Source organism: Manis javanica, chromosome 14 (assembly GCF_040802235.1).
Source record: "Manis javanica isolate MJ-LG chromosome 14, MJ_LKY, whole genome shotgun sequence".
NCBI lineage: Eukaryota > Metazoa > Chordata > Mammalia > Pholidota > Manidae > Manis > Manis javanica.
This window is the reverse complement of record NC_133169.1, coordinates 59,222,126-59,510,483: the sequence shown is the minus strand read 5'-3', so window position 1 is coordinate 59,510,483 and position 288,358 is coordinate 59,222,126. Positions and strand designations below refer to the sequence as shown.

General features: G+C 38.7%; 2 long non-coding RNA genes across 2 annotated transcripts; one reads left to right on the top strand and one right to left on the bottom strand.

The window, feature by feature from the left end:
• Positions 1-151,420: 151,420 nt before the first annotated feature.
• LOC140846121 (uncharacterized) lies at positions 151,421-278,349 on the bottom strand. Its single transcript, XR_012125022.1, has 4 exons — positions 278,253-278,349; positions 245,701-245,770; positions 201,730-201,813; positions 151,421-151,517 (listed from the first exon to the last, which is right to left on the bottom strand). It is a non-coding gene; the product is annotated as an uncharacterized lncRNA (long non-coding RNA).
• Positions 194,950-199,492, top strand: LOC118969991 (uncharacterized). Its single transcript, XR_005057799.2, has 3 exons — positions 194,950-195,075; positions 196,787-196,877; positions 198,740-199,492. It is a non-coding gene; the product is annotated as an uncharacterized lncRNA (long non-coding RNA).
• Positions 278,350-288,358: the final 10,009 nt, after the last annotated feature.

Genomic DNA, 288,358 nt, shown 5'->3' with positions numbered 1-288,358 from the left:
CAGTGCTCTGACACACACAGGCAGCCCCAGTCCCAGTGGACGCAACACCACGTGCATTCAAGCTGGCACTGAAAGGGATTTAGATAAGTACTTGAGGTAACAAAAATCGAAAAAGGAGGATGATAGCAATGGAAGCTTTAGATGAATTGCAACTGAGTGCACCTTTATTACAGCTTATCAGTCTCCAGACAGCTACAAACCAAGCTTCCTAGTGCATTTCTCTCCGTGCTCTACGGATTAAAGGTCAAAGTAACTCAAATTTATATGTTCTGCCGCGTTGTCTCAGTCTCTTCCCATCGCTCACACATATGCACGACACATCTCATGGGGTAACCCTGGCGTGAAGTTTCTGCTCCTTGAATAAAGCAAAGGCCTTTTCTCATTGAAAAGGTTCCATTTATTTAAAACAATTATCTCGTTGGGGAGAGGTTGCAAATAACACAATATTAAAAGGTCACAAAAATGCTACTGGCATAAATACACAAATGGCAATGAGCCTGCTGTGATTGCTCTTGTCAGTAATTGTAGTTATATTTTGCATCCATTTGACATATTAAAATAGCTAATATTCTGGTTTATTAGAACACTGTCTATATGTATTCTCAACATACACAAAAGCTGTGTGTTTTCATAATATGTATAAGCACTTCAGACGGTAAGCTGTGCACATTGCAGCTAGCAGATGGTAGCTCTTATCACAGATAAAAGCACATATATATGTTTTCGTAACTACACCCTCAGAGAGAACGGATAAGAGAAGAATCCTCTGCACATCACAGCTTACATTACCCATCTACTTAGGCGGCAAACAGCATATGTTTTACTGCTGTGGAAAGGCAGTACTTGAGAAGAAAATATGATTACAATAAACTTAGAAATAACCTGATGAACACACACAAAAAAGGTGTGCAAATTGCAAGTTAGGGGAGTGTGTGTGTGGAGGGGGACTAATCACTTTCAGAAGGTGAGACAATAAAGAGTAAATCTTTGGGTGGTCCGATATATAAAATATAGGATGCCTAGTTAAATCAAATGTCAAATGCATAATGAATAAATTTTTTAATGTAAGTATGGCTCCAATATTGCACATCGCATGTTTCATGCAATATTTGGGATATACAACAATGGCATGAATTATTCATCTGAAATTCAAATTTAAGCCAGCATCCTGTGTTTTTATTTGCTAAATCTGACAATAATAGTTTTTAACTGGTGTTTTTAAACGTTTATCCAATGCTCCCAGTGTTCCAGGTGAAAGGGAAGCCATCAACAGGCATATCTATTTTGGAAGAATATGATCCTAGGCTGTCTGTGTGCACAAAACCAGAAAGCATCTCGAACCTTTGTCTGAATGATGCAGTCAATAAAGAGCCACTACGGTTAATTTAGGACACAGATCTTCCCCCTGCTGTGGGGTTTTAGATACTGGTTTGGAACTATCTGGATAATTGTTTCACTTTGGCTACATAACTCAGCTGTTTTTTTTTTCCATTTATGAATTTGGTTTATTATTTCAGACTAAGATCTATTTGCACTCATAAAAAAGGAGACAGACTTTAAACACTCCACATGTACACATTTGTATTCTTATGGTGAGATCAGCGTTCAACGGGAAGGTTAAATGGAGTTCAGATAATTTCCTTTTTTATTCTTTGCTCTGGCTTTCGTCTCATGTCTTTCAGCAAAACTGAATAAAGATGTCTCTATTTTACACCAGAAGATTCAATTACTTTTCAAATGCTGGGTAAACATCTGCAGATGAACGATCTTAACAAATGTATTTTGATTCCACACAAACTTCTGTGATACTTTTTGTTTCCTCTCCCCAAGAGCAGAGAATAGATTCAAGCCTGCTTTCCTGAGCCTGAGCCCCCACTGCCACTAGCATGGAATTTTTGGCCAACAGCCAACCAATCTCTGCAGCCCAATGAAACTCTGATTCCATCTGCTCTGGCAGTGCAATGTATTCCACTTCAGGTCAAAAGCAGGGAGCCAGCAGTATTAACATTACATTAATCTGTAAAGACATTTTCACTGGGCTAGATAGGCTAATGTTACACAGGCTTTCAAAGCTTCAAGGGTAAGGAGCAACAGTCATTGGCAGGATGAATACTCAGTAGGCAGTGGATTATTGCTGAGAATATTCCAAGATGAGGCTAGATGGATGGTTCTCAAGAATGAGGGAAGAAAGAAATACCTTTCTAAAAAGACAAGTTGCTATCTTGCTAAGCAGGCATTTTAAACACAGCTTTGAATGATATATTTAGCAATGATTTTTTTACCCTCTTTATTCCTGCAGCCCCAAAACGTAAGCATGCACACACACACACACACACACACACACACACACACACACACACACACACACACACACACACATAGCCTCAAAGCCTACACAGTTATTGATGAAGACGACTATATAATCTCCATTAAAAAACCTAGATGGAAACAGATTGCTCTTAGTATAACTTTGGTGTTATAAAATCAGAACTATTCCCAAGCTCTTAAAAGACTTTCTAAATAAAAGTAAGTGTATGGCTAACCCCTCCTCCCCCACCCCTCTACTATTTTGCCATTTGTTGAAAACATGCTCAGTTTGGGGATACACGGCTCTATAATCAATTGCTCGTTAAACATAACCTACCAAGGACTTTATTACAGGTCCTTGATGGAAAATATATTGAAGGAAAATACTCTGAAAGCAGATTAGTGCACACAATGGAAATTTAATACCAGTAACAAAAAGGGTCTTTTTCATTTCCCTAGTTTTCTGGTTGGGCAGGGGGTGTGGGGGAAGTAGTTTAAAATTCATGCCTTTAGGCACATCAGAAACCATTAAGAACTACATTTCAGGAAATTGTAATGAATAAAAATTCACTTTATACTACTTGATTTTCTTTTAGCAGAAAAGAAAAAATGTTTGGCTGGAAATGACTTGAAAATCCCCACAATTGGGCTGTATACAGCTATGTTTTTGCTATAAGTTATAGTTCATGAAGATTTTCCATGAAAAATTATTTTGTGCTAGAATAATAGATCTCTAGGTGGAAATACGCTGTCGATGGAAATATGCTATCTTTATAATGTAAGTAACAAAACATACACAGAACTTCTAACTTCAGTTTTCCTTATAATGTAAGTGAAAACCTAGAGTTATGTATTTTGAAATTTTCACTTATCTTCCTTTTGTTTTTTCAACTTAAATATAAAAGCTCTTTGGAAAGCAGCAAAACCACTGGATTTTTCAACTTCAGAAAATAATAAAGAAAATTTGGCAAGCATTTTTATTGTCCTGGTTTAGCACTTAGTGCCTCTATATTCCTAGTCATTAAAATTTGCTATGAAAGGAACTTAACTTGCATAGAATTGAAGAAGCCCCCTCCCTTAAAAAAACAGAAAACAAAAAAAACAACAACAAAAAACAACTTCCTAGTTAAAATGGAAAATTCATGCAGGCACAGACGAATGAATACGCATGAGTCTTTATGCATGGATATAAATATGATTTCTCATCCACAAAGCCCGCTTTGGAAGACTTGCTATCTGACCAGAAAAGCCTGTAGTAAGTTGAGATAAAGGAGACTGACTCCAATCCCCTCAGCCTTTGCAATTGCTTTATATTCTAATCACTGCACTAAGCATCTGTCCCCGGCAGGCAGCTTGTTCAATCTAGCAGATAACGAATGCAGCGCGACGTGGCTGCACTGGCCCTTCCGCGCGCACGAGGAGCTAGTGTTCACTCCTCTGATTAAACAGGCAGCGGCGAAGCACTCTCAGAGCTGTAATTGCCTCCGTTATGAAACATCTTCACCTGTTAGCCAGAGCGAAGTTGAATCACAGCAGAAATTATTAACAGTGGCTGTTTTCAAGCCAGCTTAATTTGAGCTGATGCTGCTGTTCACTTAGCACAGATGAATAGGTGCGCGGGACGGGCGCCTAAGCGGAGGTGACACCGATGAATATTTGCTCCCAGCCCTGCTACAGGGCGCTCGGGCTTACACAGCAACAGACAATGGTTACAAAGCCAATGGGCGTGGGGGCTGGGCCTTGGGCAGGACCCACTCCTCTGCCCTCACCTTCTGCGCCTGGAACTTCCTGCCTGAGAGCAGCTTTGGACAGATTAATCATTTTTTTCAGTTAGTTTCCAAAACTGTTAGCAAACACAAATTGTTTTGGGGGGCCGCGCACAATGCTGTCCGGAACACTGCCTGCTTCAAACGTGGCCAGACACTCTTTTCAGATAGCCGAAAGGCATTAAAATGTAATGGTCTGCTTTCATTTTCTCTGCAGTGTGCTTCAAGATGATTATAAATTACAGCATTCTGCTTACTTTTGACGGAATAAGTCATGTATCAGCATTTGATTTAGAAGCAATGTGTGCCTGACATATGAAACAGATCTCAGATGTGATTTATCACAGAGCTCTTTTTTTTGTTTGTTTCAGAAGAAAACAGCTGCCCAGGAGGGTCACCCTTAGGACAGTAACAGCCGTTCTTGCAGTGGGGTGTGACTGGCTCCGGAGAATGAATCTTAAAAGTCTGAAAAGTCTAAATGTTTTTATATTTTCTAAATTGAGGAATTTGTATGTTCATCAATATTGTTCCTAAGGACTTTAAAAAATTTTTTTTCTAGGAAAAGATGAGCAAGACATTACTGGGATATGGGAATCATTTCTCAAAGTGGGGTGGGGGTATCATGAGGCAAGATGTCCTGTATTTCTGAGGTTGTCTGGGAAGCTGCTGGCTTGTAGGGTCTCTGATGCTGATGCAATGTAATTGGCCAGGGAAAGAGGTTGATAGCAGACAGGGGATTGGCTCAGCTGTATGGGTGTGGAGCCAGTGGGATGGAAAACAAAAGGCCGTGCCTGATTCTCCTGTGAGCTGGCAACATAGCCAATCCATTCATATCTGCACCCCTTTTCCAGTGGCTCTGATGGCTGCAGCGAAACAATTGTGTAGGGACCTAAAGTGATCACTAAATGGTTTAACCAAACAATTGGCTGGGCCATGTTTTATTTATCAAGTCTGACTAATAATTATAACAGAGCTGCAGAAATCCCATGTATCATTTCAAAATCATACTCATGGTACAAGGTGTAACTTGGAAATATATTCCCTTTCTTTGTTTATCTATACTTGTAAAACCAATCATACATGTCACCTCATCTCCTCTGTGTAGCTTTATCAACACCTTCAGTGGGTTATTCATGACCTTATCTGTTTAGACAGTCTATTCTAGTACTTGTGACACTGTCCTATAAATATTTGTGGTCTTTCTTCCTTCTATTTTATCTTCTCAGATGCAACTCTTAGACATTTTCCTCTTCTCAGTCCCTAGGATATAGCCTGGCACAAACAGACCCTCAATAAAATTTCTGAGTGATTAATGAATGTATAAATGAATGAATATTTCAGGTTAAAGGAAGAAATGAGAGTTTATAGTAGAGCTGACAACACTCCCTCATGTCTGTTTCTTCTTTTTCCTGGGGGAAAAAAATTCCCTACTTTTTAGCTGAGAATTAGCTCAGCTATTCCAGAGCTGAGGCTTTCTGGAATAAAAAATCTCATATGCTAGCCTGCCTTGCAGCTGGATATGACCATTTTCCAGATCTAGTCAATGGAATGTAGGGGGAAGTGGTATGGTAATTCAGTAGGTGACCTTGATCATGGCTGGGAAGAGGTTGTAATGGCTGGAGCAATAGCAGTCATCTTGGACTTTAAGATGCTTTAGGGATTGAAAACCCTATACAGCAGAGCAACAAGATAGAAGAAATTAGAGGCTTTGATATCACAAGCACATATGAGCCCCAAATTGATTACTTCCAGTTTTTCTGAGTGTGGGAAGGGAAAAAACCCAACATCCTACAATGTGGGAACTGAAATCCTTACTAGGTTTACGAGTAGGACCAGCTACATAATTTGTGAGAAACAATACAAATAATTTTGAACAGAGATTCTCAAATTTTAAGAATTTTAAGACACCAACAGCCAGGATTCAAGGAAGCTCAGAACCTTGTGTGATGGAGCTGGCCCTGTTTATAAGGTAGTTTCTGACTTCAGCGAAAGCTTCCCTAAACTCATTGTGCACCAATCTCTTCCTCATCTACTAGACTTCAGCCACATCAGCCTTCTTTCTGTTTCCTGAACATACTAGATCCTTCCCTGCCTTAGGAGATTTGCACATTAGCTATTCCAGGCCAGGAACACTCTGCCACAGATATCTGCAGCATTCACATTTCCATGCAGGCTTCTTTCTGCCTTTATGAAATGACAACTCAATGTAACCTCCGTAAAAAAGTCCTTTGCAGGAATTCATGTCCAGTATTATAGTGCCTTCTTATTTCTGCCATAGCACACTTATGCCAGTCACTTATTATATTGCTTCCTTGTTTATTTCTTTTTAAAAATTACCTGAATCTTCTCACTGGAATGTAAGCTTCCTGAGGGCAGGTGTTTTCTGTGTCTTACTCACCAACCAGAAAGCACAGTGCTTACTGAGAACACAGTAGGAGCCAAGTATTTGGTAGATGGTGATAAAGATACCTTCAAGCATGTGGGCATTTGACATGTATCATTTGGGTTCAAGGGAAGATGTTTTTAAACACTTTGCCAATTTATCTTTTATTACTTGATTTTCTGTCTTTGGTTATATGGAAATGGCCATGCAAAGATAGAGCTTTTGGGGTAAATATTTCCCAGTCTTGTGGGATGTGGGAAAAATGGATTTCCTCTCTGCTGGACATCTGTTTGTATAGCAATTTACACACACCCTGAGAATCGAAACTACATAACCCTCCCTCTCACAGCTTACTGTCTATACTAACACAACTATGTTAATACTCTTTTTCTTCATTGGCATAACTGTAATATTTTAGATGAGTATTGCCCAGATAAAGAACTTGATTGTTCACTGCCAGAACTTACTGGACTGGAATACCCATCAGAAAGGTTTTTTACCCACAGGTTCTTTGACACCCTTGCCTCAAAAATCTTTATGGGATATTTCTACCAGCCCTAAACTTTCTATCATGATCCTTACTCAACCCTAATCAAGTCCCTGCATTGGAAGACCCACATGACACCAAACTTCTTCTCAAGAAATTCTGAATTTGCCTTCCCTTCTCCAAGATGCTACCAAAATGCATGGACGCTCTCCATGACTGTGGTGAGCAATTCAGCTTTATCTTCTCAAAAGTTCATGTTTCTTTGGGAGCTGCTATTTGGGGAGCTGCATTTGACAATCCTAATGCAGTTCTTTTCTCACACACAAAAAATGTGAGCTTATAAATTTGATTATTCAGAATAATCATTAGTTGTGATCTATTTAGAGAGAGAAAAATAATGTACTTCCCTTCTCTCAAGAGAAGTGCTTTTCCTTAAAAACATATCAACATCAAAGATTTTCATAAATAGTGACATATAATGCTACCCACATAAACCAGAGCACATACAAAACATATTTCTATGCTATTATTGTCCAATATGGCAGCCATTACATATGTGACTACTGAGCATTTTTGATATGTATGTCTGAACTGAGATGTGATATGTGAAATATACCCAGATTCAAGGATTTAGTTTGAGAAAAGAATGCAAAGTATCTAATTAATAATTTTATATATGATTACATGTTGAAATGTAGTATTTTGGATGTAATACAATACTTGGATATATATAATGTATATTATATATATTATTAAATTTAATTTTAACCATTTCTTTCAACTTTTTAAAAATATAGAAACCAAATAATTTAATAGGACATGTGGCTTACATTCTATTCCTATTGGATAGTGCTGCTTTCTCTCTTTGGTTAAAAAAGTCAGGGAAAAAAATCCCAAAACCTTGACAAACTGCATTATCAGCAGAGAGGCCATGATATGTGTTTTCCTCTTGTAATGTCTTCTTCAATGTTAGTAACATATTTAAAGATCCTCACTAATATGATAACACACAACATTTTTAACATGCAAAATATTCTTGGTAAGTGGGTAATTTCTTGATCTACTGGGAGGCATGAAGGGGAATTTACCCTTAAAAGTTGAAAAGTGTTTACAAGTTGTTTTGCTTTTGAATTAACTTTTAGAAGATATTTTTCCACAGCTGGCTTTGCAAGAGACATTTTCAACAAATAGGGAAAACAAAGAGGCCCAAACATGAATCTGAGTTTGGGGTAAATGGCCAGACGGATCTGGGACTGAACGTTGTAATTCAGTAGTACCGAGAGGCAGAGGTAATCTGTAATTTTTCTCTGCAACTGGCTCTTTTGTCTGGAGAATGATGACTGCATAATGCCCATAACATGGACTATAGAGAAAACGTGGATGTCCCCTTTCTATCCCAGTGTCTGCTTAGCAATACTCTAAACCTGTTGGATTGGAATCCTGGGGTGGTGTACCGTTTCTTCTTGAGAGACACTTTAGTAGAACAAATGACGCTTACTTCTGCCTGGGGTAAAACAGAGGTAAGGCCATCTCAGGGCGGTTGACAAACACTGAAGCAGAAAAGACAAGAGAGGGCAAAGGTCTCTGACCCGAGGTGAAATTAGACAGAAAGGCTTGTTGGGACAAGAGGTGAATAAATAACATTTCTGAGTCCCCTAGGGGGGAGGTAACTTTATTCTTTACCACTGTGGAGGGGAAAACTCCACCTCATTGCCACTTAATCCTCTGCAACAGGAGACTCAGGGGTAAGACCACAAAGCCTCCTCCAAGTGACTGAGGTCCTTGCTTCATTTGAGTGCATGAGCTTTGGAATCCTGTCTCCTTCAAAGTCTCTTGTCCTCTGAAGCTGTATTCACGCTTGACGTGTTTGACAGTAGTTTCTCATATTTAAGTCCTCATATGTTGATAATATAATGCCAAAAAAACATAATTTCAACAATATATCTTTATAAGCTGTTCCCATGCATGCTCCTTCTCATGTTTTAAATAGGGCAATAGAAAATGTTTTGGGACAACATGACATAGCTCCTAACTCTTCCTTGATGTAACTTCCTTAATACTGTTTTCTTGGTATAAAGAATCAAGAAAAAAAGGCTTTAGCATTTCATAAGAATATCATTTTCCAAATTTTTGGTCAAAGAGGAAGATACACTGGGAGTCATTCAGAAAATCTTTTTCTTTTGTGTTTTCTAGGTGATTCAGAAAGTTGGGAGAAAACTAAACACAAATAAAACTGAAATAACAATTACTTAAATACCAGGACATAAATCTCTAGAGTTGACCTTTGTCATAAAAGATGAATAACTGTTACTTCCCAATTCTGATGGTTTTGCTGAGAATATCTAGCATATAGTTATGAGGAACCCAAGCATCTCTACCCGAGGATCCAGTTTCTGGGGCAGAAAAATGGCGTATACAGTAGAGGAGGCTCTTGGGTTTATTTCCAAGGGGCAGATATAAAGAGTAGGCTCAAGTGCTGAGCCAACTTGTCTTTATTCTGTAAGATAAATTTAAAACATCACTACAACTGGTGGTAGGATTTAGAAACTCTTGTTCTCAACTTCCTGCTTAATCCTCCAGTCTAGAATACTATTTTAGTGTTTTTCTTCAGAAGAAAAAATGTATTTCCATTTGGGTTACATTTATATTTTATCCCTATGTCCTACTGCTATCTTGACCTGTTTGAGATTAAGAGAGAGAGAGACTTCAGCTAGTGATAAAGGGAAAAAGTGATTTGAATTCTGAATATAAATGCCATATATCATTAATTTTTTAAATTGGTGAACTCACTCTAGACTTTATCTGTAGAAATAATTTAATTGCAATTGACAGAAAACTGGACCAAAATGGGTGTGAGTACAAAAGGAAATTCATTGGTCCACGTAACTGAAAAGCCTCGTTTGTCTCAGTAGGGGATTTTTGATGAGCAATTCAAAAGTTGTCACAAAGGATGTTCTATTGTCCCTCTAGGTCACAGAATTGCTGCTTCCTTTGAAGATCTCACATCCCCATATCCTGGTTTCCAACAAGGGAAAATCTCTTAGGAAAATTAGTCTTTTGGGAAAATTGAGTGTTATGGGCTGAATTGCGTCCTTCACCAAATTCCTATGCTGCAGTTCTAACCCCCAGTAACACAATATGAGACTATATTTGGAGACAGGGCCTTTGTAGAGGTGATTAAGTTATAAGACCCTGTGGAGACACAGAGAAGACGGCCATCTAGAAGCCAAGGAGAATGGCTTCAAGAAAAACCAACTCTGCCAACATCTTAATCTTGGCCTTACAGACTCTGGAATTGTGAGAAAATACATTTCTGTTGTTTAAGCAATCCAGTCTGTGGTCCTTCATTATAGCAGTCCTAGCAAACGAATCTATCCAAAATTCCTAGCAAAATTTCTGAAGACAAACCAGCCTCTGCTTCCTTTCTGACCTCATGCCTTCCGCATCAGCATGTCCTGTTTTAGGGTCCTGTCCTTCTGTCTCCTACTTTCTCTCTTCCCCGGATGTCCGTGTGGTTCTGTCCCTCCCTCAGGTCTTTGTCCAGACCCCATCATATGAGCTAGGCCTTCTTTGACCACAACAATCTATCTCTCTTACTCAATTTTCCTCCATTGCTTTAATCCAATATATTTCCTTGATTAGAGGTTTATTATCTGTCTCTCTCCTTCAGACAGTTTCAAGAGAGTGGAACTTTCATCTATTTCCTGCTGTATTCATCACTTAAAATAGTGTCTGGAAAATAGAAGTCATACAATACATTTTTGTTGGAAGAACACATTTCTTTTTTTCACTAAAGTTTCTCTTCAGCAGCCAGTCATTGGGTCTCCTATCATCCCCTCCTCTACATGCCTTTCAAACAGCCAATGTTTACTAAGAATTGCTTTAGAAGGCAGTAGTGGTATTAAAAATATATGTGCATACATTATATTATATATGTGTGTTAAATATACATTGAGTATGCATGTATATTTGTGTACATATGTATATATATTCATGCAAACACACACAATCGGTGACATTATTAAAGCCATCTCTTCTCTCTGTTATGACTTCCTGATTTACTCACCTGTTGGCAGGGAGCATAGACATATGATCTTTCCAGGCCTAATCCAGTCCTGCCATTGTGAGACCCGGGACCTGGGGAGCTCTTGCTCCTTGAGTGAATGGCATAAACATGAAAATACAATGCTTTCCTTATGTCTCTCTCCTTCAGTTACTGATCAAAAAGAAGTCGTAGCAATCAAATCATCATATGGAGGTGTTTCTTCCAGCAGAATGTTTATGTCATTAGGAGGTTTCTTTTACACTTTGAGTTCATTTACTTTCCAGACCTTAAAAAAAGGCATACATTTTCCATTAAGGCCCCATTTTTCTTTGACATGGCCAGATGTGTTACATAATTTGACCCCCTGACTATCTCATCAGTTTTATCTCCTGCCACTTTCCCCTGTAATGCTCCTTCTTTTTTTGCCATCCATACAAGCTTTTCTCTTCCTCAAAAATATGGTGCCCCCTCCACCCTCTCAGAGCAGGTCAGCCAGTTGGAAGCAGAGTCTGAACACTCATGCTTTACTTGAGCTTAAAATCTAAATCTGTGAGCCATCCCACACAAAACCAGACTCCTCCGCTTCTACTATATGGAAAGGGCCAGTGCAGAAACAGCTTCATGAAAATCATTTGGGATTCATTTGATACAGGAAGCAGCAGCAAAAATCATGAACCTTATGACACTCTTTTGATACTCAGGCCAGATTCTCTGCCTAGTAGAGGGACGGCATCACAAAATTCAAATAAGCATGAGGACGCACAGCACGGTGTTCCTACTGGAGTCTTTTGAGAACTGCACAGTTTTGGTGTCACCTGTTACTGTCCCAGGATAAATGGCCACCACTGAGTAAGAACAAAGCCAGCATTAGAACTACCAGTCCCTGCAAGAGTCTTGTGTCACTTTGCTGGATTTCACAGGCAGCTCAGCACCTTTGCCATATCTAGTTCCCCTGGCAGTCCAGATGGCAGTACAACCCTTGTGCTATTCAGGCATTGGGGTCACTTAGCAGAGGAGAAACTCTCACATGCAGGCCTTTGCATCTGTAGTTTGCTTTGGTTATAATTCTGTGTCCTCATTCACCCTTCTACAGCTTCCTAAACACCACCAAGACAGTGATGCTGTTTATCTTGTTGACAGCCCCATCTCTGCTGGTTAGTATAACATCTTGCACATTATAGGCACATGATAATTTTGTCTTAAGTTAATGACTATATGGAACCAAATGTATCCAATGAATGAAACTGACAGCAGAAAGAAAAGTTGACACATGGCTTCACAAGGTTTATGTATCTGTGAGGCCTCTTTACTGCAGTCAGGTACTGTGACAGAAGTCACAGTATGCACAGAAGATATGCACATTTCCATTTGTGATAAACCACTGATATAATAATATTAACAACATTGAGAACCATATAAACTAAAACTACAACTATTTCTTAGCCTGTATCATTTGCCAGCACTTTTAATCAAAGTTTCCCTACTTGTAACAATACCCAACGTAGGTATTATTGTATTAAGTTTTCTGTTGATGAGACTAAGGTTCATTAAGATTAAAGACCTTGAGCAAGCTCACACATCTGGTTAGGTGCTTCAGACAAGATTTAAGGATACTGTACTCCTCCTAGTATACGCCAGCAGGTGCTGTTGGTATTTCCGCACCAGGGTAACTGATGCGGCCATCCTGGTGACCATGCTGGCATCTGTCAGACCCTAGAGAGCAACTCATAAGATAGTACAGGTGGTGCCATGACCTGAAATCTAGAAGGGCTGGTGTGACCGGGGCAGAGTGTGTTGGGGCTGTAGGTTGAAAAGGAGGGGAAAAGGCTCAAGAGAATCTGGGACAAGGGTTGTGGACATAGCTACCATCACCAAGTGCTCTCTGGGAGTGCCTGGGTAACCCCAGAATTGCTTTGGGAACTTTCAGTTTGACCTGGGGTGGTGAGGATGACGAGAGAGCTTTCTGTGTCCGATGACATGCCGGAGTTCTAAATCACCGAACCAATTTCTTGGATTGTCCCCCTTGACCTTTTTTTCTTTACTTGACAAGGTTTTACTTCTGAACCCATTTGTGCCGCCACTAGGACCTACATTCCAGAGAAGACTGCAGGACAGCCCGTGCTGTGGTTCAGATATCTGGAAGGTGGGTTGCATAAGGTTTTTTACCAGTGTTTAAAACTACTCCTCATCCCCCTCCTGGCCCTCTGCTGTGACTCAAAATCATGAATGAAGTCAAAGAGCAAGAAGCAGTCTTCACTTCTGGGAAGTGGAGGACCCTACAGGTGGATGTGGCTGAAGAGGAACCGAGGAGACACAAGAGGGTCCAGGAAGCGACTGAGACGTGGTGAGCAGCGGGGCCCGGGGGCTCAACAGGGCACACGCAGGCTCAGAAGGTCTCACCCTCACTCAAGGAATGTGTCAGCTATATAATGGAGAAAGGAAGACTGAACACTCAGTAAGCAGAGAGAGGGAAAACAGATCACTATAGGTTTACAGATGAAAGAAGAGAACAGAGGATTCATTTGAGGGGGCCGTAGAACACAGACAAAGGCTTTAAGTTTGTGTGCTTGAAGGTAGTCAGAGGCCAACACGTGAGCGCCCAGACAGATAACCCAGGAGTGACAACGCAATAATGCCCAGGTGATGTGATAAGATCCCACGCCTGGATGGAGGAGTTGGATTTCACAAACCAAAGGATGCTTTTTTCTTTGAGAGAAAGGGAGATGTTGCTATCTGCTTAATCTTTTAGATCTTTTTCTGTTTGGGCCCAGAAAGGCTGTTTATGAAACCACCTAGAACACTAGCTTTAGCTATAGTCATACATCAATTACACAATGTTGTCCTGCAATGGGTAAATAATAAGCTTTTCCTCTTTCAACAATGCTTACTTTGTATTAAGATTTTGGGGTACAAAGCTGAGCAAGACCCAGTCTCTACCCTCGGTGGATGAACAGTACAGCAGATATGATAGACGTGTGAACAGATCTTTGTTTAAAGTGCAATGATCAAGTGTATACTGGGCATGATCGTGCATGCGCTGAGGAGAGGGTACCCTTCAGTGGCAGTCTGTGCACTCACGTATGTACTTAAATGTACCTGCTAGTACCAGAAAAGGGGTCCTCAAAGTGCTAATGCATGAGGTGAGCACATTTAAAACTTTTGCAGCTTTAAAAATTCACAGGTGTATTATGCCTAGTGTAGAAAATAATTTAAAAATTAAAATGAGTATTTTTTTCCAAGTGTTATAGCATCAGCAAAGGAGAGGATTTGACTTAGTACCAGACTTTGATTCTGTGTGTGTGCATTTGGCCTTCTACCACACACCCTGGGTATCAGTTTCCCCATCAGAAAAATGAAGAGGCTGGCTTGCAAGGCCACTGCTTCTACCATGACAGCCTCTGAGTCTGTGAATCTAAGTACAAATTAATATAGCACTGAGAGCATAAGTGATTTCTAATTGCTGAAGTGTGACAGTTTAAAATAGGAAGCTAAAACAGTCCATGTAATTAGCTCTGACACACATCTCCCTTTATGACAAAGGTCAGTCATTTCAATTTCCTCTATCTTGCCCACTCCATCCCCAAAATGGGGAACACATTTCTGATACCTGCTTTTTTCCCGTGATGTTTTTGTCCACATTAAGAAGGACCTTTATTTCTCTGAAGGAAATGGCTCATACATTGGAGGTATGTTAATTCTCTTAGGCCATTAGGGCACCATTTACTTAATTCGATTCCAAAGTGATGGTGTGTACCCTATTTTCCTTGGTAAGCTCCTGGCTTCAGCTTAAAATGAAGGAATGCTACTTAGAAGGCAGAGCTGTCAGTAATCATAGTCTCTTTCAGATATGCCGGGAACTTTTTCCTAGGTGTTTTTATTCTCTCTAAAATATCATGCTGATATTTACAGCAGGCATTTAATTTCCTTTCACACATCATCTACCAGATGGGAGATGTACCACAAGCTGGGAAAATTGAGAGGTTTTACAAAAGTTAAATTTTCAGAAGGATTGCTTCAGACTCATCTCAGGCTCTTAGGTGCTGTTCTCCATGTTAGGGTGTCTGTATTGGACGATACACCACACGACTCAAAAATCCTTGCTTCCCACCTGTTCTGTCCTAGCACAGAGACAGAAATCGGGCTCTGTAATTCAGGTATGCCACTCTGGGCTGTGATATTTGCTGAATGGGTTTCAAAGAGCCTCAATTTAGTGCAAACTACCTGCCAGGCATTGTGTTAAGGGATGTGAGGATGCCCTGGAAAGGTCTACAATGTAATCGAATGGAAATCTACAGTATCTTCCCAAGTCCCCTAAGTGTCTTGTTAGTGGAATCAACAGCTGTGGGAATTCAGAGCAGAGGCAGAAATAATGAAGAAACAGCAGCCTTCCAGTGGACCTCCACCCAGCTAAAATAAACCATTCTCATTCAGGTATCAAGAGGGAAAAGCTTCTCTTGAATTTTTTTTCTACTGGTTGAAAGAAGGAGACCTTAACTGTTGACAGGACAGTTTGCTGATATCCACTTTCCCAAACAGTGTCAAAGAGCAAATTATATACTAAGTGGAATCACTGCAGAGCAAGGCTCTGATGAATCATTGCTCTCCTCCTTTCAATGTTTCATTTCCCCAGCTGGTGTCCAGGTCAGGATCGTAAAAGCTGGAGGAGAAAGAGAATCTCCAGGCGCTTTCAGATTAGGTTGTAGAGGCTTGTGTGGGAAATACTATTTCCCTTTCCTGCTCTTTCCCTTTCTTGATATACCAGCTTCCCGATGAGGAACTAGCGGCTGGTAGGAGAATGGACACTAAAACAAAGAACTGGGCCATTATGAACTTGTAGAAGACTTAAATATTTCTATGTTTGCCTCTTCTGATTTTCAGAAACAATCTTACAAAGCAACTAAATGTTTGAAAAAAAAATAAGAAAAATGGTTTAGAAATTAAGAAATAGGATGTGTGTTATGTGTCAAATAATGCCAAATGATCTTTCAAGGTGGTCCTGTATATTTGCAAGCCTAATTGTATAGAAGATTTCTGTTCTACATCCTTGCCAACATTTGATAATATCTGACTTTTACATTTTTGCTAATCTGTTGTGGGGAAATGGTTGCCTGGTTTTAATTTGTATTTTTCTGATTATAAATGAGATTAAGCATCTTTTTATGTTTATTTTTTCTTTCCTCTTATGTGCCCATTGAGGCAATTTTTAAATTGTCTTTCTTTTCTTATGATGAGGGTTGGCATTATTTCTCTACTCTTGATTCTAATTCTTTATGTGTTATATGTGTTGCTTCATTCTCTAAATTTGTGGTTTGTTTTTTCACTTTCTTTATGAAGAATGTTGGTAAACTAGAATTCTCAATTTTAATGAAGTTAATCAATGTTATCCTTTGTATTTTGTGCTTATTGTATCTTGTTTAAGAAAAACCTTCTTTATCCTGAGGTCATAAAGAGATTCTCCTATATTGTCTTCTCACGTTTTTATAGTTTCATTTTTTGCATATAAGTCTTTCAAATCCCAGAAATGGACGTGTATAGTATAAAGTGGTCCAATTTTATAGTTTTATATAAGGATAAAATCAATTATTCAGCACTGTGTACTGAAAATCAGTCATCTATTTCTTCACTGATCTTCACTGAGCTATTCCAGCTCTGACATAAGTCAAGTTTCTGTACAAATGTAGCTATTGTTGAAATTGGGCTCCCCAAATAAGACAAAGCTGAGTTTATTGTTTGTGTGTGGGAGAACACAGCCTTATAAACCTTCAGCATCATCTTGAAGTGGGGAGAGTAAAGTCCAAAGTTGCTAAGAACTGCAAGTTTAGTTAAAGGCTGCTCTTTCACTGTGGAGACTTGATTAAGATTGGGTAAATATCATGAGCACCAAGAGCCATAGAAAAAAAGAAAGGGAAAGATTTAAAGACAGGATCTTAAGGAAGTATTTGTCCACATGATCACTGCAGCATTATTCACACTAGTCATGAGTTGAAAGTAACCTAAATGTAGATTGACAAATGAATGGATAAAGAAAATGTGGTATATCCATAAAATGGCATGTTACTTAGTCTTAAAAAAGAAGGAAATTCTGTCATATGCTACAATGTTGATAACCTTGACGACATTATACTAAGTGAAATAAGTCAGTTACAAAAAAGCAATACTAAATTTATACTTGTGTGAGGTATCTAAAGTGTATCTAAAGTATTCACTCTTAGAAAGTAGTATGGTGGTTGTCAGGGAATGGGAAGAGGAAGAAAAGAGGAGTTATTCAATGAGTATGGAGTTTCAGTGTTGCAAGATAAAAAAACCCCACATGAATGTGCCTTTAATTCAGACGTTATAAGCACTTTTAATGTGGGAAATGCCCAGAGTGTCCACCAGAGTGGCTTATACATAGGTGTTCAATTAATGCTTGTTTGACTATGTACATTGCCAAGATGGAAGAAAAGAGTTACTTATGAATCTATAGACCAGAGTAATGTTCTCAGCATTTAAAAAAATGCATTGTCTTTTTCCTCCAAGCACTAAAGTTCTCACTTCCTTTTGATGCTATTTTGAATGGCAAAATAAATGATATAACATGAATAAAAATATCTACACAATGTGATTTCTGAATATGTATTGTTATACCAGACATGTGCTCATCCCTCACTGATTCTGAAACACTCCCCTCATTAGAATATTCCCAAGTTTAGAATTGCTGCTGGAATCTAAAGGTACATTTGTTTATCAGTTTTCTGCTTTTTTATCCATGTCCCTTTCTTTCCCACTGAACCCAGGCACAGAATCTGAACTCTTCTCAGCCCCCACTGCCAACTCATACAGCCACACTGATAAACTGGAGTTGGCAGGCCAGATGAGGTCAACTTTCCATCCTTGGTTCAGGGCATAATTTCCAGGTATCTGGATTTGCATGTAAGGGACTGTCAATCAAAATAATGTATATGGCAATACAGTAAACAAACCATCCAGGCAGAATTCTGAATGAAGGAGCTGCTCACCTAACTGTGGCACTAGCTGGGCACTAAAGAGTCTACCTGGTCCGAGCATCTGCATATAACAACATAAATATTCTGTACTTGGAAATACTTTTAAAAGATGCTAAAGTTATATTTGGAGAATGACTGAAAATACACCCTATAACGTGAGCTTTTCATCATTTACCATGCATACCTATAGATTACAAAGTAGACAGAACATACAATGGATTCTACTGTCAGGCTTTGATTCACTTGCAGGATGGTACCATAGTTACTGAGCCCAAGAGAAAGTTTGTGTTATCATATAGGCCAAGGGTAGTGGACATCTGCTACTTGCTTCAGAGCTCAAGGATTTTTTTGTTTTATTTATCTTTGCTAGGAGGAAGTGCTTCTAGCTTTTGCACCTGAGGCTCCTCTGTCTATGGCCTAACAACAGCATTTTTCTGACCTGTATCACTAGCAAGTCCTTTAAATTTCACTAAGCTGGGTATATATGTGTGTATGAGTATGAGCATGTGGGTGGTACAGGGGGATTAGTCTGAGAAGGGACAAATAGAGAGAGAAATTACAGAACTTATTATTTTAATTCAACAAGTATTTCTGAGCATGCATTATATGTCAGGCCCTTTCTAGACTCTAGAAATAAACCAGTAAATAAAGTCTCTGCCCCTCAGGTACTTGACATTTTTGTTTGAGGAGCTAAGAATGAACAAATACATAAGTGTACTGTGTGTTTATGGGGGATGAGTGTTGTTTAGAAAAATAAAGCGATGCAAGGGGATGGGTGCTGTCTGGGTGGGGACTGCTCTTTGTTACAGGGCAGTCCAAGAATGTGCCACTGATGACATGTGAGCAGAGACTGGAGGGAGTAAGGAAAGCAGCTTTGTGGGGAACCTGAGGGAAGAGCTTTGCAAGCAGAGGCTACGGGACTGCGGGAAGGAGGAGGAGGTCACAGAGCGGGGGAGGGTCAGAGCTCTTGGTCTATAGGTCATTCTAGCACCTCGATTTTCTTTGAGGCAGTGGAGATTTTTTGTATTTGAGCAGAGGAATGGCATGGTTGGAGTTCTGTGTTAAAAGGATCCCTCTGGCTGTTAACTCGATGAATCAACCTGCCATGGGAGGCTGCTCAGTGACATGTGACTCCACTGCGCTGGCACAAGCTGTCTTCTGGGGGCTTTTCTGGGTCTATTTTGGGGATGTCCGGCAGGGATAATGGGAATGAGATCTAACTAGTGCAGCTTGGCGGCAAATTTCTTGCTCTATGATTGGGGAAGATATTTGTGCTCCTGAGAAATCTCTATAGACACCATAGGGCCATCAGGAACAGCAAAATGTGGCCGCTGGAAGCCATCACTGAATCATTCTACCACCTCTGTCAGCCAACATGTTGGAAGTGTGAACAGCTTCCCAGAGCACTCTGCTTCTGTCACCTTTCCTCTGCCCTGGCCATCTTTGGTAGCAAGGGCGTCCTTTTAAAGTCTAGCTGTCAGAGTAGCTGCCCAGGGTGGGGATCTGTGTTGAGTGGCATTTAGCATGGCTCATCACCACCCACTGTATAAACAATAACAAGGTCCGTTGGCCCTGAGGTTGGTTATGGAGTCTTGAGAGGTTTTCTCTGTTTAGCTCTCTTTGAGACAAAATCGGCCTGCTCCGTTTGGAAAAGACACTTTGCGCTGCTCCAGGCTGGATTTAAAGTGAGAAACAGTCTCTGAGTTTGGAACTGATTTTGGATGGTCTACTTTTGGGGAGAGGCCAGTGCTCGTCATATTTTCCACTGAAATCTAAGGTCAGCAAGCAACAGAAAAGCAGCTCCCTGTATTTCAGCTGGCTTCCTCTCCAGTCTTCATAACCATGCTTAATAAGTCACTTGTTAAGTGTACAGCATTGTCTGTGACCTGTCTCATCTTTCTCGTAGGCTCAAGGCCTCAGCTTCACAGAACTATAGTTAAATCTGACAGACTTTTTAATGTGAAGAATGAGATTCTCTGGTTCTCCTGTTTGCCCCCCCCTTCTAAATAGTTCACCCCAACAATAACTATCTTACAAAGAGAGATGTGTGGATTTCAGCACGAGCTGTGTTCCCCTCTTGTGCCCTGCGCACACCTTTATACCACCTTTGCAATTCAACTGAAGATGGAAGAAAGAGACAGAGAGGAAGATATTACCACTATCAGACCTTTAAAATGGGAAGCACCCTGACAGACTAAAAGGAAAAAAACAGAACAAAAAACACTGCCAAGACTTGTTATTGCTGTAATTTCACTGAGGGGAGGTGCTTTGCTGTTTTCATTTAGTTGTTTTGCAAGCTTGGCATTGTGAAAGAAAAATAGAATGTCAATAAATTCAACTTTGAACATCTATTCAATGAGTTATTTCCTAGTAGGAGGAAAAAAAAATTGAGCTGGGCTAGGCAGTCTAGAGGAGACTGTGTAAATGACTTGTAACTAAGAGGATATGACCCTCTACATAATTCATAATCATTAGTCTAAGTGACACTTCGGCAGTCACTCTCTGCCAGGGCACTCTAAAACGGCGGGGCCGAAACCCAAACAGTCCACTCAGCAGCTGTCCCTGTGTGATCCACGCACCACCTCTGAAAGACAACCCCCTCAAAGGCTAGGTTTGGGCTGCAGGGTTTGTTTGTTTTTTTCTAAACCGAAGATGCTGGCTCAGCTTCATCATGTGTGCAATTCAAGGGTTGCTCAAGTGATTCTTTAAAACTGCATAAAAGCAATTCTGCTGTGCCTGGGAGACAGTATCGCTATAATGTTCTGTGCATACATCTGCATGATTTCTCAGAGCTAATTCAAATTTAATGCATTGGTAATTCCTTTTCTGCCGAAGCCACCCAGCAGTAATCTGAAGGTTATAGAATGAATTTCCACCTCAAATAACATTCTTAGACTAGCATAAATGGAGAGGCAGGGATAGAATGGGCAGAATTAGCCTTGTGATGATACATTCCACTCTCATTACCACTCTGAGTGAGGTTGACCAGAGTTTAGAGCGTTTTTAGAAGGATAATCATAATAGAGTTTTAATAAAACTGAGAGTCAAGCTATAGTGGTCTTTTATCAGAGATGGTGTAATAACCCAAATGACAGCATATGAACAACTTAGAAAATATTTCCCTAGCAACTGGAAAGCCCATTCTCTGGGTAAAATTAAAGCTCTGATTAAAACATGTGGAAAAGCCAACTCACAAATCTATGGGGCATCAGAGAATAATAATTTAGCTTGGATGTCATAAAAATATTGACATCTAATTAAGTCCATATGAATAATAAAAAGTAAATTAGAGAGTATTTTTTAAAATCCTAATAAACTTTTAAGTTTTATAATAAAATTAGATTTTTACAGAAAAGTTATGAAATGGTATAGAGCTCCCACAGGCCCCAGGCCCAGTTTTCCTAATTACTAAGGAAATTTTACATTACATTCTGCATTACTATGGTATGGTTGTAATGGATGAACCAATATTAATACATTATTATTGATGAAATAGACATATTTCCTATGAAGAATTCCAAGTAACTCAGGTAGATAATTAGGTGTCAAGTTGCCTTAGGCACTTCTTGCTTGTGACTGTTTCTTAGACTTCCTTGCTTTTGATGACCTTGACAGTTTTGAGGAGTACTGGTGTGTTTTGTAGAATGTCCCTTAATTGGGACTTGATAGATATTTTTCTCATGATTAAACTAGGTTTATTTTACAGATTTTTGAAAGACCACAGAAGTCCCATTCTTACACATTACCACAAGGGTTCATGCTATCAATGTGACTTATCGCTGTCGATTTTAAACTTGATCATCTGGCTGAAGTAGTGTTTGCTAGGTTACTCTTTTCTCCCCTTTCCTATACTGTATCCTTTGGAAAGAGGTTACCATGTGCAGCCCATGCTTAAGGAGTGGGGAGGTATATAGGTAATATTTACCTGAGTTATTTGGAATTCTTCACAGGAGATTTGTCTATTCTCCTCATTCATTTATTCAATCATTTATTTATACCAATATGAATTCATGGCTATTTATTTTATATTTTGGGTTATAATCTAATACTATTTTATTTTATTGTTCAAACTGTCATAGTTTTGGTCATCTGGAACTTTATCAGTCAGCCTCTATGCCCCTTTGACATGACTCCATCATGGCAGTTTTTTGGCGGGGGCAGGGGTCACTTTCTTACTTTTTGGCACTGCAAGATGCTCCAATTTCATCTTGTAAATTTCCTGGTCAAGTTTTGGAATCAGCAATGTCTCTAAGGAGCCTACATTTTTTTGTTGTTGGAGAATGAATTAGAAGAAAAAGATCTGGGTGCTAGATATCCTGGCTGCTACTGAGTTATCACTGAATCTATGTCCTCTCAAATGACAGAGCAAAGGAATACATGTGTGTATAGTAACCTGTGTATATTCATGTATCTATAAATGTTTCCATACATAATCATCTGTGTCTATATCAAGCTAAACCTGATTTAAAAGTGAGATCTCCAAACCTAATACCCATGGATCATTGTATATTCCTCTCTTACGTATAACCTCCCACCCAACAGTAAGAAGCTTGTCTAGTTTGGGAGTATTTTCACCATGTCTTTTGTGATCTAGATGAGAGAGTTCATAATTCAGTCTTTCCTATCTGTCAGGTCATAGAATATCTTTCTACTTCCTACTCAAAAGACTAACATTACCTAAAAGTATAAAGGCAATGATCTCATTGGCAATTTCTGAAGTGAGTCCATGCCAATGATTGAATAGGAGTCTTCTATTCTTAAATGTGATTCCCTCAAGGCTTAAAAAATTGTGAAAGAGATTGCATGGCCATTTGTTGCTCTTTGGTAGTTAAACAAAAGCATTTGGCTTCAAGTGTTGTCAACCTAGTAAACTTCATAGGATTAAAATCACTAAAAGCTGTTCTTCCCTGAAACCAAGTATTAGTCCTTGGCAGATGTTATCTGTTAGTAAAAGGATTGCAACCAATAAATGCTGGGGATCAAGGTCCTACTTAATACAAAAACCTGGCATCATCTGTGTCACTTACAAATCTGGTATTAATTATTTGATAAGCTTGGGGCTGATTTTGTAACACAGACATTTTGTTGTATGAATGGTGAATGTCAAGGATGACTTATTACCCTGAACACATTTAAAAGGAAGGCTAATATGATTTCTTAGAGGAAAGACCCAATGACAGCTGCACCAGAGAGTCAATTACACTGTGTGCACTGCAGAGACTTATTTTTCCAGAGCCAGAGAAAAAGAATAAGGCATATGAGTATCTCCATAGTGATGGTGTTTTGGCTTCTCTGATTTTTGGATTATAAGTCCAGGGAAAGAAAGAACAAAGAGGAAAGGGAGGATTCTTGCTTAGCAATCTGAAAGCAGGGTCTTTTGAGTCTCTATAATGAATTCACACAAAGGTTTAAGTCCACAACATAACCCTTTAACATAATATCAAGGTCAGAGACCAAGAAGAGGGATAACAATGTTACTATCATTTCATGCAGCTGGGTTTTCTATCCTAACAGCTTTGTAAAGACAAATCTCAGAAGAGAAGTTGTACAATTCATTGTGGGGTTTTTTTGTTTTTTTTTTTGTGGATACAAGACATGTTCAGTGTGGCTCATTATGGAAAAAACAAAACCACATAGAACAAAAAACCAAACTTCATGGGATTGACTAAACAATATGATAAGAAAATACTCCCTTCAAGTCTAGTTTAAGTTGTGGTTATTTTTCCCAAAAGGAGGAGAAATCTTTGAATAAAAGAGAGGCTGAACTGAAGGTACACATGTGGTCCCTGAGCAGAACTCGGCCTGTGTGCAAAAGCAGAGATTTACAAAAGGAAATGGTGTCTCTGGCATAAACAATCCTTTTTTGCTTTTCATCAGTCTGTTCTCTGAAAACCCCAAATTGTCCCTATCTTATGTTGACAATCTGTTATTTAGAATGTAGTTTTGTTTCTAGTAGAGTTACATATCATATGTACAAATTGGGCACTTGTGTTTTTGAACATACATGTATGTTTTCATGGTGGTATAGGGGTCAGTGAGGAAGGGTATTAAAAGAATATACCCAGTGCTTCATACGACAGGGTCAGCTTCAGTCTGCCTCCAAGATCCAGTGTTGGAATGAAGTCACACATGCTTACAGAGTGACATACAAAGGCCAGAGACTGTTGTGGGCCCCGTTACACCTGGGGCAGCAAGGCAGACCTACCCAGATACCTGCAGTGGGAACTCCAGGGTCCCTCTGGAAACACACTTCAGTTGTCCTGGATTTCTACCACCACTCAACAGAGTGATGACAAAGGCAGGACTTCTTTCATTGCTGTAGAATCAGTGTATGATAAATATTTGAATATATGAATGACACAAAAGTTAACCATTGTTCTTAACCCAACCCATATTTTTAATAGTTCAAATAATGAGGTTGATTTCATCAGAAGAAATGAATATTTGTTGAGAAATCATTGATAGGCATACTAATAATGTTAATGAATTTAACACCACTGTGCTTCATGCATGAGACTTCCCCTTCTTATCCTGTTTTCTTGGGTAGATTAATAGTAAAACTTGAAGGACTGACTTCCCATCCAAATAATTTTTATTCCATATGCCTCAAGAGTAAATTTAATATAGTCAAGAATATAGGTCAAAAACAATAAACCAAATGACAAGAATACTGAAATATAATTCACTCATTCCCCTTTCCGCTTTGTCATTCAGATTTTACCAACAATTAACTTAAGAACACAAACATTTTTAGTCCCAGGTTAACATCCAAATATCTACTAACATGGTATACAAATTTCTTCCAAATCTGTGTCCAAGAATGGACGTATTATGAAAAGATGAAAAGATGCTTGATCATACTTTTTAAAAGGAAGAGAAATAAAATAGTCAAGATATGAAATTTTTTCCTATTATATTAGCAAATTTGAAAGGTCTGGTGATGCCCAAAGCTGCCACCAGGCCTGTGGGAAGAGCACACTTGATAAATTTGTTGGAAGGATAAACTGTTGACAGCAAGATTGTGAAGAACCATTTGCTCAACATACTTATATACCAAGATATTTATGTCAATAACAATGTAAATAACAATGTAATTAACAACAACAAAAAACCAGTCAGCTGCACAAAAAGCTATCAGTCAAATCAGTTAAGTTGTTTCAGTCCTGCTGTGGGGTATTGGGCAGCTGCTAAGAATCCTGAGCTAGGTCTGTATATGTGCCATGGGGGTTCCCACACATACATCATGATCCCCACTAAAAATCCAGCAATATTCAGAACAGCATTTATAGAGTATTACTACTTTTATTTAAAAATTCAGATTTGCCAAGCTACCTTTTTCTTAAAGGATTAACTCAAGAAGCTATTTATAGTAATTCCCTTTGAGGAGATAGAGCAGAGAAGAGAATGTGGGGGCTATTTTCTTCTTTTATATTTATGTATCATTTTAATAACACATATATATATTTGTGATTTTATTTAGGAGGTTGTCAACAAGGTTAACTGGATATTGAGATTATGATGTTTTTGGAGCTTCTCTTAGTTTTCTATATTTAAACATTTGTAATAGTTTCTATTTAAAATGTGAAACTAAGCTGCCTTTTTAGCTCCATTTCTTCCACTCCTTAACTTGCTACTTTTAAAATGGGTCATAGATTTTCATTTCTCTGCACATAATGCTTTGAGCTGGGAATACTTTCCTCCCTCTTTGTCAATCTGGTAAACTCCTCTTACCATTTCATACCAACTCAAACATTCTAAGTTCATTGTGTGCTTGGCACAGCCAGGGCTTAACCTAGTGCCTCCCAAATGTTACATGGTATGAATGTTTTTCCTGAAATGTTCTAAGTATTACGGCACTATTTTACAAATACGCTTAAAGTAGGAGATAAAGGATGAGTTTTCGTTTTTGCTTTTAAATGAGCACCTACCAGTGAAGTTTATAATAGTAGCTTTGGTTTGTGTACTGAATCTGTGATACTCTGAATTTGAAGACGTTGAATAGCCATAGCATAAAAATACTCATGTGCCTATTTACACTTTTCAGAGCCATCCGGCTACAAAACGAATCCTTCTGTCCATACTGTACCGTGTGAAATACCTGTCCTTGCTTTTAATGGGCATTGAACATGCCAGAAAGAGCTCAGGAATTTTTTTTTTAGCCTGCAGGGGAGAGCAGGCAACAGAACTAAGGGAAAAGTAATGGTGTTCACAGCATGAGAAATTCACATTATCATCTGGCAGCCGATCGGCTCACTTACTCTCTCCCCCAGTTCTGTCCCTTGATAACCACCTTCACACTCAGCTGCACTCCAGAGCTTGTTTACCATGTTGCAATGATGTTTATTCCCTAAGTTTATTTGATGTTGGCCATTTGAAAACATTATCATTTAAATTGGTTCCTGTAAGTAATGAGCATATGTTTCATATGTGTTTCACAGGAATGAGCCAGTGGAAGTATCAGTGTGTAAGGAGCGTTTTTATAGGTAGTCATTTTAGCCACCGTATGTCAAATTTTACAGTGGGTGCTGAAAGGGCCTATCTCCTCTGGAATGAAATGGTAACAGAATTTTGTGAAGATGAGAGGAAACTGAAACCAAAGCTGAGATAATTGTAAGCTAACTAATGAGAAATTTTGAGTGCAAAATGCTTAAAACTTGCTTTGGGACATTTGGCATCTTACTGAATGATGTACCTATTCCCTTCAGACTTGCTGGAGGGAGATGACAAGAATGTCAGATTCCTCTTGACAACTGCCGATGGCTGCAGTGGGTTACGCTGAATGGAGGTGTGCAGAATACACTGACCGGTAATGACACTGTGGAGGGTGAAGCTTGGTACCCAAATCAATCCCCCTCAACTCCAAGAATGTGAAATAACTGCACCAAAAGCAATGAGAAAGAGCAAGGTAGTTAGAACGAGATGGAGTTGAATTTGAATGAAATTCTATAGAACTGGAAAAATACTTTAAAGTGGAAGTGAAAATCAGCCACTCAGTATCTATTTAGTGCTCTTCTGGGTTGCCCAGCCCCACATTTTCCTGAAGTATAGCCTTCTCCCTCAGACTCAGCTCAAAAGTTTGGGTATTAATGTTGACAATATTAAGGTTGACTTCTCTGACCAGAGGTGAGCAGGAGAGTCTGACCAATCAGGATCTTGTTTTCTGTTGGCCACAGAGGCTGGTTGGGGATGGGTGTGTGACAGTCAGAGCCAGTGAAATGCAGGACATTTGACAGAGGTCTCTGAGAGAAACGTGTGCCCATTCCCATTCACTGCGACAGTGGAACTCTGATAGCCACCAGGCACAAGAGTTGAGCTAAGAGCAGGAGAAGGACCAGGGCCTGCGGCTTCGTGTGAGACCCTGGATCGAGCCACAGATGAAGCTAGATCCACCCAGGACTTCTTAGTAGCAGAGCCCAATTACTTGCCTTCTTGCCTTCTTGGGTGCGGCTTGGGTTTTCTGTAACTTTCAATGAAAAGTGTTCTGGCACACTATATAATCATTTAGATCAATGCTTCATTTAAAAATGTACATAATGAAGTGTCATGGTTTTAAGAGTACAAACCAGGTACTCTCCGAGGTTCTTTCCTCTCCTAAGGATAGCGGAATCTAGAACCCAATCCTAGAGGCAATGAACTGTAAAAAGAGGTTAGATTAGACTATAGCTGCAAATAATACACCTGGATTCACCGCTGGTTTATCATCTTTTTCAGCTTTTGATGGTTTTCCTATTACCTATACATCCATATACTTAAAATGTCAATTGCATCCCTTCAGCTAGAGTGAGTGTGGCAACAGACACATTAAGCAAGCATGCATTTAACATTTTTAACAGCCTTTTATACAAAGGATGTGCTTTAGTGTTTTTATTTGGTCAAAAAGGCTAAGAAGTTCAAATGATGCTACTGGCATTTTTTTCAGATCTGTTTTGGATATGTGTTATATTTAAATCATTCTTTGGTAAATATTTATGATTATAAAATAGAGTAAACAGAAGGTACATTTAATGACAGAACATCATTTTTCATTGTACAGTGCAACTTTGCAAGCATTTGCTATACTAAAAAATCAACATTCGTAAGCTTTAGCTTGGGAACTGGACTTTCCTTACTAGCAGCTTAATGTTGCTCTAGAATATAGCTGTCCTAGATACAGAGATAGTCAATAGTCATACACAGAAGATGCTATAGAAAGTTTGTGTACTCTCCCACCCTGTTCATTTATTAAATCCTAATCCCCAGTGTGATGGTATTTGAAGGTGGGGCTTTTGGGAGACAATTAAGTCATTGGGTAAATCCCCCATTAATGGGATTAGTACCCTTAACCCAGAGAGCTCCCTCATTTTTTCTACTATGAGGACACAGCAAAAAGCTGGCAGTCAGCAACCCAAACAACGGTACCACCAGAACATAATTCTGTGAGTCCCAGCTTCCAGAATATTGAGAAATAAATTTCTGTTGTTTATAAGTTACCCAGTTTATGGTACTCTGCTATAACAGCCCCAGTGGACTAATACAGGAGACATATACATTAGAAAATATAAGTGCCCATTGCTAAGAGGATGGATAAATAGTGATATAATCATAAAAGGGAATACTATATTGCTATGAAAATAAATGAAACATCATTACATTCAACAGTAAGAATAAATCTGTGAAACAATGGTGAATGAATAAACAAGACCTATAGATTATCTACATACATATTGAGATTTTCTAGGAAGTTCAAAGGTTAGCAAAAGTAAGCCATATATTTTGGTTAGGAATATACATGCATGCTAAAATTCTTTTTATGAGGTAAAGGGTAAAGCAAAGGTAATGAAAGCAAAGATAAACAAGTAGGATTTTATCAAGCTAAAAAGCTGTGCACAAGAAAGGAAATAATCCATAAGATAAAAAGGTAACCTACTGGAGAAAATACTTGCAAATTATATATTTTCTAAGGAGCTAATATCTGAACTATATAAAGAACTCATACTACTCAATAGGAAGCAAACAAACCAATTAAAAATGGGCAAAGGACCTGAATAGACATTTTTCCAAAGACATACAAATGGATGGCCAACAGATTCATAAAAAGATGTTCAACATCACTAATCATCAGGTAAACACAAATCAGAACCCCAGTGAGATGCCACTTCACACCTGCTAGAATGGCTATTATCAAAAAGACAAGAAATAGTAAGTGTTGGCAATGGTGTGGAGAAAAGGGAACCCTCATAAACTGTTTGTGAGAATGTAAATTGGTGCAGCTACTATGGAAAACAGTATAGAGGGTCCTCAAAAAAAATTAAAATAGAAACACTACACAATCCAACAATTCCACTTCTAGGTGTTTATCCAAAGAAAACAAATACTAAACTTGATAAGAGAAATGTACCCCCATGATACCTCAACAAAAACACCAAGGTAATGATAGAACCAAATTCAGGATGGTAGTACCTGTTTTGGGAGAAGGGTGCTGGAAAAAAACATGGTGAAGGGGCAAAGAGCTAGCTCCTCATGGCATCAGTGGTGTCAATGCTATAGGTTCTGGGTTTGCTGGTGGTGGCACTGTTATATCTTTTAATTTTATGCTTTATAGGATACATATTTGTTATGTATATTAAATGTACTAAATGTTACATAAGAAAAATATATTGAAGATGCCTGGCTAGCAATGTTCCTGTAAAAACAGCTTTGGCTATATAAATCTAATAGTTAAGGCATTATTTGCTGACATACATGCAAATACGTACTTTGCATTTGAAAATTCATAGGCAAAATTCAGTCCTACCATCTAAAATATATTAAAATTCAAGATACAATTTGGATGGAAATGGACTGATCCTCAAATTCAGGATTATCCCCACTACCTCAAATGTTTCCCTTGTATTTTGCAGGTATACCAAACTAGTGTCAAAAGACTATTGGTACATTATATGAAAAAAGTTAATAGCTACTTTTCTTCCTGGAGTTTACTAGAAGTGTGAATTTGCCTCTCTTTTTTGCAGCTACAGTCTTTCTCCCCCTTTTTTGTTAGTAAGGAATTATTTTCTTAAGCAGAATATAATGAGGATCAAGAACAAAGGCTCCCAATCAGCCAACCAGGATTCCAGTAAATTCTGTGGCACTTATTGGCTCTAAGACTTTGTGGCAAGTTACTTATCTTCTTTAAACTTCACTTTCCTCATCGGCAAAATGAGGTTAGCAACAGTATCTGCCTTGCTTAATTGTGAAGATTAAATGAAACAAATGCCTGTAATAAAAACAAATGTTTGTGATAAACTTTGTCACAGGCCTGGAAGCTAGTAAACATTCACTAGATTTTAATTATTATAATTATTATGCCAGCAAGCATACAGCAGTTAAAGCTGGTAAAAAATGTATTATTAAATATCAGAGAAAAAGTCTCTTGGTTTCCCAAGACTAAGACCTCAAATACACACTTACACTTGAATTCTAAAAAGTGGTAAGAAAGCCAAACACGCCCACTGCAGGGTTTCCTCTCTTAGCTTGTAACCCTTCCCATGAAGTTAACGGTTGTCCCATGTAGGAAGAGCAAGGTGTTTGATAAATCTAATAACAAACCTATCTATGCTTATTTTTCATGATTCAGGACACATGACAGCTTAAACAAAGAACAGGTAACAACAGCACTCTTGGATACTTAAAAATTCTAGTCTAGTCCTTAACATCTACTACATGGAAGTACTAATGGGCAAAAATCCCCAACTTTGTAAACTTAGCATGCATATGTATATAAGAATATTTTTCTTGTAAGACTTGTATGCATCCTATTCCCTGTCACAGCAAACAGCTGGTAGAAGGGAGTAAAATAATTCAATAGCCCAATAACAAAAAATCCACCCATGTAATAATGGGCTTGGTAGTGAAAAATGAGAACTCTCACTAATTTAACAGTATTCCCATACTTGAAGAAATTCATTCTTAATTGGGGCATCACTTCAGATGAACATGCAGAACACCATTCATTTTATACCAACATTGCAAATAATGATATATGAATTTAATTCATTAATATTTGTAAAAATATGCCACTCCTGTTACCAAATATAGATGTATTCTCTGTGCTTTAAACACATTATAAATTTGCAATGGGTAACTGTGAGTTATCTTAAATTTGCCTCAGGGAAATGTTTGACTTATTGAATCAGAAACATTTAGTTGTAGTTGCAACTGAATAGTCATTTTTCTTCCTAATAGAGAAGCTGACTCTTCTATTGACTTGAGATTCAGGAATTTCTCAAAAAGTTAAAAAAAAAAATCCAATGCATAGTCTTACACAGTGCCTTTCCTGTGGTATTATATTCATTTCTTCCATTCACCAAGTCATGTGTTTGGGACTTCTCTACTGTGTTTTGCCTCAAATTGAGCATATTAAAGCTGTGTAGGAGAGAAAGAGTGAGTCAGATTCTCTGGGGGTCCCCAGTGGGGTGCTGGCGAGAAGTGATCCTCTGTGTGAGGCATCCTACCTCAGCTCTGCAAGGACTGGCCTCACTTCTAATTTATGACTTGAACAAGGGCCTCATGATGTCCCCTGACATCTGGTTCATCTCTTAAGGTCAAAGTCCTCTTACATACTCTGTGTCTCCCACAAACAGCCTACTGCCTGGCCCTAGTCCTCCAACACTTGCCGCTTTATAAAACAAAAGAAAATGACGACAGCGAAACAATGTGCAGGATTTTCAGGTTTGTTTGATACTGAAGCCCATTTTATGTAGCTAATAGGTGGCAGAAAATGGAGAGAACTATGGGTAACTTCCTTTAGGTTACACGCCATCCAGTATTTTCGTGTGTGTGTGCTTGGCTGTAGTCCTGGCATGGAGCTAGCTCACGTGCAACTGCAGTTTGCTTCGTGCTGTGAAGATCTATTTGTAGTCTTGATGGAGCGGTGAAATAAATTTTATTTGATTCTCTTTCCCGAGGGTAATTACACACCAAATTGAAATACCTCCAAAGTTCAGGAAAGTTCACCCAAGCTTTCCTTTGTTATACTTCCTGTTTTTGTCTGATCTTCCAGAGTTTATGAGGGTTTTGCTCCAAGTAGATTCAGTGATGTAACAAGAAGGGTTTTACTCTAATTTCCAGCTGCATAAGTCAGAGAGTGGAGTGCAGTTTGATAGAGCAGATTTTAGTATGATTTATAGTGTGGAATTACCTCAAAGAGCATCATAAAAAGTAGAGTTGTAAAATGATGGATTCAGAATTAAGTTGGAGTTGCATGTTTTGTAACTTTTGGGTTTCTAGTAAAAGCAAGTTTCTCTTCTTATTTTCTCATACTGCTTGCAAGTCTGTTATTTCTCTGTGGCTTCCTGACTGCCACAATGGTAAGAGGCTCCCAAATGCTTGACTTTCACCTAAATCTGGCATTTTGAGCTTCAGCTATTGCCTATCTGACTGACTTGGTAAGCAGTATCAAGTAACCTCAATGTGTGTATATGTTTGTGTAGGTGTGTGTGTGTGTGTGTGCACACGTGTGCACATGAGCACATGAATGTAAACTGATGGGCTTTCTCAGTAGATAGGGATTACACTGCTTGGTATTCTATCTTCACTATCTAAATCCCACTGAAGACAACAGGGAAAACCTCACCAATTTAAAAAGCATGGATCCCCACTATCCGGACCAGTTTGGGTTATTTGATGCTTTAATTAAACAATAGGAGAGAATCTATTTGGCTAGGGAGTCAGAGCTACTTACAATGGTGAACCATGGTGACTAGACTCATATTGACTTAATGAGGTTTTTCTGTTTGTTTCCCCAGAGGATAAAATCGAGTTGAAAAGAATGGTTCACATCCAACATAGCTGGCCTCCTTCACTTCAACCACCCTAATTTCAATGTTTAATTCCCTTTGCTATGATGAGGCCCAAGAAGATGTATATAACTGAGCCCATCTTGACCACTTGTTTTCATTAGGACAGTAAGATTCTTTGTAAACAGTATTTTCACACTCTGATGTCTAACTCGGATTCCAGTAAGTTCAATAAATTTGAGTCTAAGTAGAATGATAATTGCTAATTTATTTGTGAATTTATTTTTATGAACTAAATAAACTATCATCACAGGCTTATATAAAGAAAGCTATATATGTGTATAAATGTTAATATATACACATTTTTTCCCTTCTAAATCATAGGCAGATTACATATGGGTGTTATTTAAGCTATTAGAGGAATACCTGATTGTCCTTATGTGAGTATGGCGCCCCCATATGAATACCTCAGTCTTCCTTAGGAGCAGTTAGTAATGGGATCCACTCAAGTGCTACCCAGGATATTAACTATTGGTATCCTAGCTCTCAATACAAACGTGGATTCTGGAGCAGGGGAGGTAATGGGGATAATGTATTTCCCCAGTGGGAATACATTAGTACCATTTCTTGCTTTGAAGTGATCTGTGGTAAATTTCTCTCTGTAGCAGCAGGTACTTCTTAAAAATAGGCTCCAAATTTCCTCCCAGATTCATGGGAACTTCAGGACCCCAAACCTAGAAGGACAGGGGCTCTTTATTGAATGTCACTGTTAGGTGTGCCACATCTGTTCCTTCTTCAAGTTTCCAGAACAGGTCTGTGGGGCGACAAGTCTCCTCACTGATAAGGATGCCAGAGATCAACAAGTTACCTACCTGAACATGCAGACTAACTGAAGGAGGGGAATCTGAATCCAGGTTTTTCCCACTGCACTGTGCTGTTTCTGGATGTCTCCTGCTGGGATTGGAGGGGTATGATCAGATCTCAGTATGAGGAGCTGCTTTATGAAAAAGAGACTATTTAAGAGTGATGACTGGTCATAATTTGTAGGGTGGGGAGAAGGGGTGCTTTTCTTTCTATTTTGGGGATGGTAATTTTTAAAAAATATATCAAAGTTTTCTAAGGCTATATCCTATGAAGATAGAAGCTGCAAACAACCTGCATTAAATTCTATTTTTAAAACATTTAAAGAAAATGTCATGGGAATGGGGTGCTTTTCTGCACTAAAAATGAAGGCAGTGCCTTCATTTTTCATCCAGGCTGATGTTGAGCAGAATCCTTGATAGGAACTTTAGTTCCTTATACCCAGAGGACTAGTTTTTGTAATCAATCAACAGGGAAATAAGCGCCATAGATGCTGTGTGACACACCTTAAGGCCTACTCTCGTAACTAACTACAATCAATCATGTGATTTTTCTCTTCCTTTACCTCTGGGAGATGTTGGGGTTTTGTAGAATGTGCTCTTCACAGAAAACTAGTCATTCTCCTTTCCCTCACTTCTACACACACATACACACACACTCTCTCTTTCTTGACCTCACTTTTAAAAGACATCCTGTGTACAGCAGGAGAGCCAGGCGGCACTGGCAGCAGGCTGACAAGGATAATGAAAAGAGACAGAATCAGGTCAGCAAGCTGGACATCATACTCTCGATAGGCATGACTGTCAAACACTAGATAGGTTTTTAAATGATTATATATGAATTATGAAAAATTCATATGAAGCTAGAGTGAGATATTTATAATGAACATAATAACTATCTTTAAACAAATACATTCTTTCTGATCAGCAAGTTGCACATATTTCTTTGGAAAATATATTTGCAAAGAAGAAAATAAAAATCACATAATTCCACCACGATGAGATTATATTCTCGACTGTGTAAAGATTGTGATGCATTGCAGAGTTTTATCCTATCACTGAGAGGGAAAAAATGACCAAGAATCCATATATTATTCCTACAGGCTCAGTCCTTTGAGTGCTTGTAGGAAACCAAGGTCACAAAATATGTTGCTCCCCCTCTAAGTAGTTTCAGATCGCACTGCTGCAGTCAGGAGCTGTAGCAATGTGTCTAACCCTCATTCATTTTTGAGGGTAGATGTGGACAAAACAGGAAATGTAAATTTAGGGCACTGACCCCAGGACTGGCTCTGGATACAGAACATAGGTTCTGCATAGGAAATGTGAGAAAGGGAGAAAAATTATCAATGGACATTCAAGCATATCCATTTACTGATTTTAAACTCACATTATTCCCGGTGCTATAAAAAATTTCTATTGCTGATTATATTGTATTTGACCTTTTTTTTTTCCTTTACTTAAATAGCAAATCTTCCCCATCGACTTAAACAAGATGCATTTTAATGCATAAATTACTAAAAGATAAAGTATTCTGGTGCAGAATAACATTCCATTTCCACTAACTCCAGTGGCTTTTTTAGAGTTTTTTTTACTTATTTATTTTTGCTTTAAGATTATTTTTATATATGAATATCAAAAGATATTAAAAAGTGGTCAATTAGAAATCATAATCCTGCCCTGTCCTGGTCTTGGCTTTTTCTGCCCATCTATGCATCTATAGGTAATCTCACTTCTATTAGTTTCTTATTTTCCTTTGTTTATTAATAAACAAACATAAATACAGTCTATATTAAATAGACTATATTTGTATGTTATTGATAAACTATATTTGTATATTATACTGATATACAGAATATATATATTATGTACACACATACATGCATACATAGCATACATACATATGAAGTTTTAAACTAGGCATTTCTTACAAGGATATCAACACAAGATTTTTTACTGAAGGTGACATACTCTATATTCACTGAGTATGTGTGTGTATATTTATATCAACTTGTTATTTCCACTTAATATATTCTGGAGATCTTTCCACAATAACGTAAAGTTATTCATGCTACTTTTACAGCTGCATTAAGAGGATAAGTCATAGTTTAATCAGACCTCTACTGGCAAACACTTTGGATCTTTCTGTTTTGGAGTGGGTGGTCTAATGAACTGTATGACAAAGAATAAGTTGGTACAAAGGGCATTTTGTTTGTTCACAGTTATGTATGTAAAATGCATCTCCAGAAGTGGGATTACTGAGTCAGGGGTAAACGCATTTGTATGAAGTGGATGCTGACAACATGCCCTCTCTGGTAAGCAGAATGACCCGTCCAAGAGGGCCATCCTGGGAGGATCCTTTCACAATGTATACATGTATCAGAACATCGTGTTACACACTTCAAATATTTTACACTTTTGTCAATTATACCTCAATAAAGCTGAAAGGAAAAAAAAAAATGTCCTTTACCCTAATTCTTACAACCTGTTGATATGTCATCTTACAGACAGCAAAAGACACTTTGGAAGTGTGACTGAAGTTCAGGATCTTGAGATAGGGAAGTTATTTTGGATTATCTTGGTCCAGTATAATCACACGAGTCCTTAAAAGTGGAAGAGGAATAAGGCAGACAAGTTCCTGAGAGAGACGTGACATGAGGGTTTGACCTGCCATTATTTCCTCTGAGGATGGCAGACACACGTCATGAGCCACAAGCCACAGGCAGCCCTAGAGCCGGGAACGGTCCTCAGACAGCCATGAGAAGCCCACCTCTGCCAATGACCTGAATGAGTAAGAAAATGGTGACCTCCATTCTAGAGCTTGAAAGAAATGGATTCTTCTCCGGAGAATCCAGGAAGGAACACAGCCCTGCTGACACCCTGATTTTAGCCCGTGAGACCTATGTGGGACGTTTGATCCACAGAATTATAAGATAGTAAGTTTGTCTTGTTTGAATCCTCTAAAGTTATGGTCTTGTGTTATATATTCTCATCAGCCACCGATGAGATTGTTTCTCCACACGTTTACAAACAGAACATGTGGCCAGACTCTGAGATTTTTCCCAAACCAAAGGTGAGTGGGCACCTCAGTGTAATTTTCATTTGCATCTCTCTCATTATGAGTGAACTTGGGCACCTTTACATTTATGTTCATTTGTATTAGCTGCGGATCTATTCGTGTTTGTTGCCTATATTTCTGTTGGGTTTTGGTATTTATCTAATCAAGATCTAATGCTCTTTATAGATTCAGAAGAGGCGAGGCCTTTATGTGAGATAGGAATTGCAACTACTTTTTCCCCAAATTATTCATTTTCCATGAGAACTGAAAGGTGAACATTGACCTCTGCATTATTTTCTCTAGCTTCTATGAATTTTTCATCACACTGTTGGTCTTTGAGCAACATGAGCTAAAAACACTGCCAAGAAACACATTTCTGAGGGAAGAAATTTAAAAAGGGGAAGAAAGAGCTGTTGAGTCAACTTGCTTTCTTCCCTTTATGCCTTCAGTCTGATCCACGTTTCTCATGGCTCTTTTCTATTACCTCAGCTTCAAGTCCATGAGCAGCTCTCAACTGGAGGGTGGCTACCATCAGGAGGAAAGCGACTTTGTGCATTGTAATAACATGGTTGCAGCTGGTACAGTATTTTGTATCAGAGCCTTCAATTAAAAGTTGCATTCTTAAAGAACCCAATGCTTGGCATTTCATATCCGCGCAGGCAGTGGTATTATTCTTCACAGGGAAATGCTGACAGGCCCTCCTCTGCACTGACACCAGCCTGCTCAGGTTATAATTACCCTCGTTACATCATCGCCTCCCTTGCTATCTGCAGAGCAAGCCAGCTCTTGCTTGGGAGACAGATTTGTGTTTATAACCAAAGAGTTGTTCCTTTTTAATTCAAACCAGGTTTGCTGATGGCTGGGAAGGTGGCGGGGGTGGGGAGGGAAGAAAAACTGTTATAATTAGAGTATCATGAGGAGAAACAATAAACACTTAAATGATGAGGACGCTGTCATCATCCAGTCTGCAACAGAAGATCGGGGTTTAAGCCAGGCATTTCTGACAAGGATATCAGTACTAGGTCCATTAACTGCCCTTCCCGCTTTCAGGATATTTTAAATGTGGCAATTTACATTAATATGGATTTAGAGACACCATCTTCTCATTACTGTCAGTTTACGTTTGGGTTCATAAACTATAATTGTAAATAAAATATGCTTTTCATTACAATGTCTATTTAGAGAAATATGGTAGGAAATTAGAGGCATAATCATGATCTAAATTATTAATTCTGGGATATTTCTCAGGTGCCATATGCAGGTCCTCCACTGTGCATAATGAACGTGCACACAGTGGTTGAATTAGGTTCGTATCTCTAGGCTCTGCCTCTGCTTCCTGTTCTTTCTCTTATTCTGTTTTTGCTACTCCATTTCTTCACTGGTTCATGGTAGAAGGGGTTTCTCAAGTCAGCCTGTGATTATCTATACCCTTATTTTCATCTCCTTTCTCCTACTAATTTTCAAGGGGGCCCCTAATAAATAGCACCCTTCTTCCCTGTCCCTTTTCTAAATATACTGAGAAATAAAGAATAAGATAGGAAGATCAAAATATCAGTTTTATTATGGGCAGAGTTAAAGTTGGAGGCTGTAACTTAGTATGTGGGCCAGATGGACTAGATGGGAAATGCCTGGTCTGTCTGATCATATTGGGCAGGGCAGGCTTTCCCCATGTGACAGGCTGAATAACGGCCATCCAGAGACTGCAGACCTTAATCTCTGTTGCATGTGAATGTTAACTGATAAAACTTGGGCAGAAGTGATTTAGTTAAGGATCTTGAAATGAGACATTGTTGGATATCTAAGTGAGGCCTTAAATCCTTGAGAAGTGTCCTTATGGGAGAAGGGCAGGGGGAGGTAGGGCAGATGGAAGAGGAGAAGGCAGTGTGACCACAAAGGCAGGCTCTGGACTGATGCAGCCACAAGCCAAGGAATGCCAGAGCCAAAGGCTCTGGGAGAGGCAAGGGACGGATGTCCCCCAGGGTCTAAGGGGGCAGCCCTGCCAACACTTCATCTCAGCCCAGTGAAGTATGATATGAGGTGCAATAAAGCGAAGCGCAAGAAAACAAGGTACACCTGTGTGTGCAAAGCATTATTCCATGAGTAAGCAAGGCTTCCAAGAACAACCAAAATCCCAGCAGCATGGTGGACTCACTTTCTTAAGGCTATGTGGTATTTGGGAGAGTTGGATTGAACTCAGTTGGAGGACCATCTTTGCCTAACTCATGCACATGTAAGCAATGAACAGTGTGCAGTCCGACAACTTAGGCATGACACAGAAACCACTCAGGCAATAGAGCATGATAATTTTCTTTCCTGCAAATGCAAACTACATGTTGGACAAAATATTTTAAAGAGGCCATTCTCTCTCACTGAAGGAGGAATAAAAAGATTCTACTGAATCCTTCACACTTACACCTCGGCTCTCTGAGGCAGGTGCTCCAGGCCCCAAAGAAGCTGAGAGAGACATTTAGAGAATCCAGGATTGTAAGCACTGGACCTGATGAAAAGAGAAATATATTCTCCTTTCTATTTCTCTTTAATTTACATTTCACAGAACTCTGGGAAGTTTTGTTTTTGTTTGTTTTGTTTTTTACTGGCAAACAAGTGCTTGTGTTTTGGAACCTGTTGTCCATGCTACACATTTTTTTCTCTAATTATTCCATATTAGCATCTCTTACCTACAAAAAAATATTTTAAGTTGCTTTGTGGGGTTTCATTATATTTTATATTATTCTTATATGTCCTTTAAACTTAAAACAGTACTATTGGGTAGGCATTTAATAAAATTTCTCAAATTATAGAGCAGTAAGAGAAAATGAGAAATGCTAGCAAAGAGAAAGAATATAATAAAGCATACATGGCAGGTGGAATTTTAGGCTTCAAAAAGAATTTGTGCTGTTTAATCTTTGTTTTTTTAAGAAAAACATTCTTTCTAAGAGTTACTATTCACTGTCTTACCACTTATGAATTTGAAATGTGAATATTTTTATAAAGAAATGAATTGGGACAATTGCCCATTACAGTGGGGAATTGGGGGCCTTTTAAGCAAATGGTACTAGAACAATTGGCTAGTCAGCTGAAAGAAGTAATAATAGTATCTCCATCTTATGCTGTTATAATTGTTTTTATTTGCAAATTATTTAATTATGAAGGGAAATATCTTCATCTGTATTTTATTAACAATATTTCTTATGAAGCCCCTTTTCATGTTTTCTTGCCATTTTCCCCATTGGCTCTTTTTTTCTTACTGTATTGGAAATTTAGAAAGCTCTTCATCGTAATGATTAACAAGTATTTCTTCTGTATTTGTCACTTAACTTACAGAAGTTGTTTTATTAAACGGTATTTTAGATTTTTTTTTCTAGTCAGACATCTCTGGGTTTTGTTTCCTGTAAGAAGCCAAGTTATTCCTATTCCATGATTATAAATAAAATTTCCGTTTTCTTCTTCTTGATTTTGTGTAGTTCCATTATTTTTAAATCATTGGTCCATCTAAAATTTATTAGTGTAGGGAGGCAATGTACTTTTACTTTCTTTCTGAAATTCCCTGGCGGTATTTATACATGTATTTTTCCAGGCTAGTTTCCAATATAGTATTAGTCTGCTCTAACACTACCACATGCTCTAAAAATATTTGGAATTTTGATTACCCTTGTGTTAAATCATAGAAAAATTCAAAGAGATTAATAGTTTTCAATGCATACTTATAGAAAATCAATTGCCTTAATAACTGAAAATTGCACCCCACTAGATGAACACTTAATTGTACCACTGGTAAATAGCATTAAGTCTTCTGAATTCAGAATAAATAACATCTCTACATCCCTAGCTAGTTTTAAAAAGTTTAACATGGAATGTATAGTATGGACTTCCAACTGATTTTCCTGACTTAAGGTGCTCTTTTTAGTTTGTGGGGAAAAGAGCAGGAAGATGTGAATCAGGAAAGGAAGAAATGGGTGTGAGTCATACATTTTTATATTTGAGTTAGTCTTGAATTCTTCTACCTCTATTTTTATATGGTTAAAAAAAACCTCACAACTTTACAGAATATTAATCTCATAGTTTTCATACTTGACTATTGTTTATTCACTTTAGTTCATTCATTCTTTTTCTTTTTTTTTAAGTCTTGAAATATCCTGCTTTTTTTTTTTCCTTATAGAAGCCAAACATTGTCATTGTCATCCACTGCTTTTTTGGACCATTTTGCAAAGGGTTCTGTTGTTGTTCTTCCTGATTTTGAAGGTATTTTTGTTCTTTCAACATCTGTAATTTTGTTTGCTAGAGTTCAAAATTAAATTTTCACTTCTCGGTAGCAGTGTAGTGCCAACAAGGTCGCACACCTTGGAGGGGAGTGGCATGGAGGGGCCAGGCAGAGCCTGGTTTCTTTCTCCCCTTTAAGGCTCTCTGGAAAGTATAAATCGTGTTTCCTCTTTCCCCTTTCTCATCTGCATCTCATTCCATAACCTACTGCTTTTGGGCATCAATCTAACATTCCTTAAAACTCTCTTTTCTGTTTTGGGGTTTGAGACATTCTGTCCCATTTGATACTAGACTGTCCTTCCTACAGGAGCAGTGATCTTTGTCTCTTGTTCTGTGCTCTATGTCAGCGCTTGCACGGAGAGGGCCTTCCAGTAGTATTTGCTGCAAGAACAGCGTATGACCACACTGCTTCGAAATTCTGCTTTCGGCCTCACTGACCCAGCTCTCGGTTTTCTTTCTTCTCATTCTCTTTCAGGTTCTTTCTTCACCTATTTCTTAGAGGACAAGGTTCTCCCTGGATCAGTTCTAAGACTGCTTTCCTCTCTTTACACACTTTGCCTAGACAACTGCATCCATGTCCATGGTTGTAACTGCTATATACACATATACTCCCAATCTCCTATCTCCATTTTTATTCTCTTTCCCAAACTTTGGACTGGTATTTCTCCAGGTGTGGTTGGCCAGGTCATGACAACCCGAACCATCTGGAACATCTGTTTTAAATGCAGATCTCTTTCCTCTCCTTACTGAATAAAGGTATGTATGGTTGAGCCTGGGAATCAACATTCTCAACAAACTTCACAAACACTTTTTTTCCTCTGAATGAGTTTTAAACACAGAACCAATGACAAGCCAACTCAAGACAACAGAGCATCAGTAACAGCCAGCTGACAGGTACGACAGGTATTCTGAGGAGGAAGTGACTGTTGGAGGGAAAATGGCATCAGGGGCTGGTACTGAAGCTGGGCCTCGGAGGATGCGTGGGAACTCCAAACATCTCCTAAATCCACCCATTTCCCCTCATCTACAGAGCTAACCCCTTAGTTTGAGCCCGATAGATGATGAAAGTGATAATTCAAGTAATACTCATTACCATCAAAAAAGAACAAGGATGAAGAAGAGAAGGAAGTAGACAAATCACCACGATGTTTGATGTGTTGATACTTAAAATATGTAAGATTCTTCTACTTGCTTTATAATTACCCCATACCGAAGGGAACAGTCTCCCAGCCAACTGTCCTTCTTCTGCGGTTGCTCACTACAGTCCAACTTCCAAGCAGGAGCCAATTTTGAAAATCTGGTTCAGGAGAGATTTCTCTTAAGGCTCCCCATGCACGCAGATCAGTCTTCTCATGGCTCACCGCGGCGCTTGGAATAAAATCCAGGCTTTTTGCCTTGAGTCGCATTTCTCTCTGTCTTCCATCTTGCTCACATCACTGGCCTTTCTTCCTTCAAATGTGGCACGCTTGTGGCCACCTTCAGGTCCCAGCCCTTGCTTGGGTTCTCTTCCTTCTTGTCATCTCTGGCTTCCCTGCTCCCAGGAAGGTCCAGCTTAAATTGTTCCTCCTCTTCACAGCCTTTTCCTCATTCCCTGATCTAAAGTAATCTCCAGCCTCTAACACGTCATCCATTGTTTTTCTTTACAGCATTTAATACTCTCTGAAACTATCAGCTTAGCTCACTTATTTCCTTATTTGTTGGTTTTCCCTGCTCCCTAGGGATGGTGTATTCTTCCTTGCTGTCTCCCTTCCGGCCTTGTAGAGAGCTTATCCATAGCACACCGCTCTGGATGTTTGCTGCATGCGTGAGTGAAGACTGGGTAAATGTTCAGATGGTGTGGGGGTTGTATGATCACCTAGGTACGGACACATGGGAGGTGCTGAGAATGGTTATTTGGGGTTAGCAAGGAATAGATATAGTTCCTTCCCTCAATGGCTTATCATTCTCAGGAAATGAGCTGGATACAGAGGGAACACTTAGGTCTAACATCTACCCATCCAAGCCTCACTCATCACCATGTTCAAGAAATTTGGGGCACTCCAAAGTCAAAGGTAGGGATTTGAAAAGGATCTACTTCATGCCACGAATACACAAATAAGCAACTATTCCATGTTTCATGTACTGATATCAGCATGTATAATGTGTTGATATTTAATTAGGTACTGTTATAACTTGTGGAGCATATTTTAATAGAATTTTTAGTAGAAAAATGATTTGTAACCAAAATGTCCAGAGGTTTAAAAAAAAGAAGAAAAAAGACCTTTGTCAATGGTAATTTAAGGATTGTTTGACAAAAAGAAAAAGAAAAAGTGTACTTGTATGTCCAATCTCTTACAGATGGCTATAGAATTACATGGAAAAGATAAGTATCACTAAGTCAGTCAATGGAATGGAAATTCTGCATGTCTGCAAAAGTGCTTAAAAATCTCTGGTCTACATCTTGTTGGAAGCACCTGAGTGTGATTTCACTGTGGGAAGAGAGACCAGCACACATTTGTGTATTAGGAACATGCAGGTCTCATTTTAGGGCTAGCAAGACTATAGAGCTAACTGTGTACACATGTCAGTCAACATCAGTCAATCAGGCAAGTGATACCCCCGAGGGTCATGAGCCTAACAAGACTGAAGTTGACAGACAAGTGGACAGTCCAAGGCCTGCCACCTAGATAACAGGTTGTGTGAACCAAGCCGTTACTTGCTGGGGCAGATGGCGCAGAGGAAGCTTAGCTCCCGCATTTCACTGACTGGAGAACTACTACAGTCTCCAGAAAGCAGCCAGAGCAACCTCTCAGGTACTTGTTATTTCTGTTAGCAATTGCCAGTCCATTTCCCACAGGATCAGAGTACAAATGAGATCACAGATGCTGACACCAAAAGGGACCTAGGGACTCAAATAGCCAGCCCCACATCTCACCAATGCAAGTCCTGAACTCTAGGGCTGGTATCACTGTTGAGATCAGAATCCACATTTCTGACTCATCCAGTTGTTGGTTTACTATATAGGGTGTTATTTTAAAGTAAGCATCTAACAATAGGAATTGATATATCTGTTCTCTAACTGATAATACTGAAAAACCTAAGTTTGCCAACTAAAAATGAATGTAACAGTCAGGATCTTAGCATCCAACTTAATGGAGTAGACCTTCTAAAAATTTCATCCATGGAAATGTGAATATAAATGAAAATCATATAAACAATCTCCAGAGCATTCTTTAAAGAAATGGATTGTTGGTAAGAACCAATTTAAAAAAAATCAAAATAATTCCATTAGAAAATATAGCAAAAATGAATTCAATTTTACTGTATTGGTTCTCAACCAGATGTCTAGTTCAGAATCACCTGGAAAGTTTTAAAAAGCACACATGCCTGATCCCCACCACAGAATCAGAATCTCTAGGCTTTGACATGGTGTATGTATGCTTTGAAAAAAGATCTCCATATGATTTTAATACACAATTTGTACCAACAATGTGGAAAATCCTACTCTTTCACAAACACTGGTTAGAAAACTAAAAATTACTACATCCATAGTTTAGACAAGTAAAAAACCCTTCTTTCCTACCAGATGTTCCACCAGTCCAAACATCTTTAGTCATATTGCATAAACACTGAATTATGTCCAGATGTGGTTATATGGAAGTTATATTTCACTTATAAGTTTGGGTGGGAAATAGAACAGAGGAAACAAAAAAAATCCATGGAAAATTCTACAGCCTCATTTCAGTCAAGAGTTCCTAGGACTTCCTCATACACGAAATCTTTGGCAAAACCTGTTTCCAAGGAGCCGCACTGGCTGGCTTGAGTCCTACATCCTTGATCTCCATTTGGCACAGATAAGAGTGAACACTGAGGTCAAGATAATGTAGCAAGAGAGAGAAAGAAAAGGGACAAAGGGCACAGAAAAGCCACAAAGTGAATAATGAGTCCCTGAAGATGAGAGAATTGCCTAGAATGAGAAGAAAAATTTCGATTCTCAGAAGATTGAAACGGCAGACAATGTAGGTAAAGGCAGTAGTTCAAAATTTCTTTTATACCAAACTTAAGAACAGCATACACTTAAGAAAGATTATTTCAGAATAGGGCAGGTGACGAAGATCTCTGGTATTTTTTATGGAGGCCTAGCCGTGCCTGCTTCCATCATAGGCTAAGGCAAGGGCCGCCGGCTACCAGCCCTGAGTCGGAGCTGGGACTCGTGGTTCAGGAGGCTCACTCACGCGGAAAACCAAGGGCTGCAACATCGCCTATGCTCTGCTCTGCCCTGTGCCTCGGCATTTATTTATTAAATTCTTGTGCTCAGGACAATAGGACAAAAAGAGAGAAAACACTACTTTGTGCATATTTATTTTTATACCACTGTTTGGTTTCCTGGTGGCTGTCAGCACCTTCCATCCCTGCATGGCCCTGGGGCTCTGGGAGTAACCCAACCCAGCTGTGCATCTGTCCCCACCTGGAATGTCCTCCTGTTGGCGAGGGTGCGGCCAGGGTCGGCTATTTTGTGTTGGTTTCTTTCACCAGCCTCTCCTTTCAATGACATCACTCACAGCCCTGAGATAGGACTGTACTTGCCCAGCTGCCTGATAGCAAAGCAAAGGTCACCTGCTATCTCACAGCAGTGTTGTCATCAAAGAGCTCTATTTCACAGAGGTGACAATGCAATAAATAAGATTTTCTCCAAGTGTGTGGAAAAGGCCAAAGCAACCTTTCCATCAGGAAACCAATGAGGTGGCAGGATTCCGGGAGCCCCCGACAGATGACTCATGTGGCTGCCTCTGCTCTCACCCACCCGTCAGCAAAGAGGTACGGTTGTGTTCAGCTTTATCTTTGTTTAGTCCTGTGGGACTCAAAATAAAACAAAGAAAAAAGCCAATATACACAGAATAGATAAGCAGAGTACAGATGTTCACCAGCCAATTTATAAAGAATCTCTGTCTTCATAATGACTTGGATTTCACAGAGATGTAGAAAAGTAATCTGAGAGAACCTTAAAGACAATCACTGTGAGAGATTTGAAAATTAAAAAAGAAAATGGAAAAACAGGTGAGAAAGCATTTATAAACCTTCACGAGAACATTCTTTTGTGAGCCACTGTATTTCTATTAGTTTGGCATGAGGTTAATTACTAATCAGAATTAGTGGCTAAAGTCAAGTTTTTCATATGCTGAGAATGAGACAGGGACCATGGGCTTAGACAGAGCAGGGTTAGGGCCTCTGGGAAAAGCAAGGCAGGATATTTACAATCAGAGCAATGTAACAATGTAAAATCCTTTTCGAAACTATGTGTTTAGCATTATGAAAGTCAAGGTCACACTAATTCTCTAGGGTAAAGATGCGAGACTAGGAATATAGACATCTTCAGTGAGATCAGTTAAAGGTCAAAAGGCCAGGAGCAACTTGGCCTAGAATGTTTGAGTGTTCTGCAAGGATATCTCAGCATAACTGTGACTTCACTGTAAACAGCCCTAGCAAATAGACAACAACCCAGCCCACCTTGAGGGCAGGGCAGGTGGTACAAGTCCACACCCTAAGCCCTCAATTCCCAAAAATCCTCAAGTGCCTATAAATCCTCTAGACAATGCACCACCCCAGGCTCTCTTGTCCCCTCCTGGCATGAGTCAGGAACTCTTTCCTCTCAGTTTATTTCTAAATAAAAGCCTCTACCTGGCTCTCCTACCTTGGGTGTTTGCTAAGTTCATTCTTCGACTCCGCACACAAGAACCCTGGCATCAAGAAGAAGCCGAGGAATGATTTCAAAGTGGAAAGCAGAATTGTGTGTGAAATTGTTGTTTAACTAGAAGCAAGCTACCTAAGCGCTTCCCAATAAATAGGCTTTAAGTGTTGCAGCAGGTAGAAAATACTGGCTTCCATTTTCTTGGTCCATTTCAGCAAGTGTTCACTTCATGGGAAAAGTACAGGCCTACCCTTCAGCACTCTCAAAATGCCTTTGCAAATTAAACAAAAATATAAACATTCCGAAGCCCTTCTCTCCCACAGCACCATGAGGAACAGGCTCTCACGTAAAATAAACACATAAGAAGCAAACAGGAGTTTTTTCCTGAGTGTGATAGATCGACAAAAGTGAAATTAAAAAAGCTCCATTTCGAAGTAGGTCTCTCTGACATGCTTTTATGGGAGAGGTGAGAAGGGAGGAAGGAGTGTCTTCTACCTCCTAAGGCAATTTGCTGACACTTAGCACTACGTGTTTCTTATGTACGATGGCGCTCCTTTCTTCCATGTTTCGCTTTGCTGTCCATTATCACCTGCTGGTTTGTTCCAGGAGGCATTCTTGGCATGGGGTCCCTCCAAACTGCATATAGAGGCTCCAGAAAGGACAAGAAATGAAAATACTTGTTTTCTGGCATTTGTCTCTTTTCAACCTCTTAATTTCTCCCAGATTTTCCATGACCTGTCTTCCAATTTTCCCAGTTTCTAAGCTCCTTTGCTCCACCTTATTTTGTCTGAGGAAGAAGCATAGTACAATGAAAAGTACGTAAGTGTTGGAGATCGATCCATTCTCTGCTGTTCGCTAAATGGGGAACTTAAAAAAAAATCAATACTGAAAGCTTCAGTGTCAGTCACAGAGAAATGGTGATGATAATAATGGATTATTTTATCATTGAGAGAATTTGGGAAGAGTCCCTCCCAGTGCTTAACAGAGAGTAGGAAAGCAATGCCTGCCATTGCCTTTCCCTCCCTGGAATTTCTGACTCTGATTTTTTACATCATTCCCTGATGGACATTTATTTTTTGGAAGGTGGAGCTACTGCAACAGGTGATTGGAAGTGGAGCACAAGCTCTTTTGGCATTCATTTGGGAGTGTGTTTCCTTCCAAGTTCTGAGTATCTACATGGCAGTTGTGTTACAAGAGAGGGCTCTCACATTACTCCACTTTATATATTTTTTTTAAACTGGATGGGAGTGAAGTACAGTCAGTCTCTTATTTAGCCAACAGTCACTTCTAGAAATCTGGTATCTGATATCTACCTTTCTTTTCTTCATGGTGATGAAGTCTATCTAGACCTACACAGGCCCACAATTCTAGAAACACTCTCTTTTGCTATTTGGGCCCTAAGTTGCCAGGTGAAGTATCCATCCTTCATCGGAAAGAGTAGTACTGCTGCCCATCACTCCAGGCTCGAGGGTGAGCCGCTGTTCCGGCCGCTGCTCCCGAAGGCATCCTTGGTCGTCTTCCTTTCCTCCCGAAAACACTCCAGGGACTCAGTTCCTCTACAGACCAATGACATCAGAACCTCCTGGGGTTGGACCCACACACAGGCATTTTTACAAGTCCTTCTGGTGACACCAACATGCCTCCAGGACTGAGACCCACGGATTCAGGAAAGAGATCCTCAGCCCTCCAAGGGCTATTCTTTCACAAAAACTGCGGTGTGAGGTCTCAAATTAAAATCAACTTTGGCAGGTAACAGGCATGTTTTTCCTTTGTCTTGGGGCTCTGTTTACATTGTCCTGTACTCCTTAAATTACCTCTTGAATTATTCCAGTAAACACCATCGTACTTTGTTAATCAATCGTAATTTAGAAACAAGGCAAGGAAAATCAAATGGGAAGCTGGGTCCTTGGGCTGGTGGAGTCGGGAGGTTTGGGCGAGGCTCCAGAAGCAAGATTCTAAAACAAATACAAATGGAAGCACGAAGAGGGTGCCTCATCTCGGGAAGTGTGCACCTGGGTGTGGGAGAGTGGTATCCAATTTTGCAACTGGTCTCTCGAGTGTATTTTTTGTTTCCTTACAATCCAATTTCTACATAAAAGCCTGAGTGATCTTTTAAAAATGCAAATCACGTCTCTGCTCAGAATATTCCAGTAGCTTCTAACTACACATAGAATAAAATCCAAATTTGGTTCCACAGACAACAAAGAGCCCCGCTTACCTGTCTGTACCCTTCTGTGTTTCTTACTCTGCTCCAGACACACTGGGTGACTTCTTTCCTCATTTAGGTAAGCTCGCTCTCGACTCCGGGTGTTTGCTCTTCTCCATATGGAGAGCCCTTTATTCTGACCAGAGAGAGGCCTGCGCGCACCCCTTACCCAAGGCCGCCCCACCTCCAGCCCCCAGCCCGCTCACTTCCCCTTTGTGGCTGTGCTTCATGGTAGATCCTCGTGGGCACTTGGTTCCTTCCCAGGAGGTGAGCACAACTTGGACTTGCTCATTGCTGTGCCCCCAGCGGACAGAGCAACCCTGTGGGTCAACGGTCTCCCCAGGAAAGTAAGGAAAAGTGGCCCTCTTGCCAGACATGGGGCCGCAGACTCCACCCTACAGATCCATGGCTCTATGGGCCCCTTTGAGAGATTTAGAAGGCATTTTCCTTCCATCAGGCAGATGCAGGCCTGCATGGAGGTGTAAAGGCAGACGGTGGGTTGGATTTTAGTCCTTACATGTGTGGCACAAAGTGGTAGGAGGCGGGCAAAGAGCCTGAGATAGGATAGGCACCCAGTAACTGTTTGCCGAATGAATTCACAGGGGGGTGGTTGCAGCGACGTTTGGCAGCAGGGCACGTTTTCCTGGGTCTGGATGTAGCAAAGGAGACTCAGCTGCAAACCAGTGACATGCTGATATTGGTACATGGATGATCAGTCTCCAGGAGAAACAACCACCACTGTATTTGGAGTGGTAGCCACTTCCTGTGTTATAAATAGTCCCACCATAGCCTGTTTCAAGCTATTAACGTGATATCAATGACTCACAAAATTTCTGAAAATTTAATCCTTTCACAAGCTATAGGCATGATGTCAATGGCTCACACTAGCTCCCAGATACCAAGTCAAAGCCTTCAGCAGTGTTACACCCTGGGGATCTCAGATCCTGGGCAAGGGAAAATGCCTAATCTTATACTTCCTCCCAGCAAAGGCACAGATGGTTTGTATCCTGGCCGGTGTTATGACTTTCATGCGTGTGAGGACCAGGAAATGGCTTGTCTTGTAGATGGGGCGGGGAGTTTGAAGACGGAGAAAACAAATGAAGAGAACAAAATGAAGCCTGATGCCACTTACCTAATTCATTGACTCTTGCTTTTTCATCTACAAAATAAACAGTTTGGACTAAATATTCTCCATTTCAACTAAACACACTATACTCCATATGTCTTGGGGGGATTTATGTGTGGGGAAAGGAAACTAGAAGGTCTGAAGCAATGTATCGATCTTTCTAGGCTAAGTGAGTATTTAACACACATTTTTTTCTAGTTGACATAAAGTGATTTATGGTAAATTTGCCCTGAAACTAAAACTGAGGCTTAAGAACTTTTCCAAATGCCAAGGACACTATTTAAGTTATTAAGAACCCAACTCCTGTCAGATTTTTTTCTTTCTATGAGAGTTTGCACACTGATTTCTCTCTTTACTTATCCACATACCCCATTTGACATCCTTTGTCTGATTGTGGATTTCAAGCAAAAGTTAAACATGTGCCCAGCAACTTGGCCAAAAAGGAAATCTGAACTATCAAGCTGGAGAAGCATAAACCACTGTCATCAGAAGCTCAGCAACAGCTTTGAGAGTTATGATTTCTGATGTTGAGCTATCACTTTGCTGGGCAAATACTAGTGTTGAAATATATTATTACTACCCCTCTCCCCACTTTAACCGCCAGAACAAACAACCAACTTCCCAGAGAAATTCACAGGCGCATGGGTGATCCCTGTGCGGACAGGAGCCCTCTGCCGCAGCCTTTTGATGGGGGACACTGAGCTCCAAGAAAGTCTGCCATCCTTATATGAGCCTCTGAATTGTGTTTCTCTCTAACTTGCATATTAAAAAGCAACAGCCAATGTCAATGGTGCCAATATAAAAATATCTCAATAGCCAGTAACTGACTAATGAATACTATAATAATGGTTTAATTTGAAGAATTCTGACAGCTGGTTGCTTTGATGAGCGTGGTTTCCAAGGAGTCTTAGATCCATGCTGAGAACATCTCCAGCCTGCTGATTGATAGCAGCAGTGCAGAACTGTTTAATGTCACCACCTCTCAGCTAAAGTAATAATACACAGAAATGTTATGGTTAATTTTTCTGTATGAATTGTTCAGGCTCTAGATGGTAAGTACCAACTCGATAGCGGATAATAGCTGCCCTTCTCCTGGGAGTTGTATCTGGAGGTGAGTCTTTTTCCTTTTTTTTTTTTTAATCAGCAAGGTTTATATATCAGAATGAATGTAGAAATTCTTGGCTTTCTGGTGGATTTATTTCATTTCTTTACATAGCTCTTGCTCATCCCATTCTACTTAGCAAATGTAATTACTCTGGTTAAGATGTAGCTTCCCTATTATTTCTGAACTTCCCAAGATAGTTTAAAGCAGACAGCTAGGGCATGAAATATATGGTTCCACAACTATCTTAATTATACTGCGTGACTCTGTGTTTGATATGGAATAGCAATGTCTGAGAAGTGAATTTAATCTCTACAGATTTAGGACGATTGCCAAAAAGATTCATTGATTTTTTTCCAGAAGCACAATCTTTTATTGTATAAATGTCAGAAGCTTCAAATTATTAGGAAATGTGTCAAGAAGCTCAAGGTATAATAATATTCTTTAGAGAGCTTGATTCTGAAGACAGTGCAATGAAATGTTCAAAAGAAAACATGTCTTACATTCTTAGAGAATAAAGCTCTGGGATTCATTTTAATTTGTCATTTTGAATAGGATGAGGCCTCTGCTGAGCACTCTGATGGGAAAGCCCTGGGTAGGATACACAGCCATTGCTTGGTGGCCCAGAGCTCTCCAAGCCCCAGAGACTTCAGCAGTCTTGGGGAAGAAGATACTGACTTGGGGTTTCAGTTTCAGAGCTGAACTATGAAAAATCATTGGAATTCGTCCTGGTGAAGAGGTCATGAAGAGGGGTCATAAAAAAAGACATGGTATTATGAGCTGTGTCACCCAGCTCAGGTAGAGCTTTTGTATGCCCTACAATCAAGGGGGAATGCTTAACATTGGGCAGTGCATTGCTCGGGATGATTTTCATTGCAAGTAATAGAAAACCTGCTGAAACTGGCTTAAGTAATAAAAAGAACAGAGAGGTTCACATATCTGAAAAGCCCAGAAGTTGGGTGGCCTTTAGACACATGGGATTCAGAAATCAGTGACAGCCCGAGAGCTGGAGCCCCACTGATGACTCTCCTCCGTGCTCTCCCCTGCTGGGTCCACGGTCAGGCCAGTTCAACCCATACTCTCCCGCCACCCTTCATCTAAAGGCCTCAAGTTAAAGTCCTGAGAATAAGGCCAATTTGACTTGCCCTCTTGTTAAAGGGTTTGCTTCTTGGCCTCAGCCCATGAAACTTACAGATGTTTGCAAAGATGGGGGCACCCTTCTTTCTGGAAAAAATAAAGGTGCCTCAAACGTCAGAAGGTATAGATCCTACTGGAAACCTCTGCACACCACTGTATCAATGTTTTCAAGCAAGACAGGAGACTTGATAACCAGACCTCACTCCAAACAACATGGTCTAATCATTCAGCCGATCAGTCAAGGCTTTGTAGTATGAGCTCATCTGCGTTTTCCAAATGAGACTTCCACTATTCTCCAGTGGAAGCCCTACATCCCACCTCCACGCCTTTGCTCTAGCTCTCTCTTCCCCATCCCTCATCAGCCTCCTCTTCTCTGAGCAGTCACACCGGACTCCACTCTGAGCGTTCTGCCGGAGGAGGCACAGTACAGTAATAATGAGGGTAGGCTCTGGAGGAAGACTGTACAGGTCCAGACTCAACTCTATTCAAGCTATTTAACTCACTCAGCCATAATTTCTGTGTATTTAAACAAGAGCAGTTCCCAACTCAAGTGCTGTATTAAATGAGTTAATATGTGTATAAAGCTTAGAACAATGGCTGGCACATGGCAAGCATTCAACAACTGTTAACTATTATTGTAATGCTCTGTGAAATAATTCTCTGACCATCCCACGGCTCTCCTTCCTTTAAACTACTGTACTGTTTTGGCGTGAATTCCTTATTATACATTTCGACACTTGTTGCTTTGTATAGTTCAGATAACATATGATGGAAGGCTCCTATTGGATACTTCAGAACATACTTCGATGCCATAAGCCATATTGTAGGTATCTAGTAAATATATACTGAAGAAATGGAATGTGGCTATAAATACTCCTATGCATGTTCAGAAGGATCACAGTCGGCCAAAAGTACAGTCCAAGAAAACCCACTGGGAATTAACCTCCCCAATAAAACATTCTTCTGCATACAATAAATAAAAATTATGTCTATAGAGCTAGTAAAAAATTGATTAGTTGGCAATATAATAATGCAGGTTTAAAAGTTCCGTTCTTTACTCAGACACAAAGTATTTACTGAGGGTTAATTTGGTTTCCCAATTTCTGGCATATTCCTGAACAATTTGCCAGGTGCAGGGAGGCAGAGGTGAACAAGACCTCAGATCTAACAGAAAAAGTCAACATTAAATATTACCAGTCAACTGTAAAGGAACAGCACAAATTCTATGTACCCAACAGACAGTGTTTGTCAGTGTGGGATACAGTGCAGGCTCCCTGCCTTCCCTAGACGTGCAGATGGACACTAGCACTACTGGCTCACAGAGGACCGTTACACACACACCATATGTAGATATATATAATGTATGTTGTTGTATACACTATAACAATACCTATAGCTGTATAATACTATACACTTTCTTTAGTACTTCCTTATCTCTCATTTGATATTCACCATTATTTTGTAAAGAAGTGAAGATATTCTTTCTCAGTTAACGTTTGAGTGGACTAAAATTCAGAGGAGTTAAATGCTATTTTCAGGATCAGAGACTACAGAGGAGTAGAGGGAATAATAGGTTCTCTCCGTTTTCTCCACTTTGAGCTCCCTGCTCCCCATCTCTTCCAATATCAAATGCTGTTCACATTTACTTGATGAGGAGAAAAAGGTGAATAGTGTGAATGTACTTATGCTAAATGTGGCAATTAATACCTTTTGGAATTATGCAACTGGATAAAAAGGAAACATACTGGCTTGGCATCTGGCTGCTGTAGATGATATTTATCTACTATTTTCTGTCCTTTACATGCTAATCCTCTTCATCTTTGGAGATTTCGTTTAAGCATGACCTCCTCTAGGAAACATTCCCAGATCATTCTTCTAAGTCTCCCTTCTCCTGTGCTGAGCCCACATATCACATGAGTTTACTTCTCGGTCTTCCTTAGGGAGCATGATCTCCTCTAAGCAGGGTCTAGGCTTCATCCATCCTTGCATATTTAGGGTCTAGTATAGTGCTGGGGAGGGGAGTAAGAGGAACAGGGAGAAAAAGAGAAAGCAAACAAGAGAGGAACACTATCATAAACTGCCTTTCAAACTACTTAGGAAAGGTTAGATTCCAAGTTATGTTCTTGGGTTCCATGAGCAAAATAAACTCCAAAGAAATTCTTTAAAATCCTAGCATACATAACTCTTTTCTCTATGGAAAATTAGTATTTGCCTTATCTATGGATTAAAGCCAGCAGGTGAGGAATAAGAATAGTTTAAAATCATGTACAGTCCTGCAAAAAGAAAAGAGAGGGACCACAAGTCAAGACATATGGGTTCCAAGTGTGACTTCATTGCTCTGCATCTCATTCTTTGTAATTAGGAAAGAAGAATTTTGTACTAGGTATTTCAAAGACCCCTTAATAGTTTTCCAACACTATGTTATGAAAACAGACTTTTGTGGGGGTATAGAATAAGCAAACAGATGTAAAATAGGTGAAGGGAAAAAATCGATTACAATGAAATGATTAGATAAAGTCCCCAATATACCCAATATTGTAGAAGACTCTTTAATCCAGAAGGCTAATTGAATAGAAGATTTGTGTAAATGCACATGAAAACTGCATTATTAGACATAAACTTCATACAAAATAAATCAGAACTATCATGCAGGTTTTTCTAATGTAAAAACTTCAATTTGTAAAAAAGAGAAAAAGAATAAAGAACAGAATAAAGACAGAGGAACACATGTGACTCATTTATATACTCAAGGTTCATGGCTTTAGTGAAAATGACAGATAAAAGAAATTTCTTTTTGGATGTATTACAACTATTTGTCTAGACTGAATATGATTTCAGCTAATTTGTATAGAAGCTCCTACTCTGACTACTAAAAAAGCATTTTTTGTTTTTTACAGTCTGACTTTTAACAATCAAAGAGATTAAATGGAGCATATGTTGAGACCATTCATGTTTGGCATTCCAACTGTCTCTTCATCAAGAAAAAAAACCATCCCACATAAATAACACATTAGTGACTATTTCTTCTGCTTGCTGAGAGTTTTTTGTGGTCCAAAAAGCCCTCTCTCTGTGGCACAGAATATTTGGGGGAAAGGAGATAAAAGAATAGCAAACATAAAACAATTCTTATTCTTGTTAAAATATACACAGAGTGAAAGAAAAAGTTAACAGATTAGTTAATCAAAATGGCTGGATCATAATAAACAGTAAAAGATGAAATGGTGTCCATTGTCATTATTACTATTATCAGTAAATCTGTACCAAATTTCTTAGCTAGTAATGGATGTGTAGCTGAATGTCACCAGGATCAGTCTTGAGAAACTATGGCCAAGTAAACTGCACATTGTTTATACTCCATCAATAATAAACAGCACAAATCGAGGGCACAGACTCCAGTTGCTGCTAAAACTGTTCTGTCCTTGACCTTGCAGGTCAGAGTCACAGCAATGGAACAGCCAAGAAAGTTTAAAGGTTAAGAGACAGCATTGCACAAAGATCTGATATTAATATAAGACAACATGGAAAGATCACTTATTCAGCAACAGATAGATCTAGGTCAAAAGAAACATTTAAAAGGATATGTTGCATTTGGCTCACAACAGTGTCTTGAGAGAGTTGTCTTTCTTATCACAAACTGCAGAAATGTGACTCAACTATCAATCATCCCACAGCCTACATATGGACTGTCCTTCATTTTCTAAAAGCTATGAAAATTGCAGATGGCAACAGCCTTCAAGAAACTAAATAACAACTTAGTAATGAGGTGTTTGAAGGAATCATGTTGAGACAAACCAGGCTTCAGATAAATCAGTCTAAGTATTTTTACTTATTGTTGAAAAGCTCCATAATCAGATTTCTTGACAGTAAAAAAAATCTGTAAAATTTCTGGAAGGTTGTTGCCTGAGAGAGAGAGTGAATAAAAAGTCTTTTTTCTTTTATTCCCCAGAAAGCCAGACACCAATCTTGGCTAAAAACCAAACAACAAATCTATTGCGAGTTATTAGAAGATTTCTGGAACTAAGAATTTTTCATTTCTTTTTGATTTCTAAATTTTAAAAATCAGCATCAGTAAATAGGTATACTTTAAGTAGAAAGTTTAATAATGTGTTTGTATTATACAGAAAAAAGACATTCCGGTGTTCTAGTTTAGTAAAGCTCCCAACTCAGACATGCGCAATAAAGAACTAAACTCAATTACCCTCAGACTTACGTTAATGCGTGAACACTATTCTGTGGCCTCTTCTTGTATTTCAATATAATGAAACAGCATGTCAGCAGGCTAAGATTTCTTAAGAAAATGATCTACAGATTTACAGACATTTTTCTCAAAACTGACTCTTCTCTCCCATTTTTCAACATTTTATTATAAGAAATTTCAAACATGCAGCAAATTTGAAAGAATATTACAGTGAATATCTGTATACTCATCACCTAGATTCTACCATTAACATTTTACTGTATTGGGTTTATCATCTATTCACCTGTCTATCCACCCCTCTAGACATCAAGCAACCCATCTTATTTTTTGATGGATTTCAAAGTGCATTGCAGACATCAGTACACTTTTTCCTAAATACTTCATCACGCATATCATTAGCTAGAGTTGAGTGTTTGGTTACAGTTTGATTCTTTTTTGATGCAAACCTAATATGCAATGAACAGAACACAGCTTAAATGTACATTGAGTTTTGAAAAATGCATGCATCTGTGCTACCACCACTCCCAGAAAGGTAACAAACACTACCCTCACCCCCCAAAAGTTTCCTCATGCCCCTGCCCAGTCAGTGCTTGCCTTCAGCTCTCCAGAAACAACTTCTGTTCTTATTTTTGTTCCTCCCATAGATTAGTTTTCCCTAGAACATCATGTAAATAGAATCACACAGTCTGAACACGTGTGAGGCTTCTTTCAATCAATACATTGTTAGGCATATCAGTAGTTGGCTCTTTTTTATTGCAGAGGGATAGTCCATTATGGTTATACCACTACTTGTTTCTTAATTCTTTTATTTATGGACTCTAGGGCTGCTTCCATATTTGACTACAATGAATCATGTTGCTGTGAACATTCTTGTATAGTTCCTGCATCTCATTTACAGGCGCTCTCAGTCTAGCCCAAACTGACAATCCATTGTGTTTATGTAGTGGACTATGTATGTATTCTAACTGCCAAATAAGTTTACATTTGAGGCCCTGCTTGGACTTGATAAATTGAGTGGTGTGTTTTTTTTTTTTTTCATTAAACATTTGAGCACAGATGGAAAGATTAAAAAAAAGGGAAATAATGACCTTAGGCATATTCTTCAAGTGTGAATGCACTGTTTTCTTCAAATAACTTACATGTGAAATATCAGTTTGCAATTCTAAGAGAAAAAAAAATAAAAGAATTGCTGTATAATCTCTGTACTTCTTTCATAAAGATTGACTATGACTTAAAATAGCCTGGGGTTATTAATGCTGTAAATCTCTCTGAAAGACATTTCAGTGCTTGTTCTTGTTCTCAAAAAAAATTTTTTTGAAGTATCAGTATATCACAGATCTCACATAAGTGACACAATTTCAAACTCTATGAAGATTAAACTATTACTAATGCCCAGGGCTAAAATGAATTATGGAATTCTTAAATATTTCTCTAAATAACCAAATACATTGAAACAAAATTCTCTGGTTAAGAAAGACTATTTTCAAATGGCTGCCTGAATACTTGAAGCTTTGACTTTCATAAGTCTCCATAAGGATGTCAATTTTATTATCGAATCATTTGTTCAAGGAATTTGAAACAATTACATGTGATTCTAAGTTGCAGAAGGTTGGTTTGGTAGGAGTGGGCATAAAGATTTCTTCTAACTCATGCAGTTTTATGTCAAAAAAGTTATTATGCTGTTACCTAAATTTTTTTTTAGACACCCATTATTGCATGAATATGCAATTGAAAATCCTGCATGTGTTCCAAAACGATTCTTCTTAAATACAGAATGTTTTTTTAAATAAAAAAATATAAAGAATGTATATTTATTCCATCTTTTATTTCATCTCTATTAATTCACCTATGGTATTTCATTTCTAAGATTTCTGTACTTTCCAGAAATGTAGACTGCATTATAAAAAGGAGATAAAGTTGTTTTACTTAGGTGAATATCAAGAAATGGTACAATGCATATAACCTATAGAATGATAAAAATTAATAAAAATCTTACAAAAGTATCATACTAGCATTTGAAATAACAGTAATAGATGTTTTTGAAATTTTATTTTTATTAATTTTCTAGTAGATGCTAACAAAAAAGGCACTGGGCATTGTTTCCTTAGCTAGCTAGGTCAGGAGAGCCATCCGGCCCTCACATTAATCGCCATGAGAGCCTTGAACGAACCAATAAACCCTGTGCTAATATTCTAATCTATTTGCTAATGGTGGTAATCAGAACATCTGGTGAGGGTTTCCCTTTATAAGGGTCCACCCCAAGGACTGTATTAGGTATCAGAGCTCCTGCTGAGCTGTGCTGGCTATCAACAACAGCCTCTCCCACCCTGTCTCTCTGCCTAGCTCCAGCCTGGCACCCCAGCTCCCCTTCGCCCATCACCCAAGCCAACCCACAGGCTTCATCTGATCTGAGCTCCCATGGGGAGTATGTCGTTGACTGATTCTAAGAAGAAACCTCAACCTCTGCTATTACTGCTATAAATTTGTGCCTATTCCCAAGTTCTTTGCCTAAACTCTGACTTCTTTTAGTCCTGACTCTGTCTTGGGTTCACGCTGTTAGACTGCTCAGCACCCACTTTGGTCGCTGATCCTTGACTCTTCAACCTCCTCAGTGTTTCTTCTCTCTGTCCCCTTCTAGACTTGAGCCCTTGTTTCTTAGTGTCTCTTGATTGCTTTTTCTTCTCTACACATCTTGAATTCTCTAGGTTGGACCCAGCGGTTTTATTTTTAACTTCACTTTGGTCAAACCAAGTTCTGTGTATAACAGAATAACAACTAGGCCTGAATTCTAATTTGGACTTAACACTAACTAATATTGTGATCTTCTGGGATTTCTATTCCTTTACATCCTGGGGAGAGCCAAATCTCCAAATTAGCTTCCAGGTCTAATATCTTATAATTCTGTACATATCTTTGATAATCATTATAATCCACTGTCTAATAACTAATTGGTTCAAATATGTTTAAAAGTTCCCAGTTATGATGACCATCCCTTAAATGAGAACATCTAGTCAATAGAGAATTGCAATAGTTCTCATATTTTCTCATAAGAAAAACCTGGGAAGCTTTTATAGAATCTATTGCCTGGGACCCATTCAGACCAATTAAATCCAACCACTGAGATCAGGGCATAAGTATTTTATAAAAGTTCCTGCATGTGATTCTAATTTACAGCTAAGATTGTGAACTACTATAATAATCACTGTGGGTAAATTTATTGTACACAACTTTTAAAAAGGACCATTTCTAGGAGTGAATCAGAGAAAATATTTCCTGGAACAACATGGGGTATTAATAAATACATGAATTCAAGAAGTAAATGTAAAACATATTTATTTTTGGCCCCAAATTTTAACTCTCATATACATATTGGTTGATCTTTTAAAAGGCAATTAACTCACCAACCCTTTAAATATGATAGAAAAGCTTCTCTTTTGGAAATTGTTCCAATTCCCTTGATCAGCTGCTCATATATTTTTTTTCTGAATCAAGAAGTCAGCCGATTTTTCCTCGGTGGGGCCAGCATGACAGACCTGCAGGTAATGTTGACCAGAACAATCACCTGGGTTTACTTGATTGATTATGAATTGATCTCATTACCTTTCTACACTCTTGCTGTTCACAGTGAAATTTTGCACATATTCAAACAAGTATAAAATAATAAGAGCTGAGGACAAAGCCCATGAGTAAGACAAAATGGATAACGGGAGTAATCACCATGTCACGACTGCAAAAAATCAATAAAGCAAATATGTTATTCTTTTTAAGTGTCATATTACAATAATATTTTCCTGAAGACTGTGGTCTGCATCCAGTTTAAAAAGGCATCTGCTTGTGTTTGCTTAAAACAAAAGGGTGGTTGACTTAATGAATTATTTACAGGCGTGCAATATGGCAACAGCGTCATTATGAACTCTCTTCCGAGAGCTCCTCCGGCTACTCCTGGCAGGGGGTCGATTTGCTTGTTTTTATGGTAGGTGCACAAAATTGTGAAGCTGTTCAAAGAAATGAGATTCTGCCAGCGGACGTACTAATGCACGCAGGGTCAGAAAGCCACAGTGACAAGAATGGCGGAAATATTTATTTGGCATTAAAACGTGTACTGCAGAGTTCAAGTAAAGATGGAACCATTAGAATTGCATAAAGCTGAAAGCGGCCTTGAAAACAGGCCATAGGCCTGAAAGAAATCAGAATAGGCCTGTAAGAGGAGCTGAAGAGAAAACAAATATGTACTCTGTGACCTCTTTTTTCCCCTGTCATGTATGCTACCTCCCTCTCAGTATCTGCGTGGCAGGGAAGGATGGGGGTGAGGGGTTGTTTTAGTTTCTGCACCACAGTGAGGGAGTTGAAGAAGTTAAATGAACTTTGGAGTTTACAAGAAACTAAAATAAAAGGCTTGAGAAGAAAAATTATAGATAGAAAGTAGCTTAACAAATGAAAATCTAATTATTTTCCTTGGCAATGCCCTACCAATCCCAAATTTGCTAAAACTTCCTTCTATTGAATCAGTGTATCTTGACAGGCAGCCTATTAAGGCAGGAAGGCGGCTGTTAGAAGCAGGCCAAAATCCAGGGAAAGACAAAAATGGCAATAAAACTTCATAGGTAAGATTGAAATCTGCCTTCCGGTTGGAACCATGTGTGACCTGGCTCATTGCTTCAACCGTAACCACTGAGCAATAAGATCGGCTGATGGAGTGATTTGATCAAACTGAATTTCAATTAATAAAAATGGCCTTGCAAGGGAGTCTGTAAACTAAAACTGGTTACAATTGGCAATGACTTCCCCTGAACCCATGGCGCCAGTCCCAGAATATGAGAAAGGGATTCCAAAGAGAACAAGTAGGAGTTGCAGTTCTGTATTTATTCTTCCAAACCTGTCTGACCATCCGCCACCGGCTATGCCCGGTGCTAGGCCCAGAGCGCACACTGGTGAAACAAGCTGCCATCTGCCTGCTTCAGTGGGCCTCAGAGTCCAGTAGGGAATTTGCGTTTAGAAATTTGATGGACTTTACATAAGAGATTCTGGTGGAGAACTAGTGTTTTTATCTTAAAATACTTATTATACTGTAAGGGTCATAATTGGTTACAGCTGACGTTTCATATTTAAATCAAGAACAGCAAAAGATAAAAGTAGTACATTTTCTTATTAACTCATGAAAGACAAACTCTTAAATGCAAAATACATATGTGAACAAAGTGTGATTAGGTATAACTTATACTGAATAAGCTTGAGCTACACACCCTCTGGTGATAGCATGACTGGGCTTTACTGTGAAAGTAGTAGCTGTGAGCTAACAAGGTCCTAAGTGGATTTGCAGGGCCAGTTTACAAATTTAAATTGTAGCTGGAGCATTTTCCAGTTTGAAGGACACTTAATTGGGAAAATCATCCCTCCCCACTGGGAGTAATGCCTTTTCTGACTAACAGCTTTCAGACACTGTTCAAAGGAAGTAAGAAATTAGTAATCACCAAGCCAGCCAGTAGGACTGTTTAATTTACTCTGGCTCTCGTCACAGATCAAATTCACTAGAAAATTGCCCAAGTACATTTGCCTTTCTGCCGTCCTTGATACAGATTTAAAGTTGGGATTACCAAACCTAGTGGTCTTTTTATCTTTTTCTGGCTCCTGTAGCCATACTACTTTTAGGCACAGACAGTAGCAGTAAAGAGAGGGCTAAGGGCATGGACTTTGATTCTCAGCAATCCTGGGCACAGGAACTGACCCTTTTCATCTGCGCAGCTTTGGATAAGCCATTTAACCTTTCTGAGCTTCTATTTTCTCATTGGGAAATTTGGAAAACAATAGTTATTATAATAATATCTAAATCAATGGATTGGCATGATGGTTAAGATAATTAATGTAAATAGTTCTTCATCTAATAACTAATACATGCTCAAAAATGTTAGATTTGTATTACTTTTATTGTCATTATTTTAGATTTCCTACCAACAACACATCTGGCAATCCTTTAATATTAAGTCAACACAGCAATTTCTTGTAAGTTCTATGAAACCCAAGTCTACCCGTTGCTTGTCCTGGAGCCTTCACATAAGAGGAAGGCAGCAGAATGATATATCAGAACTAATCATAAATATATGTATGCTGACTGCAAACTCAAACTTCTGTGGAGAACTTAAGGCTTACTCTCTCCTATCAGCAACTTATTCTACCCCCAACCAAGGACTGCCTGGGTATGTACATCAAGGGCCCAGAGAGCATGGCCACTACTCTACAGGATGGGGTGTAAAAAAAGGAGGTTAAGGGCTCCCCCTGACAGCAGAATACCTTTTAGATTCGTTTTAGGATTTATTTTCTCTTTGAAATATCTTCCTTTTTTTCCTTCAAATTCCTTTCTATCATTTTATCCCTCCCTCTTCTTTCCTAAGCACCTGGTGAGAGATTTAAAGCTATGTTCTATTTGTGAAGAAGGGTCTTTAGAACTTGGAAGGTGTTAAAAAAACTGGGAAAAGGTTCCTTGGAAAGAAACAAGGGATGCTCTGCTCTAGACAGAAAGTCTTTTTCCCTGTGTAGGACCTTCACTTTACTGTGTTATTATAGCTTAAGGACCAAAACCAAGGAAGAGAGACCAGTGGGATCTGTTTTTCTTTAATCATCGAGTTAGAAGGCCACAGAGGGTCCAGAAGCTCTCGCGTTAATTAGGAGTGACTGGCTGAGAGGGTCTTTTCCACGGTAGCTATTCATCAGAAATATGGGATGCAGGGCTCCAGGTTTCTAATTCTGTTAGTATACTCAGGAGTATTGGGGAACTGAAATGTGTCTCAACATTTTATGTACTAAACGCTATTTAATTAAGCACTCTTTAGAAAACCACACATGACTGATATCTTGCTCATTTAATTTTAATATTTCTACTGAGTTAACACAATGCTATTAATAATACCTGTCATGTAGGGCCTATAATCAGCAGATAGCCAAGTATGGAATCAAATATGCACTATTTCTTATTTTCATACTCCATGGTTAATATCGATTTTGTATTCATTTTATATTTTTCAAAGAAATTTCCTTTAAATAAGGAAACCTATTTAAAATATACTTACATGTTTTTGTAATGTCTCTTTTTTTTACATAGGGGTTTACTATTTTTATTCAGACACATAGTATTTTATACCACTAAGACAATTATGTTTAGACAATAACTATACCAAGTTTATTGTAATTTAACAGATGAACTTATATCCAGAGAAGTTACATCTTGTCTAAGGTCTCAAAGTTAATAAGGTACAGAATTAGGAAATAAATCCAGATGCTTCCAATCAAGTTTTAGATGCATTTCACTTACTACTTGTTATAGTATCAAAGCAGAGAGGAATCTTGTATCCCAATGGTTTTCAACTTATTTTTAGCACTGACTTCATTTCCTATATGAAATACCATGCATGAACCTCACGCACATGATTAATCAAAGTGGGCAGCAAAGCATCTGCCTGATTCTCAGCCCCACTCCCACCCCTCAATCTTGCAGAGATCTCTGAGGAAGTTCCACCATATCCTAAGGGCTTCTCAGAGTGCAGTTTGAAGGCATTTAGCATCCTAATCTACCTTGTCACCTTTGGACATGAGCACAAGCAGGCTGCACTGGCTACATGGTTTGTGAAGCTCAATGCAAAATGGCAATTCAGGGCCCCATGTTGCAAAATTAAGAATTTCAAGATGCCAACAGCAGAACAAAGTATGAGGCCCTTGTGAGCACAGGGCTCTGCAAGACTGCGCAGTTTGCATGTCTGTGAAGCCAGCCCTGTGTGTGGACCAGGATTTATTTTTAAACCCCTTTTACTAAATGGTCCCTAGACCAGTGTATCTATCTCTTCTCAATGACCCTTGTCTATGCTGTAGTTCACTCTCATATTTATATTTGTGTTGGTGAAGGGCCATTAAAACTGTTCAAATTATATTATAATGGGGTATTTTTTAATTACTGAAAAAATAATTCCCCTTTCCTGCGTACCAGAACTTCACTCTAGACATATTCCCAGGGAGGTTCATATATATTTTTTAAAAGGAACCCGAGGTAGAAGACATTCAGCTTCTGACATGCAAGCTCATAGCTCAAGAGTGGATATTTTAAATGCCTTTCATCTCCTGCTCCCACTGCATACCCCAATAGCACCAACATCAGCCCTCAGTCTTGGTGGGCTCAGTTAACAGGCCAGATCACCGGACTGTGATAGAATCTCCCATGTGCTGGTCACACCTGTCTCATGTTGCTCCTGAATACCCACTAAGATGGTGTCTCCCAGTCTCCTGCAGTTACGTGGCTAAAACAATGAGCATGGAGTGGTGTTCACCACTTGTGGCCTGGCCTGGAAACCTTTACACTCTTTCAAGCATGCTCTCTCTCCTCAGCTGCAGCCAAATACAGATGACCTGGTGGGGAACACAAATACCCTAGAGAATGATAGAGCCAAAGATGAAGGGATCCTAGGTCCCCAAACAACTCCAACACACCCCCTGGTCCACACTGGAGTGTGATAAGACTAAGAATAACTCTGTACTGGATTATGTGGCCAAGATTTGGGATTGTTGTTACAACAATTACCATTACTTTACCTGACAAATGCATATCGTAAGAATTTATTTCTGACATTAGTGGGGTTTACCGGGGGTTAAGAAGAAATACATAAGTAAGCATTTTAAATAAGGGTTCTCCTCCTTATGATTGCAGGAAATTAGCATGAGAAGACATACAGAAGAGGGAGAAAGGAGGGTTATATGGGACATCTTTACATCTCAGGTTCTCCTCTCTGTGTGCCATCTTGAGAAGAAGAGATGTTACATATGTTGAAAGGACTGGTAAGGGTATGGTTTCTTGCCCTTATCTGCATTTGTGCCTGAGAGGACTTTCTTCCTCCAATGAAGGCTAGGTCACATCAACCCAGCAGTGTACCAAGTCCAAGCAGAGGGGACCCCTGATATTGAGCTTTCCCAAGCATCCCCTGGTTCCTAAGTGGTGTAGACAGAACATGAGTGGTGGCCGAGTCTGGAGAAGATGCTAGAGAAGTTGCCAATTGAGGTAGGATGACTCTCTAGCATGGGAAGCTGGGGGACAACCAAGACAGAGCCAAATGGAAGTCATGGACACATCTCACCTGTGTCTGCAGAGGAAGTGTAAACCCAACCGAGGTCAAAACCAGCAGAGTCAAATGGGCCCTGACAGAACTGAGTTAACATGAAAGTTATCCCCGCCACAGAGGTGAGCTGTGCACACCTTCAGGGCAAGCAGCACCTGGGTGGATGGGAGGCAGGAAGCTTGGCTGTAAGGACCCTAACCCTTTTCCATTGCTGGCCTGCCTCATAAAGCACCGCCCTCAGCCAGTATGCTCACACAGCAAGGAAAGCCCTGGGGCCGGGGAGCTACCTCAGAGAAAGATGCACTTCCTCAAAAGAGAGAGCCCTGTAAGTAAGCTATTCTAGCGAACAGAATGGGTTACTCGTTGAACAGCATTGGACAATTAGCAAGTTTTTTCCTGTTGAACATTCAGTGGGGGATGGGGAGCCGGTGGGGGTTGGGTTGGGGGAACGGATAGCGACAGGGTTGGAAGCTCAAATGAGTTTAAGACAAAATATTCATGCTTTCTTTGCACATCTGAATTTTGATGTGAGTTAAATTTGGAGAATCTGCTGCGTATGAATAAAAGAAGAGTGAACTAAACAATTTCAAACTGTCTGCTAAAACTCCTCCAGGACTCTTCCTCCTGGGAAAGTCTGGCAATGACAGATTTGCACGGACTGATATCACTCCTTTTCTTTATTCAGCAGTGCTGTGCTTTTTAAAAGGATAATTTTCCCACCTCTATTCTTGTGAAATATAATGTGCAAGAAGCAAAGTGCATAAAACAGTGCCAGGCTTTTCATGTTTTCTTCCCAAGCAATGCCCTGGAAAACCGAGTCCGCCAAGAACAATGTCAGAAACACCAGCTGACTACAGTGATAACAACATAGCCAGAAGGCAGGTTGTCTGATGAGAAAGTTGCCAAAAAAGAAATTGCTGTACCTGTGGAGACCTTGAGTCATTCCCCGGAGGTGGTCCATAACCGGTAATAAAGGTAACACAGAGCAGCCGGAAGTTCTTTTAACCCAGTGGGTGGATTCTGAGCCATTTGGCTTTGCTGGTTCACTCCAGAAAAAATACAATCCTTCATCCTAGAACAATGTAAGTTTTATTTACAACTGCCACTGAACACTCCCCTCCTCCGACCCATCTTCGAATCTCATTTTGGTTAATGACTGAAACCATATCCTATCCCCTGATAACTGGCCACCAGATGTAACTGCTTGAGTAGCAAATCATAAGCAGCGATGCTGAGAAAGTAGTCAGTTGCTCTTGCTTTGTGTAATGCGTTTGCATTTATGCTAAGTTGCTTTAACCAACTCTTCCAACCAGTGCTGCAGTGCACCAAAATGACCAGTTACATTTTAAGTAGTAAGAGTGTCTCTGCTTAGATATTTTGGAGTGTAACTGTAAAATTGGTGTATAGTTTCTGCACAGACCAGAACATTCTGGGCCACAGCAGACTGCATCTCTTGTTTGGAGGACTCGCCCAGACAAGTAGTCTTGTTAGGCAGGCCGGGGAAAGGCTGAGAGAACAGAGAGCAAGACGGCATAGGCTTCATGACCTCGTCCCTTGGTGGAAGGTCAGGGGCTGTGACCTGCTCACTTGCAAACCAACCCCGGTCTTGAACCTTCACTTCCTGTTTACATACTGCCAGTTTTCTCCACCAGAGAGCCTGTGAGCTTGTTTTGGGCAGGGATATTATGCCAGTCAGGTTCCTAACAGATGGTACACTCAAACTAGAAGGCTTCAAGGAGGGTTTAATAGAGGAAGAAAAGAAGAGAGACCACAGGGGATGGTACAGCACCCCGGGATAATAACAGAGTGGCTGTTACCACGCTAGGCTCAAAGAAAGCTGGAAGAAGAAAGTCCTGGAGCTTCTGCTCCATGACCTTTCACAGCAGCCAGCTGGAGGTGGGCAGGGCAGAGAGGGAGAGAATGCTCTCTTACCTTCCTCGCCCCTCCTGCCAGAGGCTCCTGTGGGCTCAGGGGTCCAGAAAGGCTTTCTGCGTAGAAAGTAGGGTGGAATGGCATTGGGCGTGGAGAGGCAAACTGAAGATCCCCGCCCAGACACGTTACCTTTTCTCTTTCAAATCTATAGCACCTGGCCTCAGGAACCAGCTGTCTGATTAAGAGATTGCTCTCGGCATCTCTATGGTGCCTTTTCCTTATCTGTGTAGTAGCGATGTGCCTTCCTGCCTCCAGTCCCCACAGGGAAGGAATGGTTTAATCTCCATTTGAGGTGCCCTAAAAGAACCTGACTACAGGAATGATTTTAAAACATAATTTGAATCAAAGCAAGAACAGACTCCTAAAAGCCCAGATCATGGGTCCTAAATAAATCCATCTTCAGTAATTGCCCGTCCATGTCTATGTCTTCAACTTTATGAGCCAACTGCAGCATCCTGGAGTTTACATCCCTCCTTGATCAATCTTCAGGAAGGAATTTACTTCTTTAATAACATGCTTCTCACCATCATGCAGGTCCCAGAATGACCATCAGGCAGAGGCAATGTGAACAGCTGGGAGTATCTGACGGCAGTAAACACAGATGTGCCTGACAGGACATTAACTGCTTAGCACGTTGATCTAACTGACTTCCCAACGTTTGGCAAGGCTTTGTAGTCCCTGAGATGCTCCTGCCTGGGTGTAGTGATTGCTGAGTTCCCCACCCTCTCTTTGGCAAAGGTGTTTCTGCGGCACCTGACGCCCTGCTTCAGCTCCGTGTTAATTACAGGACCAGCTCAAGGCTTGTGAGTTAGAGCTTGGGCTCAGAGGCCTTTCGGTAATTCAGCTCCCGTAGGTCTGTGTTATTGGCTCCTGAATGCACTTGCTTAAGCTAATTAAAAAATAAGCTGAAGAAATTCATTTCTTATGCAGAATTAAATCTGATATACACACTGAATATTGCACCTTGTCATGTTCATTTCTAGCTCAATTCTACCTTTTAACTGCTCACTTTTGCAGCTTGAGAATTCCCACTTAAAGCGAATGTTTGGGTTTTTGAAGAGGTATCTGAAAATGTTTGGTTATAAAACAACCTTGATAAAGTATTAAAGGACAAAAAAGATTTTTAATGATCTTCTGTGGCCTTATCAAACAACCGCTATCATTGTGAGGGTGACAAATTGATAATCTCCTGGTGAAATGGGAATAATCCTTCAAACAAGCTGTCCTTGGCATAGGAAAATGACATCAGTGGGCCTGAAAGGCATGAGATACCAGCAATGATAACCTGATGGGTGGCGACTATAATCCTCCACTCTGTCCTACTCAATCTACCTAATACCAGTGTCAGTATATATTTGCAGTGCAGATTGATAAAATTAAGAGCAGTCTTTTGAAAAAACCAAATTCTCCTTTCCTTTTTAATTTTTAGTTTAAACACACTGTCTTGCCAATGGGTTTCATCCCTGGGAAAGTTCGCTATGGATTCAGTGTGACCAAAGAAATGACAGTAGAACATTCTTGGGGTGAAACAGTTATATCCATCTTTATTTCCATGGTGGCAAGTCAGTCACTAAAATCCCATCTACTCAGAGCGAGTCTGCACACAGCAAGCTGGTCTCAGTCTCTGGGCCTCTCTTCCTGCACAGCTGTCCTCTGGGCCTCTGTCCTTGGCACTGCCACCACTCCAGCCTCTGCTCTGCTCTCCTGCAGCCTTGCAGCCGTGCCCCCATGTTGCCCAGAGCACTGGGCAGAGCTCTTCATATAGAGTCAATAGCAATGTATTGCCCACATATGTGTAGTGAGCTAACCGACCAGGGCCAGGTGAGAATCCTGGCCACAGGAACTTTCATTTTATCCACACATACACATAAAAGAAAAACCACCAAGTTTTAGACCAATGTGCCCTGTGTCTGCTCACCACTAGGCTTCCAGATCTGAGGGAGAAAATGTAGGATGTGGTCACTCTTAGCCTGATCCAACTGCCCTGCAAAGCCACTCTGCAGGCACGGGCTATATTGACTAGTGAAATACATCGCTGCTCCAGAAAATGTTCCAAATAGCCTTGGACTACTCTAGACGGATCCAGAATTTCACCGTCACATAAAACACTTGGTAACAACTTTGAAAACTTAGGTATTGTTTTTTGTTAGAGAATTGCTAAAGTCAGGACGGCAAGTAGGCTTTCTCTCTTGGTCAGGTCATTCTGATTATTCAAAGCTGTTATCTGGAGGAAAGTTCTCAGATGGACTCTGAGGTGATCAGTGGAAAAGAGGGCAGGGTTCGAGGTATGAAGCTTGGCTATTGCATCCATCTGGCAGCTTCTACCCTCTGCTTTCCAGGCACTGGAAACCAATGTTTCTTAAAGTATAATTGTGTGTTTCACAGATCATATAATCATTATTATAATGACAGTATAGATATAACACATATATATGTATATGCAGAAAAATATAACTTAGTACATTCAGTTCTAGAGGAATACACAGAATTGGACTAAGCAGAAAGATGATTTAATTTAATGTTTACTTAAAGAAAAATACACAAGTTTATAGTAGAGGTGGTAAATATAGCAAAAATCATATATCAGAAATTAAATTACTCTAGTTTGGAAAAATTATGTTTGACTATAGATAAGGATGCAGAGATAAATACAAGCTGGTCTTTGTCCTTGAGGAACTTGAATATTTTTTCTTTTTCTCCTTCAATTTCTACCAGTTTTTACTCTCACATGGGTGTCAGCTCTGAGTCATGTTAATCAACTTCTAGTATTTTTTGGCTCTCAATCACATGGCAGCTTTTTGAATTCCTAAATGTTGCACGTGCCCCGGTGGCGAAGCAAGGTCACTTCTGCACCTCCTCTGATGATTGGCTGGCTCAGAGGATTTGTCATTAGTCCCCAGAGAAGGGAGTCACAGCAGTTACCATCCTGGGCACTCTCAGTAGGTCACCGTGATAAGTTATTAATTTACACTGGGATTTCTAACTGTTAACTAGTTTGAAATACTTGAGTCAACTCATCAGGTACTCTTCCCATTGGGGAAAGTAAATTAAGATCAGAAGCCTGCTTGATGATTAATGAATCAAAACAAAAAGGAACTGAATGGCTTTAAGAGTTTGCTCTCAAGAGAGCTTTTAGAAGTCAATCAGTTGTTTGATTGGAAATTCTCTTTCTCTTTATAATGCATGTAATTTTTTCTCCTACACCAACTGGAGTTTACCATATAGTTATAAACTCAGGTTAATCTGAAAAATAACTTCCCTTTTAAGGAAGGAAATATAGTTACACATAGACTTTTTAAATATTGGCATTTAGAAATAGTAGTGCAAGATAATGATAAGCTTTGCCTGGATTTCAGGAGATCCACAAGCCCTCGGCTATTTTGGGGGTGTTGTTACAGGAGGCAGCAGTGTGCGGTCTGCAGGTAGAGGTTGATGAGGGGCTAGATGGGGATGTGATTAAAGACACCAGGGTGGTGGAGGTGACAGACAAGCAGCAATAGGGTAAGGATAGGCACCACAGACCCTTTCCTGATCTCTTAAAGGCCAGCAATCGGGTGGGAGGTACGGGGGCAGTGGTTGCTGTCCTAGGCAGGAGGAGGTCCAAAGGCAGTGGAGAAACAGAGAGGCAGGAAATCCCAGTGGAGGAAGTCTGGGCCGAGACATCAGTTCCTGGGGCTGGATAAAGATACCCCAAGTCCTTAAGCACGAAAACCATACTTGGCCCTCCACATCTTGACATAACCATGTGTTCTAAAACATAAAATATAGAGTGATATGTACAAGTAAATCATGCCTTAAAAAGTTCTGATTGTACTTATTTCACAGTGACTAAATAAATTCCTTAAAAATTTTTTAAAATTTTGTACCACATTAATATACAATTACATGAGCAACATTGTGGCTACTAGATTCCCCCCACTATCAAGTCCCCACCACGTACCCCATTACAGTCACTGTCCATCACTGTAGTAAGATGCTACAGAATCACTACTTGCCTTCTCTGTGCTATACAGCCTTCCCCATGTTCCCCCTCCTACATTCTGTGTGCTAATCATAATGCTCCTTATTCCCCTTCTCCCTCCCTTCCCACCCACACTCCCCAGTCCCTTTCCCTTTGGCAACTGTTAGTCCATTCTTGGGTTTTGTGAGTCTGCTGCTGTTTTGTTCCTTCATTTTTTGCTTTTTTCTTATATTCCACAGAAGAGTAAAAATCATGTGGTCCTTGTCTTTCTCTGCCTGGCTTATTTCACTGAGCATAATACCCTCTAGCTCCATCCATGTTGTTACAAATGGTAGTATTTGTTTTCTTCTTATCGCTAAATAATACTCCATTGTGTGTATGTACCACATCTTTATCCATTCATCTACTGATGGACATTTAGGTTGCTTCCATTTCTTGGCTATTATAAATAGTGCTGCAATAAACATAGAGGTGCGTAAGTCTTTTTGAGAATGGGAAACTGTATTCTTAGGGTAAATTCCTAGGAGTGGAATTCCTGGATCAAATGGTGTTTCTATTTTAAGTTTTTTGAGGAACCTCCATACTGCTTTCCACAATGGTTGAACTAGTTTACACTCCCACCAGCAGTGTAGGAGGGTTCCCCTTTCTCTGCATCCTCGCCAACATTTGTTGTTCCTATTCTTTTCTGTGTTGGCCATCCTAACTGGTGTGAGGTGATATCTCTTTGTGGTTTTAATTTGCATTTCCCTGATGATTAGTGATGTGGAGCATCTTTTCATGTGCTTGTTGGCCGTCTGAATTTCTTCTTTGGAGAATTGTCTGTTCATATCCTCCGCCCATTTTTTAATAAGGTTATTTGCATTTTGGGTGTTGAGGCATATGAGTTCTTTATATATTTTGGATGTTAACCCTTGTCGGATATGTCATTTACAAATATATTCTCCCATACGGTAGGATGACTTTTTGTTCTGTTGATAGTGTCCTCTGCTGTACAAAGGCTTTTTAGCATGATGTAGTCCCATTTGTTCATTTTTGCTTTTGTATCCCTTGATCGAGGAGATGCTTTCAGGAAAAAGTTGCTCATGTTTATATTCAAGAGATTTTTGCCTATGTTTTCTTCTAAGAGTTTTATGGTTTCATGACGTACATTCATATCTTTGATCCATTTTGAGTTTACTTTTGTGTATAGGGTTAGACAATAATCCAGTTTCATTCTCTTGCATGTAGCTGTCCAGTTTCGCCAACACCAGCTGTTGAACAGGCTGTCATTTCCACATTGTATATCCATGGCTCCTTTATCATATATTAATTGACCATATATGCTTGGGTTTATATCTGGGCTTTCTAGTCTGTTCCATTGGTCTATGGGTCTGTTCTTGTGCCATACTTTTTTTTTTTTTGAAATATATACAACTTTCAAGAATGCATATGCTTAGTTTGACTTTTAGGTATTCAGTAATACTAGTCTGTAAATATTTGGGATAATTCTAACTGCTCATAACTCAACCCATTCAGCTCTAGGAGGGTGAGGTCTGTGCATTAGTTACTTGCCCAAATGACAAAGCATGCTGAACATTGTAGGAACGAATAAGTGTCCATGGATAGACAGACTGACTGATAAAATGGATCCTGTATCTATTAAAGGAAACTTTCAAATCCAACTCACACCTATCAAGTTGAGGCTGGTGTGCAGAAAGGATATGCTGTCCAGTTCACTACCAGGGTGAGAAGGTCAACAGTGCATCCTATTTTCTATAGCTTTTGATATTTTAGGTTCACTCATTCGGAATATTTATATTATTTTCTGGTGACAGTCTCTAATCGCCACCTGGTTATCCTTTATTAGATTAATTTTAATCAGACTATGTTTGGTATTTACTGTCACTTTTGGTTGTGTTTCTTCCTCGTTACATGGCTGTGTGTGCATAAAACAGGGAAGGCCATCTAATTTACAGCTCTATCACCAGAGCCTGGCACAGAGTAAGTGATCAGTACATATTTGTTGAATAAGTAGATGATGACTGTCTCCTTATTTCCTTCCTCTTTTTCCCCAATTGGAGCCCTCTAAATAAGGTGACTGTAAAGTCTTTCATTGAAACCAGGATTCTTTCTTAGAATGAAAGAAGGTGCTATTGATGATCATACCAGGACAAAGGCAAAATCTGAGATTGTCCTACTCAGCCTGGGCCATATAACAGGTCTCTTCCATTTTTTCTCCCTGGGGTTTTCTTAAAGATTGAAAGAAATGGGCAAACGGTTTTAGACAGTAGATGTCAAGATCCCAGCAAATTTCATTACTGCTTTTATACCAGACAGCCAGTAAGAGTTGCCAGTGATGCTTGACTCTCTTCCAAGACCTCAGTTTGGTTATTATGCTGTTCTGTTTGTTTTTGTTTTTAAGGATCTATTGTTATTAGGACTGCCTTTCTGGATGATTCAGAATTCTTGTTCCTCAACTGTCCTGCTGCCAGATTCTCATTCCCTACTCATCCTTAGTGTAGACTTCCAGGCTCTTGTCTGAGTGAATTATTTGGCTTCTGCAAGTCTCTCCACCTTCCTCTGGAGTTCCTGCCAGCACCTTCCAGCCTCTTGATGAGCAGCAGATAACACCGGTGCAGAGGAGCCAGCTGGATTTTTGGCGGAAACCCTTACTCCTCAAAGTGACATGGGAGCTACCCTGCCCCCTCTAGCCTTGTACACACACTTGGTCTGGAATCGGAGTTGCAGAGACACACGCTCCCCTTCAGAAGGAACGCAGACCACCTCTTAGCAAGTGATGCAGTTTTCTTTATAACTGCTACCTGTCATGTAGCAGAACTGGGATCCCCATGCCCATGGGAAGTTGCCATTGATCTACTGACAAGGAACTCCCTGGGGCCATGGACTGAGTTGTGAGCACTGCTTAAAAAAACAAACTGTAGATGGAGTGTCCTTCACATCCCACCTCCATGCTATTTAGGGAATCAGTCAGTATGACTTCAACTCATCATTTTACATAAAAATGCAACTAAGCCTAGATGATTGCAATCTGGAAAACACATTCAGGAGCTAGGCCTTCCTATCTTCCTATTGTTTTATTAGAAAGGAAACTCCATTGCTTTCTTGATTCCCTTATAATAGAGGTAGTGATAAAGGTAAAATGGAAATGAAAGGTGATGGATGGCCTGCAGGTACCTTACTCCACCACAGAAAACAAGACATATAAATAGAAATATTAATCAATGCTCCGAGCTTACTTCAGGTGCTGAGCTGTGGAATGTAATACATCCCAGGGCTTAATTATTATTTTTATGGATATAATGGCCCAACGTACCCCAGGCGATTGCATCAATAAAACCTGCTAGAGTGGGCTCAGCACAGGGCTGGGCTATTTTCATGCCAGGTGAACACCTTTGGATTTATATTAGATTCATGCTGATATTTTGAGCAGTGTGTCCTGGATCGTCTCTGATTTAAATGCACAGTTGAAGACACCTGCGTTCAGTTTCCAAGCTGGACCTTAGTTTTGTTCTGGAGATGTGCCTGCTCACACCAATTGAACTGAGCCATGTGATACTCCATAAAATCAAGCTTGCTACAAAAATAAATTGACCAAAACAAATGCTTTCATCAGAAATGTCACTACTGAACAAGAAATAAAAGATATTTTTTCTTCTGGGCTCCAAAGAATATTTTTCCTGGTAGCTTTTAAACATAATTTTTCAACTGAGAATTGGCATTTATTTAAAGCACCTAAGGAAAGCAGTCAAAATTTTTCTCATCTAGCAATGAATTCTTAGAAGAGTAATTTCTTTTAATACAGTCATACTTCATAGGAAATAAAAACAAAAGGCCAGAGTTTCTTTTTCCCTCTAAGTTGTCATATCAACAACATATTGTTATTAATAGCATTATATTTTCCTACTTTGTGAGGTTAGATTCTTCAGGCTGCATTCTAAGGGTGATAAAGTAAATGCTCGTGAATCATCAAAAACTTAAGAAAAATAAAATGTGAGGAGCTCTGTCTTCAACCTTTTCTAAAACCCTCATTCTACACATGCCCCAATAGCAGGTAAGATATACTTCCCCCAAATAGAATTCTGGCCGCCGTCAGTACCAGGTTCAAAACACTGATTCAGCAAGAGAAACAAGTGTGGAGCAAAAATGTTATCTTTCCATTCAGTATTACTTTTTTCATTTCCTTTCTATAAATGTTCAATACAATTTGTTCTGAGCTACAGAAGATTTTAGATCTCATCTCCCTGGCTTTTCATTGATATGTGTTTCTACACTGTGGTTTCAGCAGTTATGATCAAAAGAAGATAGTGTCAAAAGAACTATAAATGGCAAAATTTTCAAAACAAACGCAATGGTAATCTCGTATATCAGAGTTGTGTCTGGGCAACTTGCAAACATACAGATGTAAAGAAAAAAATGTTCTGCTATCCAGATGTTAACTCTGAAATAACTTTAAATATTGGGATGTTTTGTCTATACTGTGCCAACCAGCCCAGTGTTTCTGAGTATATGCCTGTTCATACTGTGTCGACAAAACAGATGAATAATTTGACAGCGCCATACATTTTTCATCCAGATGTTCTGCCATCATGTTCACAAAGCATTTCCCCAGTTTTAACAGTTGGTACTTGGTATAAACTTCAGATCACTATCATTACATTTGGTGCTTTTCCACAAAAAACTCCTGATGTTTTAACTTTCTGATTATTTACCTGTTATCATTCTAAAGAAGTGACTCATCTGACACTGGGTAGTATATTATGTACTGTTAGCTTGTTGTTAATGAAAAAAGCAAGGTATAATACACATATACATACATATATATATATATGTTATATAGAGAACACTGTGCAGTTTTTCATTTCACAGATGAATCCCATTGTTAATTGACTTATGCATTAATAACTGGAGATGACCCTAGCATATAAACAGGAGATTAATGCATATATATATATAAACTTTCACTCACATGCAATTTCAAGTGTTCTTTTTGGGGGTATACAAAAAAATCACATACCTCAGGCTTATTTGAAATGTGTTATTTGTAAGGAGACAGGATGTTTTTATAATTTTAAAATCCTGAAGATTTATAGCTTGCAAGATACTTTTCTTCTTCTGCAGTTATGAAATGTATCACCTACAGTACAAACTTTAAATGAACTGTATTTTTTTACATTTCTTCAGAAGCTCCAACTGAAATATTATTGTGATAATAAATATCTTTGCTTCAAGAACCCTTCATAAAATATAAGAACTTTTAACATGGAATAAATAAATGCACTGTTCTCTGAGATTAGGTCAATGTCTTTGAAATATACTGTTAGAATGTTAATTGAGTTTGACATAAGCATGGATATAAAATGCCTTGTGCTACTCAACTTACCAGCAGTGAAACTGATTACCAATTCTAATCGCTGTCTGCGTGGTGACAGCATACCGAGATGGAGATGTTGAATATTTTAGTTTGTGATACTATCATAGTTGTTTAAAGTACTGACTACGTGTTTTGAAACCAATAGAAGTAATTGGTATGCATGTAAGAACTAGCAGGCTGAGCACATCATTTATTTATAGACTCTTTTAGATGTAACTCTATGGGGAAAAAAGTTAATAAAACATGGTTCAAAGATAAATTTATACTCACCACTATAATCTGACATAAAGCACAAATTATTGTACCAAAAAAAACCTGTTTTCTAGTGACACACAATCTTTATTCTTTCTTAAGCTTTATCATTTCTTAAGCTGGGAGGAATTCAGTGGCACATAGGTGTCATTAAGTCTTTTAAACTTTTCTGAAGCAATTTGTGACAATTAAAATCCATGTGCCAACAGAGAAAAATCAAGAAACATGTCAGAGTCCCTAAGTCTTCCCATTTTCTCCCATACATTAGGTCATGGTTCCACAGGGTAGGCTTACCAGTCAGTATTAGAAATGGAGAAGGACACGGAAGCATAGTTAGGAAGTAAAGTAGCAGCCTCATGCAGGTCAGCCATAGGGGAAGGCACTGCCAGGCACACACCCTTCTGCAGTGAGGACACTGACATGCTTACACGCCATTCTAACAGGAAAGCATATTTTACAACAATATTAATTAAATGCCTCATTATGGTCAGAGAACTGCTGACTTCAAATTGTATATGCTTCAGACAGAATCAAAGCTTATACCAATGTGCTAGAAGCATAGGAAACTGCTGACAATAAAAAAGATGTGCTAACAGTGAAGATGTAGCTTAGGAATGGACGACAAGCAAGAAGGAGAGCGGAAGTAACCCGGGCAGGACGACTGACATGCTTCAGGAGCATGCGCAGAGCATCCCTCCTCACTGGGGGGCATGCAGAGGAATGGTTGAGGGGGGGTTCCTTGAAAATCAGTAAAAAAAACGTTTGGCTTTTAACTTTTACAGACAACTGTGCAGTGTTAGGTAGGGGTTTTAAATCCTTCTGGGTCTTATTTTATTAATCTTGGACTAGATGGTTTTCCACTCTCCTTTTAATCCTTGGTTCCACGATACCTTCTCTCCAAGAATGTTTTTGCAGTGGGAAATTTTGGGTCTAAGAAGCAGAGAAGATGGGCCTGATCCTAGGGCTTACCTGGATAATCTCATTTAATCCTGCCAACAACCTTGTGAGATAGTGTATTTCCATTTTCAGATGAGGAAGTCAAGAGTCGGCTGTCATATACAACTACAATGAACAGAGTCAGGATTCAGGCCCAGGCACTTGGGCTACAGAGCCCAGGTGCCTAACCTCAAACCATGTGGCACTGACGGTCTGTGCTGAATATGACTCCTGCATTTTGTGATCATGAGACAAGCCATGGGGAGTGGCTAGCACAGCCATGTGAAGATCATATTAAAGATGTATAAGTCAGTTCAGGCAGCTATAACAAAATATCAAAGACAGGGTGGCTTAAACAATAGACATCTGTTTCTCACAATTCTGGAGGCTGAAAACTCAAAGATCAAGGTGCTGGCAGATTCAGTTATTGACAACAGGGCCTTTCCCTGGCTTGCAGATGACCACCTCCTCGCTGTCTACTCATGTGACAGAGACAGAGAATTCTGGTCTTTCTTCCTCTTACAGAGGCACTAATCCCATGCGTGAAGGGGGCCCACCCTCATGACCTCATCTAAACCTAAGTACTTTCCAAAGGCCCTGTCTCCAAACAGCATTACCTTGGGGGGTAGGTCTCCAACATATACATTTTGGAAGGGGCACAAACATTTCATCCATAGCAAAGAAGCAATGAAAGATTCTCATCTTTCCACCTTCCAGATGGAAATGACATTGATCTGCAGATAAAAAGAAGCATTCTTTCTTGCTTTCCCATGGACTTCTATTACCTTTTTGAGGTTTGGTCATTGAGTGTCCTAACAATGCACTTTGCATGATTCTCAGTAGTGGTAATGCAGACTGAATGCTGTCTCAGTCTAGCTCAAATTTCATGTTATTCTGATTTTCAGATTCTCACACTCAACCAAAAGAACAAGTTTCAGGAAATTTCATAAGCAGCATGTTTAAATATTTCTTGATTCATGGTTAGTTTATCACAGGTGAGGCATAAAATTTAACATTTTAGGAAGTATAATTCCTGTTACCTAAAAATAACTAAGCATGTCTAAAACTTACAGTAGAAACATAGTTTCTCAATAAATACATATTTATTGAGTGAATAAATTAAGGATGAAAGTATTTCAGTTGGCTAAAATAGCTTGTTCCTTTCAAGCTGTGGAAACTAAGTGGATAGCATAATACACAGTCAAAAGTTAGAGAACTCCTCATTGTTTCCTATTTTTTTTTAACTTTCTTTTTTTTTGTCCTTTGTCAAAGTTTATGGTCTTTTATAATTCTTTTATAAAGATGCAATTCTATGACGTTTACACTTCTACTTTTCTGTCTACATCATATAACACAGATAAGAACTAACAAATAAGTGAACCGGGAAGCTGAAAATAGAAAGGAAATGTCTGTCTTTCACTGCCATTTCTCCTTCATGTTCACGTTTTTCCTGTCTACCAGTCTAGGTCTTCTGTCATATAAAATCAACCGGTTAATTTTTCAGAACCAGGTAGTTGGATCAGGAGAGGACAATATGAATAGAAAAAAAAAAACAACAACAAATTTCAGAGAAGCCACTTCTACAGGCAGAACATTTCCTGGTTGTTTTAAACTGTGGTAAATTGAAAAATCCATTCAAGACATTTCTCATAATAACTGCTATAAATAGCAAATGTTTCCCATGTGCCAGAGACTACACTAAGAACTCACACACATTATTTTATTTAAAGCATGAAAGAGCCTCTTGAACCTGTTTTTCATATGAGGATCCAGACCCATTTGGTAAAACAATATAGTGGATTATGACTGGCATTAAAAATAAATAATAATAAATAAATAAATACATAGATTCGAAAAAACATTGTGAATCGCATATGATGACAAATACTGCTTCTTAAAATCTTTGTTTCAGTGTATTGTGAATATTTGTGTGTGTGTGTGTGTGTGAGTGTACTGCAGAATGTATTTTTTACTGATAGACACAGTTAAAAACTTAAAAAGCCCTGCCTCATGAGGTAGTTTTATTACATTAATTTTTAGGGGCACAGTCTCAAGACCCCAGTTTTCTAACTATAACTTCCAAGGTTCCCAAATAAATTAGCTTCCGTAGAGTTTTTAACGGCATCTAAGACAATATTATTGTTGCACATTGCTTCCTGTCTCTCTCCGTGGATTGCCTTTACTTAGCATCAAGGCAGCCCTCACACAGGGTGATTAAATCTCCTCAGATCAGGCCATCTGTGCCACTGAGTAAGTCAAATACTTCAAATAAGTGAATGATGAATTCTGTTCCAGACTGTCCCATAAAATTATAATAAAAATAATAATGAAGTGCTCTCTAATAAAAAGAAAGTCGTTACAAATACTGTGCTATTGATTTCAAAGGGCAGTCATTTCAGAGGAGCTCTTTCATCTGTGTTATAAATCTAAGCAACCAGTGGAGAAAATGTCAGGATTTTAAAAGCAAACAAATAGAAAAAAAATCGCCTCACCACTCATCTTTCATGCTGATTTGAGTAAAACTAAGGTAGCACAAATATTTAAACAGATGGCCCAATGATATGCTTTTTTCTTCACTAATCATAGTTTTTGAAGCACTCACTTTACTTTTATTGTGTTTTAAACGGGCAGGGAAAATCTGAGTCTGATAATGACCTTTGTACATCATGCTGCAAATTGATTTTGATGACCTTTCACTCTCCAATAATTAGGCTGGCTTCATGCGCATTCATCTCCCTCTCACTGCTCTCAAAGTGTGCAGGGCAGTGTTTTTTCCTGCCCTCCCTCAAAAACCCATTCTCCTCCCCCTCTCCCAGCTTTGTCTCCATTATTGCTGAATTGGGTTTCTATCTCTTCCCTGAAAGCCACAGATTCTTGAATAAAGAATGAATAGAGTATTTAGAGGCTGACAAAAAAGAAGAATAGTTATTTTACTGATGTTTTGAATGATCAAATATCTGAATTGTCATGTAATTATGACCATTACAATGATGTCATTGCTGCAGTCATTCGGCAATTGTGTGTATTGTGTTGAAGGCTTATTACCGCACTGAATGATATCTTGGTAGTTTAATGAATTTTATAAGGGTGTTTCTTTGTGGCTAATGTGAACAGATGGTAGAAGTAGAAAAGAAATAAACTATGCCTCATTTTCCTTTACATTTTCTTTGTTATGCTCTGAAAGTAAGAACATCACACATTACATACACATTTAACACATATTTATACACACATATTTTTATATCATAATCTTTAAAAATAAATTTGTCCGATATTGACAAACTTCTTATTTTCTGCTTTCTTTAGGCTTATTTTTGTTTTACTTTTTCATTATGGTACAAATATACATAACATATAATTTACCTTTTTAACCATTATTAAGTGTGCAGTAGCTTTAAGTACATTCTTCACAGCACTGTGCAATCATCACATTTCCAGAATTTCTCCATCATCCCAAACCTGTAGACATATTTTCAGGCAGCCCATTTTTAGTCCATTAGAGAACTTCTTTCTTTCTTCCTTATGTGAGCTTCATTAAATCATATTCTTAACATAATCATTTATACACAAAGCCTATGCCAAAAGTTAGTTATAAATGTGTTTTCCTTAGGACTACAGAATTCTAGAGAATAACTTACTGGGTAACAGTAGTACAAGAAGCTTTACCGGTGATAATAGCTAACAATTATGAAACACTTATTAGGACTGAGGCACTAAGCTAATTACATGTTAAGGAGAAAAATTAGATAACAAAACATTGCTTAAAACATTTCTTAAGGCAGGGTTTATGTTATATTAAGTCAAACTTTCCTACAAAAATACAACAGTTGAGTTTTTCATTCGTATGTGCACCAACCCACATGTAAGATCAAGAGCAAACTGGACCCAATCTTTAGAGTTTGCAGGTCTCAATGTTCCTCTGTTCTTTTCCTGATGATTAGTCAGGGTTGAACCAGGGAAACAAATCAGATTAAGGTATTAAAATGGAGGACAGTTAATGCAGGGAGTTGGGCATACAAGTGATGGAAATGCTGAAAAGCCAACAGGAGGTTCCCGGGCAGCCCAAGTATTAGCAACAAGGGAAGCCGTTACTAGGCTGGAGGACCACAGTGGAGGTGCAGGGTTACGGGAGCCCAGGGGCGGGGGCCACCTCGTGGCATCTGGAGCCAGAAAGGAGAGGCAGCCGCTGTTGGAGACATGCTCCCACGGAGAAAGAGGAAGAGAAATACTCTGACTTCTCTCTTCCTCATAGGTTTTAATCTCTCTACAATTCTTTCATTAGCCAAACCCAACCAGAAGCCAAGGTAGCCTGGGACAGAGCCTGGATGGAAGAGTAGCACCCCCCTGAACCCCGCCCCACCCGAACTGTGACAAAGTACAGAGCAGGAGAAATGTGAGGAGGGGACTTATAGGCAACTGGGTTAATAGACCAGGCCTGGCTTTCCAAATCGGAAAATGCTGAACCCTCTTCTAACAAAGGCAAACAGAAGAAAACGTAGAAAGATTTATGGAGGGCATGACGGACCATAAAATTAAGAGCTATGCTTTGAGAAAGCTGCCCTCAGAGATGGCACCTCCCACCTTCATAATCCTTGATTCCTTTCTTTTCCTTATTTCTCATACCCCTTATATGTGTTCCATCCAACTACTTTCACTGCCTTCATTGGTACCACCGTCATCTCTCATGTGAATGTTCACAATAACCTAACCAGATTTCCTCTTCATATTTTCTCACTTAAAATTTTGAGGTAAACTTTACATGCAATGACATGCACAGATCTTAAATGAGTTCAGATGACCACATCTGCCTTTGTAACAACACTCCAGTCAAGATATAGAACTGTTCCATCACCTCAAAAAATCCGCTCATGTCCATCCAATTCAGTCAACTCTGTCTCTTGTAGGGGACCATCAATCCACTTTCTAGTACTGTGGATTTGTTCTGTTTGTTATTAAGCTTATATAAACAGAACCATGTAGTATGTATAATTTCGTGTCGAGCTTTTTTCACTCATCATGTTTTTGAGATTCATCCATGTTATATATCACTGATTAATTCTTATTGATTTCTGATTAGTATTCCATTTTGTGGATATACTACAACATGCTTACCATTCTCCTGTTGACAGACATGAGTTTCTTTGTCATGAGGAAAGTTATTCAAACTTCCAAACACAAGTGTTTTTGTGGACATATGTTATCATTTCTGTTGGGTGAATTCTTAGGAGTGGAACTGATATATGGTACATGTATGGTACTATAAGAAAATGCTAAACTGTTTTCTGAATTGGTTGCACCATTATACACTCCCACCACCAACATTTAAGAATTCAAGTTGCTCCACAATCTTGAAAAAATTTGATATTGCCAGTATTTTTATTTAGCCATTCTAGAGGGGGTGCAGTAATATCTAATTGTAGTTTTAATTTGCATTTGCATGACAATGAATGATTTTGAGATTTTCATGTGATTTTTGGCCATTCATATATTTTGTTCTATGAAGAATCTGTTCAAGTTTTTGTATGTTTCTTACTTATTTGTGGATTTCAAAGTGTATTTTGGTAGTTTTTTATGTATTCAAAATGCAAGTCTTTTGCTATTTATGTATAATAAAATTTGTTCCAGTTTGAGGCTTGTATATTTATTTCCTTAAAGTTTGAGGCTTGTATATTTATTTCCTTAAAGTTGTGCTTTAGGTTTTAATGTTGATGAAGTCATATTTATATATATATAATATACATATGTTTTATATATATATATGTATATATATATATGTGTATATATATATATATATATATATATATATACACACACATTATGGTTAGAGTTTATTATGTTCTTTCTAAGAAATCATTGCCTACCCCAAAGCCCTAAGGATCATCTGTTCTGTTTTCCTCTAGAAATTTTAAGGTGTTAGCTTCTCCATTTATGTCTGTGATGCATTTTGATTTAATTTTTGTGCATCAGATGAAATGGGGGGTCAGGACACATTTTTTCTTTTATACATTTATCCAGTTGTTACAACACTCTTTGCTGAGAGGACTTTTTTCCACATTAAAATGCCCTGGTCCTTTTTTGGAATAACAAATAGACCTGTTTATAAACATGTATATGTTTATATTCTCTACTCTGTTTTATCAAACTATTTCTCTCTCCTTATTTATCTATCATTTTCTTCCTAGTGTACAGTAGCTTTGTAATAAGTCTTGCAAACAGGTAGTATATATCCTCCAAATATCTTGCAAGGCTTTTTAAGTTTTTTTTGCATTTCCTTATAAATTCTAGAATCAACTTGTTGATCTGTACATAAATGACTGATTAGATTTTGATTGAACTTGTGTCTTACATCCGTTTGGGGGGAAGTGACACGTCCACATCACTGAGACTTCCAAGCCATTAACATAGCATATCTTTCAATTTATTTAGGATGTCATCAATTGCCCTGGGCAGCTCTTTACAGGTTTTTGGCATAGAGTTTTGCACACATTTTAAGCTTATTTGTATTCTTAAAGAAAAATACATTGTTGGTGCTACAGTAAATATTTATGTATCTGTGGTGATCAGCTTCCAAGAAAATACTTGGAGATTTTCACTGCTCGTATGCTTGCCCTTGGGTAGGCATTCCCCACTGAATCACGCTGTCCTGTATGACCAAGAGGACATTGTGAGGATGACTGGGTAGATCATCCAAGGCTCAGTCATAAAAGAAGCTGTGGCTTCTGCCTCCATCTCTTTTGGGTCATCGTTTATTTTGGGGAGGACCGAGTGCCATGTCATGATGACATCCTCAAAGTCCTGTGGAGAGGCACATGATGGGGAAATGAGACCTCCTGCCAACACACAGCGTCGACCTGCCAGCCGAGTGAGTGAGGCTTCTTAGAGATGCTTCTTCCAGTCCAGGCGGGCCTTCAGAATATCGCTGCCATGGCTGGCATCTCGACTGCAACACCTTGAGGGACTTGGAGCCAGTCACCCAGCCAAGTTGTTCCCAAATTCCTGATCCATAGAAATTGTTTGAGATAATAAATGCTTTCCATAGTTTTAGGCCATTATGCTCAGAGCAGTTTGTTAGGCAGCAGTAGACATTATAATACAATATTGTGTTTGAAGTTTTATTTTCTAGTTGTTTCTTGTTGGTATATAGAAACGAAATTGATTTTGTATCTGTTGGCCATGTATCCTGCTCAATTTGCTTATCGATGCTCATACTTTGTCTTACAGATTTATCAGAATTTTTTTTATGGAAACAAGCCATTTGCAAATACTGTTTTATTTTTTCCTTCCCAGTCTTTATGCCTTGCATTGATTTTCCTCCTTACTGCAATAATGGCTAGGACTTGACACGCCATGTCAACGAGAAGTGCTCGTAGCACATAGCCTTGGCTTGTTCCTAATTCTGAAGGAATTGTTTAGTTTTTCGTGGAACACAAGGATGATGTTAGCTGTAGGTTTTCACAGATGCCTTTTATCAGATGGAGGAAGTTCTTATCTATCTATGGTTTGCTGAGATTTTCTGTTATAAATGGGTGACCACATTGTTGCCTTTTAAAGAAATGATGAGAAGGAAAACAGATATTCTTTTATATTTGTCCATGTATTTATCATTTCCAGAGTTCCTCACCTTTTTCTATCATCTGATATTATTTCCCTTCATTCTCAAGAACAAACTTTTATAGGCATTTCTTACAAGAATCTGGCATCAGATTCTTTCAGCTTTTGCTTTTCTGAAAGTCTATTTTACATCACTTTCAACAAAAAGCTTTTCTCAGTATGCTTTACATTGTCAGTACTTATTAATTTACTCATATTTCCTCCTTCATACAGAAAGTGAGTTTTGTTAGAAGCCTTGTCTTGTTTACTGCTGTATCCACTTCCCCTGGAACTGTGCCTGTCACAGAGTGGGGGACAATTTGTTGGTAGAAAGAAAGCAGGAAAGAGAGGTGGAAGGGAGGAAGAAAATTAATTGCAACTGTTATTTATGGCCTCTGAAAATGTTTGGGTTTGAAAAGTGTTTCTTGAAACAACAGTTGTATTCATCCAGTGTTTGGCACAAATTAGTTTGCCCACAATAGCAATAAAAAATATCTGGCAAGAAGGAGGTAAAGGAAAATGTCAATTATACATAAGCCTCCAAAACTTGATAATGCGTTTTAAAGGCTAGAATAAAAATTTATTATGACTTTACTGTTAAACATTTGAGCTCTTGTGGGTGTATATCTATCTATAAATAGATTACAGAAAATATTCCCTTTCATAGTCCATATGGAATATATTCATTGAAATCTTGTAAGTATAAAAGAAGTAATCGTTATTCTAAATAAATACTACTAATATATAGACTACCGTCCTTACAATGAGATATATAAATTAATATAGCACTTTTTCAGAATGTGCATATAGTGATTCTGTACTTAATGACAAGAAAATATGCACAGGGTCTTGACATGCCATTTAGTATACCATCATGATTTCTGGGGAGAAAATTGGCAAAAGGAGAAAAGGATAAGAATGCCAGGCTTAACATAAGAGGGGAGCAAAATAATATGTACCCAATATAGTTGATCGAAAGAGAAATTTTTATGGGAAATATTTTTAAAACATGTACAATTCTAAATAGCTACTTTAAGATAAGAATGATTTCTTAGCATGCTAAAGAAAAATAATTTCTAAATAATACCATTTATAATGTTCATAATGTTAATTACAAATCAACCAAGAATCCTCAGCTAGAAAAGATCAGGCTTAGACTGAAACTATGTGTTTGAGGAAAGATATGCTGGGAAATTCAAATTCTCAAGTTGTAGGCTCTAGTATTCTGTAGAACAATATTCCAGGAGAAAACTGGTAGTGCTGAAATTTGGATCATTTAAAATGTTCCTGGGTAAAAGGCTGTAACTTGAGTTGTACAGATCAATTCTGTGGATATAGATGTCAGCCTGGTGAGCTAACAGGGCTTATTCATCCCTAATTTTGATGTTAGACAATGTTTGATAGAACATTCTGTGAGGTCCAAAGAAGATTTTAAAATAAAATACTTGGTGTGGGTCAACCTGTGAAAGGTAAGTGATGTCAGAGTGTAGGCTTTGGAGACAGAGTTAGTTCAAACGTAGGGTGACCTTTGTCCCTTGCATGCCATGACAGAACGGGTTTAAGCCTGTTGTCCTTTTCACTCTCAGAAACATCCCAAGGTAGACAGTATATTATACGGTTACTCAATTTAAGTCAAGGCTATCACTTACTGTGAGAGTTAAGTTTTCAAGTCTCAGTTCCTTATTTTTAAGATGAGAATACACAATGATACCTAACTCTTAGGCATGTTGATAGGCTTACATGAAATATTTCAGGATAGAACCTACTCGTGCCTGGATGGTTAGTTCACAGCAAGCTGTTCTTTCCTCATTGCATTCATCCTCCTCAATAAGATAATTAAAGACCTTGGTGATATGACCCCAGCATGCCTTTTTCCCTCAGAGTTCTCCATCTTTCCCACCTCTCATCCATGGGCATGTTACTTCTTAGCCTGGAATGCAATCCCCCTCTTTTCTTTCTCATCTTTAAATTTTCTTCCCTTGTTAAGGCTTACCGTTTCTGCCTATTTTTAGCTAAAAGCAATATTTCCTACACATACATACCTTTTTTAACTAAAAGTAATATTTCCTATACATACATACCTTTTTAAACTTTATGGCTGTTTTCACTGTTTAAAATTATGTATATATTTAATTAAGTGATAAAGTATTTTAAATTATTTGGATCTACCCCAATTTTTATATTGATTAGGGTACATTATTATACTATTTAGTATACCATAACTTATTTAACTAATCTCCTAATGCTCCTAGTTTTAAAATTATATTTTATATAGTTATAACATCATTTATTTTGAATTAATACTATAAACAATGCATATATACATACATATTTTTCTTCATTGTTTTAATGTGAATTTATTTCAAAGTCAGTTGGAGACTTTTTCATATGCTAACTACTTTTTACCCTATAAAGTGCCCCCTTTTGTTCATTTACTGTTTTTTTTTTAACCTATTTTTGTATTAGACTTTTTTTAACAATCAATTTGTAAAGTTTTTTGCAACTCATTTTTTGTCATGTGTCTCTCATTTGTTAAATGCCTCCTTTTCCTAATGTTTTAGACTTTGTTGAAAGGTTTTTAAGTGTTGTCTAAATTATCATATTTATGGTTTCTGAGTTTTGTGTCTGCTTAGAAATATCATTCCCATCCCAGGGTTATAAATTAATCCAGTCATGTTTTCTTTTATGGCTTCATTGTTTACTTTAAATCTTTGATCCATCTGGACTTTATTTTCATGTAAGTAGTGATTTGAAGATGTAACTTTATTTTTTTCCAAATGACTATGTAGTTATCATAGATTTATTGAAAAATTCATCTTTACCTCCACCAGTTTAAATGGTCTTTTTATGCTAATTCCCATATGTATTGGGTCTATTTCTGAACTCATTCTCTTCCACTAATATTTTTGTGTACTCCTGGGCCATTATTAAAGTTACAGGAATGAAAGCTTTAGCATATGTTTTATTATCTGCTACCACTCTTTATTCTTCTTCAGAATATTCTATCTGCTATTATGTGTTTATCTGCTGGGCTAATGTAGTAACATGCTTTCATTTTGTAGCTTTTAGAGTGTTTTTGTTTTTGTTTTTGAACTGGTGTCATGACAATATTGAGTCCTTATTGGTAAGAACAGGATAGGTTACATTTTATTAAGGCTTTTATTATGTCTTTCAATAGAACCTAAAAAAATGTTTTATCTTATAACATCCTATAGGTTCTTTATAAAGTTGTTTCTGTAAAGAGCTTTCTCTTTGGAAGTATGAGACATTTTCTTCAATTATATTTTTAATTGGTTATCATTTGCATATAATAATTTATATTTAGCAACTATGTAAACATCATGCCTTCATTTGTAATAGTTCTCTAGGTCATTATTATTTTTATGTATGCAATCATATTATCTTTAAGTAATAATATTTTACCTCTACAAATATTGATAGTATATTTCATATTAGTATAATTTTTGATAATACTGCTCATCTGGGTTCAAATTCAAACATTGTCAAATTATTTAAGTGTTCTATTCCTCAGTTTCCTCATCTTTTAAATACACAAAATAGTAGGTACTTACCATTTAGGGGTTATGTGAAGATGAAATTGGTATTGTGTTTAAAGCAATTAGCAAAATACCTAGGACACAGTACATTCACAAAAATGTTAACCATTCTTTTATTTTTCCTCAGCGTTAGTTGAATAGGCCAGTGTTTCATTACCATCATCAAACAGCACTGATAGCCACTTTAAACGACTTTCCCTGACGATGTGTGGAACGGCCTGATGGTCTAGTTGTAGTGCACAGATTATAGTGAATATATATTTTAGATTTACCAGGGTTATAATATCACATAATTTTATTATTTTAAATAAAGACAACAAATAATTGTGATGGAATTGGCACTTAATGTTTTTTGGTGAAATGTGAGTGTATTCACAAATTAGAAAAAGAGTAGTAATAGTGGGAAGTGTTTCATGTTTGATTCTTTAATGGAGAATTTATCACTTTATATTTGTACTGTAAGTATTTATTCATATGTTCTATCTGTGCTGATAGAAAAGAGAGGTGGTATGCTCAGCTGACTCATCCGCATGGCCAATTTGGACAACTGACAGAACTTTCTGTGGTGTATTACCCAAAGCAGGCATTCAAGAAATATCCTGTGAGTAAATGCACAAGATAAATGGTACCATGATGAAATAAATGGACTTACAGACTGTACAGTTTTCCAGGTTCCACGGGGTCCAAGCATGTGCAGCGGAACCATCGCATCATCCCGGCCTCAGATGACAAGAGACAGGGCCGTACTTCATCTCTCCCTAATGCACGGGGCACTCTTTGATAGGAGAAGGAGACTTAGTCAGGAGCCACTATGCACAAAAAATTGACTAGAGATTTGAAACGAATGCTCTTTCATCAAAGAAAATATTTTCCCTGTAGTGCACATGTGTTAAATCTTACTCTAATCAGCTAATTTTTCATCTTTCTCTCATAGTGGAAATTGCAGATATCTTGTTTTTACTGTAAAACCTGATTTATACACTTCAGCTAAATGCAGAGATTACATTTATGAATGCTAGTCGGTGATTTATATCATTGTTTTCCTTTCTGGACAACTCACAGCAAAATAGTTTTTTTCAAGCAAGATTGTATTAACCTTTCTGACTGAAAAGCCACTCTCCTACCAGTATCAATACTACTTTGTCATTTCTGTCGGTTACTTTATTGCATTTGATAAACAAATAAATAGAGTTCCACATATCAAAAAACTAAAGTGAACCACCTTGAGGATAGCCCTTTGATAATCGTCTAGGACAGATTATGGAGCCTCTATAATACTTCAAAGAACTGGGCTTTTTCCACCTGATACTGATATTGGGGTTTGAGTTAATTGCCAATGCAACTCAAACAACAGAGCAGGTGCTGGTAGAAAGAACATACCCTGTGTTTTCTTTATTATTTATAGTCAGAGCTCTTCTGTACTAAACCTTTGAGCTGGCTTTTTAGAGCCCACTGTATAACAATTTCATTCGCTTTCATGTCAACAAGCTTGGGCTTGATAAATTAAAAAGGAAAAATGCTGGGCACAGCACCACAGCCCTCTGTGATTCACATTGCTGCAAGTTCCTGGCAGCTGCCCAAGAATGACCTGCTCTCTTCCTAGTGTCCTTATCATTCTCCCATCTGGAAAGGGCTGAACCTTACTTACACTGGGGAGTTAAAGGCCTGTGCAGGCTGGATTCAAAGGCCATTAACAATCATAACTCTCAAAATCATCACCTTCTTCCAGGCAAGGTTAACAGCAGTCTATAGGCTAGATAGGAAGGTCAATATTTAACTTTTATTTAAATAAATATGAAGCAAATTGCAGCTCTTCTTTAATGATGTAGAACTGCATGCTAACCCAAACCATTCACACTTTTAGACTTTGTGATCTTCCTTAAAATGATCCAAAGTAATTCTGAAGAGCCCATTCTACATGAAGCAACTTACAGTATTAGTTGTCCTTTTACTATTAAACAAAGTAATTCATTCATTTTTCCTTTACAACTGGATTTTCCCTTAAAGGGTCTTAGGTAGGATGGTTATTTTAGTAATTATTTTTGTAATTAACTATCAGGATGCAAAGGTCATTAAGGAAAAAATTTAAGCATATTTGAAAAGAGATATTAATAATAGAATCAGTTTACCTCTAAAATTTAATTTTAGCCAAGTTTTGAAATTCACCGGTAGCTTTTCTGAACTAAATCTAGTATTTAGATTAGAAGTAAAATAAATTTAAAACCTAATACTGATGAAGCATTTATCACCCCCAAATTATCAAAGCCAGAATTTAAGGCTGTGAGTTCTAAGCAATTATGATTTTTAGAAAATGAAATCTCCCTTATTAGGAGCTTTTTAAAGTAACAAATTAATGCTTTCAGTAGCCACTTATAATGCATGTTGGTGAATATCAGTCTTATCTCTGAAGTGGAGAAAGATGCACAATGGCCAGAATCCTTGACCAGCCCCACTGCTAGGGGACGAGCAAGACCTGGGCACAGAGGGCAAAGCAAGCAAAGACTCCCTCTGCAGCAAAGGAGACAGTGTGGGAAGAAGTCAGATTGACTCCCATCCCCCCAGATGGGTCATTTGTTTAGGAAATGTCACCACGTGCAGAGGTTAGTAGGTGACCAGAGAAGTTCAGAAACTTGGTCCTTGAACCCTGCCTGGCAACTGCAACATTTGAGGGCTAGGGAGAAACTGCAATTTCAAAATGTGTGTTGTTAAAGTTAAAATTTCTTCTTAGCAACATACCTAAAAGGAAAAAAAAAATCCAGTAAGATTTTGCTTGTGTAAAGATAAAGCCCAGATCTAATTCTGGAATGGAAAGTGAGAGTTAAATGTCTGTGAATGATAACACAGAGGTCATCTTCACCGTGGGTGGATTTAAGCCAGTGAGGATAATTATACACCCTGGGTGGCAAGTCTGAGAACAGCCCATCAGTCTCTCTGTGAGGGTGAAGGCTTTTGGGGTGGGAGCTTCAACTCCAGGGTAAGAAGAATATAATCAAAGACTCTTCCACTGCACGGGAGACGGTCTGAATCTTGCGACCTTCCATTTTGTTATTTAACTAACGTTCCTCTGCTGGCCACATACCCCGTGCTGACATTATCTCATGTGGTAAATGGTCATCAAAGAATCCTTGGGGTTAGGTTTGTAAGAGCAGGGATTCTTTCATGAGCTTCCTCCCTCCCTCCTTCCTTTCTCTCATTCTCTCTCTTTCTCCCTTCCTTCTCCCTTCCTTTTCTTCCTCTCGCTCTGTCTCTGTCTCCCTCTCTTTCTCTTTCTTTGTGTTATAAGCTCCTTCTCTATTCTCAGGCCATTACTGAAGATTTAATAAACCCGTAGCTTCACCTTAGATTGTGGTTAGGGATTTAAAAGGAGGGATAGTTTCCAGCTTAAAACCAAACTGACTTGGCTGCATAAAACTGCCAATATCAAGAGAGAAGAGAACCATTTTATGTGACAGCAACAGATGGCCAGGAAGGAATGGGCGACACCAGCTTACTAAGGTGACGAACAGTCACAGAACCAACTTGTGGGGTTTATTAGCCTTCCTCAAGGGAGTCTCAGAAATGCCTTCAGAAGGATGCTGATGGCCAATACTGCCCTCAGAGATGGATGGAGGGGTCCCTTTGGCGCCTGGGACTGGACAGGCCAACAGTGCTGTCAGGTGGGGCCCTGGGAGCCCGGGCCAGAAGAGCATGAGTCCTGGTTTGTGTTTTTCTCTTCAGGGTTCTCTCTAACCTTTACACCCCCACCTCACCTTTAGCAATGGCTGACCAGATGCACCAAGGAGCTTCATGACCCTCACCTATGGGAAGAGCCTACTGGCAGGGCCCAGTTCCCAGTGGCCTGGAAAGCAGATTGCTCCCACTGGCCGGCCTGGCATTTCTCTGTGAAATCATGTAAGTTAGGGCCTGAGGAAGGGTGCTGATGTGCCGACATGTCCCCATTCATAGGACACAGAGGATGACTTCAGAGCTCTGTGCTACTGACTTACCACCACTGACCTTTGAGCTTGAACTGCATGCAAGGGCCTGTGTGCTGGCACTGAGTTCTTACAGCCATGCCACCTGAAATCTACAGAACCCAGGGGTGGCAGGGTGGTGCTCTGCATGGGGCTTATTCTGCATCTCTGCCAGTGCTGTCCAGGGCAACCTCTACCCCACAGCAGGCAGTCCTGGGGCAGCATTCTTATCCCCGCTGGGGAGGCAGGTGCCATACAAAGGCCCCAGGCCCGTGGACTGACATCCTAGCTTTCTTCTGTTTGATAAGGTAATGGTCTACCTTACAGTTATCTGCAACAATGAGAGACAAACATTCCTCGTGAGAATGGGGCTATTCTTTTCACGCCACTCATGGGTGTTTTGCCTGTTATGCATGTTAGTTGTGATTTAGGAAGTCAAAGGAGCAGCCAGTATTGAGAGAAGTCACATTATAGGAATGCTGTCATTAGAGCCTACAGAGGAATTATGGGGAGGTGTCTTGTTCTCCATTATTCACTGTGAAACACTATATGGTAAATTTGACTTGACCAAGAAAGAAGGGTCCCCATTTCTCCGCATACTCTGGGTGCACATACATTCGAGGTTGTATCCATGGAGGTCAGTATACCTTTGGAATGACTATCGGAAGCCAGTGCTCAAAGGCAGCAGGTAGTGCAGTACCAAGAGAAATGACAGAACCAGCAGTCAATTAAATGGTATTAGGGAAGTAGAGATGCAACACCTTGTTTCAGTACAAACAAGTTCTGAAGCACATGGCATTGTCTATATATCATGCTACCTCATTCCTGCCAGTGGGAGACAGGAAATTAGGATGGTGCATTTGACAATACAGGGCACGTGGTTCTTGTGGTCTACCTCCTCTTGGACAGCTGGTATGGCCAAGGATCCTTTTAGCTAGGATCATGTGGACCAAAGTCTTTGAATTAAAATGAGTTGCATTTGCATGTTTTCCTCAGGCCCATCTCCTGTCATGCACTTGAGGCTATCCAGGGGTCAGAAGAGATGAAGGAGGAGGAGGAGGAGAGAAAAGCATATCAAGGGAAAGAATGGTTTTTCCAGGTCAGGTGTAAAACAACTGAGTGCATGTAAGGGCCTTGGTAGGCTGTGTAAATTAGTGCAGCCTGTGGGCTGTATGAGACAATAAGGAGTGGTGGAGACTCTGGTGTATGTATGCCAGGTCAGTGTGGTACAATCACATTCAGCTCCAGACAGCTATTGCCATAAAAGCAGCTGTGCCCAATTTTGCCAGATCATCCAATTTTTCAGGAGATGCCCCAAATAAAACCTTTATGTGAAATCTCACTAGTTTTAAATGTTAGCAGTTAATTCAAATGTTAAAAGTTCTGTGCAAACCGTAGAAGATGTCTGGCTTACCTAGTCAGTCTGCCAACTCAGTTCAAAGACCTAGAGAAGGAATAGTTGGTAAGCCACTGATATATAAGCCTTCTAAGAATGGGGAAACCTCTATCAAGCAGGAGATATATCAACTTTTGTGAAAGGAAAGACGGAATGATATCAAAAGATAGAGTCCAAAGGATGTTGGAAATCCAGCACTCATGGCTAGTTTTGTCATCTCTCCCAAACCTCCTTTCCCCAGCACTGTGGCCCTGATATAATGGCTCTTTGCTTCCTCCTAGAAGTGAAGTGGAAGGACAGTGTGCTGGGGTGGGGGCCCTTCCTGCAAAGTAAAAGACCGTGCACGATCTTCAGGATGCTGTCTTAGGTATGAACTGAAGTGGTATCAAGATGGTGACACAGGTCATTCCAACTTCTTTCCCCTCAAAAGAAGACTGGTTAGAAATTATCCGTAGGTCAGACACCATTGTGAATGTCAGAACCCGGGTGTGAGGCTGACAATCCCTCTGGACAACAGACAGTGGGGGGCCACATTAGAGGGGTAAAAGGAACAGCTACACAGCACCACCCTCCAGGCCATCAGGTGGCAGACACGCTGCGTAGGAACTGTGAGTTCACGGACAAGTTCCTGTGCTGGGGAACAGTTCAGGGAACGTCTTGGTCTCTGTGGAGGTGCTAAATTGGCAGAGAAAATTAAGCTCTTCCCTCTTATAAATAAAGAAGAATAAGCTAGTAGAGTGCAGATGAGGAAAAGTCCAGGGCAATACTGAAGATTAGAGAAGGTGAAAGCTAGATCGGCGGATTTTGTACAGTTGGGTTTAACATTTTCCTCTTCCATTGCACACTGTTATAAGAATAAAGAAAGTATTGTTTGCCAGAATAACCACTAGTTGGACGACTCTATTGCCAGTCTCTACACCGGGTCTGCAAACATGTTGCTAATTCTCATATGTATTACCATTCATTTTACTAATGAGGAAGCTGAGACTAATTTAAGTGATTTGCTTAAAACCATACAACTAATAAGGTGCTGAGTTAGAACTTGCAACTCCTTGCAGCAAATTCTGTACTCTTTCCACTGAATTGATATGACTCATACTTATTTATATGAAATGTACTGAGCAGGTCACACGCTCCAAAGCAATTCTTTAGATCCCTCTTTATGCCTCTTTATGCCTACTGGGCCCAACTATCTGTGCTAGAGTCCTAAATTTTCCAGAGATGAGGCCTATTCCCCATCAGAATCAACAGGGTTTATTTTTGGGTGGGAGGGGTGTTGGATAGGAAATGGGTTCCACCATATCAAGCTTTCTATTTAACAAGTCTTTACAACAATTTTTGTCATGAAAAAGGATAGCAAATATTAACAGATTATCTTAAAATTGCAATTCCCCTCCTCCTGTCTACAGAAAATGGCAACTAAATACAATGGCAATCAGAATCTCCCTTCTTTGGGCAGGGGCCACCATTCCAGGCAATAAGTAATAATATTTTTCTTGCAAATGATAGAATGCTTATTTTATAGGTGTACACAGCAAATTCTACCCAAACAAGTAACTTGCTGGATTAAGAGCCTTTTTTGTCATCTTACATGGAGGTATAGATACCTATACCTAGGTTACCTTTACCTTCTGATTCTAATATCATGCAATGTCTTTCAGTGATTTTTCTAAGTGAATCAATCTCATTGCAAAGCTTATGACTCAAGGTTTTCTGTAAACTGGTCTAGCCCCCTAGAGAAATTCCCTAACTGCACATAGCCAAAAACCTATTATGGCTGCTCCATAGCCAAGCATTTGAGGCACTGATCAATGATGGAAGTGCAAGACAGGGAGAGCTGAGGGGTCTTAATCCTACCAGTTATTCTTCACCTTGATTCAACATTATCAGCATTAAAGGAAATGGAAAAAAAAAAGAGGAAAAGAAAATATCAAGCCCCAAGTTGAAAACTATCTTTCCTCACAGCCTTTCCTCATAGTCCGTCACCCTATATGCCAGCATCTCATTTATCTCTTCTCAGTAACCCAACACATCAGAACAGCCTTTAGATGCCAGCTATGGTTCTTAGGGGCCTTTAACTCTTTAAGGAAAAGAAGGCTGCCCTGTCATCATGATTGCGGGTCAGTTTTGTTGTGAAGGAACACGACCCATCTCGTTTCCCATGGGGCACTTGGAGGAGCAAGGCCCTCAGCTACCAGAGACTTGAGAGAAGAGAAGGAAGAACCGGGGTTTTCAGACTTTAAACAGAATAGAGACATCAGTATTTATTATCCATGCATCAGGGAGATTTACTGTTCTTAAAACATGCAAGCAAAAACATTTGTGAAGCAGATAAAGAAGGCAGCAAAGCATCCAAAGAGACCACTACTATTAACACATGAAAGAAATATCCCACCTAAGCATGTTAGCACTGATGACATAAAATACTTCTTATACTTTAAGTGGCTGTTCTATGGGCACATATTTTCTCATGACCAGAAACAACTACTTGAATTTTTTTTAAGGCCTTCTTACAGATGCAGTGTCAAAGGTTATGGAAACAGCACCAATGGATTTAATATCTTACATACATTAAAGGATCTGAATTGAAAATTGGTATTTAGGATGAGGCTAATATAACATGAAGCTTAGAAAAGCATGTGTGAATATGAAGAATGAAGACCAAATGAAGCCAAGGGAGGTGTGAAAATGCCAGAGCACAGGAAAAATAAAATAACAAAATAGAGGGCAACCTAGAAATACTAATGCCTGTATTATTTTTCAGCTGCATAATTGAAATCCTTCTATTTATTTATTTTTTTCATAGACCAAAATGTGAATATTTTGATTTTAAGCTAAAGGAGATGCTGCTAGAGTAGCCAGAAACAGGGAAATAAATGTAGATACTTTTCTTCCATGTAAACCCTTACAGAAATTTTTAACTCTTTTTAAAGGATTTAATCAACTTCCACTTTTTCTTGTGCTGGGTCTGCCCAATCACCTAACAAGCGGCTTTAGGAGAAATGCCTTTGGAGAGGCATAATTTGCAGATCTGTGACAGAAAACAAACTTTGTTCTTCTTTCTCATGTGTTAGAAGACTCTGGAATTGAATTGTCCAAAAGATTGTCCAAAAGAACAATGAACAGGGCCTGGTTGCACCTGGCAGCAGGCAGAAGTGACATCATATTGAAACAATAAATGCAAGCCTCACTTACTGAAGATTTGGTTTCAGGTCTGAATTTCCAAGAAAGATATAGATATAAAGATGTAGATTATTCCACTTTGGGGAATATTATTTTCCCACCTTTTCAGAGATGCTATATCATTTTGCAGATTCATATTGTCAAAGTCAGCACTCCTTTCTTTTACTGTGAACACCACCCTATTGCCAGGCAATGCTTGAGGAAGCCATCAGCAGGCATTGTTTTTGGGGAGAAAGTTCACCTACCAGGAGTGGGGCATGGTGCCAGGGACTCTACATGTTATAACAGTCAGGATCCTAGAAAGAAACAGATGGTATACTCATATAGGGATAATTGAGGGAAATTTAATAATGGGACTATTTACAAATGTGTCTATGGGGTTATTTTAGGGAAACTAGCAAGGTATGTTGCAATGCATCAGGATTAGCAGCACTGAGGAGCCTTTTCCACCCCTAGACTTCCAGGGTCAGCAGAAGACAAGGTTGTCTACTAGGTCTAGCTGATAAATGTCAGTATCCAGGGCATAGCAGGGTACAGGAGGCAGGAGAGTGGATTTGGAGGGGCAAATGGAGAATATCCAACATATACGTGAGTCACCCATCCCTCACAACATGCTAATAAGCAATGCATTATAACATAAGTCTTTATGGTTAGGGAAACTTCAGTTCAGAAGGCCAGGGAACTTCTGCAAGCCACACACAGGAAGTTAAGTGACAGCACCAAGATGGAAACCTAGGTCTTAGTGCAAAATGACCAAGGGTTGAGAGCAAGGATGGAAACAAAAAACGCAAGTAACAGGAGAAAACCAAGAGCAGGGGAAGAAAGTGGGTGACACATGCTGAGCCCTAGCTCTGTTGTAGGCATTACTTGAAGCTTTTTTAAAAATGCAGTATTACCCCTCTCATCAACTGAAGGAATTAGGCACTGTTAGCCCCATTTCACAGAGGAGAAAACAGAGCCTTAGGAAGACTAAGGGAGGTATCAGGGTCAGCCAGCCAACAAGTAGTACAATTTGAACCTATGAAGATTCTGGGCTCACATTTTTAGCAAGTAAATTAGAGAAAATGTGGAAAAAAGCAAAACCAATATGTGGAAGAAGTCTGTATGTCTGGCCCAACTGCCCAGAACTCTCAGGTGTCCTAAATACTTTTTCTTGATACAGGTACATCACATTTTTCCTTCCATTTTTTTTTTCTGTTTATTTTACTCTTCATTGTTATAATGTCAGTGGTGGTACAATGATGGCAGAAAAGAAAATTAAACTCAGTTCTGGCCATTTTATTATTTTGGGGACACCCATGCAAATCTACAAGACATATTCAAAGCCAAATTTACCATATCTCCTCTTAAATCTATTTTTATATGCTTTCCCCTCCTCCTTTTATTATCAATTAATCAATATATCAATTAAAATTACCACCTACTCTACTTACTACAAGAACCGGGTGCCTTCCCATATGATTGTTGCTGGGGACTTATTAGATACCTCTTAGAGTGGGTGATTCTCTAAAATCATTCTGTGTCATTCTAAAAGCACTCATCCATTTTTGGAATATTTATTGCACTCCTTTGAAATCTGACGTATATACATCCTTATCAGGTACTGTGTCTTTTCCAGTTGCTTCCTGGTCCCCATCAATAATGGCTCTTGAATGGCCAAATGGAAATTGGGCTTCTGTAACTTCTCTGTGTAAATGAAAGCGTTTGCCTCGCTATGAACATACTGAGAAATGGATGCCTCCAGGTTTTCCGGCCTTTCTTTCCTAGCAAAGCCGGGGAAGGCTGTGATTGCCTGACTTACTTTTCTGTTTCTTTGATATCTCACCTGCGGTAAGCCCTGCTGTTCTTCAAATGTCAGACTGACTTGGGACCAATCCTTTGATATGCTGTTTCATGGGGTTTACAGATACTGAGTTAGGTGCATTTTGATTCTCTTTGTTTCTGTTTTCATGAACTCCCTTAGAGGACAGGGGTCAGAAAGTCCTCGAGGTTAACTGACATCTAAATGGCATTTTCCAACCAACAAGACTGTATTTTTAAGCTCTCAACTGCCTTGGACACCAAGTTAAATGTTTTGGCACTTGTCCGGATCATCAATAATGATTTCAAACCAGAGTGGCTGGCAAAGAATTCTTGAATCAAAGATACCAAAGTAGAGTTTCTTTAAGGTCACTGAACATAAAGCAGAATCTTTTAGCTTCCAAAGGAGGTGTGCCCAGCTTGCTCTGAATAAAGAGGCATGTGGCTACACTTGCTGGGTTTGGAATGCAACTTACAATGTCACTGCTAGCACAGAGGCACACATTCTAAATCAGTCAGTCTCTCTCTGCCTCTCTGTTATCTTTCAACAAGCCATCTTGCTAACAGAAGCACCCAGATTGCTATGCACTGCCTAGGTGCTGTAGCATTTGTGTTAGCGGACTGCTCTCTTTGGATGGCAGCCTCTCATACTGAACTGACATTCCACCCCGCTCACTGCTCCCGGCACCATCCATTGTATCATCGCCTGTAGCAGCTGCTGCTTCTGGCTGAAAAGTCTCAATGTTTGCCTTTAAAATGCCATTCCTTCACCTCTCTCAATATTCAGGCCAACTCATCAGTTCCTTTCCAGCTGCCCTCTAAGGTATTCAGAATAAATGATGCACAAAGGACAGTTAAAGCACTAGAAAGCAGTTGCAGGCAAGGCATCCGCCATCCCTGGGAGGTTCTTGCTCAACAAGTGCTACATTTTCATTTAACTGTGCTTCTAGCGCAGGAGGCTTTGGCTGTGCATCTGCTTTGGCAACTGGCGAAGGTTGAAAGTAGCCAGGCAAAGAGGGGAGAAAAGAATAGATGAAGGAGGTATAGGATGATTGGTTAATGTCTTACCTTTGTTTTTCCGCTCACACTGTCCTGTCATCACGCTGGGGTTGGGCAAAGACTAATTTATCTCTTCCCTACCTACAGGAGCTTCACCTTTTCTCTACATGGCCTCCTTCCACCTTGACCCAATTAAGTCTTGCTCAAGATTCTCAAGTCTGGTATTTTATCATTTTGGAAATGAGAATATGATAAGGACAAAGGAAGAGTTTTTTGTGAAGTGTGAGTTAGAGTCCAAACATGAGGAATCACCATGCAGTGTGCTAAGCATTTGCCCCGGAATCTCATTCTCACAATTTACATACGGTCTCTTTGCAGACACAAGAACAGTGTGGCTCGATTTACAGTTTTTAAACCGTCAAAGTCACTTATCAAAATGACATCACTGCCTCTGGGCCATTAGGGCATGACTCTGAATTATTTCCTAGTGGCCAATTGATGAGTAATGCAGATCCATTTCCACCGTGAGGTCTGCCTTCTTCATGATCCACTTGCCTTATGGTTAGCCAGTGCTGAGGCTCTGTCTGTGGCCAGAGCAGGGTGAAGCCACATGACCCATCTGGGCATGAAACCTATCACTCCAACCTCATTAGAAATAACTAACCACAACATAGTAAGTAGAAAGTAAAGTTCAGTCTTAACTTTGAGATCCAGAGAGACAGAAAACAGTAAATTTTCAAAGCCTAAGTCACCTAAAAGTTGCTCTGCCTTCTTTACTGACATGGTTCAGTGAAAATATCAGCTTGTTTTTTATTGCTATACTCACCAGCTGGGCACTATCTTGGCAAAGAGTGCTTGCTATGTATGAAGAGCTTTACCTAAAACCACTAAATGTTAAATTAGTTAATTCTTACAAAGCTGTATGAAATAGCTATTATTCCACTATGATAGATGGGAGAGAAAGTGAGGTACATAGAGATTAAGTAGACCGCCCAGCGGCACACAGCAAGTAGTAGAACTAGGATTCAAGCTGCAGGTGTAGCTGCAGAGACCACACTCTTGACCGGCACACAGCAAGTAGTAGAACTAGGATTCAAGCTGCAGGTGTAGCTGCAGAGACCACACTCTTGACCACCATGCTGCTGTTCCCCACCCCACGGACCTTGAACTATCACCACCTGCAACAGACAATACCTTTTCCCACTTTTTCTTTTCGTCATGATTCTAAGCATTCATGGTCCAACTCAAATGTCAGTTCTCTCAACTCACTTCTTCTGAGACCCTCACCCAAAAAATTACAGCCTATTTATCAGTATCCCTACGGTACTTTATTCATCCTTTTATTTGGACACTATGTACTAATATAGGCATTTATTTATGTCTCTTGTTTAGTAGGCTGGGACTATGTAGTGGTCATATCAGTATTCTCAGACTCTAAATAGCATCTAGCTTATAGTAAGAAGTCATTATTGATTTATTAAGTTAATTGAATCTATTATATAAAATAGTTGATATTGGGCTTTGATGTGAATCTAAAACTGAAAAAGAAATGGAAGAAATTTATACAGCTGAGTATTCCTTGATTACAATGCATAATATAGTCACTAGGCTTATTTAATATATATTTAGTGACAAAACTTGAGCAAGTGTGCAAATGAAGGGGAGGGGAGGGAAGCAAAAACATCAAATCCTGTTGTAAAAGGAGTCTTGGGGGAATAAGAGTTTTACCTTCTGACAAAGGTGCAGTTGTAATATGCCTGAAAACTTTATTAAAAGGCACTCCCTTCTATTTTACCAATGCCAGTCTCATTGCAAACTGACACAGTTATGTCCTAAAGTTCAAAATGAAATGATTATCTGTCCTCCTGGATTGTGGCTGCCTTGCTGTATCTGCTATGAAGAAGGCAGAGTGGATGCTTTCATGCTGACCCCTCTCTCCTTGAGTGCAGCACCGCAGGTACACAGAATGTATCATGAGGTTTTCTCGTCTGTGTTGCTGGCATGCCTGGGTCACGGGCAGCATCAGAAGTAGTATCTGTCTATCTGTCCATCATCCATCATTAGCTGCTCACATCTAGACATGAATAATTCCTCCCAAGGGGATAGGCAATGAAGGAAACTAGCAATCCTTTCCTTTTAAAGAGAAGATTACATTTATGTTTGAAGATGTGATTGACAGTCAGCCTCCCTGGTCAGTGGCGGGCTCTCAGACGCCTAGCTTTCCCTCATTTCCCACGCACGTTCCATCAGCAAGACATGTCGACAAAGCCTTCAAAATATATCCTACACCTGATCACTTTTTTACTATTTCCTAGTCTATCCCATGCCTGAGCTTATATATGCTATACAATAACTTTTCTAATTTGACTTCTGGCTTTTACTCTCGACCTTGGTTCTCCAACTGCAGCCAAAGTGGTAACTTGAAAATTGTAAATCAAATCACACCACCCCTCTGTTTTCAATTCTCCATTGGCTTCCATCACACTTAGGATAAAGTCCAAAGGCATTACAGTTGCCTTACTGACCCCGGCTGTCCCTTCAAAGCCGTTTTTCTACCACTCTAGCTCTTACTATCACTGCTGGAGATACACTGGCTTCTTTGATGTTCCTTGAATATGCCAAACATGTTTATTCCAGGGCCTCTTAACTTCCCCCCAGGCTCTGCTTGGAATACTCTTACCCCACGTATTCATGTTCATATCTTTCCTCACAGTATTTTCATTTATTTGTTTACTGTATATCTTCTACTGGAATGTAAATTCTCTGAGATTAAGGACCGTTTTGTTATCATTTTATCCTCAGCAGATAAATATTGTACATAATAGGTGGTCAATAAATATTTGTTGAATGGATAAAATTCAACTTGACTCCAGACCTAAGACGTGAGTTTAAGGAAGTATCCCTGTTTAGTGCCATGAAATTTAAATGGCTTCATTTCAAGAACTATTAGTAACAATTTAGGAAAATTGATGAAATATTAATTTCTTTAGTCTTTGAAGAATGCAACTAATATAAAGGTAGAACAAAAAGTGACCTGGATATGGATTTAAGGACACAGCAATACAAAATGTGAATAGTTCACTGATCCACTTTGCATATCAAGAGCCACTGAAATCTTGTTTATGACCAACATGAATGACTGGATTAGATATTTAGATATTTTTAAGCCTTATTTGGAAGTCAGTAGATTTGAGGTAATATTTTATAGACTTTAGACTGCTTGACTAGGTTTGCCAAATTGCAATCATTTTGAAAAATGCTATCTAAGCCTGGATAGCTGGGAGAGATTTAAGGAAGAAGTTGAATGCTATGGATAGGAGGAGTTCATTGCAATCTTTGTGGGTTGCCCTTGAGGTGTGCTGGAAGCTAGAGGCCCTCTGTGCCTTTCACTTTGAATACTTGGTTGCATTTAAACTCCACATGAAATGATTTGTACAGAAGTAATGTCTGCTGATAAAAGCTTAAACTCACATAGTGCAAGGCTTTATTTTGAATGACTCAACTCAATGCATACTCGGCGATTTCCTAAAGGAAACTATTTGGTATGCTTATCATAGCAGATGCTCCCAGTATTATCTATTGTAAAAACACAGCTTGCATATAGATCGGCAGCATCCCACTGTTCTGACCCTGGTGATGGTACTGACAATAGTTCAGTGCTTGGCTGAAAAGCCACAAGATACCTTTTGCACTGCAGATTTGATAATGGGCTATAATCTTTCACTACTAGAGAAATGGTTACATCATTTTGGAGCAATGAGCAATTTTACATGACATCTACTCAGACTTCTTCACTTTATAGCTACAAGAAACTAGCAGGGTGGTGGCTACCCATGTTTATCAATGCATTAACTGGCAGCAGAGGTCTTCTGATTGTTAGCTCAGAGATCTTTTTTGTGGCAGAGGGGGACCTTATTGCAAGATTTACAAGTACGGTATGCAGAATTTTGGCTCTCAAGACCTAACCCTTGGATGCTGTACTCATAAATATATTCTCTCACATGGTCTCACATGGCAAAGGGGACTTTCTGGATGTAATTAAGGCTACTTGTCATCTGACAGTAACATCGGGACGTTACTCTGGATCATCCAGTTGTGTCCAGTATAATCACATGAGCCCTCAAAAGGAAAAGGGAACTCAGGTCAGAAGCTCAGGAAAGATCAGATGTGCCACTGATGACTTGGAGATGGGGTATCATGAATCAGAGAATGTGGGAAGACACTAGATGCCTCAGCGAACAGCCAGCAAAGAAATGGGAGTGTCAGCGGCACTGAACGAAGGCTGGCCAAAGGCCTGAAAGAGCCTGGAACTGGGATTTTCCCCAGACATTCCAGAAAGGAATGCTGCTCTGACTTCACCTTGATTTCAGAACCCAGCTGAATCACAGAAACTGAAATAGTAAATGTGTGTTGTTGTAAGGCACTAAGTTTTCGGTAATTTTTTTTACAGTAGCAATAGAAAACTAATATAGCCAGTTTGTCAGAATGCTTCTCCCAGCCTATCTGAATCTTCTAGAATTCACCAATGCCCTATATCCTCATTTCCTTCTCTTAGTAGGGAATGGCCATGCCAGTGTCAACTTGCATGATGACTTCTACCCACACACTAACAGGGCTTCACTGATCTGAGTAAAAACCCTCCAGATCTTTCTGGAGGTCTCTAGTGGGATGGATCTGTCCTGTCCTCACAACAGTTGTGGCTGTCTCTCCTCTGGTCCCACTTGCTGGCCCACCTCCACTGCTTTGCTGATGCCTGGCACTTCATCATGTCCCTCCTATCTAAGGGCAGACAGGTGCTGCCGGATGCCCCCAAGGCTGCGACTCTCAGGGAGCAGGAGGTGTGCGGGCTCTGCACAGAGGACCTGCTCAGTCTCTCTGTTCCACCTATGGCTGATGGGCTCCAGAGCAGCTCTCCCTGTGCTTGGGGGTTCATGAGGTCCTTTCTACTTTCTCTGAGGAGAGTTACCATCCTCCACAGCCTTCTGCATTGCACTCTCTCTTCCTAGAAGGAGAATGAAACCCAGTTCACGGGAGGGGACACAGGACTCTGGCCTTCCCTCCTCCTTCCCTCGGCTCCTCACCCACTGAAACATGTTTTCTCCCAGTGAGAAAACTCCCTCCCACTTGAATGGAGAAAAGCTGGCGTGTAGGCATGTGTATATACGTGTTTGTGTTTAATTATTTGACCAGCACAAATATCCTTTACAAACCTATACATATGCATTATTTGCATTTGGTTAAAATAAATCAGCAATGTTTTATAATCTTTCTCAGCATATTTTGGTACTAGACACTGCAGTGGGCTGAATAGTGCCTCTCAAAAAGATATGTCTCCCTCCTAATCTCCAGAACCTGTATGTCTTATCCTACATGGCAAGAGATGTCACTAAGTTTAGGATTTTTGAGAGGAGGAGTTTATCCTGGATTATTGAGGCAGGCCCTAAATCCAATGACAAGGGTCCTCAGGAGAGTAAGGCAGATGGAAATTTGACAGACACATGAGGAAGAAGACACACAGAAGAGGAGGAGGCAGTAGGAGCCTTGCAGGCAGAGGATGAAATAATGTAGTCACACACCAAGGGATGCCCGGAGCTGCAGAAGATAGAAGAGGCAAGGGAATGATTCTCCCCTGGGGACTGCAGCCCTGTGAGACCTTGAGTTCAGTTTTCTGGCCTCCAGAACTATGAGAAGATCTATCTCTGTTGTTCTAAGCCAAGACTGTGCTCATTTGTTATGGCAGCTGCAGGAAACTAATACAGACGACAACCTTAGATTCTAAAATTGTGCAAAATATACAAAATATTAGACATTTTGTCCATTTTAGACACTTGCCTGTAAAGAGAGGAGCTCTACTGCATGTAAGTTAGTGCTTTCAATTATCTTGTTAGATGTTAAACTTATCAGATTATTTGGTCAAAGTATTTGTCAATGAGCTAGCTCTCCTTAAAAGCCTGTAATGTTGTAGTGTACATTGCTAATCAATTTGTATGTTGAAAGCTTACTCTGAGTAAATCAAATCAATATGCCAGGACCCCAAGGGGGAAGGGGAAAGCTAAAATAAAATGAAATAGTAATATAACAATAACAATAATACCTAACACTTTCATAGCACTTACTATGTGTCAGATACCATTCTAAGTACCTTGCATATACTACATTTATACATAATATCTAACATTCCCATGACGTCGGGACTTTTATTATCCTACTGTTAGAGAATACTGAGGCACTATAAGAGTCAGGTGACTTGCCCAAGGTCCGAGAGGTAGTACGTGGCTGAGCTGGGATTCAAAGTCTGTATTCACTGGCTGCCACCAACTTTCAGTGATGGAGAAAATCACACCTCCGAGGTCAACTAACTGACTACAGAAACTTGTAACTGCTGTCCAGCCTGGCTACAAATAAGCCTCAACAAACATCATTACCATCTGATTATTTCTATCTAGAACAGTTCCTGTGGGATGAATCCTGATTCTTAGCTGACTCTGTGATAGTTGCTTGTCCTAAGTGTCCATGTTTCTCCTCAGCCTTGGATTCAGTCGGGCAGGATGGCTGAGAGTGGGGGATACAGCATCTAAGTTCCAGTTTGTTTTCCTTTCTTCCTTCCTATCCTCCCTTCCTCCCTTCTTCCCTTTCTCTGAACTGAGGTATGCCCAGGTCCCCAAGTTCTCTGCCTTCCCTAGCCCTTGTCTCTGACAGTCTAGGGTCTGTTCCTACAAATGGTTTGCATGAAAGAGTCACACCCAGAACAAGATCCTTTTCACTGGGAAGATCCCTTGCCTGGGGGAAAGGCGGGAGGCTGGTAGGACCTGTTGTCTTCCTTCCCAGGGCCCCTTATTGGAGCAGTTTGGAGTTTGCCAGCTCAGCCACACCATCGTGGGCAGATGTTTGAAGCCCTGTGCTCTGTGCAGGTGAAGCTAGAAACAACCTCCTTGCAAGGTTCCCGTTGTGGAGTTGATGGACAAGAAGCTGTGAGGCCTGTGAGGGTTGAAACTGTGCCAAACCACTGCTCCTTTACCACCAGGAGAGGCAGGGAGAGGAGCCCCTCCGTGGCAGGCATGGAGGACCGGTGAGAAGTTGGCCGCAACAGTTAAGAGAAACCAGGAAGAAATTTCCATGTATTTTGTTGCAAAAAGGGGAGGGAACCGAGGAAATTGAACTTTCAGTCAAGTCTGATAATGAATGCAGGAGTACTGACAGGGTAGCTGAACACAACAGATAAATAACTACTTTCTGGTAATTATAAGCCCGGATGGTAACATATTAGACAAGCTGGTTCACTTGGTATTTTCAAGTCTGACATTTCGATTCTAGAGGATGTTTGGATCTGTGCTAACAGATTTCCTTCTTTTTCTCCCCTCACTCTCCCTCTCCAGCTCCCCGAGGCTTGCTGTGGCTTTAAGGTGCCATTTTCCAGCACATTCCGTGAGCTCCCCCTCCCTCACACAGCACACCTCCAGGCCCACCGCTGCCGGGCACAGAGGTGGAGACGGTGTCATATTTTCTAACATCATAAAATATTATTAAAAAGAGCCCCGGTGTCCCCTAGTAGAAAACGTGGTGCAAATTACATATTCTATTTATAGGCCATCCTTCCTTGGTAATAGACTGCTGAAGCTTTGAACCAATCATCTCATAAACACTTCATTTCACAAAGAGGAAATCAAGGCAAAGGGTCCTTTTCTAAGATGCACTGTTTCAATAGGAATAAAACAGACCTTTGCCAAGGGAACAAAACCATTCTCTTTTATGAATAGAAATGACACGGAGACACCCAATTTTCCTCCTTGCTTTGAGAATGCCTTAGAATACTTTCAACAGATGAATTTACATAATAGGATAAAGATTCTGCCCTTTTCTCTGCAGTGTGGAGGCTGGAGGGGTGCCGCAGTCTTTAGGCAGGAAGGAGAATGAGAGCTTTTTCTGTGTTGGTCCCGTGAGGAAAGCACCCAGTGAAGAAATAAGGCAGGTCCCTGGATGCCTCTAGCTCGAGGGATGTCAAGTGTTCTGACTCAAACCCCACACAGTTTAGATGTTACTTTGTTGACCTTTTAACCCCATGTTTTCCTTAATTTTTTTAAATTCACAAAGGCAGTATCCTAACTTATTAATGTCTGTGGGAGAATCAGCTCCCAGGGCCTGTCCTGTGGCCCGGCAGGGAGACGTTTCCCAGCCCTGTTTGAGAAGACCATCCAGCCCGCTTGGCACTGGCACAGGCTGAAACGGAATGTCTTCTGTTGTAAACATCTAATTTGTTTATTTTGAACTGTCTGAGTAACTAGATCAAAGACCAGTGTCAAATGCCCAAAGCAGTGTTTGTCAGCAGTGGACTTTTTTTTTTATTATTCTTGTTCTAAAGCAACTGAAAGGAAAAAAAAAAAAAGACTCATACTCTATTTCCACAAAGGAGTAGAAAAGCTCGGGCTGGCAGCCTCTTACAGCAGAATGAATTCATGCTCCTGAGTACAGACCATTTGTCTCCTGATTACAACAGACCCCAGGGGAGCTGGTGTTGGCTTTGAATCCCACCTCTTTCTCTGAGAGCCTCCTGGCTGTGACAGCTCCACCCGCAATCCTCACGGAGGAGCTCTAGGGAGTCGGCGCTCCTCTCCACTGAGGGGTTTAGTCGGCTTTCTCAATTAAAAGAGGGCTTTCTTGTTTGCAATGTGTTGACTTGTCTTGAAAAAATATATTTTTAAACTATTCTCACTTGGTTTTCAGGGGTGGGCATAATGAATGCATTTAGCATTCATGTGAGTTTCTTTCACACGCATAACAACAAGGGCTACAGTGTTGAAGAAGCAAACAGAAAAAGGGCCTAAAAAAGGCAGCCAGTCCCTAATAATGAATATGGTGGGCGTGCGCACAGTGGCATGACTGGCTAGCCGGAGCTCACTTGGTCTTTCTGCTGGTTGATTTATAAGGACTCACGTTATGTTATCTCCTCATAGGATTGCTGTTTTGAAATGAGGTAGAACATGCCTTTATCATCTTAGAAGTGCAGCTTTCTTATTGGGCAGTCATGAGAGTAGCTGGGATGTATGCTCCTCAGTTACACCTATTTTCACTGATATCCCGTAAGAACTGCTCATGCCACTGCTGGGAGGTAAGGCTGAGGCTGAGTTCTTTCCACACTTAGCAGGAATGGCAGTCATGAACATTTTTGTCCTTGTTTAGCTTTGTTTTATTGTTCATCTCCTTAAGAGGAAAGTCAACCATTACATATTTGCAAAAGCTTCCTCTATTTCGAATTGTCTGAATTTGTTTTATACGTGACTCTCCCTACCTTCCTATTCCTACTCACTTTACTTGTCCCCTACACAATTATTTTTCTTCCATTAAAAAAAGAAAAACAGCAGGAACAGCAGCAGCGAGCTGTCATTTGGCAGCTTTTTTCCCATTATGTTTTCACTGCTGGGAAAAGCTGAACAAAGGCATCCAAAGTGTTCCTGAATGGGGATCAACACACAGCCCTGCTGGTGAGGCTGTAATCAGCCTGTCTCAGATGAAAACGCATGCTTTTCAGCACCGGCTGGAGATTTTTGTGTTTATCTTTGGAATGCACGCATAGCCCATGTAGTCAAGTGATTCGTTATTGGCATGTCCTTACGTGGCCCACCACTTTCCTGAGAAGAATGGAAGAAATGGGATGGGACCCGTCAGCCTTCAGTCAGTATGAATCAGTCCAACAGCCGCTTTTAAAATACAAATGGAGTCCCAGCTCATGGCAGTGTCAATTTCTCAAGCACGTTTTTGATGAGGGATTTAGTTCCCGTCCTGTTCTGGCCAGATGAGCATGTGGGGAAGTCATGTGCTCCTGATGATGGGTTGCTGTGAACAGTTCTGAGGGGCAAGTACAAGAATGACACGGGCAACGGTGTGGACGTGCTCATCAGCGCGGGACAAGGTGTGGGGGTGGCGGTGTGGCCATTGGTCTTACTCCCACTCCCCAGGTAATGCACGCCCCATCTAGAGATAGATGATTTCTGTTACCCAAGACAGTTCTCTTGTGCCCCTTCTGATTTCTATTTCTATAGGGTGGTTCCCACATGTGCTTTTAAATTGCCAAGCAATAGAGCATAACAGTATATCAGAAAAACAAATAATACTGCTTGGAGAGTTGAAGTCTTATGTATAATTTATATAATGCTTGGATTCATCTGATACTATAAAATGTGATCTCTGTGTACTAAAGATTTGTTGAAAGTTGTTCTGTAGTTTTTTCCCCTGAACTGTTTGTTATTAATGATACTTCCTACAAAATAGAGATTCAGTGGTTGTTGTAAGTTCTTGGTTTATAAACACAGGTCTTTCAAGTTAAAGTTTAAAACAACATAAAGTCTCTAGGTGTCTTCGGATGACACTGTCATAGTATAGCAGCAACTCTTTGAACTTCACTGGATTAGCTAAAGTTCTTATTCTCTCTGTAAAACACAGTGACTAATGCCCATTGTGCATTAACCCATCTGCAATAAACAGGCTAATGGGTTAGTTTCAGGCAGGTCTGTTCATTTGCCCCCGCTTGTTGAATTGGTGACTACTAAGAATTTATTGTGTTTATACTACAGAAGTTTTACTTCCCATTGTTACTATTGAGTATAATAAATATTACACCAAGTGGCCAAATATGAATGGGAAGGAAAAAGTATTAAATTTCTATGGAAATAAATTTAATGCCAAAGAAAGACTTAGTAAAGTTGACTTGTTAAAACAGCAACAAAAAAGTTAATATCAAATTAGATGGACTACACAACTGTAAAAAAAAAGGAAAAAAGACGGAGAGTGAGAGAGAGAGAGAGAAAAGAAGGTCTCTTGAAATTCTTAGCTATCTAAAAAACCTAAACTGGCGATCAAATACCATGCACTGTTTTTATTTATTAAACAAACATTTACAGGGCACTTTCAATGAGCCAGACACTGCTCTAAGTGTTTTAGAAATATTAACCCACTTAATCCTTACAATTACTAAGCAGTAGGTAATATTATCCCTTTTGATACAGGAAACTAAGGCACAGTGTGGCTATGCAACTTCTCCAAAGTCACACAACTGGCAAGTAGCAGAGCTGAGACTGAGAACTCAGGCAGCTTTGTCCAGAGTCCATTCTCTTCTCTCCTTGTTACCTGACCTCTCTTCATCCACATAATCTACACAACTCTCCAACTGGTGTATCCACTTGCAGGGAGATAAACAAAATGGCTGCAGTCCTTCATTAAAAGACTGAAAAATGAATGCTTCATTAACCCCAATTCATGTTGTAGTTAAACAAAAAGGCTTATCTTATATGGGTTTCTCTCTTGCTTTTTGACTGTCAGCTTTAACCTATTTTTATTTACTGACCCAATTCTACTGGCTAAATGGGCTTTTATCCTACTAACAATGGCATAACATGTTCATTTCCTATCAAGTTTTATAAGAGAGCACAGTTGTTTACTGGATTTGTTAGCAAGGCCAAGATTATCCGTAGAATGAAAAAATGTTGGATTAGATGATTTATCAGACCCTTTCTAACACTAATGTGTTGTGGTCACAGCTGTCTAGCCTCTGAATGGCTTCTCTACCTTTACTTTGTTTTATGAACACAGATGTACATACCCTTGACCTGACCAACCATTTCATAATTGAAAGACAGAAAAAAGGGTACTTAAATAAACCCAAACTATTTCCATCCACTATTTATTGGCAAAACATCTGTTGACAAGTCATTTTCCTCTGAGAAGGAGCAAAATATCTCTCTCCTCCCTTTTTATTAGTATTTTCCTTTATTAAGGAGTAATTTACATCCAGTGAAATGCTTGAATCTTAAGAGTACAGTGCTATGAGTTTTAATAAATATATACATCCATGTAACCCACACTCAATTGAGTTATACATAATTTCCATCACCCCAGAAGGCTCTCGTGTGCCTCTTTCTGGTCAATACCTCCCCTACCCTAATACATAACTGCTCTTCTGATTTCTATCTCTGTAGGTTAGTTTTCCTGTGAACTCATTTGCTTTTAAATTGCCAACCAATATAGTTTGACACAGTGTATGAGGAGAACAGATAGTACTGCTTTTGAAATGGAAATATAGGGTCTAATTTATATAATATTAGGTTCACCCAACAATATAAAATGTAATCTAATAGTCAAATAATACCATGCCAATTTCAACAACTGCTGAAATACTAATTTTTAAAATAACCTCTGAGAAAGGAAAAAATGAGTCTAGAGACATGGGATTTCCAAGTTTTAGCACTAAGTTTGCACAAATAGCTGCAAATGGTAGAATCTCTCACGCTCTCCTTTTTCCTCGTGCACAGATGGAGAGGACTGGGCGAATGTTCTTGAAGGAAGGTACCTTCTCAAGTTCAACACTCTTGGGTCCTGCCTTGTTTTCTCAGACCACTACATTGAAAACACATTACAAATAAAAAATAAAGGCATTACTTAAAAAAATTGTCCTTTGGATTGTGTGGAAATCTATATTGATACAGAGTGATATGCCTATGAAGGAACAAATAACTGTCAAAGTCATTAGTTTCGTCAGCATCCATTTATTTATAATATTTTTAATCCCGCCTCATACCTCTTGAAAAGGGTAAGTATTCTGGTTGTTTAATACTGGGTAAGAAACTTTCACAGACCTTGAATGGCTTCAAGTAATAATGAATGAATATCTCTCACAGTTCTGTGAGTTGACTGGACTCAGCTGGGCAGCACTCCCTGGAGGCCCGCATGAAGTCACCATCCAGGCGGCTGGGTCTGGAGCCTTCTGAAAAGCTTCTTCACTGGACTGTCTCGTGTCTGGGCTGGCTTGGCCCTAGCTGTTGGAAATGGACAGGTATCTCTATCCATGCAGCTTCTCCACACGACGCAGTTGGTCACAGCGTGACAGTATCAGGATATCAGGATGTCAGATATAGTTCTACTTGGTGGCATGCCTCCCCCGAGAGTGAGAGAGTGAGACATGTAATCAGCAAAGACTGAAACTTCTAACCTTCTGTAGGCTTCGCTTTGGAAGTTAGGAAGCATCCTTTATTACTTTCTCTGCATGCTGTTGGTGATGAAGGCATTTCCACCTACCCAGATTCGAGGGCGGGAGAATTAGACTCCACTCTTCAATGGGAGAGTACAGAAGAATTTTCAGCCATCTTTAACCTACCACAGTGGGATTTATATCTTTAGACCGGTAGCCTGAAACTCTCTCTTTTATGTGCTCTTAATGCACAATTCACTACTTAATAGTTAAATCATCTATAAGTCAAAAGATCAGAGATATCATAATTTTTATACACGTAGTCTTGACCAAGTCACTCCACCTGTTTGAAACTTGGACTTTTTATCTGTAAAACCATCCTATTTTCCTTTCAGAAGAATTATATAGATCAACATGATAACATATGTGAAAATGTGAAACTGAAAAACAATGCAGCTGTAAAATAGTGTCTTGGTTATTATTAGTGATAATGACTCTCTTCTGCAAAACAATGAAAAAAAAAATGTCTTCTTAAAGGTAGTCGAATTCCCCAAGACAGTTCTAGTTACTCCACCTTTTTCCTTTTATCATAAAGACCAGGTTCACACAGTCTTCTCCTGACCTCTGATACGGACACTCATCTCCACTTGAATTATATTACATATTCCTTCAGCTCCCTGTTTGTTTTTTGTCTCTTATGGAACATGAGTTCTTTGTGGACAGACATTCAGTTTCTTTAGTGCTCCTAAGGAATTGGCAAATACAGGTGTCAGACATTTAACAAACATCTTTGCATAAATGAATGACTGGGCAGGTAAATGGCTGGTGTTACTACTGTTCACCAGTGTGGCATCCTGGTTTTGAAGTCTGTTTACCTTTACAGCTCTAACAGTTATGTATTCTACAGTTTATATATATTATATAGCATATGTTATACATTATACACAAACACACACATATCATATACATTACAGGGGTTTCAGCAGTATCCTACAGGGCTCATCTTGAAAACAGTCACTTCCTAGAGCAACTCCTTTCCTCCATCTCCCCTCTCTGAATACGGCCTTTCACAGCTGTGGTAAAATCCTGGCAATCCTTTCTGAGGCCATTTCTTTGGAATATGTCTCATTCATTCAATTCTTACTGGCATTGTCTCAGGCCAGGGATTCATCTCGATCTTTTACCTAAACTGTTACAAAAATAACCTAGCTATTACGATTAGCACACATAATGTAGGCAGGGGCGAGGGTGCACAGGGAAGGCAGTATAGCACAGAGAAGACAAGTAGTGACTCTATAGCATCTTACTGTGCTGATGGACAGTGACTGTAATGGGGTATGTGGTGGGGACTTGATAATGGGGGGAATCTAGTAACCACAGTGTTGCTCATGTGATTGTGTATTACTGATATCAAAATAAAAAAATAACCTAGCTACTTTCTTTCTTCGTCATTTCCCTCAAGTACTAGTATCCTAAAACTACAGTTTGGGGATGCTATTCTGCTCTTCAGAGAACCCTGGGGGACACACCCACCCTCTAGGATGGACTGTAGGCTCCTAGAGGTCGCAGTCTAGTTGTCTCTATCTAGCTTCTGTTCCACCTCTTCCTGCAGCGTGGCCTTCCAACTCTCCAACAATGCAAGTCTTCTAAACTAGTGTGTTTCAGTCTTCAAGGGCCATACAAACAGCCTGGTAATATTGTTAAAAGATAGGTTCTAATTCAGAAATTCAAGGCTTAGAGCCTGACCCTCTGCATTTCTAGCAAGCTCCCAGGCGGTCAAACCTCTCCTGGAGCAGCACAGCTCCTCTCGGGAGTGCATAAGTCACGTGGTTCCACTTAGCTGTGCCTCAGTCTGTTCTCTTGACCAGAATGTTCTTTCCTGACCTCACTGGCTGGTGAGTTCCTACATTCTGAAGACCTAGATCTAATACCATTTTTTAAAGCCTTTCTTTCTACCTTCCCCAGGAACAATGAACTGAGCTTTACCTTCTTCCAGAACTTTGCTGCTACTTGTTGGTTGTGTGTATGCTTTTCTTCCCAAGTTGTGAGTTCCGTGCAGACAGTAATAGTGCCATAGCAACTTACGTGGGAATAAAAACTTATATCCAAAATAATTATTATATGATGCATATAGAGTATATAATATTTAATGTGCAAAGTAGGACATTCACAAAACCCTAAGGGAATACAGAGGTATATGAAATAATTACCAGTTTACTACACAATGCCTCAGGCAGCAGATGCAGAGTACATATTTGTTGAATGATTTTAAGTCCAAAGGATGTACTACAGAAAATAGTCTGGTCACCAGATATTTTTACTCTCTGTTGGGGAATGTGTTAGACCATAAATTACCTCCCTGAAAAAATGAATATTTACTATCTAATTTAATGATACAAAAATCTGTGCTGAATCAGAAATAGAAATGTTAAAGTAATTACACTGAGAAGTCAATTTAATGAATGCCCAATATGTGAAAGCATTATTTCTGTAATCTTTTTTATTGCCTAATTTATCATTTTTATCATTCATTTACTTATGCTATGTAGTTCTAGAATGAATTATAATCTCTTTCCCCCACCCCCATTTTCTCAAGTATGATCTTTCAGAAAGCCACAAAAAGCTTTTCTTTGAACAGAGTTTTATACTTGTTAAAGTGAATCTATTTGATCTTATGTGCTTTGGGTAATTTCCCTAGAGTCTTCTCTTAATTATATCATATATGTGTTTAAACAAGCATTTGCTTTCTCGCCATCTAAATTCTTTCAACTTGATCTTCCAGGGTGGCCACAAGACCCAGATTATGCTGTTTACAATCACTTAATGGCTGTGGTCTTCTAAGCACAGAATTCTGAGTTAGGAAGGCAGTATCTACATAGTATAAATATTTGTATCACACAAATAGCAGGGGAAATATACAACATAGTTGACACAGGTCATAACATGACTTTGGCCACCCCTACTCCCACCCTAGATGCAAAACAAAAAGTAACATATATCATTTGTCACCATCACAGTGGAGGCATTTTCTCCTGTCAGAACGTACAGAGAAGTATCTCGGTAAGAATGGAGCCTCAGCTTAAATTTTTTTTTTTTTTGGGAATCATCTTTAGCTTCAGACTCTGTTAAGAATTTCTTGCACAACTTTGGCCTAAATTTTAGTACATTATTATATACTTGCTATGAAAACCTAGGACTGAAACTTTGCAAAATGCTTCCAAAGCAGTTTTAGGTCATCTAACAAATCATACATGCCAACAGAGTAATGACAGTTCCTAGTTCCAAGTTATTGTGTGGGAGAACTTTATGAATCACAGAATATAAATTTATGAAGATACTAACAATTTTCCATTTTGAGTATGAACTAAATAATTTGAAAAGAAATATAACAGTAATCCAAACATTGCTGGAGGTGTTCTTAAACCTATTAAGAATGATGGATGATGTTGAATGAAAAAGGAAGGCTTTTTTAAAAAGTAAGCTCCAGAAAAGAGGGAGATGTTAAAATATGAATCAATCTTTTGGATTATTTCAGTTTGTTTTACAGCTTGCTTTACCTTAAAATAAATTTTATTTTTCCAACAAATTACTATGATAATAAAAGTAGTACCTGCCACACTACTTTATTTTAGAATTTGAGGGTGGCTGTGGGGATACAGCAAAGTTGCTTGTTGTATTTTGTTTGTAATGTGGGGGAAAAGTAATCTCCGGGAGGCTTTCATTTCCAAACTAATTTTGACTTGAAAGAATTGGTCAGTATGCCTTGGCTGCTGTTGTCTTGTTCACTGACATAAACAGCTGAGATATCAATACCAAGATCTGGAAATACCTAGCAAACTCTACTTAGGACATGTGATAGCTTGCATTGGGTCATGATGGTCATGGCAAATTATGGATTGGAAAGGGTTATGTTTCCACAGGCAAAACAGAAATTTTCTTTCGTGAATTTGGACAGTGTGGACCAGTGTCATTTCAATCCTGTCTGTGAATAGGTAGCAGGTGAACTGAAGCATGTTTCTTTAGCAGCCATAGAGAGGCTGCTATCTATGCTGTGTGGGTGTCCTGTTAGCTTTGCTATTTTGGGTGTTTTTCACAGGAATGGAACACCCTGTTCCTGAGCAACCATTCTAAAACTATCCGCAGTTGTTCTTTGCTGGGAATTTACGGAGAACTGTGGGCTAATAAGCACACCTAGGCTTCTGTCTCTTGAGACTAAAAGCATTGTGCCCTCCTGACGGTGGGTCTCAGGCTCTAACTCTGCATCTGTGGGATAGTGATAATAAAAATTATTAGTATTGTACATGGAAATCATTGGAGATTTTGTTACTCAAAATCTTTTAGATCCTTCTTTGGGTTATATATTGGGAGAAGGTACACTGAAGCAAAGAAGAATGTCAGGCAAACCTAGTAGAGAGAAGAGCTTCATGGCCTACAGCCAAAATCATGTAGAAGCCTGGCTTCACCTGGGATTGTGTGTGGTTCGTACATGTGACTAGTAACAGAAGAAAGTTCTGAAGAGAAAAATGCCCTGCCTGGGAGTGGTTTTTTTTGTTTGCTTGTTTGTTTTATTCATTCACTTACAAAAATAGCTGCCATATAGGAGAGAAAAGAGCTGTTTTCCTTTGCTAAAATGAAAAGTTTTCTAAGACACTACGGAAGCACAGAGACAGAAGTGACCACATGGGCTGTTACGAATGCCCCGAGAGAGGGTTCCAGGACAGAGGGTCTGAGGAAGGATCATACTGCAGAGTAGTAAGGAGTCTGACCCAGTGCAGGGTGAGAATATGCTGTTACCTCCAGGCACTTAGAGACCCGAGAGACTGGGACATCAGGAGACACTTATATAGCATATTTGGACCGCATGGCTAATGCTTGTTGTTTTCTGTACAATTTCTTCCCACCATACTGCACTGTGCAACTTTTAGCAGGAAGCTTTGAGTTACCTAACAGAAACTGTTTTCCAGTCACAAGTGAAGTAAAAAACCAAAGCCCCTTAAAAAGTAACCTAGTCCTCTGGGCCAGGGTCATCTTAACCCTAGAATTAAATTATGGTAATATTAATTGAAATTCAAAGTGATTGCCCTATTATAACCCCACTCATCATCTCTCTCCATCTCTTTGCCTGCAGAAACAGCTAGACAGTAACTTCTCTTAGAGAACAAACCCAAATACAGGGTTCACTATATAGTAATTCAACTAGATTGCAGAAGAGAGCTCATGACTAATACCAACCACTTGGTCTTTGAACACACCTCATCATGAATAGAAATGAAATGCAGTAGTCAAATTCTGTTGAGATGGAGTTCTGGAATTGTGGTAGAATTTCTTTTTCTCTCCCTCCCACTCTCTTTCTTTTATTCTAAAGTCAGGTGTCAGGTAAACACTGGGAGTACTCCAGTTTGGGGTGACTTTTTAAAAAAATGATTTTCCTTCATACAGGATATAAGTGGCCAGATACTTCACATTAATACCTTTAGTGTATCTTGCATTGAAAATTTCCAAGGCTGGCACTTTGCATATACTAAGAGCCTAATACCACTGATGGTCTCCATAGTGCTGCAGAGACCTTGGACTGTGGATCCTGAAAAACTCTACCGGCAGTAGACAGTGTAACAATTGAACAGAGAAAGATAGATTCTAGGTTAGACTCTTTTTTGGGGGGGATGGTGTTGGAAAGGAGGACAAGATGCTTTCTTTCCATGCCTATCTTCTTTTCAGAGTAACAAGTGGAAGACACTGCCTAAAGTTACTGAACTAAGAAAATGAAACGCCATATAAAATCCCAGAAATGTCATGAGTCTGCAGTAGGAACAGTCCTTGTCAGTCATGGGATGCTAAGCTCCATCCTTCCACAGGGCTCATTCATGCTCAGTTGGAACAAATAATGGCTTGGCAGGAATTGGTTTACAACCCTGGTGGACTCCTGTAGAGCTAATAAGTTCCAAAATATCACTTGGATGGAAACGTATGATAATCATATGATTATCTTTTTAAAAAATCCATTCTATAGTCTCATGTATAAAAAAAAATGCACAGGGCTTAGACATCCCTTTATTGTACCAAATTAAATCGGATTTAATGCCTGGATGTGTGTCATCCAGCTCAGATCCATTTGTACAAGGCTGTGCAGTGACGGGCTGGTTCAGATGAATGAATAGCTTTCTCATTACTTCACCCCCTTTCTGCTGTCTCTTTTCCTGTCCTTTGTATTATAATGGAGGACAGCTGTGGCAGTGAAGTGAATATTAACTAACCCCAGTGCCTCAGCAGATTGTGACTTTAATCCCTGCAAATACCACTAAAATCAAAATTTAATTACACTCAGAGTAGCTCTGTTAATGCCTGAAAAATATTTAACAATTAGTGGTTGGCTTAATTAAGCAAACTGCCTTTCACAAAGCAACCTGAAAAGTCCTCCCAAACCCTTCCCCCACCCGTTTTTTTTTTTTTACCCCTTAGACTAATTAGTCTGATGTAAGCTCATAGCACTTCATTTACTGTTACTGAGTCTGCTGTTTAGCCGATCTAGTCTCTGAGCTTAACAGCCTGGAATAGAAGGGGAAGTTGTAAAAAGAAAGAAATTAGGTTCACTGCACTCAGCTACTTAATAAAAAATAATCCTTTTAATAAACCGTTAATCATTTACTCATTTCCTTTTTCACACACACACACACACACACACACACACACAACAGAATGCCTGTATCTCAGTTACAATATTAGTTATGAAAGATTCAGGAAAAGGCAAATAACAAATAAATTAACAGAATGATTTCTATTAAAAGAATTTTTCTCTGACCATTGGAAAACTCCATATATATTTACATGTAGAAGGAAGAGACAAAGTATACTTTTGTTTGTAAAATCAACAAAGAACAAATGAAGACTGATAGCAAAGCTGTTAAAATGTATATTCTGTTCTCTAATTGATGCAATGATAACTACTTGACCTATTCAGTTGCATGTTCTTTTCCTCATCCAAGCATCAAACATGTATTAATGATTTAATGTGACTTGCTGCAGTGATACAATTATGTTATCTTTGTTACAACATCTATAGAAATATTTTTAAATGCCACAAATGGGTGGTTTATCTGATCCATTTGCTAAGCTTCATTTACTATTTGAATCCTTATAAAAGGTCTTGCCACTAAATAATGGAGAGAATAAAATACAGTAATACTTTAAGAGACGGTCTCTTACATAGCAACCTAAGAAAAGAAACAGGAATCAGAAAATAACAAAACTGTCCCGTAGAAGCAAGCAAGTCCCAGAGCTAGCAAGGAACTTAAGAGACCCATGTCCGGCCCCAGAGTTTACAAAAGAGAAAATGGAAATTCAGACTTTCAAGTGATCATCCTGGGCCATATGAAGAACTGTCACAGAGTTGGAAAGGAGGACAAGATGCTTTCTTTCCATGCCTATCTTCTTTTCAGAGTAACAAGTGGAAGACACTGCCTAAAGTTACTGAACTAAGAAAATGAAACGCCATATAAAATCCCAGAAATGTCATGAGTCTGCAGTAGGAACAGTCCTTGTCAGTCATGGGATGCTAAGCTCCATCCTTCCACAGGGCTCATTCATGCTGTAGAGCCCCTAGGTCCCACTCCGTTCTTTCATCTGATGTTGGACACAATTATAGCAAGACATATTATATGACTTCCCAAATCACATCAGGTTTGAAGCCACAAATCAGAGGCTGATGGAGGGATTTCTAGAGGCTTAGAGTTCTGATGTGAAATACTAGAACATATGATAAAATTTGGAAACTGCTAAGTAAAATTAAGAAATCTGGAAAAGATGTCTTCTTGGTAACACTCAAATTCAGGGTACAAATAGACACTACATTTTTTTTTTCTTTGATATGCAAGGCTATGCTGTCTTAGCTCATCTCATTTGATTGTGCATGCATGCGTGTGTGATTCCCTCCTCTGGGGCTTTTAAAACAATACCAAAAAAGATTAAGATAATAAGCTGATTTAGTTATTTTCCTTTTTGAGGATATCTAAAGGAAAATATTTTTCTCGGCTTCTAGTAGGTTCTCACTGAGAATTTTAATGTAAATGGTATATTAATTCATTAATTTTTTTAGTCTAGGGGAAAAGAAAGGTCTATAATCTCACTTTTTAAAAATGTTTTCACCCATATGGACTTCTTCCCCTATGCCTTCCTATTTTTGCTTATTTAAGAATGGCTTTTGAGTAATTGGCTGTTGCTTAATTCAATAATTAAGGAGGGGGAATAAAAAAGGAGAAAGTGACTATCATTTATCTGTATGTCTCAAAGGATGTGCTACGTATGTACAAGCACACCTAACTCTGCCAGCAGTCTCCAACCCCATACAATTTTGTACATTTCCATGTAATTAGTAGGCTATGTTTTAAGTCTCATGGTTGGCTGAGGATGAGATGAAATTGCAGTTTAATACAGAAGAAGGAATGCATATGGGTCGTGACTGAGATTCTTGTACCTTGAATGGAAAATTGTGTGGCATCTGGATTTACCAGCATAAGCCCTTCAGTGGCAGCGATTTAACTTTTTAATAGCAGGGGAATTGGCATATTATATTTCAAAACTGAAATATTAGAAAAATATGTATTAACATGATGATATGAATTGATGCAAATCTTCTTATATGTTTCCCATGAATAACTGTGTTCTAATGATATAAGCAACTTGTGTCTCAAATCCTTTGTCTGTTAGTCACACACAAATACCTTTATTTCTTCTTGAATGTATGCTGTGTAACTATTAACCAAATGTTCGTTCACAATCAGATTCTGTTCCTTCAGTGTGTTTTCTCATTTGAAAGCACATAATCATTCTCCTTAATGACACAAATAAACCACTTGTAATGGACTATTATACTTCTTTTCCATTCTTGTAAAGCATTATTACTTTAAGGTTTTTAGTTAAATGTTATACAATTTCAACATAGTATAATACACTTAATTGATCTTAAGTTTCTCTGTAAAAGAGCAGCAAGTATTAAAAGCTAAACAGAAAAACTGCCAGAGTCAATTCACTTCAACTGTCAAAACTTTTTGTGTACAAAAATGAATGGAAATGTCCCTCTATTTCAAGTAAGTATATTTCTGGGTATGGTATTCTCCTTTGACTCTGAAAATCATTTGAAAATAAAATAGCTTGTCTGTGCTTGTTTTCAATTTGCAAAATGTCAGCCGTATCTATGAAATGGTCACTGAACCCCATCATCTTAACTAACAGGGAAAGAACTGCTCTCTTGGAAGGTACATTAAATCTTTCATCTTCCCAAAGTATCACTTCATGTTTTTATCAAGAATTTATCTAGTAGTGGGCTGGTGACATAAACATATAACATCACCTCTTCCCTACATTCTACACTGTGTACCTTGTAGCATGTGTACCTTGCACATGTGTAGCATGTGCTCATGCACATGTGTACCTTGTGCATGAGCATCTGCGCACATGCACACACACGGCCCTATATACCACCCTCCTCAAACTCTCCACCATTAATGTCCTAAGAGAAGAGAAACTCTTAACTAAGTTCAATACTTCTTGTGATTTCAATTTCAAGACAATTTACGTTTAACTATATGGATTCATTTCACATTTGATCATCACACAGGGAAAAGATCTTAAAAGCTTATTAAGGCCTGTAGCGTAAAGTAAATAAAACCTCAAATTCTAACTCTTACAAATAATACAATAACTTTGGAAAAAACATACAAAAAGCCAATCCTCCCTACTTCAGACAGATAGATTTCACTACTTAGAGTAAGTTCTTCTATTTGTATTTCTTCTGTTCAGATAGATATTTCCAAAGAACTATACCATAACACATCCAATCCTTCAATGCCAGGGAACACTATTGGACAGTTTTCAAATAATATAACATTCAGATCCCCTAGCAAGGTTAATAGCAATACACAGAATGGCATGTTACATTATTAACTTAAGGACATATTTTGGTTCCAAGACTTATTTTGTAGAACATCACTTACAGGCTTTTTATGAAGTAGAGTATGTAAATAATCTTATTAAGATATATGCATGCAATTTTCAATTTTTTTCTTAAACATCTGGAGATTTTACAATTAACTAGCAGTTTATCATCTTGATACTTTGTGATTTCTTATGTTCATCTGAAACCACTTTGATTTCTTCCCATCAGATTTTCCATGGTGGTCAAGAAAAACTGTTTAGGAAACTCCTTATACCACAGTAAACTGAGTTACCCCTTCTTTGTTGCAGGCTGAACATCTAGCATTCACTCAGTTCCTACTTACAGAACTCAAATTCTTTCCAGATCTCAAATATCCCTGAATATTCTAGCCTTAGGGTTCACCTTCCCTATAATGGCCAAATAGTAATTTTAAATCCCATTCCATGAAATAACAGGAAGTCCAGTCTTTTACCAATTATTCTTCCCCACTGAGTTCCTAGATTTCTCTAAGGTATGGTTCAATAATCCAGTCTTAGTGGTCACTCATCATTTTTAAATGTTTCCTAGCTTTAGGCCACTGTCCCTCTGAAGCAAAACAGGCCAGCATTTCCATCACGCTAGTTTTCATCCAGTAGCTCTTTCCCTTCAACACAGAATTTAGGCAGTGTTTCCAAATTCCTGATAGACAGCAATCTTCAGAATTCTGGACTAAAAAACCAGACTTCCTGGAAATTCTCAAGCAGTCTTGGAATCATAACTTTTCCTCTATTCTTCATAATGTTTTTTTTTCTGTGATAAAGAGTGATAATAAATTATAAACCATTTTTATGCTATATTTTCAGAGATTTTATGTAAAAATGATATAATAATAAAAGTATGGCTTTAATAAGACTGTACCTTTCAATAACATGTATAAATGATCTCTACCTTATATGAACATATTATGATAGAAAACATGAAAGAAAATAACATTCACATAAATGACAAAAATAATTTAAATAATTGAAAGATAATGACATTATTAATTATAAATATTTCTTAAAATATAAACTCACAAAGTATTAATTGCCCATCATATAGTTTGACCTTTTTTCATGACAAATATTCCATTTCAGAATATTTTCATTTATTTTTCAACAATGTTGGTCCAGTTGTTAAGAATATGACCATGAGCTCTACGTTAAGCACTAGGATACACGATGTTCCATAGAATTCATTTCCTTTTTAATAATGAAAATATTTTGCTTGCTTACCCTAATTTGGAATTTGTCATTGAAATCTATATTGCTTTTTGTCAATGCAGATTTTAGATCAGTGTCTGAATTTCTGTTGAGAATAAGGTCTTGTGATAAATTCTTCTGAGAAGAATAACTTCTTCTATTTGTATTTCTCATGGTCAGATATTTACAAAGAACTGTAATGCAACACATATGCAGTCCTTTGGTGCCAGGGAACATTACTGGGCAGCTTTCAAATAACATAACATCCAGATCCCCTAGTAAGGCTAACAGCAATACAGAGAACGGCATGTTAAAACTATTAACTTAAGGGACATATTTTGGTCCCAAAACTTATTTCTTAGCTATAAGCTTTGTATAGAGTAAACTAAGTATATAATGTTATTAATAAACATGTATGCAAAAAATGACTCACTGTTAGCAGCTATCAGGATCAAGAACACACAACATGATGACATTACAAATAAGGATTAGACCAGAATTACTTCTCTCCAATGTGTTTATGTCCAGGTTCCTGGAAATGTCAACCTTAACCTTTCAGTTCCATGTCAGCCCTTCCTGTACTTGCTTTTTAACTTGACATCAGCATTTCTTCTAACAATATTGTCTCTATGTTGATTGTTAAGCATTCTCTTACAGGAGAATTGTGATGCTTTCCCTCTGTTTTCTTGATTTTCTGACAAATTTTTCTCAACATTCAGGAGTAAGGAAAATATATGTACTTCCTGAGATATTCTGGGAAAATATTCCCACATGGAAAAAAATAAACCCAAATTACTCCCTTTCTTCTTCCAGAGCTGTAATATAGTGGTGGTGGTGGATATACTTTGTTCATTTCTTATTAAAAATGTAAAATATATAAAAATTAGGATATGCAAAGAACCTCTGTGGATACATCACCAGGTTCAACAATTACCAACAAACAGCTGATCTCATTTAACTTGCGTACCTTCCCACCCCTCCCACCCTCGTCGCTTGGATTCTTTTGAAGTAAATCCTAGATACCACATCATTTTTATCTCTATATACTTCAGTGTAAACTTGTAAAAGATGAAGACTTTAAAAAATATAACTAAAATGACAGGGTGGTACTAGCATAAGGATAGCCATATACATCAATAGAATACAATTGAGAGCTCAGGAAAAAAAAGCAACCCTGCATACATCTATTGTCAAATGATTTTGAAAAAGGTGCCAAGACATTCATTGGAGAAAGAGAATAGGCTTTCCAGTAAATGATGCCAGACAACTGAATATCCACATGTAAAAGAATGAAGTTGGTCCCCCTACCTCACACTATAAATAAAACTTTACTTAAAATGGATCAAAGACCTTAGTGTAAAAACTAAAACTATAAACTCTCGGAAGAAAATTTTGTGATCTTAGATTAAGTAATGGTTTCTTAGATACAACACCTAAAGCACAAGCAACCAAAGAGAAAATAGATAAAATGGACTTCATCACAGCTAAAACATTTGTTCTTCAAAGGATACCATTAGGAAAGTGAAAAGACAACTCAAAGAATGGAAAAAAAAAATTGCCAATAGTATATCTGATAAGGGTCTAATATCCAGAATATATAAAGAACTTTTCCAATTCAACAAAAAGACAACACAATTAAAAATGACAAAGGACTTGAAAGAACATTTATCCAAAAAAGATATACAAATGACCAGTAAGCCTATGAAAATATATAAAAATCATTAGTAATTCAATAAATACAAATCAAAATCACAGGAAGATACCATGTCACACCCACTAGGATGACTGTAATAAAGAAGATGGACAAAAAGTGTTGGTGAGAATGTGGAAAATCTGAAGCCCTCATACACTGCTGTTAGGAATGAAAAATAGTGCAGCTGTTTTAAGAAACACTTCCGCAGTTCTTCAAAAAGTTACCCATAGAACTACCATAAGGTCTAGCAACTCCACCCCTAGAAGTATAACCAAGAGAACTGAAAACATATGTTCATCTAAAAACTTGTACATGAATGTTCATAGCAGCATTATTCATATGAGTCAAAAGGTAGAAATAACCTAAATTCCCATTAACTAATGAATGGATAAACAAAATATGGCATAACCATACAGTGGGGTATTATTCATTCATGAAAATGAAATATCAATATGTGGTATAATATGGACAAATCTTCCAATTTCTATGCCAAGTGAAAGAAAAAGTCTTCCAATTTTTATGCCAATTTTATGCATAATAAAAGAACATATATTGTGTGGTTCCATTTTATGGAATATCCAGAGTAGGCAAATCCACAGAAATAGAAAGTATATCAGTGGTCACCAGTGCCAGGACGGAATTGGAATCGGAGTGTTACTTGAAAGCAAGAGAAAACCATGGGCCCATATCCATTTTCCACTCAGGTCTTTCTACCTCTAGGAGCAGAAAACAGTGTAGGCACCAGCTTCCAATTTCTCTTAGTGCTTCTGGCATTGGCTGGTTCATGACTTTCAGTGGTCTCAGCACCAGCTGTGTCATGTCTCTCAGTGACTGAAATACTAGCGGTACTTCCTCCCAATCGCCCCACTTCCTCCTTCTAAACACCAGCTCTGCGCTAACCCGCTGTCTCTGCTGGGCTGAGCGCCCAGGGCAAGCCATCATCTCTAAGAGGCCCACATCTTCCCTCGGTGTCTGAACAATAGCCACGGATGTCACTGTCAGAGTTGTGACCACAAGTCCCACAAGGGCTTCTACTTCACCCTCTACTTTCTGGTATCATCACGTCTTCCGTTTAGTTCCCCCAAACTGGAAGGTGCTGACCACTTCCTATAGGGTTGACCTCTTCATATCAGCTTACCCTCTTTGCTCTTTCAGACTTTCAACACCTATGCAACTAATTCTCTATATTACTCTGTTTGTAATACTTAGTATGGTTTCTGCCAGAATTTCTGCTTAGTCTCTGACTTATACACCTATGGTGCCTATTTCTAAATCATTAAATTTCAAGGACTCCAGGTAGGATTTTTTTAGTACTATAATAAAGCCAAAGATTAAAATGGAAAATGTTTGTTACTCATAAATATTTTCCTAAACATCAAGTTAATTTTGTAAGTTGTCTTGGAGTAAGATAACTTAGAAAATAGATATTCCTTTCTTAGATCATAGTTTAAAAACCTCTCTTTAGTTAGTACCTACTAGCTAGACCAATTAAACTTTTGCTTATACATATGTCTGAGGCAGGCACTTTGAAAGTAAGAAAATAAGATATCTGTATGATTTAGCAGGGTCTAAATACCACTAAGGAAAATTGTTTTAAGTTTAAATGAGAACAGATGGAAGATTCACGTGGTATTTTTGGACATGATTCTGGCACAAAGCAAAAATAGAGAAACAGAAAACAGGCCAAAAATTGGACCAAAAGGTTAAAACAAAAAAAAAATATGTCTACTTCACAAATTCCAGCAGCGCTACAGAGATACATAACTTGGTATTAAAGGATACAAGCTATCATGTAATCTATATTTATGTATCCCCTCTGTATTTTAACATTTTATATATATAAATCCAATCATGGGCTCAACAGATGTATTAGCAGGTTTTGATGACTTGTGCAAAACATTAAGAAGTAATTAGGAAGGCACCCAAAGCTAGTCAGCACATTAATAGGTCCAGAAAGTTCATATTGGATTTCTTTATATTTTCTAGGTACTCTCATTTTCTGGAAATGGGTCAGCTCTTCCAACAGTTACAAATCAGCTTAATGTGTAAAATAATCACAGTGTCATGAATGCCTACAAAACAGCACTTGCCTCACTCTCTGGCTTCTTATTTTTAGACTGCCCTGAGTATAGCCACTCCATGTCATTTAGTATTTTTCGTTAATAAATTGATACATTCATAAATAGGTGATTAACACCTTCTTAATTGATTTTTTTAAATTTGAACCCCAAAGAGTCCAAAACGATGCATTGATGTCCACACCTTTTCTCTGACACTGAATATAATAAAAGCTGTGGCTTAAACCAAGTGACTTGGTTTTGAATGAAAGAAAGATTTTCCTCAGGAAAAGGTAATTATTAGTGTAAGAACAGTACACACATAATTAAACATAATTTGTACTTTTACATAGCCCAGAGCACAAAATATGACCTCAAATGATTCATGATGTTATCATGAAATAGAAGCAACAATACATGGGAGACTTCTTGAACATGATCAGCGTTTCCCTCTCAAAACCCTTGGGAGGGAAAGGAAGCGATTCCCCATGACCGCTAGAGCTGTAAAGTCAGGACATTTCAAAACAGATGTGACATTCAGTTCTTTGAATTCCAGCCTAAGAACCTGAACAAGGTGAAGTTGTGATGCGGGTAAAATGGATGCTGTCAAAAATTCCCATGCAAATCCCCACATTTTACGGGAATGTTGAAGTAGAAATTGCATATCAATATTAAAGTGATATAAAACATTCATATTAATAGGCATATTCCTATAATCAAAGTCAGGTAGTTCATTAATTAGTTATAATTCTGTTAAAATACACATTTTCTTGAGGTTTCTTGTAATTGTTTTCCTTCTCAACTGTTCATTAACAGCAGACAATGGTTACAATCTGAGGAAACCCGGGGTGTCTACCAGTTGTTCACATAATTGAGGAATGAGTGAACCGTGGAACACAGCGACAGTGAGATGTGCCCATTGTCTGGCTAATGGTATCAGTGTTATCTGCAGACAGCAATTCAGAAGAGGAATAACCTTTAGGATTTAATACATTGAGTTTGTCTCTCTATTGATCAAATTAATTGGATCATTTCCAAATCTCCACTTTACTGAGTATTTTATTGACATGACCTGTGACCAAAGAGCACATAGATTTCAAAATGTCTTTTCTTATAGACAGGAAGTCAATTTGGTTATTTTAATAAATATAATCATTTGTGCAAAATAGTTGGCTGAGCAATTAAAGGAGATCTACTGTCATGACTTGGTGGGTGTGAGGCCAGGAAGGGGCATTTTACAAGGAGAACAAAAGGGGAAACAGATTTTCCACACTGGGGTGCTATAAGGAAACGGCATTAAACAAAAGGACCAATATGGTAATTCTGTATTTGTACGGGAGGGTTGCGTTATAAAAACAGAGTAGACTTTGGTTATATTTTATAAATTCTTTGTATAACTTAATAGCAGATAAGACAAAACATGAGTTTTACATGTACAACTAAAAGAAACATTTTCCTGAAAAATCACTGAATGAATTGTCATTAAAAGGTTGTTCGGAGTTGGCGCTGACCTCTTGAAGATGGCGTGGCTTAGTCAGTAAGAGCCAGACTTCTGGGCGGAATCTCAGCTTCTCCTCTCCTAGTCATTTAGCTTACTGTGCCTCAGTTTGCTCTTTCATGAAATTAGGGAAATGAAAGTACTTCTCTGTAAGCTGTGGTGAAGTTAATCCATGGGGAAGTAAATTAATTCACAGAAGTAAACATTTCAGAGAAGTAAATGCTTAGTACATTTTGGTGACTTTAATGTTTTCACCTTGAAATAAATACTCTGTTCATTTCCTAATTATCATAATATCTTAAAAGCAAATTCTAGGATTTTTAAAAAATTGAAAATGTCCATTTGACATTTTTGACTATTTTAGTACTAATTTATTTTTGTTGATTATAAGATTACCATAATGGCTGCCCCAATGAATGGTTTCATTACACAAGAAAAATACATATAAACATCTTTACATAAGGGCAGAAGAATAAATACAAAAAAAATTCTAAACCACTTAACTTACATTATCACAGCCCTTGAAATTACGTTGCACACAGATGACAACCATTAAGTATGAACTTATCCAAAGGTCTAGCTTTAATTCAAGTCTTTAAGGGATGTCTAAAAAGATTTAATGAATTTTCTGATTACTTCTACTTTTTTGTCAGATGTGACTCAACCATATTCAGTTGCAATGGAAACAGAAAAAAGAAGTGATTTTCAACAAAATCTGGAAATACTTGCTTCTGAGTGTAATCTGAGCATTCCTAAAATCCACAATTTAAATGTTCATATAAATGTGAACATTTATTTGAAAGCTTGGTTGATTAACAGCAATAACACTAGAACTAAGCTTATGCTTTTAAACTCTACGTCTTCTCAAAAATATTAAGCTTGGTTGTTCCAGTGATATTTCTCCTGGGCTGTGATAGTTCATATCATTACATAATTCTTTTAAAATGACCATATGTAGATATAACATAACTCTTCACTATTTGCAAATGTGATTTTGCATAATTAAGGTATCATGACTATATTCTCTCAACAGAATGAATGAACACCTGCACTCTGTAACAGATGACCAAACTGTATCTCCAAATAGGGACAGAAGCATTGGAACGTGTACATTTTTATTGGGCAGAAGTGAATCCAAAATACGATCTCTTGAGTTCAATTACAAACCCATATGCTTGAGTGAAGGCTTGGTAAAAATATGCAACTTCATTAAACATTAGTGGCACTACAAATTTCAGCTTTGATTTAAAAAACACTCAGGTTACTAATGTGGCATGTACTGCTAAAAGGCAGTATCATTGCTGTACGGAGTAATGGGCAAGTGAAAACATCTGTATCTTCTCTGCTCTAAGAACATGGCCTTTAAATCAAAGGGTTTATCTGTGTGGAGGATAAAGACTAGTAATAACAAGGAATGATTATAGTATGGAACCTAGTGAGGAATGATACCTAAGAAAAAACACTTAGGTCCATTGAAATGAAACAAGTTATACTTAATCACTACTGCCAACATAAACTTATTCATGAGGTCATGGAGAAATATCCCCTTTTTGGGATAAAGGAAAGATAGATTTGAGCATCTCTGGATGGGTCTTTAGAAAACAAAAATGAGTACAAAGTAATGAGAACAGCTTTGAGTATCTGTATAAGAAAAATAAAGCAAAGTCCCAAAATCTTTGGGTTTATAAGTCTGAAGACTTGGTGATGCATCCAAGATAAGTCAAAATGAAAATGTATTTTAACTACACAAATGCTAACTAAGGGTTTAATTAATTCTCAGTAATTAGTTTATGCTTAAAAGATGTGTAGTGAGTAGTTCCAGTACTTAAAAGCTACCTCAAAGAACAAATGTTTGAACTTAGTAGTATCTCTAGAGGAAGTTACTATCACCAAGAGATCAACTAGATTCTGAAAGTTGAGAAGTCCAAGTTCCAGCTCAACTACCTGGCTTTGAAATCTGAAAAAGTTAAAATTCACATTTGCCTATGTAAAAGCAGGTACATATTACCTCATACAGCCATTGAAATTTAGTAATATATGCATATTATTTGGAGCTCATCACAATTTTTTCTGTATGACAAGTCTTTTGTATTTTTTTCTGTATCTATTCTTTAAGACAGACTGCGGTGGACAGACTTTAAGGTGGCTCTGTGATGCCCTCCTTCTGCTGTTCCTGCCTTTGTGTCTTCCCCTCCTGCTCACTGTGGGAAGGACATGGGACTTGTTTCTAACCAGCAGACTACAAGACGATGGAGTGGGTACATGGATGTGACTGCATTTGAGTATTGCATCTGTCTTGCTAGCCTCTCCCTGTTGGTGGCTTTGCAGACACTGGCTGCCATGAATCGCACAGCTGCAATGGAATGAATTATGCCCACAACCTGATTATAAACCCCATTTGAGCCTCTGATGAGAACCCAGCCCTGGGTGATGCTGAGAGCAGCCTTTTGAGACACTAAAGGACCCAGCTGGTTTGAGTTCAGAAACCTGACCCATGAAAACCGTGAACTAATTCATGTGTGTTGCTTTACACTGCTCCGGTTGTGCTCATTTGTTATGCAGAAATAGAAAATGACTCTGCAGACATTTTATTCATTTGTGTGTTGGCATGTAACACTTACATGTATTAATTTATTTTGGATTTAGTGGGGTAAACCTACATAGATCACAACCCCTCTCTTACATTGTGAACTTTTGCCAGCTGTGCCCATGCAAAAAGGACGTCCAGGAATGCTCTGCTTGCCCACTAGGCTAGCTCAGTCCACAGGGTGACAGAATGTGGAAAAGTCAGAGGGCTTGCCTGTCCCAGAAGTAGAAGAGAAATGAGGTTTGAAATATATGGAGTTGAAGTTAGTTTGGAGAAAAGTCATCAAAATCTTGTATCTCATATTTGCAGTAAATCTGACGTAAACTTTCCAAATTTGACTACAATGCTAACAATCTCTTATGAGCTGTAAAACTGAAAATAAGTTATCTAAATTAACAGTGGTAAAAATACATTTTGGGGCCAACCATTTCAGAAGAGAAGCTAAATTATCTATTACCATTATGGAAAATAATGTATCTATTTCATTGTTACATGAAAAGCAATGAAATAATTTGCAGCCAAACTTGTAAGAAAAAATTATAGAGAAATTACATTTTTTTCTGTTCTTTTGAATGTTAGTGGCAGTTTCTGACTCTTTAAAATTTGCATTTTTTTGTGAGTTATATTTCATTCTGAAGAAATATTTACTTTCATATTTAATATTATGATTTTTAAATTCTTTTTCTTAAATAGGGTTCCCCAAATTGCCTAAGTTTAAAGTCTCAACAAAACCTAATTATGCAAACCAAGAAAGAAACAATACTTAAAAATGGCACTAGTGGTTATGGTAAAATGAAGATAGATTGGGAGCTATTCGAATTGGGAACAAAATCATTGCTGATTACGACAAGGATTTTTTCATAGACTTTTTCAAAGGTTTCTTCAGATGGCGTGGCCAGCAAACAGAGGGGATTAGAGAGCGAATGAGAAGTGTTACAGCATAGTGACAGCAGTTGTCAAGTCATATCAAGATTCGCAGTGAGATTTGGCAAAGAGATTACTGGCAGATGAAGGGGATGGGAAGCCAGGGGAGTTTTGGTTTTTGATACAAGCAGCTTTGTATGCTGATAGGAAGGCTCCAATAGGAAGACACACATTTATAGTTAAGGCTGCCCAGGCATAACTGCATGTGGAAGCTATCCTCCAAGATGACCCCAGTGATCCCACCTCTTGGTATTCACATCCCGTAGATCCATCCCAAGTGTACCACTGCTGGTCTATGTGATGAAGAGCACACAACAGAAGTGATTCAGTGTCCCTTCCAAAATTATTTTATTACAAACTACAGCTTCTACTGGGTCTCTTGGTCTCTCTGTTTCTGTCTTTCCCATCACTCTTTTCCTCTCTCTCTCATATGCTCTGGGGGGAGCAAGCTGCCACATTGTGAGAAGCCCTACGGAGAGGCCCAAGTGGTGGGGAATGAAGCCCTCAGCTAATAACTAGTGAGAAACTGATCAATGACCATGCAAATAATTTTGAAAGTGGATCCTCTAGCCCTAACCTGGCAGTGTGTTGACTGTGGTCTCAGACAGCTGTACTGCAAACTCGTGAGAGACCTCAGCCTAGGTTCACCCAGCTAAGCCACTATTAGATTTGTGACCCAAACTGTGCGATAGTAAATGTTTGTTATTTTTAGCTGTTATGTTTCAGAAGAATTCGTTATGTAACAATAGATAACTAAAATATTCCAGGAGCAAAGTCCTTGAAAAGACAAAACAGAAGTGATACACAGCACAAGCAGATATATGAGCTATTAATACACCCATGGATGTGTCTATCTTTGTAACTGGAAAGAAGATAAAGTATAAGGGTAGAGATGTGCATTGAGTTGTAGATATATGTTGGCTGGACCATTCAAAATTTTTAATTCTATTAATTTCTGTTCCCAATTAAATATGAAGCAAGACTTTCAATTGCAAATAATGAAAAAGGCAGGTGAAAGGTATTAGAAGCTTAAGAGCTATAGAGAAAAATTATAAAATTGTCAGTGGAGAATAAGAAAGGAAACTTGTAGAATCAGGCAGAGTGTTGAATTCTGTTTGGGGTTTGTGTGCTGTGTTTAAAGTGACTTCAGTCAACAAATACTGTAATTTTTTTCTAGCAGTATTTAGTTGTGTGGGTTCAGCCATAGAGAAAACAGTGTCTGGGTTTAACCAGAGTCAGTGTTCACTAAGTGAGTGCAATGGAGGGAGAGAGGCCAGGAAACAGCGTATTTGCAGAGCATGCATTTCAGTGTTGGCCCCTGGAATCCCATGCAAGACGAGGAGGGAGAACAAGAGGGTTCTCAGCAGTGAAAACACAGTGGAGTCGTTAAGGAACTGGAGCTCTTGCCCTGGGATGGGTGTGCAAGATAGTACCTGATTAAAAGTGGTAAATGAAGAGACAGGCCATTCGAAAACAGAAAATTTAGGATGTGCTAATGACACATGTAGCTGAGGTGAGGTGTTATGGGGAAATGTACTGATGTTGGCTCAGAAAGGTTGCTAGGGGAGTTAAGTAAGTTCAAGAGAAACAAAACTGTGAGTTCCTGAGCTGAAAATACTTGCTGAAAATATTATATAATGGACATTGTTCAACCATTTAGAGTGAGTACCAAAGATATTGTAGTACTCTGTGGAAATGGAGTTCAAGGTTCCAGTGGATGGAGGCCAAACCATGGATAAAATGATTCTTGCTACCTTAGCTATTGTAATGACCCTTTACAAAAGAAACTCCCAAGTAGATGAAGCAGAGTGACTGGGATGGCCCCGCGGCACTTCCCTAGCTTTGATTTGGGTGGCAGCTTATGAAGCAGTTTAGATGCAAAGAATGATGTCAGGAAGGGAAAGAATCTGAATGATGCATTCAAGGGGTGCCTCAAGCCTGTGTGCTTGAAAATTTGGGGCCTACTTTTTCTTTGATTTGGAGTAAGTCAGGGTCATTAATGCAGCAGCAGCTCTAAGCCCAAAGTAAATTTGTTGAGATCGGACCAATCTAGCAACCAACTAATTAGATTGCTCTCCTGGCCTCTACCATTTTCCAGGAGTTTGGGCGGCTCCCCTAGAGGGGAGAATGTTAATGGTGGCCAACATCATAAAGTAGCACTTGGTTAAGCTCCTAGTTGGCACTTAATGGATGATTAAATCAATATAAGTGTAGATTGGTTAGAGCAATGATTCTCATTCTCATTGGGACACATTAATGTCTAGGGAGAAAAATGTGTGTAACTTGAAAAAACATACTGAATCTCATAATTTTATATTTAGAAAATTAATAAGTATATATATTTACTCTTATTATTATACAATTAAGTCATGCAAAAAAGTATAAAAAGAATGTAATAAATAACCAAGTCCACATTACCCACTTAAGAAGTAGGGACAACAAACATGACTGAAACTCTCTGCCCCATGAACCCAATTACTTCCTTCCCACAAGTAACAGTTTTCCTAAATTTTTTGTTATCCCCAGGCCCTTTTTGAAAGTTTTGACTTGTATAGCTGTTATCAAAATACTCTGTCATTTCACATGTTTTTAAACCATTTGAATGGTTTCATATAGGGTGGAGCATTCTGCAACTGGTTTTCATTGCCTTCCTTATTGTGTGTTTAAATTTACTCATGTTACGTGTAGCTCTGGTTCATTCATTTTGATTGATGAACAGTAGTCCACTGTTTGCATCTATCACAGCTCATGTATCTGCTCTTGTGCCGATGAAAGTGCAATTTATCTAGTTTATCCGTATCACTAGGAATGCTACAGTGAACGTTTTTAGGATGTATCCAGGTGTACACGTATGATAGTGAAATTGCTGGGTTGTAGGTCATGCATATCTTGACATTTCTGTTTTGATAAATCGTCCTCTAGCATCGTCGTACAAGTTTACCATCCCCTCCACCAAGCAATTTATGATAGTCTCTCTTGCCTGACATCCTTTCCAATACTTTCAAAATTTTAGCCTATGGTTGTGAAATGGGATTTCATTCTTTTAATTTGAAGTTCCCTAACAGCATGTAATTTCAATAAAAACAAACTCTAGAAAGTAAAGGTCAACAAACATTTTTGGCTGGTAGGGCAACATTCATAGGCTGTCTCAGAGATTCTCACAGGATAGGTGAAGATGGCCTGGCCCCATAGGGAGGTGTATGGGAATCTCTTGAAGTGGGGCATCCATTGTTTTGCTTCTCTAATGGTGGCTTGGTTTTAAAGGGCAGGAGAAAGCTCAATGGAGGAAGCAAGACCAAATGGAACTGAACTGGCTCTACTCGTACAAGACGTAAGGAAGGCAAGACTGGTCCATTAAGAACAGAGTGATTCAGATTGAAACAGAGAGAATGAGAATAGAAAGAGTAAAAGCTGCAATAAAAAATAAAAAAGTTAAGGATATTACCTTTATTTCCATAGAATTTGTCTGTTTGCATCTTATTACTTAGTTTACCCTTTAAGTCACCATAGTCTCCGATTATGTCCCACTTAGAGCAAATGGCTTGATGATAATCACAGAATCACAGAATTAAAGAGTGGGTGTCATTTCATTTTATACATGAGAAAACTGAAGTACAAAAGGTTATACACTTACAATGAACAGATTTTAATGAAATGATCGAAGAGAGACAGTTGGGGTCCTTTACTTGGTGGTCTGTGTTTACTGGGGTATTAACCTGATCACCAATATAAAGGAGCTCCCATTCTGTGCTAAAATTGTTATATGATGGTTAAGAGCATGAGGCTTGGGATCAGAGGTGCCTGGGAATAACCCCAGCTCAGCAAATGTTAAATATGTGATCTTGGTCAAGTGATTAGACTTCTCTAGCCTCAGTTTCCTTATTTACAAAATAAGGAATTTCTAGTCCTACTTTGTTCTTGTGTTGTAAGAATGAGATCAGATAGGATCTTAGTCTCGGGCTCATAGTAAGCAACTAATAAATGGTATGTATTACATTTTTATTTTAGTTCCTCAGTGTTTGAGATACAATTTAGTCATTTAGTACTCTGACTAGAAATGCCAAGGGTCAGCAGTGGCTGGTAGGAGTCTCCATCACAATACAATATGGGATCCTTTCACTGTGTTTTTACCTGAATTTAAAGATCATTTTTTAAAACACAATGCTTTGAAAGTTTCCTTGTTTGCTCAGTTATATGTCTCTCTTTTAATGAATCTAACTATATATAATACTTTGGAGTCCTCACAGGAAATGGAAGCAGAGTAGTTTATCTCCCTACCTTTCTAGAATATTTCTTTATGGCTGGATTGAGAACACTCAACTTATTATTATTTTTTCTACTCAAACCTTCTGTTTCCAAAATCTAAGCTATGACAACCTCAAATTCTTCCTTTATTTTTAAAGGAAAATTATGCTCTTTTCCTTGGGTATCCCATCTTTTTAATGCATCTTTCTCTCCACCACCACATGCATTAAATTTAAGTAAGTTATTTCACTATAACTTTTAAGCACAAGCTTACCTTTCCTCTCTCCTAAAATCCTACAGCGGATAACAAAAACAAAACAAAACGGAACAGAAACAAAAGTAATAATAAATCTAGAGCAGTATAGGAAGAAAAATTCCATCAGCAGACAGTAATATTGAGAAAGTTGTGAAATCTCTAAAGCTGGTACATGAGATTTTTTTACCTAACCCAACAAAGCCAAAGAACTGCTCATGTAATAGATAGGGAACCACGTAAATGGCAGCATTTCCCAGAAGGGTCCTGATGAGGTAAATGAGGAGAGTGAGGCACTTGTCTTGAGTGCAAAATCTGAAGGGGTGCCCAAAATCTTATTAATTAAGATAAACAATACTTTTAAAAATCAAAATGAATGCCAAAATGCCATGATTTAAAAATATCAGTATTACTGATTTTTCCTTTTGCCTCATGTTCCAATCTCCTGGCATGGCACCGTTAAGTGGTACTATCTTCATTTAAAGTTTGATATTTTATCCACCCTAGATTTCTGTATTTTGATTCTTTTAAAATACTGCACTGAAATATTATTTACCTTGATTACCAGGTGTTTTAGCACCTGTTTAAAGTTTATGCCCAAGGCAAGAGCCTCAGTGCCCTTGCCTGTCTGAGGGAAGGAAGTCTCTGCTGCACCTGGAGTAACTTCAGATCAGAAGCAGCAGGAATGGGGGCTGAGGCAGTCCTTGGATATCACTTAAAGGACTGTGACTCCCTCGGCCAAACCGTACTCTTAATGCCCCAGCTCCGGTGTTTGTCCACAGGATAAAGTAGTGAGATTAGGTTCTCCAAATAATATGGCAACTTTTCCATGGAGAACTTATAGACCAGGAGTCTAAATGGCTTTCACAATATATAAGAATCACCTGTACGCAGCAGGTAAGCTTCCAGGTACCTTAAAATAAAACCAACTGAACAATATAGTCACTGTTCCCACATACCAGGCCCCTTCTTAGCTATTTGCTACTGATGATTCACTACAGCCAGATGACCTGTGATCAGGACCCACATTCCTTGCCTGGGAAACAGTGATATTTATTTGCTGTGAGGAAGTCCTTTTTAGTCTTCAAATATAGGTCAGTCACCAGGAGCAGAAAAACCAACACGGGATAAAGATACACCTAAACTACATCAAAGGATAGACTCCTGCCTGAAAAAGTAGACACCAGAAATAGAGAAAAACCTTAAAATAGGTGTTTATATTCCTAGAGATAGGTAACAGGATACCAAATTCATAGAACAAGAAGAGGCCACTCTGCAAAAGGGACAGTCAGAGTTTGGGAAAATTTTCTGCAAATTCCATGTAATTTCAATACAAAAACAGAAGAGTAGGGGTTTATGAAAGTCACATTCCAAGGATAAGCTCAATATAAGGATAGTTTTTTCTTTTCTTACAGTATCCCTTGCACCTAAAGAGCTCAGTACATGAAGCCCTTGTCTTAGAGCAACAAGCTAGAGTCACTGTAGTAAATTGTGTCACCACTTCCACTTCTTCTCCGCCCCTCTGTTGTCCTGTGACTTATGGGCGGGACATTAGGCCCAACCCCTTTGAAAACAGGGAGATGTGCCATGCTTTGGTCACAGAGGTGAGTGGACATGAAATACAACTTGTTCAATCACAAGTTCTGAGAGTCTCAAGTCACTTAGTTTTTTTTTATTTTTCTGTTTTCCAACAGAATGGCATGTCCTAAAAAGGGACTGCTCATGCAGCATAGGTTCTGGAATGAAGAAGATACATGTGGTAGAGACACAGTCGACCTACAAACTCCACAGACAGCATGAAACATAAAGAAAAGAGCGTTTTGTGGTAAACCACTGAAGTTTGAGGAAGGCTTTTTGTCATCAAAGCAAAGGTGACTAATTCAACTAACTGATTTTGATGTTGTTAGGAAAATTTATTCAAAATCTTCTTGTTACTAATGTATATTTGTGAGTAAAATATTAATAAAGTTAGAATGACCTATTTGAAAAAAAAAAGAAAAGGACCAAATCAAATGTGCCCACTTGAACAATCATCAGGAAAGTAAAAAGTAACCAAGCAAAATAATAAAAAATAGAAAACAGGAGAAAAATATACCAGAAGATAGTAGAAATAAGTACAAATATTTTAGTGATAATAGTGTTAGCATATTACATTGAAATCTCCTATTAACAGACAAGCAATTCAAAGTGAGGAATTGAGAAATAAAAATCAAAATGTGGTAAATGTAAGCATGGGATTATTTTACCTGAGATTGTAACTCTCAGTATTCCAAAATTAAATTTTAGTGAGCACATACAGGTATGTATGCAACATTTGAGCAGTTAAAAATTATGTAACATTAGTCATTTCATCATTCCCATCTATTTCCTTAAGACCAGAAAACAACAGAGAAATACACAAACATGCACATGCATGCACACGTATCCTGAAAAAAAATCTCTGAAGACAAGTGTTCCCTATAATTATTATTTTGAATCATTTGCCTGAATATGTCTGACTAACCTACATAACGCTCTCAGAGATACAAAAAAGCAAAGAGAGAACAAATATGCCACCCTGGTTAAGAACAGAATTATTCTCCTCAACCACTTTTTACCCTGGCAAAAAAAAAAAAATGCACAAAAATCAAGCATGCAAACAAACAAAAAACCCTCAAGCAACAGAAGAAAAGGATTCTCACTCTTACGGCAAAACAAAATAAACAAAACTAAAAAAATATACATGGTCTTCTTCTTGGTGAAAGGTTTTCCAATCTTTCTCCATTCATATTTAGAGTGACCACGTTAAGTCCCAGCCCAATAATGAAGAGCAGCTTCTTCCACTCTCAAAATTTCCCTGGATTGGTTACTACAGTTTATTACTGTATATATAATAAACAGAAATGTAACTATAAAGATTGCAGCCAGAAAGGTTTATTCTTCTACATAATAGTGTGCTATAGAACCCTGAGAGATTCAAAGAAAATGGCAGGTATGCAAAATAAGTTATTAATTGCCCTGTAATCTAGATCCATTACCGACATTAAGTTTCTGTGGTAGTTCAGTCATCCTTAAAGATGACACATTAATTTAAGTAACTTTATAATGTTCCTCTAAGACTTGGGAATATGACATGGGACCATTTTGAGTATTATATAGTACTTTAAACATATTAAAATACATTCTTATTGATAATCTAAACATCATTTATTTAGGGTAGTTAGCACTGTCTTCTCTTTGACATCTTTCTGTGTAGATTCATGAAAATCATGTTTTGCAGCAATTATATACCATTTGTGTAGTAACTATCAAAATAATTTTTGAGCGTAGTTAATTTTTATAGTAGGCAGAATCATGTGGTATTAATCATTCCTATGATTTCCTTAGATACCTTTCTTCAGATACAACCTGAAAAAAGTAAAAAAGATCACTTTACCCCCTTGAAGCCCACTTCTTCCAACGGGAACTGCCCCCAAACTGCTCAAAGTTTAGTTGCAAATAAAAGACAAAGAAATTTCTCTTGTTTTCCTGGAAATGATGGTTTATGTTATTTAATGACTTCTTATAATGAAATGTGCATTCTTCAATAATGACTTTTAAATTAGAAAGATGCAATAAAAGTAACAATGAGAATCAGATTTTAGTTTCCATGTCCCAACCATGACTAATCTTCAAAGTCTTGAGTTAGTTGTCAAAATTTTTACAGCCTAAAATTTTATAGCTCCCTAAATTTAACAAGACTTAATTACTTCTTAAACCTGGAGCATTCACATCTGAGGGGAGAGTTGATTTTACTTGGCTCTGTCTTCAGTGAGGCCATCTCTTTTGTTCTTACTTAAAGAGTACAATTCCTTTAGGCTTTGCCTCATCCTGAATAATTTTACGAGAAAGTTAAGGAATAAATAAGTAGAGATGCAGCATATTTGCCTTGTTCTTGGCCCCGCATAAATCACTGATTTCAGTAGTTCCAAAACACTTTTTGTATTACAGAAATAAAGATGCTACTTTTTCAATGTGACTTTGAAGACTTTTATACAACAGTGCACCTAAAAAAATGTAGCAATTGCTGCCATTGTGAGCAATGACAGGGCAAGCTATTGGCACTGATACAACTCTCCAGAAATCCTGAATTAACCATCTTGATTGTTGAGGAATACAGAAGAAGAAAAAAATCTTTCCATGTGGCATCAGTTCAAAGGGGCACAGAGACAGATGGAAATATTGCTATCACGAAACAGGCATTTTCACCAGTTAAGAAAGTCAGAGAAAAGACAAGCAATCAGCCACCATCAACAAGGCAATCTTTCAAAAGTAGTTACTCCACAAGAATAATGGTGCAGAGCAAACTGTCAGTATATCCCAAGCCCTTCCCTGGTAACTCTCTGGCTAAGAATTAGATCTACGAACTTTCTTTGGTACACTGGGGATTCCTTTAAAATTGGCAACCTCCACAATGAGGGGTGTTAGTACATCATTTCTGCTGCTGCAATGCATTTAATGAGACTCGGAGGGTAAACGATGTTCCTGAAAGAGTTAATATGGTGCCTCTCCTTACACCTAATTAACACCAGGAAGGCCTTAGGCAAAAGGGAAAATAGGACTCTTGGGATTAGGTAATTTCATCATTGCTTCCAAGTAAACCCAAGAAATACCTGTCAAGCAGATAGAAGGCAGTAGCAGCTAGGATTTGCAATCTGATTTTTAAATCCTTCTGTAGGGAAATAAATGTGAAGGCAGAAAAGGAGTTTGCTTAGGTTAAGCTTCAGATTTCTAGAGCGCCATTAAATGAAATTCACAACCTCCGAGAAATCTAACAAGTATTTGCTTTTTGTATTTAGTAAAATCTCACTAATTTGGACTAAGGAAGAAGAAGATAAATTTTGAATTACACATTTTTAGAGACATGAAGCCTTGAACTAGGTAAATAGAATGTGGCCTCAGGGAATTTCGATAATAATGACTCACAGTTAGAATGTAGATTTATAGTTAATTTATTACTTGGTTAAGGGCAAGAAATGACAGTTATCTACATGAAGGGCTGTCATGCAGTAAAGGGGGCCACCTTGTTTTACATTGCTTCAGAAGGCAGAGTTGAAATCCATGGGTTGAAGTTTCAGTAAGCTGCTTTGAGCCCTCTACTGAATGAAAATTTACTGTCTCCCATGGGGAAGTGAGCATTCATTATGTAAAGCAGTCCGGCTACCCACTGATCATCTGTAAGGGATGTGTAAAGAACTCCTGGATTTAGTAAAATTTTGAAGTAGATCAGGACTTCAAACATTTTTTTGCAACAGAAATTTTGAAAACTTGAAATTGTACTCAAAATTTCAGTATATAAAATAGAAGAAAGAGCTGAAATGATTCCTCAGTGAGTTAGGATTTTCACTCCCTGGGAAGAATGTTCCACGGTTCTTGTAACTGCTACAGCACATTATTGGGTCCTTTATGCTTCACAGAAACCATTGAGAGCTCACCCCAGGCCATGGCTCTCTGGTTGGGAATAATGGCTTCAAAGGACTCGCCATGATTATTTAGTTGAAGACAAATACAGAAACAAAAAGCCCAAGGTGGCCTGAAAATTTTTCCTTAAACTTATCAGATTCTTTCTTGTAACTAAAAGAGCAGTTAGTTTCTACTTATTGGTGAACTAAATGAGAATTTTGAACTGATGACTAGTCACCAGCTAGTTTTCAGAGATATGGAGATTCTCTAAGCAAAGGCTTTCTAATTGCAGTAGCCAGACTCCAAGTAGGCCCCAGTGGTTTTCATCTCTTGGTATTTCTGTCTTAGTGGGGTCCCCTCCCACACCGAATAGTAGACCTCTGTGGATGGGATCATATGTGTTTTCTGAGGTTAGGTTATACAAGCAGTCACAGCTTCCAACTTGACCTGCTGGATCATTTGCCCATGGGGAAACCAGTGCCATACAAGGAGGTCACTCAAGCCGCTGTGTGGAGAGGCCCAGCGTTGAGTTGCTGAAGCCTCACACCAATAGCCATGTCTGAGACCTTGGAAGCAGAGCCTTTAGCCTTATCTAAACTTCAAAAGACAGCTATTTTGCTGACATCTGACTGCAACTTTGTGAGAGACCCTAAAGCACAGCAGCCCAGTAAGGCTGCTCCAAAATTCCTGATTCTATCTCCGAAACTGTGAAATAGTAAGTGATTATTATTGTTTTAAGACACTAATTTTTGCCATGATTTGCTATGCAGCAAAAACAAAATGAGACAAAAAAAGAAACCCAAAATAGCAATAAACAAGTATCCATTTCTTGCAGATTTTCTTCTAGACCCATTCACTGTTCATGAAAATTGAGAAGATGACCTCAGAGATCATGCTAGCATCATGAGAGCATAAGCCCACTTTAGTTTTTTTCACTCCTATATTCCCAGCAGCTATCATAGTCCTTAGAGGAGGTTAGGGTCGATGCAAAATTTTATAATAGATGAACAAATAAACAAGATTAAATATTTTCATAAGTTAGTGAGGTCAAATTGTACCATTTAATAGCTGTTTTATTATAAATTCCAGATTTCCATTTTTAAAAAGTATTTTTTTGAAGGAGGAGGCAAAGCATTTTCCTAAATTATTAATTAACTTTCCATAAAACATAAATAATATTTGTGTCATAGCCAGGAAAGGCATTTCTAACATGGTATGATTTAAACTGAAAGCTGTAGAACAACATATGCTCTTCCCTCTGCCTGAAATGAATCTTGCTTCCCTTCCCCAGGCTAACTTCCCTTCTCCTTCGAGACTCAGCAGAATGGTAACAGTGATCAGCGGGGCAGCTCTCCTGATTCCCTTTGTCTGGGCTTGGTGTCCACTGCATTTGAAAAAATGGCGTTTGGTTTTCTTTTTCAAAATAGCTTTATTATTTTCACAGAAAAAAAATAATATACACTTATTTAAAAAGTGTGATATATTATATGATGACAACTATTAAATTCTCTCCTTCCTGCCACTCAAGTATTTAAATGAGTGATCATCAGATTGTAAGTCCCACACCATCTCAAAGCAGAAGGTGCAGTGATAGTTCTCACACAGGTTTATGCGGGAAATCATAGTCTATGCACATAATAATAGAAAGACATTTTCAAGAGTAGGACTTTCCTAAATGCCAAGCTTCAATTCTTTGTGCATGACTTTCCCTCCTCCCCCTGGCATATTGTTTTAACTGATCTAGGTATATTATTTTCATTGTATTTTAGGGAAATCTTCCTTTTCTCAATATCGATGGTATTTTTAGCCTCTGAACAAGTAAACATTCAGAAGTAGTAATGAACATTTTCATATGCATGTAAATGCAATACATTGATGATTACATAACTTGTCTCTGCCCTCGTAGAGGGAAGAAAGTGTATTCACGATGCCATAATTATTTAAGTCAACAAACATTTATTCAGTGCTTACTTAATGTAAGGCATGTGTGCTAGATCTGTGCTAGATGTCAGAATAGAAAAATAAGGCAGGTATATTCCCTACCTTCAAAGAGTTTAGAGTTTTAAGTAATTGAAGAGGAACCCATCTATCAAGGCTGTGTGACCTTTATCTTTAAGATTTTTTAAAATAGCCGGACATCCTCTAAAATCTAGGCCATGGTAAGAGAATTCCCTCTGCTCAGAAAAACGGTACAGAATAATTTCCACAAATTAGGTTCGCTAATTGACAATAGCAGGAAAGTCTCAGCTCAGGCATAGCTAGACTGTCTATTAGGAAGTTGAAATTTTTGAACTCATTCAGCATGATGGGAAGACTTACTTGAACTCTTTCCGGGATTTCAGTGATGGCTGGTTGCAATAAACATGAATGTTTGATAGAAAAAAATTAGTTGGCCCAAGTCTTCCCTTGTCTCAATAGCTAAGGCCATAACAGAGACCAGACATACCTTTCCTCCCTCAGTATATTAAGTAGGCCAGAGTGAGCTCTGTATACACACCCTAGCTCTGGACTGACCTTATTAGTACTCTACACATTTGGCTTGAAACAAGCGGTTCCTTTTTCTGATGAAATAGTCCTAGGCAGTGTTACAAGGCAGAGAGTTGACGAGTAAAATCATTACAGCACAGTGGTTTGTCAGGACAGGGATGGAAATGGGAAAACAGTAAAGCAGTGAACAAACATATATTTTTCTAGGAAGCACTGAATAGTGGCAGATGGGAAAGCTCATAAAAGAATACTACAAGTTGGTCTAATACCTAAATTTTAAAATAAACCAACTATCAAGACTCAGGATTAGCTAAAAACTAGTTTTTTTTTTATTTCAAAGTATTTTTCTAACTAAAACATGTAATTCAAAAATATTTCTATTTACTCTGTGGAACTGCACATAGAACATATACAGCAGGCAAGCGAAATGCTATAGGAGGACACCTGTTTGATATTTAACAAACTGTGTTCAGCCCAGCAAAAGAACTGTATTTGTTGTTACAGTAAAGTTGATAATGATCGTTCTTAAATGGGTGTTTTGTACTCAAAACTTACGGTCCCAATTTGTTATGAGTGATAACTTGACTCAATATCTAGAGAAGAGAAAGCTCCCGATGGGGGAAGCCTTCTATCTTTGTTTTCACAAGTATATACTGATGTGCACATTCCTTTCATTCTTTCACCTAAATTGAATTTGATATGTAAAAGAGAAAGTCTCACTTGAGGCACAGCTAGACTGTATATTAAGATATTGTAAATTCTTGAACACATTCAGCTGAATAAATATCTTGTATAAATAAATATCTGGATGAATACTTTTATCAGAAAGAAAAAGGTGGCCTGAATCCTGATCACTATGGGATAAAATATATTAAAGAAACTGAAAACAATACAATTACCATTTTAGATAAAAAACACATGCAGTTTTCTCAATGACAAAACAATCATCCGTGGCTACAAAGAATAGTCACTGAAGGAAGAAGCGTACCCATCCTCCCTTAACGCTACAGAATTTGCAATCACAAGGAGACTATGGGATCCCTTTTTCATACTGAACATGGAAATAAAGGGCCGCATACTTTTACCTGCAAAGTATCATATATTTTGACTACTGAGTGGGCCTTCTCTGTTTACTCACAGATGAAGAAAGCAGCTCGAATTATGCACCCCAGGCATCCTAGAATTTTAGTTTCAGAAGAACAGTAATGACCATGCCTCCTCATCCTGTCCTGTCACACATCAGGCTCACAGAGATTAAATGAGTGTCCAAATTCATTGAGCTCATTAGGGCCAAATCCAGGGCTAGACCCTGGGGCATCTCCCATCACCTTAGTTAGACATGACCTCAGGTCAGTGCCACGGAAGGCAATGCACGGACAGTCTTGTAGTTCTGTCAGAGGAGCCGGATAAAGCAACAACACTAGTTTTAGTTCACACCAATGGGACCATCTGAGGTCATAACATTTTCGTCTCCAAAGCTTTGCAGATCAGTGCATTAATGAAACTCCATTAAACTGCAAAGGGTGGGGAAATTTTAAAAATGAGTAATTGTTTAGCGGGGAGGAAAAAAAAGAAGACAAAGCTCTCAAAGTCAGCTGAAACTTTCATCAGCTCCCCCGGGCAGATCCTGTGAAGGCAAGTCAGGTGCCCAGGGAGAGCACTACCTCACTTTCTCTGCAAATCTTGCTTTCTTTCTGAGGGATACAGAATGTAGACCTGCTTCCCTCACACACGGAGCTGTTTGGCAATGGCAGGAGTTTAAAAGAGAGGGTTGGGAATTGGACACCGCACCAAGGAGTCTGCTCTCCCAAAACTGGATGCACCATATTTCAAGCTATTCATGTTGCTTGATCCAGTCAGGGAATTTTTGTCAACCCCCTTTAATTAACCTTGCCATAAGGCCTATGGTGGGACGGTTGAACTCTCAAACATTAAACAGTGGAATTACTCGCCGGGTGGCTTTTCCCAAACACCCCCAACCCCAATTAAAGAGCTGTATTTGGTTTGGGTTTCCTCAAATGGCGCTCTTGTTAACACTCATCAAACACAGGAAAAATAAAACAGCAATTTAACTGTGCTCGCAGTGTGAAAGGCTTGTGCAAATAATCAGCACATTTCTAACCGGTTGGTAATAGGCAGAGTGCAAAAAACAAATGACCAGATTTATACCACTGGGCAGGTCTGAAAGCGACATTACAGCTGAAATGCGTTCATTTACAATTTAAAGCAAGCCTTTCAGTGAATAATTGTTTACATAATAGTGAAGAGCTTGTGCTGCACAACTGGGATCCATTTACAATGTGTTAACCAAATAATGCATGTTTACAAAAGATTTTGGGTTTGTTTTTGGAGGAAAGAATCGCGGTACCCATGCCAACATAAGCTGAGCAGTATGTACAGTTAGTAAATCTTTTCTTAGCTGCAAAATTAGTGTCAAGTTGCTTGAGCCCCGTAAACTACGTCAGCATAAGTCACTCATTAAATTGATGTGTGAGGTGGTATTCTCAAAGAGCAGGCTGCTCCATTTTCTCTCTTTTTTTTTTTTTTTTTTTTAATCAGCCAAATAATGAGCCCTGGGTAGAGTTGCTTAACTAGACCACGGGAAGAAGAAAGCGGAATCATCTCAAAACGGCCATCCTGGATTTAACAGTCCACAGCAAAACCCCAAGCAGGTCAACTTCATGGTTCAGCAATTCCTAAAAGCTTTGTCGACTTCTCCAAAGCCTCTCGGTGACGGCTGGTGTGTAAGAGCTCCCAATGAGGACTGATTTACAGCACTGACGGGCTGTGCTGGGACAAAGGAGGGCCTGAGTCCTTGAGAGCTTTCTGTATTTTTTCGATCCCAGAAGATGATGGGGTTCTGTGATAGGAATCTCTTCCACTTTACCACTGACATAAACAGGTCATAGCGCCTGCAAAAGCTTCCTCAGGAGTCAGGAGCCATGTTGCTCTCTCTCTCCCCACCCCCAACCGCCCACCCCCACTCTGTTTTTCTTCTGGGTCAGAGTCAGATTTTATCTCATCATGCTGTCTAATTGAACACAAACCACATGATCGGGCCCAAACAGTGTGCACTGAAGCTGAAGCAGAATGAGGCCGGGTTTGTCTGGCTATAGTGCTGCTGCGGGGATACGTTTCAAACACCACCTGAATACAAAACGGATTTACTTTTCTGCACTGACAGAAGTCTCTCTCTTTCAGGGAGGAAAAAAAAAGAAGTTGATGGGAAAAAAAAGGCCACAAATCTAGTTTCATGCGAAATGTATCTGTTGTAAAGCAATATGTTGGCTAAATAGGAAAAGTCAGGTGAGTTAAAGTCTCGTGGCAGCCTGATTTAAGCCATGGCTACACAAACCAGAGCCCTGTCCAGATCTCAGGAAAGTGAATTATCTATAATAACACTTACAGTTTCCTAGTACTATTAGATTTGCCTTCTTACATAAATGCTTAAGTTATGATAAAAAACAGGGTCTTGTCAGTTCCTTTCAGTCTCAGCACATTTGCTATTAGCATAAGAAATGCTGCTTATGGCAGAGCTAGTGGGGCTTGAAATTTCTGAATTAATGGATTTGATTTCCTCTTGAGACAAACCATCAGCCCTGCAGTAATGGAAATAGATATAGTTGGTAAAACAAATAAAAAGCTGGCATGCAGATAAAATGGGTTTCAGTTTAAAATAGTAATGTTGTAATTGAAGTGAACAATTACAGGGTTGCTCTTAGGCACAAAAGAAATACCATGAAAATGAAGTCATGTTTTTGTGAAGTATAGTCATTTCGTGAAAATGTAGAGCTGCACATGTCATTGTCTGCCAAAGGGAAAACTATACTTATTCTTCCATACAAAAATCATTTAATAACATTTGGCTAATTTTAATAATAATTGCTAATATTAGCCCTATATTTCCCTGGGAGTTTGAAGACAAAAGGCTGCCCGCCTTGCACACGCTTTTTCCCTTCAGTTGGTGGAGAGCCAGCAAGAGCCAAGTTCCTGTAAAAAGCCATTAGCCCCACCCCAGCAGCACCTTCGCCTTTTTTAAATGTCTTACTTCTCTTTCTTTGTCAAGCGTCTGTTATCAGAAATGGAGCCTGTTAGCTGGCAATCGGAGGCGCTGGAGGGACTGAGAATAAAGGGGGCTGGGGAGTGGGAACCCCAGGACGGGAAAATGGGCTTAAATGTTCCCATCTGATCCTTCCTTTCACAGTTTTTTTTTTTTTTTTTTTTGCTGTTTCAACTTGTCTGCGAACCACATGAAATTCAGAACAGAAACTTCCCTTTTCAGAACTTGAAACCTTTTCATGTTCATACATACACAAACCGAAGCAGCCAAGGCCGCAGGATGTCACAAGAAGCATCAGTGTCTCACTGAATCTGGAACGGCAGTGACACAAATTCACTCTAACAAAACGCACAGCTGGGTCCCGGCCCACCACGTGGCCCTCCCGCCCGCTCCTCGGGTTTACTGCATTGCAGAAAAAGACGCGCCGTGGGCTTCCTCCTCAGGTTTTAGTAATTAAAACAATACTGCAGCTCTGAAATTTTATTTGGCGATACACTGTGCTTTGTTCCCTAGAACGCTGACTGCTGCACACAGCCTGTTTGGCTCATTTGGCATCTTTTCATCCGAGAGAAGCACTTTCCTCGGGTTTTTTCTTTCTTTCTTTCTTTTTTTTTGTATCACAACATTGAAGAAATCACAATGGACGAGTGAGAAAATGAAAGCCCCCCCCACCCAACAAAGGATTGGGCTGTGCTTTCTTAAGAGAAAGGTTAAATCGACTGGCTGTGTGCGTCTTGGAGTGACACAGGGTGAAGGGACGTTTCCCTCTGCTCAGTGTGTTGGAAGAATTCATTTCCTAACACAGCCTACCTGTGACAGTCACAGGTGACCTCCCGGCCTGCTAAGCTTGGGCGATTTCCCCTCCCCACTGCCCAAGTACAACTCCTGCCAGAAGATAAATGCACTGCAAGCCAGAGATGAATCTGTAGTGCAGAGGAAAAGCAGCCTGTCTACATATGTCATTTTAAAGCCTCGTGGAGATTTTACTGCTTTCTTCACACTCTCACACTTACATAAATACACCCACACAGCACAGGAGAGTTCCTGAGACTCTCAGCATTTCTCTTCCATTAGGAGACATTTTAAAACAAATTAGCACCCTCCCCAAAAGCCTATTGGCCCCAATGTGTTTATTACTTTGTTTGCTGTTTTAAAAGCTCTTCCTAAAGGCTTCAAATAAGACTGGGGAGTTCCTCCAGAAGGAAGCACACCCTCAGTCTGTTGAGGCATATACACTTCTGACAAAGACTTAAATCTTTCTCTTTTTTTTTTTCCCCTCTTGACACAGCGGCTGGTGACACATAAATGTACTTTTTTTCTTTTGACAGAGTAATAAAAATCTCATTATCTCTGAATAGGCAGCAATTTCGTTATCTAATCTTTTTACCAAAAGGTTAGTTAATTAATCAGAAACAAATCCTGATTATTATTTCAATAGAATTAGAAAGACAAATCACCGGAGTACAGCTAAATAGGGCAGGCCTGCGGTTTCACCTGCCTCATTGCCGTGCAGGCCCCGTGACTGTCAGGGCCCCTCCGGGCAGGCAGCCTTCGGAACAGCGGCCAGCAGATGGCTGCTCGGAGCGGCCAGCCTGCCTTGGCTCTAATGCCTGTGATCCCATTACCTCACTGAATCCGTTACCAGGGTAACTGTTAAATTGCTGTGAAAGGCATGGTAATAAAGTAACCTGTCACATTGGCAATAAAAGGAGCAGAATTTTCCTGTTCACTGAACTTTGCAGCTCATCAATACTCACTTGATGGAGAAATTCACCACTACTCCAGGGTCAGCCCCAGGAACCCTTCCAGAAGGCTTCTGAAATGCAAACGAAAGTTCATGTAAACACAAGGAAGATATAATTAAAAGCTAGATTCTTAGCTGCACAGAGCTAATGCTTCCCCCCTTTTCTGTGGAGGGTTATGGGAGCTTGAAGAACACTGGATTGCTCCCTTTGTTGTTGTTTTTTAATTTAAAGCTCGCTAGATAAAAAATAACCTTTGCTGGTGAAAGACAGCTGTGATTAATTCAAGACTGGGCAAACAAAGCACGAGAAGAAAAATCCCTTGTTCCTAAAATCTGTCTTGCTTTTTCAGATCCTATCTTATAGGCTGTTTTCACTGAAGGGTCATGGTACTTAAAAAATGATTAGGATTTAAGCATTTAAGAGACAGAATGGAAAGCCTGGGTTTTAACGAGCATGAGGAGTTGAAAACAATTCTTGCTCTCTTCCCCAACCGAATAGTTCCGGTCTGTCAGCTCCAACTTCGTGAAGATAGATGCCGGCAGAATGTGGGCATATGACTGTCTCCCCCGCTTTCTGTAGGTGCCCTTCAAAGGTTTCTGTGCCAAGGATTCTAGTGGTGAACTACCAGGTGTGAGATTTGCTACAATTAATTGAGGTTCCTTGAGGTAAGAAAAGAGAATAACAAACTCTCTCTCAGCATTAAAGAATAAGAAATAAGTAGAAAACACCATTTATTTCAATTACATTCTGCAGCCAGCCCTCTGAACATACATGGGAAGTGGGGTATATCTATCTAGCCCTCATTATTAGCCGTTTGCAGACTTCACGCTCTTGGCTCCATTTGGTGCTGTCATTAATTAGGCGGCATTAACCTTAGAATACGTCGGAGCGTGCCTACTGAAATAACTTTGGGCATGCTTTTCTTTCTCCCTCCCTCCTTTTGATTTGCAAGTGCCTGCAGCTTGTTATTACAACACTGACGGTAGGGTAGTTCTTTGACCGGCCAGCAGCCAACACGAACGGTACTTTTAATGGTAGCACAACCTAGGAAAAGAAATGCCTCCAAGCTGGAGCCCACCTCCTTCCGGCAGGCTCAGCTTGGGGTTGCAACAGAGACTCTCAGGCTCCCCACATCCACTAGGGCCTGACTGGCACCTTAGAAACGAGGCTACTCTGCAGAGTGAGGTGGCATTGTGCTGCACCTGGGAAACTGGGTGAGTTTCCAGTCCAGAAGCAGGAAAATGAAGGCTATGGCTTCATGATATCCAAATTTAAAAACTGAAATATTTTCTGTCTTGTTGAAAGTAGTTCTCAAGCACAAAGTTGCAGCACACACAGACACCATACACACACACACACACACACACACACGATGTAATTTCTGATGCAGGAGAGAAACAAGCAGAATTACTGAGGTAATGCCCGTGAACCAGCCCAAGGGCACCGGCGGTATGTCATCACCCCTGTGAAGGTTTACCATGGGTGCTGGGGCAGGGGAGAACCTCTTCCTATAGCAGGGATGCCCTAGTTAGGTTAGAAGAGTAAGAACCAATACAATCATATAATAATATATAACCAATATAAATAATCATAAAAAATGAAGCAGGCCTTCAGATTAGGAAAATAAACACCAGTGGAGCCAGTGGACTGCAAGTGAGAAAATGGGAAATTGTGGCTCTTATGTTCAACAGGAGCATCCATTGTCTCTAAAGATGATGGTATTTATTATTCAGCAGCCACTGATTGTTCCCTTGTGGCTGAGGGGAGTCCACTGTTGTCAGATATCTCAACTTTCAAGAGAACCCCTACACAATCATTTTTTGAGAACATCTCAGTTTTTGAAGTCCAGCTGTATTCATTGGCTTGGGCTGCCATAACAAAGTACCATGGATTTGGGTGTTGCAAACAATAGGGATTTCTTGTGTCATAGTTCTGAAGCTAGAAGTGCAAGGTCACCATGCTGGCAGGACTGGTTTCTCCTGGGGCCTCTCTCCTTGTCTTGCAGACAGCCATCTTCTCCCTGTGTCTTCACAGGGTCTTCCTTCTATGTCTATGTCCTCATCTCCTCTTCTTGAAGGACAACAGTCCTACTGCATTAAAGCCCACCCTAATGACCTCATTTTAATCTACTCACCTCTTTAATGATTCTATCTCCAAAAACAGTCATATTCTGAGGTCCTGAGCATTAGGACTTCAATACATGAATTTGGGGTGGAGGATAGACACAATGTGAAAGGCACAGTCATGGGTCATTTTAACTTACTAACTCACGGAATTTTCACAGCATCCCTATGACATAGGTAATATTAAGGTCTCTCTGTTACAGGTGAGACATGAGAGAGACTGGCTTGCTCACACAGTATCTGGTAGAGCTAGGCCCAGAAACCAAGCAGCATCTGAGGCCTCCTGGTTGCAGTTGCTATTTTGATGGCTGAAAGCATTCATGGTGAGAAAATACACTGCTCTGACCTTGGCCCTGGAGAGCAGAAGACCTTTACCAGATGAGAGAGTCTTGTACTCTCTAGAAATGCAAATCACCCCATGAGATCAGGGTTATATAAAGGTCCTATGGATGCACACCTCTTCTGGCACCAATGTGTCTCCTCAGGCCTTTCTGCTGAATCAGTTGGGTTTGAAATAAGAGTACTCTTTATCATCTAGAGAAGATCATTGACTGAAGGGGAGCAAAGTTTGATTAATTTCATGCTCTGGAGCAAAAAATATCAGTAAGAGTCTCTGGGTATCTGGGATAATCACCAAGACAAAGTTCGGAAATTTCTGGAAACATGGTTATATGTGTTTGTTTTGGCCATGGCTGCTGCTTACCGCTGAAGCCACCATTAGCAGGAAAACTGAAACTGAGAAAAGTCTCAGTCTATTTTCCAGATCTCTAAAGAAAGGGTAATTTGGGGAGATTACATCTGATTTAGAAGCTAGTCTTGGGAGACCAGGACTCCAAGACTCAGCGGTAGCCCTAAAAACATCTGCCCAGGAAGTATACACAGAAGTCAGAATTTTGTCAGAAAGATGTTGGGATTTAAGCACTGGTAGCTGAGGTTTGATCAGGTGGAGACACAAAGGGGCATCTTCCTATTTCCCTCTCTCTCTCTACTCTTCCCTCTGCCCCTTTCTCCCCCATTCCCTCCCTCCATTTCCCTTGCTTGGCTTTGTGGAGGGGTAAAGCAATAAAAAAAAAAAGAAATGTTTTTTTGACATCTTTTCTTTCTGTTTCAACAAAATGAAGCAATTTCTCCAGAGGGTCCATTATGGCTAGTTAATTGACTTTCCTAATCGGACATTTTGGAAAAACAATTGAGCTCTGTGAACTTTTGCATGTTTTTCTCACTGGAGACTTCAGAGGTACACACCCACTGTTCTTTGTATTTTTAGACTATGTTATTGGAGCACAGATTAAGGTGATTTTTTTAATGCCTTCTATTTACATATAATTTTCCTTCCTGAGTAAATTTTTTTTTCACTTCTTGTGTGCTCTCACTAAGACATTATAGGGGCTGACCATCCTGTCTGGAGCCTCTGAAACTGAGGATATAATGTCTAAAACTGTTATCATGGATCCAAATGGGACTGCCATTACTGTGATATATACCAGCTTAGAGCAAATTCTCTTTTCCTTAACAAAAGAAAAGACATGTGATGTGTCAGACAGTTATTTGATCATCCTAATTACCATTTACTTTAACTTGGCTGAAAATGTGTCTGAGATTGAAGAGGATCCAATGTTACGAATTTGGAAGGGAAGAAGGGGGACAATTTTGATTTGCGATACTAGCCTAAGAAACAGAAGGGTTTTTTGAATTGCAATTTTTTTTTTTTTTTGCCTCAGATCTTCTTTGAACAAGATACACTGAAAAAAAAAAAGAAACTTATTTATTAACACTTAATATATTGGAATTTTCATGGGTGTTCTCCCAGTCTGTTATTTTTCCTCCTAGCTACTATTACTGCAATCTGATCACAAATGACAAATTAACTCTAGGGCTTTGGAACAATGTTGATACTAAAACATCTTAGCTGCCTACTTACAAATTTTCAAAACAAAATAGTTATGCATGTGAGTGGCCAAAAAGAACATTCATGTATGAATATGTGTGTAGTGAAAATATTGGAGAATGAATTATATTATAATATTATGCTTTTCTATGTTATTGTATTATTTGTTTTGTCTGGGTAGCAAGATCACAGGTAATTTTTCTTTTATTCTCTGCTCATTTTTATTTTCAATCAGTAGATATAGATATTAATATGATAGATATGAATATAGATGATCCTGACATCTGTATCTCCAGCCTCAACATCTTTAAGTCATCAGTTGTTTCCATGTGTCCTCTGAACAACCTAACCTGGAAGGTGTAGATATACTCAAAAAGATTTCCACCTGAATTCATTATTGTACCCAAAGTTCCAGTTTCCCTATTTCTGTTCATATCACCATTTTCCATTTGACTACCCAAATCTAAAGACTGGCAAATCTGAAGTCATTCTTGGCTTTGCTCTCGCTTCTCACAAGTGATCAGCCAAGTCTAATGAGCAGGGTCACGTGAGGGTCTATTCATCACCATCTTCCCCTCTGCTATCTGCAGGACGACACCCCATTCTCCGGTATTTCTGACCCAAACTCCCACATAAGCAGTCAATTACTCAACTGGCTCTATATTTTTAAAACATATTTTCCCTCTAAAGATATTTGTAAAGGGTTTTATAAACAGTTCTTTCACAACCTCAACTGGGGGGTAATTAAACATAGAAAGTATTTTTCTTAGATTGTGCTAAATAATGATGAACAATGCTGATCTGTAATTTTTTTTTCAAGAAGTATAAGCATTTTGAGCCGTAATCTTCATTTGGAGTGATTAAGTCTACATAAAATTTAATTCCAATTAGTGTTAGTTTGCCATGACTGTGATTCTGAATATGTTGTTCCCTGGCTTTCACACTATTTACTAGAATTTTCTACTAATACAGTTGAATATAAGATTAGAGGAAGTATTTTTATAAAGTTCACCCTATAGCTAAACCTAGTAACTATAGTAATTGGAATCACTTTAATTTCAACAGAGTTAGTAAAGGAAGATGAATTGATTGGGAATAACCATGAACAAAAAATGGATTATGACATGTATGAAAACATAGTCCACACGCATTCTTATGGCCATCCTGGTAGCAGAATACCTGATCATGTTAAGTTTTATTTATGAAGAGCTCAATGGGTCAAGTCATTGGTAGCTTTTTTTTTCACCTTTAAGCAGTTAACAACAAGGATTTTTGAAAGATATTATTTTATATTGGCCACACTTAAAACCATTCTAATTAGAAGAACAAAACTTTTTAAATTACTGAATTATTCAGAAATTGAGTGGTTATATAATAATCAAATATAGATATTCTGGTCCCTTTTTGTGTTTCCAGCGGCTATTAAGCAGGCAGAGAGAAATGTATCCTCCTTATGGGATGCACTTCCAACTTTCCTAAGAAAATATCAGAGGAACTTCTATCACCTTTCCTGACTCAGAACCTGCTGAGTTCTTCTTCCATACAGAAGATTTAGCTAAGAGGAGACTGTAATCACCGAATTCCATTCCACCTTAAATTCCCCATGCTTTGCATTCAAATTTAAACATTAGCATTATTTACAAAACCACTAAAATATTCAAATAATTTATTTTCTCTTTTTCTCAAACAAACATAAAAATGAAAATCTTTAGAATTCTTTGAAATTTAAACTGGTAATGACTACTGGGGTAAAACCACACTTGGAAAAAATTTTCATTCAGAAATGTTCCCTACTTCTGTTTGATAGTCCAGAAGTCCAGATGGTAAAGAAAACTGGGAGGATAAAATGACCCTCCTCAAAACATGCCTGGGGCTTCTGAGAAAATTACCTTGGTACCCTTATTAATTAAAAAAATTTTTGAAAGTAAATGGTAGGAAACCCTAAATGAAAATCTGCTCTTCATGCTGTCAGTGAAATTCTGGCCAGATTATCTTCCATTAACTTGCATTTTTAATTTCACATCCCAAGGATGCTGATAAAAAAAAAAAGCTTTCTATTTTCAGAAAGAATGCTCTTCCACCACAACATAACATTAAAATTTATGGAGATCCTGGCTGTGTCCAAAATGGTTCTTTCTATTAACTTTGGAAATTATTGGTTGGGAGCTGTATTTTTTACTCCCTAATTTATATGTAATAGAGGAAGTAGAAGCCCTTGGATACCTAGACTTGGACATATTCTACCCATATGGAGGCATCTTATATATCCTATGATTTAAGGTAACTAGTACAGATTCTATATGCTAGGAAAGCCATCTAAACATTATTTTTCTACTTCTACTTTTTTTGCAAAGATGCTGGCAATAATCAGTAGCAAGATCATAGGGAAAAAAAATGAATAAAGCCTCTAATGGTTTTAAACATTTTGTGCGTATATACACAAAATTTACACTTTTAAATCATGTACATGGGAAAGTGTCCATATTTTATGTTCATTAGACATGCTAATTTATAGTTGTGTTTTGCATTCTAGAAACTAAAGTACATACACTGCCTCAGGTTCAAAAGAATTCTGATTGTTAGTGATTCTAAGGATTGTTCAGAATACCCAATATTGAGCAGCAAAAAAATAATCTTAGATTTTTATTGGCTCTGCTATTTTGCAGTATGAATTCAGACTCCTTAAAGAAATGAGATGTGTCAAGTAGTACTTTAAATACAGCCTCTTCAAAACGTAGGGAATGATTATTTCAGCAAGTTTTAGTTTTCAGCAGCAACATATGCAGAGGCAGCTGTGTACTGGAGTTTGGAGACCAGGGATCCTTTGGAACCCAATAAGGAAACCGTGACTTGCATGCAAAGCGCAAAAGAATCGCTTTTCCTTGGTTCTAAATTATGCTGAGACTTCAGGGGGATAAAAGAGACAAAGAAACATATTGCAATTTCAGTCTGATGATCTTCTACAGAAAGCTAAGCAAATTAAGATGAAATTAATTATATGAATAATATCCACCCTCCCCCAATCCTTCAAGTATTGTTGAAAGATCATCTTTTTTTCCTGCAGCAGGCAGTGTAGTGTCTAGCTACATTTCTATGCTCATTAAATAATATTTTTATTGTGTCTTCTCAACGTTATCAAAAAAATTCAAGGCCATGGTGAAAGATCAAGGAGAAAATTTATTCTTTGGGTGTTGACTCTGTTCCGAAGTCACTGAAGCATTGCTCCATCACTCTGTGGCAGTCTCAGAACACTCTATTCAATTACAGACTGCAGCCATGGGGGATCATGTTTTAATCTGCCTATAAACAAAGGAATAAAATAAAAACAGCATATTTACAATTTTTAAATATGCTGCTTTTATAATATGATTCCAGGAATTATTGCATTCAAATTACTTGCTTCCTAAAATGGAAAGGAATAGGGCATATCTGCATGTAAAGTCAGGCATCCCCATTACAAATGACATACAATTAATGTGAAAATCACTACCCTCTAGTAGCAAAAGGGAGAACTCTAAGAATGTCATACAGTCATGTATTTAATGCTAGTTTTCAGGTATTAAAAGATGCTCATTTGCACAGAATTGCCTTTCCAAGGAACCTGATTCATTTTGTTGCCTGGAAAGGGGAAAAGAATCAGAAAAGAGGAGCTCCACTTTCTACTGACAATCTAATCCCATTTTTGATAGGCTTCTGGAATCTAAATGAGAGGCTATAATTCTGCATGGTTTGGTTTTTTAGAAAATGAAAATTGCTTTGGGGAAGAAAGCTTGCCATAGTCAGTGTGCTAGATGCAAACAAGAGCCCATAAAATCCTTTCACAATCTAATGACTTGTGGTAACCCACCTGCCTGGTACCTGAATCATTTAGCATACCTCGATAAAAACTGTATTACTTTAACACTAAATGTGATTAAGGCTTTATGCTGGCATTTAATTAAAGCTCTGCATTTGTTGTTGGTACATTTCCTTTGAGCATCGGTTTTGCATGTTTTTAAAAAATAAGCTAATTTAAAACATCCAGGAAGAGATACTAGAAATACTGTAATACAGCCTATAAATAATGATATTTTTCAAGTTTGTGGGGCAAAGAAAAATCCTCTTCTGGTCTCTTCCCTGCAACATGCCAACTGAAGGGGAATTCTTCCTTCGGAAGATTATCAGTCTCATGTACTGGCATACGGTGTTTGACCACAGAGAACTGAAGAGTTCGATTTTCACATGACCTCTTTTTCCTCTTCCAGGAGTGTTATAGTAATTTAAATTCTCATGAACAGAAGTCCATCTAACAAGATAGTTGCATAATTGCATGACCTTCTCCCTATTGCTGCCCTGGACAGATCAAAAGCAATAGTAATTCCTGTTGTTGGAAAGTAATCAACCAGTTCCTTTAGAATAGGACCACTGCTCCTGTGAACTTCCATCTGTAACAGAGAAGGGAAAATTCACTCATGTTTGACAGATACCCCATCAGTGCTTAAATCAATAGCTGGCCAGATGGGCAGACATCAGCTCAGCTTGGTGCAATCTTCCCACCTTCAGTACCCATCATTTTTGACCAGAAGAACATAAGTATATTGGTCTTGGGTCTTACGTAGGGTCAGTCAGACCAATTAGCTAGGTAGTATTTTCTAAAGTCTAACAGGCAACAGAATGAGACCAATGCATGTCAATAACTTGCATGTAAAATTATCTCAACCCTCACTGAGACTTGTATTTGGTTCCTTCCCTACTGTAAGGAAAGGGAATGCCTGGGGAGATTATCCTGAGACACATTTTGATATCCAAAGGCACAGCACTAAGGGGATGTACTTCAAACCACTGTTTAAAAGAGAATATAATACAACTCTGTTCACTGTATAGAAATGGAAAACATTACATGTCAGTATCTATTTCTCTTATATGTGCATGAGATAATGCTGATATCTATACTTGATATATAATATGAATGGCATAAATTAGTATAGGCATAAATGAATACTAATGCCTATGCTGGATAGAGAAAATGAGTGATTTGACTTGCTTTATTGATTGGTTTACAAATTATGTTTACTGTCGTATAGAAATTGTAGCTGCCTTGAACACGGCTAGTTAATTTGCTACATTAATCTGACAGCAACAGAGGCTTAATTTCTCTGAGTCCAATCCAAAGTAAATATGCCTGGATTCTTTGTCAGTGTGGTAGTTCTGGAATGTTCCCACTTCAGCAAAACTATTAGTATCTACTGCCCTAAAATATAATTACTACAATAACTCCCCACTGGGAAATTTAGTTAGCATTTCCAAGTAGAGGAGAACAAAACTTTTAAGTATAATTTAAATCTTTCAACATGACTCTAAAATCTCAAAAATCACTACAGGCAGAAAATATGTAATCAAAAGTACCTACTGAAGATCTTGCTATAAATAAATATTCTTTATCTATCTTATCACCAAATGGAGTTGGGATGGAGGCATGTTGCCAGGGAAGTATGGTACAAAACTGATTCCAGTATATGAAAGGAAACATTTATTGGAAGTTTGGAGATAACCTCTGAACATCTTTACTCATAAGCAATCTGAAACCTTTGCCCTTCCCGTTGGAGACTTCTGTCGTGTATGCACCACAAGACAGAATGCCATCAGAAACTGAAACCCAAGAGTTTTCCTCAGTCAGCACAGAAAATGCAATCTACTTCTTTTGGCTGATGTTTTATTGATAAAAATCAGAAAGTAAACCTTCCATGAACTTGTAATTACTTTACCATGCAAAGTGTTGACAAACGCTTTAGTTCAACACCCTGGATTTTCCCTATGCTTGGCTGAATGAGAACAGTTCCTAGAGGCAATCATGCTGGGTCATGGAACTAATTGTGCTTTGTGAGGGTGAAAATTCTCAATTTCCGAGCAGGGGACACTGCCGCATGACGGATGAATGTTAGAAATGTGTGCTGTGCTCTTTCATCTCTGTCACTGGATATTTATTCTGACTTGGCTTCTAAATTATTCATTTTCTTTAAGCAATCAATATTAATAATCTGATTTGCTCTCTGGCATTTTTAGTCACACTTCTGTTTAACTGACTGTAAATAAAGGTCACTTGGAGGCTTCCTGCTGCTGTTCGGAAGGTCCTTGCCTAATTAATTCCCAACACTTTTTTTCCTATGACTGTGATTAGCAGTTGCAATCAAGTTCAGCAATTAGCTGCCTCCTTGCGCTGTGATTTGCTCTGTGCAGCCCTCAAGATAAGGCTCCATTTGGCCATTCAGTTATCACTCTAAAAAGAAGTCTGGGTAGGGAGGGTTTATTTTTCACTTCGAGGTTTACAAATTTGCAGATAATTATACAGGAGATGATTAAGCCCATCTGCCAGCCTCTTTAGTCATCTCCTTGTTTAGGGTCCTCAAATCCCAAGTACCCTGGGAAACGGCGTAGCTTGCTAGTACTCTGCACCTGGAAAGCTGGGGGGTTCCAACCCAGGCTTTACCACTCCTAAGGTCTTTGACCTTGTGCAGGTTATTTACTATCTCTGCCAGGGAAGGGCACTTTCTCAGGGTCTGTACTGAAGAGTCAATGACACTAAATTCATGAATGTATTCAACAGAAGCTTTTTAGGAACTGAAAAGTTCTAGGTGTCCGCTGTTTGAATAAAATAGATACATGGTGGGCAAAGAGAAAAATACGTAACCAAAAAGTAAATGCATAAATTGTTATTAACCTTGTGAAGGAAAAGAACTGGATGCCACTGGAGAGAGGATTTCACTTGAGACTGGGCGGCTGAGGAAGCCTACTCTGAGGGAGGAGGCTAATGGGCTCCAGGTGCAGACAGTGAGCCTGTGTCTGTGGTACAGCCTGGTAGGTGGAGGGCACGGCAGGAGAGGGAGTTGAGCTGCGACCCTGGGCCAGTTTACTCATTTGGGAATAAGACAGCAGAGTGGTTAAGCGACTAAGTTCAAAACCCAGCTTTGCCACTTATTAAGTGTAGGACACTGAACAAACCACTTAACCCCTTCATGCCTCATTGGATTGTTGAGGACATTAAATCTAATTATACATAAAGGATTCAACTAAGGCTTGAAAACAGCAACACCCACTGATGTTAAATATTATGGTTAGATGCCAATAAAGGGTCTGGATTTTATTAAGTATGGTAGGTGGCAGGGGATGGGGGGAATCAGGAGTGTTTTAAAATACTTTCAAAATCCAGGGAGACCAGGGAGGCCATAGTGAATGATAGACGGTGGGGGGAAAAGTAAAAACAAGGATTCTAATTAAAAGGCTACTTCGGAAGCCCCAGCTCTTGATTTAAGTTGACAAAAGTGGATATGGAAAGATGTGTACAGAAATACAGTAGACCAAGTATCCAACAGACAGTAAGAGCTCAATAAATATTAGTTATCGCGACTGATCGTTTACTTACCTGCTAATCGTCCTTTTAGGTACTACACACCAGGTGGATGGTAGGTCTTCGGTTAATGCCTAATCATTCATCTAAATTTTCAGGGATCCTCATAGTGTGAGAAATAGGAGAGCAAATGGGTTATATAGTTATTCATCTTGGGCAGGTTTCTAAAAACTTGAAGATGCTGGGAGGCAGCCTAACGGGCCGGCAACAAGGCAGACCCAACAGGTAGAACTGGAAGTGGATGAGAACTCGGGACGTGTCAGAGCCCCATCGATTGAGAGTGAGGTCTAAAGCGGTGAGGCAGAACACATGACGGTTAGGGGCAGGTACAGCCCAGGAGTAGAGCAAGATGAGGGGCAACCAGGTGTAGGCAATCAAAAGTAGGTTAATGTATCAATTTATTCATCTACTAAGCAATTATTTATGAAATGCTATTGACTCTTCTAGGAGCTGAGGCTTCAGACACAAGGGACAAAAATCTGTGGCCTCATGGAGTTTAAAAGGAAAGCAGACAAGTTGATGATTAATCAGTAAAATACTGTATTAGAAGATGATAAGGAAATAATAGAAAAATAAAGTAGGAATGGAATATTATTTGATGGCTTTTACATCACCCAGTGCTATAATGAGCTAATAGAAGGTTTGGAGCAGAGGAATGACATGATTTATCTTTTAAAAGGATCTCTCTTGCTCAGAACAAATTGTATGGGACATGTATGGAGGGCGCATAGTTTCCTAGGTGGGCTTATGTCACCAAAGTGAACCTCATTATTCAGGAGGAAATCATACTCTCTGTCTTTGTCTTTTAGAGCCTACATTTGGCCTGAGCAGGAAAGTATTTTGGGAGTTGGGGTTGTTTTGAAGGTGGTGGTCTTGGTCTGCAGAGTGCATGGGAGGCAAGCATACATTCTGGTGGAGATACATGTATGTCCACAGGTTGACCTCAGGACTAACTGGAGCAGCTGTAAGAGTTAGAGTTCCTGGAAAGCACTTACTTGTTTGGGAGGGCTTTCATATTATCAGAAGCAATTTGGAGATAAAGCAAATTCTTTTTGGTGACATTCTCTCCAAAGTGTTTAAATGGGCATGCCCAAGAAAATTGTACTTTTCTAGAGAAATCCTGCCACTAAGCCCTGAAGGAGGAGCCCATTTTTACCACTGGCACCAGAGCTCCCCCTTTTTTCCTGACAGCTGCAAAGCAAAGCAAATGTGCCCCTCCCTGCATGGCAGATTTCCTGCTGCCGTTCTGTTCTGTTGAGCTCGTTCATTTAATCTCACAGGGGATCTGACAGCTTTCTCCAGCTCCTAAAGCATTTCTGTAGCACTCATTGAAAAGCACACTAAGAAGAAAGATGCTGATGGAAGCTCACATGCAGAGACCCGCTATGGGCTGCACGAGCAAAGTCAGCCTGTTCCCCAAGTGTCTAATGCTCAGAATTAGGACTAGAAGTAGTAATTCCAACACTCTGTCTTTATGACAGCTCAGCTAATGAATGCAAATGTTCAGCACAACCCATTTACTGGACGGTGGATGATTCATATCATTGGGATGTGTTATAGAAAATGTCAAGTACTTTTAATCTATGGACTACATATACAGTTCATGTGGCTATATTCTGTTCTTGACATATGGACCAGGTGATGGGTATCTTCCCTAGTATATCTTTTGTGGGTGGGAAAGACATATTGAAAAGTGACACAATTTTGCCCTTAGGTAAGCTCATTTTTGTGTTCATGAGATAATCAAAAGATTCAGTTCATCCAACTGGACATTTTCTCTAGCGACAACCCAGGGCAGAAGACCTGATAGAGAAGTTCCTTCCACAGAGAACCCTGTACCTCATGAACTCATCACCACCTCCTGAGAATGCCACCCTTAGAGCTCCTCTCCACAAAGCTCCTCCTCTCCTGCCCTAATGGGCTTGATGGCTCAGGCCTGGCCATTTCCGCTTTCTCCTGCTGGCAGGCATCTGCTAAGGGCTTGCTCCTCCCCATCTACTCACCTAACCTCCCCAATGAAGCTCAAAGCTATCTTGATGACCCCATGAAGTGATGAAAATAAGAGGCTAAATTAGATTCCGGACTCCAGGCCTAACAGTTCTTCGTCCAATAGAATTTTCTGTGAGGAAGAAAATGCTCTCTATTTGCACTGCCTAATGTGAGAGCCGCTAGGAGCATGTAGCTATTAGGTAACTGAAATGTGAGTAGTCTGACTGAGGATCTGAATTCTTTACTTTATTTTACTCTAATTCACTTACATCCCTCCTAGGCCTTTGTCCTGAGCCTGAAAAGTATTTCGGTTCTTAATGGAACTCTTAGCATTGTGGTATCTGCTAGGAATCCTCTTAGCTAGGACCGGGCTCCAGAGAGAAATTTGTGCTCCCAGCAGCAAGGAAGACTAGACTGCTCCATCTATTCCTCTTCTCATTCTGATATGCTGGTGGTGGTCATGGGGGGAGATGAAAAAGGAAGGATCTGAGGAGTTTTTCCCCATACTTCCCCATGATTTCTGGTAAGAGGAGAAAAGACAGAATCCTCTTTGGCATAAAAAGGAATGGAAGAATTAGTGTCTGCTCACTGAATTCCTTTCCTTTTAGGCACTTTATCATGCCTGATGTATTTCTAGACATAGATGTATTCTTAATGAGAGGAATGCTTTTGTTATGACCATTTGATAAGGCAACAAAAACTGGCTTATCAATGACTAGTCACTGAATTGCATTTCAATTATTAAACACTTGTCTTACCCACTTTCCAAGGCTGTGTATGTATGAGGTACTAATGCTTTGTAAACATTCAGGTGCTCTAATTATTTTGCTAATTATAACAATAACATTGCACCAAGATAGCTTTCATTTTCATGGTTATCTCTCTTACCAGACATGGAGTCCATTTCTTATTCAGTAAAAAAAGATTTCATTGCATTGCATATTTAAAAAAACAGAAAAGTAGGGAAAAATTAATAAGAGACCCTTGAGATAAAGTAAATTTTAATATCATGTCAAATTTGCTATAGGTCTCTTCTTTCTTCTTAAGAAACAATAAGCTATTCATAGAATAAAAGTCCTACTATTAATTCCATTCTCCTTCCTCCCCCTGGGAGGTAATGATTATTATGAAATTGATGACTATTACACCCATCAAGATGTCATGCTTTCCTGAGAAAGTATAGCAGGGCATTAAAGAGCACATACTCTGGAACTTTTCTTTAAAAAACATGCTGTGCTACTTTTTAATTGTAAGACCTTCAGCAACCTACTAAACATCTCAGTTCCTCACGAGAAACATGGGCATAAAATAAGAGTCAAACTCATATGGTTATTGTGAGAATAAAATGAATGTTAAGTGTTTTTAATGACCCATGCTAAGTTCTGTATAAATCTTCGCTATCATTATTATTAGCGCAAATATTTGTCCATATGTGTGTGGTTAAGTTTTATATAAAAGTTAACAATGTATTTTTTCTCAGTCAATATTACATCTCTGCGATGCATCCATACTGATACAAACAGAAGGAATTAATACTGACTTATCTGTACCATTCCACTGGATGTTTATATCATTCTTTATTCACTCTCCACTGACAGACATTTTTTCTGTTTCTAGTTTTCTCTATATTCCTGGCATACACATACACATCCTACTGTCTTTGTGTCACAGGAACAAGTGTCATTCCAGACACAGCAGGTGTTAATGAGTCATTGTTAACGTGAATTGATGTTCATGTGTTTAGCCCTGGACTCCCTAAGCTAATGGTAAGCTCCTTGCAGCAAGAGTGAGGGACACAGAGCAGATCCTCCATAAGCTCCTGAGGCTCTAGCAGAATGAGCTCAGGCCTGCGGCTAGCACAGCATTTCTCCCACAGGCTGGAGGCCCACACAGTGACTGGGCGGTTGTGACACTGCTCCAAGAGCACACCACGCAGAAAGCCCACTGGGGTGACAGAGCATGAGAGGGGCAGGTTTTAAGAGAGAGCCTGCCTGTGAACCCTACACTGCCATGCTTGCTATTTACCTTGGCCACTTTAACATAGATTTTTATCCTCCGACTCAGAGACAGGGGTATTATTCAAGTTTTCAGGACAAGTTGGAATTGGCAGGCCTCAGCGCTCATAGAAAGAGGGAAGCGGGAGAGTGAGAACTCTGCAGTGCCCAGTGACATCACGCCTTTCCACGCCCCACTGCTTTGCCTGATGTCCTCAGCCCCAAATGCCCCCTCTCTGTCCTCCCCGCAAACTTCTGAACATCTGCAGTGATCTCTCAGACGAGATGCCTCCGTGCCTGGGTCCGGGTGCCTCCACGTGGCACTGCGCTTTCGTATGATGGGTTAGCAATGGAGAGCCCTCTGCCTTTGGAATGAGTGGGTTAGCACAAAGGGGGCCGCTCGTCCCGTCAAGAGTAAGTAGAGAGGCTAGATAAAGACAAGGAGGCACAAAAAACTTCTGTCTGCAGGACTGAGGGGCTCCCGAGGCAGCAAGGCCTCGAAGGGAAAAGGTCCTCAGGAGGAGGAAATCCTCAAGGTGAACAGGATGAGGATGTTTTGCACTATTTTTCCCTTTGGGGCATTTGCCAATTTATAGGTAATAAAACTATACAGAAAAGTAAGGAGACTATAAATACAAAATTCAGGCTAGTGGTTACCCTTGCAGGCAGAAGGCAGGATTGCTTAGATGGGGCACACAGTTTTATTTTCCTTTAAAGACATAGGCTGTATTCTATTTCTTAAACTAAATTGTGGTTATGTAGCTAAACTTGTTATTTTTCCTCAAATGTATATGTTTGTAAACACATATTTATACTGTATATGTGATATTTGTATCTCATTCTTCTGCATGTGCACTTGTTATAGAGAAAAAAATAAATGAAACTCTAAACTAATAGCTCCTATCCACACAGAACATTTCCGGTCCCCAACATGATTCTGTATCTCAGCGCTCTCCTCTGAGAGCTGCTTAAAACCTGCTGCTCTCATCCATCTCAAGTCGCTTCTGCTATTCCTGAGTTATTCCTTCTGCTAGTCCAGGCTGGCAGCTCCACGCTTCTGACTGTAGAGTTCTCATCCTTAAAAAAACTGTTTTTCAGAAAGAAGAGCATGAAAGCTGGGTGTGTGCCCTCACTGTAGAAGAAATTTAAAAAGAATATGAAGAAGGTAATGTTCAGGTACGGGGGGAGAGGAAGTGTGAGAACTCAGTTTGTTTGCAGACTCTCCAGCATATAAGAATTCTTCAGCCTGTCTACCTTTGTGAATACACACATATAATAATATATCCACAGATATGTGAATGTAAACCAGGAAGGATGGATAAGAACAGGGTAAAATGAGATTAGGCAGAGGTATGGGGATAGTAGGTGAGCTCACAGAGAGAGTGAGTTTATGAGTTACAGAAAAGAGAAATGGTGGAGGCACCAGAAAAGGTAAGGAATTAAATGTAAGAGGAGGAATGGTTCAAGGCATCAGAGTGGGCATCACTTAAGTGGGGGAGACCACAAACACAGATTTCTGCTGGAAATGAGAATTGCAGAGGCTGTGATTTCACAGCACAAATTTTGTGCTGCCTCCAGATTTCCAAAAAGAAGTTTCCTTGCCCTGCACTAAAAAATGTATAAAGAATAGACTCTAGAGAAAAGTATTACCACCAGGCAATTGCCTTTTAACTGTGCACACACCTTTGCAGCCTCTGTGCTTTCTTAAAAACAGTATGGCTTCATACACAAGGCTTCACTAAGAGAGTAAGAAACTTCAAGTGCAATCATATTGGCAGAGTTGTGAAAGTCAACTTGAACAATTGTCAAGAAGAAATAATGCTTGACCTTAAACACCTAGGAAAAAGCATACTGTCAAATATTTCAGATATTTATCAGCACTCTGTAGGTAATTCAATTGATAAAACAGATACTATTCTTGGAGAAAATACTGTAATGGAGCTGAGAAATATAACAAAAAAATCACCTGAACTGAATGACTTTTTTCCTTGAAAAAATTAGGGAGTTGGGGTTGTCCCTAAAGTGGAAATAGTATGCTGAGGATAATTTCAAACACAACAAAATTATATGAGGGTAAACAATGAGACTTGAGAGGTAAGCAATGAGACTTTCTGCTCAGCAGTAAAATACAAGCACCTATAATGTATATAAAGTACCCACATACATCATAAATAAATACATATAAATGCACATGTGCATGCAAAGAAGGAAAAATGACATCTAATTTCTAAATAAAGAGAAGCCATGTCATAAAATCATTCCCATTACATTTGCCCCACCAGACCTTGCTTGCATTTTCTATCTGTAGGATTTATTGCTATGCATTACCACATATGCTTTCCCTTGTTTTCTTAGATACCATAGGCAAGGTCAAAGAACTAGCATGACTTACTAATTCAGTAATTCCTTACTTTGTTAATGGTTTCGAGAGGTATTACAAATTTCTTTAACAATTGGAAACAAAATTAATTTACATTTGCTTTAACTTTTAAAAGCATTTAAGATATTTGCCTCTAATTCTTTAGGCAGGAAGATAAATCATGCCATTGAATAACAGTGGCAAAGAAAGCCTGTTGCAACTCACTAAACCACACTCCCATCCCCACCTAACAACAATTTCAAGAGCAATTACCAAAATGGATAGTGTAACCATCTGAGCCATCCGTTTCTTTTATATAGACTGCACAAGTTTAATCCATGCCAGTGACTGCAAAACCGCTAACTAATCTTCGAGCTTTTTCTCCTGTCCCCATCAACATATAAATTTGAAGACTTTACATATTTCCTACAAATCATTTATATTTTATATATAAAATATTTTAAAGATTCTTCACATAACATCAAATGATTGATTGTCTCAAAATATAAACCAGATGGTAATAGTTAGCTGTTCAAATGGTTCTCCACTACACTTAGACCAAAGTCCAAACTCCATGTATGGCCCCCAAGCCCTGTAGGTTTGACTCCTGCCTACTTCCCCAAGCTCATCGCATCGCACCTTCATTTTGCTCGAACTGCTCTAACCACACACAATTTTCTGTTCTATTTTGTCCAACTCTTTTCCACTTAAAGACCTTTCTGATGCTTCTGAAGATAGATATCATCTTTTTTCTGATGTCTAGTCCCTTCTCTTCCTAAAGGTCTGGGTTTGAACCTCATCACTTTCATGAGACCTCTTCTGACCTTAACGCAGGTGCTTTGATCCAGCCATTGCCCATGATGCAACTTGGCTCCTCCACTCTTCATTTCCCTTCCACTCTGTCACAAGCTATATTTACCTTGTTTTACTTTTAGTTTGTCTACTTGTTACTACCAAGAACATGGAAATGTACATTCTATAAAGGAAGAATTGTATGGATCTCCTTCATCATTGTAACACAAGTACCTAGCTCAGAATCTGCCACAGATATGTATTAAACAAGTATTTGCTAAATGAAAAAACGATTGACTTTGGTTTAGTTCTCATTCTCCTCAGTATGTTATTCCTACATCGAAAACTCTTCAATGACATGCACTTGAGTTTATAATCAAATTTCATTCCTTATCATGGTGTACAGTTCCCAGTACAACCTACCTCTAAAGATCTCTTCAAATTTACCTTCTATTATTCTGTTTTACTCACAATGTTTCACTGTACTAGGCCTGCTTCTCCTAAAACCACATTAGTTATCTATTCCTGAATAGCAAATTCCTCCCCAGAATAGTGGCTGAACAGTAAATACTTATTATAGCATAGTCTCCATTGATCAGAAATTTGAGGGGGTTTATCTAGGTGGTTCTGGTTTAAGATCTCTAACGGTATTGCAATTAAGATGCTCACTGGGACTGCAGACCCTCGAGGGCTCACTTAGGTAGGAAGACCCACTAAGCTCCTATGGCAGCACACCTCTCGCTTCTCCACTGATGGTTGGCCGAAGGCCCATGTTCCTTGCCACGTGGCCCTCACGGCTTCCTGAGTTGCCTCAAGTTATGGGAGTTGGCTTCTTCCACAGCAAGTGAAGAAAGAGAGCAAGACAGACACTACAATGGCTTTTATAATCTAGCTTCGGTAATCAGACTCTGTCATTTCCAAAATATCCTACTGATAACAAATCAGTCCCACTCAATATGGGAAGGTGATGCCAAGAGGCAGGGATAATTGGGGGTCATCCTGGAGGCTGCCTTACACAGTCTGTCCTCAGTCTAACAATGATCCACATATTCCCTACATGTAAAATACACTCACTCCACCTCTCAATGCACCCCTCCTCCACAAAACCCTATTCCATTACAGCATCAGCTCAAATTCCAGAACTTTGTCATCTACATAAAGACAGTGCAGATGAGGCTCCTCAGGTATAAGTCCTTAAGTATGGCTGTTCAGGTACAGTTTCTTTTGATCTTAAGATCTATGAACTACAGCAGTAAGTTCTCTTTCCTGTTATGCACCCACATACAATAGTGGGATAGGTGGGAAGCCCACTTCAAAAAGGGAAAACTGGAGGCACATGGGAGTCATTGAAATCCAGCCAGACAAATATTGGAAGATCCTTTATTAGGACTCAGTCTTATTCCTGCCAAGGCGTAAGTCTGTATGACTCCTGATTCTTTGGTTCCAGCCTCTTGCTCATCCTTCCTTTCCCACAAAAGGTCATCTATGTTTGCAGCTGCAAAGCTTCCTTAGCTTGCTTCCATCCAACAGAATTTTGAGGATCTTCTTTTTTTGTCTCTATCCTTTTCTGTCCAAACCAGCAGTGTTTCTACAAATATAATAATTTTTAACACTGTGGGTCACTTGTGAATCACATTAAGAGTCCAATTCTTTAGATAAAGCTTACATCCAGAATTTCTTTACAATAAACCCTTCTCATCCATGGCCTTCCCTAGAGACTGCTGAGGAACAGTATCACATAAGCTCCTTAGAAACCCTATTATTTGATTGAAGGTTATCTGAGATGCCACTTTAGCTCTTTATAAAGCCTTTATCCTAGCAGGGCCTTGGGTTTTATATTTGCCTGGAAACCATTTCTTCATTTTAGAAATTAGGAAAGGTATTTTAGAAATTAGGAAAGGTTTACCATCTGGAAAGACTTGGAATTTTCTAAACCATCAACTCCTGTCTCTTTTTTGTTTAATAATTTTTCCTTGAGGCTATCTCTTATTTCTTTCATTTTACTGCAATCGGGAAGATGTTCAGAAGTCTCCTTAGCTACATCCCTTGATTCATTAGCCACTTTTTCTACTTTCTACATGACTGTAGATAATAGTGTTGCTAAACTTTCTACCAATATATAACAAGGGTCCTTCTCCCTTTATTCTGCATTAAGCCCTCACTATCAGCTTCCCCAAAAGGTATCAGGCTTCTACCTACAGTCTGTTCAAGACACTTTAGGTTTTTAATTTCTTCTCCTCAGAGTCCTTCCTCCTCTTCTCATTGCCTTGTTTCAGTCACTCCCACATACTTAGTCATTTCTTACAGCAGCACTCCACTTCCATTGCCAAACTCTACTCTAGCTGTCTATTACTGTGCAACACGTCATCCCAAACTTAGTGGTTTAAAACAACGAGCTCTTATTATTTCCATTTTTCTGTGGTGCATAAATTTGAGAATGACTTAGCTGGTAAATTCTGGCTTGAGGACCCTCATGAAGTCGCTGTCAAGATGTTGGTCCCTGCTGCAGTCACCTGGAAGCTCACCTGGTGCTGGAGGATTCATGTCCGTGGTGGCTGATTCACATGCTTGTTAGCAGGAGGCCTCTGTCCCTCACTGACACTTGGCAGGATGCTTCAGTTCCTTACCACACGGCCCATACATCTGCTTGAGTATCCTCACAACATAGCAACTATCTTGCCCAAGAATGAGTGCTCCAAGAGGGCAAGATGGAAGCCCCAGTGTCTTATAATCTAGCTTCCTAAGTCACACATTATTATTTCCGCCTTGTTGTATCAGTGACATAACTTAGCACTATTCATTTTGGGAGGATACTAAAAAAAGGTATAAATTTCAAGAGGAAGGGATCACAGCAGACTAGTTAGCACAAAGATACAAGCATTTGCTTTTGCTTCTACCTGGCCACCTTTTGTTAGATTTTTGCAAGACTTGACACCTAATCCTTTTAGTCTCTGATCAAATGTTACCTCTTCAGAGAATTCTTCCTTGCCCACCATATCTTATATTTCCCTGTGCTTTTTTTACTTTAAATCATGCTATTTTATTTTCTTCATACCTTTTATTACTATTTGAAATAATTATTCAAATACATTTGCTTATTTATTTATTTGTCATTGTTTTTTGCTTTTCACACTAGACTATAAACTTCCTGAGGGCAGGAACCTTGTCTGCCTTTTTCACTGCTCTACCATCAGTGCTTAGAGTAAGGCTGATTTATAAAATTTATCCAATAAATATTTGTTCAATGAATAAACAAGTGTATTCCACAAGGTTATAAATCACTTAGATTTCTCTTTAGTGGTCTATTTCGAGAAGATTTAAGCCAGTATGGAAAGATTATGGAATTATCCAAAATGGAAACATATGTAATTAACCAGGAACATGTTCTGAGCTGCTTGAGGTGAAATGATTCATTGTATTATGTGGGCCTTTTGTTTTCAGTGGACTCCCTGTTTTCAAAGTGGGGCTACATAAGAAGGGATTCTTCTAACTGAGTAGGCTTTGAAAGGCCCTAACTATTCCTACGTGAACATAGGGTATATATCATGGAACTCAGGCACAGAATGCCCAGGTCACAACTAGTACTGAAAAGTATGTGATTGCTGTCATGGGGCAAAGGGGCTGCATTTTTCAGAAAATATTATGACACCTGATACAGTTTAATTTCTTAAGGTGAACGTTTAGCAATTGGAAATGCAAAGGAAATCAAATACTATAGACCTCTGCAGAGCTGTGTGATAAGGTCAAGGACCTACTGAAGAGGATTGAAAAAATTGAACAATGCAAGTCTGAAAGAAATTAAACATGGTCGACTTGTGATTTTCTCACCTGTATTGTGTCAGGTAATTTCATCAACCTAGAAGTTGAATTTTATGGATTAATCATGGTGTTTTGAATGTAAGTCACAAAAATAGAACTAAAACTAGATTGAGCCCGTGCAGATTTTTTTAACTACTGTAATTTGGAAAGACACTATGGTAGTCCCTCATTTAAAAACAAAACAAAACAAAATCAGGACACGGGGGCTTGGAGACTGCAACTTGAAATCAGGCCAAGTGTTTATTATGTCTGTCTTTTCTCTCTGTTTGACTCTGCTTCCTTTTCAGTAGTAGTGTTCTTATTTTGTCCTTCATCAAAACACACAACTGCTTCTTACAGCATTTTTTCTCCCATTTACTGTGATTTAGATTATAGGTCAAATGATACTGCCCCCCCCCAACACACATACCCCAGTGTCAGTTATAACACTTAACCAATTAAATTTCATCTTGACAATTTAGAACTGACACACAAAACTTCCTTCAACATCTGTTGAGTATTGGACTTGGAATTAAGGAAACTCCAAAGAGGTCATTTTCAACTTAAATTAAGAAAAGCAGAATATGTTGGCATATAAGAAATAGTGAAAGAAAGGAATTCTGCTTCTTCTAGTCATGGTGGATTCACCTGTGGACATGAATATTAATAATAAAAACAGTTGCAAAAACTGGACAAAATACAACAGTAATCTGTTTGAAATACTACTGAGCTATCAAAACAGCCAGTGCTTTATAGATTAATATCTCTGGGAGAAGAGAAACTCATTGAGGTAAATATGACATTCCATACTGCTTTTTTCGCCTCAAACTATTTGCTGATTCATAAGCGGTGTGGCCTGACACACTAATAAATCAAGCAGAAGGAGTTGACTAAGAGGTATATAAGCTGAATATAGCCTTTCAGAATCTCAGGGACCTGGGCAAAATGACTTTGATATTCAGCCTGGCAAGGCAGCTCGGGTTTGAGAGGACAGTATATTGGAGAGAAGGGAAGACCAAAGAAGTAAACTTGACAGTCTGAGCTGCTTTTTCTGCAAGTATTTGTCATTCATAAATGAAACAGATTCAGAGTCTGGGAAGCAAGCAGAAAACAGTTACTAAGAACCTGAAAATTTAAGTAAAATTATCAGGAGTCTCACGTCTCTGAGAACTAAGCTTAGTTCTAAAAATTGGAACTAAGAGCCAACCAAGGTCAAAATCCCTAGTAAACAGCTCAGCCTCTAGTTGGCATATCTGAGTAAAGAGATAAGATCAATCTTTAAAAGGCTAAAATCTAGTCCCAAATCAATTCAGGGTAAGACTGGATAGAGTTGGCCAATTCCTACTCTAACATTCTGCCAGAAGTTAAAGAAAATTCTCTCTTGCGTAAAGGCCACATTTCCAAAGCATTTCAATTTTTTCTTAAAAAGTCCCATCTTCGATTGCATTCTATTTAATTGCATATTAATGGTCAAGTGTTTAAGGCACTTTCACATAAAATATCTCCATCAACCCTCAAACATTGCTGCAAAAAAGGAAGAATAGATAACATGCTTATTTCTCCAGATAAACATTTGGATACATTCTCTAAGGACATAGTATTTGCAATAGGCAGAACCAGGACTGGGACCACAGGCTTCTTCATTCTAGTAAAGTGTTCTTGTCGGTACATAGTATTGATAGATATTACAAGACATTGCACAAATAAATTTGAATCCAGTCTCCTTGTAAGAAAGGGCTTTTCTCTATGCAACCCATATCTGTTATCAGCATTTAAAAAACAAACCAAAATATATATGAATACAAATGCATGTAAATTATTTTTCATATTAACTTTTTAATTATTAGAATTTATAACTTTAGGTCAATAAGTTAATCACATCAACTCTCTTGTCATCCAGAAATAGGACAATTTAATCTTTTCTATATCAATGGAAAACAGATTTTTTTTGTTTTATTTTGATCTCAACTGTGAGATTTCTGTTCATGTGCAGAAAGAAAGGACTCAGGTTCATGGAGTGAGTGATATCAAAAAATGATACAATGATCATTTTCTTGTTTCACAAACCACTAGATCACTACACTAAGCTTCTATTATCAATCATCAGTTTGCTGTTAAGTACCAGATCCCTGAATTTCACCTTTCTCTCATTCTCACTGAGCACTTCCTTCTTTCCCTGGTCTTTTTGCATCAGGCACACAAGAAGGAGAGACTTGGAAAGAGTGGCTAAACAACAATACATAAATTCAAGTGATCAATAATCAAAATAATCAATAATTAGAACTTTCTCTTTAATGCAATGTCTCCAATTTTGAAACAAATGTCTTGCTAAATCTTTTCATCAGTTGGATTGACCACCTCCTCCAAGAAGACCTGTCAAACACAAATAGTTTGACACTCTCTTGGCTAAACTTGGCTCACCTTCTTTTTCAGTAATCTATATCTATCCCATCTCTTTTCAGTAATCTATATCTATCCCATCTCATTCACTTGATGGCACAGAGCCTGATGGCAGGGTTTTGTCTTTGCTCATTTTTATGTCAGCTGAGTACCTAAGAAAGAAGCTTTAACAAGAGCCCCATCTTTAAGCCCATTGCTCAAGGTCTGGTGAGTTAGATTTTTCCCCATCCAAACATTTGTTTGCAATCACTGCCCATTTCTTTTCAACTCTTTTTCAGGCATCTGGCTCAGTTATTTCTTATTGGTCAATTAGAATGGCTTCAACTCGTACTATTTAATCCTTCCCAGCTAATGAGTTTGATTCCGGGAGCTAGGGGTGAAATTGGGGGTGGATGCTGGCAAGACAGAAATCATGCATCCAGAAAATGTGAAAGGCTTGGCGTTAACAGGAAATCCTAACTATGCCACATGCAAGCAGATTTTTTAACCTCCTAAAATGTGTTTCTCCTTTTCCTAATCACAAAAGCCAGTGCAAACTACTTAATTCCACAATTACAGGATGAAGAACTGAAAACAGCATAGCTTTAGGCAAGAAGTGAGCATCCTCACACTGCATCCTCATTAGTGAGGATAAATGTGCCATCTCAGGGCAACCCATTATGTATCCTTTATTTCTGTATTAATTAAAAAGAAAGCTTGGTGGTAACATGAATCTATATGATAGAAAACCATACAATTCTCTAACTTCAAAAAAAAAGCAGTGTTAAAAAAGCAGTTTGAGGGTCTAATTATAAAGGTCTATATTTTAGTACTACACTGCACTGCACATATGTTCACGGCTCCCAGCCTCCCATGCTGCCTCTGAACACGTTTTCCTTCATTCTAGGAACATTACTGCTGTTAAAACACTGGCTTTTGGATGGGAACTGGAGAGCAGAGGGAGGGAGGGAGGTTTTTCAAGAAGAGGGATTTCCATTGTTTCCAGGAGACTGCTAAAATATGTGCATGTATGTGCGTTTTCTGAGCATTTCTCACACATTTGCAAGCCTTTGATTCCCACCTCTGATTTTTTTTCTCCTCCATTTTCTGCCTAGCCGGCTAATTGCTAACGTAAACAGATGGAATCCCCTGGAATGTGGGGGAATGGGACTAGACAGTGACTCCACAGGAAAAATGGAGGGTGTCTTTGCAAATGGGAGATAAAAGTATTCGGAAAGCGAAGGCACAGCTTTTTACTCTGATTCTTTTTTCTCATATGAGGCAAAAGTGACTCAGATGTAAAACTTGGCAATGTTTTGTTATTGAGATGATGTGTAAAAAACAATGATTGACTTGTGTGCTTGAAGGAAATGTTGAGACTGTTTTTCTCAGGACAATTAGAAACAGGCTGCAAGGCAACATGTTTGAAATGATATATTGAACTTCCATGGACAGACGGGAAGACACCCAGGATACTGGCCATGGCACACTGACCCTCCTTCTATGTTTTCAGTGATTCATCCTGATTTTACAAACGTTTTTATTTTTATTTAGTGGATAGCTGGGCTTTGTGATATGCATGATCTGAGAAAGAAAAGACAAAAGGGGCTCGTCTCTTCCAATTTTTATAAAAGGAACATTTTGAAATGAGATAAAGTATGAAGTATTTTGCTTTATTCTTCTCAGATCCATTCTTTATTGTTATCAGCCCAGGCAATTTCGAGTGTGTCAGGATATGAACCAATTTGGCAAAAGACAGTTAAGTGCTTTTTCAGTTTAAATATTTAAATAAATGAATTGAAATCAGGAAGAAGGCATACTTTCCAAGTGGATAAGATCATTTGTAAAAACAGAATTGTTGAGCCACTCAGAGTTATGGCCTAATCTGTACAGCTTAAGCATTTTCAAATTTATGGCATTTTTTGAGCCAAATCACTTTGTTTCCATATGAAACTTGTATATATAATTAAAAAGTTATTAGTGTAGAAATGGTGGTTTGCATCCATGACCTCATATGCAGGAATGGAATGGTTTGCTCCCCTCCAACTGATTCCATTTACCCTAGAATAGAAGTAAAACTCTTGCTAGCCCTCTGAGGTCCAAAATTTCTAAGATTTAACTTAGCTTCAAGTCTACACATGCGTCAAGATTTTAGCCAATAAGAAAGGAATTTATAATGACGTGTCGTGATTTTTGAAGGCCATTCTTCCTGACACTTAACTTCTTTTCCTGGTCTCTTTGATACAATATAGTTATATGTGAATCAGCAAATTTAGATATCTTAGGAGTTGGGATATTAAGTTCAAAAATAAATATAAGGTTCGAAGAAAAGACTTTGTCCCACAAAATTATAGCTATTAGTAATCCTTAGCTATACTCAGCTCCACCTATTGTAGCCATCTTCAATCTCACTTCTGCCTAAGGTGCTTTAATATGATCTTTGTTGTACATGCTGCTGCAAAGATGAAGCCCTCTGGTGATAGCAATCATCAGGATAAAAGCCACAGAGCCCACTTAGGGCCAGAGTGGGCTCCCCTGTCCCTGAACCTGTGTGAGAAGAAGTGTGGTTCCAAGTGCACTACTAACTTTTTCCTTTCTTTAAATTCCACCCTCATTTCCTTTCTGGAACTTCTTCACTAGAAAAACACCAATGTCTTTGCAGGTATTATTTTTAGATAAACTGTTTTTAATCCTAGTTATTAAAGAATTTCCCTCCCAGTGAGGATTTGCTGGATTTGAGTAGTCACAGTGAGTCCATTTAAATGGAGCTTTTTTTTAATTCCAAAGATCACTGTTCTTCAAAAAAAATATTAAAATTACTTGCTACAGACTGCATGCTATCAAATAAAAGCTAACCAATAATATGGCCCCCTTTGTTTCAAAGGCAGGCTTTGCAATTCTAGAAAAAAAAAATCTTAGTAAGAAATGAAACATTGCCAAACCAAAAAGCATGAGAATAATTATTGTCATTTTCCCATTTATCTTCCCTTCTAAAAGACTCTCTGAAGCAACAGACAGCTCTGATTCACTTTTATGTCTATTACCACATAACTGTGGGGAAGGCCCAAACTCCAGCCACAGTCTGCTCTTTTCCTTATGTAAGCTGTTTTACTGCCATCATAATCACTGATGGTGACCCTCTCTCCCATCTGTTGATTTTTTTCCTTTGCTGAAACAATGCTTAGGTTTCAAAAATACTGATCTCAAAATCATTAACCTAGAGAGAACCTGGCCTTCATCCACTCCATTTATGGGATGTTAAAGCAGCCTCAAGGGTTTGCTAAAATAAACTAATGGGCTGGAGAAGAGAGGAACACACCATCTGGCCAAGCCAGTGAGGCTGAGAATACAGAGTCTAGGTAATTACTTTAGGTGAATCTATTACAACACAAGGAAATGATAGAAAGTTTGGATAATTTGTTTTTTCTTTACCTTGTGAATCTTCCTACAGTCGTAAATAATGGAATAATCAGCTGGAAGATAGAGGAGTCCAGGGCTAATGTGAAGATATGATACTTGAGTGATGGGACCAGTGATAACACAGTGATTTATGGTTCCTATAGACCTCTACTATACAGCGAACTCAGAAATTTTCTTGTTTTATGGAACAGGCTTGTGGAAAGGACTATGTATAAATGCACTGTCATTCACTGAGTTATTCAGTACACTGAGGAATGAATCCAGGAATGTGAAAAGAAACCTGTGCTGAAATCTATGTATGGCCCATTAGCTTATACTTGGATGGCTTACTTTCTCTGATTTCTTCAAGAAAGAACCTAAATGAGTCTTAGGTTTTAACAATTAGAAATACCTCTTGAGGCACAACAGATCATCAATGGCCGCTTTTATTTCCATCTTTCAGAATTAGGACAAATATTCACATACGGTCTCCCAGCTACTTATCAGCCCATGCTGACAGGGCTCTGCCTCTGTTATACTACGTCCACAACTGCTTCCTTTGGGCCAAAACAAATTCACACATTTTCACATTGTAGTATTTAACTTCTCATGATCATCCAGTGTAACTGTGCCCTTCTCATAATATCATCTTATCATTGCTTCCAGGGCACCACCCTCACTGCTCCTCTCTGCCAGCTTCCTCAGATCTTTCTCCTCTTTCTATTTCCCCTCAGTATCTATTTTCACAGGACTCAAGTTTATGAGGCCCCTCCACACTCTCACTAGGTAATCTGCTTTCCTGCTCACATTAGAAGCCGTCGCTATGCAAAATTGAAGGCATTAGGTAGAAGCCCAGTAATTCTGAATTTAAAAGGGAAATATCTGTATGAACATGTGATGTATCTCCTAGCTGTAACCACAGTGATCGAGCCAATGAGTACCCAGATTGTGTTCCCTAAACACCATTTTCAACTACTGGGGCTCCTAAGAGAAATGGTTAATTCCAAGTATAATGTAGGAAATGAGCCCAAATTACCCAGAAACCAAACTGAAGAGGCTTTCTACAACATTAAACAAAATAATGGATATAGGTAATGATCATCACAGGCTGCTAACACCAGAAAAAAGCAAGACAGCCAGACATGTGTACTTCTTAGTGGAAATACCACCACATGTGAAAAATTTTGGACCAAAAAAAAAAAAAAATCAAATCCAACTCTGCTAAAAATCTGTAGCTTTAACTACTCATGTACAGGGAATAATGAGGAAAGAAAATAATGGGGGAAAGGATACCATGGGGATGCAGTTAGAAAAATATAGATTGTAAAAATCTCTATAAGGCCATAAATTTAGTTTTAACAAATAAACTGCAAGAGGGAAGAAAAGAGGGAGAGGAAAGGGAAGGAAACATAAGAGAATAATCCACTAATTGTAAGCGTGAGCCTTACTCAGATCTTGATTCAAAAACAATCTGTAATAATTTACGGAAACAATCTGTAATAATTTAAGGAAACTGGAACACTGACTGAATATATGATAATGTTAAGAAATTGCCATTATTTTAGTTGTAATAATGATACTGTGATTATATCTTTACAAAGAGTCCTCAACTTTTAGGAATCCATACTGAACAATTAATGACAGACATTCTGTGTGATCAAGGATGTGCTTCAACATAATCCAGCAGTGTGCTCATAGGGGTGGCAGGGACGAGGGGAGCAGGGAGAGGATGGATGCAGTTGAAACAAGATTGGCCAAGAGATGACTGCTGGGTACATGGGTGTTCACTGCAGTAGTCTCTACTTCTGTGTACATTTTAATCCATAATAAAAAAGTTTTTAAAAATCCATATGGTGATGGAGTCTGAATCTCTTTCAGTCCTGCTTCTCCTCTGTGCACAGAAGTCATATATCACAATACTTTGACATCTAAGTATAATTAGCTTATAGGAAACTCAAACTTGGTGTATACCAAATACAACTCAAATTCCACATGTTCCACCAAAATAACAAGAAAAGCAATGACACCTGTTTTCTACTAGTCTTTCCCATCTCAGGAAATTTTGCAGCATACACCCAATCACTCAACTTAGAAACCTGGGTGTAAGCCTTGATGCTTCCCTCTTTCAATCCTCTTCATCCAGTCCATTCCCATGACTTAGCTCTATTACCAGCTGCTATTAAAATGAACCCAAACCAATCTTTTCTGCCCCCGTTCACAATACAGGCTACCCTTTATGTCTCACATAGACAAATGCTACAGCCCATTAATGTATATTTCTTATTCTATAAGAAATACAATCCTTTTCCACAGGCAGACATAATGATGTTCTTAAAATATGACTGGATCATGCCTAAAATATTTTAATAGCATTCCATTACATTTAAATAAAATCTAAAGTTGCCTTATCTTCCAAGGTCATACTTTCCTTTCAATGTCATTGTATACCTCACTCCCGGCAGCTCAGTGAAGTCTAGCCATGTGGAAATGAGCACTCCAACTTTTCTGATGTCTGGAGCTTTTAGCAAGTACTGTTTCCAGAGGAATGCTATTCCTATGTCTTATCCACCCTGGGTGTTTTAATTTGCAAGACTAAGATCTCTTATTCTTCACCCTTCACTTGCCATTAGAGCACATTTTCCACTTTCTTCATTGTACTTATCTCAATTTATAATTCTGCATTTATTTGCTTTTATTTTTAATTACCTGTCTTCCTCACCAGATTATGAGTTCCATAAGAGAAATCAATGTCAATTTAGTATATCAGTGCTAAGGGTTGCCTAACATATAGTAAGCGCTCAGTAAATATTTTTTTAAAATTGAAGATAGATGAGTCCTATTACAAATTGAACTTGATGCTTATGTTCCAAGTTTCAGAAAGTAGACCAGTTAGAAATGTTAATATTTAAGTATTAATGTCCAGTTTAATGTGGTGAGCATTTTAAAGAAAGGTCTAATTGGTGCATGAAATTATCACCATAAGAAGCATGGTTCTGAGAATATGAGTTTAATAGAAAGCAGTATATGTATTAATAGAATTATTATCTTAAGGATGCTTACGGCACTTCCTTCTATGGTATACAGATGCAGGCAGGGAAGAGCCTCTCAGAGGCGTATGAAGTTCCCCAAACAGGGCATGTGAAGTAGAGATGCACATTATCAAGAATCAGTGAGCAAAGGAGGAGGATTTAAGGAGAGTCTTGGGGCTGCTCTACCTCAGACATTTGCATTGTGGGAGGATGGAAAAACAAGAGAAAAAATAGGTGATCTATAGAGTTTATGTTCCAAATGAAATGCTTATATTTATAGCATATTTAATAAGAAAGGAGAATACATTTTTCTTTCTCTTTTTTAAGCCATAACGTTTTGTTTTAGGCCAGTGATTTTTAACCTTGGACACACACTGGAGTTATGTAGGCAGTTTAACAATTCTTAATGCACACAGACTATATTCTAAACCAATCAGATCAGGTTCTCTGGAAGTAGGATTCAAGAGTCAGAATTTTTAAAAACTACCCAGCTGATTCAATTTCAGGATCTTCTTAGATACATCAGGGCATAGGCAGATGATTATAAAATGCATACAGACACATACACAGACATTTCAATGCACAATTATATACTGGGAATACATTCAAATAGCCAGATTATATAGCTAATTATATTAGCTGATTCTTTGGTTGTAACACAACAAAAGTGTGCAAGATTTCTGAGGGTTGATTCTAATCTCCTTCAACATGCCTCTCTAAGTAAATGGGAGAAAAGTAGATCAAGCTGTACTGAAAGGCTGTAAACATGCATGGGAATTTATGTTCCTAAATTTAAACAGCCAGGCACATAGGTGCATAAATCCGGCATATCTCTCCCTGTTTTGAAGCTTCTTTATCTCTTCCCTTCCCTGCAACCTCTAGAGTTCTTGAACCCAGCCCCATTGCTGATGGGAGGCATGGGGAGGGGGGATAAGAGAGGGAGGCTGGGCTTTGGATTCACCGTGAGGCCAGGAAAGGAAGGAAAACCACCTGTGGTTTCACCTCAGTGCAGTGTCATTTCAGGACGATAAGAAAGAACCCCAAATCCTGACAAGATTCATTTCCTTCAGCCTCTCTATGTGTCTTTGGTCTTATTTGTCTCAGGTCTGAAGAGTGAGTGGGAAGGGTATAAATCTTAGGCCACTACACTTAGAGATGTGTAATTCTATATTTAATTTATGCCCTTTTCACTAGTTTGTGAAAGGAAAGATCATATCTGTTTGGTTCACTTCCCTTGGTCTCTCACCCTTAGACTGTGAGAGAGATCAGTCGATAGCAGGTCCTAAAGAAATAATTACTGAATGAGTGCATTGCCAAGTATTTGAGAATGGATGGATTTAGCTTTTTAAAAAGGATGTGCCAATTTGGAGACTGCCAGTAAACTATGTAATAACTCAAACAAAATATATGCTGTTGGATCTGTGGACTGACATGTAAACTGTATTTTCCAACTTTATATATGCCATCATTTTTTTGATGCTCTTTTTATACGAATCTAACTTTTATAATTTCATCACATATTTAAAATATTTGGTTCATTTTTGTTCCTAGTAAAATGAACATCACTCAGTTTCTTTAATTATTTTTCACCTATTTTTTTAAAAAAGAAAGTTTTCTGATTCATTTGTGTGATCATTTTTTGCTGTCTTGTTTTATCCAAATTTGCATTACATGCTTCTTTGGTCTTCCAGCGACACATTTTACTTTGAAATAGTGTCATGTGGTTAAATTAGATTAAGAAACCAAGGTTAAATGCATTATGACACATTAATTGAGCGAATACACAATGGTCATTAATTTTGTTAATTTATAGCTATGTAATGACACAGAAAGATGTTCATTACCTACTGTTAAATAACAAAAGCAAATGAAGAGGATATAGACTATGATACTATTTCTATAAATATATCCTTATAGGAAAATAAATGACTATGAAAATACACACCAAAATTCTAAAAGTAAGTTAATTTAAGAGTTCATTATTTTATCATTCTTACCTATAAGGAGTCTATCTTTTTAATAATATGGAGAAAATAAAACTATTAGTTTTAAATGTATTACAGGTTTTGTAGCTCATTCCACCCTACTATAAGAAATAGAATCCCATAGTGAGTCATTTGAAATAAACAGTAACATACCTATAAAAGCAGTTAAAGTGTTAGATAAAAAGAAGTTCTGAAAATGATCATGTTGAAAATGAAGCCTGTTCTGAAATCTATTGAACAACACTGGATTATATGTCCACTGAAAACCCAGACAAAAACACCAAAAGAAAAAAAAAGGATTGCATTTACCAAGATATGAGCAGATTTTCCTGCATAAATATTTCTGGATGCAAGTAATTAGGTGGTTTCTCTTAGATTAAGTAGATGGAAGAACCCTTGGCTTCTAAGAAAGATATAAAACTAATACAATTAGAAAGCTACCAAATCACTAGCTACTGTTGGAAATGTTTACACATACATACACAAAGTTGATTAACACCCCACCAATTCTATAGGAGAGGTGGGTAGACTGACAAGGAAACCAGGCTTGCTGCCAGCATTTCCTGGACAGGAAAGATACTCCTTGAAATATTCATGAGACACTTTTTATCCAACCATTTGGAAGAAATTATAATAAACATTTTAGAACACATATTTTTTCAAAGGGAACCTTTATGCCACAGAATGAGGATTTGCAACCTGCAACATATATTCCAAAGACAGCACCCACTCTGATTCTCTTAGTCTGGCTGCTGCTGCCATGCTTCCCCATGTAAGCAGACCACAGCCACCTACCCTTCTGCCATCTAGTACAATCACTGAGTTGAAGTAATGCCTCCTACCAGAGCTCCTGGGAATCATGAATCAGTATCCTGTCGACATTCCTGTGCTTGATCCACAAGGAAGAACCAAATCCCTGACACATCTCCCTGAAAAACTGGCCACCTCCTAGCAATGGCACTTTTTTTTTAATAGCACTTGACTCAATGATAAGTTTACATCAATGTGTGTAATTAGGGATGTAATGCTATTTCTCCATCTAGACTGTAAATTCCAGGAGGATAAGCTGTGCCCACTTTTGCTCACTGTTACATCCCAGCATCTTGAATGGTGCTTTACCTACAGTAGTCACTCTTTATGTGTTTATTGAAAAAGTGAATCAGTTAATCTTTCTGAATGAAAAAGGGGTACAATGAAGCTCCTCAAAGAATGGTGCCAGAGTTTATGATTTTGTAACATTTATGATTTTGTTACTGTCATGAAAGATGGAATGTACAGAGAAACTGTCATGTTTTGATATAACAATCTGAGTAGAGAATCATTGCCTCATACAAGGTAAATTATTGTGAAAAAAATCTGATAAGATTATGAGAGGGGTCTAGTAAAAGGCATTAAGGCTTCAAAGTGGGCAAGGATGAGGAAAAACATCTATGGGGAAAATCCTAAATTTTACAAATGAGATAAAGGGCTACAAGTTATCAATTAAACCTAGCAAAGAAACTATTTATTAAGGGCTATTTCATAAAGACATCAGAACAATCTGACATGGTCACTAATTAAGTCAAAGGATGCTGAACTAATTGATAAATTTTACTTGATTAAAATTAAAAGCTTCTGTTTAAAAAAAGACACCCTTAACAAAGTGAAAAGCCAATATACAAACTTAAAAAATATTATTTGCAATACATGTAACTGACAAAGGACTCACACCCAGAACACATGAGTAACTCTTACTAATCAGTAAGCAAAAGGAAAAAAATTAAATTAAAAAGTGGACAAGAGACGCAAACAGGTAGTTAACAAGACACACAAAAGGATTTCCTCATGGTCAACGTGTGGAATGTATCTATTAGAATGGGGGAAAGTTTAAAAGACTGACAATGCCAAGTGTTGACATGGATGTGGAACAACTGGGACTCTGTAGATGCTTTTGGAATCCTGAACTTAGCCATATCCTATGATTCTACTCCAAGGTAGACATCCAACAAAAAGGAGTACCATATACAATGAAAAACAAGTACAATAATCTTCATAGTAGCATTATTTGTACTAGCCTCAAACTTAAAACAACCCAAATGTCCAGCAACAGAATGGATATACAAATTGTGGTATAGTCATACCATGGAACGTTCTGCAGCAATTAAAAAAGGAGTTTATATGCTGCAAGAAAAAAGTCAGGACAAACAAGTTGGGAAAACAATTTTACTAAATCTCCCATTCCAAAGAAATTTCTCATACCCATTTGATCACAGGTCCTTAATAACAACTATTTGTATTCTTCAGAGTTATTATATTCTCAGTGCCTTAGGAATAAATGCACCAGAATATTCAAAACTCCTACAAAGTCAGGCAGGTTAGGAGCATGGAGACTTCAGTGCAAACTAGCAGCCAGTAGACAGTTCAAATCAGTTAGCCGAGCAAGGTCAAATGCCACAACTCAAACTATGATGGGACACAGTGCAGCGTACCAGGAATGCGTGCAAGCAGCTCAGGTAGCAGAGAGCTACAAACATGAAGCAAGAACTTCATTTGGAAAGTTTTCTGGATCTTCAGGCAAGGCTAAAGGCTATGGCTAATTGATAAAAGAACAAGGACTTCACAGTCCAGACCATTTTTACGAACAATAAACTTAAACCCTCAAACAGTGCCCCATCTCTGTGCCTAGTTTGTCTTTAGATTCTGTTTTTGTGATCAGTTTTACCTCCCAATTTGTCTGGTGCTGGGTCTACATAGTTAATTGCTCGCTTTTCATAAGAGAAGACAAAGACACTGAATCAGACCTCAAATGCAATCTGAGCAAACACGATGGGCAATTTTGTGGTTCCATAACTTGACTAGGGTCCTGGGTCCTGGTAGTGGCTAGTCCCTGCTCCTTCCTGGCAGAACAGGTCTTCACCAGCATCTTCCTCTAGGGTTTTAGATACTGAGGAACAAAAATCCTAATATTACCTCTTCAACTGCCTTATCTTGCTTAAGGAAAATTTTATTTAATTAATACTGTATGCAAAAATACTTACGGCCTGATTTTGTAAACTAGCAAAAAAGCTTATCCAATTTCTTACTTAAAAGTGTATATTAAAAATCCAAATCTATTCGATAACAACATGTAATATTTAGTGTGAATGTAATTTTGTATTTCTTCAAGAGAAATAATCATAGGTATTCATTAGGGAATTTTTGTATAAAATACTTCAATAAAATTATGAGCCATGAATCCATAAAGGGTTCTCATGGGACACTGGGAAGTCTTATAATTCTTAGGGCACAGGATTCAAAGTCAGTTCCACCAATCACTAGCTCCATGTATTTAGACAAGTTCCATCAACGCTCTGCCTCTATTTCCTCATTCGTAAAATGATGGTAGTAATAAAACCAATTCACAGGTTTATATTGAGGATTAATTAGTAAAAGTAGAATGCTTCCAAAAGTGCCCATCATCTAGTGATCACTTAATTAGTGCAAACTATTACTAGTTAGAGTACAGCCTTAAAAGTATTTAAGAATTTTACTAGAGAACAAACGTGAACCATGAACCATTTGTGTTACTGTCAGAGACAAAAATAATTGACTGAACCCAAGGCTTGATTCAGTCTAGGAACTCATGTGTTATTAAGGTTCCAGACTGGAGGCTTTACATAGTTGGAGTTGTCTGTGTTTCTTGTTAAAGGAGAACTTGGTATTGTTGACCTATCTTAGTTACAAAGGACACCCTACAGGGAAGACACAGTTTGGAGACTTCAGAAGTAGATTAAGTTATCATAGCTCACATCCCTACAGAGAGATGAATTCCCCTTTTAGGCCTCTTAGAAGATGAAGTGACGTGTGCAGAAGCACCTTGCAGAGTTTCTGATAGGCAGTAGGTGCAGAATAGAATGGGGCATCTCTGATTTTTCCATTCAGTTATGTTTCCTAAAGAAGAAACACTGATATTTCTTAAACAAATGCATTAGGAGCCTGGCGAGCTATCTCACAGCTTTTTTCAAAGTATGTTCTGCGGAACACTCCACTATCCCCTCAGACTCCACTTTTATTCTGGCCACAGAGATTTCAGTTTACTTAGCCTGGGAGAAATTGTATCTTTATGTGTAGGATAGAGTTTACAATGCTTAGGAGCGTATTAAATGAAGTGTGGAAGGAAGCCATATAAATTTTGTGTAAGTGATCTGGTTGTCTGTTGGCTTCCAGCTTCATTCCCTACCCTTCCTTGTTCTACATTTCTGGGAACTGCATTTACAAGGTTTCTTTTTTCCAAATGGAGAAACATGTGGAAACTGCAGGGTAGAAGAGGGGAAACTCCAGGATGTTCCCCTTTCCTTCAGCAGTGTCTCCCGGAAGGGCTCTCTCTCTATGCTGACTCCAGGCCTACTGGCGAACACTTCCCTCTATGGTTTGGGCGCCCAATGACAGCCCCAGAATGGGTCCAGCTCCTGCTGAATGGCTGTGGCTCTGACGTACCACTTGTGCTGGTGGTGCTGACTGTGGTCACTCAGCTCTGGGATGCTCCAAAGCCACTGTGTGCCTCTTCAGCTCTTCTACAACCTGGGTTTACAAACCCCTATATAAAGTCCCTATCTTTTGTTTTCCTGTTAGATTCCTGCTAATGCCATGAATATTTCCCAGTGTGTACAACTATGCAACAGTTTTGTATTGTAAAAGCTGTTTCTACCCGTACTAGACAAAGCAAATTTGGATAGGTCAGATATTTTGAAAATAATATGTGCATTGCCATTTATATATGTTCCCTCACTATTTCTCTTGATGAAATCAAGCAGTTGCTCAATAGATTCCACCCCACTTTGTCCTATGTAGTCAGGGCCTTCATCTCATTTTAAATAATGACTTTTCCCAAAGGAAGTGTCTCCTTTCAGGATATCATAATAAGCTAATGGACTGAGTGATCAATGTTGTGTGCAGTGGAACATTAGAAATGTGCCATAAAATATGGAAAACAATTTAGCCGCTCTCTAATGCAGGCAATTCTTGTAAAAACTATATATGAAAAACATGTACCCACCATTTTTTCATGCCTTATGACAAGATTAGATGCAATAAAAACCTTGTCTTAGCAAATCAGCACGTTAGAGTATGCTGTCAGCAATAACTTTGCAAAGACATGTCCATTACCAAAGAGGGGCATTATCCTAAATTTACTCTCATTGAAGATTGATGTCTGCTATAAGCCACCATCTGTCTCTAGATTCTGTGGTATTACAATGCTGTCACTCCACACGTGGGGAGCAGTTTGTGGCTTCTTGTTTTCTTTCCATTTTTTTATCTTTTCAGATTTGAAGGTGGACAGGCAATCATTGGAACAAAGCAACAGAGTGTGGCTGACCATGTGAATGCAGTGTAAGGATCAAGTCCAAATAAGGATCAAGTCCAAACAAATGCTTTTTTTTCTCATAGGTAAGATGCAGAAGATATCCAATGAATTGTTTGAATGTGATTGCCTCACAGTGACTTATTCTAGTGCGTTATCAACTATTTTATAACAAGAAAGCATATTTCAGCACATCTGGACAGCTTCACAAATTTCCCAAACGAAATGGCTTACCAACATTTTTACCAAGCAAATAAGGATTTTCTTGATTTGAATTTTCTTTAAGGGAAAAGGAATAGATCTCCGTCCCAGTGCTGCTTATCTACCGAATATAAGTCTTCAATTTTTTTGATTACTCTCTCTGGACACGAATATATGTTTCAGTCTTTAGTTCCAATAAGTATTTATATATAATATACAAATGATACTCATCTATATGCTATTATATTAATATATTGTATACATTGTAAAAATGCACACACAATATAAATATAAAATGATGGGATAAAAATAAGTGTACATAGAACTTCAGTTATTTTGACCTGCATTCCATCAATCATTTCAACCAGACTGCAGAGGTGAGCTCACAGCAGCCAGGCCATGCTGAGAATTCAGTTCCGATGCAGAGAGGCCACTTCACTCTTGTCCATTAGAGGTAGGCTTGCCAGATTAAATTCTGAACACCCAGTTAAATATTGATGGGATATACTTATACTAAAAAACGATTCGTTATTTTGTCTGAAATACAAACAACTGTGCACCAGAGTTCATTACTCATGAAATCTCCCTGCTAACTCTAGCTGTGATCCACTCATCGGGGACTCCTCCCGACACTTTCCCTACTTCATCCTGCCTACTTGGCTCCCCAACTTCCTCACCAAGTTTGTAGCTGTCTTTTAGCCTAGGACTGACAGGTACAAAGCCACCTGTTTGCTATGATTTCTCTGTATGTCTTTGAATTGGTTATGTGCATGTACATGTGGTGCTGAGTAGCTTATTCGTCATTCATTTACTCCATGCCCAGCAGGGTTTAGGCACGGAGCCCAGTACCTGTGGTATTAAGAAGCGTAAGACATGATTCCATTTCCCTCAGAGTAAAAGCCAACATCCTTAAAATGATCTGTGTGGCCCTACATGTCTGGCTGTATGGGAGCTGCGGAAACGCACCTCTCAGCTCTCAGGATATAACATCCTTCCCCTGTGTGTCCGTGGCCCACACCCTCACTGCTCTCCAACTTACTCTCTTTGTGTGTGGGGGGGGAGGGGCTTCAGGTGGCCTCCTTTCTAAAACCACACCCCTTCCTGTGCTTATGACGCCTCTTGACTACTTCATTTTGCTCCCTAGCATTTACCATGAACAAACTCTGCGGTTCACTTGTTCATGTTACTGTCTTTCTATCCTATGGGAATAGGTTCTGTGAGGCAGGATTGTGTTTTGTTCATGGCTGTAGAACAATGCGTGGAAAAATTCACTTAGAACACGGCTTGGAACAGAGTAAATGCCCAATAAATACTTGCTGAGTAAATGCATCTGTGCCCTCAGGAGTTAAAGGTCTTACGGGGGAGACGTAATCAGGGGGATAGACTTCGGTCTCTCAGGGATGGGAGGGCAGAAGTAGAAGGAACAGCAGTGCCTGTGTTGAATGGTAATAGCTGCGCTGGGCTCAGGAAGCCTATGCAGGCAGCGCTGGCTGCCCAGCGAGCACACAGACAGGGAAGGGAGCCAAAGGCAGAGAAAGCAGCATGAAGAGTGAGAGAAGTCTGGAAGGAGGGGCACAGACAAAAGGGGAGAGCTTTTCTAAGGAGAAAAGAAAACACTGCCTACCAAGTAAACCAATGGAGAAGCAGTCTAGGTCCCATGGCTTCTGAAGGTATTACTAGGTAATAACAATAATGGTGCACAGTAGTATTTATTTGGTGACTACTATGTTCCAGGTGTATTGCTTTGTATCTATTTATTTTATTTTATTTCTCCCCAAATCATGAAAAGTAGATAATTCCAAATTCACAGGTGAGGAAATTAAGACTTGGGTAACCTCAATAGACAACTTTCAAATTTGTGTTAAGGGACAGAAAGATAGAGGATTCAGATCTTGAGAACTTCTGGAGTATTTTCCTTTTCACTAAGCCTTTGCCCTGGATTCCTGCAGCACCTATGTAAACAGTACTGAGCGCACTGTGTATCCTCTTTCTTATGTGTCCCCTGGTCACCCAAGGACGGAGTCCTGAGTTCAGCACCATAAGAAGCAGGTTGGTCTGCTTCACCACAGGTCACCAAAACGGCACCACAGCAAAGCATGCTTCTGGACCCCAACTTACGGGCTGACCTCTAAAAATAAATTGACCCTCCACCATTTGTATTCAGCCAATGTGGCAACTTAGCTCTAGGTTCTGACTATGGATGTCAGTCCAGTGTTTCTAGACTTTCAAAAATCATTGGCACAAAGGAGCTTTTCTAGACATTCTTTTCCTAATCCTTCTGTCTCCCACCCCAAACTCCCCTTTGAAACTTGCATGCAATAGACACGTTCTATATCTGATTAGGAAGGCCATGAAACATAGTAATATCTAACATCTAAGATACTTTTCAATCCCCAGGAACCACTGCTCACCCTCTGTGGTGATACACTCTTGTTGAGAGGGCATGCTCTAGGGAACTACAGCTTCTTACAGCTGATTTTTCAGACCTGAAGACATCTTAGGAATACAAAATTGTCTTAGCAACGAATTATAGGTATAGTGAACTAGACTGAAGTCAGAAGCCCTGAGCCCTTGTCCTGGCTTTGCCTCTTACAGGCTGTATCATCTCGGGGAATCTAAATTTTCTGGTCTTCACTCACCTTAATTCTAAAATAAGGGGCTATGCTGAATTAACTCCAAAATCTCTCCTAGTTGAGAATCTTCAAGAGCTTCTATAATAAATCCTACTTGTTGGCTACTTTTGTCATTTGATTGTGGAAGGTACATAGTTTATGGAGTTAAGACATATATTAACGGTTTCATTCGCTGGTGGGAAATGCATGGCGAGCTTCGTTTTTGTATGCTCTTCCTTTGCGTGATGGGACAGCCAGAGTGTGTTTCCACATACGTCCTGGCGAATACTGCAAACTTCCATTTCCTTGAGTGCCTCTGCGAACTCACCGATGGAGGCCTGAATGATTTGGCAACATTGGAGTGACAGACTTCCCTCATGGCTCTGGATCACAGGCACAAGTATTTGTGGGATCTTAGCTGTGTCACTACGTGAATTAAAATAGAGCAATGAATTGGCACTGCTTTCCATAGCGTTAAGTTAGACTTGACCTTCGAATCACATTTAACAGAGTGTGATTAGAGGACACAAATCACAAAGGTTTAAGTAGTGTTCTCTTCCATCAAGGGAAACTGATTTAATTCAATTTAATTTCATATGGTGCTAGGAATTCAGGCAACTCTAGAGAATCCAAGGGTGTTACACAAAATCTATAAAAATATGAAAATGTTAGAGTTTGGAGTATTTCACAAAATTTATTGTTCATATATACAAATGAATTTTATTTGTACATACTATAAAACATACTCCTATATTTACAGATATCACTCATCATAGGACCTGAAAATTGCAAGAATTAAGGGATCAGAGAATGGATCATTTTGAATGCATGAGGAGACTTCTTTATTCAAGAGAGAACTCTGTTAGAAATTCTTTTAAAATGGAAAATTACTTCATATTATGGATAATTTTCTTTACCCCATTTATTTGCTTTAAAATGTGTGTGTGCTGTGGCATTGGTTTTTGGAAAGTGGGGCTAACTCTCAAATTTCTCTAACTCCTCTGCTTTCTTCCTCAGTCCCTGCTTTATCAGGAAGGGGTGTAGCTTTGAATAATATCCCTTGGAATCAGCTTAGATATTTTAGATTATTAGAGTCACATATCCACAAAACAAAGAAACCTTTATTTTATACTCTCATGGTAACAGCCTCTGTCTCTTTGCTACATCTTAATGAAGGGCACCATTTCAGCAAGAGTGAGAAGAGGAAGGAAATAAGCGTGCCAAGGGCCTCCGATGTGTCATTCTGCCACATGTGTATGGAGTGATGCTCATGATAAGTGTGTAGTGGTGGAGATTTTTTTTTTCCATTTCAGTACCTTATTAACATGTTTTGCTCATCACAAAAAAAACTAAAACTTCTTTTAATAATGTATTACTCCACTCCCACTTTGCACAGTTCAATTTGGGAAGAAGGGCTATGTGTTATTTATATGTGACTTAAGACAAACATCTTCCCAGAAGATTATTCCTAAATGCAAAGAGATTAGACTAGATTTATGCATTTACCCATTAGATAGTACCAACTTTTTTATTTTAGTTTTATATGCTAGTTCCTATCAAATCTTAACTATTGCCTACTTTCAGAAATCTGTGAACTAGTAAGTTTATTTCAAATTCATAAAAATAACTTTTCAGCCTATAAAAATTAGTGTAAAACATAGGTCAATATACAAATCTAGTAAAACAGTTGGAGAGAAAAAGATGGCACAAGACTTTGTGTTTGGGAAGTAGCATGGCTAAAAGGAGGCTTTATTTATTTTATTTTATGTGGTATAAGGTAGACCTGAGCAAATTCATAAAGAGTGTGGTGCCATAGAGAGAAGGCAATTAGGTATTTAAGTGAGAAAATAAGTTAATAGTTGGATCAAGTTTTTTTACTAACTGGAATGGAGATGAGATCGAGGGTCAAGGAGGAGGGTTGGCCTTGGAAGGAGAACCCAGAAGGAGAAGAGACTAGGCGGTAGAGAGATTTTGATGTGGAAAGGAAGTCTAATTCTCAGAAAAAGTCTTCCTAATACTGGGCTGATGGCTGAGTTCAAAGGCTTATTTATATTCTGCATAATTCCCTGAGTGCATAATAAGGACAGTCTACTGGAGGAAGCTGCAGGACTCAGATTTCAGTGCATCCCAAGGAAGCTCTTGTAGCAATCTGATCTGCCCATAAATAGAATGTGTGATATCAGGAGGTGCTGGGTGCCAATCCCTGCCGCATGCCAGGGAAACCTACTTGGCAGATGGTTGGAGAGAAGACACAAACATGAAACAAGGAAGGGACATGTCAGGCTCTGCATGAGTAAAAACTCGGAAAGCCCAGTTACTGGGCACCCAGGTTTCTTGTGATGACTTCCTTTACATGTTTGGAAAGAGGGGCCAGAAGGTGAGTAGAACAGTGTATTTGAATTTCAGGAATGCCAAAGTGAGTGACTAACAATACTAACAATTGGAAGGGAAAACAAAAGAACCAGAAAGAAAATGAGGACATGGAAGAATGGGGTGGGAGGGTAAAAGACCAGATGTCTCAAGGATGACAAGATAATGAAAATTACCTCTCCAAAAGCATCTTTCTCTTGCATGTTGCAAGCACTACTCCCAACCGGTTATTGCTTAACCTGCCTGACCAGGTGCTGTCCATGAACCTTTGTGGTAAATTTATCCAAACTAGCCTAGAATAACTATGGTCATAAATCAAGTCAGTTAAATTTTGTTTTAGGAATAAGGCTTTAGGGACAATGATAATGATATATCATTATGATATTGTAAGTAGTGTCAATTAGTTAAAAAATATACTTTGCCTCCTCTAAAAAAATGTTGCCACATTTCTTGATAAATTCTTTAATTGCAGTTTCTTAGACTTTTCAAGTCAAGTGAAAATCTCATACACAAAAAAAACCTACCCTAAAGTCACTGCTAATATAAGTTGGCAGTTACATAATGCTTAAATTGTAAATACACTTTGAATCACTTCTAAATTCAAACTCCTTCCCAACTGCAATGCTACTTATTTTTCCCTTTGATTTAAGGCAAGCTTGTTAAATTGAAATTAGCAGAATTGGATAAAAATGAATTTATTTTGATTAATTATTCTATCATTGATGCACTATTAAAAGTATTTCAGAGTTCACCTGAAGACAAAAAACTCTGGAACAATAAAATGTGGTCAGGAGGATGTTGCAAGAACATTTCACCAAAAGAAAAAGTACATTAAGGAATTTTATCAGGAGACTGCCCTCCTCAAAAGAGGTGCCTGCTAAGATGATATGTGGAAACAAAACTTAAGCAAAGACAGACTTCAGTCCCTTACATCATTAATAAGTATTCAGGCAGATACTCCCCCTAAGTATGGTAGACCTAAGCTTATCTGGAGATAAAATTTGATTTTGTGCAGAACACAATCTAATTTAGCAATAAAATGCTATGGCCCATAAGACCAAAAGTTGTAGGTAAAATCACGCACCCTATAATTATGACCCTTGCATCCACAGACCTGTAGATATCAGTTTGTCACTTTTAAAACAAATGCTTTAGCAGTTGAATAGATAAGAGGAAACCTGATTTCTGAACTAGAAATGCACTAGTGTATCAGCATATCATCAAACTATGATTTATATAAAAGCAGAGTGGGGAGAGGCTGTGCTGCTAATACATCTTGAAAAGCTACAGAAATAAATATTCATTTGAATCACAAGGTGCCGGGATTTTATCAAGACTACCAAATCATGGCTTTTCCCTCTAAAATATACATGCCTGCATTAGAAGATGAATATTTTGTAAGAAAAATAAGCGATTGTTTCAGGGGCATGCAGTTGTCACCCTTGTTGAGTTCTTTTGTTCCTTCTTTCCTACTCTGCTGAAAATCCATTATTAATTTCGTGAAAATAAGAGATTGTTACTATCTGATCAATTCAATAACAGGAAACGTTTTGTCTCCTTAGAGGTGATGGGGGATTTGGATGGGAGATGAAGAAATATAAAGGAAAAGGAAGGTGGATCTAGGTGGCTTTTGTTCTGATCATTATTTACCAGATATCACCAAGTGTCCACCTTACTAAATATTGTTTGTATCCAATCACTACCATTGTTATTTAAAGGAAAGTACTTCCTGCAGTAAGAATTGACTTGGATTATTTGTCTAAGGGAAGCACATCTCATGTCTTCAACTACATTATAAACCCTTCAGAGGTGAGCATCTAATCAGCCATTTCTCCCTATGGTCTAATATAGTCTTGTTCATAAAAAGAAAATTGCTAAAAACACTTGCAAACTAGACTGGAGAGCCTGCCGAGCCAAAGTCTTCCTTCCAATCACTATTTGTTTAGTTTGTCATATTATCTTTTTTTTTTTCATTTAACATAAATTTTCTTTTTATTTTTAAAAGAATGCTAGCTTGTTCTAGAATTCTGACAGTTGGTGAAAAGGTCTTTGCATGTTTTTTAAGAACTTACTTTAACAGAATCTATGAAAAGAATTCTTGTGCATTTTAAAACAGTATCATAGCAGAGATGGATATTGCTTATCCTTTTTCCTTCCACAGCTTTCAACCATTTCTATATTTAGTTTTGGGAGTTGCTTCTAAAATTCTAAATAATATGCCTATATTTTCCTCTCTTAAGTTATCAGTTTAAATACTATCTGCAGACTTTCTGTTATTATACATTAAGATTTAGCTCACAAACACCTTCCCTTCCCCACAAAATAATTATGGCATTGTTTCCTTCTAGTGGTAATCTTTGAAATTAAGATATTTTCTTATATTTCCACTACTTATTTTCTACACAGCATCTCTTGACTCTCTACTTTATAAATAAGGATATTTACATACTATAATGTGTTTCTCTCCATGTCTGCTTTGACCTACCTCCCAAATTTTGTCAGCTGCAGTTTTGCTGTCCCTTGTCAGGGTTGATTTGATAATATTTACATTGCATTCAACTAATGTAATTTAGTCTTTTGTATATTGTCTATGGATTTAGTCTAAAAATAAAAACCAAGAAACAGTACCTTTTTCTAATGACTATGAGAATAGAATTCAATGCAGAGCCAAGCAGTGCGCCATGATTATGTGTACTTAGGTTCCATTCAAATATCAAATCTCCAGAGCTCAGCGCAATACTCAGTGGACCGTCCTTTCCAACACTGCACCAGTGACCCAAATTGTGCCAATTTGACTTTAACACTATACGTTTTGTATAGTTTTTTTTTTTTGGTATCATTAAATACAATTACATGAGCAATACTGCAGTTACTAGATTCCCCCCATTATCAAGTCCCCACCACATACCCCATTACAGTCACTGTCCATCAGTGTAGTAAGATGCTATAGAATCACTACTTGTTTTCTCTGTGTTGTACAACCCTCCCCGTACCCACCCCCCTGCTACATCATATGTGCTAATCGTAATGCCCCTTTTCCCCCTTCTCCCTCGCTTCCCATCCACCACCCCTAGTCCCTTTCCCTTTGGCAACTGTTAGTCCATTCTTGGGTTCTGTGATTCTGCTGCTGTTTTGTTCCTTCAGTTTTCCTTTGTTCTTATACTCCACATATGAGTGAAATCATTTGCTACTTGTCTTTCTCTGCCTGGCTTATTTCACTGAGCATACTACCCTCTAGCTCCATCCATGTTGTTGCAAATGGTAGGATTTGTTTTCTTCTTATGGCTAAATAATATTCCATTGTGTATATGTACCACATCTTCTTTATCCATTCATCTACTGATGGACACTTAGGTTGCTTCCATTTCTTGGCTATTGTAAATAGTACTGCGATAAACACAGGGGTGCATCTGTCTTTTTGAGACTGGGAAACTGCTTTCTTAGGGTAAATTCCTAGGAGTGGAATTCCTGGGTCAGATGGCATTTCAATTTTTAGTTTTTTGAGGAATGTCATATTATCTTTTGTTTTATATTAGTGAAAGTAAAAACAATTGGTCAGCCTTTTATTTTGAATAATTCAGATGAATTCTTTAGTTTCTCAGAAGGTATGCTTCCCCTAACTCAGGGACCAAACTTTTAAATGCTTAACATCTTTCTACTCTGCTCCCCAGGTACTGGGTATGACCATTGCAATTGAAAAACACCATTCGGATCATTATCTTCAACAGAGGAGCACATTCACCACTGCTGAGAATGCTTTCCAGCCTCTCTTTATGCTGCATTTTTGAGGCCAGCTCCTTGCAAGTCTATTAGGAAATGGGGCTTTAGAAATCTTGGTGTTTACCTTGCAGGTACAGGACCTGGCTGCTCTGTGCAGGGCACCCTCAGCACAGATACATCAGACTGACCATATTTAATAACAAGGAAGTGTTTCCTCTTCCGATCTAAGCGCAGAAGCCACAATTCTTTCTTTCTAATATGTGATATGCTTTTGCCCACATGCAGTCTTATTCTACTTCAGAATGAAGTATAATTTCTAATTTCTAATTTCTAATTTCTAATGAAGAATAATTTTCAAAATTTTCCCAGAATTTTTCCTTTATGAGAAGCAGGCTGGACTGCAGAGTCTGCTCCCTGGATGGGGTCAACCAGGTCATCCCCTGAATTCACTGTGAATGAGACACCCCTGAGAGCACTCCCACATGCTGCTTTCAAACCTAGAGATGACTTTCTTCCTAAATTATGTATAGAATTTCATTCTACAATTAACTTATTTTAAGATAATTCACAAATAAAATTGTAACTAATTACCTCTTTGACACAAGACTATTTTGGGGTGACAAAACCTTCTGAACCTGGAATTTGGTAAAGTCTGCAAAATTTTACTAAACTTTATCAAAGAGCATTGAACTATACAATTAAAATGGTGAATTTAATGGTATATAAACTATATCTCAGTACAGCTGTTTTTAAAAAGTAGTCTGGCATTATTTCTTACTTGAATTTGATATGAATGAGGTTTTTCCAAGCAGATTTTTTATGCTGGGCTAAAATTCACACAAGTGTCTGTTTTGAATATAGATGGATGTTCACAAAGTGCATCCTATGATTCAGTTTCCTTTCACATATTCTAGCTCATCCACTGTGGAGAATTCCACTAAACAGCCCCCCAAAACCAAATAAGCTCATAGTTTATCTGAAGCAACTCCAGTACCACAGAGAATAAAGTAAAGTTTTCAAATTAAACCAACAGCTATATTGAGTGGTGGTGGTGAGCAATCATGCCCTTTTAAAACTCATAACCCAACAAAAGAAAATGAGGGAAAAAGAAATTATAGTTTTAAAGGAAAGACTATGGGTCATGCTGCGTATTACAATGACTGACAGTCACCTACGTATGAGTGAACCATGTTTACCAGGGCAGCCTATGCTGAGTTGGTAGCACCCGGTGCAGCCCACAGAGAAATGGCTGGATAGCAGGTGGCCATCAGGGAAGTCTGCTGCAGGCAACATGTAATTAGTGCCAGGTAGGCCCCAACCTTGGGCTCAGAGCAGTACTCTGGGTATTTCAGAAAAAAATCCATGAAGACTAACGAGATAGTGTACCAAGGTAGATGTGGGTACAAGAATGCAAAATAGAAGCCATTCTAAGTGGATTAAACACCACTTAAATGCTGATTACAAAGAACAAAGGCAGAGTCCAGTTTCTTATCCCCAGGCAGAAGGTCAAAGTCAGCTAAACCAGAGGCTGACCTGAAGTGGATTTGCCTGAAGATTTACCTAGACTTCCTTAAATTTTCCCTGATTTGTTCCAGAACATTGGCTGGGGGTTCAGGTAGGGGCTAAGTGGCCCCAGCTGTAGGAAATAGAGAGCTATAACACTGGGAGTCCAGCACCTCATTACAGTGTCTGTAACTGGAATGTGCAACTGCTCACTCTTAGTGAAATATTTAGGCTGACTGGAACTTGCCTGCTTCGCTGCCCACCCCCTCTAGCATAAACTGTTGCTTAATTCTTCTCTTTCCTCCCTTCTTACACGTACTTTGTGTGACCTGAAGCACAGACTTCCTAAAACAGACTTGCCTACAGTAAAATTCCAATTGGAGGACTCCTGTCTGTAATATTCAGCTGAATATGCTCACCACCTTCAGATAATTAGAAGTGAACTTTATGACATGGTATTCATATTTATATCTAAAATCCACACTTTTAACATTTAGAAAGCTATAACATGGAGCAAGTAGTGTGTCAATTTATAGGCTAATTTTTTTAAATTGTCAATCTCTGTTCATTTTCTCTCCCACAAACTTAGGGGGTATGATGATAATGAACTTCAACCCCACATTACTTTTCAAACAACCCTGTTCATGCATGCAAACCTACAAAATCTCATGCTTTCAAACATTCATGTTTTTAACAAGATGAACTCAATAGTTTACCATCCAACCAAAATAAGAAAAATAAAATCACAGTAGAATGAAAATGCTACATGTATATAGGCTGTGAGTCCCTTAAACCAGACTGAAAATATGTAGGGTGAGTGTCCAAAAACAATTCTACAAGTCAATACAATAAATCAGGCCCAGATGTCATAAACACAATAAATCAATGGAAACTGCCAAACCACTTTTCTCAACCTACTGGATTCAATTAAAACCACCACTCAGTTCATAAGAGGCCTTCTAATAAAGCAGATAATATCACTCAGTCTCAGCCATCCACCCAAACCTAATGTAGGAGACACAGGATGTTAAATTTTGACCTACAGGCCTGCTAAAATGGCAGGGTTTAGTCCACATTTGCAGTAATGCACTGCCGTCCCTTCTAGGCCCTCTTCCCATAGAAGCGTTCAGTAAGAATGCCGTTAATCAGCCTTTGTCATTGTAACACAGTAAGTGCCAGATAAACGCTATAGGAATAATGACTTTCTGGACCTTGTTTTTGTGTTAAAAATACAGAATAATCATTGAAAAAAGACTAGCATATTTAATCAAATGTACAAAGCCAGGGTGTGACACAGTGCTCTGTGTTTTATATTCTTTAGTGAAACTTCCTGAGACATCCCAACCCCACTCAGTGTAAAGATCTGTTTCCAAACAACTTGTAACTGCCATTCAGGAGAAAGACAGAAAGAAGGAGGGGAAAAAAAAGAAACACTCACAAGCTATTATGAATTCATGAGGCTGACGAAGGGTACTGTTTTCCAGGCATCTTCTAGGACTGGAGGTTAGGAACCTCATTGGCCCTTAAATAAAAAAAGATTCTTTGAGTTTAGTGTAGAAAGATACAAAGATACCCACCCATGAGGTTGTTTTAACTTGAAGGCTCACATTATTAATCATAAACAATCTCTAAACTCAGTCAGCAGAAGCCTTCCTGGCACTTTCCTTGTGTATACTTGGCTCCACTTTATAAAGACAGAACAGACTATGTTTGGCATTTTTGCCTTGAGTTATTGACATGTTTTAAATTATGCTGTTTTATGTCCATTCTTAATAGAACAGAAATCTGCTACAAACGATCTTTATTAACAGACCGCCTCAGGTGCTGAGACTCTCGATTTAACAATGTCTCCAAACAGACAGGCAGGGAGCTTGTTAATAGGCTTTTCCAACCCTTTGGCTTCTGTGAGATGTAAGTGGATTATGGGGGTTTGTTTGTCAGGCTATCTTTTTACATCACTGTCTGAATAATTGCCACAAAGGCCTATTGCTCTGGCCTAATTAACAAAATGTACAAAATCCTGAGCATAGAACTTTTATTGATTAGCCATCTCCATGGGAAGCTTATGAACCCCCATGACTCCTGGCCCCAGCCAGATGCTCTTCGTGGTGTTACACAGGGGACTTCAGCCTGTTCTTATACCAAGGACTTGTCCTGGCACTTGTGGGCTACTCAGAAAGTGACACAAGAAACCCCGTTTGTTGGTTGTAGTTTAAAAATTAGTATCATCCAGATGAGACAAATTCTTATGCACATTTCACCATTTGTCTACTACAAAACAATACTATCTGTTATAGTTTAAGTATTTTTCAGAGAAACTGATTCTTGAGGAGGTGGTTTCAACATTAAAAAGATATAGTTAAGAAGGAAAACTAAGTTTTATCTGAATGAGGAAAAAAATGAGAATCAAATGAAGGAAAAATCAGAAAATGGAGAAAAGTAAATTTATTGTTCAACTACTTTTAATTGACTAATTTCTTCAACAAATACCTCAGGGCTTGTGTGCCAGAGGACAGTTTAAGACACTGGACCCAACTAGGAACCAGAAGACAGATGGTATCCCTCCTCTTGTGGAATGTTTAATAACACAGAGCACAGATTTTTTTAAAAGCACAGGTATTGATGACCAACAACCGTTTCTCCATTACATTCTATGTCACTTCTCTTAGGAAAAATAAGAAGCCGAAGGCATAATAAATTCTGTTTGCTGACTTAGGAAGTTAGATCAGCCATAGGAAATTAAGCCATGTACATCATTTTTTTGTAATATTCAGTAGGTACACATTAGAAAAGGTGCTAACAAACATTTGAGGGAGATGAGAAGACAGTCCCTGGTCTTAAGGAAGTTCAACTTAAAAATGGAAAGCGGGACAAATAAAAATTGATATCTACGCAGCACCTTGGCTGAGGGTTTCAGCCCCAGGCAAGCTCACTATGGACTCAGTAAGACCAAGAAATGACAATAGAACATTCTTGGGGTAAAACGGTTTATACCTGACTTTATTCTCCCGGGGGTAGGTTGAGCACTCCAACTATGTCTGCATGTCTGTGGTCCACTGTCTCTGCCTCCGCCCAGAGCACGGGGCAGAGCTCTCGATGCAGTGACTCAGTCAATAACAGCTCCTTGCCTCCACGTGTGGAAGCAGTGGCCTAGCAGCAGGCCAGTTACATCATCAAGTAGTTTAGGTTCAGAGGAGGATCCTGGCCATAGGCAACTTCCATTTTCCCCACAGATAGGAAAGAAAGTTTTGACTAAATTTACATCTTCATTTTTTAAATCACCCCAAACCAATATAACGACTGCATAGGCACTAAAAGATTAAATTCAAACCATTGAGGGAGCTGTAGTTGGGAACCTGGAGCAACATACATAGGATTGAATTAATTCAGAAAGCATAAAGGCCCTGGGAGTAGATTGTAATTTTTTCCTCCCCTCCCACCCCCAGTATGAAAGAGCCAGCAGCAATTTCTTTTTTCTATCAGAAAAGATATCTAGTCTAATTTTGGGCATTTCTGTTAAATGTTGGAGACAGTTTCACCCTGGAAAGTCCACACATACAGGTATAAGCATATACGCATGGGCATTCGTCAACATCAAATTGACTTTTCCAGAAATGATGTGAGTAGGTGTCCTGCATCCAGCTCTCTGCTCAATGCTAAATACTAGGATGAATGTCACAGTAGCTGTCTTCACCTATAAAAAACAAACATCAGAGTAGAGGAGGGCAAAAGGGTTGTGCAGGTGGAGGTCAATGGACAGAGCAGACTATTACAGCTTGAATGTCCCTCAGGTGAGGATAGATTATGCCAGGGAAAGCCAGCCTCTCCTGGACCAGCAGCTCCTTCCAGAAGCTACTGGGGAATTGAAATAAAAGCAGAGGCTTTCTTTTTTTTTTTTCCTTTGAATCAAGAGCAGAGTAGAATAATAGCAACGCCAATAACGAACAGAAACTATCATTTGTTGAAAGCCTGTTCTCCACTCACTTTTCACTTCGTTCATGGTTTACATTTATGAGCTTCATTAATCTTAACACTGCAAAGGAAGTATTACTATGATGTCTATTTTACATGTGAGGGCACAGACAGCAATCATTTGTTCAAGATCACAAAGCCAGTCAGAGGTAGAAGCAAAGCAGTATGTAAACCTAGAACCAGCGCTGAAGCCCATGCCCTCAGCCGCAGCACTAAACCTGACAGGGCCTTGATTGACACAGGCATTTGCGGTGGTTGTGTGAGTTGGAGAAGCAGCAATTCATCACTCTTTGACCAGCCAGTTATTTTCCCTGTTTTGTAAGAGGATCATGTTTAAGGTAAACTGGTTATCACCTGCCTAGACACCAGTGATTTACAATTATTTCTTTATTAAGAAACTATTCAGTGGGTGAGTGGTCTCTCTGAAAAAATGCCAACAAAGGGCCCTTGTCAGGTTTTTGGCAGAGGCGCATCGAAACACATAAAAACAAGTTTAAACACTATCATTTATGCATAATTCTTTCTTGGCATCATCTCTCATTTGCCACAATTTGCAGCCAGAAAACACTTATTTCTACTTTTCTTACTCTAGAAATAATCCAGCTTTAAGTGGATCTAATTCCTCCCCAGAAGAGAAACAGCCCTGTCAGGGCTTGATTGTGTGAGCCGTGTTTGAGACATCAAGGTTTTCCTTTTCTGCACAGCTGCGCAGACTCTGAGAGCTGGTGCTAAGCCAGAGTTCTGTACCCACTGCGATCTGTAGTCTGGAATGATAAACACAGAGCTGCCTGTGGCGAGGGCTGCAGGCATAATAGATGGCCATGTCTCAACCAGAGTCAGGCAAAGCCAACACAAATCATTAATCCAATGGCTTATATGTTAAATATCACAAAACGTGTACTAAATGGTGAGCTGTCTCAGTGGAAGGCAGTGATAGGAGGGAGAGAAGGTGGAAGCAATTTAAGGGAACAAGAGAGAATAAGTGGCTGTAAGTCCTTCATAAAGTCCTACTCAAGAGCTGATTTACAGCCATGAGGCCCTCTTGCTGCAAATAGTTCATAAAGCCTATGACCTGAGCACTTCCCCACGGGACCACAATAACATTTATCTAGCATAAATTAATGTGTTTCACCCACTAATTCAATTTGGCCATCTCGTTCCTCTGGTTTTGGCAAAGCCTAGCCTTGCTGTAAAGTCACTGGGTGACTCACACGAATGGCTGTTTGTTAAGGAGTCGCACACCACTAGGAACAAAGAGTGCTATTAGTTGAGTAGTCATAAAAATATACCTCCAGAGCACATTTGGAGCTCTGCTAATTGAAACTTCCTCTTTAGAGAAGCCTGATCAAAACCAGCTGGAGGAGTCTAGCAGGAGCAGGTTTCAACATCACACTAAAAGCCCAGCAGATTGAGAGAGAGCTGCAGGGCCTGAAAGAAGAGGGCATTCTGGCCCAACCACGTCTCTAATTGGCTCCTGACGTGTTGCAAAGAGCTTGTACCCTGAGCCTGGCCAACGATGGAAAGAAACTCCTCCACAAGTTAGGATTCGAAAAAAGAAACCCGGAATGCAATTCCCTCATAAAATTCCAGACCTGCCAACCTTCTCAAACAACACATGGGAAAAACCACATGAGCCTAGTGAATTTAGGAAAATGAAGTAGGATATTGTTCTGAAAAGGGAAAAACAAGAGCTTATGCATTTTCAGTGGTAATAGAGCCTTTTAAGAACATAGCATTAGTATTTAAAACCAAAACAAAACGTCCAACGCACAGAGGAGCAAACAAACAAAATCCAAATAAAAAGCAAAACCTTGGACATAACACAAAACCGCAGACTATATTTAGGGACAAAAAATGAGAACTATCGCCTCCTCTCTGGATCTATGTGAATTTCCTGTTCCAAGACATAAGGATGACATTCTGCCAATATGTGTAGAAGCAAAATGCATCCATAGGTTTGCAGAAAATGTGGGACAATCATGCATGTACTGTGTTTGCTTTACTTGAGGGTGGTTTAGCCATTTGCAAAGGAAGCAATCACTGATGCATAAATATAAATAGCATATTCCACCCATCAAATATGTGGATTTTATTTAATTTAGATGAGTGGAATGCCTGGAAATATTAAAAGCAAGTTTTGTTTAAGTAGCATATAAATTAGGACGGACTACTGGTCTTTCTAATTTATTTACTCATCAATTTAATGGAGTGTCTAGTTTGGGAGCTATGTCACAGTGATTTGTAAAGATACAGGGTGGGGAGTTTTATTTATGTACATAGGGAAAGGATCATTATGTTTTATGCCACAAAAGGATGAGAGTAACTATATGTAATATATGGATTATAATGATTATTCAGGAGGATATAATTATAGCCCCACAAATAATAACCATGAAAGTTGAAAATTTGCTTCATTTCCCCCCCTCTTTTTGGAATGCGTTAAGCAGCTAACCTCTTCTTAGGTTTTTCTTTTTTTTCCTTTTAGCACAAATAAAATAAATTTAACTCACTGGGTTTAAAAATAAAACATCCTTATGAATGTAAAAGTTAGTTATATAATTCTGTCTCTGCTCCCTTTTTATGCATAAAAACATGCACCCAAAGTTTATCAATCATTGACATAAAACGTGGCCTCCAGTATGTGATACAGTCTTCTGAATTTGTGCAGATCTGAGTAGAAAGTGTTTCTAATGCTTCTATATTATTCATATGACTTGTCAGACACTGAATCATTCTCAATGTTTAATGCAATTTACAATTGCAATGCTATGCGCTTGATTTTATTTATCTTCCTTGTCCAAGTACTATAGACATTAGGGAGGCTTAAATACAGTGCTGATGAATAAATATAGGAACAAGATGAAGGAGGCTGAATAATTTGGAAAATTTTCTAAAGCTGATTCAAGATTAAGTGATGAAAAAAATAGTGTGTAAAATAAGGCTAAACCCAATACTTTTCTGAGTTAAAATGGGGTCTGGAGAGCAGTCCTTGGCCCAGCTTATCCCAATTTTCCCACTAAAATATTTTCTTTAAAACTCAGAAAGGATGACTACCTTATGTTGTCACCAAAACTGGACTTGAAGTTAACAAATGCCAGAATTGAGGAGTGTCTAATTATGTAAATATTCAAACAAACAAACAAAAGAAACCCCAAATGATTTCCAGGTTTCATACAGTTAAAAACAGAGGAAATCAATCCACTCAGAAGTGGCTAACAGTCCCTCATTCAACCATAGCTCTGAAAATTGACTATACTGAAAACCAAGGCAGGCAGCTGTCCTTGGGACTGAGGCCACAGTCTAAGGCAGCCCAATTCTGCCTCCCCATCACCTTCACATGGGCTGTGATTCTGACCGTGGATGGAAGGAGAGGGTCCACTGAGACCTGCACAAATCCAGAGTCGATGGGTTGCTTTGGGAAGTGTTGCTACACATTCAGGAACTAAGATGCAAATTCAGGGTTAGACCAAGTGAAGGATTCATGTCAGGCCACAGGACTGTAGTGGACAAAAGGTTGCTAAACTCTGGGAATTACGCTAGGAGTTGATAATGATCTTCTCTTCTGGGAGAAAGAATAGGCCAGAAGACATGAGAGTGTGTTAAGGGAAAGCCTGAATAAACCTCTTTTTATTCCAGGATAAATTTAAAAATTCATCATAGAGCATATGAAAAAATATTGTATGATGAGAAAAAATATTTATCATCATGAAGATTCAAGTGAAGAGCAGATCTCTGAGTAGATGATCTAGAAGAATCAAAATACTAATTTAGTAGAATATTATTTAATAGACTCATGTGGCAATAGTTGCTGAGCCTCTCATTCTTCCTGGACTGGGCATCTACTACATTTTTCAGACTCTCTTAGACATGTGTGGTCAAGACTAAGGTTTCCCCAGTGAAAGGTGAGCAAATGGATGTCACTGGATTAAAAAAAGAAAACAAAAACTCTTGCAATAAACATTCACATTTTTTTCTATGGTTTAGAAATAGTGATGACCAAGACTTAGAACATCAATTTTTAAAATGGCAGAATTCCCCTGCAAAATGGTGGAATAGGTAAGTTCTTAAGTCTCACAGTGAGAATGACTAGACAATCTGGACCATTATTATTATTATTATTATGATTCTTAAATCTGCTCAAAGATACTTAATATCTGTCAAAGAGTTGTGGGAATAAGATTAATAAAAAGATAAGAAATGCAGAAAAATGAGCCCAGTGTTTGGGGACAGTTTTTCCTAAAGATTGCTGCTAATTCTGGAATAGGTGAGTAAGTGGCTGAGAAGCTGAGTAGAATTTGTAACTGACTTGTAAAGCTAGAGGAACAAAAACTAAAATCCAGGGATATCAAGGGTTAAGAGACCCATGCATTTAACCTGGGACCCTGATGGCTAAAATCCAGGAATAAATCAGATTTGGTTATACCGGCTGTCACAGGGAATAAACTTGACTCTAATTTTAGTGACTGAAACGATCCCAGATTCCTAGTGCTATTAGTTGTCTACTAAAAACAAAAAGTAAGAATCATATCATATTCAACCTTAATTGACTGTTGTTTTTCAAGTAAAGTTTATTAGGGTGCAATTTTTATTCAGTTAAATTCTCTTTTTATTGTGCAGTTCTATGAATTTTGAAAATCACATAAACTCAAGTAACTGCCTCCATCATAAAGATATAAAATATTTCTATCATACCCCCTCATGTTCCTTGTAATCAATTCCTTCCAAAGCAACCATCTATTTGATTGTCACTGTGATCCTGTCTTTTCTTCAATGCCATATAAATAGAATCATGCAGTATTAATAATAGTAAAAGCTGCCTTTTAAGACTGGGTATTTTCACTTAGCATAATGTATTTGAAATTCACCTCTGTGTTTACATAAATCTGTCATTTCCCCCTTTTCATTGCTAAATTGTATTCCATTGTATGGATGTACCACTGCTTATCATTCCTCAGTTCATGGGCATTTAAAATGTTTCCAATTTTCAGCACCGTTGAATAAAGCTGATACATCATATAAATCATATTTGTATTTATAAATATATCAAATACATATTTTTATATATGATATATATTTTTTATCTATTGATACACAGGTTTTTGTGGGGATCTGTTTTTATTTCTCCTGGATAGATTCCTAGGAATGGGATTGCATATGTTAAGTACATGTTTACTTTCTAAAGAAACTGCTTATTAGTTTTCCAAAATGTCTGTACCCATTTTACATTCCTTCCAAAATGCACAAGAAGTCCAGCTGCTTTATGTACCTGCTCGCTTTTTCTTTAATTAAAAAATAACAGCCATTCTAAACATGCATTTGTATCTCTTGTTTTTTTTAATTTCCTCATGACTAATGATGTTGAATTTATTTTCATAAACTTATTTTCTATTGGTTTATCTTCTCCAGTGTTCAAATTTTTCATCCATATTTTTAATGAGGATTTTTGTTTGCCTCTTTGGTTGTGGGAAATCTTCATAAATTCTGAAAACAGCTCCTTTATCATATATGTATTTTGCAATTATGTTACCTTTCCATGGTTTGTCTTTTCATTGTCATTTCAGTGTCTTTCAAAGAGAAGAAATTTTTAATTTTGATGAAAGCCAATCTTTCACTATTGTCTTTTATGCGTTGTGCTCTGTGTGCTTTAAGACATCTTCACCTAACCCAAGATCACTAAGATTTCTCCTATGCTTTTTTCAGAAGTGTTAACATTTTCAGTTTTATATTCAGGTCTATGATTCTTCAATTCAACTTAACTTTTCTTGATGGTGTGAGGTACAGACTGACATTTATTTGCATATGGCTCAATTTTTCCAACAATTATAAAATACTGATTTCTGCATTGAATTGCCTTGGAACCTCTGTTGAAAATCAGTTGGCCATATATGTATGAGTCTATTTCTGAACTGTATAGTCTGTTTCATTAATTTGTATGTTTGTCCTTTCTCTTCACCTCATTGTCTTGATTACTGTATATCTTAAAATTAGGAAGTTTGATTTCCAAACTCCAACTTTGATTTTTGTTTTTCAGTGTTTTCTGGGCTATTCTAGTTTCTTTGCTTTCTCCATGAAAGTTTTATAACTAGCTCTTTGTTTTTCACATATAAAAAAGGGGTTGTTCATATTTTAATTGGGATGATACTAAATATAAAGAATATTTTTGAGAATTTAATTCTTAGTAATATTGATTTGTCCAATTTATAAACATTGTTTTGTAGTTCTCAACATGAGTCTTGTACATATTTTGTTAGATTTATCATGAAGTATGCATATTTTGATGTTACTGTAAAAGGTACTGTTTTAATTAAATTTAGTGCCTAATTTTTCATTACTAGAATATTGAAAATTTCCATATACTGATTTTTCCCCAAATGATCTTGCTAAATTTGCCCATTAGTTCCAGTAGCTGTTTCATAGATCATGATTTTTAACACAGACCATCACATTTTTTTGTGAAAAGAGACTGTTTTATTTCTCTTTCCAGTCTAGATGCCTTTTATTTCTTTTTCTTACTTATTATAGAAACTAGAACTCCAGTGAGAAGTGATGAGAGTGCACATTCTTGCCTTATTATTAGTCTTAAAGGAAAAGCATGCAGTTTTTCATCATTAAGCTTGATGTTAACTGCAGGTTGCTTTTTGTTTGTTTGTTTTGCTTGTTTTCTTGCTTGTTTTTTTAATCAGTATCCATTATCTGGTCGAAGAAGTCTCCTTCCATTCTTAGTTTACTGAAAGACTTTAAAGAAAACTAATCCATGCTGAATTTTTGTCACATGGTTTCATGCACCTTTTGAGTTCATGTGATTTTTCTTCTTCAGTCTGTTGGTACAGTAAAATAAATTGATTACTTTTTAATATTAAACAAACTTTGCATTTCTGGGATAAATCCCAATTGGACATGATGTTTTTATCTTTTTTCTATATTGCCACATTGGATTTGTCAGTATTCTTTTAAAGAAACCAATGTTTGAAAGAAACTATTCATATACAATGTCTGATATTCAGTAAGAAGTAACTGTACCCACAAAGAGATCATTCAACTTAAAGGAAACTAAGAAAAATGATATTCAAGAGAAAAAGACTCCAAAGGACTGGCATAATTTAAAAATATATATATATCATGTATTCAATGTAAATGAAAGGATTCAGAATTTTAGAGAGAACTAAAGATGGCAGATCTGTATTATTTCTTTCCACCAGCTCTTTACCCAGTCAGACTTTTGAGCTACCTTGTTAATATCCTGATATTTGTAAGGTTAGCTTGATTTATGTGGAGGTTAAGACAGTCCAAGATTGTTTCAAGGCAATGTGAGAAAAAACCAAGAGCAGAACTTAAAACCTTGAATCTCTAACAAATCTCCTGCTTGTGGTTGACTTCTACAGCAGGCTGTCCACCCTGTTACATCCTGCCCCATATACATAACCAACACACATAAGCTAGTTTGCAAACAGAAATCAGTTTTCCCAGTGGAGACTGTCAAGACTTTACAATTTGGTCTGTCATTTAGTTTCTGTTTTATTTCCATCAGAATTAGTTTGGATGGAGGTGAATAGCAGCCCCTACTAGTCACATCTTATTGGTACCTACACTTCCTACAGGTATGGACTAGAATACTTTTTGTATGCTTTCTCTAAAGACAATGTAAGATAATGGATGTTTCATTATCACAATTATTACTCCTCCCCAACCATCAATATATTTCATACTTGAAAATTATTTGCTGGGAATTATTTTTCCATTTTATGAGATTCAGATTGAATAGGCTAGACTGTAACCACTTTGCTATTTGAGTGCCTATTTTTTATTTATTTTTATATCCTTGAAAATGAAAAAAATACATGAATATTTACCGGTGAGGAAGAGAATAGCTGCTGCATTTATAAAATTTCAGGGAACTGATAGTGAATAAGGTATAACAGGGAAAACAGTTTAAGACAAATAGAAATAATAAGGAAATGGCATATATAATAACCAAATAAAGATTCACTAATTAAGTAGTCTATATAATCAATAACCTAACCACCAGATAATTGGTAGTGGTATTTATAGTAGTTATAATATCAAATATAATACCAGATATAGCATGTATAATATTCTATGCAGTTATAGAGGTTCTAGTACTAATATTAGAAAAAATGGAATTTAGGGTCTGTAGCAGCCAGAGAATTGTGCCTCCCAGATTTCCTTTCAAGGCCCCTTGCTACTGGGGCAAAGGGAGAGATACTTGACTGACAGCCTGAAGTTGCCGCACCATCAGATCCCACGCAGGAAGAGTTTCAAGGCCTTGTGTCCCTGACACTGCTACCAAGAGCCTGAGTACACTAGCAGCCCTGGGGGAGGCTTATTTTTGTCCATGGTGGGACTTCCCTAGCAGATACCATGCAGAACATCTCATTAAGCTGTGTCATTGATGACGTCATGATGATCAGGTAGAATCACTACAAGGTGGCCAGTGGACTGGAGGCCAACTGAAATCACAGGAGCTATAGTCCCTCACCTATGGCTTGAAATTTCTTGGGTCTCTTTATAATTCTATTTTCACTTCATACTTTGAGATCCTGTGTCTTTACTGTTAAGTATCTAGATCATCTTGTAAGTAGGTTATTTCTTTGATTAGTTGGTAGTGCCTCCCTTTTTCATTTTTAGTGCCTTGACTCTGTGTTAGTGAAGGTAAGACAGTTACAGAGGGCAATCTTGTGAAGGAATAAAGGAAAGAGGGAAGGAAGGGGAACTCGGTAGAAGGAGATTCTGTAGACAGTAACATTCTGAGAAAGTCTGGACCATGCCAACGGGAGTCCTTGAGTAAATGATGGCAGGATGGCACTATGCTGAATAGAAATTACTTGTCTCCACCTCTCTCCTTGTGCTCTGTTATTTGCTTCTGGTAATTTGGTGTAAGTATGTTGTTGGCACGAACACTGCAGGGGATCCAAAGTGTGGCATCTGAAGGCTACGAGTCAACTACGTTTTTTTTCCTGGCAGTTTCTTTTGAAGGAAGATGTGAGAGGTATATTTCTTTGAGTGCCACATTCCAGCCCCTGGACTGTGCAGATCTACTTCATGAACACTTGGAGAATAGCAACTCCATGGTTGCCATGAACCACCTTTCCTGAGAAGGAAACTTAGAAGAGGGAGGTATTGAGACAAACTACAAAGGTAAATCCAGAGGATTTATAGAATATTGTTAACAAACCATTAAAGGATAGATAATTCTTATTTTAAACAAATTATTTCAGTGACTAAAATAAAAGGAATAAAAATACTACCAGTACTAATAAGCATTAGGTTCAGCTGCCTATGACTGAAAACCTTAAAATAACAGGAACATAAATGAGACAGAACTTCACCACATACACACATGCACATACATACACTTTTCATGGCTGGTATGCCGCAACAACTCACAGCATCTTCAGGCAACCGGTTCTAATCTTTCTCCACTACATCTTCAGCATGTGGCTTCCCATTTTCAAGGTCAATTTGGTGGATAGAGCTCCCCAGTGTGACAGACAGAAGAACGGAAGCAGGAGTAAGAGTGCGTAACTTCTTTGAAATTTTCACCTAACACTCTCTGCATATCTCCCTGACCAGACTCAGCCATAATATAAAACTTTAATATTGTGCGTGCATAATTCCAAAAGAAGTATTCCATATAGCAATGTGACAGCCCTGCCAGAATTTATTACATGGTCACACCTAGGTAAAAGTGAGCAGGAAATAAACCAGAACATCATCAGACATCTCTTATCAAGAAAGAAAGGGAAAAATAGAGATTGAGAGAGATATTGGGAGGTAAGTAAATGTCTCTGCTTTACTAATAAAATCATTTTCTGAAACTAGTATAATTGATACAAATCCAGAACTAGACAGGACACTACAGAAGAGAAAATTACAGACATGTTATACTAATGAAAATGCATGCAAATAAAATATTAGAAAATCTGTCAGAGCACAAAAAGTAATAAATAATATAGCTTGGCCAATCAAAATTTGTCTCAGGAATTCAATTACTATTTGTGAAATTCACCACATTAAGTGACCAAATGAGATGAACCAAGTGATAATTTCAATAGACATTGAACTATTTTGGTGAAAATCAAAATGGATTAATCTTTAAAAATATTTGCAAACTACATATAGGAGATTATTAAGGAGTCACTATTAAAAAACTATAAGAAATATCATATTTAATGGTTAAACTTGAAAAGCATTCTCATTTAAAGACAAACAAATATATGCCAATTGACACCATTCAACATTTTTGTGAAGGCCATAACCAGAGCAAAAATACATACACACACAAAAAAGATAGAAGATTTTATAAGAGAGAATGTGTTATCATTTGTGGTTGATATGATCAATTTACATATGAAATCTAAGAGGCTCTAGAGATGAATTCATAGAACTAAAATGATAACTTAGCAACTTTGATGGAATCTAAGACCAACATTCAAATGTCAAAATCATCCCTTTAGCAGCCCATTAATACCCAATCTAATAATACCAAAAAAAGATAAGATTCATAACAGCATAAATATTTTAAGATAAACATAATCAAGTTAAACATGTATAATATGTGCAAAAATTATGTTACTAAGAAAAATAATTTTCGAAGGCGTGAATTAATGAGATATAACATGTTCAGAATAGAAAGACAGTATCAAAGATGAACATTTTTTCCAAATTCATTTATAAGTTTAATGCACTTTCAAAGAAAATTCCGTAAGTTTCTCTCTTTCATAACATGGCAAGCTAATTCAAAAACTGGGGTTGAAGACTGAAGACCTAAGAAACTAAGGCCATTTTGAAGAACAACAAGGAGAGGTAATTTCTCTAGGAGATCAAGACTTATCCAAAATTACAGCAGTTATTCCATTCTAGGTGGTAGTACAGACACATAGACAAATGGGTAAAACCAGAGGACCCAGAAAGAAAGCACATTAAATTGGAAAATGTTATTTGAGAGAAGTAGAGAAATGATTACATATTCACTAAATGGTGATTAGGCCAATGGTTATTCATACTGAAAAATAAACTCCTACCTTACATTATAACAAAATTAACATTTAGCTAAAGACCTAAATTTGAAAGGCAAAATTTTAAATATTTCAGAAAGAAATGCAAGAGACCATCTTTGTAACTTTTGGGTTGGGAAAGCTTTCTTGAATATGGTTCAAACACCACTTACACAAAGGAAAATGCAGATACATTTGACCACATTGAACTATTCTTTAGTACAACGCCAGAAACAAAGAAAAAGTCAAGTTACAAGTTGGGAGAAGATATTTGAAAAACACAGAAACAACAAAAGGATAGTATCTAGAATATATAAAGAATAGATATAAAATAGAAAAATTGGTACATGTTACAAGAAGTAATTCATGGAGTAGGTAACTTGAATGATATATAAATGTTACACATCTTCACATAAACATACATATATGTTTATATACATATATGTACATGTAAAAATCTCATTTGGAATCAAGTAAGTGAAAACTGAAACAATGAATACACCCATGAAACAATGATTCGTACCCATGAGACTGGCATATTTTTCAAAACTCTGAGAGCAGTATCAATTGCTTTCAAGGATATGGGGAAATTTGAGTTTCCATATGCTGCTTTCAGGAATTTAAATTGGTATGATTATGTAAAGGGTATTTTGCTAACATCTAATAAAGTTGAACCACATATGCTTCCAACCCAGGAACGTCACTTGTTGGCATGTATCCTATAGTAGCGTCTTATTGACATTCTGGGGTCTGGCAGTACCTTCTCTCAAGGCAGGATACTCAGATTCCTTGGCCCCTGCCCTGTCTATGCAAAAGAAAACTCCATTCATTGTGTGTTCTAGGATGAACTGTGTGCCCCCAAATCCATATGTTTAAATTGTAACCACCAGTTAACTCAGAATGACTCAAAATGTTCTTTAAAGAGGTATTTAAGTTAAAATGAAGTTATTAGGATGGACTCTAATCCAGTATGACTGGCATCCCTATAAGAACAGAAAATGTGGACAGACATGTTACAGAGAGAAGATTGTGTAAAAACAAATCTGGGCAAAGATGGCCATCTGCAAGCCAAGGAAAAAGAAGTCTCAGAAAAAACCAGCCCTGTGAACACCTTGATCTTGGATTTCCAGTTCCCAGAATTTTATTGTGAGAAAACAAATTTCTGTTACTTAACTCACCCAGTCTGTGGGCCATTGCAATGTCAGCCTTACAAAACTAAATTATTGTGACAGCAAAAAAGTACCTCTATGTTTCCAAATGCTTGTAGGGGTGATATCATGCCCAAATGAGAGCCTCCACTGTGAAGGATCCCTATCCCAGCACCACTGAACAAGGAAGAATGGACAAGATTTTTACTGCAGCTGTTAAAATGAACAAACTCAATTATATACAAAAACATATATATATATACATATATATATATATATGTGTGTGTGTGTGTATGTGTATATATATCACAATGCACAAAAGAGAATCTTTAAAACATAATGTTGAGTGAAAAAACTATGTTGCAGCAGCATAATATATATAGCATGTTATCATTTATGTAATATTTAAACATGGAAAAAAATTGGATATGTTGGAAACTTACAAACATCCAGCAAAAGTATGAAAACAGGTGGTGAGAACTCACACCAACTCTGGAACTGTGGTTACATCTGGGGGAGGGGGTTGGGAGGACTACAAAGATGACTCAAACTGCCTCTGCAAAGTGTTACTGGCTTCTAGAAAAATCTACAGCAAATATGGCAACATTTCAAGATTTGTTAAATCTGGGTGGGAGATAAACAAGTCTGTTAAATACTCTTTCATTTTCTGATAGTCTTTAATGTTTTCCAAAGAAAGGAAATAAGCAATCCTATATTTTATTATTATAAAACAAACCAAATACAGAAACATAGTTTCCTTCCCATCAATCCCATCAAGGAATTCACTTTTAAATCATTGGTCATAACTGGTCAATCTGGGAAGCTCTGGGGAGGGTGCGGTTTGCTGCGTCGCCCTCATTTGTGCCTCCCCCTTTGTATGCACTCCAGCTAACCCAGCAATTCATGCGCTGTGTTCTCTGCAGCTGTGCACTAATTCTAGACTAAACCCCTTAAATTAGCAATGGATAATAATACGCTAATTAAAACTGGAACACAAAGCACTTTTTCCAGAAGCTATGTGAAAAATCTCGCTGATTGTTGTCTGTGTATACTCTAACAATTTCAGAGGCTCATTACGGAAGCTGAAAAGGAAGTACACTGAGGTAAACACGCTCCAAGTTGCTCCTTCAGGATCACCACTTCTCAGCTTTGGAATACGCACAGATGCCACCATTTCGGGGTTTCCCTCCTCCTCTCTCCCCCAAACAGCCCCAGTACATATAAATCAAAACAACCACCACTACAACCAAATAAAATAGCTAACATATTTAAAAAGAGCATTGTTACATTTGCGTTAAGCAATTACCTCCTCTGGCTATTTACTTTCTCTTTGTAAACTTATTTGATAATTGCCTGATTCCAGGTATTTGAAATAACATGCGCTTCCTTTCAAGTAATTCTAAATTGTTTAGAATTAATCCTAAATTATTAATCCCAAATTATTGAACAATAAAGATAACTGAGAGAACACTATTTCTCAGTCTTAACTAGATGTGTCACTCTGAAAGTCTTTAAATTTAGAACTATTTGGGGTTTGTATCTTCATTAAACCAGAACAGAATGATGCACAATTTGGTAATATAAATGTTATAATTAGGTATTTAATTATGACACAACAGACTTAAAAACAATTAGAATCAACAGAATTTATGTTAGAGATTATGTTACATAGAAGGGTTTCCAGATTCACTTAATTGCCCATCAAGAAATCTATTGGTGCATTTCTTAAGTGTATTTAAATCAATGAGTACGTAAAATAATTTTTATTCTCTGAGCTTGAGTATCTCTATGTATAGGATAAAAATGTTAAAATGCTATTTCCACTGTTTTTTTCCTGTTGAAATTCAGTTTAGGAAATTCTGACGTTGTTTATTATAAAATAATATACAGAAACTATTCTAGAAAGAAGGGAGAGAAGAAGCAAGGGAGGCAGGAAAGGTAGGCTGGACCAGACAAGAACCCACTGAAGGAGTCCAGATAAAAGACTATAGTTGGCACTGCAATATTAATAGTGGAGGTTGAGACATGAATAGACTGAGATGCAGGACAAAAGTAGAAGAAGCACAGGCGTGTTTTACTGATGTGTTTGTGTGCATACTGGGAGGACAAGAAGACGGGCTATTGAGAAGACGAGGATTACTCTGAGATTTTTTGCCTCGAGTAAGTAGGTAGATAGTGGTGTTCTTCACTGAATGGGAATTATGAAGAAAGAAAAGGTTTGATCTACTATAAAGAGTTTGTTTTGCTTTGGCTACACTAGTTTGAGATGCCTTTTAAGCATTCAAGTAGCAATGTCCATTAGGCAGCTGGATATTTGCATTAGGAGTTACAGGGACAGGTGGAACTGGAGCTCTAGATTTGAGCCATCGGTACAAGGTAGTACATGCTACTCACCAGGCGACCTAGAGAGAGTCATAGATAGTGAACACCCCATACACTAAAGAACTATTGTGTGACTCATGTAGGTCTACATGAGAACTGCTGAATAAAAAGGGGTAATATAGTGTAGCATGCCAATTTAGCCATAGAATCAGTGTCTGAACATGCCAGCATACTGGGGTAATTAAAAAACCAATTTTATATAAAATGATATGGCTTCTCAGTACAGATAGGAATTTTTTCCCCCATGGATTTTTAATATCCCTGAATTATGTAAGACCAGAGATCAGAGGTCTCTATTTTCAAGTCAGTTTTGGCAACAATCTAGGCAGATCTTGTGCTATTGCTTCTTTAGACTGCAGGAGACTTTGTTTCTTTTGAAGTTATATAGGAATTACTCCCCTCCTGTCAAGTGTGCAATAGGTACTGTTACGCATTAGTGAACCACTAAACCTAACCCATTGTATCTTTCTGTCATGTTAGCATTAATGGCAAATGTGAGCAAGAACCATGAGGAGAAAGACTTTTGGGACAATTTAGATTATACGCTGAATTGTCTAAAATAAATAGAGACTCCCTGTGTAATTTTCATTTCCTAAGCTATGCAACAATTATAGTTATTCCCCTCAAATGTCTGTTGCAATGAGATCAGTGACAAAAATAGTGCTTGAAATACAAGAGAAGAAACAGCAAACATGTTATTTATTTGCTTAAATCTATTATAATAGGACTGGCAGTGTTAGTCTCATTAACAGAGAGACCTTTCTTTCCACAAGCCAGCTGGAATAATAAAGGCAGCTATGTGACATTTAAAATGCAATTGCTCTACTATCTGTAGATTCTGTTTCTGATGCTGACTGATCACAGAGGAAAGTGATCTGAGTAGCATGCAAACCATCTTGTTCATCATCTGCGTTCCCAACAAAGACAGCATTAGGGTTAAATGCTATAACATGACAACAAGGATATGCTGAAAATGATTCATGTCGAAGTGCTTGAACATTTATTTGAAGCATTTATTCAATTGTTCTTTTGCCATGTGACAGTCCAAGAGTTGGTAGAAATACATCTGCTGTGTTTTTCTTGAGTAGGCAAAAAGAAATGATCATTAGGGGGATACTGCTTTATGCATACAAATACACTGCATCTTTTCAAACAAGTAGTTCAGAACAAGTGAGAAGCATGGAGATTTCCCTCTTTGAAATGCTAGCAAAATGCAAGCTTGTTTTGCTGCCTTTGTTTTAGTGACAAAATAATGATCTTGAATGGAAACATGCCTGCAGTGTTTAGGCATCATATAACAAAGTGAGTTTTGAGATGAATTCAAGAATCCAGTTACTCAAAATTTTTTGCATTAAGGATTTGTTTGAAACCTCAAACAGACAAATATTACTCAGTGATTTTTAATCTCTTCTTAATGGTTCCAACATGGATTCCATCCTTAAGGGTTTCTGGAGAGGATTTTTGAGCCTTCTGTTTTCTTGGTCAGATGAAAATAGGAAATTCAGAAACAAATAGTGGGCTACATAATATATCACTTGGGTGGCCATGCTTCTCTCTACCTCAAAGGTTCATGCTGGAATTTTAATGGGTTCCAATTTTACCTGACCCAATTCATCCGTTTCCACTGGATGTGCTTATCCTTTACACACTAAAACCATAGAATGAACTATAAATCATCAGATTATAAAATTTTATTCTGACATTTTTAGGAACTACATTTATTCCAACTTTCTGCCTATGTAATGAGGTCTTCCTGCAGTGAAGAGCTGGGCAATTCTGACTCATCTGCATGGTACCCTAAATGAGAATATAAGTCTAGTTTTCTATTTTAAAATATTCAAATCTAATACTATTAGGATCGTGGAAACTATATAGTTTGTCACACACATGCAAGCAAAGGATTATAATCAGTATTCCTGAAATATACAATTGGATAAAATATCTCAAAGGTAGGATTAAAAAAAAGAAAAGAACATTATTAAGAAATAAGCAGAAAAAGACTAAGTCAATAAAAAGGGTATCTGTTTCAATGTCAACAGGAAGTGTAACTATCAGACCTCTTTAGGAAGTCCAGCACATCTCATCAACTTCTATGCACCAATTTCGTTAGGCCAGCAAATCACGCAAACTTGACATTTAGATTCAAAAGTAACAGATGCACAGTGCCAGAATGTAGCAGAAAGAGTAGAGCACTTTTGGATTGCATGTCAAAGGAAGTCTTTAGGAAAGAGATGACAGTACCAACTTCAGTGATCAGACTGAGCTAAAATGGAATGTCTTGCAGGTCTAGGGACTACATGAGAGTTTAGTGATAATGGAGGGAATTATTGCTCAGGGCTCACTCAGAGTAATAGAAGATGTGAATGAAATCTGGAAAAGGAGTTTGAAGGCACTCAGATTGTGGAGGAGGCAATAACTCTCTCAGGAGTTTTGTCTAGATACCGAGGATTTGGTAGAAGATAGGATTTTAGGTCTCTATTGAGATCAATCTGAATACTGAATTTAAATAGATAGATTAATGAGAACTGAGAATAGCTTTTTGAATAAAAGGAAATTGTTATAGTATGTGTTACCAAATAATGCTGTTCTTGCTGATTTTAAAGAACAAGCTGAGGAAAAGTTAGAATACCATTATTTTTCTATTCAAGTTTAAATTATAAGGCTATGGATTAGATAACCTCTGGAGAATCTTTCCATCTCAGTGATCTATGAACAGAGCTATCTTTCTGATCTGGTTCTTTTTGAGCATGTAAAACGTTTCTGATATAGCAGAGATTAAATGTTCTATGAACATTTCTCTATTAAAAATCTACATGTATAAAGAAAGGGACACAATATAGAACTAGCACCTCAACATAGGATTGGCTAAGATTAAAGATTTTTAGTTTTACCCACAATGAAGAGTAATATTCTGTCTCTTTGGTTTCAATTTTAGGAATGAACTTCTTAATGCACTGAATTCTTTCACTGCCTGAATATAAATTTCAGTGATATTCATGAAACTCCAATTCTAAGCCAAAGATAGGGTGGAAAAGCAGAATAAATAAAACTCGGTAGGAAAACAGAAACAGCCACATTTCCATGAGTAAGAACAGAGTAATAGTTGACTAAATGTAAAGTATAATAACTAACTCAGCTCAATGTACCAAAATTGAGAGTTGATTAGAATAAGCAATTACAGAACACATAATTTTATTTTTGCAAATAGGACATGAAAGTTGTAAAATAACAGATTCATTTCTTGGTTATTATCACACGTATATTTTAGACTCACAGTTTATATCCTGGAAAATAAGCTAATAATATATTAAAATAATACCTATCAATATAGCTCTAAGTAAATGGCCAACAGATTTTGGCTGTTACACAGTCTACAGCTGAGAAGTTGATCAGGTTATTGTTGAGTAGATCTAATTCGATTGTTGATTGAAATGATGAAACTATTTCCTGAGCTGGTCATTGTTATCATCTTTCAGCCAAACTGATTGGGGTACGCATTAATTACAGGGTGTTTTGCACTCCAAGCCTCCACCTCTCTCACATATATACAGTAGAATGGTCGGTCTTAAAGATACTAACTACACTGACTCTTAGAAAACATACCTTACCTTGAAAGAAACCACAGCATAATATTTGGTGGGCTTTGGAGTCCTACACCACAAACATGGATGTCAAGTTTAGTGAGTTAGTGAATGTGAAGCACTTAGCACAAACTACAGAGTAAGAACAATCATTATTAGCTATTATTACAAATATTTTCCTTAAAGGGGAAGGAAGTCATGTGACAAAACAAACTTTTTGGTTTAAATACAGAAAATCTGATCCCAAATGTCTTTCTGGTGAGTGGCTAGAAAACTACTCTAGGAAACCTGTTTTGCTTGTTTATATCTACTTTCTTCTACCTTGCAGGACAGAAATAAGAAAAACCAATTACAGGTCAAGATAAAAAATTCTGCTACCATATCCGATTAGTGAACTATACACACCCAGGAAAAATGTCTTCTCCCTCTTTAAGCAGTGACCACTCGGGTAGTCGCTGCTAGCTTATTCAGGGACGCCGTACAGGATAATGGGTTTAAGGCTCAGGTGCTGGAAGCACACTGCTTGGATTGGAACCTTGGCTTATCTGTTCACCAGAAAATCACCCAATTCTTCTGCACCTCAATTTCTGTTTCTCTAAAGTAGAGGTAATAAGAGTACTTTACAGAGTGGTTGTATTAATTAATTCAACTAGAACACTCACAATAGCACCTTGTACATAATTATCACTCCTAAAATGTTAACTCATGTTTACTATTACTACACTTTTTCTTCAGCAAATATGAATTTGTTTGAAATGTGATGAGATTTTGAATGCACGGTATTCATGCACGTTCCCTTTGACCAAACATGAGCATTCCCTACTTTACCAACTAGGTTCTTATCAAGGAAAGGAGAACTAGAAATAAGCAAAATCTAAGTGATTGTGTTCCTGTAACTCCTTAACGTTGCCAATGCCAATGGAAGGTTTAAAAATTGGAGTATGAAATAAAAGTATCTTGAGATTTCTTTTTTACTTACATAGTGATTTGACAATTTTATACATTACAAAATACTCAACATGATAAGTGTAGTTACCATCTGCAACCATACAAAGATATTACCATATTACTGCCTATATTCCCCAAGCTGTCCCTTTCATCCCTATGACTGGCTTTTTTAAAATTGGAGGTTAGTACCCCTTGCCCCCCCTAACCTATTTTGCCTATCCCCCACTCCCTGCCTATACAGTATGTCCTCTGTATTTATGAGTCTGTTTCAGGGTTTATGTTTGTTTGTTCTGTTTTTTAGATTCTACATAAAAGTGGAATCATATGGTATTTGTCTTTCTCTTTCTGACTTATTTCACCCTCTAGGACCATCCATGTTGTCACAAATGGCAAGATTTCATTCTTTTTTATGACTAATATTCCATTGTGTATTTGAGCCACATCTTCTTTATCCATTAATCTACCAATGGACACTTAGGTTGTTTCCTTACCTTGGCTGTCGTAAACAAGGTGGCAATAAACATAGGGGTGCACATATCTTTTCTTTGGATAAATACCCAGAAGTGGAATTACTAGATTATATGGGAGTTCTATTTTTAATTTTTTGAGAAACCTCTATAATGTTTTCTGTAATGGCTGCACCAGTTTACATTCTTCCCAACAGCATACAAGTGTTTCAGAAGTCTTTATGTGAAGTATTTATGAAATTCTAACAAAGGCCTAAATAAACAAATAAAGATGTTTATACCCATAACTTAGGAAATACCAAATACTCACAACTACCAAATATGCATAACTTAGGAAAAATAAAAACTTCCTATGACTACATAAAAAAATTTGGCTTTTACTCATACTTTAAGTGTTATAAGAATGAATGTATACTTCAAAACAGATTTTTCTAATTTCCCTTTGACCAATGTGATTTTTTGGGCAATTGCTTTGCTATATAGATATCTGTGAATATAAGGATGATAGGAACTATTCATCTGTAATAGGATTTGCTTATTTCAAGTAGAATTTTAACATCTCTACTCTTCTCCTTCAAATTGCTTTGATGAAAATACAAGAAATGCAGTTTGGTCCAAAAGGGCCAGAAAAAAATCTATCTTGGTGGCTTGCTTTAAAATTTCTCAAGTTATTTTCTTATTTGACAACTAAATCAAATAACCAATACTCTTACTTTCCCTGATCTAAACAATTTTACAGGGACTACCTTGCAAATGTCCCAAGAGATGAGCCTGCTCACAGTGAAAAATGTACTCAGCAGGAAATTCACTTAATGATAATGATTATTCTTCTATGTAATGGACATTTCATTGTCAGTAAAGTGTAATATTATTCTGTTGAAAGCTTTACATATGCAGCCAGCTCCAGAGACATACTAGCTTAACTTGCATATCTCACTTTCCAGTTTTATCATGTGTCTTTTGCATATTCAGTGAAATCCTTTCATGCTTGGTATGTGGACTGCTTTATGCCAGTGTCATTTTCTTTTATTGGAAAAAAAAAACTCCATAGTTTGTATGGATATACATGGATTCATGAATACATTTCACTTGGTATCCAGGGATAGAAGATGGCATCTATCATTTCACCATGTATGAGTGTATAGTGAGATATTATTTTTTACATTCAATAAAGCAAAGGCTTACTATATTTTCACTTTTTACCACAGTATCATTTTTACTTGGTTAGGATTTCCAGTCAGCAGAGGTCAAAGACAAGACACTGGTAATGCATTTGAATGGCTGACTGAAAGCTCCCCTTTACACAGAAACAGAACCTCTGCTGTATAGATTTCAAAGGATCTGTGATGCCACAAAAATACTCATTTGTGGATTTAGCATTAACAGCCTGTTTTCTCTTTAAAATATAAATACTTCTGGGACCTAAAGTTGTGTCCTCTCCACTTTCAGATAATGTTCCTCCAAAGTGCGAATTCCCTACTTCATAAGAGTCGAGGACTCTAAATTGGGGCAAGGGGCCAAAAAAGGATGAAGATGTGTTTGGGACCCCTGAACCCTGAAAAGAAACAGAATTCTTCCCAACTGAAACATTAAGCAGATGGGGTATATTTAATATCAGATTAAAAAATGGAGAATTTATTCCTCTGTGTAAAGACAGACCAAGGAAACATAGGCAATGTATTAGTATGTAAATGTGCCATGCAAGTCAGTATTTTTGCTCCAATCATATCTAACCTCAGTATATATACATCATAGGGATGCACTTATACACAAATCACGAATATGTGGAGGCACAGATTTTGTTATAACTCAGATACACTTATCTCATATAACGTTTTGTTTTAACCTAGATACACCTATGTAATATACCATTATGTAATATATCTTAGATATACCTTAGATAACATCATGTAATTATGTTTTAAATCTCTTCAGCACTTAGTGTACCTATCACGATAAAAAATAGATAGATGATAGATGGATGTAGATGTAAATATTGATATATATATGGACTATATATATATATGTCAAAGAGATACAGAAAATGCACTATTAAGCATGCAATAATCTTTCAAAAAATATTGAATATCTGATGTATCCTAAAATCTGCGAGGGTAGGTTTCAGATGCAATTATTCCCAATTTATAGGCTACCATTTTGAAAATTGAGTAACCCTAAAATGTTTTACAATTTAGTGATGTTGTATGTATTAGCAGATAAATTCCATTTCTGAGACAGGGCTAACCAGATGCATTCCACCATAGAATTATTTTTAAAACATACTCTGTTGATTGAATACTGAAGGTGATGTTGAGGTATGATCTACCCTTGGATTAAAGTTGAAAGCAAAATAATGACCTGAGAGATAAATTTATTTCTGTGATACTCAAAAACATTCCTATTTTGATAGTATCAGATAATATTACCAATATATGCTGAAATAAAATAATTCACACAACAGAACTAGATCTTACCAACCAGATTAGAAAGTAAACACTCCTTAAATTATTAATACATAGATGGAGTATCTTTGTGTCATGTACTCTCATTTCCAGCTTCCTGGCATTTGCAGGCTCAATACAAAATTTGTAAAGGCATTATTTTACTACAACAAAAAATGTGATTAGTATTTTTCTTTCATTTATGCCAGACTAATGGCTATTGATTTTTATGAAATATTATGAAGAGTTTAAGCAATGCAGCAAAACATATACAATTAAAAGATAAATCCTGAACCTATGCCACCAGAATGACTATTAACCCTGAGTGACCTTTATTTATTCATCTCTATGCATGTAAATGTGAACTTCTAGCTAGGGAGGTACAGGTAGATGCACATGATTATGTAAACATGAGACCAGGCTATATTTTATAATTTTTATGGAATCTTTGTAAAGAAGTATTTAAAAATTACAAATTTTTATGACTTACATAAAATAAAATGTGCCGACTTGGTTCAATTTTATGTGCTTTGTCAAATACACAGAGTGGCATAACCCCACCAAGTCATAATAGTGATCACCTTTCTTACACTAAAGAAAGTTCTCTCATAACTCTCTATGGTCACTTCTACCCACTAGCTACTGCTGATCTGTTCCCTGCTGCTACAGTTTTGCCTTTTACAGAAATTCACACACAAAATAATCATACAGCATGTTGGCTTTGTGTCTTGGCCTTCACTGAGCTTAATGCACTTCCTAATCCCTTGTGTGATCGTGTGAATTTAGTTCAGTCCTCTCTATTGCTGAATATTGTTCCATAGTATAGATGTACCACACCTCCATACATCCATACTGCAGCTGATGGATAGTTTGTTTTTAGTTGCTGTGTTTTTTTTTCATTTTCGGGTCATGATAAATAAAGCTGCATTTGAAAAGGTGTGTGTGTGTATGTGTGTGTGTGTGTGTGTTGGGAATGTGACTAATACTGAATGCTTCTCAAAGAGCAGTGCTGCTGAGTTATGTGGTATATGTATATTTAATTTTGTAAGATATTGTCACATTGTTTTTCTCAGTGACTGTAAAATTTGGCATTTTAACCAAACCAGCAACGTGTGAGAATTCTATTATCACCATACCTTTGCTAATACTTAAAAGCTCTGTTATTCTAGTGAGTGTATGCTAGTTTCTCACTGTGGCTGAATTGTATTTAGCCAATAACTAAAAACTTTTAGCATCTCTTCGCATGCTTATTTGCTATTTGTATTTTCTTTGGAGGTGGCCACACTGTTGTCTGTTAGCTTCTAAGGCTGCCATAACAAAGTACCACTAACTGAGGGGCTTCTAATAGCAGAATGCATTGTCTTAGAGTTTGGAGGCTAGAAGTCCAAAATAGAGGTGTTGGCAGGGCCACTTGCTCTCTGAAATCTGTAGGGGAGAATCTCTCCTTACCTCCTCCTAGCTCTGATGTTTTGCTGGTAATCCTTGGCCCTCAGTTTGCCACTGCCTCACCTCACTCAGCCTCTACCATCACATGGCATTGTCCCCTCAGTCTCTGTGTCTCTTCTCTTATAAGGACAGCAGTCATATTGGGTGAAAGGCCCACCCTGCTCCAGTAGGATCGCATCTCATTATACATGCAGCAACCCTATTTCCAAATAAGGTCACATTTTGAGTTACTGGAAGTTAGGACTTCAGTATATCTTTTAAGTAGAAACAATTCAACCCATAACAGGTTTTTCTCCTTTTTATGATTGAGGTATAACAATTCTTTATACATTCTGGATAAAAGCCCTTAATTCTTTTTTCATTGATTCATACCTTACACCAATGCCGCATGATCTTGTTACTTCATAGTAAGTCTTGAAATCAAGTAGTGTGGGTCATCCAAGTTTGTTATCTTCAAATTTACTCTAGCTATTCTAGAATCTTTGGATCTCTATATGAATTTAGAATTAGCTGGTCAGTTTCTATAAAAAAAGGCTGCTTTAATTTTCACTGTAATTGCTTTGCATCTATAGATCATTGTGCAAAAGTAGTTTGACAACACTGAATCTTCTAATTCAAGAATGACATACATTTCTCCATTTACTTAGTTTCTTTAATGTCTTTCAGAATGTTTTAGCTTCTAAGGTAAACATCTTGCAAATTTTTGTTAAACTTAATCCCAAATATTTTATGTTTTTTGGTTATAACCACTGGTTATTAGTTCTCAATTTTAATTTTTAATTGCATCTTCATCTACATGGGACCCATCCATCTCCATTCATTTAGATTTCTAATTTCTCTCAGCAATATATTATAACTTTCCATTACAGGTGTTATATATATTTTCATAAATGGATCCCTTGGTATTTCATACTTGTGATGCTATTATTAACTTTAATCATTCTTTATTTTTCCATTGCTACCAATACTAGTTTTCTGTTGATGATGTAACACATTGCCACAACATTGATGACTTAACATTTATTGTGTTTCTGTAGGTCAGAAGTCCAACACTGTCTCATCAGACTAAAAACAAGGTGTCCGTTGGGCTCAATTCCTTTCTGGAAGTTCTAGGGGAGAATCCATTTCCTTGCCTCTTCAGCTTTTAGATTGCTGGCATTTCTTTCTTGTCTCCACCTTCCCTCACCATCAACATAAGTAATACCGCATCTCTGACCTTTCTTCCATCCTCACATTTATCTGACTGCAGCCAAGAAAGATTCTCCACTTTTAAGGAATTGGATAGGCTTAGATATTAACCTGATTTAGCATAGAATTAGAGTGTGCCTGACAGATATTCCAGGATAATCTTCCATCATATCAAAAAAGTCTATTTTGTCATATAAAGTGACATATTCGTGAGTTTGAAGGATTAGAGTATGGACATCTTTGAGGGGGCTCATTATTCATCCTACCACAGAGATAAGATAAAGATGCAATTGACTTTTGAATATTGAACTTACACTCCAAAATACTGTTAACCTTATCTATAAATTCCAGTAGTTTTTTATAGATTCCTTAGGATTTTCTACATAGACAACTATCTCATCCTCAAAGACAGTTTTACTTCTTGCTTTCCAATCTCTGTGACTTCTATTTCTTCTCCTTGTCCTGTAGCACTGGCTAGGAGCCCTAGTGAAATGTTGACTATGGCGAGAGCAGACATCCTTGCCCCATTTTTAAAAGAAAAGCTTTCAGTCTTTCACCATTAAGTATGACATTAGCTGTCTTTCTAGATTCCCTTAATCAGAATTAGAAAATTCCCTTCTGTTTCTAGTTTATAGGTTGTTTTTTCTTTTTTCCCTGAATGGATGTTGAATTCTGTATACTTTTCCTTGTCTATGAAATGAAAATATCAAAATTTATCTTAGAGTAAACAGTAAAATAAATTAATATATGTAAAAGTATCAGTTTTGTGAGGCAGATAGGCATGGAAAGATCCTACAAGTACCACTAAATGTAAGGTAAAATCATATTTGCTAGGAAAACTGTAGACAGAGAGACAGCAAATTATTTTCCTTAGCTCTTACCCTAAATAAAGGAATGTTTCAGTGGGCATAAATGAACTGGCCTCATTATATAGAAGCCTCCAAGAGAGACACCCTCCTGCCAGGTAGTACACATACAGGAATGGGAGGGAGGTGAGGTGCTGGGGGTACCTATATGGCTCCCTAACAGTGGAGTTTCCTGGGTGTGAAAGTATCCTTGATACAAGAGGATATGTCCATAGTTCAAGAGCTGTTATCATCCTCTTTTCTTGATCTAACCCAAATGACTAGCCAGCCCCTTGTAAGCTAATGAAAAATGTGTAAAAAATAAATATCTCCTTTTGGGACATTTTAATTTGTTTCTAACAACATTTATAGTATGCACTCCATATATCTCAGTTTCTTTTCTCACTCTTCACTACTTCTACTAAGGTTAGGGTCTCAAAGTCTACCAGCTTCTTTCTTCATTATTCCAGAATAATTGCAGGAACACATAGGCACGTAGCAGTGAATATATGCAAAACCACCCTCATCATATTACTATGGCTATGCCTACAGAAAGCTAAGTTAACAGAGCACATTTTATGCAACATCAAATGGATATGACAATTTACAGCAATTAATAAAATTGACCTGGACACTATATTTTTTTGGTAATGCTCCACTCACAGAGCTCATTATTTCATTTTCACATAAGAATGGGATAAGGATGCCAAGATTCTGTGGCGTTATTAACTTCAAGTTAATTAGACTTCCGGTGTTTATTTATTTGTCCATTTCCTTTATCCTTACTCCCTTAATTTTACATCTTTTAGTTGCTTTTATATGAAACACTTGTTTCAAATGAAGACATCTCAGTCAGAGAAGTGATAAGCAGGATGGGAAATGGAACTCTATTTCAGTCTCCACAGAAGCCAACACTCCCAGTTTGTAGCCACTGCAAGAATAAAAGCTCACATAGGCTATGATGGTTAGTTTTATGTATCAGCTTGACTAGACTAGGGAATGCCCAGTAATGACATTACTTCTGGGTGTGTCTGTAAGGAGATTAGCATCTGAATCAGTAGACTACGGAAAAAAGGTCTCCCTCACCCACGTGGATGGGCATCCACCAATCCATTAGGGCCCAACAGAACACACGGGCTGAGGAAGGGTGACTTCATTCTCTTCTTGAGCTGGGACTTCCATCTCCTCCTGCCCTTGGACATCAACATTTCTGGTTCACAGGCCTCCAGAGTGGGATCAACACTTAAACTATTGGTCCCTTTGATTCTCAGGCTTTGGGACTTGATTCCCCTGGTGTTGTGGCCTTCAGACAAGTCTAAAACACATCACTGGCCTTGCCTGGCTTACTGGCTTTTCTGCTTCTTCAGCTTGCAGAGGGGATGGTTGAACTTGGTCTCCACAACTGTATGAGCCAATTCATTATAATAAATCTCCTCACACACATGTATTCTAGAAAAACTCTGATTAATACACAAGTAAATTGGATATTTCTGTTTAGGAGGTCCCAGTAGAAAAAGAGAACCATTCCAAGCCATAATTCTCCAGCTCTGTAGCCCTGAAAGTTTCCACTGGGTGAAAAAAAATCATTTCTCAACAGACTGAATTTAAAAACCTTTCTTAATGAACTCAGCTTGCTCAAGAATTAGGGAAATAGTGTGAAGTTCTGGTTTTCCATATTTGGACTGTAAACACTGAATAGTGGTATTTGGTTGCTATTTTTGCTCTACTGTTTTAATTGGCCTTTCTTATTTTTGGCTGAAGTATTTCAATGCAAGTCTCAGTCACTGTGTCATTGTACTTCTTTCTTTAGCATGCATCTCTAAACTTAGGGATATTTTCTTACAGAGCTGTAGTTTATTTTACATTATCTCAGTTAAGAAAAAGTCCATATTAAAATTTCACTAATTGTTTAAAAAAGGTCTTAAAATTGGTATGTTCTAACTGGTATCCAACCATTGTCATTATACCCGGTCTCTGTAAGCTATAACAGTACTTTCTTTCATTAATCATACTTATATTTGTTCAAAACACTCAGTCAATAGTTTTGCAATTCTCTATTCCTGCTATTTCATGTGAATATTAGTACGAAAGACTTGACTGAACTCAAGTTCACATTGGATAAGAATATTTTATAGATGGCTCTGTGTTCTTCACAGTTAATCATGTCAGGAGGACAGTAATGTCTGGTTATCATATTCATAGTGGTGATAGGACAATAGCACACATACACACATGTATAATTTACTCTCTTCATTTTCTGCTTCTTAGTCTTGTCACTTAACAGTAAGTTCTGGAGAGCAATTACATATAGACCTTCCTTCTTTCCTTTTATAGTTATATAGTATTCCACTTTAAGGACATCCCCTGGTTTGTTCAAACAGTCCTCTTAAAAAACACAGGTTATTTCTAGTCATTTGCTAGAGCAAGTAATACTGCAATTAATAACCATGTGTATAAGTGCCTTGGCATTTTTCCTTGTATATTTTTGAGATGTAGTCATACAAGTTAAGATTTCTGGGTTGAAGAATGAAGAACTATGCAATTTTTCTAGATACTGACAAATCCCAGAAAGGTAACGTTTTACCTCCTGACCAGAAATCACGAGAGTGTGTGTCGCTCTGCCACCTACCAGCAGAGTATATTGTCATGTTCTTGGGATTTTGCTAATCTGATGGGTATGAAATGGTATTAGTATAAATAAATGATGTTAAGGTAAAGTTTTGACTATTTTTTCTTATTACGAGTTAGGTTGGGAACATTTCCATATGTTTAATAATCATTTTAATATTTTCTCTTATGAACTGCCCACTCCAAACATTTGCTCATTTTTCTACTGGTTTCTTAGCTTTTTTCTTAACAATTTATAGGAGCTCTTTGTGTATCAGACACATTAGCCCTTTGTCTCTGATATATGTTGCAAATATTTTCATCCGCTTTTTGCTTTTCCCTTTGCTTATCTATTGTTGCCACACAAAAGCCATTTTAAATATATATTTGTGTAGCTGAATATATTAATCTTTGCTTTTGCCTCTAGATTTTGTGCTTTACGTAGAAAAGCCTCCTTTTTTTCAAACAATAAGGCTTCTCTCTCACTTACCAACTTTACATCTCCCTGTATGGCCCCGGAAGATGACTGGTTAGCCAGAGACGGGTAAGATTCCCCAAGGGAGGAAAAACCTAAGACAGGCACAGTCGCAGGGGGGCCATCAGGTGAGAAATTGGGGATCAACAGAGGTGAGGCTTAGAACCTCATCCCCCCTGTTCTGAGAGAAATCTGCATCCGTGGATGTTTTATTGCCCTTGTCTAGCTTGGATTAACACATAGTCTATAGGCACACACCTGATCATCTACATTTGCTCTCTTACAACACTAAACTATGTCTTCTACCTTCATCTTGCATCTACCTACCACTTCAGCATTTTATTAAAAATAATAATAATAAAGAGAGAAATGTGGTATCCACATATAAATCAAGTATAAAAATCAAACGAATATTCATATTTGAACTGATTGTTTATAGTTCATAATGCATGATCAAAACCGAAAGTTTCTGTGATGACTGCCCTTGTACTGTTCACCATGTAACTTATTCACTATGTAAGAATTTGTTCTCCATGTAAGAACTAGTTCGTTATGCTTCAGAAGATTGGAGACTGACGAAAATTAGGCTTGGGGTGGATTAATGATTGTGCATTGAGCATTGACTCCCCTATACAGAATTTTATTGTTGTTAACAGCCATTTGATCAATAAATATGAGAGATGCCCTCTCAAAAAACAAAAAACAAAAACAAACAAAAACAAACAAACAAACAAACAAAAGTACAGACTTCCAAATGTAAAATAAATAACTGGGATGTAATGTATAGCATAAGGAATATAGTCAAAATATTGTAACAACTTTTATGGTGATAGCTGGTAGCTAGAATTATCATGTATATAAATGTTGAATCACTGTGTTGTACACCTGAAACTAATGTAATACTGTGTGTCAACTACCCTTCAATAAAAAAAAAAAAAAAGGAAAACAAAAAATAAGAAAAGCCTCCTTTCTTCCAGGTTATATATTCTTCCATATGTTTCTCTAGTTTTTATGATTTCATTTTTAATATTTAGTTCTTTATCCCACCCTAATTTAATATGGTATGAGACATGAGGCACACAGCCAGTTTTATCTCTTTCAAGATGGCTATGCAATGTCTCAACATTAAAAGTCCATCTTTTTCCTGCTGACTCAAAATATAACCTTTTATCAAATACTAAATTTTTGATAAACATAAATACTATTTCTAGATTTTCTATTTGTCTGTTAATTAGCTAATACCAACCTACTTTAATTATAAGGAACTTATAATATTTTAGTATACAGGGCATAAGCCCCTTTCTCCCTCAATATGTTTATTGCTCTCTTTTACCAGGGCTTTACTGGATATTCTTGATTGGTTGTTTTTCCACAAGGACAATTGGATCAACATGCTTAGCTCCAGAGGAAAAAAAAATTATCTATTGACATTTTTATGAGATCAAGTTTAACTTATAAGTTAATTTAGGGAAAACTGATGTCATTATGAGGTTTTCTTCCTATATTCACCCATATACACATACATAGTCTTATGACCATATACTCGCCCCTCCCACCCATGCACACATACACACAGCAACACCTAATTTCTCATTATGTAGTCTGTTGCCCTTCATCTACCTTCTTTTCTCCCTTCCTCTTTCTTCCCTTCCTTCTGGCTGTTAGTATTTCTTTTGATATTTAAGATAGTTTGTTCTAATGACCAGCTGCTTTTATGCTAATACCCTAATATAATACCACAGTTTCCTCTATTATTTTTAACTAAAGCTGACAGATATAGCATTAGTGATTACCAGCATCAGCCACAAAACATTTTTAATGCTGTGATAATTTTTAAGTATTCAAAAATGTTTTTCTGAATTTTCAGCTTCAGAAATGTTTTTAAGGTATTCAATTTCAGAAGGTATTCACCAAGGAGTTATAATATCTATCTCTTGCTTTTATAATGAATTTTTATAAAACGTTTATAGGTTGATATACTGTTAAAAATTAAATTATTTCTCCCCTTTAAACACAATTTTATAAAAATATTTCTTAGAAAAATAACAATCTAACATCAGGTATCCCTTCACATACCAGAAGAAATGCTCTCATCTGTCCATGTGACTGAGTATGCATAGCTCATGTAACCACATTCATTATGGTATAGCCACTCCTTCCAAGAGTATATCATACTTTTCTGATAGTTGATATAAAACAATTTTTTATATGCAAAGCATCACTTTGTAGTAACTACCTTGAACCATCATTATAAAACACAGTTTTGTCATCTTAAAGAAATCAAATCATCATTGAGGGCACAACAATTGTAATTTTACAATCCTTTTATAGTGAATCTAGTTAACATCATTTAAAGGTCCATAGGCTTATGTTATGCTTTTATTATTGTATTCTTCCACAGAGCAATAGTAAGTAAGCCCCAAAGCCTTTGAAATATGATAGAGATTTCCACTGATGTCAAACTACCTCAACTCTCATAGTTTTCTATCCAAGGTAATTGCTTTAATGGTCTTTGCTAGTATTTTTGCTATCATTTAAATACTGTGACTTCTTCCAGATATGTTTGTCCTAAGATACACACTAAGTCAGAGGGCCACAACGCCTTGAGAAAAAGAAAACAGTAAGTCTCAGGATTAAATGCAAGCCAACCTGGGACTGATGGTAGAAGATGGACATTCATGTTCTGGGCACTGAGATCTTGGTCAAGGAATTGTTTGGTGGTTTCAGCAGAGGGAGTGGAGGAGAAAGGTCTTGTGCAACAAGGGCAGAAAATTCAGATGTTACATCTCTTTCCTTCTTTGTGGAACCCCAACACAACTGTAGGCCTCCTGAGAATAGCTCTGGTAGTCCAGCCCTGGTTTTGCCTGCAACTAATCTGTCATCACACCAGTCCTGACCAGTCATCAGAAAGGAATCAGGAGTAGCTGGGTATACAATTAAAAATAGCTCACTGAAGAGGATAACTAGGAAAATCCTCAATTACATTCTTTCATATTAAAGTAGCATTTCCCAAAATGCATATAGCAGAACATATTCCTAAGTGGCGTGCAATGAAAAAAGTTGTTTTCAGTGACCAAATATATTTGAGAAACACAGCATGTTGTGAAATAATAAGAAACATATATATTAGTCTCTGCCCCTGGTTCCTGATAACCCCTTGTAAATAGGGGTTCTAGGAGGCTTTTGTATTTTAATATTTAGCCTTTGGCCCTGGTTACTGACCCAGAGATTCTAAGACTTCTATAATTTCCTGAGTGATTGCAGCATCTGACCCTGCTCCTAAATCCCTTGGTATTTCCTGGGCTAAAGTAATGTCTTTATTCTAATGAGGCAACTCTTGGTGAGCTCCTGGATGGAGCTGGTCACCAGAAGAACCAAGTCATGAGTAGTAGCTTGGTACTCCTATCGCCTGGAGAAGGGCTGGAAATGGAGGTAATAGTCCATCATACCTATATGATGAAGTCTCCCTAAACTCCCAATAGTAAGGAGCAAGGGAAGCTTCCAGATGGGTGAACACATCCATGTACCAGGAGGGCAGTGCACTCCAACTGCACAAGGACGGAAGCTCCTTCCTGCACTCAGGACCCTTCTAGAACGCACCTTGTGTTCTCTTCCTCTAGCTATTCATCTGTGGCCATTATCATATTATTTATTACAGAATACACTGGTAAATGTAGGTAAGCATTTCTATGAGTTGAATGAGCTGTTACAGCAAATGAGCAAATCCAGGGAGAACATAACCTCCAATTTGTGGCCAAGTTGGATGGAAGTTGTGGATAACCTGGGACCTATTACTTATGATTAGGATCTGAAGTGGGGAGCAGTCTTCTGGGACTGAGCTCTTAACCTGTGAGGTCTGTGCTAAGTCTGCTTATTGGTCAGAATTGAATTGAATTGCAGGACACCCAGCTCATGTTACAGAGAACTGCTTGTTGTGGGGAAAGACCCACCCACCTGGTGTCATAAGTATTGTGTGTGTAAGTAAAGGAGAAATGGGTTTTATTTTTCCCAGACACATGTCATGCTCCCATTGTGGATTTACAATGTACATTTTTTCATGGAGCCTATGCTGAAGAAATCACTGTTGCCAATGAAACCTACCACTAACTAGTTTTCCATTTATCTAACCACCCACCTTATTTTTTCCCCTTTGTTACACTTTTCACCTCCTGTGGAGCTGATACTATGCAGAACATATTTTGTAAAATGCTGTTGTGAAGATTTTTCCAATTTATAACTTACTAAAGTTTATAGCTGTATCAGATCCCTTTGGAGATGTGATAGGTATAAATTAAATCGATAAACCTTTGAGGTTGTTCTTTTGAATGCCTCAAGGAGCATTTCTGCAAGTATCAACTTAATAAACATACAGCAACAACTCATTTTTCATTACTACCAAGTCCATAAAGTAGATCTTAGCTGCACATATGGTTAATTACCAGTATCATATAGCTTTATGGAAAAGCATAATATTTACATCAAAGTTAGCATTTGAGCTATGCTGGATTTGGGCTACAGTTCATTGGGAATTAGGGTATACAAAAGGTTGTATAATTAAATACTGTCAAACCCTTTTCAGGTATTTTACCAATTTGCTCCTCAGCAGAGTAAGAGTTCAATTGCTCCACAAGCCCACCAACACTTCTGATATTGTCACTTAAAAAACTTTTAGCTGATGTTAAGTGCTGGATGATGTCATTTTTGTGTCATTTAAGTCCTAATCCTAATGAGGTATAATTTAGATGCAATAAATGTACTCATTTAAAGTAATACCAAGTTTGATAAATTTATGCATCTGTATAATTGCCTTATCAATCAACATAGTGAACAGTTCCATCACTTCCAGAAAGTTCTCTCATTCCTCTTTTTAGTCAATTCCCTCACCACGAGCCCCCAAGCAAACATGATCTGATTTCTGGCAATATAGGATGTTGCTTGATATTGGAGTTCATATAAATGTAATCAATCATACAGTATGTTCTGTTTTATGTGAAACTCTTTTATTAAGAATGTTTTTAGTTGGTCTATGTTTTTATTTCTATCAGTAATCCATTTCTTTTTATTGTTGGTAGTATTCCATTATATAGATACACACAACAACGTGTTTATCCATTAACCCTTAGATGATGATTTGTTTTGAGTTTTTGTGTCTTAAGAACAATGTTGCTGTGAATGTTCACATGCAAGCCATTATGTGGTCATCCTCACTAATTATGTCCTAGGACAAGTGTATGCTGTGAACATTCACGTGCAAGCCATTATGTGGTCATCCTTACTAATTATGTCATAGGACAAGCGTACGCTGAATTTTATAAGACGATTCTAACCTTTTTTCCAAAGTGATTCCACCATTTTAGACACCCACCAGTAATATATGAGTCCCAAATACTCCACATCCTTTCCAACATTTGACACCACCAGTCCTTTAATGGTAGCCATTGGGTCCTGCAAGTCGACATTTCTTTCTGGTTTTAATTTGCATTTCCCCATGATTAATGATGTTGATCATTTAAAAAAATGTGCTTATGGGTAATTTTATATCTTCTTTTCTGAGGTGTCTATTCAAGTCTTTGGTCCATTTTTTATTAGATCATTTGCCTTTATATTACTGAGTTGTAAGAGTTCTTAAAATATTCTATATAGAAGTCTCTATCTGGTACATGTCCATCCATACACGATGAGTATACCCTCTCAATTCATGGACTGCTTTTTTGTTTCCCTTAGTGACTTTTGAAGAAACAGAGGATTCTAATTTCGAGGAAGTCCAATTTATATTTTCTTTTATGCTTAATACTTTGTTTTTCCTATCTAAAAAAATCTTAGCTAACACCACTGTATGAAGATTATCTCTTGTGTTTTCTTCTAGAAGTTGTAGTTTTATCTTTTATTTTTAGGTTAATGATCCATTGCAAATTAACATCTGTGTATGGTGTGAGATAGGAGTGGAAGTTCTATTTTTTCATATGGGTATCTAGATATTCTCCATCAATTATGGAAAGGACTGTTTTCCTCATTAACTTACATTGGTACTTTATTAAAAATTACTTAACCATATATGGGTGGATTTGGATTTATTTCTGGACTCCATCTGTTCCATGGATACTGCAAATCTATCTTTGCACTAAAACCACATATTTAGATTACATGTTTTATTTCAGTCTTCGAACTAGGTAGTATAATTCCTTTAACTTTGTTTTCATCTTTCAATAACTTTTTGGTTATTTTATATCCTTTGCTTTTCCAAATTAATTTTATAATAAGTTTCTCAAATTCTACAAAAATATCTCCTCTTATTTTGATTAGGATGACATTGAATCTACAGATTGTAAGAAAATAAAAAACTTGATATTAACTTTTCCAATTAATCCTTGAACAAAGTATATCTCCATTTGTCTAAGTCTTATAAATTCTCTTAGAAATCTTTTTAATTTTCAGTCTAAAATCTCTGCAAATTTTTTTGTTAAAACTTGTTCCAAACTCTTTTGGATTTTGGTGCCACTAGAAACAGTATTGCTTTTTAAGTTGCAACTTTATTTCATATCTTCATCACAATTATTTGTTGTTAATGTATATAAATACAATTTATTTTTGCATACTAACAGTTGTTTTGTGATTTTATTAAAACTACTTATTAATTCTAGTAGGATATTTTTTAAAGATTCCTTAGGGTTTTCTCTGAAAATAATCATATCATTTATGAATAGAGAAAGCCTCATTTCTTCCTTTCAAGCCTTTTACTGTTTTTATGTATTCATTGGTTAGGACCTACAGTAGAATTTTAAATAGAGCTGGCAAGAATGAAAGTCTTTTCTCCTTTCTCAAATGTGTTAAATAATAATAATCAGTCTTTAACCTTAAGTATGATAACTGCAGAGTATGTTGCAGATGCCCTTTATCAGTCTGAGTACATTGCATTCAATCAGGTTGGTAGTGTATTCAGATTTTCTCTGTGCTTTTAGCTCTCTTAATCTTTTTGACCTATTGATTACTGAGGCAGTGTTACATTCTTCAACTGCGTTTGTGAATTTGTTTATTTCCCTCTTTAGTTCTGTCAGTTTGGGTTCATGAATTTTGAAGTTCTTTTGTTAGATGCATACATTTTAAGTAGTTATATTTACCTGATGAATTGGGCCTTTTATCATTATGAAATGTTCCTCTTTATTTATTGCGATACTCCTAAATCTAGAAGTCTACTTTGTCTGATGCTGGCATAGCTACATTTCTTATACTTTCATTGGTAAGTTATATGATTTTCCAAACTTTTGGTTTCAACTTACCTGTGAATTTATATTTAAAGCGCATTTCTTGTAAATAGTTAGGTCCTCTTTAAAAAGGATTTTCTGACACTGCCTTCTTATGAGGAGTGTTTATTTATATTTAATGTAATTTTTATGTGATTAAGGTTCAGCACTGTATCTTATTATTTATTTCTCATTGTACCTTACAGTTTTTCTTTGTTCCTCTATTGTTACTGTGGGGGCCCGGCCTACGGCCGAGGCTAAGCCCCACTCTAGCTGGACAACGCCCTAAAGATGGCGCCTGCTTCCTGCTCACCACACTTTCCCCTCTTCCCTGTTGGGGATTGGCCCAGCAGACTTCCGTACCCGTGCACAGCTCGTGCTGCCCGCTTAGAGTGGTGCGTGACACCTATCCGCTTAAAGGTCACGCATGATACTGTCCCGGATTGGTTGGGTGACTGAATATAAGGGAGCCCGCCGGGAGGGAGAAGAGCTGCCCGACAGCTGCTGTAACCGCCGTGAGAGATAAGACAATAAAGCCTAGAGAAGAATCAAGACCTTGGGCGTGTTGCTTCGGTCCTTGAAGGGTCGCGACAAGTGGTGCCGAAACCCGGGAATCGCTAAACCTCGTCGCGACCTGATCCACTGACCCTGGTGCCTGCCAATGAACGTCGCTGGACGCCGTTCAGTCAGCTGGCCAGACCGGGAGAGGGAACCGAGGAGGGTGAGTGGATCGGCAAGTAAACTGAAAGTATACGTGGCTGGGCAGACAGCAGGCAGTTGCGGTGGGTGTTTATGTGTAGTGTGTGTGTCCTGTTAGTGTTTGTGACATTGTTTATTATAATATATGGAATGAGGAGGCGCCAGTGAAGGTTCGCAGAGAGGCGACGAAATCAAAAGGTTCGCAGAGTGGCGACGAAATCAAAAGGTTCACGGAATTAGCGACGTAGTCCATCTAAATCATAACTAGGATACTTCCCCCTTTAGAGAGAGGATGGGGACGGAGGACCAGGATTGGGTTTTTCTTCGGGGCCACTGAGGGAAAACAGCCTAAAAAGGCCCGTGTGGGTACCTCAGTGGCCCCTCACCAAAGAAAAGAAGGAAGCAGCCCAAACTTTAGTACAAGAACAGATAGCAGCTGGTCACCTCCAGCCCTCTACCTCGCCATGGAACACACCTATTTTTGTAATTAGGAAAAAGTATCAAAGACTGTTTCTTCTCCATCCCGCTTCACCCCAGAGACTGTCAAAGGTTTATTGCCACAGGGCATGGCTAATAGCCCCACCATGTGTATGTAAAGAAGGCCTTACAAACTGTCAGGAAACAGTTTCCCCTGATAATCATCTATCATTATATGGATGACATCCTTCTGTGTCATGAGAGCAGCAGGGAGCTAGAAACAACCCTCAGGGTCAGGGTATGGTGGAACGCACCCACCTCACCCTCAAGAATGCCTTATATAAACAAAAAGGGGGAATAGGAGAAGATTTTAGAACACTGGACAAAAATGGCCGCAGTGCAGCAGAGTGGCACGGCCAACAATCCAATCCAAAACACATTCCTAAAGTTTTGTGGAAGGATGTGTTGGAAGGAACATGGAAAGGCCCGGACCCAGTGATAATCTGGACCCGAGGCTCGGTTTGTGTTTTTCCACAGGACCAGCAGAACCCCGTTTGGGTGCCTGAATGTCTGATACGCAGAGTGGAAAACCCCGGAGCGGAGGTACAAGATGATCGCACTGCTTCTGCTCCTGCCGTGGATCCTACAGCAGGCGACGGCGGAGCCGAGCTGCAGCTGCAGCCACTGCCACGCTGACTATCACCATTCCTACGGCAGAGACGCTGAATGGTCTGTCCCAGGCCACTGAACCTTCTTCAAGAACAATTGGACCTCTTGGGGGAGGTTTTGTCTGTGGGCTGCGTATATGAGGGTGTATTACTGGTATTCATTTTCATAATTATTCTAAAGCTGCCAAACTTGTCCAGACAGTTAGGCAAGATGTTAAATGCCACCAAAGCCTGGTCAGGTGTAGGTGTCATAGGAATATTGCTAATTGTGGGCCTCTCCTGCTTGGGAGGAAAGTCTGTTACATAAACAGCAATGGGGAGAACAGAAGGTCCTGTTGCAGGCCATGGCAGCACTAGAGGAAGGCATCTCCCCTAGAGTATGGCTTATGCTGGATCAGTAGTCAAGGTCGGGTAAGATCGGGAGCTGCGCATATCAACCTAAGACAGGGCGCAGACCTAAGCTGTCTGTTGCCTGAGGACGGGTAAGAATGCTGCAGACTCCGGACAACCTAAGACAGGCATGATCCCGACAACCCTTTGGTTATAAAACAATAAAGGGGGAGATGTGGGGGCCCGGCCTACGGCCGAGGCTAAGCCCCACTCTAGCTGGACAACGCCCTAAAGATGGCGCCTGCTTCCTGCTCACCACACTTTCCCCTCTTCCCTGTTGGGAATTGGCCCAGCAGACTTCCGTACCCGTGCACAGCTCGTGCTGCCCGCTTAGAGTGGCGCGTGACACCTATCCGCTTAAAGGTCACGCATGATACTGTCCCGGATTGGTTGGGTGACTGAATATAAGGGAGCCCACCGGGAGGGAAAAAAAGCTTCCCGACAACTGCTGTAACCACCGTGAGAGATTAGACAATAAAGCCTAGAGAAGAATCAAGACCTTGGGCGTGTTGCTTCGGTCCCTGAAGGGTCGCGACAGTTACTTTCATTCTTTCTTTTGAATAAAATAATTTTTAAAGTTTTATTTTGTTTCCTCTATTGTTTTTTTACCTCTTATTGTTTTCTTAGTGTTTGCTCTTAAGCTAACTTCTGCATCCTTATTGTGTAAATGTATGTCTTGGTCAGTATTTCACCACTTCATGTTTTAACCTCTTTATACTTTACGTCTGACACTTCATACTCCATACTTCACATTTCTCATCTACCATTTCACAAATACAATCACATTAAAATGGCATAGTTTTATTTATGGTCTCCTTTGCCCTTTGTGCTATTGCTGTCGTATCTTTTGCTTCTACTTACCTCATAAACTCTACTTTATAATATTATTATTTTTCCTTTAAATCATTGGTTGCAAATAAATTCCAGGAAGAAAAAAAATAAGGTTTTTAATTTCCTTCATTATTATTTTTATTGATATGTGCCTCATTCTTTCCTGTCATATGTGTTTCCATGTGATGTAGTTTTCTTTCAGCCTTAAAAATATCCTTTGTGTTTCTTATAGTACAGGTCTGCTAGCCATCAACTCTCTCAGCTTCTATTTATTTGAAAATGTCTTTATTTTCACCATGCTTCTGAAGGATTTGCATTCTGGCCTCTATTGTTTATGGTGAGATGTCAATATACCATTGTTCTCCTGTATCTTATGTACCTTTCCTTTTTCTGGTAACTTTTCAGATTTTCTCTTTAATTCTAATTCTTAGCAGTTTGATTATGATGTATAGGTGTGATTTGCTTTGTATTTATTCTACTCATGATATACTGAACTTCTTGGATATATGAGTACATTTTTTCATCAAATTTGATAATTTTTCAGTCATTATGACTTCAAATATTTTTTGGCCAGTTATTACTCTCATGTATCTATAACTCCAATTTCACATATTTTATATAATTTTACACAGATTTGTGAGTTTCTGTTCATTTAAAAAATCTTTTCTTCATATTTTTCATATTAGAGAAGATTGTTTTTATCTGCCTTCAAGTTCACTAATTTCTGTCATCTACATTCTGGTATTAAGACCAAACTTTAAATGTTTTCAGTCATTTAGTATGCTTTTAAGTTCTAAGGTTTCCATTTATTGTTGTTGTTTTTATAGTTATTTCTTTCCTGAGATTTCCTATTTGTTAACTCATTAAGACCTTTTTACCCCTGTGCTTAGCCTGAATTCCATGTTGCTCTTCCTCTGTGAGAAATTGCCCCCAGGAGATATTACTCATATCATCTATGAGTAATGACATACTTATTTCTTTTCTAATTTTTCATGTCTTCTTTATCCATGTCTTGTTGCTTTGGCTAAGACTTCCACTAATATGCTGAAGAGAAGTAATGATACTAGTCAATTATCTTGTTCCTGGTCTTATAGGGGAGACTTTCATTATTTCACAATGAAGTGTGATCTTTATATATATTTTTTAAAGTCTGATTAAATGTTTCCTTCTATTTCAAGTTTGCTACCAGTTTCTATTTTGAATAGATAATGAATGTCATCAAATATTTTTACTGCATCTTTCCCTTCATTCTGTCAATGTGGCATGATATTTATGGGATTTTGATTCTTAAATCAACCTTATATTATTAGAATAACCAAGTTTGTCATGAGAGAGTTTGTTCAGGATTTTTGAAACTTGGATGCTGCCTAATTTTGCTTTAGGTAACATCTCATAACATATAGATGTCAAGGTTATGCTGGCCAGAAAAGAATCTCCTGTGTATCTTCATCTACTGTGTGGCTCCATTTTTCATACTGACCGTTTTTTTTTTCCTGTATGCCTGTTAAGTATAGATTAAATATGAGACATTTTGTATGAAAACTGGTGAGGATCCTGATGCCATCTTCCTCCAGAGATACCTCACCTTATCTTGTGATAGACAGATAAAGTGAAGGCAGATTACCTCAACCAAACAGACTGTGCTCATACATTCAATTTCTCATTAAAAACTCTGTCCGTCCTTTGCCCACAAGCTTCTTGTTTTTAACTCTTCTGGAGTTTCAACTGAGATCCCAGATTGTTGGCTAGGGTCTCTCCTCTATGGAAGATTCTAATCCTCAATTTTTGCTGTTCAGCATAGTGAGACTTCTGAAAACATTCTGCTTTTCAAAAGTTTTCTGTTGACCTTCTTAGTAGTTTTCCCTGTAAGTTTATATATTTAGAAATGCACTTTGGAAAAAAAAAAACCTCAAACATAGAGCTCAGATCTCCACATCTTCCTTTATCCTGGATCTCAGTCCCTTAAGTCCTAAATATCTTGGCAGTCCTAGACTCTAGACTCCAATTTTTGTGTCTCTAGTCTTGGGAAATTGCCAGAGGCATTACTGGCAGCTCTGATGCTTTTCTGTGGATCGATTCCTATATTCTCAGCCTTTCTATCTTTGCCAAGTATCAGCAGGTGTCACTATGAGAAAAGTGACTTGCACAATGTCAACTTCCCACTCTTTGATTCTCTTCCATCTGGAATCTTGGCTCCCTAATGCCTGGTTGCCTTGGAATTTCTCGAAAGCTTTCCAACAGAAGCTTTTTCTGTTTTATTTAACTTGAACATTGGCTCTAAGAAGGAATTATGGTCTGCAGAAAGGTAATTCATCATATCTGGAAATGAAAGAAGTTCACTCCAGGAATTTAATGTTTTGTTGATAAACCCAAATAAATATTTTTTATTTATTACTACTAATTGGAATCAAAAACACCTTTTCAGGGGAACTACCTAATATTAGATGTTCTGACTTGTGGGATATAAAATATCTATGGAGAAAAGAAAGGAAGTTTTGGGGACTCAAAATAGCACAACTTGCATAAATGGGGTATCTTTTTGTTTTCAAAGTCCTTTTTCTTTTCAGTTTTATACAGTTAATTCACAATACAACTATTTCAATAATTCTTCCTACAATGGGATATTATAGTTTATTAATAGCACTTACATAATACAATTTCATGGACACAGTATCTTCTTCATTTTCAGCTTCATATTTTCTGTATAGAGATTGTTTCCTAAATGGAAAATACCATCTATGAGTATTCATAATGACACATAAGTTAGATACATTATTTGAATAAATGAAATATTTTGAAGATAATAAAACCTCAATGATTGAGAAATGGTATAGTACTTCTGTCATCTTATGTTATTTCTGGAACAAATAGGAAATGTGGGATGCTCAGTTAAGCAATGTATTCTAATAATCATGAGCACATATTGTGAGGACAACTGATATTTTTAATAATTCATTGTATGAAAGAGCTACATATAAGTATTAAAATCTTAGCCTCAAATGAAGGGAAAATTTCTTAAGTATACTAAAGCACTCGTTTACTGGTAGTTAATAATGGAATATAAGTTTTACTGCTGTAAATTCCATAGGACAAGCTACATGGGAAGAATTAGCATTGTAGGAATATTTCAAGACATATCTATGAATTAAGACCAGTAGAAGTGTGGAATTTCTGTACATCTTTGCATTGGGCTTTACTTTTAATTTCATTTTAATGACTATCCATGTCAAGGGCAGGGAAGAAAACAATTGCTGTCAACATCCTTACTCATTAAAGAGTTGGGAAGAAAAGAATCCAATATACATCTCCTTTTTTCAATTGTCTTAGTTATGAAAGGTCTTTCCAATTTGTGCTGTGCAATGTTTGAACAATTTCTTCTTTATACTCACAAATTCTATTCAATTGGGGAAATACAGGATGTAAAAAACAATCAAAAGTTTTAACTCATCCTAATTAAAATTTTAATATTTCCTTTTCTTACAATTAGACAACAATAAATTTTAAACAAAAGTAAATCCATTTTTTAAAAAATTTCAAGCATAGTTGACATCCTTCTGTAAATATTTTTACTTCCTTGTTCTCAAAAGACAATAAATCTCTAAAGGTTGCATTTGTTTTACCTCCCAAATATGCTACTATCTCTTGGGTCTATACTGATTCATATCTTGTGGTTCCCTGTTAGTAAGGCTGTTTTCCATTAAAAAAATAGCTCTTTTTTATGTTATCCAAATTGTTATCCTATATACAATCAACATTCGTAAGCATTTTATTCCTGTGGGCTTGGCTTTCTATCCCTAAAACATTTTGTCAAAGAAATATTTTTAAAAACAAGAAGAAAGTAGAAAAAGAAAATCCTGATATATTGATCTAATTGGGAATTCATAATAAACTTCAATCATAAATATTTTTTTATTTACATATAGTTCATATACAATATTCTATTGGTTTCAAGTATACAACACAGTGGTTCAACAGTTACCAACATTATTAAATCCTCACCTAACTAGTGCATTTATTATTTATCAACATAGGAAGACGTTACAGAATCATTGGCTATATTCTCCTTGCTGTACTACCAACTCCATGACCAATTTGTCTTAAGATTGAGATTTTTGTGCCCCTTTATCCTCCTCACCTTCCCCACCAGAAATATTTCACACATGCAATTTCTAAGGAGTATTTTGGAATGAATATACAATATGTCCCGAAAGTACTACAATCTGTCAAAAAGAAATAATAAGTTAACTTGGATTTAAAGAGTAAATGAAAGCAAATTCTTGACAGTTGATGTTGGGGAATTTGGGCAAGAATTTTATAATTATGACTTGGGTTGCTCTGGAAGTCAATACTGTTTTTTCTAGTAGAAGAAGTAATGGTGTTATATGTACAAAGGACTTAACTGTCCCTTCTTATTAGCATAAGCCTAGTATATCTAATTGAAAGGATAGTCCTATGAATGTCAAATCACAAAGTTTACTTAATGGTGTTTCTTGACAGCTGAAAATTTTAGTAGTTTAATGTTAAGATAGAAATTAAATCCAGGGGCATAGAGCAAGATCAGTTATACATTATTCTAAAAAATTGTAGGGGCATTAAAAACAGTCTTGAGTTCCTAGTTTAAGATAGAGAAAAATTTCCTTCCCCCTGCTCTTTCAAATCTCACCACCAATAAAAAACAACTAATGATACAAGAGAACATTCCATCATAAGGGGAACAAGAAAACTGTCATGGCTCACAGAACACATTTTTAAGATCACTTGCCACATATTGTTAAATGATAATAAAAATGAGGGATTGGTGACATATAGATTCCCTTATAGTCAAGATGGCATAAAAAATGAGCACGATTAATAATATGAAATCTAGGGTTGCCTAAAAAGGTGAAAAGATACCCCAGTGGAGATCCAGTTTGATATTTCAGAGTGGTGGGGAAGATAGAGATGAAGAACCAAAAAAACAAAAAAATGTGTCCAAAAAAATATCAGAAAGAAAATAGAGGCTGTGGGCTGCTTCAGATTCTACTAGGTCTTCCAGCCACCATATGCCCAGTTTGAATTGACATGACTTTCCATAGCAGTGACTGACATTCAAGGATGTGTAAAGTCATGCAAGATGGTCACAGTCACAACACTAGCATCCAAAGTCCCAATATAACAGAATTAATTTGGAGAAATTTTGTAAGCAAAGAAATTATAGGGTGAGTACGGTCCCATACTTTCATTTTTCTCTAACTTGGAAGAGACACAGATGTTCTGCGTGCCTCAAAGCCAAAGTTCTAGGAGACAGGTTCTAGTTAGTCAGCAGAGTGGACATGCAACTGTGAACTCCAGAAGTGAACACGTGCCTAACACCATGAGACATGTGTAAACCTAACATGCAGACTGGGGAACATCTACTTTCTCAAAGTCGGGGGTAGACACACTCTTTCTAGAAAAGACAGAATAACATATATTTTACACAGACATAGCCTCTGTAGGGCCTTAAGTTGTCTGTTGCAAGTATTCTACTCTGCTGTGGCCTTACAAAAGCAGCCATGTATAGCATATAGACAAATGAAAAGGGCTATGTTTCAATAAAACTTTATTCATGGGCACTAAAAATTTGACGTTCATATAACTTCCATGTTTCATGCATTATTATTCTTGTTTTAATTTTTTTTCAACTATATAAAAATGTAAAAACAATTCTTACCTCACATGCCATTCAAAAACAGGCAGCAGGCTGGATTTGGCCCTTGGGTTATAGACTTTACTGATCCCTATCTTAAGCAACAAGAAATATATCTACTGTTTCCTAGACCCAGGAATAATACTGAAGTTTAAGATGTGCAAACCAAGAGCCCTGGAAACAACCTTAATGCCAAGAATGCTGACATGAGCTACAGATCTTGACTCCCTGCACGCCAATTCATTCTACTGAACCAGCTCTCAGCTATCAAAAGGAGGAAGCCTCCAGGATGAGCCAGATATGTCTCTTATCAAGGAACCACAAAAAGTCTAACATAAATACCAGACATTTAAACAAGCTTTTCATAGAAGTTTAAAATCATTTTAAAAAGACCAAAGAAAACACACCATAAGAAGACTTACTCAAAGAAACAGAGGTAATATCAGAAAAACAGAAAGAAATGACAGATGGTATAATTACTTCAAATATTAAAAATGGAAAAAGAGTTACATATGTTCAAATAAACAAATATAAAGGACAGAAAACTGAGCTTTTAGATATTCTGAAAGAAATGAAAGTGAACAATAAAAATACGACCATTCTGAATGTCACATTAAAAACATCACAAAAATATGAACATCACTGAAAACAAAATCAAAAGTGTAGTGGACGGGCGTAAGTAAATCACATAAATAGTAGGAAACATAACAAAACATAAAGATGACTATGGAGACAATTATGGATACAGTAAAGGATACTGAACTACAGACAGTCCCCAACTTAGAATGGTTTGACACGAATTTTCAACTTTACAGTGGTATGAAAGTGTGATGAAAACCAGAAACAGTACTTTGAATTTTGAATTTGGAACTTTCCCCAGGCTAGCAATATGCAGTACATGACCTTGAAGGTAAACACCCAACACACTTACAAACATTCTGTGCCCACACAACCCTTCTGTTTTGCACTTTTAGTACCATATTCAATAAATTACATGAGACACTCAACCCTTTATTATAAAGTATGCTTTGTGTTAGATGATATTGCCCAACTGTAGGCTAATGTAACTGTCCTGAGCACATTTAAGATAGGCTAGGCTAAGCTATGATGTTCAGTACATTAGGTGCATTAAATACAAGTGAATTACAATATTTTTAACTTACAATGGTCTTATCAGTACACAACCCCATCATAAGTCAAGGAAGATCTGTATATATAATTTGCATTCCTAAGAACAGAACAAGTGTCATGAAATTCAACTCCACACTTAGCCAGTCCTGAAATAAGACAGGCTCAAATCTACAGACTGAGTCTCACAGTGCTCTAGGGAAAATGGATATAGAGGGATTGATACAATACATGCATTCTGGTAAATTCCTCAGTCTTTAAAGATAAAGGAAGAATCATGGGTATTCATTAATAAATAAAGAGCAAATCACATTCTAAAGGGAATGTCAAGTGGTCTTTAGATATCTCCAAAAAGTAATCAGTTCCAAAAAGTGTAGAAATATTTATAAACTTCTTAAAAATAAAGAAAAAATATTTATAAATTTCTAAGAAAAAGGTAATCTCAACTTTATACCTAGTGAAGTTGTCCTTTATATTTAAAATAAAATATAGAACTTCTCACTCTTGAATAATGAAATTTAGCCAAACAAGAGAGAGCACAAAATAGCTTAGGAAAACAGAAACTGTAAAAAGGCATGGTTAGTGAGAGTTGAATCCCTTTATGCCAACACCAAAGATTAAAGAACTAAGGTAATTATAGTTACATAATCTAATATGAATGTTATACTTCTTGGCAATGTTCAACTGATAATTAAAAATGAAAGCTAAAAGAGCAAATGTAGGAGGAAGTATGAGTGATACTTTCCTCATATTTCTTAGCAGGGAGTCAAATATTTTTCAAGCTTGTAATATACAGTTAAAAATAACTCTATTTAGACAGACAAGTGCTCAAAATATTACCTCCCATGTACATTTCTAAGTATTACTGAGGTGTGCCATGAAAAGGAGGAAGTAAATAATGAAAAAGGAAATTATAAGATTAGGAGTCAAGAGATACGTAATGGATAACTGTTATATGTGACCATCCAATCCTTCAAAATTCCAACAACGTAATAAATCTGTATATGAGTCCCGTATTCCCAGGGGAACGATCCAGAACACTTGTTTCTCTAGCCACTTTGCAGCTGGAGTGCAGGCATATGGCCCAGGACCTCCTAGATAGAAGCTTTCCTGTGAGTCTTCAGTTCAAAGGAGCAAATGTAACAAACCTGGCTGTGCTGTTTTGTTGTTGTTTGGTTGGTTCTGATTGGATGGCCAAGTATGCTTAGGTTTTTGCAATACTCATCCAGTAATGTCTAACATCTGAGAAGGTAGCAGTGGAGGTTGTGACTTCTTAATCACAATGGATCTTTGATATGGGTCTGCATGTTATTCTGCCTATTAGTAATGAACCTCGTCCTCCAGATTTCTCAACTTTCTGTAGGCCATATAAAATATTTTACAAAACAGGACACTTTTAAAAAAAATTAAAGACCCTAAATTTTGTTATTCTCAATTTGAAAGCTTCCTTTAAGAGGTATGTCTTGCAAATATCCTTGTGTGCATGTCACACACAGAAGCTTTAGTAATTAAAGTCTCACTTCAGCATCCTTTTCTTCAAAGTCAATGAAGGGTCCCCACCAGTAAGATGGCAAACTTCCGGCTTCTTTTCGGGGTCCTTGGTTCCCGCCGGTGCCACCTGAAGCCCAATCACCTCTCGCCCCCCTCCCAATCCCAGCACCTAGCCAATAGCCACGAGCCCCATAGAAGTAACACCACAATCACCCTATGCCCCTTCCTATATAACCCAGCACCTTTCCCTAATAAAGCGGAACTCTCTGGTGAATTGCTGCTATGTGTCGCTCCTTTCCTTTCATTGGTGCCGAAACCTGGGAGACGGGACACCCCAACTGGGCCCCATCTTCCCCCAAGACCAGCAGCAGCTTGCCCTCATCCTCTTTTTCCGGCGCTGGCTCATCACACTCACCACTCCTCTCTGGCCTTTAGGTAAGTTTTCCCCCCCGGGGTGGGCCACTCTTCCCTGAGCTATCGCAGTGCCATTGACCGTGATCGTCCGGCAAGGCCCTGACACTCGGGGACGAGGAGGGAACGCTCCCCGCCTCAGGCCTTCACGGCTGCGGCGGACCCTCAGGCCCCTCCTCCAAAAGCCATAAACCCCCGCCTCAGCTGAAACTTTTTAAGCAAAATCTCCACGGGGTGGGCCACTCTTCTCCGAGCTATCGCAGTGCCATTGACCGTGATCGTCTGGCAAGGCCCTGACGCTCGGGGACGAGGAGGGAACGCTCCCCGCCTCAGGCCTTCACGGCTGCGGCAGACCCTCAGGCCCCTCCCCTGACAGCCATAAATCCCCGCCTCAGGCCTTCACGGCTGCAGCGGACCCTCAGGCCCCTCCTCCAAAAGCCATAAACCCCCGCCTCAGGCCTTCACAGCTGCAGCAGACTCTCAGGTCCCCCCCCTCCAACAGCCATAAACGAGGTGACTCCTTTGCGGATGAGAACACTCCCTTTCCCGCCCCCTCCTCCTTCTGTTCCGTCCACCGAAACCTGTTCGGTCTGCCGAAAACGCCTAGTGCTAGGTACCTCGTGACTCTGGCACTCTGCCTTCTTAGGGAAGTCTGGGTGACGACCCACACTTCCCAAGGAATTCCGACTCGTATACGAGTTTCCGCAGACCATCAAGGATCATCGGGGACGCCCTTGGTCTCCTTGTGGTCTGCTTCCAGTCCGAGGATCTCCATTTGTCTTTCCCTGTTTGTCTCCTTCTCTGTCCTTTAGCCATGGGAGCCTCCTCATCCCTCCCTGAAAGTTCACCTCTTGAATGCCTGCTTAAGCATCTGGCTACCCTCTCCCTGACACCTGATATAAAACCAAAACTTCTCCGTAAATATTGCTCCCAAGATTGGCTGACATACCCCCTAGACAATAACAACCAATGGCCTGCAGGGGGAACTCTTGATCCTAACATCACTTGCAATCTCTTTAACTACTGCCAGCGCCTGAAAAAATGGAAGGAGATTCCCTATATCGAAGCTTTTCACCTCCTAGCTCAAAAATCCCAGCCTCTGCACGACCTGCTCCCCGCCCCAAGTTCTCCTAGCCTGCAAGCCGTCTCCCTCCCCTCCACACACTCCCAGTCCCTCTTCAATTACCTTTGACCGGGCCGACGAGCCTCCTCCATACAGACTTCCCCCTTCGGCCCCTCCCCCTCCTACAACCCCTCCACCCTCCGCCGCCGCTGCCGCCTCTTTCCCCATGGCAGAAGCCTCCCGTCCTCTCCCTTCCCCTTCTTCTCCTACAACAGCCCCTCCCCCTTCCTCTACCGCCGCCACCGCTGCCTCTTTCCCTGCGGCAGAAGCTTCCCATCCTCTCCCTTCCCCTTCTTCTCCTACAACAGCCCCTCCCCCTTCCTCTACCGCCGCCACCGCTGCCTCTTTCCCCGGGGCAGAAGCTTCCCATCCTCTCCCTTCCCCTTCTTCTCCTACAACAGCCCCTCCCCCTTCCTCTATCGCCGCCGCCGCCTCCACCCCCGCAGAGGCCTCCCATCCTCTCCCTTCCCCCTCCTCCACCATCTCCTCCTGCACCTCACCACCACCTCCTCCGTCCCCCTCACCTTCCCCCCTCCCGCAAATCGAGCCTGAGCTTTTCAGTCCCCCTCTAACTAAGTTCCAAGAGCCTCGTCCGTCGTTGCCCCCTCAGATTCGGTCCCGAGGGCCTCCCAAAATTATCGCGGCTTTGCCCCCATCACCTGTTTCCCCCACACAGACTGAGCCAGAACCCTTCAGTCCCCCTCAGACTCGGTCCCAAGGGCCTCCCAAAATTATCGCCCCGCTCCGGGAAGTAGCACAATCCGAAGGCATCGTGCGCGTTCATGTCCCTTTCTCCTTAGGAGATTTAGCCCAACTAGAGAAACGCCTAGGTTCCTTTTCCACTGATCCCACGACATACATCAGGGAGTTTCAATGGACCCTCCAGTCTTACAGCCTCACACATCATGACATTTTCATGCTCCTGGCCAATACCCTCCTCCCTGAGGAGCGTAGACGAGCTTGGAACTTCGCCCAAACGCATGCTACCGAAACCCACAGGACTGACCCCACCTGTCCCCCTGGTCCCACTGCTGTCCCTGAACAAGACCCACACTGGGATTATAACACCGCCGTGGGTCTCCACTCTCGAGATATTTTTGCCTCCTGCTTAATAGCAGGTCTAAAAAAGGCAGCTCGTATTTTCAAAAGCTCCAAGACATAATTCAAAAGAGAGACGAAACCCCCTCCGAATTCTTAGATAGACTCATTCAAGCCCTATTACAGTATACCAGCCTGGACCCAGAAACACCTGAAGGAAGACAGGTCCTTATGACATACTTCCTAGCTCAAAGCTACCCCGACATTAAAGCTAAATTCAAAAAGTTAGAACAGGGCCCCGCTACCCCACAGACTGAGATCCTAACAGTGGCCTTTAAAGTCTTCCATAACCGGGAGGAGGAGAAAGAACGCCGTAAACAAAAAGCTGATCAGGCCAATTTCCAGATGTTGGCCCAGCTGATAAAACCACAACCTGGGCGCCCCTCTACAGACAAGCCCCCCCCCAGGAGCTTGTTTCAAGTGCGGAAAAGAGGGACATTGGTCAAGGGCATGCCCATCCCCCAGATCTCCTACCACCCCATGCCCCAGATGCCACAAAAAGGGCCACTGGGGGTCTGATTGCCCAACCACCCGAAGGGGAGGCTGGACGAACAACCCCCATCCTAAGCCCGCCGTAGTGGGGCTGGCAGAAGAAGACTGATGGGGCCCAGGGGCTTCTCGCCCGACCATTTCCATCACCAAACAGGAGCCCAGGGTTACTTTAAGAGTAGACAGTCGCCCCATCTCCTTCCTCCTAGATACAGGAGCCACCTTCTCAGTCTTGCGAGAATACCGGGGCCCTACTACACCAGCCATTACTCCTATAGTCGGGGTAGGAGGTAAACAGATTTCCCATTAAAACCCCCCCCTTTTATGCACAATCCTAGACAGTCCCATACCTTTCTCCCACTCCTTCCTAGTTATGCCCCAGTGTCCCATCCCTTTACTAGGACGGGACATCCTTTCCCTCCTCCACGTTTCCATAACTATATCCAATCCCACAGCCCCCAGTACTCCCTTTCTGATGGCCCTCCTAGCCGACAACCCCCTCTACCCAATGAAAGCTCCAGTTCTGCCCTTATACACCCTGTAAATCCCAAAGTTTGGGACATTACAAGCCCCTCCATGGCCCTATGTCCCCCTGCCTCTATCAAATTACGTGACCCCTCTCAGTATATCTGTCAGGCCCAATACCCCCTAACCACTTCAGCCCTCATAGGCCTCCAACCCATTATTCAAGATCTCTTAAACAAAAACTACCTCAGACCCACTCACTCCCCATTTAATACCCCCATATTAGCTGTTAAAAAAAACAACGGATCTTTCCGCCTTGTCCAAGACCTTCGCCTCATCAACATAGCCGTTGTCCCTATCCATCCCTTAGTTCCAAATCCATACACCCTTTTATCGCAGATCCCTGCTTCCGCATCCCACTTCTCAGTCCTAGATCTCAAGGACGCATTTTTTTCTATCCCTCTAGACCCCTCCTCCCAAGATTTTTTTGCCTTCACCTGGACGGACCCATACACCAGACATTCTGTACAACTTACTTGGACAGTTTTACCACATGGCTTCCGAGATAGTCCCCATATTTTTGGACAAGTCCTAGCTCAAGACCTCAAACAGTTTCACCATGATCACCCCGAGTCCACTTTATTACAATATGTAGATGATCTTCTGCTCAGCAGTCCCTCGTGGGAACAGTCTCAACTTGACACTGCATCTCTACTTAACCTTCTAGCTTCCAGAGGTTGCCGAGTATCCCCCGTCAAAGCTCAAATCTCTTCCCCTTCTGTCACTTACCTTGGATTCCTTCTGTCTCAACAAAGAAAGTCCATTACCTTAGACAGAAAATGACTCCTCTCAGACCTGCCCATTCCCAAAACCAAGACAGAAATCCTTTCCTTTCTAGGCTTGGCTGGGTATTTTAGAGCGTGGATCCCTAACTTCTCCATGTTGGCAAGACCCCTATACGACCTCAGCAAGGGCCCCCCTGAAGAACCATTATCCTCCTCACCCCGACACTCCTTCATTAAGCTCCGTCAAGCCCTTGTAGAAGCTCCAGCTCTCCATCTCCATGATTTGTCAAAACCCTTCTCATTATACATTCATGAGAGGTCCAGTCAAGCTCTAGGAGTCCTAGGCCAATATTATGGCCCATCCTTTGCCCCAGTAGCTTATCTCTCCAAGCAATTAGACCCCACAGTTCGGGGATGGGCCCCCTGCCTATGGGCATTAGCCGCTGGACAGCTCTTGCAGAAAGAAGCTCATAAACTAACATTCGGAGCGCCCCTTACCATTCTGTCCCCACATCACCTAAAAGATCTCTTAACCTACAAAAGTTTACAGACTCTCCCTCCCTCCAGACTCCTGACCTTACTGTCCTCTTTCCTCCAAAATCCAAACATTTCTTTCCTCCCCTGCCCGCCCCTGAATCCGGCCACTCTTCTTCCTCTGCCCTACTCTCCTCATACTCCCTCGCATGATTGCCTGGAAGCCCTTCACAACTTCCTTCCGTGCCACTCCATGATCTCCGAAGGAGCCCTCTCACACTCCGACCTCATCTGGTTTACTGATGGGTCCTCCTTTAAACATGAGGGCATCCGCTACTCAGGATATGCAGTAGTCTCCCTCGAAGATGTCATTGAAGCACGAGCCCTACCCCCTGGTACAACCAATCAGCAGGCTGAACTCATTGCAGCCACCAGAGCTTGCACTCTGGCCCGGGACACGTCTCTCACATTGTACACTGACTCCAAGTATGTATTCCACATTCTCTTGTCCCACGCGGCAGTATGGAAAGAACGAGGCCTCCTCACCACAAAAGGGAATTCCATAACTAATTCAGCCTTAATTACTAAACTTCTAGGGGCTTCACAACTCCCACACCGACTAGGCATAGTCCACTGCAAATCACATCAAAAAGATGACTCCCCCATTGCAAGAGGTAACAACAAAGCTGACAGAGTAGCCCGGTCAGTTGCCCTATCAGAAAACGCACCAGACAACAATCTGTCTGCCCTTGCGGTTTTAACCTTATCACAAGACGCCCTCTGCTCTCAGGACAAAGAGTCTCTCTTCTGCCTCTTACATGACCTGTTCCATCCCAGCCCCCAATCCTTGATCCATTTTTTACAATCTTTTTTTCCTCTCTCTCCTGAAGACAAAACCCTACTTAACCAAATCACCTGCAAGTGCACCATCTGCCAATGCACTAACCCTAATACCCCCCTCAAAGCCCGACCCTTCCCGGCTCATCAAGCAAGGGGTAATGTCCCCGCTGCAGATTGGCAAATAGACTTCACTAACATGCCCCCTGTATGACGTACCAGATACCTACTCGTGCTAGTAGATACATTTTCAGGATGGGTCGAAGCTTTCCCCACCACTAACAAACGAGCATCCGTAGTTGCCTCTATCCTCCTCACCCAGATCTTTCCTAGGTTCGGGATGCCCACTTCCCTCCAATCAGATAACGGCCCTGAGTTCACTGCCCAAATTATCCAGAACCTCTCCAAGTCGCTCTCGCTCCCCTGGCATGTACATTGTCCTTATCAACCACAAGCTTCAGGAAAAGTAGAAAGAGCCAATAGGACTCTAAAAAACATCCTGACCAAACTATCTCTAGAACTACACCTTGACTGGGTTTGCTTACTTCCCTTAGCTCTACTCCGCATTCGAGCCCTCCCAAAGAAACATTCCTTCTTGTCGCCCTTTGAGATCATGTACGGCTGCCCGATTCTACCCCCGGGGCTCCCTTCCCACAAAGGACCAATTCCTCCCAATATAGCCCTTCCACTACTCTCTCTCCTCTGCACTGAATTGTGGAAATATCAGGATTGGCTCCTTCCTGATCCATCCGCCTCCCAAAATCCTCCTGTCTTACAGCCCGGCCAACTAGTGTTTTATAAGCCACCAGAGGATCAGCCCTCTCTCACCCTGAAATGGGAAGGTTCACATCCAGTTATTCTCTGCATCCCCTTGGCTGCCAAGCTCTCACTGCCTGATAACTCTGTCACCCCTTGGATTCATATCTCCAGGTTGAAACCAAATACCCAAGACCCACCTTCTCTGGACACCCAAGATCCATCAGTCACAATCCAGAGTCCTTCGGATACAGCCCAAGACACTGTCTATTCTACCACGCCTCATCCCTCTGATCCCTTGAAGCTCCGCATCTCCCGTGCACCCCCTTTGCCATCCATACCCGAATCATGACTTTTTCCTCCTTTACTGCTCTCTCGCTTTTTTCCCTCATTCCTATTGTCTTCCCTGTCGCCCCACCCTCCTTTGTATGGCGATTCAAAGTCAAGCAGACTTACACACAGCATCAAACAAAAGTTACTGCCCTCATTGCCACATCAGACTGCCCTCTGAAAGGCTGCTCTGAGCCTTTGTACCTCCACTTTCCTTCCTCCACCGAAGTATTCATTTACAGCTACCTTTATTCTCCCTACCTCTGCTTCCTCTATGACCAAAGACAAGCCTATTGCAGGCGATGGCAAGACACCTACGGGGGATGTCCCTACTGGTCTTGCACCATTCACTGCATGGGTGACTTCCAGTACCCACAGTATTACTCCTCCAACCGTTTCATGAAATATCCCAACGGCTCATTCTCCTTATCAATCCCAGATCCCTGGGACTCTCGATGGGCTGCTGGAGTAACAGCCTCAGTTTACTACAAGGGGTCCTCAACCCCCCACGGTACCCTTCATATCTCTAGAGAGTATGTTCCCTCTTGCTCCCAGATCTCTCAAGTTGCATCAGATAGCAGACATTCCGAGAAAGTCATTATCCAAACTCTTGATGGCACCTCTTCATCTTCTTATTCCTCCTACTCTTGGTTACAGCTCATTCAAGACACCACCATCTTTCTCAACCACACCCTCAGCACCGCCAATTGTTTCTTGTGCGCATCACTACAGCGCCCACTGCTGGCCGCCGTGCCCCTCAATATTTCCAACTACTCCTTCCATGCAGAAGGACAACCCCTCTGTCCCCTGGCAGACATACCCCTATGGGAACCAGAATACGCAGATAATCTCACCATCCACCACTGTGTAGGCCCAACTCCACCCCCCTCCAGTGCACTTCACTGCCTCTCAATCTACACCCCTACTCCGGCTCTAAGACTTTTACACAACCGGGACACTTCTTTTGGTGTAATGGCAGCCTTTTCAACTCACTACCTCTCAACTCCGATACACCCTGCATTCTCATCACCCTAATCCCACAGCTTACACTTTACAGCATGGCAGAATTCCTTGAGCTCCAACCTCCCTTGCACTCGCACACAAAAAGGGCTGCTTTCCTTCCCATCATGGTCGGTATCTCTTTAATCACCTCAGCCATTGGGGTGGGGTTTTCGGGAGGAGCCTTGGGTCACTCTCTATGGGCAGTTAGAGATCTCGACGCCAAACTTGAGGGAGCCCTGACATCCACTCTAGCCTCTCTCCAAAGACAGGTCACTTCGCTAGCTAAAGTCACCCTTCAAAACCGGCGGGCCCTAGATCTGCTTACAGCCGAGAAGGGCGGCACCTGCGTCTTCCTCCGGGAAGAGTGCTGCTATTACATCAACGAATCCGGCATTGTAGAAACTGACATCACCAAACTCACTGACCTTGCCTCCAGCCTCCACTCTGCTTCCAATTCCAACCCATTCTCGTCAATACTAACAAACCCCCTCCTCACCTGGCTCTGGCCCATTGCAGGCCCCATAATAGTCATTCTTCTCGTCTGTCTCTTCTTACCCTGTATAATAAAGTTCATCAAATCCCAAGTCGGAAAAATCTCTAATCAAGCTTTCAACCAGCTTTTACTCAGGAACTACCAGCTTCTGGCCACAGAAGACCCCTCACCCTCACGTGACCTCCTCACCACATGCTGAGATGGACCCCTCTCTCCCCTGGAAACTGTTCCTGGAAACAATGGCCGCAGACGCCTGGTTCCTGACACCCATATCCTCTTGGCACCTTTGGAATCAACAGGTCCTCAACCTATGGTTACAGGGAACCTTCATTGATTTCCAAACCTGAAGAAGTCCACATCTACTCGTCCTTACTGTGGGGAGTCCTATCAACCCTTTCCTCCCAATCCTCAAACCCTCACTCCCTTCTCCGCCCCTGTTCAGCAGGAAGCAGTCAGAGAGAAAGCAACGTCCACAAACCCATAGAGGAGAAAGGGGGGAATGAAGGGTCCCCACCAGTAAGATGGCAAACTTCCAGTTTCTCTTCGGGGTCCTCAGTTCCCGCCGGCGCCACCTGAAGCCCAATCACCTCTCGCCCCCCTCCCAATCCCAGCACCTAGCCAACAGCCACCAGCCCCGTAGAAGTAACACCACAATCACCCTATGCCCCTTCCTATATAACCCAGCACCTTTCCCTAATAAAGCGGAATTCTCCGGTGAATTGCTGTTGTGTGTCACTCCTTTCCTTTCAGTCAAGTAAAATTAAGATTAATTTTAAGTTATTTTAAGTTAGCTATTTCATTGTCTAAAGTATTCCTATTTTTTGGAATGCTTGTGTGTGAATAAAGGGAGGTTGATGATCATCCAGACTAACTGCTGAGTGATGGGTGGTGAGATTTGTAGAAAATCTTAGTTTTATTTTCTGGAACTTTCCATCTTGCTTCAAATTTTTTCCTTTTTAAATATGAGTATTTTTTGTAAAGACCATAAAGTAATTATGACAAAAACTGGTATAAATGAATAGTTTTATTCAAAATATTTATTGCACATTCAAGAAATATTTTCCCCTGTGTAGGTAATTCATATGTGAGTGTATATTTGTGTGTGTATGAACATGTTTGTGTGTGTGTGTGTTATTTAAAGATCATTGGAAGCTATTCTAGTGTTTAACGCATTTTTCCCTATTCTTTATTATGCATCATACCTCATTTATGTATCTGAATAGAAATTGAGAAATGTAAAGGTCAAAATTTCATATAACTATTCCTCATCACAACAAAAATTAAAACCTGTATATACATATGTATTTTTATATGACATATATGGCATTTCAGAAGGAAAATAAGACAATTCGATAGTCATTGTTCTAATATGCCAAAGCTTTCCTCTTCACAAAGTAATAAGAAACAAGAGAGAAAACACATACATTTTCTTTTCAGATCCAAAGTCATGAATATCTACAGAAGCTTATCTCCCATAGTAATATGCAATGCTAAGTGCTCCATACCCCAGAACAACCTGAAAGAGAGACTGCACTCTACATAATTATGCAAATAGATTTTTTAAGAAAAAGAAAAAAGCAGAAATGACAATATGCTAATATGGCAGCAGCACTGAATACGATGAGGATTATTATAAAAACGAAGTGTTTGTTCATGCCCAGAGCCTTTTTTACTTAATATTTTTTCATGGCACACATATCTCCAAAAGAAATAGTCAAGAAAGAAAGCCCTCAAATCATAATTACCATAATTATGCTTTTTCATCTTAAAATCCTTTACACACCCCTAGAATAAATATTATATGTAGTACATAGTATCATAATTAAAGTAAATGTTCAAAGAAATGATGCATTGATTGCTGTTTGCTACATATTCTATCTAATGAGCCAGAACTACAAGTGTATATGTGTGGTATGTGTCTATTTGTTATTATTAGCATGGTGGTTTTGACTAATCTTAATTAAATATCTGCATAAAATGTTTCTACCCCATTGTATAGAATACATTAAAATATATAACAAAATTAATATTGGAAGCAGTGAATAATTTAGACTACTTGCCAGAGAAATGTTTAAGAGAAATCTTTCAAATGGAGATAAGCCTTGTAAAAGACATGAGATTAGCAATAGCTGCAAGCTCTTTACTCGGCCGTGTGAGTATATTGTTTAATTATGGATCAAGTTTAGTCTTTAGCTCCTTGACCACTGTGGATTATTCTTTGCATTTTCTTCTATGAGGTCATGCTGAGCTGTGTGACACATAGATAAAAACTTGATATTATTCACCAGCCCATATTCTCTGGAGAACATCAAAAATGGGTAAGAGATGGGAGGGGGGTGCAGAGATTTTGAGTGAAAGGCTTTGATTCTGAGTAAAAAGAGAAATTCAACTCTTATTATTCTAAAACAAAATACGACTTGCTCTGAGCAAAAGATTTAAAAAGCAGAAATATTCTTTTGTGGAGTTTAGTCCATGAAAAAAGTGATCAAAATACAAAAATGAAATTGTCCTTTTACTGTTAACATTCACAGTTCAAAGAATAGCTGAGAATGATGTCTGCATAATGGCAACTAAGGGGCAAATCGCTGCTGCCTCTCTGAAAAAAATAAGAGCAGTAATGAGAAAGGGAATTGGGCAACAATCTCTGCATTTTTGTCTTTTCCAGAATGCCACAGCCAAAACACTGGCTGGCTTCTTCTTCAACAGAGCAAAAATATTTTATTTCTAAAGTCCAGAATCTCTGTTTTTAATAATAAATGAAAGTAACCACCTTTTTTTTTCAGGAGGAGGAAATCCAAATGTGACTGAAGGATATTTAAACGAGAGTGAGAATATGTGGGCGTGAGCTCCCTCTTTGTCACTACCTAGCTATGCTTTGTGCCAGTTTCTTGGGGTTTACACAACTACAAAATGACATGCCCAACTCTGGTACTGAGGAGATCACAAATATCTTGATTCTACGACTGCCTGTACTTGTTTGCAATTCCTGTCCCATTTTCCCTTAACCTCTCTCCAAGGAGGCTTTTGCCCTCTCTACTTCATTAAAACTGCTCTTAAGGTACACAATAACATCTATGTGGCTAAATACAACAATCCATCCTCAGTCCTTGTTACCTGAGATATTTCCATTCTCTGTACACCTCTCATTTCTATTCTCATTACAGCAGTCAAGATCATCTTTCTCCTCCTTTTTCTTCTTCCTCAACACTTTCTAATGAATTTTCTAAACTTCTTATATTAGTATTTTGAAAGAACACTCCATGGATATGGCCTTTCCCACTGAGCAAGTTCTGAGTCAAGCCAAATAGAGACATACTTAAAAATGAGCTCTTTCAGAGAGTTGCTGTACAGTCAGAGTGACGATTCTTTAGCGACACGGATTTTAGGGCAGCTCCAAACTGACTTTGTTCCTAGAACGGTGGCTGGACTCTGGTATTCTTAGCTGTCATGGTCGTTGAGGCTAATGATTTTCAAGGCTTCCCTCAAGCTGGGAAGAAGGGAATGGATATAAGGCAAATTCATTCACCATTATTCTGCTGTTCATCCAAGATTCCACCATTATTTTTTAATAAATGCTCCCTGATTATTGTAAGATTTTGGTTAATTTGAAGAATTCAGAAAAATTATTTTGGCCATTTTGCACTGTTCTTGGTGCTTTTGGGGAGGAAAGGGTTTTCAGAGGTGCTTAATCTGCCATTTGGAGGTGCTTCCCTACAGGTGACTTCTATACCTAGCTGAAGGACTTATTCCCCAAAACTGATTTTAGCTCAGGTTTTCCAGTAGGCTGAAATGATGCAGAGAACCCCAAGCAGAAAAAACAGCAAAAGAACCGCACCATCATGTACTTGCAAATGAAAGATAAAGTCCTAAAGGAAGTCAGAGAGAAAAAAGAAACTTTACACAGTAATATTTTTCATCAGAAACTATACTAGCCAGAAGATGACAGAATAATATTTTGAAGGCAGGGGGGAAAAAAATTATCTTAGCATTCTATTCTTAGTGAAAGCATCTGTGAAAAAAAGGAGAAATAAAAACTTTTTATGACAAAGAAAAGCTGAGAAAATTCATTATCAGGAGCACTGCTGAACATCTGAATATTCTATCACCTACAAGTTTTTATTTTGGTTTTGTTTTTCATGAAGTCTTTTGTTTAATTAAACTCTTTAACTTGAGATAGATTCACATGTAGTTGTAAAAAATAATACAGAGAGCCTGCATACCTTTTAGCAACTTTCCCTTAACAGTGATATCTTGCAAAACTATACTGCAAGCAAGATACAGACACAGATGCAGTCAATGTAAAAAGCAGATCCATTTTCAAAAGTCTTCCTTATAATTCCATTTTACAGCTACTGCCACCTTGTTTTACCATCCCTAGCCCCTGACAATAGTTAATTGAGTCCCCATTTTTATGATTTTTGCCATTTTAAGAATGTTATATAAATGGAATCAAACATCTTTCAATACTGGTTTTCTTAATTGATCATAATTATCTTAAAATTCCTCCAAGTTGCTTTAATGTATTAATAGCTCATACCTTTTTATTACTGAGTAATAGTCCATCAATAAACAGTTAATTTAACTCATCACCTGTTGGAAGACACCTGGGTTGTTTCCAGTTGGGATTATTTTGAGTAAAGCTGTTATGAACCTGTTATTTGTATACAGGTTTTTCTTTGAGTACAGATTTCATTTCTCTGCAGCAAATGCCCAAGAGATCAATTGCTACATCCTATAGGAAGTGCATGTAGTATTATAGGAAACTGTCAAACTGTTTTCCAGAATGGATTACCATTTTAAATTTCCATCACTATTGTATGATTCACCTAGTTTCTACTCATTTCACTAACAGTTAGTGCTGATATATTGTATTTCAGCTGCTTCCCTGTTCATCAAGGGGAGAAGTGAATTTAACTGGGCAGCTGGACCACTAGGTTAAGAACTGGAATATGTATGAGTCTTGGATGGTGAAGAGGTCATAAAACACCCTGCCATTCTGCTTTTTCTCCAGACTCTATTCAGTTCTCCACCCTCTTAACATCTGTACTAGTTTCCTACTGATGCTCTAACAAACCACCACAAATTTGGTGGCCTAAAACAAAGTTATTCTCCTACCAGTCTAGATGTCAAGTCCAAAGTTGTGTCTTACTTAGCTAGGCTGCCTGCATTCCTTGGCTTGTGGACCCTTTCTCCATATGCAAAGCCAGCAGCATGTCATGTTCAAACTCTTTCTGCTTCCATCATGACAACCTTCCCCTTCTAACTGACCCTCCTGCCTCCGCCTTCTGAGGATCCTTCTGATTATAGTGGGCCCTCCTAGATAATACAGGATAATCTCCTTGTTTCCAGATCCTTAATTTAATCAATTTCCGAACATCCTTTTACCGTGTGAGGTAACATATTCACAGATTCCAGCTACTAGGATGTAGACATCTTTGGGGAGCATCATTCACCCTAACACACTACCTTTCGGGGCTCTCCTCGGTTTGTTTCTTGAGTTGTTTGTAGGGTAGGTAGTTGCACTTAGTGGAGAGGAGCAGGAAGAGATTATGAACTATATGTTTGTGCCCCTCTCAAATTCTTAAGTTGAAATTCTAACCACCAATATGATGATATTAGGAGGTGGGGGCTTTGGAAGGTGATTAGGTTATGAGGGCTGTGTCCTCATGAATGGGATTAATGCCCTTATAAAAGAGACCCCAGAGAGCTCCTCCTTCCCTTTTCACACAGTGAGAAGGTGGCCATCTGCAAGCTGGAAGACAAAGTCCTCACCAGAATCCTAAATATTGGCACCCTGATCTCAGACATCCTGCCCCCAGAATGGTGAGAAATTAATTCCTGTTGTTTATAAACCATCTACTCTATCATTATTTTGTTTCAGCAGCCTGAACTAGACAATGAGTATACACCATCTTTGCTTGGACTGGCAGTATAATATTATTTTTGTCTCTAGCTGTGTCATATTCAAATTTTGTAAGTACCTTTCCTCTTTGTTTGTTTGTTTTAAAATTCAAATCACTGATCAAAATATTGAACAAGACAAGGCCCAAGCACAGAGTCATACAGCACAGCTAGGGACTGTCTCAATCCATTTTGATCTTACTGGAATATGCTCGGAAATTATAAATCCATGTGTTTGTACCACCACCAGGTTAACTCTTCTCCATTTTTGCTCTAATTGTAAAAATGAAAATTTGCAGAGTAGCCAACTAAAATCAAAATGATGACAGCATTTCCTTCTCTCGGCTGCCTATGTTATTGTAAGGCTTCCAGTTAACAGGAGGCTATTAGTAGTTAACTTTTTGAGAGTCAAAAGTTTTACACAGGCTTTTGACCATCCAGGAGTCAGTGCCCCAACCCTCACAGTGTTCAAAGGTCAACTGTACTTTCATTTCTTAGTACACTCAATATCATTTTTAAATTAAATTATTTCAAGTTCTCTGTTTCATAAAACATTACAGAATTATGGCATAATCATGTCACTGTTCTGATATAACCCAAATCCATCCTTTTCCCCTTTTGAATTTTGGGATTAGTTCCTCAGTTGCATCTTGAAACCTTCACACTTTGATCCTCAACATTGTTAATGACAGTTCTAACTGGATTTTCAGATTCTGCCTCCTGGGATGTCTTTCTTCTTAGTCTGTAGGGAGATGTAAATTACAAATAACCAAGTCTCTTTATTAATTTCACATTTTATGTTGGTGTTGAAATTTCTTCTATAAAAATCATATTTATTTTACCACCTTTCTATTTTCAAGATCATTCTCTCACTACCTGAATTCTTCACCCACCCATTCCCTCCACAGGTGGGACAGACTTCATAGGGGACAGGAACAGTGCTCAGCTTAGGGCAAGTAAAGATTAATAAACCGATCATCTGGTAAGCATCCCAGTCATGTTAACAGTGGACCATTTGCCCCTCGCAGTGATCCTGGCCACTCTTTGTTCACAGTCTGCCTCTGAGACGGAACAAAGCTTTTTCTTGTCTTTAGCAGTTCCACAAGCCTTAGAAACTCCAGCCTCTCCCCTTCTGACACTGCTCTTCTAAGTCTAGGCAGTCCTTTTATTTTCCTTCCTTGCTAGGTGTCCCTCTTTCTACCTCTTCCACGTGTCCTTTTATATTCCCAGCTCTTGAGAAAGCTTCCTCAGGCTGCATAAGTTCTCTTAGAAATATTTTCTTCCCCATCTGAATGGAGATTGTATAAACTCAGGCTCTTTTTCTTTTTACCACACTCCTTGGGCAACGTGCCCTTTCAGGGCTCATACAAAAGACAAACCTGATTTTTTCCTATCTGTACTTTTGAAATATACTTTTTAAATATCTTAATCCCATGGCTGATTATGACCAGCATTTATTTCCACTTAACCACTTCTTGTCATGAACAATTTCTTGTTTTTTGATCAGACTTAGATTCACAGAAGCAGCATCTTAATCTCTTCATTTGTCTTTTGAAAAGTAAAAAGACTATCTTAGGTCCTCTTTCTTTAGCACAGTTAGATTCCCAGATGGTTGAAACTTATCATGACTTTATCTTAATGGTATTTACATTTTTTCTGCTGTTTATAGTAAAAACCATGTTTAATGACAATCTTGATTATTTGCTCAAAATGCTTTTCCTGAACAAAGACATTGCAACCATTCTTCCACCAATTTCCTTCCCTAAATATTATAAAATTTCCACAGAGAGCCATGTCTTTTTTTTTTTTTTTTTTTTTTTGGCTCTACTTAGAACAAACCAGCTGTCTGCGGAGCTATCAGCAGGGTTTATTTTTCTTGGCTTAAATGCAAACCTCTAGTTATTAATATGGGCGTGAATTCTTCTTGCTGACAATTTAAGATAAAGTAAATTGGAAGTGACATAAAGGAGTGTGTGTGTGTTAATGTGGATCACCAGGGTTCTTCCCTGACATCCTGAACGGTCTTGTCTAGGTGGCCCCCATCGGCAACCACTGCAAGCGATCCCGCACTATTAAAGGGGTGGGCATTCTCACTTATCTGTAAAAGTGACAGATGCAGCATGTGATTGTAAATTAGCAATGTGAAGTCAGTCCCCAGAGATCTCCAAGCAGGCTCCCCCAACCTCCCTCCACCCGCCTGCTATTATTTGGCAGCATCTCAAGCTTTTAACATTTCCTGACTTGAGGCAGTAAGTCCTCTGGGTTTTGGCATATCTCTTTCTTCCTCCTTTCTCCTTAATTTACAGTCATTCAAACTAAAACTAGTTTAAACATAGAAAATAATTGTAAGTATTCTTATCTTCACTTTTTGTGGCCCAAAATAATTTTTCTTTTTCTTTTCTTTTTTTTTTTGGATGCTTTCCATGTCACAGTGCTTCACAAACTTTATTGTGCATAAAAATCACCTAAGAGTGCTTATCAAAAATGCAGATTTCTAAGCCCCCTGCCCAGAGGTTCTGAGTCAGCAGGTCTGGCAGGCAGCCTGTGATTGTATATATAATGCATTCCCCAGGTGAACTTTATGCAGGTGGTCTGTGCACTGCCTTTGAGAGGCATTAGATTCAATCCTCAATCTCTTTTCAAGCTTAACTTATGTGTTTCTTTCTATTTTTAGCTAGTTTACATTTTTCCTTAGGCAGTGTTTTTAATACTGAAGACTGTTGTCTTTACTTTCTAACTGTGGTTCAACCATGTGAAATACGCCCTCCTGAGCTCTACAGCCCTAAACCACGGTGCCACAGGGGGAATGAGAGCACAAGAGCGGGACAACGCCAAGCAGAGGTCCTGCACTTCGTGATCTCCCATTTTATGTCAATGGTGGGGCCTGTTTAGAACGCATCTCGGTCCATTGTGACAGCAGCCACATTTCACTCGTAAGACAGTCCTCATTTAAATATTTTATATCAAAGTAGATAGTACCTTTTCGTTGCCCCATTTATGAAAAAGAGCATGTTCATATAAAATATTTAAATACTATTAAATTTATAAGGCAACTCATGCTATAGCACCTTAATCAAAAGCAAAATACCACATGATGAAATGTCATGACTTCAAAATGCATAGGGACACACGGTGGCCGAGACTAAATGTCAGCAGTAAAATACTTGGTAATGAAATGAGCAAGACCAAAGGTCAGGCTTCCATAAAAATCCCATCCCAGCTCCAGCTTCATTTTAACTCATTTTACAGTATGTATAGTAGGTCGTCTATACATCCAAGTGAACTGTCCTTCTTGTGCACTTCAGGCTGGGTATCTCTGATGACAGGGAAATGGCCTAAAAACTCAGATGATCTGCCTGACAGCTGCATTTCTGTACTTCCAAACTCCAACCTCCAACCTGCTTTTTCCCTAGCAGCCACGCGGGCCTCCCTTCTGTAGCAGAAATAAGCAGGCATCTTCTTCCACGGCACTGTCCTTTTGCCAGAGGATCGCCCCCAGATATGTCAATGGTACACTTCCTCAGTTGCTGCCAATCTTTACTCATGCTCTCAATAAGGCCTCCCCTGACTGCCCTACCCCCAGCTCTCTTATCATAGTCAAGTTTTCCCTTTTTTTTTTTTATGGACCATATCAATTTATAACATTTTTACTGCATTCACTGTTTACACCCCCACCCCCATCCCAGTGTAAGGAGGTCTGTGCAGGAATCTTTTCTGCTCTGTTGACTGAAGCATCCCAAACACCTTGATGATAGGCATTTTATATGTGTTTATTAAATGAAGTGATTTTATTTCAACAATTTTAGTTGTGCCTTCTTACATGAATGAGGAAGGCATGTAATGGCTAGAAGACCACAGAATCCTAAGACATTGTATACACATAAATAAATAAATGCATATATGTTTAGGATCAGAACTTAATGCCTACACTTTGGACTTGCAATTTTTTTTATGTCTGACCTTTTCTCATTAAGTTTGTAAGACCCTTATGCTGCACCTGTAAAATTATCGTGCTCTTCAGTTCGCGCTTAAAGGTCACACATCCTTAACTCTAACACATCTGCTCGTTTTTCATTCCCAAATGATCTTTCTTGTTCTTCCACCCCTTACCACCCCAGCTTCAAAAGTCCAACATCAACTGTTTCTATGGAAACTATTAGAGATGTAACATCTGTAATGCACAAGAAAAAGAGGTAATAGGAAAAACTGATCCAGAAGTATCACTTGCATTAAGCACAGTTTCATAGTTCTGTAAGAACAGAGTCTGCAAATGACACTCTTTCTGAAAGTTAAACAGAGATAGAAGGTTAGAAAGATCATCATTTCATCAGAGGAAAAGATTCACAGCTTTGTAGTGAATCACACTCAGTTCTTTCATTAGATTCTTTGTAGGCACTATATTTTAAAAACCTGTTTGTCTTTTGATTTGATTTAAAGAGCGTTTCCTTTTTATCTCAAAGTCTGCGTTGTGGTGGTGGACACCCTCATAATCCCACTGTCATACCCAACAAAAGCTCAGCTAAAAAGTTTATCTTCAATTTCTGCTCCTCTCCTATTGTGTACCTACAAGTACAGCAAAATTACGGGCAGGATTTTTTGAAGGCAGTTCAGTTAATTTGGCAGCCTCTTTAAAGTATATCATTTTTCTATCACTTTCATCAAAAATATGTCACTGGAGTTCCTCTTCAAGTGGTAGAGGAAAGAAAATTTTCTTGTGAGAACTTGTATCCAATCCAAGAGAAAACAAGCTTAGCAATTATAGGCATGTAGGCTTTGTAGAGGAAAGAGACATTTTTCTTTAATAGTTCAGCTGCTGTCATCAATTATTCAAGGCCCAATTTAGATGTTGTTGTTCTTTAAACTCTACTGGTTAACTGATTTGGGATTAATGTGCTAGCACTGGCCAGAAGCTACCTTATCCTGCCTTCACTGTAAACTGCTCTCTGCTCTGTAGAACTGAGTTCCCCTGGCCCTTAATTAACTCCTCTGACCATCCTGTAAGGCCAAGCGGACTGATTAGCCTCCCTGGTGAAGCTGCAAACACATTGATGGCTCTTTCTTATCTGACATGGAAGTTTAGGGGTCTCAGCAGGTTTTTTTTTTTTTCCAAATTTATTTTGTAGAGACTGAAATGTTTTCTACGTGACTATTTCTCCTAGAGGAATATTAATACAAATATGTCAAAGCCATCAACATTGTTGACTCCTAAGATAATTATTAAATGGGAAGAAAATTCATTGAAAATAAAATGAAATCGAACCCAAGAAATTCAGCACCTATGATATCTACACTACTTTGTGGGATTTCTTGATTTGAGATCTGAAGACTTAATGGGTTTTGAGCTGCGACGGGTGCCTTTCCATCTCCAAAACCTTCCTTATTGTTTCACTACCTGCTTTTGTCCTTAGCTTGTCTGTTGTCTTATCTTAGCCTTTCTGTACAATTGTTTTGCTACATTCTGAAATAGTAAATGAAGTATTTAACTGTAGAAATGCTTTCTAATTTTTCAATCCATTACTAAAAGGAATTATTTTAATACATTCTAGTAGTTGGCACGGTGTGCAACACTACACACTGCACAGTGAATATTCAGTGAATGAAGAAAGAATTCTTTACACCTTTTTTCTCTCTTTGAAATTCCTTGTGACAATACAGCAAATTGAGTATGACTTTAGGGAATAAACCAGAGAAAATAATTAGGTTACTTCAATATCAATTAGAGTGTGATTCTACATAACACTGGCTTGTTGTTGTTATGGAATAAAATTATTTCGGTGATCCTTCTGAGATAAAAAAAATTCTTTCAAAGAAATCATGAAGGAAACAAATAATAGGGACTTAGATCAAGTCCTTCCTGTCCAGATGTTTTCTGTGGATATGTCCAGAGAAATCACTCCATACTTTCCAGAGCAATTTGGGACTCACTGGCCCTTTACTGAAAAGGTCTGCACCTCTTGGGGTTTTCAGACCCTCTGGACTTTGAACCTCTGGTTTAATTGCCAGCATTCTTCCTTAACCAAATACTAGTCCTTGACTCTTTATCTGGGGGTGGGGGGGCCGCGGTGGAGGGGATGGTGGGTGGTAATAGAGATATTCATTCTTCAAGAAGAGATGGATAATTTGTTAGAAATTAAAGCATCTTTGAAAGCTTGGGGGTAAAAAATGTTATGTCTTTTCAATCTCTCTTTTTTTTTTTAACTTCTCCCATCAATCAGCATAATAAATTGTCCTGGAAACAAAGGGTCAATCTGTGCTCATCTGATAATTTTTTGCTTCATGTCTCCATTTCTGAGATTTATAAAGTAATTGTCAAGTGGTCTTAGTCAGATGATTGCTTGTGATTATTGCATCTTTAGCTCAGGACTCTGCAAGTTTTCTTCAGAACGTGACTAGGGTATACGTTAGTCTTTCTTACTGTCTATCTTTCTGAAGTCCACACCTTACAAACATTTGGCCACATAGTAAGAAAGCCCACCTTTTCTGTCGATACCTCCCAAAGGGACACTTGAAGGTGACCAAACTCTTCTGCCCCTATTGCCTCTTATGCTTTTACTCTGTTCCTCATTAAATCAATTAGTGGCATGAAGGGCAAGAGTTACTTCTTTTAAGTGATACTTTGTCTAAGATAAAAGTTGGTAAAATGAATTAATATGTAAGTATTAACAAACCTTACAGAATCCCTGGATGGGTATGATATTTCAGTTTGTAAGTTAGAGCTCAGCGGCCAAAAACTCCTAGTTATGAACTAAAGAACTAAAGAAATAGAGAGCAATCAGCACAGTGATGGAAAGAGAATCAAACTTGAGAGAAAATTGTGGGATATGTTAATAGAGCATCTCATCCTTCACGTGAAAATATGGAAACCAGTAAAATGAGCTTGAAATTCCTGTCACTAATTATTATCCAACAAAATTCTCCAATCTAAGCCCTGCTTTACCCTTGCTATTTTTGTCCCCAAATAGCTAACACTTATTTTGTAGCAAGCTCTAGTCTCAGCACTTTATATGAACTAATTAGTTTAATCTTTATAACACTGAATGTGATATAGGAGTACCCATGTCAAAGATAGGGAAACTTGGCCACAGAAAGTATAAACAACTTGCTCAAGGTCACACAACTGATAAATGGCTGAGCCAAGATTCAAACCCAGACAGGCCAGAGGGAGAGTACTGATTCTGACCTCTGTGTTCCCCTCGATCATCATTAGTGAATCAAGTAGTCTCCCACTGCTGTTATGAGAAATTACCCATAAACTAGGTGGCTTCAACAACAAAAATTTATTATTTTACAGCTCTAGAGGTCCAAAGTCCAGATTGGCTTTCACTTGCTAATGTCAAGATATTGGTAAGGCTGTGCCCCCTCTAGAGGCTCCTGTCTGCCTTCCTCCACCGTCAAAGCTGGCAGAGTAGCATCATCAAAGATCTCTTTTTCTCTGTTTCAGTCATCACATCACCTTCTCTCTATAACTCTGATTCACTTTCCTCCCTTATAAGGGGGCAGGACCCTTTTAACTACATCAGACCCACTCAGATACAGGCATACCTCATTTTATTGCACTTCAATTTATTGCACTTTGCAGAAATTATGTTTTTTACAAATTGAAGGTGTGTGACAATCCTACCTTATGCAAGTCTATCAGTGCCAACAGCATTTGCTCACTTTATGTCTCTGTCACATTTTGGTAATTTGTACAATATTTCAAGCTTTTTCATTACGATTGTATTGTTATGATGATCTGTGATGGGTGATTATGACTTAGCTGAAAGCTCAGGTGGTAGCATTTTGTATCAGTATTTTTAAATTAAGGTCTATACATTGTATTTTTAGACATGATACTATTGAACACTTATGCTACTATACAGCATTGTATAGTAGTATACAGCATTGTATAGTAGTATGAACTCTAACTTTTATATGTACTGGGAAGCCAAACACTTCATTTGACCTACTTTATTGAGATATTCACATTATTGAAGTGGTCTTAAAATGAACCCACAATATCTCAAGATATCCCCAACACAAAACATTTAATTCAATCATACCTGAAAAGTCCCTTGTACCATGTAAGGCAACATATTCACAGGTTTAGGGAATTAGGACATGGACATCTTTGGGGGGCTATTATTCATCCAACACTGAATCGCAATTTATTTGAAAGTTAAGTGCCTGAATTGGATGTAGGAATTAGAAGTGACTGCTGTGACTCTTGATTTCATTCTCCCACATTTTTTTCACACCTGAATTATGAAATGTTTCTCAAAGAAGACTAAATACTCTCTCTCTCTCATATTTTATATGGAAAAAAGTTGCTTTGAGGTCTTCTTAGCAGGTATATGCTTCATGATTGTGGCTGTAATTTTAAAGAGTCTATTCTTACTTGTTCCTAGATACACACAGACCCTAAGACAAAAGGTACACAGCCAAAAGGCCTGGCTGGACTTGGAGCGCCTCCAATGTGAAAATAATCTATTCTCCAGACCTGACTGCACTGGCGTGTGCTCAGGTGGTGCTGACCCTGCAAACAACCGTGATCACAGATGGCAGGTGGATGGGCCTCAAGATAGCACATGACAGAAATTCCCTCTCTATCTCCTTACCATTTCCTCTATCAGCCATAGGAAATTTGAAAGATAATTTTGAAAGATGGGGTAGTATGCCAAGTAGTTAGAAGACTCTATTGGAGAAAAAATAAATAAATTCAAATCTAAGCCTAACAGATATGATTAGAACTTTCCTCATATGTAAATTCAGTGTGGTAATTGCCTTCCTTCTTGTTCCCCTCTGCAGAGAATGGAATTGTAACCGTTATCCAAGTTGGGGGAGGTGGGAGGGGGTGAAGCAGTCATATTATGAGACACTGCCAGAAACATTTCCTGTCTTTGGCTTCTGCAGAGACCCCTGCAAGTATTCTGAGCAGGGAGAATAAGAGGACCATGGCCAGGTCAATATTACTAGGTACTCATCCTGACAATCATTTAAAAATCTGTGTTGCACTAGGAAAAAACTGACTTTGTATTTATACACTTAATATATGTTGCTCAAGAGCGTATACCTGTTTTTCTGACATACTTAGCATTTCAAAACACTATTTCTTTTTTAAATCTTGACTAGACCAGTCAATCAGTTCAGTTAAAGTAATGGCCAATTTGAAATTTCCCCTGGTATTTTAACACACCTCTTTAGAACACTCTACATAATAATCAGAGCAAACAAAGACAATTTGCTTTTACACTGGAGTAGCTAATGCTTTCCTTAAAGGTGTAACTTGATTAATTTCTTTTATGAAGCTAAGCAGGGTGATCCAAGAAGAGAAATGCCATGTAGCTACAGAACATTATTAGTCATTATAATAAAGGCCATGATAACAACCACCCCAAAATAGAATATAAATAGATCTTAGAGCAATGACACAGTGGATTTTACGGAAGGCAGCAAACAGCTTTAAAGAAAAGGATAAGGACCTCTCACAGTAAAAAATGAAATCTTGTTTGTCCCAGGGAAAATGAAATAAAAACTAGCTATCTTTCAGTCTCTATTCTAGCTATAGATTTACATTGTCAGGAGATGCTCAGATCTACAGACACTCGTGCCCTTTCCCAACGGATGCAGGAGGAAGTTACTCCTATCAGCTATTGTTTAATGTTATGAATCCAACTTGTCAGCATTATGATTCATGACAGCAAACAGAAAGAGCATGAAGCCTGCATTTCTGTGGGTTGGGAATAGATTAGAGTATTTAGACAGCTTTCAGGTCCAGTCTCAGCCAGTCTTCCTGGACATAAAAGAAACTACAGAAAATTCTCCAGATCTCCAGAGACTCAGAGTGAGATCCAGAGAGATAAATCATTACTTGCTGAAGGTAAGGGTCATGAATATATCATTGACGCTTACACTACCAACCTTAGGGAAAAATCCTGTTCTTGTGTGTGAATAAAAAAGGTATATTAATCCTAAATACAATTGGAGATATGTGTTGAGATTTTCTATGTGTCTATCCAAATGGGCTGGTGAACAACCACCTAACGGAGAGAGCATTTGTATACATGTGTACAATGCTTGCCTGTTGAGTCAGGTGGCAACTTTTATCTACTCAACAACAAACGTCTCTGCCAGTGGTTTGAATTCCATCCTTCATGACCACACTTCATGCCTTAGCCCTAGATTTACTCTCTTTTTGGTTCTCAACGATTATTAGGCAACTAGCATACTTAAAGGACAACCTGAGCTCAAAAAATCTCAGTCAAAAAATATATATATAGACTCTCTCCTCCAAAACATTAGTGCCTGGGGGAAAAGGAGGGCATTTCTGAAGTCTGGGTAAGAGTCAGAGGTTGCTTCTGAAGACATAACATATGGATTTGATTCTGTGGGATGATTAAGTGCTTGACATTTGGAGAAAAGGACGAGGGAAGAAGTATTTTGCTTACAAGTAATAATGCACACGAAATCATGGAGAGAAAATGAAGAATATGTCATATGAGAAGAATGGCTTGTCTCTCAGAATCTTGGAATGTAGGTCAGGTGACTGAAGTGGGAGGAAAGGTCAGATGAAACTAAACAGGCTGTTTGGTGAGGCTCACTAAAAATACGCTACATAGAAATTTTAAACTGTATTACATATTTACTTTATTTCCTAATGTATTTAAGTCGATGTGTGGGTTAGAAATATAATGTTGGAAAGTGGCTTGAGGAGGTGATAACAGAGGTAGGAAGTATAGTCAAGTGAGAGAGAATGTGGGCAGTGTGAACGTGAGACCAGAGGAAGAAATGAAAGTTGGAAAAATATTAGACATGAAACTGAAAGTATTTGGTGACATGTGAACACACATACAAAAAGAGCTTTATCTTGAGTTACTGTACAGACACCCCTGCATTAGGGCAGAAGGTAGTGGAGTAGTAGAGAGAAGGCAAAAAAAAACTCGGCCTGAAGCAGACTGAGAGTCATGTCCATGTAGAAATACCCAGAATCCAGTTGAGCGTGGACTGAAAATAAGCTCTGGACTGAATGTAAGGATGTGGGGGTCATCCTGAAGATGGTGAGCTTTCATACCAAGGCTGTGAAAACGACGCCAAAAAACACACATCAGTAGAGAAGGGAGTGGAACACAAAAACCGAGGCACTAATGAGATGCATGTTTATTTTACCCCAGTCATTGTCACCTCCACTAAGTGTATCTGGGAAGAGGCAGCACGTGGATTTGACCCAGAGACAATGCTGATTCCTCCGACTCTCTTGGGCTCCTACATGCATCCTCTCCACTTATCCATTACACAAGTGATACATGCATATGTATATCAGGCTTTACAGAAGGTTAAAAAAAACCAAGATTTCAATATACAAAGAAAAGATTTTGAATCTCCTGTAGCTCAATGGAAAAGCAGTCTAGAAGCTAACCTGGCTAGTGATTCTTTCCCAAAGATCCTCCCCTAAATCTGCTGTAATAAACAACATCCATCTTTTACTATAGAGCACCCATTTCCCAAGGGGTTTGATCTTCTCTTAGGATTCCTCCTTCTCCAGTAAAACATTTCTGCTCATCTTTGTTATTTAGTCTAGAATAACATACCCTATGGAACTTTGATAAAAGAATCCAGAGTGATTATAAGGACTCCAGGTCTAGTCTCCTTAAGTTCTGCCTATGAGTTTGGTGTGCAAAAACATGTCTTTTATTTTTTGAGCATCCAGTGGATAACAGTTGGAGCACAAGTGTACTTTTTCCTCTAGTATTCTTACTATACCTATAATAACCTGAGGTTGATTAAATACACCAGGTTCACATGGGGTGATTCAGATTAGGCTATCTCCTGCTGAATCTGAGAGTTCAGTTAAGCTTCTAACAACTCTAACAGGACCCCCCTCATCCACAGACAAGATCACCAGCAACCGTGCTCCACACACTGTGGCGGAAAAGGCTTGCCCTGTATCTATCCTGGTGAATGGGTCTGGTCTCATCACATAGCCTAGGGGTACAGACTCCCTTATGTTTCTTGAGAACAGCTTTACCCAAGTGGAGTCTATGCCAGAACTTTCCATCTATCCACACCTCTCATTGACAACTGTTAACCCAATGAAAGCTAGATTATTAATGGGAGTGAAGAGTCATTGAAATATGTGAACATGGAGATAGAAGTTGACAGTGATGGGAAAGAAGTGAAGGGGGAAGACTTTTCAGGATGAGAAAAATTTGAGAACATTTGCAGTCTGAGAGGAAGGCATACATGGTGGAGGGAAGAGATTGAAGACACTAACAAGATGGTGGAATTCATAGTTCAGGGGCCCAGAGGAGACGGGGGAGTCTGGAAGGAACTGCATAAGTGAAAGCCTCGAAAATTGTTGGTTCCTCTTTATCAAGAATGGAAAAAAGAGAAGAGTTCAATGAGAACATTTTCACATTTGTCTATCAAGGTCCTAGCCTAAAAGAAAAGCCGTTCAAGGATAGAAGCCTGTTTTAACCCCCCAACCAGTGTCAGCTGCCCTGTCCTCTTGCTCATACAAGTGCAAACTGAGGCTTGTGGGAAACAGTAACAAAGTGAAGTGCTTGCCATCAAGAAACCAATGCTTCACAGTAAGCAGTTGTGATAAATCAATATGCATGATGTTATAAGTTGTTATAGAGATTTTGCAATAATTTTCTAAATTGGTCATCTTTCTCTTGTACTAAAATAGGCATTCAGGAGCCACTTACAAATGGGACAGCTTTTTTATAAGAAAGAACATGTTTAATATAAAGAGATGGGAACTAACTTACAGTTGTGGAAGAACACCCAATGTTGCAGGATGATAGAATTAAAAGTGTTTTGCTTCTGTTCTTACTTGGATCACTGCATATAAACTGCATGCATTGAAGAGCTGTATAAACCAGAAAACACAGTGCTAGCATGATTCTGGATCAAACTAACCAGCTTCAGAAATGTCTGACTGAAACTGATATTAGAATGAAACACAGTGGTAAATATGGGCATTATACAAAAATTACAACCACGAATCCATCAAATACCAACAGCAATTGGAAGGTAGGAAGGGAGGTGAAAACTTAGGATCTGACATTGAAACACAATAGTTGAACCTTATTAAGAGACAGTGTATGTGGTCTATGCCTTCCGTGTCTGTGTCCTTGTATCTGTTTCTCTCCCTCTGCCCTCCCTCACACACATACACACACACACACACACACACACACACACACACACAGAGCAGGAGGGTCTGATGCAATTCCTCCCACAGAAAGAGACTGTGAGATGTCTCCCATAGGCGCATGCATTCAGTTCTAGCTCAGGATGGAGAATCCGGGTTCCATTACTAGTTCCCACAGGATTGCAACACCAAATTACTACAGAGGAGTTGCCAAAATAAATATTATCTTTTAAAACTCTAAAAGCTCCACAGAAAAGTGTCTTATAACTACTCAGTTGTATGTTACTTAAATTGGCAGACCAGGACAGCAGCAAAGCCATGAGGTTTATAATAGCAAAATAATAAAAGATGGCCAAGAATGGCACTGGCACATTTCTGGGCATGAATCGCCGCCACACAACAGGTTTTGAGACAAAATAAAGTAGAAGATATGTTTCTTATTTTAACTAGGAAATAAAGGTGTTTCTCTCTGTGTTTCAGATGGAAAGGATCTCTATTTCTTATAGGAGAATCATTTTGTTCAGAGCAGCAAATTGCCTAGCCCTGGTGATACATAGCTATTCATGACAATTAAGGTGACTTTATGACCTACTTCTAGTCAGCGAGATCTGAACAGAACTTTGTTGAGAAAGGTGGCATCGTAGAAAGCTTTCTTTGTAAAAGAAGACAGATGAAGCAGGTTCTGTACTTGACTGTTTCTTTGAGTCTCCCATGTAGATGCAATGGCTGGATCTGCAGTAGACATCTTGTGACCAGGAGATAAGCATGGGCATGGAGGTAAAAATCAACATTCTGAGATAACAAAAAAAGATCCTGAGTGCATCCTTGAGCAAGTAAACCAATACTACCAAAAACTCTGGGTATCTTCTTATGCAAGAAAAAAATACATCCCAATGTTGAAGCTACCTTTGAGGACAAATTGTTGCTTGCAGCCAAATACATCTCTAACTGGTAACACCATTACCAGTGAGATTTTTCCTTACTCTCTGGCCACATTCTTGTCTTGTTTATTTCTGGCACTAAGTTTGCTAGTGGAGCCCAACCTAAAGTCCTCAAAATATCCTGCCCCAAATCTTTATCCATTCCCCAATCAACTGTTGGTATTATATTCTATTGCTCACTGCTTGTCTACTTCTTCTATATAGCAACCATCCTCATCCCCCTTACCCTCTGTCTACAAACTAGTTTACCTTAATGCCCACACAGTTCTCATCACAGAGAAAGGTATTCCTTAGCCATGTCTTTCTACTGCCACAGTCCCACCTTGGAGCTCCTTCAGATCCTATGCCATGAATAGTATCACTTTTTTCTAGCCATTGGTCAACATTTACTGAGCCCATGCTGTAAGTGCGTGTTGTGAGCAGGGCAGAAAACACAGCTGTTAAGCATGTGGGCTCCAAAGGTAGAACACCTGGGTGCAAATCCTATGACTCTGGACAGTTTATTAAACTCTCGGTACATCAATTCTTCATCTGTAAAATGGGGATAATAATATAGCATGTACTCCTCAGAACTTCATGAAAATTAAGTGAATTAATTCAGGTAAAAACACTTAGCACAGTGTCTGGCTCATCTTAAGAACTCAGTACACATTATTTATGGACCATGGCATTTCCAGAGTTGTTTAACCTACATATTTCTGCCATCAGAAACTTAAAATCAGTATGCGGAAGTGGGGTGTCTAGGAAATCTCAATAAAAATGATAATTTAAGATGGAATATTTGTGCCAGGAAAGCAAAATTAAAACAAAGGAATTTCTAGTTTGGGTGACCTCAGGAAAGGGAGACTTTGAACTTAGTCTTAAAGTTAATATATGCATCATGCAGCTTTCTTCAAGTCTTCCTTAGTCAGAAATCCCCCCAGCCGAATCTGAGTCCCTTACTCAGGTAATGTGAGTATGCATCTGAATTGTTCGTGGATGGAGAGATGACGTGGGCCATTGGAGCCACCCACGAGGGCTGGACACAGCACATGAAGGGAGCGCTCGCTATATCCTCCTCTATGACTGCTTCCAGGCCCCGGCTGCAGCCAGCTCGTAGCAGCCCTGCAGGATCAGGATAAGGCTCCTGTAACTCCCCTGCGGGTCTCTTCCTTGTGGACCAGGCTGACCCACGTGATAGCAGAGACTGGATAGCTGCGTCGTGAATCATCCCAAGGATACGGAGCAGGGAAGAGCTGAGCTGCTATAAACATGCCGGGTGCTGACTGAGCACTAGGTAACCGGGAGGGGGCAAAGACTGAGTTGGCCTGGGGAGGATTCAGCTACAGGGAGGACCAGGAAGCTCCAGCTGCTCCTGGAAGTCTGCACCCCCAGGGCTCCCTCCTTCTCACACGCTGCTCTGGCTCAGGGTGCAGGTGGCAGGGAGCCCTTCTCCTGTGACATTTGGAGAGAAGGATAGCCCTCGGTCTCATGTTTCAGTATCGTGCTCCTGTGTTATAGTTCTGCCATTTTAGTATAGGGCCTCCAGCCAGGGAGCGTACCAGAAGAGGACTTGCTCTAGGGGTCCGTCACAGGCTCCCTTGTTTTCCATATATATATATATAAAATTTAAATTTCTAAAATATATGCCTACATTAGGGGACTGGTATAAAGACCTTCTACATACCCATTACTATATACACTTATGATCAATAAAGCAGTTTTTAAGAAGTCAAAATACCTTTGAGTGTCTCGTTAGGCTATTTGCCCAGGAAAACTTGCTTTACATTCATACAATAAATACTCACAAATATTATACATATAAATCTTTAACTATTTATATAAATATTTGCTCTGTATTTACCTAGTGGCCCTTCACAGAACAAGAAATGTTTGTTTTAAGGTGATTTCCTGTTTTCGACATAACCTAGAATCAGGTAGCAACCTCTCTAGTTAGAGGCAACGCACGCATGCACGCACGTGCCGTGTGTACAAAAATTTCATCTCTGGCAAGGCACCAGGTTATGCCTCATTTCTATCTGATTGCTCACAAGCTTTAGTATCCTTCTGTATCCATGTCTTATGTTACCCGTGTAACCCTTAACCTCTTCCATCGTGCTTCTCTCCTCCCCTCTCTAGCCAAGCTGCCGCTGGGGCACCGAACAGCGAAACTGTGGTTTGGCTCACACCAGAGCCCCAGGGCTGCACTGAGTAATTGGGAAGTCTGCTCCCTGCAGCCCTCACCTTCCCTCTGCTCTTTTCCCTGCCCTCTGACACCTCTATGCGTTAGTTAAGTCCATATTTCTCTTTCCTCACAAGATTGAAAGTAGGAGTTGCAATTTGCTTATCAACAAACCACCTAGAATAAAATGCGTAGCTACAGCAGCTCATCTAGGTACTAAAGAGCCTGCTTCAAAGACGCACAGTCTCTGCTGCCCACACTCCTGCAGCAAGAGAATCCTCTCTCTAGACATGCTATTTTTGCACACAGAATCATAATTTCTTCCTACTGACTAGCATGTCAGGTGGATATGCCTCAACTGGGTTATTGAGATCTTCTACCCGAACTCCTGCCCTTTTCATCGCTGATACCTCTCCTCTCACAGAAAATCTGGGATCAGCTAAAACTGAGCATCCCATTCCCCATCCAGAACATGCCCCTTCTTCTGGGCCTTAGCACATTCTATTCCCTTGCTCCTTTCCTGCACCAACAGTCTTTCATCTCCTTCCAACAGCCCTACAGGAAGAAGAAACCACTCAGTTCCTCTCTCACTCTGAAGGCTGTTGTTGCTTTTTCACTGCACCAGCTGGTCCTAGTGTGGAGTCATTGACTGATCTGCAGCAATAAAGGTTTGGTTTGGCTTGGTTTCTATGAGAGCAACTTCTCCCACAAAAAAAGGATGACCTCCAAGTTACTGTTACTGTTAAACATTCAGCACAATAATATGTTCTATTCATCGGCTTATTTTCCTCTATGTTCCACATCACTCAGACTAATGAAAGAAATTCATCATGTAGGTGCTTGTTTGGATTGCCATATACTAGCAAGTGCTACAGGAAAACAAAAACAAACATACTATGATTCTAGGGGTCTTCTTGAAATAAAAATATCGGCCCTTTTTTTATGATGGAAAAAAAAAAAGAAAAATACTCTACTGGCAAGGGGCAAGTTCAGGCATCGAAGGGATCTTTTTGTCAGCTGTCATTTGTTTCCACCGAATGCTACATACCCTTTAGCAGAGACAAATACTGCTCATGTCTACAGAAAGACCTGGCTTGCAGTGCGTTGTAGGCATTTCAAAGTCCTTCTTCTACATCTCTGCCTGTGTTGTTCAAGTACCTATTTTCAATTTGCAGTTGTGCTGGGAAAACGTTTTGATTCTTGATTTAGAATGTGCACTCCCAGAAGGTTCCAAGAGGGTTTCAGGCAGAGAGATAAAGCCTGTCTCTTTATGCTTTTTTGCAGCATGTGCTCTGTGGCAATAATACATACCCCACACTGTGCTTAAATCCCTGGTTTTATGAAAGTCAGTCCAATTCATATTTGGTGGGTCTTTGACATGCAAGTGCTGTTCCCTGAGGAAGCCAGCCAGTTGCAATCCTTTCCTTCTCATCCTTTCTTTGTTTCCCATGCTTTCACAATTCTCAGGGAAATTGTAGCATGAAAGGCATAGGAGAAACCGAAACGGCAATGAGAAAGTCAGCTGTAAACAGTGTATCTGACACTGCCGCTGGCTGCAGTAAAGAGACCCCCCCCTCCACTTTTTTTTTTAATGAAGATAATAAGGCTCATGTTCTATGCTTTGAACAGGAGTGAAACCAACACGCAGGCACCAACCAGCCGAGTCCCAAATTACCCAGGCCAGCCAAGGGCCCACAGACTCCTTTCCCCAGGTAATATAATGTGCAAATAAATCAAGGCCAAGAAAGCTGAGTGAAAGTTCAAATACATTATAAAGCTGGACTGTTAAGCCAAGAACATACAATCAGACTCTGTCTATAGCCAGAGGGGTTTGATCTCACCTCGGAAACAGCCTTCCATCTACCAAAATACTAAAACGGCTTCCAAAAATTTTACCACTCTTGCCAAAATGTATCTTTCATCACGTTAGCAAAGTGCTGTAAACTCCCTGGAGAGGAGATTCTATATTTATGCAGAATGTTGTCATCTAGATGCTGGTATTTATGAGATTTTATTTCATAACATTTTTTTTTTTTTTTTTTTTTTTGCCTAATCAAACCAGCTGGATTGAACCTGAAAATTGAGCTTTCCTTTTGGTGGTGGTGGTGGGAGTAGGGGGAATGCCAAGTTGAAGAGTATCAAATCAAACTCTAATGAAGTTTCTAATGATCAAATAAATAATCACTTGACATTTATTGCCATGCTTGGCAATCTGCAGAAATGAAATAGAGCAGAGATGCCTGAAGTCCCATTTCCCATAGATTTACATTATGCCACCACACAGAATTAAGCTGACATAAGCTCTTTAAAGACCCACTAAAGCAGCAGATCTTACACAACTTGTTTAGATTTTTTTTTTCCTTCTCCATGATCCCATAGTCCCTGAATAACTCTTTCTATCCATTTTTCTGTTTCTTGTTCTTTTGAGAGGCCTGCTGGAGCCTTCCCTTCATGTCATTTCAGGCTATAACCCTGCAGTTTGAGTTTATCTTAGCTGTAAAATGCAACAACAATTTATATGCTCCCTTCTTCCAGCCTCCTCCGAGGCGCTGGCTGCCAGCTGTCTACCCAGCAGCTTAAAGAAAGGGCTGTAATGAGCGGGGGCACGGCGGGGGCGGGGCGGCGCCACCTCGGAGCGCGGGATGTCTGCTTCCTCTGGAGGCCTGGACGCGAAGACAGGCCATCGCCGGCACTGACTGGCAGCCGAGCTTCCCCCTCCCCTACAGCACCCCCTCCCCCCTCCCACCAGCCTGATGCGGACAGGTTTTCTTGTTTCTTCCTTTCGTTTCTGAGTCAAGGAGAACAGAGCGAAAACATGAGACGAAGTCTGGGGCAGCTGGATGTGGCGTGGGGTATGAGTTTTGAGTACTAACCTTGCCCCTCTGAATGCAGAATATGCTCTTGCAGCCGCAAGACAAAGCTTCCTAGGAGCTTAATGCATTCGACGCCGCTAGATTTTAGATGAGCTGTTGCAGGTGGATTTTTTTTATGGGATTTGGTTGAGCTTTCCTTTCTTTTTAAAATATTCCAGCAGTAAGCTTGTTCACCTCCTTTGTTTTTTTTGTTTTTTAAAAAATAGGACACATTCGTTTTCATCTCAAATCCAAAATCTATTCCCTCTGCACTCTGTCCAATTTTTTGGTGGGGGTTAAAATATGCCCCCTTTCATGCACAGTTGCACACACAAGTTTGGGGAGTGCAGTTCTGCACAAAAGAGTCACAAAAGATTTTTCTCTCATACTGCTAAAAATCATAAAGCTCTCTTTTGCCAGTCTATTGATAAGAAAAATCCCACTTCACAAAAGGAAAATAAAAGATTTGAAACTCTTCTGTCTACATGTTGAGTACTAAAGCTGTCACTGTGTAGGAGATAGAGATACACCCTGGCAAAAGATCTGATTCCTTTTCCATGATATTTCCAAATATGTCGACTATTAACATCTCCAAGGAAGACCCTGTCACTTCAGGATCTGTATCTCCCACATCTCCCTTTAGCTTTGTGTGATCTCAGTTTTTGCTCGAAGCTGATATTTCTCAGCAGAGGCTGTCAAAGCAAAGGCTAGGAGCTGTGCTGAACAAGCCTCTGAGCTCCAGAGCAGTGGAAAGGAATTTGAAGGAGGTAGGAGACCAGTAGTTCATTCCTGCAGATGCTGACCCTTCCTTGGTTTACTCACAACAGAAAGGTCTTTTGGTATTATATTCTTTCTTTAGTTAAGTCCTTTGGTCAAACTGTACTTCCCACTGAGAAATGATTCACCAGTCTGATGAAGTCTTCAGGTATTTTTTCTGTGGCTCACCTTATTTATTCTTCTACAGCTGGAAAATGTAGGAAAGGTTCTCATGTTTAGGAAAGGTAAATGTCCCTGAGGTTTCATAGTGAGGACAGCAATACTAGCTTCTTTCTGACTGTTTAACCACATAGTTTGGGGATGATTCATTACAACTACAGTTTGGGGGGAATTTACACAGAGAGAGCAGGAGAAAGCTAACTGGACGGTACTCTCTCAATGAATCCTTCCATGCTTTCAGTAAAAGATAAGCTAGACTCTCTCCCACCTATCTTCTCATTTCCCTTCCAAATGGTACTAGATTTATGAAGAAGGAAAGTAGATCAGAAAGACCCAGATATTTTTGGTGTTCTCTAAATGCATAACACAGCCACTTCACTGCTGAGGAATCACAGTGTGATGTCCTTACTGGTTCTAAGGCAATTTGAAATACCAAGGTCCCAGAAGCTACCTCTCCTATATAAGAAGTTACCTAAGAAATGAAATACTCTGGAAAGCCCAAATGGATTTTCCCGGTTCTTCTAACATATTGTCCTGGAATCTGAGCATCTTTCCAGATCCAAAGCATCATGAAATACACTGATTTAGAAAAGTGCATGACAAGGAAAAGGCAGACAGTCCAGATCCACCACCGTTAGGAAAATTCTGAGCATAAACCATTAATCACAGAGTATTCACACCTCCCATTTTTTTTTGGTGTTGGTGGGGATTTAGTGGAGTCAAAAGATAACAATGCTGGGAAATTTTTCTCCTTTAAGAAAGCAGACAAATCATTGAAATGTATGAACATCATGATATATTGCAAAGGGCATTTTATGAATATGGTATTTTGAAACCTGAAATTGGTTGTTGATCCTTCTAAGTCAGCATTTACTTTTCAATGATATTCAAATGTTGCTGAGTTACTTGAAAGAAATTATCTTTATACAGAATTAATTGTACTTTTCAATATGTAAGCATGCTCTCTCTCTTGGTTCTGAGCAGGATTTCTAGAGAAAGTGAATAGATGAATCAAAGTAAATGGCATCAACCCTAAAAAATAATAGATAAAGAATAATGGTGTAGAGGTTGGGAAATAAAATGTCTTATTAGATATTTTTTAATTTTAATGTCCTTTGCACTGACTATGGCTTGAGTCTACTCTTAGGATTTAAAAAGAAACTCTACAGCAATTTACAACAAGGTATGAGCAAAATCTTTGCCCATTCCCAATCAGAAACCGCCCTTTAGATTAACAAGTCACTTTTAGCACATTCTAACCGTATTTAGTAGTGAATTATCCATTGTGATTGCTGGCATAGTAAACGTGAGCATCTAGACCCAAGTTTCACATCACTGGGGCTGTTACCACCTTTTCCTAAATTACTAAGTACTAATTTGACCTGATGATGTGACATGCATGACAAGCACCTTTAAAAATTCTGCAATTTTAGTTTTTTTTAACCTAAATACACATGTTCAGAATACTGACACACATGCATATACGCACAGTCTAGCTGTGACTGAAAGTATTCTCTAAGATGGAAATTTCATTTTGCACCTGAGTTAACTGAAGAGCCACATGAACGGAATGTTTTTCCTCCACACAGAAATGTAGCAAGTAATAAAGCTGTCTTTGTAGTAAACTGAAAACTAACTACGTAAAAAGCACTAATTTGGCGACTATGTTAAGCACACATTTATATAAAATAGTTCCGGCCCTGGAGGAGCTTATAACTAGTGAGGAGGGAAAACGGCTTCCAAATCTTGGAAGACCGCCAGCTACAGTCAGCTGCCAGAGCCAAGTGAGTGGTATGGAGAAAAAAGGTTCTCAAATTTCAGAGGGAAGAACTGTTCCATTGGGGTGGCCCGGGAAGCACTTGTGTAGCTGGAAAGTTCTGGGTTTAAACTTGGAGAAGGAAAGGGCTAGATATATAAGAATAATAGAAAAGACCCGCCGGCCAGGAGGCAGGGGGTGAGAGTACAGAACGCTATAGATAAAAGCAGGGGCATGAACATGGGGGAAAACAGTCTCTTAAAAAGGATGAACGGATGGATGAATGTTTAGTAAGATACTACAGGTGCCAAGCACTATCTTACTTACTGGGAATATAAAGGTTATGAGGTCTTTGACATCCAGAGATACTTAATAACAAAAGCAAGTGCTACTGGGCAACCTGCAGCCACAACCCTAGGTTTCCTCCGGGCTCTGTGTGAACTAAAGTTGCCTTACAACTCATCTTGTCTCACGAACTAATAAATACACAACTACATGCATCATAAAGACCAATAAATGCGACACAAATTCCCTGAGTGCCTCCCATGTCCCAAGCCCCATGCTAGTTGAGGTACAGACTTGAGAACGTAACAGGCGATTACACAAGGAGGCAGCTGAGGGCAGTGGCCAAGGGCACCGGCCTTGGGAACATTGGACCCGGCCTCCAGCACTTTCACTTAACCGATTTGCAACCATGGATAATTTAACCTCTTTCAGCCTCAATTTCCTCATCTTTAGAATAAGAATAACAATAACACCTGCTTCCTGGAGCTCCCGTGAGAAGTCTTTGGTAAAATACATGAAAAGCATACATACGTGCTCAATAAATATTAGCTGTTATTCAGAATGCCCCGTGAACCTAAATTCACTCTCTGAAATCCATCCCTCCTTTCCTTTCTCCTGTGGTTAGGCAGACTGATTTCTAACTTGTTTTCCCTTTTGGAATGAGTAGGAACTGGAGAACTCAAGAGAATCAGGTTAAATAGTAACATAATATATTAATAGCTGAGGTCACTTGACAGCATATGACCTTGTCAGGCACTATTCTAAGCACTCTACATGTATGAATTAATA